This window comes from Leucoraja erinacea, chromosome 4 (assembly GCF_028641065.1).
Source record: "Leucoraja erinacea ecotype New England chromosome 4, Leri_hhj_1, whole genome shotgun sequence".
Classification (NCBI taxonomy): Eukaryota; Metazoa; Chordata; class Chondrichthyes; order Rajiformes; family Rajidae; genus Leucoraja; species Leucoraja erinaceus.
Window position 1 is genome coordinate 35,994,330 of NC_073380.1, and position 288,358 is coordinate 36,282,687.

Consider the following 288,358-nt stretch of genomic DNA (forward strand, 5'->3'; position numbering starts at 1 on the left):
GAGTTTCTGCAATTCAACATTTCAGCCGATTTCTCTCTTGGTTCTCCTTCTCTCTCTCTCTCTTTGGATGCCATTGATTCCACTGGGACCATTTCAATCCAATTCCTGAACGTTTCATGAAATCATCTCAGTACATGTTATGGTCTGGGCTGTGTCTACCACTCTTTGCAGTCTCCTTCCTTCCTGGATGTTCGAGTTGCCGAACCAGACCACGGTGAAACCGGTCAGTATGCTCTTTACTGTACACTTGTAAAAATGTGAAAGATATTCGTCAACATACCGAATCTCCTCAATCTTCTAAGGAATAGATGCATTGATGAGCTTGTCTCAAGACAGATATACAGAGATACCCAGGAACTTAACACTGTTCACTCTCTCCGCCACCACCCAGTTGATGAAAACAGATTAGTGGTTCCAGCTTTAAGCATCTGAAGTCAACAATCAGCTCCTTGGTCTTGCTCACTTTGTGAACAAAATTGTTGTTCTGGCACCATTCAATTAGATTCTATCTCTCTGTCGCAAACTGCCCACTCATTACCCCGTACCCCATCTGTGGAGTGTTTGTGCATGTCACATGGACCTCATTTGCCACCTCAGAACCTACAAAACTGGTGTAGAAGCAAGTTATCCTCCATCCTTAAGGACTGCTTAGGAAGAGATAGCTCTGACAGTGGCAATGGAGGTCTGCTTAATTATCTGTTGTGGTGCTGAAAGTAAGAACTTCATTTTCTAGTTTTGGGACATATGACAATAAAACACTGATGATTGACTCTGTTTGGGACTGTGTAAGTACCTGATTGCCCTGCAATGGCAGCTGGGAGGAGTGTTGAAACTACAGGCCTCCTTGTTGGCTGTGGATGGTACTATCCAAGCCTCTGCTGGTGAATGAGGCTGGTGATGGCCATTCTCTGCTGGTCATTGTAGGTGCTGGTGGGTTCTTTGTTGCTGGCTCTGCATGGTACTGGAATCAACCCTGCTACTGGCTGGGGTTTGGTGTTGCTGCTCCCTCCAATGGCCCCCTGTCAGTGCCAGAGCTGATCCCTATGGGTGGTGGTGGATGGTGCAGTGCCACTGCCTGCTGGTAGTTGTGAGGATATTGCAACCGCACCCTCCACACACCTTAACCAGGGGCTGTGGGCTGTGCTGGAGCCACAGCCACTCCCTACTGCTGGCAATGGGCAGCACTGGTGTTGCTCTCTGCTGGTTGGAGGTGGGACCCACCACTGCTGATGTTGCCAATGCCAAAACCACCAAATGCCAGTCCTGCCACATCGGTGGCAACGGGTGATGCCAGAGCCGGCCCCGTCAGAGACGATGGGTGATGATTAAATGCTGTCCCATCGGAGGCGACGGACAGGGCTGCGGCTGCTTCCTGCAGATAGTACTGGGCCATGCAGCACGTTAGGAGCAGTGCCCCAGGTCAGGGAGGTAGGTAATGCCAATGGTGCTGATGGTGAATGGGTGAGGCTGTAGCTACCTCCTGACAGTAGAAGTGGGCAGCATTGATGCAGCTGGCAGTGGAAGGGTCGACATCTCTGCGGAGATGGGTAATACCAATGGCGGTGGGCAGAGGTGGCGCTGGTGCCACCCCCTGCCCGTGGGCGGGGTTAAGGCAGGTGTGTAGGCCAGCACTCGTCCTGCCGGTGGGCAGCGGTGATCGCGGTGGCGGTGGGCTTGTTGGCGTTACCCCTGCCGGTGACGGTGGGTACCAGTGGCGGTGGGTGCCAGTGGCGGTGGGCGCCGGTGGCGGTGGGCGCCGGTGGCGGTGGGCGCCGGTGGCGGTGGGCTCCGGTGGCGGGGGGCGCCGGTGGCGGTGGGCGCCGGTGGCGGTGGGCTCCGGTGGCGGTGGGCTCCGGTGGCGGTGGGCTCCGGTGGCGGTGGGATCCGGTGGCGGTGGGATCCGGTGGCGGTGGGATCCAGTGGCGGTGGGGGGGGTGTAGCGGTGGGATCCAGTGGCGGTGGGGGGGATGTAGCGGTGGGCGGGCTCGCGTGCGGCCCCCTGCCGGTGGGCGGGCTCGTGTACTCCCCCTGCCGGTGGGCGGGCTCGCGGTCGCCGCTTCCTGTTGTGTACCGGCCGGCTGCCTGTCTGTCTGTCTGTCTGTCTGCGCTGCGTCGGTGCCGATCGCTCCTCATGTCCGAATGGCGTTCGTGAAGAAGCAGCTGCGCTGCAAGGAGAGGTGTGTGTCGGTGGGCTTGGCCGCTCAGGGTGATGTCGGGGTGGAGAGAGCGGGTTGGCCGGTGAGCAGGCCCGAGGGAGGCGGGCGGGGGCAGAGCTGACAGCTGCCGGGGCCCGGCACACGGCACACGGCACCGGGCACGGGCCCGCCTTCCCCACGCCGCTGAGCCGCTGAGCGGTGCCCGGAGCAGGGCCGCGCAGGAGCCTGACGTCGGCTTTCTGCCGCTTATCCAAGCCAGATTTCGCCTTAACTTTTAATCTCAAAGTTTTAACTTTGAATCATTATTAAAGAACCCTCTGGTTCTCGTGGTTCGGCATTCAGGCTGCGGTCGAGTCAGTTTGTTCTTGTTGGGAGTTTCCTGCAGATTTGGTCCAGAGTTGATATGATTGCCGCATGGCTGCAACTATTAATGATTTCACAAAACTTATTCTATGACTGCTAATATGATGTCGTTTGCAACTTTAAATTTGTTGTTGTTACCTATTTTTCGAATAGACATGCACAAATTATTTTATAACTCCTCGTATCTTGTGGACAAGGCAGGAACACCATGCCCAACTGTTTTTGCTGCCTGTTCAGTACTTCCCCGTATATTGATTTCAACCAAGAACCAAGAAAACACTGGTGGTGTTGGTCCATGGTGTCTAACCAGTTGTGATGCAGTGGGTGGAACAGTTCCAAACACTTCTTTATTGCACGTGATTACGCAGGGCTACTAGTAAAATGTAAAGCACATTTGTAAATGCCATTCAGAAGATAATGTTGAATTAGTCAGTTGGTGTTCCTGTAGTGTTGTTGGGAAGGGAGCAATAGGATTTTGATCCAGTTATTTAAGTGGTGAGTTATAGGTCCAAACCAGGCTGTTGTGTGATCTGATAGTAGATTCCATTACGTCCATGAGGTTCCTTGAGGTAGTGGAAGTTGTGTTTAGGATGTGATGATGTTGAAGCCACGAGAAGTTATTGCCTTTCATTTGTAACAATGGGGTGTCAATGACAAAGATTAATTGGCAACCACCTCTAAAAAAATCAAGTGGGCTCCTTCATCCTGTCAAGCTTCTTGAGTGTTTTTGGAGATGCTCTCATCCAAACAGTGGCTTATATTTCATAATTCTCCTTACTTGGCATTCTGCCACATGTGAAATAATCAAGGATGTACTGAGTAACCAGCTTTTGACCTGTTCTTATAGCAATGACATTGTCATTGTGTTTTTCAATGTAAGTGACATCAGGATGTTGGCAGTGGAACAGGTCAGTATTGGTGATGTTATTAAAGCTCACTGAAAGCTGATTGGATTCTCTCATTGGAGATGCTCATTTCCAAGAACTTGTTTAGAGCAGCTGTTTTAGCCCAACCCTGAATTTGATATACAACTTGCTGGATAAGAGCCAGACTGTGAGTGTAAGTGAACAAGAGAATAAATAAGAGCAATCACCAATGAGCACCCCATCTTATTGGAGGAAAATACATTGATGAAACAGCTAAAGATAGTTGGATCTGTGGCACATGCTAGTCAAAGTAGAAAGAAAGTATGAAAGGAAGGAGTGACACATGGAACTGCAGATGCTAGTTTACAAATAAATATACAAATTGCAGGCCTGCTGGATCGCCTGGTTGTTAACTGTTTTAACTCCACTTCCCATTCCAACCCTTCTGGTTGGGTTTTCTCCATTGCTGGAATTAGGGCACACACAAACTAGAGGAGTATCACCTTATATTCTGCTTCAGTAATGGTATGAATACTGAATTGTACAAATTTAGGTAACTAAATTGAACACAGAATTAAATTCAAGGTCAGATCATTAAGTATATGCAAGGAGTAATAATATTTATATAGCCAAATGGATCAAGGGTTAAAAGACAAAAAGCAGGAACAGCGTAGGAAATTTAAATGGCTAGCCACAATCCTATTGAATGGCAGAGCAGACTTAATCCTATTACTATTTTCCATGTTTTTTTCTGCTTCTGTGACCTCTCTGAAGAACTCTTCCAGCAATGCCTTAGCTGAAATTGACCTACATCTTCCATTGTACGAGGCTGTTTTCCTTCGGATTCCCATTGACTTTTATGTTACAATGCCAAATGCAGGTGTGGCTTTTGTATTATAGAAAATAGGTGCAGGAGGCCATTCGGTCCTTCGAGCCAGCACCGCTATTCATTGTTATCATGGTTGATCGTCCCCAATCAATAACCCGTGCCTGCCTTCTCCCCATATCCCTTGATTACACTAGCCCCTAGAGCTCTATCAAACTCTCTCTTAAATCCATCCAGTGATTTGTCCTCTGTGGCAGGGAATTCCACAAATTCACAACTCTCTGGGTAAAAAAGTTTTTTCTCACCTCAGTCTTAAATGGCCTCCCCTTTATTCTAACACTGTGGCCCCTGGTTCTGGACTCGCCCAACATTGGGAATCTTTTTCCTGCATCTAGCTTGTCCAGTCCTTTTATAATTTTATATGTTTCTATAAGATATTGTCGTGCTAACTTTCATATTGGTTCTTTTGTTCATATTTGGATCAGAGCTGTTTTGTTCTGGACCTGAGCGTTCCTAACAAAATCCAACTGACCATCACGTTGATGAACAATTAGTGCATGATACCATCAAATATTTCTAACTGTTCTTTGATGTTGAAAGTAGACTGATGGGGCAGAAAGTGGTTGAATCGGTGTTATCCTGCTTTTTGTGGACAGAACGTACTGCGCAATCTTTCACTTAGGTTGGATAAATGTCAGAGTTGATGGTGCAGTGAACAGCGTGATGTGGCTGGTTATGAAGTAAAAGTCTGAAATATTTAGTCAGGCCATTAATAGTCCCTAGACTTTGCAATATCCAATGTTATGACCTCCCAATTAAATATTATATTGACGATTCTTTTTGAGACTGCACTCTGAACATGGCTTGTTCCTTTCAATGGTTGGCATGCATGTAATCCTGTGTTAAGGTGCACAGGATTGCACCCAAGTGTTGGCTGAATTACGTGTGAGCATTAAAACCCATGGGACATAACCAGATCTTCAGTTGTCTTACATTTCCCCTTCCTCTGCCATTGGATCACGACCTTGCTTTGTGAAATCTATACAGCAGCTGGTGTGCAATACAAAGTTTGGGATCTGAAAGGGTCAGGACCTCTGTGGACAATTCCAACATTGACTGATTGAACCCCATCTGCCATCATAGAAACATAGAAATTAGGTGCAGGATTAGGCCATTCGGCCCTTCGAGCCTGCACCGCCATTCAATATGATCATGGCTGATCATCCAACTCAGTATCATGGTTTGGGAACTGATCTTTGACATCAATGTTGATGCACTTAGTGAGAAGCGATGGCTAGGAAATGGCCAGATTAATTGTTCGAAAAACCCTTCCACTCAACAAGTCCACGCTGACCTACGATCACTGGTTCACACTAGTTCTATGTTATCCCACTTTCTCATCCACTCCTTGCATACTAGGGGCAATTTACAGAGGCCAATTAACCTACAAACCTGCACGTCTTTGGGATGTGCAAAGAAACTGGAGCACTTGGCGGAAACCTACATAGTCACAGGAAGAAATTGCAAACTTCACAAACACACAGCATCCAAAGCCAGATCAAACCCAGTTATCTGGGGCTGTTAGGCAGCAGTTCTTCCAATGTGCCACCCCTAGTTTAAGATATTGTCTATGACTATACTCCTTGGAGGGGCAAACTGGAAATTTAGTGTCAGCATCAGCCCCACCCACACTCCAGTGTGCACCCATTTCTCCCTCTCTCCACCCCCGCTTTCCCTCCCCTCTGTCCCCTTCCACCTTTATCTCTTCCACTGACTTTACATTTCACTCTCCTCTCCTTATTAACACCATTTGTCTTCTTTTTGTCTCTAGATTTTGTCCACCCAACTGTCAATTATACTCTCCCAATCTGTATCCACCCATAACCTGCCATGCTCTGTCCCACCCCTGCCTCTTCTCCAGCTATCCCCACACCCCTCCCCAATTAATTGTCCTGAAGAAGGGTCTTTACCTGAAACGCCACCTATCTATTCCCTCCACAGATGCTGTCTAACCTGAATTGTGTTTTATGCAAGATTCCAGCATCTGCACTTCTTAGTTTAGAGATACAGCATTAAAAATAGGTCCTTCCATCATCCATTCACAATAGTTCCATGTTATCCCACTTTCTCATCCACTCCCAATACATTAGAGGCAATTTTAGATGCCTGCAAACGTGTTCATCTTTGGGATATGGGAGGAAACCCACATGATTATCGAGAATACATGCAAACTCTGAACGCACAGCAGTCGAGGTCAGGATCGAACCAGAATCTCTGATGCTGTGAGTCAGCGGCTCTACCAGTTGTGCCACCATGCTGGTGTCTCCACCCTGCACCTGAACCATTTTGATCTTGGTTTCACTGTTTCTTTCACTTACCATAACATCTTTTTCTCAGGTTTGATTAATTGTGGACCTGAGATGCATTATTTCAATGTTAATTATTGTGGAATAAAAGTGTTTAATTGGGGTAAGCATTGATGGAAATGCCTATAATCCAAGTCATTCGTGGAAAAAGACCTTGTTAGAAGTTATCTTTCTCTTCTCCTTCAGTTTTTTGACACACTTGGAGTTCTAGCCAGAGAATTGCCTCCAATGGATCTCTTTGGCCAGAGCCACAGCATTGATTCACACTTGCTCCCTGATTTTACATTTCCCGTCATTGATGTCAAATTCCAAGATACACTCCATCTGCCCCTCATTCCTCATCTGTCAACTATTCCATCACTATAACCCTCCAAGGTATGTGTGGACCTATATTTCTAGCCTGTAACTCATTCCTCACTGCCAATTCAGATTCTGCCAAAACTCTCTACTTCTTCCTTCCTTAAAGCATGTCTTTATTTCCCACATTTTTACTGTATGGTGTCAAGATTGTTGGCGAAAATGTGGAATACACCTTCGTACATTATTGGGATGCTAGAGGTATTAAATATTTGAAAGTTCTGTTGGTCTAAAAGTCTTTAAAACATGTTTTGTTTTAACTATACGTCGACTTCCCTCGGCAAAACCGGTTTATGTAGGTGCATAGAAAATGATTCTTGCAGAAGGTTCTGAATCTCTGGAATTCTCTAACCCAGAGAGTTGTGGAGGCAGGATCATTAGAAATGTTTAAAGTGGAGGTAGATCTATATTTTTTAATTGGGAGATTGAGGATTAAGGGGATCTGGCATAGAGGAGGAATTGAGGCCTGGAGTAAACCTGGAGTGTGCAAGCTTGAGGGGGTAGGTGACCTCCTCCCATTGCTATTTTCTTGTGTTCTTGTGCAATCAACAGCTGCAGGTGAGTATGGCATAGGAGATCTCACATCAAATAAATTTAATGGCTGTTCCTTCCATTATATTTTAAACTGATCTGGATATGCAGCTTTCTATGGCAATAGATCATTTCTTTATCGTGTTCTGTTTTTCTTCATTTCTTTTATACCAAATAGGTTTACTCTGTTGCTGCTCGACCTTGAAGAGTATTACTTTGACCATCACACATTTTATCATGTATTTACCAACAACAAAGGAGAGAAAAGGTACTGTACATATGAACTCTAGTTTTATGCGGTGTTATTGGTACCCATTTCTTATTATTGATACAATAATCTGCTGGAGGAATTTAGCAGGTGGAGCGACATCTATGGTGTTGGATGTGGTGAGTGGGGCTGGGGGGGTAAGGATGGTTGATGTTTTGGGTTAAATCCTTGCAACCAGACTTTTTATTGGTATATTCAAACAGAGCTGTTCCAATCTCAAGTTGTCCATTGCTTGACAAATACCAGGCTCTGTACTGAAGAACTTTTATATAGAAAATAAACTTATAAAGAAGAAGCAGGACTAATTTGGGGAAAATGTTCCCAAAAGTTATTTGCAAGTTGGAAAATTAGTCTAAGCTTGTTGTACGTTTGAAACCATGGTGTATTTCGTGCTTGCACCGTGAAATAGATGTTTTGTGATATTTTTGCCCATTTTCCTTGGAACATTATTGAAAGTATATATATTTTTTTTTAACTCATCCTCGAATAGGGCAGAATTGACGGTAAAGATCTGCACATAATTGCCATCTGATTTGGCAAATTTTCAAATATTAGTTTAGGTTCATAGTGAAGTAATCATCTGCCGTCGTCCACAATCACATGATAAATGGTCATTCCAGTAAGTTACTGTTGCATGCAGAGCAAAGCATTGCTATCCTTGCCTTAATGATATTTTAATGATTTCGTGAAAATGTCAGTAGTGAGATTCATAAGTTTGCAGATGACACCACAATTGAGAGTGCAGTGGACTAAAGGTTAGGGATGTAGATGTACTGAGAAAGTGAGCAAGCAAATGGCAGATGCATTTTAACATGGACAAGTGCAAAGCGATGCTTTGTAGGAAGGTAACCCAGGGCAGGACATAGACAGTGAATGGCAGTGCCCTGGGGAATGTTGCTGAACAGAAACATGATGCATGTGTATGGTTCACTAAAAACAGGAAACCATGTGAACAGAGTAGAATGGAAGCTGAGGCATTGAGTATAAGTGTTGGGAGACTATGATCAAAGATCATAGAGCTGAGCAAGATACTGCACTTGGCGAAAAAGCCGTAGTACGTCATGGGTAATTTTTCACGCCATCCTGAAATGCCCGTGATTACGTCATGGCGTCCACATTACATCTACAGCTCACTGACTGAATAATATAGATGTCCTGACTGAAAATCATACCCTTCCGATCAATTATTTTAGGATAAGCCTTTCTAGAGAACATGCTACTTTTTGCTTTGCCATTTTCAAAATATAGAATTTTGAATTTGGCATTTGATTGGTACAAGGAGAATACAAAGCTTGTAATATCTATTTTGTTTACACACTAACTTTCTACATTTCTACTTTTGGGTATGTATGTGACAACTATGGCTCATGGAATTTTTTTTCTCCCACACTACTAGTTATATTCGTAACAACATATTTAAATACGTGACATTTTCGACCTTTCCCAACCCCTTAAAAAATGTCTGAAGAAGGGACCCGACCCTAAACGTCTCCTAGCCATTCCCTCCATAGACACAAAATGCTGGAGTAACTCAGTGGGTCAGGTAGCATCTCTGGAGAGAAGGAATAGGTGATGTTTTGGGTCGAGACCCTTCTTCGGACCCCCCATAGATCCAGCCTGAACTGCTGAGTTCTCCAGCACTTTATATTCTGCTCTTAAAATAAATTTGTGGTCCGCTGAAGAAACTACTCTCTGGAAGTGCAATTTATGCTATACACTTCATACCGTAGAGCAGATCATGATACACCCTGAGTGAATCAGTGTGGTTAGATTTTTTTTTTTTTAATCTGTTGTCTATAATTAATCGATACCCACCCTAAGTACCTTATATCAGCTTTATTGTATGAAATGTTTGTAAATGCTGCACAGTCCTATTTATTTTTAATCCAACCTAAGAACAAATAAAGGTGGAAAAACAACTATCATGTTGTTCTTGTAAGATATATCTCAAAATAATCAATAATTATATTTTTACTCACCTAGTCACATTAGGTTATTGGATTTCACAGTTTACAGCTGAATCGGTTTAGGCATTTTTAGTTATTGTATGGGTAGGTTTGTTATTTCTGATTTGGTAATAAGGGGGAGGGGGACTTTTTGCTGTCTCTTCAGATGCTTTTTCTAATCTCCTGGTGACTAATTTCATGCTTCATTGCAAGTTTGCATGACCATTTCAAATTCTACATGGTTATTAAGTTATATATAGTTTTATTTAGAGTGGACAAATTAAGGGACCAAATCTGCGCACAATACTCCAGGTATGGTCTCACTAGGGCCCTATACAACTGTAGAAGGACCTCTTTGCTCTTATACTCCTCTTGTTATGAAGGCCATTCGCTTTGTTCACTGCCTGCTGTACCTGCATGCTTACTTTCATTGACTGATGAATAAGGACCCCCCCGGATCCCATTGTACTTCCTCTTTTCCTAACTTGGACCCGTTAATCTCTACTCTTTGTTTCCTGTCTGCCAACCAATTTTCTATCCATGTCTGCACTCTACCCCCATGTGCCCTAATTTTGCCCACTAATCTCCTATGTGGGACCTTATCAAATGCTTTCTGAAAGTCCAGGTACACTACATTCACTGGCTCCCCCTTGTCCATTTTCCTAGTTACATCTTCAAAAAATTCCAGAAAATTAGTCAAGCATGATTTCCCCTTCGTAAATCCATGCTGACTTGGACCGATCCTGATACTGATATCCAAATGTGTTGCTATTTCATCTTTTATGATTGACTCCAGCATCTTCCCCACCACCGATATCAGGCTAACTGGTCTATAATTCGCTGTTTTCTCTCTCCCGCCTTTCTTAAAGAGTGGGATAACATTAGCTACACTCCAATCCACAGGAACGGATCCTGAATCTATAGAACATTGGAAAATGAACACCAATGCATCCACAATTGCTAGAACTACTTTCTTAAGTATCCTGGGATGCAGAAATCAGACCCTGGGGATTTATCAGCCTTCAGTCCCATCAGTCTACCCAACACCATTTCCTGCCTAATGTGTATTTCCTTCAGTTCCTCCGCCACCCCAGATCCTCTGGCCACTAATACATCAGGGAGATAGTTTGTGTCTTCCTTAGTGAAGACGGATCCAAAGTACCTGTTCAACTCATCTGCCATTTCCTTGTTCCCCATAAATAAATTCGCTTTTTCAGTCTTCAAGGGTCCAACTTTGGTCTTAACTAATCTTTTCCTCTTCACATACCTAAAGAAGCTTTTACTATCCTCCTTTAAATTCTTGGCTAGCTTGCCTTCGTACCTCATCTTTTCTCCCCCTATTGCCTTTTTAGTTATCTTCTGTTGCTCTTTGAACATCACCCAATCCTCTTACTTCCTGCTATTCTTTGCTATGTTGTACTTCTCTTTTATTTTTATACTGTCCCTGATTTCTCTTGTCAGCCACGGTCGACCCTTAATCCCCATGGAAACTTTCTTCCTCTTTGGAATGAACTGATCCTGCACCTTCTGTATTATTCCCAGAAATGCCTGCCATTGTCATTCCACTATCATCCCTGCTAGGGTATCTTTCCAGTCAACTTTGGCCAGCCCCTCCCTCATGGCTCCATAGTCCCTTTTGTTCAACTGTAACACAGACACCTCCAGTTTACCCTTCTCCCTCTCAAATTGTAGATTAAAACTACCTCCTAATTGGTCCTTTACCTCGAGTTCCCTAATTAAATCCAGTTCTTTACACAACACTAAATTGCCTTCTCCCTGGTAGGCTCCTGTACAATTCTTTATTATAGGGAGAATTTGACTGTTATATGGTTATATATATATATGGTTACCAACTGTGGAGATCTTCCTTGGCCTGCCAGTCCGTTTGCAATTAGTAAGCTCACCAGTGCTCTCTTTCTTGTTAATGATGTTCCACACAGTTGATTTTGGTAAGCCTAAGGTTTGGCTGATGTCTCTAGCAGTTTTATTCTTGTTTCTCAGTCTCATAATGGCTTTTTTGACTTTCATTGGCACAACATTGGTCCTCAATTTGATAAACATCAATAAAAGTGTCCAAAGGTGATGGAAGGACTGGAGGAAAGACTAGGCGCTGAGAGCTCTCCTATACCTGCATTAAGGAGGCAATTAAACACACCTGAACAATTACAAATCCTGGGAATCCATGTGTCCCAAACATTATATTTGGGACACATGAAATGGGGGGACTATGTATAAGCCCAGCTGTAACCCAAAATGTATGAGAATGCCCTTTAATAAAATCTGACATTGTGCACTTTAACCACATGTGATTTTTTTAATATTACAAATCTTAAATTGTGGAGTACAGAGGCAAATAAATAAATGATGGGTCTTTAGACAGTGGGCACTGTAGACAGAGCTTGTTTCCTATGGTAGGAGTGTCTAAAACCAGAGGGAATAGATTTAAGGAGACATTTTTCACACAAAGATCAGTTGGTGTTTGGAATGAGCTGTTGGAGGATGTTGCAGAGGAATGGTAGCAACATTTAAAAGGGATCTGGACAAATACTTAATGAGCGGGTCATAGAGGGGTATGGTATTAATGCAGGTAAAAGTGATTAGTTTAAAGATAGATATGATGGTTGGCATAAATGTGGTTGGACAAAGGACCTGTTCTATGCTGTACAACTTTGTGACCTTATTTATATTTCCGTTCATCTGATTCAGCCTTTAAGTCCCTCCATTGGTTTCATCTGTTTTTACCCATATTTTAGTGGCAATTCAGCTAAAGAACATTTATTCAGCACTTTCTACTTTTTTCAACCATATATTCAATGTGGGGCAGAGAAAGAGATCGTACTGTTTGTGCTCATTGTAATAATTAGCATCATAACACATCTGACATCAGCATTGTGTCTTTATTGCAGAACAATCAAAGGCTCCCTGAAGATTTGTTCCAAATCATTGATCTTTGAACCAGATCAAATATCAGAACCAATTTTAAAGGTGCTGTTTTTATGATGTATTTTTACATTCTTAATCCATTATGTACCCTAATCAATATTTGCATATCTGCACATTACTTGGGGAAAAAAATGACGGGTTGCATAATACTTATTTTTTAAAAGTGAGTGTTGAGTGTAAATGACGTGATTTAAATTCGCTGTTAATTTATTCCCCTTTTAGTTCTTCAGCTAATTATTTCTATTTCCAACATAGTTGGTGCTATTTTCATTGGTACACTTGCCTCTATATTACATTTACTCTCTGCATATATCATCTTCTGCCCCTTGCCTTGGTCAGATTTTTGTAATGATGCAATCAATAACTATCCTCAGTAGATACACCTAATGAGCCAAATCCTGCAGATAGCCTATCCTATTGCTCTAATGGTACCCTTCCTTCTCTCACAATGCCAGGACATCCACACCACCCAATATCTTTTCAAAAGGGAAGAGGAGAGGATGTGCAAAAATACATAAATGCAAAATGTTCAAAGATGGTGGACAATAGAGAGTGAAAGAAGGATTGATTCAGAAAATAATAAAAAGTTGCCAAAATTGCCATCAGACAGCTGATGCAAAAGCATTCATGCTAACCATTTCACCAAAATTTAAGTATGAAATCTTTCGAGTTGGCATGTTGGAATGCTTTTGCTGTACATGTTGTACAACTTTGTGCATGTCAACACCTTTTAGGTGATGGTTTGCAATTTGCATTCATTAAGAATAAAAGAGGAAGAAAATTTATCACAGTTGTTCAAACAGAAATACTGATTAGACTGACAAAGTATATGATGTTAAAAAAAGTCATCCTATGCTGTAAATTGGGGTTGTTCATTTAAAAATAAAAGGCTGCAGGGTGGTGGCATGATGTGTGAACAAACAAGAATAAGATTGCACATAACAGAAAGCGTAGATTAAGTAGGAAAAACACATCGGCCAGTATATGGAAGACGTTAGAAGCAATGTAAAATCTTTAGCTCAGTTTAATTTCGTAATGAATTGGTGTAATGGAAATAAAGTTATAGGCAAATGAATGGAAGATGTACTGAAAACTTCCTTAATAAACAACATGCATATTTTTTTAGAAGTTAGTACAGAACTTTATTATGATCAGAAATATCAATCTAACTATATATTTTTAATTGTATTTCAAAATATATTTTAAACAAGACAGAAAAGTCAGACCTGACTGGAAATTCCTCATGTTCTCTTTGGTTAAATTTTTCAATAGCCTACAATCAGTTAACAGTAAATAGTGGTTGTAGAGCTGTTTGCAAAATACTGCACACTTATCCCTTCAAAACATTTTCATTCTTATTTTGAAAGCTCCTTGTTGTTTTATCCCTCTAAACCTCTGCAGCCTGCTCTGGCCTGGTATCACCTGACATATTTACATTCTTCTGTTTTTGGCTAACTGAGTAGTTATGCCACTGATGGGTATGCCACAATTAGTAAGCCCCTGAAGTCTAGAATTCCTCCAGAATTAGTCTACACATGCATGCAAATGTAAACAAAACGTTTAAGTTACAAAGGCCAATTATATAGCTATTAAGTTACTTTTATATTGGAAGTTTATTGAAATGAAATGGAAAAAATGGGAGGGAAACAAGGTGCTAGAGTGTGATAAAGTTGATGAATGTAGGGCAAAGTCCTTATGGTAACAGGTTCCATTTAACAGATAGGGAATTGGAGTATTCGTCAGTGAAGATATTTCTGTGGGATTGTAGTTCTTGGTGGTATGTAGATTGTGTAGCAAGACAGGAACAGACAATAGTTGAAGATTTCCATGACCCAAACCAATAAAGAAATATATTGCTGCCTATGTGTGTCATTTTAGACAGGAACCAGTTGTGGCTTAAACTGAAAAAAACTATCAAACCAGCCTGTTGAGATGGGCTGTAAGCTGATGAAATTCTTAGGGTTTAAGTAACTAAATAGCAGAATGGACACACAGCTGAGTCTTGGGACGCAGTGTACCATAGAGGGGAGTTTTAACGTCCATGAAAAGTCCAGGAACAGACTCAAATTTCGTTCAGACTTCGGTCTGAATGACAAATAAAAGGCTATTCTATTCTATTCTAAAGTTTGAGAGATATTAAAACATCATCTTCATTCAGTTTGAAAACATTTTTTTGAAATTGATTCTCATTAGTAGGTTACAAGTCTTGGACTAGGAATACCCAATTTATAAAATAACGTCATATTTGTGCAATTTTAAAGTAGGATTGGAATATTTCCACTTTTACTGTGAAGAATTATATTTAGAATCCATCGTCGATTTTTGGTCTAATGCCCATCTTCTACTAAGTAATTTGTTTTAATTCTCATCCATGCCTATAATGTTAGAGATTAGTATCGTTGATATACACTGACCTTGGAAAATTTATAGTTCCCATTCAGAGACTGCAGCAGAATTGAAGAGATAGAAGATAAGAACTCTGGATATCTTTATGAAGAGTAAGTTCAGTTTTATTCACATTTAGGTTAACGTTCAATTTGAAGTGTAATAGTTGGTTCTAAACTTATATTTATTTGTAATAAATCCTGCTTTTCCAGAAATCGAATTAGTGGATTCTGCATTACATGCCAGCAGGTAAGAAGCTCTGGTAACTTCTGCTCTTTTTTTTTTCTGTGTGCACATTATTGTTGTGGAGTCCTTCATGGAAAACCTGTTTCCACTTCAGTTCATTTGGCCCTGATAAGCAGATTGGCAAAGATAGGAATGGAGGTAGACTCAAGAAAGTATAGATACTGGTTTACAAAATAAGACACAAAGTACTGGAGTAGCCTAGTGGGTCAGGCTGCATCTCCAGAAGACATGGATCGATGATGTTTTGGGTCAGTATCCTTCTTCCGACTGATTGTAGTAGGTGGCAGGGAGAAAGTTATAAGAAAGGTCAGGAAAAAGCCAGGCAAGTTGTAGGTAGTTACAGGTAAGGAGGGTTTGATTGGTGGATGGGTGTACAGAGATGCTTAAAGGCCAGTGAAAAGAAAACAAAAGGTTGCGAGATAAGGAGGGAAGCATAACATGTGAAGGCGGAGGAAGAGATACAGGTGGAAGGGAACTAGGTAAAGGGGGAATGGGATATTGGGAGAGATGGAGCACAGGAACAGAGGGGGGGGGGGAGAGATGGAGGGGGCATATGTTGTTGGTTAATTACCTAAAATTGAAGAAATACCATTGAGATAGCAGCTACCAAAGCGGAATATGAGGTGCTATTCCTCCAGCTTGTGTATGGCATCACTCTGGCAATGGGGGAGGCCCGGGCCAGTAAGGTCAGTATGGGAGTGGGGAGGGGAGTTAAATGGTTAGCAACCTGGAGGTCCAGCAGGCCTTGATGGACTAAGCACAAGTGTTCGGCGAAATGGTGACCTAGTCTATGCTTGTTCTGGCTGATGTAAAATAAGCCACATCGGGAGCACTGAATACAGCAAATGAGGTTAGAGAGAGTACACGTGAAATTCTGTCCCACCGGAAAGGGGTGGGGAATGGAAGATGTGATTGGTGGTGGGATCAAGTTGAACATGGCGAAAATGTTGAAGAATCATGTGTTGGATGCAAAGGCCCGTGGGGTGAAAGGTATGGACCAGGGGAACTTTATGTTTGTTCCCTCTTTGAGGAGGGGGAGTAAGAGCAAAACTACAGGATGCAGATGCAGCGGAAATGGAGAAATTGAGAGTAGGGATGACGTCTGTGCAAAAGGCAGGGTGGGAGGATGTGTGGTCCAGAGAACTGGGAATCAGGGGGCTTAGCTTAGATTCCAGTCAATAGTCTGTCCCCTATTATGAAGACAAAGAGCAAAGAGATTGAGAAAGGGGAGAGGTGTCTAAGATAGTCAAAGTGAATTTCACGGCAGGGTGGAAGTTAGTGGTAAAGTTCATGAAACCTCGATGCAGACATTGATGTAGCAGAGAAATAGTTGGGGATGGTGCCACTGTACGTTTGGAACAAGACCAGTTTGACGTAATGTACGACAACGCAGGTCTAGCTGGGCCCCATGTAAGTTCCCATGGCTAAACCTTTAACTTGAAGAAAGTTAGGGGAGTGAAAAGTTTAGTCAATAGGACTGGAAGTACTTGATGGGGAAGCAACAGGCATTTTCCACTTTTGTAGTGGGCAACAAACAAATTCAGGGTTCTCAATAACGCTCTAAATGCTCCATCTCAACATTGAGCACACATAGGCCAGGGATTCTCAAAAGTATCTGAGAATGTCACCTTTATAAGGAGATTTTGAGAATATCCTGCATCAATTTCTCTGCCAATCAGTAGCAGAACTCAGAATAGAGAGTCTGTCTTGAGAATCTTTTGTCAAGCATGTGAGCAATATAGTCCTACCCATGGGAGTTGACAAAGTGTAATTAATCCTTCAACTCTGGGGAAGCCGGCCGGGGAGCAGACAATAATGGTGGCTCACTTAACCTGGCAGTATATTGGAAGGTTTTTCAAGTATTTTTTCACAGATGGCACTGAAAGTGAAAGTTTCATTGTCAATGTCTGCCTTTATTAGCAGATGGTTCTTGAGATGTGCGAAGTGATCGATTTTTTTCTAGTGTCTCTTTGTGGCTCTTGATTGTTTCACAGAAAATTTATATTGTCATATTACTCAAAAGACCTTTTTTGCAGGTGTTTTATGTAAAGGCCCTGTCCCACTTGAACGACCTAAGCTGCGAGTTTAGACGAGTTTGCCCTGAACTCAAACTCGCACCATGGTCGACACGCGGTCCTAGGAGGTCGTATGAGGTGGCTTGAACTCTCTTTCATGCTCGAGGGAGACTCCCGCCAACTCGCGGCCTCAGCTAGGATATTGAAAAATTTTCTGCGAGTAAAATTGGGTCGGCATGGGTCTTTTTAACTCGTAGTGCAGTGGAGTGGGGTTGCTATTTACTTACAGGCAGTTGAGGACAGCCGTGGGCCATCTCCTTCGCTTACCTGCCATTTCCCCTTCTCAACCCCCCCCCCTTCTCAGCCCCCCCCCTTCTCAACCCCCCCTTCTCAACCCCCCCTTCTCAACCCCCCCCCTTCTCAACCCCCCTTCTCAGCCCCCCCCCCCCCTTCTCAGCCCCCCCCTTCTCAGCCCCCCCTTCTCAGCCCCCCCCCTTCTCAGCCCCCCCCTTCTCAACCCCCCCCTTCTCAACCCCCCCCTTCTCAGCCCCCCCCCTTCTCAACCCCCCCCTTCTCAACCCCCCCCCTTCTCAGCCCCCCCTTCTCAACCCCCCCCTTCTCACCCCCCCCCTTCTCAACCCCCCCCCTTCTCAAACCCCCCCCTTCTCACCCCCCCCTTCTCAACCCCCCCCCCTTCTCAGCCCCCCCCCTTCTCAGCCCCCCCTTCTCAGCCCCCTCAACCCCCCTCAGCCCCCCCCTTCTCAACCCCCCCCTTCAACCCCCCCCCCCCTCTCAGCCCCCCCCCTTCTCAGCCCCCCCCTTCTCAGCTCCCCCCCCCCCTTCTCAACCCCCCCAACCCCCCCCTCTCAACCCCCCCCCTTCTCAGCCCCCCCTTCTCTCAACCCCCCTTCTCAGCCCCCCCCCCCTTCTCAACCCCCCCCCTTCTCAACAACCCCCTTCTCAGCCCCCCCCCTTCTCAAACCCCCCCTTCTCAACCCCCCCTCTCAACCCCCCCCTTCTCAGCCCCCCCCCCTTCTCAACCCCCCCCCCCCTCAACCCCCCCTTCTCAACCCCCCCCCTTCTCAACCCCCCCCTTCTCAGCCCCCCCTTCTCAACCCCCCCCCTTCTCAGCCCCCCCCCTTCTCAGCCCCCCCCCCCCCCCCCACCTCAACCCCCCCTTCTCAGCCCCCCCCCCTTCTCACCCCCCCCCTTCTCAACCCCCCCTTCTCAACCCCCCCCTTCTCAACCCCCCCCCCTTCTCAACCCCCCCCTTCTCAACCCCCCTTCTCAACCCCCCCCCTTCTCTCAGCCCCCCCCTTCTCAGCCCCCCCCCCTTCTCAACCCCCCCCCCCCCCTCTCACCCCCCCCTTCTCAACCCCCCCCCCCCCCTTCTCAACCCCCCCCTCAACCCCCCCTTCTCAACCCCCCCCTTCTCAACCCCCCCCTTCTCAACCCCCCCTTCTCAACCCCCCCTTCTCAACCCCCCCTTCTCACCCCCCCTTCTCAACCCCCCCTTCTCAACCCCCCCTTCTCAACCCCCCCTTCTCAACCCCCCCTTCTCAACCCCCCCTTCTCAACCCCCCCTTCTCCACCCCCCCTTCTCAACCCCCCCTTCTCAACCCCCCCTTCTCAACCCCCCCTTCTCAACCCCCCCTTCTCAACCCCCCCTTCTCAACCCCCCCCCTTCTCACCCCCCCTTCTCAACCCCCCCTTCTCAACCCCCCCTTCTCAACCCCCCCCCCTTCTCAACCCCCCCTTCTCAACCCCCCCCCCCCCCCTTCTCAACCCCCCCCCCCCCTTCTCAACCCCCCCCCCTTCTCAACCCCCCCTTCTCAACCCCCCCCCTTCTCAACCCCCCCTTCTCAACCCCCCCTTCTCAACCCCCCCCCCCCCCTCTCAACCCCCCCCCCCTTCTCAACCCCCCCCTTCTCAACCCCCCCCTTCTCAACCCCCCCTTCTCAACCCCCCCCTTCTCAACCCCCCCTTTCTCAACCCCCCCCCCCTTCTCAACCCCCCCCTTCTCAACCCCCCCCTTCTCAACCCCCCCTTCTCAACCCCCCCCTTCTCAAACCCCCCCCTTCTCAACCCCCCCCCTTCTCACCCCCCCCCCCCCCCCTTCTCAACCCCCCCCCTCTCACCCCCCCCCTTCTCAACCCCCCCCTTCTCAACCCCCCCCCCCCCCCCCTCAACCCCCCCCTTCTCAACCCCCCCCTTCTCAACCCCCCCCCTTCTCACCCCCCCCTTCTCAACCCCCCCCTTCTCAACCCCCCCCCCCCTTCTCAACCCCCCCTTCTCAACCCCCCCCCCCTTTCTCAACCCCCCCCCTTTTCTCAACCCCCCCCCCCTTTCTCAACCCCCCCCCCTTCTCACCCCCCCTTCTCAACCCCCCCCTTCTCAACCCCCCCCTTCTCAACCCCCCCCTTCTCAACCCCCCCCTTCTCAACCCCCCCCCCTTTTTACGCAGAAGCATTTTCCTTAAAAGATGCCGTAAACATTGTTGCAATTAAAGGTATTTTGCTGACATAGAGAGGGAATCCAAAGCTCATGTTCTTCCAGCTGAAAGCATGGCCGGCAATTAGAGGAGCGCAAATATCTTAAATAATTTGCAGAGTGGGCGAGGTAAGAGAAAAACTTGGGGCAAACCATAAAGGCTGCAAAGAAAATGTTGTAATTGTGGTACTTGATTACACTCATTAGAATCTACATGCCTATTGCATTTCACTTGACTGATCAGTAATCCGCAGATCTGCGAGCAACCAGCTAAAATCTTGGTCACTTGAAGACCTCAAGTTTGAAATGTAAACTTCAGTATGTTACAACAGCATTCATTTGTTTCATTCTCTTCTTTAGATCTGTTTAATCAAAGAACAAAGTGTGGTGGCTCCATATAAAATGGAAAGAGTAGGTTGATAATTATTTTTATTTTTATTACTTATAAACTTGTTATTGAACCATTGAATTATATGTATGTATGTACCATATTTAATCTTGCGAAAGAGCAAAACATTTCTAACAAGAAATAAAAACAAAGGCACTAAAGCGACTGAAAAATAATTAATGTGCATAAATTACATATTTCATTGCATTGTTAAACAATAGAAATACAATGTTTTCAACTGTTTAATACATTGATTTTCTATTGCTTTTTGGGAAAAAGCAAAAAGGAAGGACTAATGGAAAGGTAGAAGTTATGACCATCAGTTCAAAAGAAATGTCAGGCAGGATGAGGTTAATAAACATGGTAAAATTGATGGGAGTTGAACTGTGTTTATTTCATTGCAAAAAGTATTATTGGTAAAGCAGATTAGCTTGGAGCCTGGATCAATGCATGGAACTATGAAGTAGTGGCCATTCAACATTCCAGGGTTTCGATGTTTCCAATATGATAGAGAGGGAGGTAAAATAAGTGGAGCAGTTGCATTACAAACCAGGGAGAATGTAACAGGCACTCAAGAGAGGATATGCTAAAGGGTTCATTCACTGAGGCAATCTGGGAAGATCTCAAAAATAAAAAGGTATAATCACTCTGATGGGATTATACTAGAGACCTCCCAAAAGATAATATGCGTTATTAGCTCTTTGCAGAATTCAAATTGGCTAAACGTGATCTCCCCCCAAGAAAGCCATAAAGGGATCGCATTTGTTCTACATTTATCTGGCACCTCATCTGTGCCTAGCAAAGATTTAAAACTCATGTCAGGACGTCAACAATCTCTTTCCTTCCCTCCCATAACAGCCTTGGCTTCCTGGACCATCCTTATCCCTTGACATAACTATATTGAAACTTATAATTATGATCATTATTTCCAATATACTGTCCCACTGATACTCCAACCGCTAGACTAACTTATTCCCTAAGAGTAAATCAAGTCTGGTCCTTTTCTAGTAAACTGACTCAAAAACACAGCTGGCTCCAGGGCGCACTTTAAAAATTCCACCTCATTTTAACCTTTCACACTAAAGAGATCACAGTTAACATTGGGGAAATTAAAATTGCCAACTACTATAACTCTTTTATTCTTAGGTTTGTACAATACCCTTGGCAAAGTGATCACCCCCTTTTTGTTTCGAAGCTCAAACCATATAGCTTCAACTGATGATCCTTTTGGGATATATTTTTCTTGGGGCAGGGGACATTAAGATTGGGGCAAAGGTGGGGGTGGTGGGTAATGTGGAATTTATAAGCGATTTCAGAGTATGTTTTTCATACTGAGGGTGGTGAATATCTGGAACAAGATGACAGAGGAGGTGGTGTAGGCAGATACATTTAAAACATTTACAAACATTTTGACAGGTACTTTGATAAGATGTAAAAGGATATGAGCTTACTGTAAATAAGGGATTATTCTAAATAGACATTATCGTTGTCATGGATGAGGTGGGTAGTAACGATTCTATGATATCCATTGTTATTACTAGTAATAGGCTCCTTAAGTAATACTACACTTCCTCTTCTTTTGCACTTCACCACCCACAATCATGTCCAAAGATTCTGTACCCTGAAAGGTTGCGTTATACATCGCGAAAACAGGCCCTTCTGCCCAACCAATCCATGCCAACCAAGATGCCCCATCTAAGCAAGTTCCATTTACCTATATTTTATCCAAGTCCCTCAAACCTTTCCTATTGATGTACCTGTCCATGTTTTGTGATAGCAACAGCATCATATTCCCATGTGCTAATCAACAGTCCCTGTTCAACTGCTTACTAGTAAGGATTCTTGCATTATAATACACACAAGATAAACACAAAATGCTGGTAACTCAGCAGGACAGGCAGCATCTCAAGAGAAGGAATGGGTGATGTTTCGGGTCAAGACGCACAGTTTAGCTTTGCATTCCTCACATTTGCCTTATCATGCTCTTCCTACTAGACTTAATTTTCACTTTAGATTTGTGTACACTTCACCCTTTCACACCCGTGCTCTGGTTCACTGGGTGCTTTGCTGAGGAAACTTAAGAAGATATTTTAAAGTCGACATGAATTGAAACACTGCAGTCTTAGCCTTTGCTGACACGTAGGGTCATAGAGTCATACTGTGTGGAAACAGTTTGTGTATGCCCAATGGTCCATGTTGATGAAGATACCCCATCTACATCAGTCCTGCCTTTGGCCAATATCCCTCTAAAACGTTCCTATCCATGTACTTGTCCAAGTGTATTTTAAATGCTGATATTGTACCTGCCTCTGCTACCTTCTCTGACAGCTTGTTTCATATCACACCTACCTCTGAGTGTAAAATGTTGCCCCTCGGGTTCCTATCAAATCTTTCCCCTCTCACCTTAAATCTCTGTTCTTGATTCTCCTACTCTGGATAAAATACTCTGTGATAAAAACCCCTCCTGATTTTGTATACCTCTAAGATCACCTCTCAACCTTCTGTGCTAGTGCAAGGAATAAACTCATCATGTAACAAATCTCTCCCCACAGTTCAGGTCTTTGAGACCTGGCAACATCGCTGAGATCTTCATCGCTGAACAGAGTTGCTTCCCATAATGAATTCTTGTGAAGACCCAATATTTTTAAATGCCGATATGCTTTGTAAGAAAAAGAAAATCCTTTTTAAGGGAGTTATTGCTCATTGAGTCCAAACTTATTGAAAAATAGCAGAAATTTGAGATTTAATAACCAATGTGTATTCAGTAAAATATAGAGGAGAAATTGGAAAATGAACTGTTTCAAAGTAATTTATTAATTGATGTGATTTTATCAACATCTTCTCTAGGGCTCAAAGGATTACATTTTCAGAATAGAAGACACTTCAAAAGCAGAAGATGTTGTGCAAAGTTTACTTCAGGTGAAATATCAATAAAGAAAGTAATTTTGAGCCAATCCATGATTCATAATGAAAACATATGTTTGTTCACTGATCGTACACTGATGTTGTGGATGTGAGACCAGCTTTTGCAATAACTATTACGTTGTCAATCCAGTTATTTTCATAATAAAAGATCCAAATACAGCAGTGCAACAAATGGTACAATTCATTCAGTTGGATTTCTTCTCACTTTATACTGGATATCTTGCCTCCACACTCTCAGTCCGATGCAGGATCTTAATCCGAAATGTCTACTATCCCTTTGCCTTCACGGGTGCTGCTTGGACCATTGAGTTTTTCAGGCAGTTTTTTTTTTCTGTTAATAATGTTAATAGCACTGCTCAGAAATTAGTTGTGCACCTCAATAATGAACAAGTGATTTATTGGATATCATTATAAATCCTTGGAATTTTGTTAAAAGTTAAGGTTTTAGACAAATCCCAAATGAAATACCCAATCTGATTAACCACCGAATCAATCATTACGTCTATATAACTAAAAGTAGGTATGTTGCAAAACTTACCTTCAGCGGTGCTGCAGTTCTGCCGCTGCCCGTGTGCGCGACTTTGGCGCCTTTGAGAGGGGGGCGGGTTTAAAACGCGATTTTCTCTAGACTGTTGAAATCGATGTTGTTCAGCCTACTTAGTTGCTGACGAAAAAACGCTGCGAAATTTGTTCGCTGCAGGTATTTTTAAACTAAATTGAGTTATTTATTTGTTAGAGTAGATTAAAAATCATCCTCTAAAGCCGCGAACCCCGACAACGGGACTCATCTCATGTAGGGGACAAGGCAAGGTAGGTTGTTTATTTTTACATTAAAAAGGGCTTCTTAAGATCCCTTTATACAAAATTATGTTGAGAGTAGCTGACTTGGGGGACCATTCAATCCCGCACTGTTTTTCATGCCATATGGACTTCTAATTCACCGCAATGGCAGCGTTCCAAACCAGCGCGTTCCACAGAATCCAACTTGCAAGCTGATTTAAATGGCCATTTATTTACAGCAATTGAACACTAAATCCCTTCCATTTGGCCTATAAATTAATGTCAATGAGATTTAAAAGTCATGTTATATTGTGTTCTTGTGTGAATCTTCTTTGGACACTTAGGCTATTTAAAAATGTTAGGCTTTCCTTAAGAAATGGATAGATGTTTAGATCTAGTAATTGAATTTTGGAATTAGCTACAATTGGGTAACTAACTAATTATATGCTTTAATTTCATGTCACCCAAGTAAGATTGTTTAATATTTGTTTCAGAATGCTTCAATCTATAATAACTGAAAATTTCTTTCAGTACTCTTAATTTTTAATAATGTTATGGCCATTTCACTGTCCTTGATCACAGCTTTTGTGTTGTCAATGGAAAATCAATAGGGTGGGGCGTCAGCCTAAACACGGGCCACTCATGCTCGAACCCTCGTCAGGAGATACGAGGGCGGGCACGTGACGTCATGGGCTAGAGGGAGTGTCCTGGTACTAAAGGTCTCTCACCGCGAGACCTTGAGAAGTCAACAGGTAGCTGAGCCCGAGATAACAACCTCGCTCAGCTACAGCAACATTGTATTATAGTTAGTGCACCACCTAACGTGTCACCACTGAATAAATTACTCTTAGTAATAGCATAGCAGCGGCCTGACGTCTCACCTTTATTCACCACGTATGGTGCCGCTACACTGGTGACCCCCGACTGTCTGAATTGAAATTTGGACTCTACTGAAGTACGCAGCCTCGGGAGACCTGATGTCTGCAGCCGGCTGCCCAGCCTTGCAGAACGACGCTGCAGCCAACCCGGCCCTACAGTGAGGTATGCCGGCGCTTCCCCACAGCTGCTGCTCACCGGAGCTGAGAAGCCGCCGCTGCTTCCGCTCTCCCGCTCCCGCTCCCGGCAACGGGGCAGGCGGCCTTGTGTGACGGCCGCCGAGCTCCCCCGCATGACCTGCCCAGAGCCGACCACCAGAGCGGAGAGGTATTACCAGCCGTCGCTGCTCCACCAGCTGCTGCAGGAGCTGTAAGCTTAGCAGCCTCCTGCCCACACACAGAGCAACGCCGAAGCAAGCCCGACGGCCCTGGGAGCAGAGAGAGAGTACCTGCCGTTCTCCCGCTCCCGACAACGGGTTAGGCCCATACCCTGCACCGCACCAGGCCTCCCCGCAGACACGGCTCCAGGCCCTGCCCCGGCCTCACCTCACCTGCACCGCACCGGGCCTCATCGTGGACACGGCTGCAGACCCGGCACTGCAACAGGCCTCGCCGCGGCCACGGCTCCACACCCTGCACCTCACCGGCAGACCCGGCACCGCAACAGGCTGGCCGCTGCCCACGGCCTAGCCACCGAATAGCTCGGGCTTACCTGGGGCGCCTGCTGAAGATGCCCTTCTTCACCTCACCGGCATGGACTCTGAAGGTCCCTGGGTGCTGGCTGCCTGTCCGGCCCAGGGATTCAACCGCTGGCGAAGTCAGCTTCAACTGGCCGGCAAAATGGCCACCGCGGCTGCCTGAAACAAGCGGCTGCGCGACTACGAACATGGCCGCCGCGGCCGGCCAGAAGAGAAACTTGAACTCACAAACTTACCGTCCACAGCGCCACCTTCCGGCCGGATGGCGTCACTGCAGCCTGAGTACCGGTTGCAGCGCCACATTCAGGCCAGAGGCTGTTACTGCAACACTATACTGCACTATGGACAATTTGAACTTTGGACACGGATTGCACTGTAATTTGTCTTGTCACTGTTCATTTTGTGTTCACTGCTTTTCCACGCCCGGTTTAGGAATTGTTTTGTTTATTTTATCTTTTTTTTTTCCCCTCATCGTAGCTGGGGGCCGTTTTCACAGGACCATATAACAATTACAGCACGGAAACAGGCCATCTCGACCCTTCTAGTCCGTGCCGAACACGTATTCTCCCCTAGTCCCATATACCTGCGCGCAGACCATAACCCTCCATTCCTTTCCCGTCCATGTAACTATCCAATTTATTTTTAAATGATAAAAACGAACCTGACTCCACCACCTTCACTGGAAGCTCATTCCACACAGCCACCACTCTCTGAGTAAAGAAGTTCCCCTTCATGTTACCCCTAAACTTCTGTCCCTTAATTCTCATGTCCCCTTGTTTGAATCTTCCCTACTCTCAGTAGGAAAAGCTTATCCACGTCAACTCTGTCTATCCCTCTCATCATTTTAAAGACCTCTATCAAGTCCCCCCCCTTAACCTTCTGTGTTCCAAAGAATAAAGCCCTAACTTGTTCAACCTTTCTCTGTAACTTAGTTGCTGAAACCCAAGCAACATTCTAGTACATCTCCTCTGTACTCTCTCTATTTTGTTGACATCCTTCCTATAATTAGGCGACCAAAATTGTACACCATACTCCAGAATTGACCTCACCAATGCCTTGTACAATTTTAACATTACATCCCAACGTCTATACTCAATGCTCTGATTTATAAAGGCCAGCACACCAAAATCTTTCTTTACCACCCTATCTACATGAGATTCCACTTTCAGGGAATTGTGCACAGTTATTCCCAGATCCATCTGTTCACCTGCATTCTTCAATTCCCTACCATTTACCATGTACGTCCTATTTTGATTTGTCCTGCCAATATGTAGCACCTCACACTTATCAGCATTAAACTCCATCTGCCATTTGTCAGCCCACTCTTCCAACTAGCATAAATCTCTCTGTAGACTTTGAAAATCTATTTCATTATCCACAACCCCACCTATCTTAGTATCATCTACATACTTACTAATCCAATTTACCACACCATCATCCAATCATTGATGTACATGACAAACAACAGTGGACCCAACACAGATCCCTGTGGCACCCCACTAGTCACTGGCCTCCAACCTGACAAACAACCATCCACCATTACTCTCTGGCATCTCCCATTCAGCCACTGTTGAATCCATCTTGCTACTCCACCATTAATACCCAACAATTGAACCTTCTTAACCAACCTTCCGTGACGAACCTTGTCAAAGGCCTTACTGAAGTCTATATATACAACATCCACTGCTTTACCCTCATCAATTTCCCGAGTAACCTCTTCAAAAAATTCAAGAAGATTAGTCAAACATGACCTTCCAGGCACAAATCCATGTTGACTGTTCCTAATCAGACCCTGTTTATCCAGATGCTTATATATATTATCTCTTAAGTATCCTTTCCATTAACTAACTGAAGGACACTCTCCCTTCGTTGGTCGAGGAGATGCGACTGTGTCTCTTCTGTCCGGCGGCTTCTGCATCGGTCCTCTCGCACCCCTCGGTACTTCAGGATCGCCCATGCAGAGCGTCACTGCGCCCGTGGAGCCCCCGTCCCGACTCTCGCTCGGGGCGTCCCCAACCCACATGCAGGAGCCGCCCTCGGCCATTCTATTCCTTCCTCCGGTTCTGGGGGGTCCTGTGGCGTGAGCCTAAACACGGGCCACTCATGCTCAAAACCTCGTCAGGAGATATGAGGGTGGGCACGTGACGTCATGGGCTAGAGGGAGTGCCCTGGTACTAAAGGTCTCTCACCGCGAGACCTTGAGAAGTCAACAGGTAGCTGAGCCCGAGATAACAACCTCGCTCAGCTACAGCAACATTGTATTATAGTTAGCGCACCACCTAACGTGTCACCACTGAATAAATGACTCTTTGAACCGGCCTGACGTCTCGCCTTTATTCACCACGTATGGTGCCGCTACAAGGGAACAAGATGCTAATTTCCGAATATGAAAGGGGCCATAACGTTTTTAATACTGAAGATATGAAAGTGAATTAGATGTCAAATTAAACTTCTTTTTATGCTTTATCTGATGGGATAAATTGCAGACTTTGATTTTTTAAATCTCAAAATTTTGTAACATTGCTATTAAATGTCTCATCTTGACCACTTCCTGTCTGTGCTGTATATTGATTTTAGAATAAACACTACCATATATGGCTATGATTTCTGGCCATGTTGCTCACAGTCCTCCTCCGCTAAGACAGCCTCGAGGATTTTTCCAATCGATGAAAAATAAAAAGGTTTTGAGTGTTAAAAAAAATCTAGAGATCAGCTGATTGGTCTTCTCAACTGTCAATCACCACAATGAAGGTAACGCCCCTTTCCGGGGGGGGGGGGGGGGGGGCAGGACTATAAAACCCCAGATGCCTAGACGTGAGTCAGTCACTCTGGAAGATCGTGAGGGAGAGTTCACAACTGTGATTCTAAGCTGTGAATCATCTGAACTGCGAGTCTGCAATGTGCTTGCAATAAATGATTTGTTAGCCCTTAATGAAAATGTAATGAGTTGTTTGACAATTTGCTGGCCTGCACTCTGCTTGAAATGTTATGAAATTGAATTTGGTGGCCTGCACTCTGCCTGAAATGAAATTTCAAGGAATAGCCGTGAGTGAACTGTCAGCCAACCAGCCAAGAGTGACTGATCTACCAGCCCCGAGTAACTGAGCTGCCAGCCCACTAGGCCCGAGTGACTGAGCTGCCAGCCCACCAGGCCCGAGTGACTGAGCTGCCAGCCCAAGAATCCAATCGGCCCACAATGTTCATACTAGCCCTCTAGACACCAGTACCTTCGGCCCGCAACACTCATACTAGCGCTCCAGAAAGCCCCCCCCCTCACTGGTCACCAATATTGGAAATGGTGGAGAGGTGGAATATTGCGTTGGGGGACCATCCCTCCCATGTGAATATGGGACCCAACGGGTCCCACTATGTCTAGTACTCTTTATGTGGAGGCTTCAAGCACCTCTCCAACTTTGGCTTTAGTAGACCATTGACCTCCAGATTATGATCAACATTAGTCGGACCCAGAAATAAATGCGTAGACAATCAAAAAGTTCCCTTCAGAACCTTGCTCTTAATGAGACACATGAAAGCACCAAAGCATAATGATTGAAAGAATCTGGCAAAAGCAAAATCCTCTTACGGATAAGCTCCAAGTGATGACGATTAGCAAGTGTTGCTAAATCTTTGAAACAATTTTCTTATTCTTAACAATTTTTTTTTTTTTAAAGTTTACATTGTGATTTCTTGTAAAATGAATCTTCTAAAATTGATAATTGTCTTTTCATAGCTTCACAGAGCTTCTCAGTTGGATAAACTGGCAGACCAAATTGCAATGGTAAGGGATTTGTGCATTTAAAAAAAATGTTTAACCTTATTTTTAGCTCTGTTCAGGTGAACTTAACATGCAAGATGTGGATAGCAAGCTGTTGGGAATCTCAACAGCAAACCAATTCAAATGAACATGAATTCTTAAATTGATCATTACATTTGTGTTCAGTTGGAAATATAATAAATGTATGTGTGATTGTAAATTTTAGTAAAGTGTGTGGGAGGAAAAAAAAACTTCCTTTTCACAGTGACTTGGAATTTGCAGTGTAAAACAACAGAGCCTGTAATTTAAAATAGAAGAAATAACGAAGGCTCTTATTTAAACTGAGTTCATTATGGAAAGAGATACCCAGAATGAGGTAAAGCTTAAAATGTCCATGTAAAATACACCAGCCCACTGACTCTTGAGAAACCCCAGCCTATGACTGCTCAAAGTGTAAGAGTACTTGAGACAGTAATGTGAACCTTGGATTTATACATTGGGAGCACATAACCACCCAGTCAGGCATCTCCAACCTCATTGGTAAAAATAAACAAAGCTTTGCAATTCCCACATTGACATCATCGGTCACCTAGGAATTCTCAAAACTGGAGTAAAAGCAAAGCAAGTCATCCTCAATCCCAAAGGACTGTTTTCAAAAAATAATGTCAAAGGCTCATCGAAATCCAGAAGCCCCTGTCAGTAATTTCATGCTTCTATGAACAGTTTGCTCTTTTGTAACCACCTTTAGCATGACCTACAGAAATCAGTGATCTGGACAAAACTTTAAAGGATTTATGAGCTGTTAGACCTCTACAAAAGTGTTGTTTTACTTGAGGTTGGTTTTAATATAGTTTTTAGGCTGTATCTAGTATTTGACAAACCTGTTTAGCTCTGAATGAGTATGTAAATCATAATTTCCTTTCCTGGTTTGTAATTAAACCTGTTTAAAATGTTTTTTTCACTTGTTTTGCTTGTGGAAAATTCTTCAATGAGGTTGCTGTTCAATCTCAATGATGATTCCTGAAGAAGGGTCTCGACCCGAAACGTCACATACGGGTGCACAACCTTTTATCCGAAAGCCTTGGGACCAGACACTTTTCGTAATTCAGAATTTTTCGGCTTTCGGAATGGAAGATTTTTAGCGTAGATTTTAACGGCTGGCTCAGTGGTAGAGTGCTCGGCTCATATCCGCAAGATCGCGAGTTTGCGCCTAGATCCCGGCAGTTACTCGATCGCGAGTTTGAGTCTTCAATGTAGTTTTTTCTTGCAGAATAGGAGAGAATAGGGAGGGTTAGGCTGGGATCATTCTCTGCGAGATGATCTTAGTGCGGGAGACAAGTGTAGGAGAGGTGTACTGACTGTGTGGGCAGAACTTTGGAAGTGATTGCCCACCATTCTCAAAAGCCGCTGTGTCTCCCTGTCCCTCCAACTCCAGAGGAATCCGCTCCCCGATGGGCCGCTACGGCGACAAGTGGCAGTTCGCCCACAGCCTGAGCTGTGCCCCCCCAAGAACAAGACGTACCTTGCACACCATCAGCTTCTGCCCCTACGGGGAGCGTGTTCCTCTGGAGTTGGAGCGGGGCTGGGCTGGAGTTGCTGATCTGGGATCTCCGTGCTTGCAGTGGGCCTGGAGGTCGGTGTCCCGATGAGGGGGCGCAGCTCGGGCTGTGGGCAAACTGCCACTTGTCGCTGTAGCGGCCCATCGGGGAGCGGCTTCTGGTGGTCCTGAAGTCTCTCAGCTCCGGTCCAGGGGGGTGGCCGGAGACGTCAGGACCAACAGGAACCCGCACCCCGAAGGGCCGCTACAGCAACAAGTGGCAGTTCGCCCACAGCCCGAGCTGCGCCCCCTCATCCGCAACCCGGGTTCCTCTGGAGTTGGAGCGATGCTGGGCTAGAGTTGCTGCTGGCTGTGAGTCTCTGGGATCTCCGTGCTTGCAGTCGGTGCCCCGTTGGTCCTGACGTCTCCGGCCACTCCCCTGGAATGGAGCTGAGACTGGGAACTATACCGCCCTTGCCCCCTCCCTCTGCAACTGCAAACAACCCCACAGTTCCCAGTCTCAGCTCCTGTACAGGGGGGTGGCCGGAGACGTCACAGCCCGAGCTGCGCCCCCTCATCCGCAACCCCAAGACCAAGACGTACATTGCACACCATCAGCTTCTGTCCCTACGGGGAGCGTGTTCCTCTGGAGTTGGAACAGGGCTGGGCTGCTGCTGGCTGTGGGTCTCTGGGATCTCCGTGCTTGCAGTGGGCCTGGGGGTCGGTGTCCCGTTGGTCCTGACGTCTCCGGTGACTGGCACTGACCTGCTGGCATCGCCGACGCGAAGACAGTGCAAAGCCCCCGCGCCGGTGCAATGGGCGGGGAGCTGGAGAGGGGAGGGAAGGGGTCACACACATGGCCGGGAAGCAGAGGGGTGTAGGTGGGGTGTAGGTGGGGTGAAACTGAAGGGAGCGACAATCTGCTGCTGCCTTCCCGCTGAGTTAAAAAGTTCCCACGCAAGACTCACGATACACTGTGTATCGTGAGTCTACCGTGGGAACATTTTAACTCAGCGGGAAGGCAGCAGCAGATTGTCAATTATTAACTCTCCCGCGCAATATACCCTCACTTTCTCTTTTATGAATGGGGATTTAGTTCCCCTTTCTTCGAGGACCGACCGGGGGTTCCGCTATCACCTCTGCGGGCCGCCCTCGGTGAACGTCTTCAAGGACCTTTCTTCAAGGACCGAAAAAATGTCCGCTATTTGGAGCTTTTCATTATTTGGAACTTCGGATAAAAGGTTGTGCACCTGTATTCCTTCTCTCCGGAGATGCTGCCTGTCCCGCTGTTATTCCAGCAATTTGTGTCTACCTTCCACGATGATTCTGTTGTAGTTAAAAGCTAAAGATCTTGAACTAACACCTGATGGAAAAGGTGAAATGGTCAGAGATCACATTAAGATTTAACTGCATGTGCTTTTGTTTTACTAAAACTGTAAAATTAGACCATTCCTTATTGTTTCATTTAATTAAAATTAAAATATTTAGCGATATTTTCAATATGTATGAAGTTTTCCTTATTTTCTTTCTCTGTCCCCCATCTTCCCATAGGTCACAGCCATTTTGCAGTCTCGATTGGCTCGAACTTCATTTGATAAAAACAGGTATTATATGTTAAGTACACGAGATGTGTAATGTTCTTTCTTATTATATCTACTGAATGTAGTTTTGTACTGAAAAATGCAGGATTGGAATGAGATTTTTCAGTTTTTTAGTGAAGTAACTCTTGAACAGTATGTTCTAACATTGTTTCATATTTTTATCTTTAGTTATTACTTTATTGCAGGAGGCTTTTTTGGCCAATTCAGAACGGTCTCAGAACAATCCCATCAATCCCATCTTCTACTTCCCTGCAATCTATTCTCCCTCTCATTCCCATTCATGCTTACCCAATCTTCACATTGGCCTCCTATACTAGGAGTTTGTTACAGTAGCCAATTAACTCCGTTTCAGGATTTGGAAGGAAACTGGAGCACCCAGGAGACTTATCTAGTCAAAGGACGAATGTGCAAACTCCACACAGCAGTGTTATTGGTGCTGGGGCAGCTACATTGTAGCAGTACTGTGCCTATTTGCTGAGTGTATTAGACTCGCCATAGTTATTGGGCAGTTATTTTATTACAAATGCTTTACTAGCGGAAGTGCAATTAAATAATAGAAATTGAAATTGTCTACTAAAGCATAGTTACTGATTCTAATGGAGCTTTTTTCAAGCAGGAAATACTTGATCATAGCATTTTATGAAACGTTTGAAGATGATAGGAATTTGAAAGCATTAAAGAATTAATTATCCAGTCTGAAGAAGGGTTTCGGCCCGAAACGTCGCCCATTTCCTTCGCTCCATAGATGCTGCTGCACCCGCTGAGTTTCTCCAGCATTTTTGTGTACCTTCGATCTTCCAGCATCTGCAGTTCCTTCTTGAACAGAATAAAACTTCCTCCTTTTTCCTTATCTGTTTGGAGAACTGATGTTGATGGGTTTGGTCGCACGTACTCCAATCTCTTGCCTTAATTAAACCCTGAGCTATAACCCTCAATCAAGTTTGGTGTTTGACCTTGAACAAAACTGTGAATGTCATGTTACAATTTCCATCTAGATCATTAACTTCCATCTACCTCACTTTGGCTCTTCTGTTGATGAAACAGTTATCCCTTTTGTTCACTTTAAACTCGATTACTTTGGTGATCCCTTGACTGTGCTCCAATTTTGTATCCTCCATAAACTTTAGCCAAATCAATTTTAGAATACATTCTCCCAAAACATCTGGAAAATGTAAAGAGGACAAAAGTTCAAAGATCGCGATAACAGTTTTATGATTCGTATATATATATGCCATTTATTGTCACTATACATGTACAGTGAAACTGAAAGCTGCTCGTACTCAGTGCATACATACAATTTAGCACAAAAAAACAAGAAACAGAAAAAAAACAAAAAACAGAAGGGAGATGGGGGGGGGGACATATATACATATATCATATATACATATATACAGATGGAAGTCCGTGTTGGGCGGTGTAGTCAGTGCATGTGTGAATTTGAATTTATGGTAGATATAATTCTCGGAAAGCAACTATTCCTGAGTCTGTTTGTCCTGGATTTGATGCACCTATAGCGACTTCCAGAGGGCAGCAGGTCGAACAGTCCAAACGCAGGATGGGAGCTGTCTATTGTATAACTTATGTTTTATTTTGTTATTAAACATTACTTTTTCGGCTTGTATTGTTCCCTTTCCTCTTTTTGACCAATCAGTCTGTTATAGATTCCAAAGTGTTACTGAAAGGCCACACATGGAATGTGAGGCTGAAATGGTCACCCCTTTGGTATCTAACCCAGGGCATGTCTGCATCACAGATCAAAACTTGTATTTCCAGCCTCTGAATAGCTATCCAGTAAGTTGCATACTTTTTGCATTTAATACTTTGTTTATAATCTGATTGATTCCTCAATTCTTGATGTCATGCATATAATCTTTTAACCCTTTTTTTTGCTGTCTTAGAAAAATTGTAACATGTTTATTTCTGTCTGGTAGAGCAATTCTTATGTCATGCAGACCAAAAACGCCAGATTTAATCAGTAGCAGCTGATGCAGCATTTGAAGTACCTGGCACACATTATCCAAACCAAACGGAGCCAATTTATTACCATGGCAATGGCCTTGTCCAGTTAACTATTGCTTTGCAGTATATTGTTTTAAATCTGTCGTAAATGTACCCATTGGAATTATAATTTGGATTTATTGTAATTATTTGTCCTTTTTATAAAATTCACTTGTACTGATTCGCTTGTAACAATTTCAGAATTACATTTTCCAATAACCAATTAATTTTGTAATAATTGAAAAATGGGTCAGGGATATTTAGCTGTGTTTATGAGAGTGACATTTTCATAAGGTCCTGAAATGGTGCTGAATAAGGAGTAACTACAATAGTACTTATTCACAGTATTATGTTTCAGGTTATGCAGTTTACTCTGCAAGGAATTCACGTCGTTACATTTAATGAACACGGCCATCTGTTTCATTTCACGTGTTTAAAGAAATTCATTTTCTACTAAAGTTCCAGAATTATATGTGTGGTGTAATTTTTTTTAAAATATTTGACAAACTGAGTAGAATCCTATCATGCATAATTGAGAATGATTGCAATATGTTATTTTAAATTTGTTTGAAAGCCTGGGGATTACTGGCAAGGCCAGCATTTATTGTTCATTCTTTACTGGTCTTAAATGTAGTGTTGAGCTGTTTCCTTGAGCAGCTGTGGTTTTTCACAGGAAGGCACTATCATAGCAGTGAATAGTATATTTCCCTCTCAGATAATGTGTAACTTAGGGGGAAACGTGTGCCTGTTGCATTGTCCTTAGTAGTAGAGGCCATGGATTTGGAAGATGCTGCAGGCATGGCCTGTACATTTTATGGGTGGTACTTGTGCTCACAGCAGGTTTGCACCATCTCACATACTTCACACCACAAAGTATGTGTGATGTGCATTTGTCAATAATGTTGGGACGATTAAACTTTTATTGTGGTAAGGTATCAAAGAAATAAGTCTTTCGAGCAAAGATCTTCCAGGTACAAGAGACCCGTATTTTTTTCCCCTGATACAATTACCCAATTCTAAATGCCCAACAAACTTTGTATTATTACTCCATTATGTATTTTAGGAGACAGTGGTACGAATAATGTTGCACGACGTGAGGCGCATTTACAAACGACGTCATGGATTAAAACCTTTGGTGAGTAATTGAATGTTAATTGAATTTATTTGATTGATTTTGGCTCATTTTGGAACGTTACACTTGGTGTGCATCAAAATATATTTAAAGATTGGAAAACATGGAGTGGTCACTCAATGTAATATATTTCTTATATCATTGATAGTAGAGTGAGATGGACATCTTATAGGAGGCCAATACTCTGACTTCACCAGGTCGGTGGAAGTTATAGAATATTGAGTCAACATTGCAACATAGTTGGTCGTTCTGTGCCTCAAAAGGCCAGAGACCCAGGTTCAATCCTGACCTTGGGTGCTGTCTGTGTGGAGTTTGCATGTTCTCCTTATGATCGTCTGGGTTTCCTCCAGGTGTTCCAGTCTCCTTCCACAATCCCAAGTCATAGGGGTTTGGAGTAAATTGTCCCTTATGTGTATGGAGTGGATGAGGAAGGTGGACAACATGGAACTAGTGTGAGTGGCAGATCAATGGCTGGCATGGGTTTGGTGTGCCTGTTTCCCCCTCTGTACCACTAAATTTGGTGCATATGGGTAGATTGAGAGTTTTAATATAATGAAAGTTAACTAATTTTTTTCCCCCACTTCAATCTGTTTTTCCTTTAGGGTCTTGAGATATTTTGCACAGAAAATGATCTTTGTTCTGATATCTACTTGAAATTTTACAACTCCAAAGACCGTGATGAACTCTATTACTATATTGCAACATTTTTAGGTCAGTTGATTCCAAATTTGCTATGCATTTTTCCACTTAATTGTTGAATATAGATATCAATGCAGAAGGAAGAAATTCTGACCAGTTTTCTTCCAAATCTACGAGAAAACTGGGCACAATTTTCAAATTAAAAATCATAATTCAAGTGATAGTCATCCTTAGACTGTGCTATAGTCTTTTTGCATATGAATGCTATTTTAAATAAATAAGTATAATAAGTTATTATAGCATAGCAAATGAATTTGGTACATTGAATTTGTACTTTAGTATGATTTGTCAAATGTGACATCTTGTTACAAAAATAATCATGGAAACCTAACTCTTTGTATAAACACTGTTGAGGGCAGCACAGTGGCATAGCGTTAGAACGCCATATACCCTGGTTGGATCCTGATTACGGGTGCTGCCTGTACGGAGTTTGTACATTCTCCCCATGACCTGCGTGGATTTTCTCCGGGTGCTCTGGTTTTCACACCAAAGACGTACAGGTTTGTAGGTTAATAGGCTTGGTAAAATTATTAGTTGTCCCTAGTGTGTGCAGGATAGTGTTGATGTGCAGGGATCACTGGACGCCGTGGTCTTGCTGGGCCGAAGGGCCTGTTTTTGTGCTGTATCTAAAAACTAAACTAAACTGTTCATGGTCATTTAGGGCAGCTGGTATAAAGAAATTGTTAAATGTTGCACTGCACAGTATTGTAGCTGAATTGATGCTCAGTATTGATTGCTGAAAGTTAATGAATAGCTCCACTGTATGCAGACTTGCTGTAATTACTCTAACCCAGATAGTCATGTCTATGCTCATTGCTGGCAGCTGATGGGAAGGACCTAACATATTAATTTTGTTTCTCCCTCTATATTTATTGCCTGATCTGCTAAGCATTTTCAACATTTGGAATTTTTATTGCAGATTTACAACACTTTGTTATTTGTACTTTGGAGTACTTAACCTCGTGACAGAAATAAAGAGTAGAATAGATAATAGCTAAAGTCAAATTACTAAAAATGTACCAGAAGCAAACTGAGATTAAGTGTAAATATGTTCAAATTTAAAACAAATAATGGTTTTCATTCATTTTTGTCTCCAAATTGCATATAATTTAAAATAATTAGTTGAGTCGGGTAGATAAAAGGCTGGTCAAAAAGGCTTTTGGCACATTGGCCTTCGTCAGTCAGAGTATTGGGTATAGAAGTTGGGTGGTCATGTTGCAATTGTATAAGACGTTGGTGAAACCGCATTAGACTATTGTGTTCAGTTCTGGGCACCATGTTATAGGAACCATGTTATTAACATGGGCACCATGTTATTGTCAAGCTTGAAAGGGTTCAGAAAAGATTTACAAGGATGTTGCCAGGACTAGAAGGTGTGAGCTATAGGGAGAGGTTGAGTAGGCTGGGTCTCTATTCCTTGGAGCGCAGGAGGATGAGGGGCGATCTTATTGAGGTGTACAAAATCATGAGAGGAATAGATCGGGTAAATGCACAGAGTCTCTTGCCCAAAGTAGGGGAATCGAGGACCAGAGAACATAGGTTCAAGGTGAAGGGGAAAAGATTTAATAGGAATTAGAGGGGGGGCTTTTTCACACAAAGGGTGGTGGGTGTATGGAACAAGCTGCAGAGGAGGTAGTTGAGGCTGGGACTATCTCATCGTTTAAGAAGCAGTTAGACAGGTTAATGGATAGGACAGGTTTGGAGGGATATGGACCAAATGCAGGCAAGTGGGAATAGTGTAGCTGAGACGTTGTTGGCCGGTGTGGTCAAGTTGGGCTGAAGGGCCTGTTTCCACACTGTATCACTCCAATACAGAAATAATTCCCTTAAAGGAACTGGTTTTTAATTATATTTTGGAAGTATCTAACTTGTTTTCCATTAACATTTTGTTCTACAGAAAATCACATTACTGAACAGACAGCTGAAAGCTATATGCTACAGTGGCAAAGAGGACATCTCTCAAATTATGAGTATCTGCTGCACCTCAATAATCTGGCTGACCGCAGCTGTAATGATTTATCTCAGTATCCTGTCTTTCCTTGGATCATAGCTGATTACACTTCTTCAGAATTAGGTAATTGTAACTGTACTGTGTTTGTAAAATTTGTAAATTAAACAAACTTAGCACTTCCTTCTGTCACCATTCACAGCAGAAGACATACCATTCCATTTGCTTCATTTTTACCTGATAGCATGGACAATTTTTCTTTCATAAATGTTCTATGAGCAATAGGTCCAGGAACGTTTACACAGGTCCAGTCCCTCAGTATGCAATGGGAGGCCCTTTGTTGTGATCTTCCCCATAGCTTTGTAGCAATGCATCAGGCGTCTGTTTATCCCACCACACATACTCTTGCGTATTCAATGCAGCAATACTGCCGTTGATGATTGTGCAAGAAAACAAACAATTTTGGGTAGACCAAGGCACATCCTTTACAAATTTGATATTTGTCTCACTCTATGTCTATGGGAACAGCCTGCAGAACATAGGTCTGTGTTACACAGCTGAAGAGGACGAACATTGAAACTGCTGCAATCCTGTTTAGAAAGCTTACACCAGGAGAAGATGGATGACGGTCTCAAATGCAACACAGTGCCGTGTAAATACCTGATGGCATTGAGATTCCAGTTATGCAAAAAGGATCAGACGGAAGTCATCACCAACCAGGCAACCTACGGGTGTTTGCCTGAAAGTTCTGGTGATGAGACATTCAGTCAAATGACTCGGAAAACTTTCCTCAATGGAATTCACGTGCTCCTTTTCAGCCTCAAAGGCACTCACTCCCTGCAGGTTGACTTGTGAAACATTTCTGCTCTACAAATTCTTCTCCAAGAGACAGGTCCATAAATTCTTCAGTAACATAACCAAATCCAACCTTTGCAACACTGAACATGAATATAACCTCTTAAAACCTTTTGGTGTTCATTATTTAATGTGGCCGTCAGGATGAGGGCTGCATTGAATACTCTTTCTCTTTTTTCCAGAGCAGATATAATAGCATAACTCTATAACTTCTGTTTTAAAACAGATCTTTCAAATTCTGAAACATTTCGTGACCTCGGGAAACCAGTGGGTGCCTTAAATAAAGAACGACTTGATCGATTGTTGGTAAGGGTCGCCTTCCTCCAGAAAATCATATTTGTTCTATAAATCCATCTTTTGAGATTTTTTGGGTTGATGAAACTCTTCGTAATTGGATAATCATTGACAATTCCAGTTTTTATTTTGCTTTTATGGCATGCAGTATCGTGTTTGGGTTTCCAGCTGTTAATTGCTTTAAATTCTGTAGGGTGCACACCATAACCCTCAAGGCATTTAGCAACTCTTACAGATTACTTAAATTGGTTGTAATTAAACTAGTCTGTCACTGTGCTGTCAGCATGTGGCTTACATGCTGTGAGCCCAAGAAAAACATCAAATTTCTCATGCACAGCTAATGTGCTCATTCCATTACTAGTTTCTAGTCATCAGAGGCCCCATTTAACCTTCCCTTGTCGAATTTAAATTAACTTTTTTTAAATTTATATATAATAATGGGACATGATGCATGGCCCAAGACTATTACTGGAGCTAATGTCCATCCCTTTGTTCTCTCTCACCTATGATTGGCAATACAGTATTTTGCTGTTTTAATGTTCCTGACTTCAAAGCAGGAACGTTAGATGAGCGTAAACATTTGTCGCTTTAGTAATTTAATTTGCATTCTATCTTTAGTTAACAGTTTGTTTAGAAAATATTAAAACTAACATGAAGTACAACACATCTTGCTGTCTATGATGAGACAGATTGAATCCCATAAGCCAGGTTCAGCATTTATATTAGGCACTTTATTTTAATGTGCACTTGATTTATGTCGCCTGAAGCACTGAATAAACTATTTTTATTCAGTGAGTAAATAAACTATTTACTGACAAAATTGCCATGGTTTCCATGGAACACAGGTTTTTCTTTGTATAATGAGTGCTAAAGAAAGTTAAGCAATGCCTCGCTAAATATAGAGAATAATCAGAGCCACAACAACATATTGTGAATGGCAAAGTCCCAAATAGAAGAAATGACTTCAAGCTGATTGCATTCAAAATTTACACATCCTGATTGAAAATTATGAAATATCTGTCACCTCAATAGCTAGCTGTAAAATTATACTCTGGGCAGATTTCCCTTTGTCTTCCGGTCCCTTTTGCTCATCCAAAATTCTGTTATTGAAATCCTATTCCTTTGCCAACTCCTGCTCACCTGGATCCTTTTTGTTGATTTATCTATAATCTACATGTCCGAATACCTTGTGTACAATTTTTATACTCTTGTATAAATCGTATTTGGGCCTTATTTCCTCACTCCCTTGCTCTAAAACCTTCTCCAGCCTTGCACCCATTGAGAACTTTGCATTTCTCCATCTCTTGCCTTTTATGAATTTCCAACCTATTTCACACCACAATTTATAGCTTTAATCTGCAATTGTTATGTCCCATACTTTTGGATCCCATTGTTAGACCATTCTTTAAATCCCTCTACTTGTTCCAGGACCCTTCTTAAAACTTCCATCTTTTAGAACAATCCCAACCTTTCTTTACTTCATCTCTAGTTTCATAAACTAATGCAGGGGTCAGCAACCTTGTTCTGTATAGGAGGATGCATGTCTGTGAACGGATAGCAGGCCACACCTATCACGTGTACACATGGATCCCGCCCCAGATGTCAGGAAATCACATGTTCACAGAAGGTAGACAAAAATGCTGGAGAAAGTCAGTAGGTGAGACAGCCTCATGCAATCCTTCCATGTCTCCCCCACTGAGCTTATCCAGCATTTTTGTCTACCTTTGATTTTTCCAGCATCTGCAGTTCTGTCTTAAACGTGTTCACAGAAGATGCGCGACCGTGCCGATGGCTTTGTGCAGGATGTGGTACAGCCAGAGCACAGGGCGCCCGGGGCTGTTGGGGATGCTCGGCGGGCCGGATGATTACGGGGGAAAAAATCCGCCTGTGGTCCGGATGATTTCGTGTTACTGTAGGGCCATAGGTTGCTGACCCCTGAACGAATGCCTCAAAAGCACATGACACGTTTTCCAACTGTAAAAGTGTTTTATAAGTGGAAGTTGTATAGTGAGACATGTGTTAGATTGGATTATAAACTGAAACTAGCTATAATGAGTTGTGTTCTGAAATTGTCATACAGCGTGGAAATAGGCCCTTCAGCACCACTTGCCCTCACCGACCAACTTGTCCCATCTACACTAGTCCCACCTGCCTGCATTTGGCTCATACCCCTCTAAACCTATCCTATCCATGTACCAGACATGTGCTGTGATTAATTACTCGGGGTAGGCAGTCAGTCGGCCGGCTTAAAAAAAAAACTTAAACCGCGCATGCGCAGATTGTTCTCTCCGTAAAAATAAAAAAAATAAAAATAAAGACAGTAGCATCTCAATTTGCCAAAGGCTTCCAAGTCTCCTTTATTCTAAATTACTGAATGGGTGGGGTGGGGGTGAAGGGTGATGGCTGGTGGATAGATGGTGGGAAAAACAGGAGCCCAGGGAAAAGTTGAATCAGTTGCCATCTTATTGATTCAGATTCAGATTCAGATTCAGATTCAATTTTAATTGTCATTGTCAGTGTACAGTACAGAGACAACGAAATGCATTTAGCATCTCCCTTGAAGAGCGACATAGCAAACGATTTGAATAAAAAATAAATAATAAGTGTCCGGGGGGGGGGTGATTGGCAGTCACCGAGATACGTTGTTTAGTAGAGTGACAGCCGCCGGAAAGAAGCTGTTCCTCGACCTGCTGGTTCGGCAACGGAGAGACCTGTAGCGCCTCCCGGATGGTAGGAGGGTAAACAGTCCATGGTTGGGGTGAGAGCAGTCCTTGGCGATGCTGAGCGCCCTCCGCAGACAGCGCTTGCTTTGGACAGACTCAATGGAGGGGAGCGTGGAACCGGTGATGCGTTGGGCAATTTTCACCACCCTCTGCAGTGCCTTCCGGTCGGAGACAGAGCAGTTGCCATACCATACTGTGATGCAGTTGGTAAGGATGCTCTCGATGGTGCAGCGGTAGAAGTTCACCAGGATCTGAGGAGACAGATGGACCTTCTTCAGTCTCCTCAGGAAGAAGAGACGCTGATGAGCCTTCTTGATCAGAGTAGAGGTATTGTGGGTCCAAGAGAGGTCATCGGAGATGTTGACTCCCAGGAACCTGAAGCTAGAAACACGTTCCACCTCCGTCCCGTTAATGTGGATGGGGGTGTGCGTGCCGCCTCTGGACTTCCTGAAGTCTACAATGAGCTCCTTGGTCTTCTTGGAGTTAAGGGCCAGGTTGTTGTCAGCGCACCATGCTGCTAAGTGCCGGACCTCCTCCCTGTAGGCCAGCTCATCGTTGTTGCTGATGAGGCCAATCACCGTTGTATCGTCTGCATACTTGATGATGGTGTTAGTACCATGTACAGGTGTGCAGTCATAGGTGAAGAGGGAGTAGAGGAGGGGGCTCAGCACACAGCCCTGAGGAACGCCGGTGTTCAGGGTGAGGGTTGAAGAGGTGTGCTTGTCTAACCTCACAGACTGGGGTCTGTTGGTTAGAAAGTCCAGTATCCAGTTGCAGAGGGAGGGGTCGATGCCCAGGTTACCGAGTTTGGTGATCAGTTTTGATGGAATAATGGTGTTGAATGCTGAGCTGTAATCGATGAACAGCATTCTTACATAAGTGTCTCTGTTGTCAAGGTGGGAGAGGGCGGAGTGAAGTGCCGTTGAGATGGCATCCTCCGTACTCCTGTTCTTGCAGTAGGCAAACTGATAGGGATCCAGTGTGGGGGGTAGGCAGCTTTTGAGGTGTGCCAGGACCAGCCTCTCGAAGCACTTGGTGATGATAGGGGTAAGTGCAACTGGGCGGAAGTCGTTGAGGCTTGCCGCAGTGGAGTGTTTTGGCACTGGCACGATGGAGGTGGCTTTAAGGCAAGTGGGGACAACTGCTTGGGCAAGTGACAGGTTGAAGATGTCAGTCCAGACGTCTGTCAGCTGCGCAGCACAGGCACTGAGCACGCGCCCGGGGATGCCGTCAGGGCCAGCAGCCTTACGTGCATTAGTCCTACTCAGTGCCACGTACACGTCGTAGGGGGTGAGTGTGAGGGGTTGTTGATCGGCAGGTAGCACAGCCTTGATGGCTGTCTCTAGATTGTCCCTGTCGAAGCGGCCATAGAAGTGATTAAGCTCCTCAAGGAAGGAGGCGTCGCTGGATGTGGGGGTGATGTTGGAGGGTCTGTAGTCCGTGATGGCCTGGATGCCTTGCCACATGCGTCGGGGGTCGGAGTTGTTGTTGAAGTGCTCCTCAATCCTGAGCTTATGGCAGTGCTTGGCCTTCCTGATGCCCCTCTTCAGGTTAGCCCTGGATGAACTGTAGGCTCGAGCATCGCCTGACCTGAAAGCGGTGTCCCGTGCTTTCAGCAGTAGCCTGACCTCGCTGTTCATCCATGGCTTCTGATTCGGGTATATGGTCACCTGTTTGAGGGAGGTGACACTATTGATGGTGGAGTTTATAAAGTCCAGAACAGAGGATGTATAGGAATCAATGTCCGTGTGAGAGTCAAGGGTGGCCTGGGCTGCAAACGCCTTCCAGTCAGTGTTTCCAAAACACTGCTGAAGTGTGAAGTCCGCTTCCTCTGACCAGACTTTAACTGTCCTTACAGTTGGTTTAACCCGTCTGATGAGTGGGGAGTACTTAGGGAGCAGGAACAATGAGACGTGATCAGACTGACCAAGGTGGGGGAGGGGGATGGCTTTGTAAGCTTCAGCCATGTTGGTGTAGACTTTGTCCGGTGTCTTGTCTACTCTAGTGGGGAAGGATACATGTTGGTGGAATTTGGGGAGTACAGTCTTCAGGTTGGAGTGATTGAAGTCACCCGCAACAATGAAGGCTGCCTCGGGGTTGTGAGTCTGTTGTTTGCTAATGGCTAATGGTATTGAATGACAACACTTGTTCAAGGGACCAATTGGGGGGAGAGTTCCTTTCACAGCGTGTGGAGAGTCTGTGCCAGGGGTAAAGTTGCAGGGAGGGCAGGAGTGTTGAGAAGGAGGGGGTCAGGGATAATGCCAGTAACTCACTCACCGCTGCTGCGGCGCTCAAGGCGCGGATCCACCGCATTGTAGCCAGGGATAGAAGCAGCTCGCGTGGCTGCGAGCAGCCGCCGGGACCCGACAGCAGAACTGGTCACCACTTCAGCGCCTTCTGCCGGCCCGCTCAACTTTGGCAGTGCTCTCCATTTGAACACCTCTCACCTGCTCATGTCAGCCGCTTCCTGCAAATCCTTAAATTCCCACAGCCGAGTAACCTCAATCGCGCTGTCGGAATTGAAGGATTTGCGGGAAGCGGCTGACATGAGTGTGGCAAGTGAGCAGGAGCGAGGTTTTTAGACGGAGATCTGCCAGAGGTGAGCGGGGGCCGGCAGAAGGCGCTGAGGTGGCAGGCGATTCCGCTGTCCGGCCCGGCCCGGCGGCCGCTCAAAGTCACCCGAGCTACTTCTCCCCCCCCTCAATGCGATGGCTCCGTGAAAGGAGCTTCGCAAGTGGGTTACTGGCATGATCCAGATCCCCTCCTTCACAATGCTCCTGCCCTCCCCGCAACTTTACCCCAGGCCAGACTCCCCAAACGCTGTGAACGGAACTCTCCCCCACCCCGGGAAATACGGTATTTAATAACATATAGCACCAAGAAATGTACTTACCACATTATTGTGGTAAGTGGCCGATTAGGAAAACGGGAGATGCAATGAGACCTGGGTGTCATGGTACACCAGTCATTGAAAGTAGGCATGCAGGTGCAGCAGGCAGTGAAGAAAGCAAATGGTATATTCATAGCAAAAGGATTTGAGTATAGGAGCAGGGAGGTTCAACTGCTGTTGTACAGGGTCTTGGTGAGACCACACCTGGAGTATTACGTACAGTTTTGATCTCCTAATCTGAGGAAAGGCATTCTTGCCATAGAGGGAGTGCAGAGAAGGTTCACCAGACTGATTCCTGGGATGTCAGGACTTTCATATGAAGAAAGACTGGATGGACTCGGCTTGTACTCGCTAGAATTTAGAAGATTGAGGGGGGATCTTACAAAACTTACAAAATTCTTAAGGGGTGGGACAGGCTAGATGCAGGAAGATTCTTCCTGATGTTGGGGAAGTCCAGAACAAGGGCTCAAGGATAAGGGAGAAATCTTTTTGGACCGAGATGAGAAAAAACATTTTTCACACAGAGAGTGGTGAATCTCAGGAATTCTTTGCCACAGAAGGTAGTTGATGTCAGTTCATAGGCTATATTTAAGAGGGAGTTAGATATGGCCCTTGTGGCTAAAGGTATCAGGGGTTATGGAGAGAAGGCAGGTACAGGATACTGAGTTGGATGATCAGCCATGATCATATTGAATGACGGTGCCGGCTCGAAGGGCCGAATGGCCTACTCCTGCTCCTATTTTCTATGTTTCTATTATTGGTACACGAACTCCATTCTTCTCTCTTTGTTTTCTAAGATACTCTTCAGATAATGGCATCCATATTTGAAAAACCCGACAAGAAACTAGTGTTGCGCCTGTGCAGTACAGCAAAGGCAGACGGCTTGAGGCAGCGCTGACGGCACATGGGCTGCACAGACCTTCGCGCGTTGCAACTGCTGCGGAGGAAAGGCACTGAGAATTATGCTTACCTAAGAGGTCGATCTCTTAGATAGGCATAATTCCCCCATGCCTTTACTATTTATATTTAGTAATTACCATTTTATAATTTTAGTCAGGGTAGGCAGTGCCTACCCTGACGGCACGTGCCTGCCATGTACCTGTCTAAATTTTTCTGAGTTGTTGCAATTGTACCTGCCTCATCTTTATTCACTGCAGTTCTAAAGTAGCATTTGTGGGAGGTTAAATCCATCCCCATTTTGGGTCGGAACCCCACATCAGAGTTCCTCCAGTAGATTGGTTGATCTCAGAAATTATTGTGAACAGTCACTGTCTAATTCCTAGAAAGTGAATTCATGGTACAAAATTATCCCTGGGATGGTACAACTTATTAAAAAGTCTTAAATTTCATATTGTGAGGCATTATGCATAGTTTTCAGATAAAGGTGTATTGTTTGTGTATATAAAGTTTGTCTAATTTCTGTTCCTGATCATGTCTTGGAGTATCCCTACTGTGTTGATTGACTATTAAATTTGAAGATGTCAGAATGAAGAGTTGAAGTTAAACGTTGCACAATACGAGTGTGTGAAAGAGTTTAAGGTGGAGAAGCTGCAGCACGGGTGCAACCCCACCCCCTCAGGTGCAGAGGTCCAAGTCCAGTGGCATGATGAGGTGTTATGACTGGTCATTTCTTTGACTGCAGTGAATGTCCAAGTCTAATGTGCTCAGATGTGCCTATTCATTCTGTAGCACACTGCTGGACAGCTGCCTTGGTCACTGAATCACCCTGTTTTTCCTCCCCGAGAACACTCTTTACACACTAGGATGAGCAAGTCCTTATTTCACTGAGGGTACCCACACCTGGTTGAAAGACATTTCAAAGCCGTTGCCCAGGGTGTGGGTGCTGTCAGGTGTAACAACTTCTTGGCCTGGGACTGGGCAGTGTCTACCACTCTTCGTAGTCTCCATAGCGTACGAGTTGCCAAACTAGGCTGGCGCAAATAGTCAGTATTGTCTCTACCATACACCTGTAGAAGTTCAAGAGAGAATTCATCGACATACCGAATCTTCTCAACCATCTAAGGAAGTAGTGTTGATGAGCTTTCTTTGTGATTACATCAATGTGTTGTCCCAGAACAGATATCCAGAAATATGCATACCCAGGAACTTGGATGTGTTCACTCTCTCCACTCAGGTATACCCATGATACACTCTCATAGTCAGTTTCCAAAAAGCAAAGCATTCCATTTCTGTGTGTTAACATTTTTGATTAGTAGAGAAATTGAAGTGGCCTGATTGTAAGGAATAATAATTTTACAAAACATCAATGTGATGTCATCCAATGAATGGTGATTGACTAGAAGCAATACATTGGTTTATCTCTAGAAATATTGCTTAATCTCACAAGCAATTTTCTGATTTATTTTAGATTTCCAGTATCTATTATTTTGTTTTAGTGTTCCTGTTCCAGAGCACGTACACAAAAATAGATTCACAATTGCTTTTGTTTTGTTATAGAGTCGCTATCGAGAAATGCCTGAACCAAAGTTCATGTATGGAAGTCACTATTCTTCCCCAGGTTATGTTCTCTTCTACCTTGTGAGAGTTGGTAAGGTTACCTAATTTTCCCCTTGTTAATAAATTCTCAGTGATTTTTAGCATAAAGAGTTAAATCCACATATTGTAAAATCTGGTGATGATGTTATCACACCATCTGTGTGATTCTAGAAAAAAATCAAACCGTGTATCAAATTTCCAGGTCTTTGGAAAGGGCTGCTCTAGTGGGGTTTTTTTTTAATGATATTTATTTTCTTATTAGTTTAGCAGTTTGTAAACATATAATTTATTTTCTGGTCTATTTAAAATCTAAATTTGTGGATGTGAAGAGGATGTTTCCACCAGTGGGAGAGTCTAGGACTAGAGGTCAAAGCCTCAGAATTAAAGGACGTTCTTTTTTTTGTCAGAGGGTGGTGATTCTGTGGAATTGTGCCACAGAAGGCTGTGGAGGCCAAGTCATTGGATATATTTAAGGCAGAGATAAATAGATTGTTGATTAATACAGGCATCAGAGGTTATGAGGAGAAGGCAGGAGAATGGGGTTAGGAGGGAGAGAGCGATCAGCCATGATTGAATGGCGGATTAGACTTGATCGGCCCGTCAAGTCTATCACATGATCTCTCTCTCCCTTCTAATCCCATTCTCCTGCCTCTCCCCATTACTTCTGAAATCTGTACTAATCAAGAATGTTACTCCTATCACATGATCTTATGAATATTCTGAAACAGGAGAGACATCTTACCTCCTCACATTATTTTATGATCATCTTATCATGTTTGCTAAAATCTGTGAAAATGGCATGACTGATTGATCAAGTACTGAAATGGCAACTGTTTGATAACTGAATTCTTGACGACAGAAATGCTACTATGAGCTACATTTCAATCCTTAAAGGCATACAATTCAGAAAATGAAACCAAAAGGTAAATATTAAAATTGTTTTAATGTTTATATTGCCATTTCCATTCATTTCGACATACAGCACAGAAACAGACCCTTTAACCCCATGTCCCATTTCCCTGTGTTTAGTCCATATCCCTTTAAATCTTTCCTATCCATGTGCCTGTTCAAGTGCATTTTAAATACTGTTATGGTAACTGCCAACTCTGTTAGCTCATTCCACATATCCACCACCCTCTGAGTGAAAACATTGCCCCACTGAATATTGTTAAATCTTTCACCTCAACTTAAATTTTATGTCCTCTGTTTCGTGATCTCCATACGCTGGGTAAAAGACTGAATTCACCTCATCAATTCCCCTCATTATTTTATACACCTCTACAAACTCAGCCTTTAGCCTCCGGAGCTTCAAGGAATAAAGTCCAGGCTTGCCCAACTACTCCCTACAGCTTAGGCCTTCTAGTCGTGGCAACATCTTCATAAACCAGAATTTTACATATGATTCTTCATTAGTAATGATTTATTATCTAAAAGGTTGAGGGCAACATACATGGGAGAATGCCACCAGCTGCAAATTCCCATTGAAGCCACACACAAGATATTGCTATTCTTTCAATGTAACTGAGCCAAATGCTGGAACCCTCTTCCCAATTTCATTATGGAAGTGTAATCATGGCGGTGACTGCCACTATACACTGCGTGAAATAGCACATTATTGCCACAGTGCGCTGTCTCACTGGCCAAAGCCAACTGAGAATGGATATTAAAGGCTGATCTTTTCAATTACGAGTACATCCAGTGCCTACATCCAGTGAATTGTTGTCATGAATTTTGTTCTGCATATGCTTCTACCACTGCACTATTTTTCACGCAATATAATCAGTAGATAAAACATAATTTGGTGTGCACAGCGTCACTATATATTTGTCCAGTGCGTTTGGCTCTTCTTATGTCTTTTTTACTTGGATGTTGCAAATTAGCTGTGCACTGTAAAACATTATCTCTGTAATTTTTCTGAAAGTTTCCAGTGTACTTCAATGATTAAACTAAATTAATTTACAATTTAAATATTCAAAAGGCTGTAGATTCTGAAAGCTTGAAATCGAAACTGAGAAGGTTGAACAGCACAGCCAGCAGAAAATATTATCTGGCATACACTCTTTATAGATGCAATCAGATCTGTGGAAAGTGTCAGCATTTTACATTACTAAATATGGTTTACAAAGATTTTTTAAGAGGTAACTTATTGTATCTTTTTCAGCGCCCGAGTACATGTTGTGTTTGCAAAATGGGAAGTTTGACAATGCTGATAGAATGTTCAACAGGTTTGTTTTAATACTTCAGGCAATTTGTCATTTATGAGTTAACCAACATATTTATGTTTTTCAATAAATACTTGGTCTAAATTCAGTTTTGCAGAGACATGGAAAAATTGTTTAGAAGGAGCCACAGACTTCAAAGAGGTAAGAGGTAATTCTGGTATATTACTGGTGTCAACATAGAGAATAAACTATTTTAATTAGCATCTAGTTTACCAATCATCATTTCCCTTTTCATTTCTCAGTTGATACCAGAGTTTTATGGCACAAATTCCAGCTTCATTGTAAACAATTTGAAGTTGGATCTTGGAAAAAGGCAAGGGGGGAAAACGGTGGACTCTGTGGAACTTCCACCATGGGCAACAGGTAATTATACCTTTAGTAATGTTCAACCTTCGGTTATTCTTTCTGCCATTCCAGACATATATAAATATATATTACATTGAAATTCTAATTCATACTTACAAAATTGGAAAGTGTATTTATTTAACACTTTAATTAAGTAAAATGTTCCCACATGCTAAACAGAAGGGGCAACAAACTAAATTTGACATTGGGTTATTCAGAAAGTGAGACCAAAGAGTGGTTTTAAGAAGCATCTGAAGAAAGGGCGGAGAGGTTTAGGAAGGGGATTGTGTTCAGGGAAGGAATTCTAGAGTTTTGAGCTTGGGCAGATAAAAGTACAGGTGCACAACCTTTTATCCGAAGATCCAAATAACGAAAACCTCCGAATAGCAGACATTTTTTCAGTCCTTGAAGAAAGGTCCTTGAAAACGTTCACCGAGGGTGGCCCGCAGAGGTGACAGCGGAACCTCCGGTCAGTCCTCGAAGAAAGGGGAACTAAATCCCCATTCATAAAGGAGAAGGTGAGGGTATATTGCGCGGGAGGATTAATAATTGACAAAATGCTGCTGTCTGCCCACTGAGTTAAAAAGTTCCCACGGTAGACTCACGATACACAGTGTATCGTGAGTCTTGCGTGGGAACTTTTTAACTCAGCGGGCAGGGAGCAGCAGATTGTCGCTCCCTTCAGTTTCACCCCACCTACACCCCTCTGCTTCCCGGCTATGTGTGTGACCCCCTCCCTCCCCTCTCCAGCTCCCCGCCCATTGCACCGGCGTGGGGGCTTTGCACTGTCACATACAATGCCAGTCACCGGAGACGTCAGGACCAACGGGACACCGACCCCCAGGCCCACTGCAAGCACGGAGATCCCAGAGACCCACAGCCAGCAGCAGCCCAGCCCCGTTCCAACTCCAGAGGAAAACTGCAAACTAGCGGGAGACATCAGGACCACCAGAAGCTGCTCCCCGATGGGCCGCTACGGCGACAAGTGGCAGTTCGCCCACAGCCCGAGCTGTGCCTCCTCATCGGGACACCGACCCCCAGGCCCACTGAAAGCACGGAGATCCCAGATCAGCAACTCCAGCCCAGCCCCGCTCCAATTCCAGAGGAACACGCTCCCCGTAGGGGCAGAAGCTGATGGTGTGCAAGGTACGTCTTGTTCTTGGGGTCGCGCAGCTCGGGCTGTGGGCGAACTGCCACTTGTCGCCGTAGCGGCCCATCGGGGAGCGGATTCCTCTGGAGTTGGAGGGGGAGGGGGGTATTGTGCTGTTTGATCGCCCCCTGCTATCCCAGGGACAGGGAGACAGGACGTTCACCGAGGGCGGCCCGCAGAGGTGACAGCGGAACCTCCGGTCGGTCCTCGACGAAAGGGGAACTAAATCCCCATTCATAAAAGAGAAGGTGAGGGTACATTGCGCGGGAGAGTAGGAATCCCAAGACAAAGTTGAGTGAGCGTTCACTGAGGGTGGCCCGCAGAGGTGACAGTGGAACCTCCGGTCGGTCCTGGAAGAAAGGGGAACTAAATCCCCTTCATAAAAGAGAAGTGGAGGGTATATTGCCCGGGAGGGTATATCGCCTACCTGGAAGAAACCGGACATTTTTTCCAGGATGTCGTCTGCACACCAAAGCTCACGTTTGGCGCCAAACGCACGTCGCCTCTGCTGCACACGGATATAAGAGTGTGAAAATGTCGCCTTAGGCCGCCTAAGGGCATGTAGCCCCGCTAGGGTGACATGAGTGCGAGAGGTGATTCAATGCTGCGGTCACATTTACAAATTCAGGAATTCATTCAACACACTGCATTTCATACAGACATTTATTCTGCAAGAATAAACTACATTGAAGACTCAAACTCGCGACCGAGGAACTGCCGGGATCAAGGCGCAAACTCGCGACCTTGTGGATATGAGCCGAGCACTCTACCACTGAGCCAGCCATTAAAATCTACGCTAAAAAATTTCCATTCCGAAGGCCGACAAATTCCGAATTACGAAAAGTGTCTGGTCCCAAGGCTGTCGGATAAAAGGTTGTGCACCTGTACCAGCAAAGGGTGTGCTTATAATGTAAGCGAGGTTCAGGATTCTAGATTGGAGGACCATTAAAATCGTGGTAAATTACAGAACTAAAGGATCCATCACTTACAGAGAAATGGATAATGATCTTAATGGAATGAATGTAAGTTTTTCAGGATTGAGGATTACTTGCTCACACTCTATTATAGTGGGTGGGGGGGGAGGTTTTGGTGGCCTGAAATAGAGTGTCAGTTTCAGGAACTTGGTGTCGAGCATGTGAATAAGGTTTCAAGGTCTTAAGGGGAGTTTATTGTCACATGTACCAATTAAGGTACAGTGAGATTTGAGTTACCATACAGCCATACTAAGTGAAAAGCAACAAGACACACAATCACATAAAATAAAAGTTAACATAAGCATCCGCCACAGCGGCTCCCCCACATTCCTCGCTGTGATGGAAGGTAATAAAGTTCAATCTTCTTCCTCTTTGTTCTCCCGCGGTCGGAGCTGTTAAACCATCCGCAGTCGGGGCAATTAAAGCCCCCGCAGCCGACGATCGAAGTTGGGGTGATCAAAGTTGGGGTGATCGAAACTCCCACAACGGAGCGGTTGAAACTCTTTCCGCGGCATGGAGCTCCCTAGTTGGCGTCTTCTTACCAGAGACCGCGCACACGCCCCGCGGTTGGAGCTTCGATCTCCGGCAAAGGGACCCGCGATGTCAAAGTCCGGCTTAGAGCTCCCGTCGGTCTCCAGGAAAGGCCGCACCACTCCATGATGTTAGGCTGCAGTGGGGACGGAGATATGATACGGGATAAAAATCACATCTCCGTCGAGGTAAGACATTTTTTTAAAGTTTCCCCCAGCCCCCCCAACCCCCACATAAAACAAACCAAGGAACACTAAAACATACTTTTTAACATGTACTAAAAATAACAAAAAAGAAAGGACAGGCAGACTGTTGGCAAGGCAGCCACTGCTGGTGGTGCCACCCGATGCCCAAAGTATTGCTGGCAATGCTGGTCTAGGCGAGGATGCTAACATTGCATTGATTATCCTTCAATGAATTTGGAGGATTTTGTAAGGACAGTTGTGGTGGTATTTTTCCAGTGCTTTGAGCATCTTTTTATAGGTGCTCCAGGTCTCAAAATAATATGAGAGCTCTGATTACTGCCATAGGTTTTGTGCCAAGTCTAAGGTCTTGAACTTCAAGTACCCTTTTTCTCAATCAATCAAAGGATGTGGTTGAATAATGAAGATAGTGATGAATTTATCATTGATGTCTGTCTTTGCCAAGAAATTCTCCTGGGATATGGTGGTGACGGAGGCAGATACAATAGTCTTGTTTAAGAGGATTTTAGATCGACACATGGATATGCAGGGATTGGAGGGATCATATGCAGGCAGATGAGGTTAGTTTATCTTGGCATCATGCTGAGCACAGACACTGTAGGCCAAAAGCCTTGTTCCTGTGCCATACTTTTCTACATCAAAAGTGGTTCACATTTTTCTGGCTCTCACGGTGAACTTTTATTGTCAGTGAGCAGTGTTGTGTAACAGGTGTGTAGAGGTGTTTGGCCTTGCAGATATTGAATGTAAGCCCCATCTTATTTGCTTTGGTAAATAAGTTGACAGTGTCTTGAAGGTCAGCCTTCAGATGTGAACCAATTTAAGCATTGTTTGTAAACTGCAACTCAACTAACTAATGAGATTCAGATGACCATGACAGGATTCAATGATTCCATGGTACTTTATTTAATGCTTTAATGATAGTGCATTCAACAATGATTGTACAGTTTCCCAGCTGTTCTGAAGATTGGCTCCACTCGCTAGAGAAGATGGTTGGGGCTGAGGTATAACTATAACATAAAACAAATAGCCATCAAATAGAGCCTGCGTTAATAAAGTGCTTTTTTTAACCTATCAGTAATTATTTACTCGAGTGGCTCTTTCAGTATCTTCTATAACCAGTATTCTCATAGCAATAATTTGCTGTTTCATGCATATGTTCTCTTATTTCCTGCCCCTTGGGGGTTAATCGGCCTATGCACTGCCAGCTGTACCATTGTGCTACCTATTTAGGGTGTATTTATAATAAAGTTTCGATTTGAGACTAGTAACTGATAATCCTTCTCCAGCCAAGCTGAACATGGTTAATAAATTATTGGTTCTTGCTTGTACTAAATTGAAACCATGCACCAGCAACATTAATTATTGGAATCACATATGCATTGAATTTGAACATAACAGAACATTAAATGTAATAAGTGAATAGGGAGACGGCATATTCTCAGTATTGAAATTGAGCTAACATAAGATGAGTATGTACTCAAAGATGCATGAAAATACTCTTTATCATTTTGTAAACATGTCATACAATGTGCATGATGTTGAACTTATTCTTTCATCAGATCTTTCTTTATTTAATCTTAAATCTATATTTGTTCTTGATTCCTAACTTTATTGCAAACAAAAAATCACTTTGATTATAAATATGGCTTGGAATAAACCTGGTCTGGTTCCAAAGGTTTTGGACATCATAATCTCATTAAAGTAGCATTTGTAATTTCATAACTTTTACATATAATCCCAGCTAATATTTGTCCCCAATTCTTCAATAAAAATTGTGGATTACCTGAAATTAATTTAACACAATTACTCTTCAACCTCCTTAGTGCAAAACTACAATTATGTGTCAAAATATAATAGTACTGATTTCTGTGATGTAACTATTTGTTACCACATTAAGCATTGCTAACATTGAATAAGATTGCATCTGTGAAATACAAAAGTCAAGGAAATTATGGGCATGAAGGGTGAATAATACAACGCAATTACAAAATCAAAAATAATTTTAATTTTCCAACCAATTCGAAAAATAAACTAGATTATGCTGGAATGTTTTAAATCTTTTATTTTGGTGCTCTATTTAAAAATTACGATTTATATTATTGAATTTATGTGGTTAAAATGAATGAGTTAAAACTAATTGTGTTCTGTAGGTCCTGATGATTTTCTAAAGAAGAACAGAAATGCTTTAGAAAGTCAGTATGTTTCTGAACATCTACACGAGTGGATTGATCTGATATTTGGCTATAAGCAAAGGGGAAGTGAAGCCATTGCAGTCTACAATGGTATGTTTTTCTAATATTGTAAAAACTGCTTGTTTTTAAAATTATAATGTTCAAAAGTAGAAATATATAAATTTGATTGTAAGAATTTGTATTCCTTACAAGTTATTAATTTCAGTAATTGGAATGTCAAGCTGGATTTGAAGGCATTAGTTATATCAGCAACTTGTAGCAATGTTCATTCGCAGTTTTTTTTAAATTATAAGTTGAAACTGTTCAGCAGGTTTGCAATTTACAGAGATTGCATAATGAGGAACAATTGTTTCACCGCATGCATAGGTACAGAGATCAGAGATAGTTTGATATCAATTCCTTTGTACTGAAATGAACAATCTGACTGGGCCATTTTCTGCACAAACGGCAGGATATTCAGTACAAGCATTAGAACTGATTAACTAGGGAATAGAATGGGCAGGATGTTTCAGAAGTTTGGTTGGAGAGTGCGCAGCCCAAGTGAAAAGGAAACATTGATGTATGAGAGTTCTACAGAATGACCACATGATTTGCAGCACTGTTATTGACTTTTTTGTTATAAAAGCATGTGATGAATTTGGGCCTTTTATATTTTTATTTCCTTTGGTCTTACTGGATGTTTTGGGACATCAGCATTGCTGTCTTGTGTTGCTATTGGATGTTTGTATTTTATTTTAAATGACATACAGAAAGCCGTATAAATGAATTAATTAATTCTGTCATAAATATCTTTAATTTTGAGGATTCTGGGCATGATTAATTGTTTGATTTTGTGGGATATTTTAATTAATGACTACCTCACCTCAATGGTCATGAAATGCTTCGAAAGGCTGATCAACGACTACATCTGCGCCTTCCACCGTCGCACCATGGATCCGCTGCAGTTTGCATACCGTCCAAACAGATCCATGGATGATGCGGTCTCCCAGGTTTTGCACACCACATTCTCTCACCTGGACAGGCAGAAGGAGGGCTATGTGAGGATGCTGTTCATTGATTTCAGTTCAGCTTTCAAGAGTCAAGAGTGTTTTATTGTCAAATGTCCCGGATGAGACAATGAAATTCTTACTTGCTGCAGCACAACAGAATATGTGAATATGTTAACATAGTACATAACGAGGGAGAGAAAAAAAGAAAAAGTTCAATAAATAACAAATATAGTACAATAATAATAGTCTTTTGCAGAGTCAATATAGTGCAACAATAATATAGTATTTCAACACCATAGTCCCCACCAGACTTGCCGATAAGCTGCTGGAACTAGGACTGAACACTCCTCTGTGTGCCTGGGTCCTGGATTTTCTGACTGTCAGGCCCCAGGTGGTCTAGATGGGGAGACATCTAGATGGGGAGACACCCTGAACACAGGATCCCCCCAGAGTTGCGTCCTCAGCCCCCTACTGTACTCCCTGTACACACATGAATGTGTGGCCAGGTTCAGCTCTAACTCCATCATTAAGTTTGCTGATGACACAGTGGTGGTAGGCCTGATCTCCGATAACGATGAGAAGGCCTACCTGTAGGAGGTGGCTGACCTGGCATTTTGGTGTCGCAATAAGAGCCTCCTCTTGAATGTCACAAAAACTAAGGAGCTGATTGTAGACTTTAGAAGGGCACAATAACCAAGGACGTACACGACACTGGGGATAAATGGTACAACTGTGGATAGGGTGAACATCATTAAATACCTGGAAGTGCACATCACAGAGGATCTGACATGGACAACACACATTTCCGCACTGGTGAGAAAGGCAAGGCAGCGCCTTTACCACCTCAGGCAGCTGAGGAAATTCAGAGTCTCTCTGAGGATCCTACAATCCTTCTACTCTGGCGATGAAGAAAGCATTCTGACCGGAAACATTGCTATTGGTTTGGCAACAGCTCTACCCAGGACAGGAAGGCTCTGCAGAGAGTAATGCGTTCGGCCGAACGCACCAAGGGAACTACACTCCCCTCCCCCTGCAGGACCACCAGGAGGTGCAGATCCAGAGCCAGCAAGATCATGAAGGACCCCTACTACGCCAGCAATGGACTGTTCCACAGTCACAGCCACAGACCGGTCAGGAAAGTGCCTCCGCTGTCACACAGCAAAAACTGAGAAGATGAGACGGAGTTTCTTCCCACAGACCATCAGGACTGTAAACTCTGATCTCACCAGGGCGTAAATACTATTGTGTCTTTTTTAAATGTAAATACTGGTTCTGTTCTGTTGTTTTGCACAATCCTGCAAACATTGCCACTTTCATTTCACTGTATATCGTGTATGTGACAAATAACGTTGCTTTGGCCTGACTTTGTTCTGAATTCTAAAAAATAGTATCCAATCTGGCTTGTGTGCAAGTTTAAAATAAGTAAATTTTATTTAATTGGCAAAAAAGCCCAATTCTTTTTGAATAGATTTAATTTGTCTTCAGTACTGTAACAGAATTTATACAAAGCTGAAAACAGAATTTATGTTCGAGTACCTTATTTATGGATCTTTTCCCCTATCAGTTTCCTTTATTAGTGCTCTACTTATATTGAATTGTTCATTTGTTAACTGTTATTCAAAAAAAATAATTAATTGAAACTCTTCAGATGCTGTGATTTATGACCAATATCAAGAAAGCATAATCCTAATCCTGTGTGAAAACACTTTGAATTGCCATGTTAACCGATAAAATGTCTTAACATTTGAAAGGTAACTAGTAGAAAAGAAGTACTCAGAACTTTTTGAGGCCTTGAAAAATATGTTGGCGATGTAATGCAAAAGGATTTTATGGCGATTTCTAGTTGGCAGAGATCATTGAAATACGATGCCAAGTACAAGACGACAATGAAAATAAACTAGTCATTCTTTATCAATGATTTATTGCAGCAAACAAGACCTGGACCGGGACATTAATTCTCATGTTAATTCTGTGCGTAAAAGGGAAACTTGGTGTTTAATTGATTTAAGTTTTTAAGTTCATTACCATCAAATATAGAAAGAACTGGAAGGTTGAATGCCCCCAAAAAAATGACTATAATTTCACTTTGTTACAGTGTTTCATCCTTTGACTTACGAAGGAGGAGTTGATTGGGACAGGTAATGAATATACAGCCTGCTTTACATCACTTTTATAACATCATCATGAAGGATATAATTTAAAATGCAATTCAAACAAGCTGTTTTTGAGCACATCTAACTTACAATCTCTTGTCTTCAGCATTGAGGACCCAAATCAGAAGATAGCAATGCTAACCCAGATACTAGAGTTTGGACAGACTCCAAAACAGCTGTTTACCAGTCCACATCCTCAAAGAATAATGCCAAAGTTTCAGAACCTTTCCCGAGGATTCAGCCGTGGTTCTTCCATGACAGATTTATCTCCAGGTACAAATGAACTGCATATATTACATATCGCTTAGAATGCGGTGTTCCAGACACCTTTGTTGTTAACAGATATAATTTCCTTTTACGTAAAATATTTGCTTCAAGCTGAAGGTGATGTAAATCAGTTTGTAAGGTTATCGCAAACAAGATGGCATGGGATGTTGTGCACCACCAGTAAGATGCATGAGGCCCTGGCTACCACCAATATATAACACAGAAGCAAACCGTTTGGCTCCCCAGTTCATTTCATATTTATGCACCACATGAACCTTTATAATCTACTTTATTTAACCCTGTAAGCAAAATCCTTCATTCCTTTCTCCATCAAACTTTTTCCTTAATATAACTATAATGACCACTTCAACTATTTCTGGTGAAAGAGGAAAAAATATCTGTCATTACAATCAGCTTATATGTAAAGTATTTTTTTGTTTATTGGATTAATTGCTTATTCTATTTATGACTCTGATTTTTATGTTTTCTTTAATTTGATTAATTGCTTATTCTTTTTATGACTCCAATTTTTATTCTTTTTGCTTTACTACATTTACAAGTGAAAATGTCTTCTGGTGACCTATCCTATCAAACACTCTCAAAATCATAAAGGTTGCACCTTATTTTTTCTTTCCTGGAGAAAATAAACAACTGAGTCATACAGTGAGGAATCGGGCTCTTCAGCCCAACACAACCATGCCGACCAAGACGCCCCATCGAAACTAATCCCATTTGTTTGCATTTTGCCCATATTCCTCTAAACCTTTCCTATCCATGTACCTATCCAAGTGTCTTTTAAATGTAGTTATTGAACCTGCCTCAACTAGATTGTTCAATCTTTCCTATTAGATTCTAATTTAAGAATTGTACCTTTTTATTTTGTTTACACCTTCTGTGTCTTAAACCTTTCTTATAATATGGAGGCAAGAGCCTTCAATAATTTTGTATAAGTTTGTCTAAATTTGATTCCTTAAAAGTTTAACTTCTGTTTCATCATTATTTCTTTTGAGATGAGGCCCTGTACGTGGTTTGATACTTCCATTAACTTTATTAACCTGCAGGAACATCTGTTGTTACTCCACTTCCGGCACAATCATTTGAAGAACCTTTTATCACCACTCAAGTGCTATCATTCTTAATTCGCTGTCCTGCAATCTATCTTCCTCAGCATTGGCATGGCTTTTACTGAAGTACCAATTTGATATTGTAGATTGCATTAAGTACAGTGAGTTTTTAAAGTACAAGGAACTATAATCTGATACTAGGAAACATTTCTGAATCATTCTGAAACGTATTGTTATAAAAAGTTATTAAGTTCGTCAGGCTCTTAAGAATTGTATCTTTTAAACTGCTGCATTGATATACAAGTTGTGGAGAAGGAAAAGGGAAGCTGAATTAAATTTGGATTTCTGCAATAGCAGAAATGGTAGCAAAAAATGGTTTGCAGCCTCCTTTGCTGCGAAATTTGTATGGTAATGCAGGTTTCCTTTTTAACGTGATTATACTGTGCCAAGTTATAACTGAATATAGTTACACCATGTGACTTCTCTATTCATTTTAGTAATAGTTATTACATTTAATAACTGAATCTAGCAGTTTCAGTCCAAACTAGAATAGGCATTCAAAAATGCTTGACCAAAGGACTTTAAAAATTGGATATATTCAAATATGGGTGTTTCCGTAAGGGTACCAATGTATGACATGGGTGGCCAAATTGGAAGTTATTAAATCATAATGAAGTACCACAGCACTAAAATGGGTCTGCCTATGATCCGTTGGAGCTAATTTGTGATCAAAATTGACCAAAATTGTACTAAAATTTAATACTTTCAAAATTTGAAGGAAAAAAACTGATTTTTTTTTTTTTATAGACAATAGGTGCAGGAGTAGACCATTCGGCCCCTCAAGCCAGCACTGCCATTCACTGTGATGGCTGATCATCCACAATCAGTACCACGTTCCTGCCTTCTCCTCATATCCCCTGAGTCCGATATCTTTAAGAGCTTTATCTAACTCTCTCTTGAAAGCATCCAGAGAATAGGCCTCCATTGCCTTCTGTGGAGGAAAATTCCACAGATTCACAACCCTCTGTGTGAAAAAGTTTTTCCTCATCTCTGTTCTAATTGGCTTACTCCTTATTCTTAAATGTGGCCCCTTGTTCTGGACACCCCCAACACCAGGAACATGTTTCCAGCCTCTAGCATGTCCAAATCCTTAATAATCTTATATGTTTCAATAAGATAACCTCTCATCCTTCAAAATTCGAGAGTATACAATGGACAATAGACAAAGGATGCAGGAGTAGGCCAATCTGCCTTTCGAGCCAGCACCGCCATTCAATATGATCATGGTTGATCATCCCCAATCAGTACCCCGTTCCTGCCTTCTTCCCATATCCCCTGACTCCGCTATTTTTAAGCCCCCTATCTAGCTCTCTCTTGAAAGTATCCAGAGAACCTGCCTCCACCGCCCTCTGAGGCAGAGAATTCCACAGACTCAGCACTCTCTGTGAGAAATAGTGTTTTCTCGTCTCCGTTCTAAATGGCTTACTCCTTATTCTTAAACTGTCCCATCCTAGCCGTTCCATTTTATCAACATATGACAGTCCCGCCGTCCTGGGAATTAACCTCGTGAACCTACGCTGCACTCCCTCAATAGCAAGAATATCCTTCCTCAAATTTGCAGACCAAAATTGCACACAATACTCCAGCTGTGGCCTCACTAGGGGCCTGTACATCTGCAGATGGACCTCTTTGCTCCTATACTCAACTCCTCTTGTTTTGAGGGCCACCATGACATTTCCTTTCTTCACTGCCTGCTGTACCTGCACGCTTACTTCCAGTGACTGATGAACAAGGACCCCCAGATCTCGTTGTACCTCCCCTTTTTGAAACTTGACACCATTCAGATAATAATCTGCCTTCCTGTTTTTGCCACCAAAGTCGATAACCTCACATTTATACACATTAAACTGCATCTGCCATGCATCTGCCCACTCACCCAACCTGCCCAAGTCACCCTGCATCCTCCTCACAGTTCACACTGCCACCCAGCTTTGTGTCATCTGCAAATTTGCTAATGTTACTTTTAATCCCTTCATCTAACTCATTAATGTTTCAGAACCTTTCCCGAGGACAAGAAAACACAGGGACACATCTGATATTTTTCTTTGTGAAAACACTTTTATATTATTTTGGCTATACATCATGATCTATACTACTTAAAATACAGGATATGAAACAATGGGAATTTACGGGAACACCATATCGTAGTCAAGAGTCGAGAGTTTTATTGTCATGTGTCCCAGATAGGTCAATGAAATTTGTACTTGCTGCAGCACCTCAGAATATGTAAACGTAATACAGAACGGGAGATAAAAGTTCAGTGTGTCTATAGACCATTGACCATATATACACAATAAATGCACAGATATAGTGCAATAGTAATAATAGACTGTTATTGTTCAGAGCTTATTTGATGTCGTGTTTCATAGCCTGATGGTTGTGGGGAAGAAGCTGTTCCTGAACCTGGATGGTACAGCTTTCAGGCTCCTGTACCTTCTTCCCGATGGCAACGGAGAGATGAGTGTGCGACCAGGATGGTGTGGGTCTTTGATGATGTTGGCTGCCTTTTTGAGGCAGCAACTGCGATAGATCCCTTCGATGGTGGGGAGGTCGGAGCCGATGATGAACTGGGCAGTGGTCACAACTTTTTGCAGTCTTTTCCGCTCCTGGATGTTCGCAAGTTGCCGAACCAAGCCACGATGCAGCCAGTCAGTATGCTCTCTACTGTGCACATGTACACAGTTCTCCTTGACATACCGACTCTCCGTAATCTTCTCAGCAAGTAGAGGCACTGATGTGCCTTCTTTATAATTTGTCATTGTGTGCTGGGACCAGGAAAGTTGTTCGGAAATATGCCCGCCCAGGAATTAGAAGTTTTTGACTCTTTCCACCTTGATATAAACGGGATTGTGGGTCCCTATCCTACCCCTTCCAAAGTCCACAATCAGTTCCTTGGTTTTGCTGGTGTTGAGAGCCAGGTTGTTGTGCTGGCACCATTTGGTCAATTTAGGGTGGGATCAAAAATAGTTTTTTAAGTTCTATTCCTCGAGCTTTTAAAGAACAGATTATACAATATTTTAATGTAAATATTAAGAACAAAAAAAAGTTATCTTTGGATACTGTAGTACAATAATGAATCTTTTATATTCAGTATCTCCCTGTGAAGATTCATTTGAAGACCTGACAGAGGAAAGCCGAAAACTAGCATGGAGTAACATCAGTAAACTATATATAGTGTACCAGCAAAAGATTCACAAGGAGTAAGTTGCATGAATTCATTCCTCCTTATGGTAATTATCAGTGTAAAGTTTGTTGATGCAAATAATGTTATAAATATATTTATTATTGCTGGATTGCACTGCTGTTCTTTATGTATGCAGAGAAAGGTCTGTGCAACCATTTGATGCATGTCAATTTACTAAGAATATTTCTTAGCCCAGCAAAATTGATATGCCTCCACTAGCCTTCACTGCTCCCTTTGGATCATCATCTATTATTGTTGAGTCTTCTGATCGTGTTCGGACTTTATCTTTTGTCTGTTTATATTAATAGAGCAGTAACTGGAATCACTGTTGCTAGTAATGGAACTACAGTCTTCACGACTTCACAAGGTAATTAACTTAACTTGTGATCATTTGCGCCCGGCTGTTCTCTTGTCAGCTTGGTGCTGGGGACTAAATTAGATTTGAAATAAATGCATTATTTTTGGCTGGAATGAAGAGGTCAGATGATCTGGGCATTCAGATGCATTGAGCCCAGAGACAAAACAGTCGGTTTCTCAGTTTTAGGCCAGTCGCAACTGACATAAAAGTAGCTAACTTGAGTTTCAAATAGTTGAATAATTTGTTTTTGTGTATACTATCTTTTTTGTTTTAATCTAATCATCATAAAAATAGATTGTACATGCCTTAGACAACAGCAAATGCTCAGAAGGCTTTGAAAAGTTCCAATAAAATGTACAACAAATTGCCCAATAAATTGTAATTATATTACAATTGATAACTACACCTGAGGAACTGCCAGAAGCATCGTGACCAATTATGCTCTTTAGTAAATAACAGTCAGACTGATCGAAAGTAAAATTGGCCATGTGGTAATCACAGGTTGGAGATAGTGTCAATACTGGCAGAGTGCTTAAGCATGACCCTGCCCAATGTATATTTTTTGCAAAGTTATATTTAATAACCTTTGATAAAGTGGTACATGTGATGCTGCTAAGGAGGATGAGAGCCCATGGTAGATATTAGCATGGATATCAATTTGACTGGATGGCAGAAGGCAAAGAGTGGCAATAATAGGGTTTTTTTCCCTGTCTAGCTGTCAGTGACTAGCGGAGTTCCGCAGGGCTCGGTGCTGGGGCCGCTGCTCTTCACGTTGTATATTCATGATTTGGATGAGGGAATTGAAGGCTTTGATTTTGTGGAGGCTCAAGTTTGCGGATGATACGAAATTAGGTGGAGAGACAGGTAGTGTAGAGAAAGCAGGGACTCCTCGGAAAGATTTGGATTGGTTGGGAGACTGAGCAGAGAAGAGGCAGATAGAATATGGTGTAGCAAAGTGTGGAGTCATGCATTTTGGTGGTAGGAATATAGACGTAGACTATTTTCTAAATGGGGAGAGAATCCAGAAATCGGAGGTGCAAAGATTGGATTGGATTGGATTCCTTTATTGTCATTCAGACCTTTCGGCCTGAACAAAATTTCGCTGCCTGCAGTCATACATATAATAATAAATAACAAAACATACAATAAACACCAATTAACATCCACCACAGTGAGTTCACCAGGCACCTCCTCACTGTGATGGTGGCAAAAGTCTTAAAGTATCTGTCTCTTCCCTCCTTGTTCTCCCTCGGCGCTGAGGCGATCCAGGCTTCTGTTGTTGTGACCCCGCCGGATGATGGTGAGTAAGACCTGCGGCTCAACCGAGCTCCGCGAACGGGCCGGTTCAAGCTCCGTGGCCCGGGGTGGTCAAAGCTGCCGCCCTCCAGTCCAGCGGACGCAGCTGTAGTTGTGGGAGCTCCGCAAAAACAGGTCACCAACCTGTGACCTGCGAGCTCCCGACCATGTCGTCCACTGGCCCGCGGCTGAGCCCCGAATTCAGGTCGCCGCCGCCTCAGCCCCGAAGCCGGGCCACCGCCACTGGAACGCCGCCTCAGCTCTGAATTCGGCCAACCTCGCATTGGTCCTGGCTGGCTCTGCCTCCGGAGTCTCGAGGTCGGTCGCAGTTGGAGGCCGCCAGCTCTGCCATTAGGCCTCAGCGCAGACGGAGGCAAAGAAGGGGGATATGACAAGAAGAGTCGCATTCCCCCGAAGGAAGAGACAAAAAAAACACGTTTCACCCCCCACACATATACACAACCTAATAAACTAAAATTTAACTAAAACAAGACAAAAGAAAACAACACAAAAATGAAAACAGACGGACTGCAGGCGAGCCGCAGCTGTCAACTGCGCCGCCACTTCCGGATCCGGAAAAGGGATTAGTAAGTGCTGGTGCAGGATTCCGAAAAAGTTAATCTGCAAGTTGAATCATAGTAAAGAAAGCAAACACAATGCTAGCATTTATTTTGAGAGGGCTTGTACACAAAAACAGGGATGTAATGCTGAAGCTCGATAAAACGCATTTGGTCAGGCCGCATTTGGAATATTGTGAGTAATTTTGGACACTATATCTGAGGAAGGAAGTGAGGTTTACAAGAATGATCCCAGGGAATGAGTAGGTTAACATATGATGAGCGTTTGAAAATGTGTACTTGCAGGAGTTTAGAAGAATGAGGGAGGACCTCATTGACATGTACTGAATAGTGAAAGGCTTGGATAGAGTTGATGTGGGGTGGATATTTCCACCAGTGGGAGAGTCTAAGTCTGAGGTTAAAGCCTCAGAATTAAAGGATGTTCTTTTAGGAAGAAGATGAGGAGGAATTTCTTTAGACAGACGGTGGTGAATCTGTGGAATTCTTTGCCACAGAAGGCTGTGGAGGCCTAGTCACTGGATATTTTTAAGGCAGAGATAGATCGATTCTTCATTAGTACAGGTGTCAACTTATGGGGAGATAACAGGAGAATGGGGTGAGGAGGGAGAGATAGATCAGTCATGATTGAATTGCGGAGTAGATTCGATGATCCAAATGGCCTAATTCTGCAGCTAATAGGAATCGGAGCATTTTTTTTCACACAGAGAATGGTGGATACATGAAACAAGCTGCTAGAGAAAATAGTTGAGGTAGGTATGATAACAACTTTTAAAAGATAATTGGACAGGACCCTGGATAGGAAATGTTCAGAGAGATCTGGGCCAAACGCTTGTGAATGAGATCTTGGTCGGTATGGACAGGTTGGGCCAAAGTATCTGATTCCGTGTAGCATGACTCTAAGGGTTTTGAGCTGAAGCATAATCCACCTACAATGCATGTGCATTTTACTATAAAGAGTTTCTGATGCCATTAAATTAATATTGTATTTTGCATTTACAATACAGACTCAACACTAAAGATGTTTTCCAAAGAAACCAGATTGTTACAACGGAGTATGTCCTTTTCACATATGGTGAGACTACTTCTGTGAAAAGATATCTATTAACAATCAATTAATTTTTTGTGCTTCTGAGATCAAAATAACAAATATTTATAAAGTAAAGAATGTCTGTTCTAAGTTAGTTATAGATAATAGGTGCAGGAGTAGGCCATTCGGTCCTTCGAGCCACCACCGCCATTCACTGTGATCATGGCTGATCATCCACAATCAGCACCCTGTTCTTGCCTTCTCCCCATATCCCTTGACGCCGCTATCTTTAAGAGCTCGGTCTAACTCTCTCTTGAAAGCATCCAGAGAATTGGCCTCCACTGCCTTCTGAGGCAGAGAATTCCACGGATTCACAACTCTCTGGGTGAAAAGGTTTTCCTCATCTCTATTCTAAATGGCCTGCCCCTTATTAAACTGTGGCCCCTGGTTCTGGACTACCCCCAACAGTGGGGACATGTTTCCTGTCTCTGATGTGTCCAATCTCTTAATCTTATATGTTTCAATAAGGTCCCCTCTCATCTGTATAAATTCTAGTGGGAAGCTAGAGAAGAAATTGCAGGAGCCCTGGCTGAGAAATATGAATGATTAGTAAATTAGAAAAAGTAGCTATGAAGGCCTATGAAGGTAAATTAGTAAAAGTAGCTATGAATGGCTACTTTTCATAAATTCATTAAATACATGTGAAACATTTCCAACAATTCCCTTGAGACTTCCATTGTTCTCTCTTGCTGACCAGCAGGAGATATTGGAAACTCTCGGGCACAGCAGAAATCTTTGTCCAGAGTTTCCACGTCATAATTACAGCTATTACTGTCCATTAGTCTCAACAGTCTAGTAAATTGACCCCTCAATCTTTTCTTAGGCTCTGTCGAGTTGTTTGTTACTGGACGATACAACTGTTGTATGTTCGTCTTGGGACAACAATGTGTAAGTATTGCTATTGTTCTATTGCAGAAAAAGATATACAGTTTATTCAGAATTTGTAAAGGATGAAGAGGTGGGTAGGACAGGGATTGGTAATGTTTATCAACGATAATGTTATAGTTCTGAAGAGGGGTATGCTTAGGTTCATTATTTTCACACGTGCCGAGATATAGTGAAAAGCTTTGTTTTTCTTGCTATCCAAATAGATCAGATATACCATGCATAAGTACAATCGTCAAATCCAAGTTCAATGGATAGAATAAAGGGGAAGATACAGAGTGTGGCATATAGTTCTCAGCATTCTAACACATTTTGGCCATGAGTTCCATAGACAGTCCAATGCCCACAATGGAAAAGAGGTGAATAGGACTGTACCCTAGCTCATGGAAGGACCTTTCAGAAGCTCTATAACAGAGGTGAAGTAGCTGTTTCTGAGTCTGCTGGTGCATGCTTAAGGGCCTGTCCCACTTTCACGACCTAATTCACGACCTCTGCCGAGTTTGCCCTTGACTCATACTCTCAGCATGGTCGTCACAAGGTCATAGGAGGTCGTAGGTAAGTCGTAGCAGGCCGTGATGCTAGTTGTAGGTACTCGTGGCATCAAGTAGGTTGGGGTGTTTTTTCTAGCATGATGAAAAATGTCCACGAGTAAAAAGGGTCGTGAATTAGGTCGTGAAAGTGGGACAGGCCCTTTACAAAATGTAGATGGAGCCAATGGTTTGGTATACTTATCAATTTACCTCGAGGAATAGCGTATGAGGTGCCAAATTGGCTTGTATTTAGTATAGATTACCATATACAATGCCCTCCATGATGTTTGGGACAAAGACCCAGCATTTATTTATTTGCCTCTGTACTACACAATTTGAGATTTGTAATAGAAAAAAGCACATGTGGTTAAAGTACACATTGTCAGATTTCATTAAATGTAATTTTTATACATTTTGGTTTCACCATGTAGAAATTACAGCTGTGTTTATACATAGGCCCCCCATTTCAGGGCACCATAATGTTTGGGTCACATGGCTTCATAGGTGTTTGTAATTGCTCAGGTGTGTTTAAATGCCTCCTTAATGCAGGTAAAGAGAGCTCTCAGCACCTAGTCTTTCCTCCAGTCTGTGATTCACGGACATCACCCTTGGAAACTTTTATTGCTGTTTATCAATGTGAGGACCAAAGTTGTGCCAATGAAAGTCAAAGAAGCCATTATGAGACTGAGAAACAAGAATAAAAGTGTTAGAGACATCAGCCAAAACTTATGCTTACCAATATCAGCTGTTTGGAACATCATTAAGACAAAAAGAGAGCACTGGTGAGCTTACTAATCGCAAAGGGACCGGCAGGCCAAGGAAGACCTCCACAACTGATGACAGAAGAATTCTCTCTATAATAAAGAATACCCCCAAACACCTATCCGACAGATCAGAAACACTCTTCGGGAGTCAGGTGTGGATTTGTCAATGACCACTGTCCGCAGAAGACTTCCTGAACAGAAATACAGAGGCTACACTGCAAGATGCAAACCACTGGTTAGCCGCAAACCACAGTTCTGGAAAAAGGTCTTGTGGACAGATGAGATGAAGATTAACATAGCCAGTGAGTTTTGAGGCATTTGTTTGAACTTGAGCAGATAGGATGCGTCTATACACTTCAGATTTCAAGATTAGCATATCAGAGTGATGGCAAGAGCAAAGTATGGATGAGAGAAGGAACTGCCTAAGATCCAAAGTATAACACCTGTGAAACACGGTGGTGGGGCTGTTATGGCCTGGGCATGTATGGCTGCTAAAGGTATTGGCTCACTTATCTGCATTGATGATACAACTGCTGATGGTAGTAGTATAATGAATTCTGAAGTGTATAGGCACATCCTATCTGCTCAAGTTCAAACAAATGCCTCAAAACTCACTGGCTGGCAGTTCATTCTACAGCAAGACAATGATCCCAAACATACTGCTAAAGCAACAAAGGAGTTTTTCAAAGCTAAAAAATTGTCAATTCTTGAGTGGCCAAGTCAATCACCTGATCTGAACCCAATTGAGCATGCCTTTTATATGCTGGAGAGAAGACTGAAGGGTACTAGCCCCCAAAACGAACATAAGCTAAAGATGGCTGCAATACAGGCCTGGCAGAGCATCACCAGAGAAGACACCCAGCAACTGTTGATGTCCATGAATCGCAGACTTCAAGCAGTCATTGCACGCAAAGGATATGACACACATACTAAACATGACTACTTTCATTTACATGACATTGCTGTGTCCCAAACATTATAGTGTCCTGAAATGGGGGAACCATGTAAAAATGGCATTTATTAAAATCTGACATTATGAACTTTAACCACATGTGATTTTTTGTCTATTACAAATCTCAAATTGTGGAATACAGAGGTAAACAGATGATGGGTCTTTGTCCCAAACATTATGGAGGGCACTGTAAGTGAACATCTCACTGTTTGAAGTAGAAGCAATAGGCCATTTGATTCCTTGCACTTTGCTCCAGCATTCCAACAAGATCATCACTAATCCTACGATTCAGTAGAACTTTACTAACCCCTTCATTCTTTGATTTCCTTAATGCTTAAACAAAAAGGATGGAAGAGCAAATTACAACAAGAAAAATATGATTGGGAACTTCAACCATATGAATGACATTGAGGAAGAAACAATATATCAGGCATTGAGTGTGCAGATTAACTTAAATATGTGTAAAATATATTTTGTATTTCTAGATTACTGCGAGGCTGGGGTCTATTCCCAGAAAATTTAAAACAAGTGTTTCAATTCAAGAACACAATAGTGATCTTAATATTAGATTTAAAGTGGATATGGGAAAAAAACAGAAAAATTGAAAATATACAATTCGAAACAAAACATATTCAGTGATCTGAGAAGAAATTTATCATGAATGAACTGGAGGCAGTTTGCTTAAAACAAAACAGAAAATAATGTCGGGCATTAAAGCAGATATAGTTCAGATACATGTTTAAGTACAATTATGTGCCTTAGTGAGAACACATCGTGAATAATGTGTACTGTTTTGGTCTCCTTGCCTTTAAAGGGTTATACGGTGCTCCAGAGGCAGTGCAGCAAGGATTCACGAGATTGATTCTGGAATGGTATATGAGAATAAATTGAGTCGGCAAGAACATTATTCTCCAGAGTACAGAAGGATGGGATAACCACTTTGAAATGTACAAAAACTCCATTGGAGTGCTTGATAGAGTAGAAATTGAATAGATGTTTACCCTGGTTGAAGCGAGAGGTAGTATGGGGTCACTACTTCAATAATCGTGTAGGCCATTTAGGACTGAAGTTAGCAATTTTTTCATTCAGGCATTGATGAATCATTGGAATATCTCAATCCCAGGAAGCTGTGGGGGCTCTTTGTTTGCCAGCAAAACCGAGGTGGATAGATTCTGGATGTTATTGAAAAAAATGATGTTGAAATAGAAGATGAGTCATGACCTTACTGAAATAGAGTGGTTATTTCAAGAGGCCAAGCTATGTTGTTTGAAAGCACAGTATATCTGGGGTAATACACTGGGGTGGATTGAGGTTTGGGAACACCGAAAACCAAGAGAAATAAATGGGTGATTTTAGGGTTGAAGACTGGCTGGTGAGGTGCTGCAGGTGCTGGAGTATCTGTCCACACTTTCCATTAATGACTTGGATGAGGTAGGTATTCAGCATTATTTATCCAAGCTCCCTGGTTGTACAAAACTGAGTCAAGGTTTGCTTAATCAGGAGGATGCAGAAAGACTTCAGGGTGAACTAGATGGATTGAGTGAATAGGAAAGAAAGTGGTAATTGGAATATAATGTTGGAAGATAAGAGATTCTTAATTAAGAAAAATATAAAGATATTGCATTTCTAAATGTGAGATATTAAAAGACTTTGATATCAAATGGGTTTGGATGACCTTGCACACAAATCATTGACAGTTAATGTACTGGCATGTCAAGGAATTAGGAAGGCGTGTGGTGTTTTGGCCTTTATTTTGAGAGGATTTGAGTGCAACATTGGAGAAGTCGTGCCCTAATCATTTAGAGCTATGGATCTGGATTATTACATACAAGTCTAGTCTGCCAATCTAAAAAAGGATATACGGGGCAGAGAAAGTGCAGCAAATGTTCGCCACATTGTCTCCTGGGGTCTTGGATTTCCATCGTTGGTTTAGAACCAATTGAGTTAAAAAGAAAGAGGAAATCTCATTGAAATGTGAAGAACAATCTTGAGGTTTGACAGGGTTGAGAAGAAATGTCTTCACTAATTTCTTAGGAATTCTCAAGCCATGAGGGCTTTAAGAGTTCGGACAGTGGGCATATTCTTGACAGAGATCAATAGATTGTTAAATATGTAGGAATCAAGAGATATGGGGTTGGCTGTTTGGATAAAAGATCAGCCATGATTTTATTGAAAAGCAGAGCAGGTATAAAAGATAGACTAAACAGACTTGCTCATGCCATTTTCAAATCTTTCAGAGGAAGGAGGGTCTTGACTGAGGTACTGAATGAGTACAAAACAATAGCTTGAAGTTTGTGTCACTAGAGCAGGAGAAGGAGTGGAAATGTTGGATACAATACAAATAACTGTTTAGACGTCACTCACTGGTTATGTCAGGTCTGGAGGGAATGCATCTGCTGGAAGAAGTATGAGGTGTTGTAGTCTTAGCAAATAATTGTAGTGCATTTAATATTCGATATGCATGCATAACAGCCACAGCACGTGTCGAAGAGTAATGGGTGTGTACATATCTAGTGATGTGTTTTGTCCTGGATGGTATTCAGTTTCCTGAACATTGTTGAAGCTGCACTCGTCTATCACAATCCCAACCTCTGTTTTGTGGATTTTGGAAAATACCTGGGAAGTTGGGTTGTGAATCATTGCTACCGCATATCAACTTTTGACCTCCTTTCATAACTGCAGTATTCATTGGCCTGCGCATTTTACATTTTTGCTCAATATACACAGTGTTGGCATAAAGTTATGAAACAGAATGGCGGTAAAAGATGAGATATTATTTTGACAGGAGAGATGGATGCAGTCAATACTATTTTTGGCAGGGTTTTGGGTTAGAACCATAGCTGTTCCTCGTAATGGTTGAATGATGCTTTTGTGAATGAAATACAGCACTAAAATCTAGAATTAGTAGGATTCCAAATTTTGTTTTTGATAAAGTAAGGCGTTTCAGTAATCAGGCTAACTGCTAAGACAATTTTATTGATTTAGAAACAATTCAGTGTTTTAGAAACTGAGGAGGTGGTTTGCAATTAAATTGACCCTTCTATACTATAAAATTCTGAAATTTACTTGTATTTAGTCGGCCCATCAAAAATTGATTTTTAGTCTGATTTTTCCTGTTAGGTATTTTTACTCAGTAGCCTATGGGCGACGACAGGATACTTTGATGGGTCATGATGATGCTGTTAGCAAGGTCTGCTGGTTCAACGATCATTTATACACTTCTTCTTGGGATTCTACTGTCAAGGTTAGTATTCTTGTTAATAACTGCAACTGATTTTGTACCATATTACATTTGGATTGGATTACCCTTTTGCAATCTTTAGATTAGGAAGGAAGCAGACAATTAAATTGATACATAAATGCAATTGAGCAAGTATAATCACAGTTCTATTTTTTGCCTGCAGCTTTGCTTCAGTAATAGAACTAATTTCTGCCTTAAAATCAAATGGTTATGAGTTTGGTAATGACCTAGTTCTGCTCCCATGTCTTATGGACTTGTAATCTTTGTTAACACGGTAGTGTATCACTGTCGGTGTTGCATTCTGATGTATGGTTTTTCAGATAAAACATGGCTTTCAGATGTAATGTGGTAATAGAAAAGTATTGAATTTCTCACAATGTCCTGCCTGTTGTTCTTCCCTGATCCATCAAAACCTAAAATATGTTTCATATCGTCACTAGTTGCTTTAATCTAGAGATAGAAGTTGGCGTATATTACTATTATGACAGTGATTTTATTTCAAAGATACTTAATTATTTGTGAAATATATTAGGATGTCTTCACTTTCTGGGAATTATTATATAAAAATATATTTTCTTTGTTTCTGTCAAATTCCTTTGAATACATTTACAGTGGAAGCAGCTGGTAGCAAGTTTTAGGTCAACTTGTTGACTATGTGATTACAGCACAACAGGAAGCCACATCTCTAATTATGAAAATAGAAAATGTGCTTATAACCAACTGACTTCAAAATATGAGAACATTTTTGAAAACAGTTAGATGCTATATATACCCTTTGGTAAAAAGAAGTCTGACTGTTTCAGAGGTTAAAATAACTCATCTTGAGAACAGAAAATGCTAATTGACTTCCTAATGACTAATGTCTGCTCGAGTTTTAAAACCAATTTTATAACCACATTAGCTGACTCGGGAACCAAATATGTCTGAAAAAGTTAAATATTACATTTCTATTCAGTGGTCTTAGTCTAATCTTGAAGTTTCTCAATTTCCTTTCCCAAACCGACAAGACTCTGTGTATACTGAAAATATTCGCATTTTTCAGATCTAATCTGCACTTCTGATTAGTTTTACTCCATTTCATTAGGAGGTTTTGTGCTCCTTCGAAATTGTATATTTAAGGGAGGCCGAAGCTAAAAATCTCCTTTAAGCACCAAGCAAATTTAGCAAAATGTAGTATCTGGAAGGTTGGGTTTAAATGCAAGCTATTTTTACTTCCAAAATTATCCTTGATGCTTAAGCTGTCCATTCTTCAGTTTTAACTCTTCATTAGGGGCATCACAGTGGCGCGCAGTGGTAGATCTGCCGCCTCACAACGCCACAAGTTCAATCCTGGCTTTGGATTCTTTCCTGACCACGTATTCTGTGTGTATGGAGTTTGTCTGTTCTCCCAGTGACTGTGCGGGTTTTCTCCAGATGCTCTTTTTTTTTTTTTCTCACATTGCAGGTTATTTGGCTTCTGTAAACTTTACTCAAGCCTTTTCTTTAGCATCTTATTCAACCAGAGATGAGTTTCAGTTTCATCCTCTTTATTTTACAGACTACAGAGCACAATCTCTAATATGTAGGAAGGAACTGCAGATGCTGATTTACCCGTTTACCCATTCCTTCTCTCCAGAGATGCTGCCAGTCCCGCTGAGTTACTCCAGCTTTTTGTGTCTACATTCTCGAATATCATCTGCTTTTGCCCCCTATTGCTGAAACAGTCAGCTGTGCACTTACCACCTTGATTTCCATTGCAATTAATTCCCTCCATGAACTCTAGTCGAGAAGTCCCTAACACCACCATCCCCAGCCTTCCACACCCACTGACTTGTACTTTTATTCAACATGCAGTCTCCTCTTTTTATATACAGCAGCTGTCTAGTCCTCTCACTCTGGAACTGATTAGAATCCCTGACCACCTCCTCCCCCTAATACTGTGGTCAGATATTTGACCATCCTTTTGTGTATGAAGTCTTTCGAGGTGAGGCAGAGGTTCATCTGCACCTCCTCCAACCTCATCTATTGCATCCGCTGCTCTAGGTGAGACCAAGCGCAGGCTTGGTGATCGCTTCGCCCAACACCTCCGCACAGTTCGTTTTTTTTTTACTTCCAAATAGACTTTATTCAGGTAATAAATATATACAATACATGAACCGTACAAAAAAAACTCATCCGACATTTTCGGAGGCTATACAATTTATCCAATAGTCTACATACATTGCTCAAATTTTACAAATTTATCCCGCACTCTTGCCACTCATGTGGCCCATTGGTGTGGGATCCCTTCCCTTAATTTGAAGGCATCTCCACCACACCCTGCCCCCCATGTCCAGCAGCGGAAGGACCTTAGACTGGTCCTCCCCCACCAAGCCTTGGCGTTGGCTGCACTGAGCTTCAGTGCGTTCCTCAGCACGTACTCCTGCAGTCTCCAGTCGGCAACATTCCCCAACGGACATCTCGCTCCGCTGGGTGGTGAACAACGCTCGGGCAGACCAAAGATCGTGTTTCACCGAGTTGATGACCTTCCAGCAGCACTCGGTGTCAGTCTCTGAATGCATCCCTGGGAACAGTCCGTAAATCACAGAGTCCTCTGTGACGGAGCTGTTTGGAATAAACCGTGACAGGGACCCTCGCAGACCTCTCCAGACTCTCTTTGCGAATCCGCACTCTGCAAAGAGGTGGGCAACCGTCTCCTCTCCATAGCAGCCGTCCCGAGGGCAGCGTGCGCTGGTAGTGAGGTTGCGACGGTGCAGGAAGGATCTGACTGGGAGGGCTCCCCTCACCGCCAGCCAAGCCAGGTCTTGGTGCTTGTTGGTGAGTTCTGCGATGAGGCATTTTGCCAGACAAGTGGGCAGTCTGCTATGGGAACCACACCACAGGATCCATGGAGTCTTTTCCCTGCAGTGCCTGCAGAACGTTCCGTGCTGACCACTGCCCGATGGATTTGGTCCGGTGTTGGTCCGGAAGAACCTTTCCACGAACGGCAATGGGGCGGCAATGTCCAGCTGACTGGCACATTTCATGGCATCTGTGCCAGGCCCATCCTTCGCAACACCGAGAACAGGTAGAACCTCAGCAGGTAGTGACACCTGGTGCCCACGTGCCTTGGCTCTACGCTCCGCTTGATGCAGCCACACACGGCGACGTTGGGCACGCTTTTACCCCCTTTGTCTGCCGACTTGTGCATTGTGGCCCGTTGCACCTGGTCCATCCTTGAACCCCAGATGAACTGGAAGATGGCCCGGGTGATCCCTGTGGCGTAGGAGGGAGGGACAGGCCACACTTGCGCCAAGTACAGCAGCCCCGAGAGCACCACACACCTGATGACCATATTTTTCCCCGTTATGGAGAGGGAGCATTGCTTCCACAGCTCCAGCTTCTTCCCCACCTTGGCTATCCACTCCAGCCAATTCTTGTCACATGCCTCAGCTCCCCCGAACCAGAACCCCAGCAGCTTCAAGAAGTCAGGCTTGATGGTGAAGGGGACGGAAGGGGACGGAAGATCGGTCGGGCCAGTTGCCAAAGAGCATGGCCTCGCTCTTCCTGCGGTTCACCCTGGCTCCCATAGTCGACTCAAACTGATCAATCTGCGGACCCTGGATCCGAGCAGAAGACGGCGACATCGTCCATGTACAGGGAGGTTTTGACCTGAGTGCCCCCACTGCCTGGCAATGTCACTCCTCTTATGCTCGCGTCCTTCCTGATGGACTCGGCAAAAGGTTCAATACAACAGACGAACAAGACGGGAGAGAGGGCAACCCTGCCTGACTCCAGACCTGACGGGGAAGCTGTCTGATTCCCACACATTGATTTGGACTGTACTACAGATATCGTTGTAGAGCAGTTGGATCCAATTTCTTTCCATTTCCCAACAAAAATGTGGTTGGATTATTCAGCGTATGATCAACCTGTGTCAATAAATCCTGGGTCATGGAAACATATATGCTTAACCATGCACACTACAGATTGATGCAAGCATGTTTTCTGTGAAAGGCCGAAAATTATCATGACATGGCCATAGCATGGGTCGTTATTGCTACATAATTTATGCACAACAAAATATACAGGTTGCAAGGACATTTTATGATAATAGTTGTTAAAATCGACTATACCCATCTGACAGGTTAAACATTACACTAACTGACAAGAGATGGCCAAAGGACATAACTGCAGCAAATGTTCTTTTGGTAATATGTTTAAAGGTGTCAAAACGCCACATTACCGGAAATTCAGATTAAATGTATGTGTTGTGAACAGCAATGAAAATACCCAGTTTGTATGCACCAGATTTAAAAAAAATTATTGATAAACGCTGTTTCCATCATTCCCACTACAGAGTTAACGTTAAAATTTCAGCTGAAATATCTCCTGGCCAAATTTGTGATGTATATGACCGACTGTAGAAGTAAAACCTGGACAAATCCAACGTATAGTTGTGAATGTTGCTCATTAAATAACTACAGTGCTGATACTCCATATTAAGAGCATTGATTTGTTGTTAAAATGAATTCTGTAATAACGTGTCAACGGTAGCAGTGACAATCGAACACTGCTGTTTTAATGTTTCACGTGTTCATAATTTAATTAATCCGTCTTTATGGACTAAAACAAATAATAACATTGGGATTTAAAACACATTTGATTGCATTCTGTCATCAAACAAAGTCAATTTTTGCTCTGGTCATTTCCAGCACAGTAGAGTCGGGGGGGGGTGCCTGTGAATCAGTGCGGTGTGGATATATCCCGGAGGGGGTGGGGGGGGGGGGGGGGGGGGAACGAGGTGAGAGGCAAGGTGCGGGGGATGGATGAGGGGATCAGTATGGGATGAATGAGGGGATCAGTACAGGATGAATGAGGGGATACAGTACAGGATGAATGGGGGAGGCAGTGCAGGTGGATGGGAAAGGGCGTGAGTACAGGATGTATTGGGGGACCAGTGTAGGATGGATGGGGGAAGGTGGGGTGGCAGGAGAATCAATGCGAGGTGGATAGGGAGATCAGTGCAAGATGAATAAATGGGGGGGTAGATTGGGAGGGGAGCACAGGGGTTATCAGCGAGGACTGAATATAGTCGGGAATTGGGATCAGTGGAGAGGAGGGTCCCAGGATAAGGGGGGGTACAAGAGAGAGAGGGGGGGGGGGGGGGGGGGGGGGGAGGTGGGAAGGAAGGTCAGCGCTCATCGGACACGGACGGCATCATCGCCCCGCTGCCTTGGCCATCCCTGTCCACCGCCAAGTGCTGCCGCCAAAGGGGGAGGCGGTTGGGATCTCCTTGCCACCGCCTCCCCTCCTCCGCCAGCCAACAGGAAGGTGCGGGACCGAGTGGTGCAGCTGCTTCAGACGGCAGAAGAGGCCCTCCCTCCTACCGGCCTCGGTGTGCGGGAGGGTTTGTTTTGAAAGCGGTATCGTCGTTAGCGGATTGGCAAGCAGCGGTCGCTATCAGGGCGGGCGGGCAGGGTGCTGGAGGAGGAGGAGGAGGAGCCACTATCGCTGCCACTGTCCCATAAAATCTTTGGCCACTGCTGTGTGGGGCCCGTCATTCGCTCCGACCCTCCGTCATCCCACACCCCATATCTTTGCTCCGCACCACGTCGTCGCCGCCGACATGAAACGTCGCGTTCCTTTTCTCCAGAGTTGCTGCCTAACCCACTGAGTTATTCCTGTTTTTCTGTTATCTTCGGTATAAACCAGTATCTGCAATGCCAAGCCGGGCAAAATGACTCGGCATTTAGGTTGCCCGGCAGCACCTTGGGTGGTCATTGGCACCCAGGCAACCGCTAATTTCAAGCCCTGACATTCAACAATGTGATGGGTCTCCAATTCCTCCTATCCTTCATCTCCCCCTTCTGCTTGTAGATTAGGGTGATGCTGCCCTTCCTCATGGAGTCTGACATGCTGCCGGCTAGAAGCGTGTCGTTGTACACTTCCAGCAAGTCCGGGCCCACCCAGTCCCACAGAACCAAATACTACTCGGCCGGTAAGCCATAGCTTCCGGGAGTTTTACTCGAGTCAAAGGAACGGATGGAGCCATGCAGCTCCTCTAGGGTCAGTGGTTGGTCTAGACTCTCCCGCTTGCTGTCCTCCAAGACCTCCGTGATAGAGGACAGGAAGTTCTGGGAGGCGGTGCTGTCCGTGGCCTTTCTGTCGTACAAATCCGTATAAAAGGATTTCACCATGTAGAAATTACAACAGTGTTTATACATAGTCCCCCGATTTCAGGGCACCATAATGTTTCGGACACAGCAATGTCATGTAAATGAAAGTAGTCATGTTTAGTATTTTGTTGCATATCCTTTGCATGCAATGACTGCTTGAAGTCTACAATTCATGGACATCACCAGTTGCTGGGTGTCTTCTCTGGTGATGCTCTGCCAGGCCTGTATTGCACCCATCTTTAGCTTATGTTTGTTTTGGGGGCTAGTCCACTTCAGTTTTCTCTTCTTCAGCATATAAAAGGCATGCTCAATTGGGTGCAGATCGGGTGAGTGACTTTGCCACTCAAGAATTTCCTTTTTTTTGCTTTGAAAACTCCTTTGTTGCTTTAGCAATATGTTAGGGATCATTGTCTTGCTGTATCATGCTGGCCAATGAGTTTTAGAAACATAGAAACATAGATAATAGGTGCAGGAGGAGGCCATTCGGCCAGCACCGCCATTCATTGTGATCATGGCTGATCGTCCCCAATCAATAACCCATGTCTGCCTTCTCCCCATATCCCTTGATTCCACTTGCCCCTAGAGCTCTATCTAACTCTCTCTTAAATCCATCCAGTGATTTGGCCTCCACTGCCCTCTGTGGCAGGGAATTTCACAAATTCACAACTCTCTGGGTGAAAATGTTTTTTCTTACCTCAGTCTTAAATGGCCTCTCCTTTATTCTAAGACTGGCCCCTGGTTCTGGACTCGCCCAACATTGGGAACATTTTTCTGGCATCTAGCTTATCCAGTCTATTTGTTTGAACTTGAGCAGATAGGATGTGTCTATACACTTCAGAATTTATTATGCTACTACCATCAGCAGTTGTATCATCAATGAAGATAAGTGAGCCAGTACCTTCAGCAGCCATACATGCCCAGGCCATAACGCCCCCACCACCATGTTTCACAGATGAGGTGGTATGCTTTGGATCTTGGGCAGTTCCTATTCTCCTCCATACTTTGCCATCACACTGATATGTTAATCTTCGTCTCATCTGTTTACGACCTTTTTCCAGAACTGTGATTGCTCTTTTAAGTACTTCTTGGCAAACTAACCCGGCCATCCTATTTTTGCGGCTAACCAGTGGTTTGCATTTGCTGTGTAGCCTCTGTATTTCTGTTCATGAAGTCTTCTGCAGGCAATGGTCATCGACAAATCCACACCTGAAGAGTGTTTCTGATCTGTTGCACAGGTCTTTGGGGGGTTTTCTTTATTATAGAGAGAATTCTTCTGTCATCAGCCGTGGAGGTCTTCCTGGCCTACCAGTACCTTTGCGATTAGTAAGCTCACCAGTGTTCTCTTTCTTAATGATGTTCCAAACAGTTCATTTTGGTAAGCCTAAGGTTTGGCTGTTTGGCAGTTTTATTCTTAAGGGCCTGTCCCACGGGCATGCGACCTGCAAGCGGCAAGCGCGACCTTGCTGCAGAATGCTGCTTCACTCTTAGTTTATTGTAACTAAGCAACAAATAAACCATTAATAGTTTTGTTGTGCGCTGTACTTTCAGCCCATTAAATGTTTAAAAAGTAATAGCTGAACAATATTTCTACATTTGGGTATGTTAAAAAAAAAATGCTTTTTCCATTATTGTACATTTTTGTCTCATAAAATACATTTAACAATTTATTAATTAGAGTCAAATGGAGAATAATTACGTTTTGGTATCTGAATATCATTAGCTATTACCTTTTGTTGCTCGTAGGTCTGGAGGTGCCCCTCAGCTGATCTCTCTACCTCTCGGAAGAATAACTGTGAACTAATGGCTGAGCTGGAACACGAGGCGGGTGTAAGTAGCCAGTTCGGAAGTATTTTGGTGTACAAACACAGACAGACCCCAGTCTGCAAAGAATGGACCCTTATGCACCACTCCTCCCCATTCACCACTTCACACCTACTTAAAACAAGGAGTAAGCCATTTAGAACGGAGACGAGGAAACACTTTTTCTCACAGAGTCGTGAGTGTGGAATGCTCTGCCTCAGAGGGCAGTGGAAGCGGGTTCTCTGGGTGCTTTCAAGAGAGAGCTAGATAGGGCTCTTAAAAATAGCGGAGTCAGGGGATATGGGGAGAAGGCAGGAACGGGGTACTGATTGGGGATGATCAGCCGTGATTACAATTGAATGGTGGTGCTGGCTCGAAGGGCCGAATGGCCTACTCCTGCACCTCCAGTCTGAAAAGACTGTGCCCTTTTCCAGCCAACGGTTTACTCCCACTCATAGCCTGACCTCAGTCTGTAAAGACTGGACCCTTCTACACCCACTCCTCCCTATTCACCACTTCACTCCTACTTAAAGCAAGACTCCAGTCTGAAAACACTGGACCCTTTCCCACCCACTCCTCTCCAATCACCACTTCACACCCTTTGTGCTGCACAACATAATTTCTCCATCATCAACATAAAAATTGAGGAGGTGGAGAGGATTTTCAGAAGACAGGAAAGTCAGAAATCTCCAGGACTGCACAATGTTACCCCATCTACTCTCGAGCTCTGTGCCGAACTACTGACAATTTCACAGGCATTTTCAACCAGTCACTGCTAACCTGTACTGTCCCTGCCTGTTTCAAAGTCTCCACTATTGTCCCTATACCCAAAAAGGAAAGGATTACTGGTCTTAATGACTACAGGCCTGTCGCACTGACCTCTGTAGTCATGAAGACACTTGAATGGCTTTTGCTGGTTAAGCTGAAAAATATCACGAACCCTCTGCAGTTTGCTTATCAGGCCAATAGATCTGTGGATGATGCAGTCAACCTGGGCCTGCACTTCATCCTCCAGAACCTAGACCACCAGGGGACCAATGCCAGGATTTTGTTTGTTGATTTTAGCATCCAACACCATTGTGTCATAGCTACTACACTCCAAATTTTCCGAGTTAACTATGTCTGAACCCCTCTGTCGGAAGATCACCAGCTTCCTAACAGACAGGAAGCAGCATGTGAGGCTGGGAAAGCACATCTCGGACCCGCAAACCCTTAGCATAGGAGCACCGCAAGGCTGCGTACTCTCCCCTCTCCTCTACTCTCTCTACACCAATGACTGCACCTCCACTGACTCCTCTGTCAAGCTGCTCAAGTTTGCGGATGACACAACCCTGATTGGACTGATCCAGGATGGGGAGGAATCTGCCTACAGACAGGAAGTAATACAGCTGGCATCCTGGTGCCATCGCAACAACCTGGAGCTCAATGCTTGTAAGACAGTGGAATTGATTGTAGACTTTAGGAGAGCTCCCCCTCCACTCACCATCAACAACACAACAGTCACATCTGTGGAGTCTTTTAAGTTCCTGGGAACCATCATCTCCAAGGACCTTTAGTGGGGGGTTACCATCAACTCCACAGTCAAAAAGGCACAACAGAGGATGTACATCCTGCGGCAGCTGAGTAAGCACAATCTGCCACAGGCAATGATGGTCCAATTCTATACGGCCATCGTAGAGTCTGTCCTCACCTTCTCCATCATGGTCTGGTTTGGCTCAGCCACCAAGCACGACACCCGGAGGCTGCAGCGAATCGTCCGAACAGCTGAGAAGGTTATTGGCTGCAACCTTCCCATCATTGACGAATTGTACACTGCAAGGGCCAGGAAGCGAGCGGGTAAGATCATCTCTGACCCCTCTCACCCTGGCCACAAACTCTTTGAATCACTTCCCTCTGACAGGCGACTCTGGACTGTCAAAGCTGCTACAGCCAGACATAAAAACAGCTTATTTCCACGAGTAGTAGCTCTACTCAATAACCAAAAATCTGTAGCATCCTTTTGCTCTGGTATTTTATTTAATTCACATGTTTAATCAATAATGTTTTATTATTAATGTTTAATGTTTTATGTATCATTCTTAACTGTCACTGTATGTCATGTTGTCACTTGCGGGTGGAGCACCAAGGCAAATTCCTTGTATGTGAATACTTGGCCAATAAACTTATTCATTCAACAGCTGGAAGCAAAGAGGAGTCTATATCACAGAAAACATTTATTCTGCATTTTACCACCTGAAGTACATAAGTACATGGAGATTAAAATTATTATTATCATTAAATTGTTGAAAACATTAGCGACATTAGCTGGCTTCCGACATGCACGGTGACGGACGCACCACACATCTTTGTCCTCCATGCAGCTGGCAAGCTCCTCTTTTGTCTCTAGACGTGCATCTTCCATCAACGTCTTCAGCATTGTCGTAAAATACTTAGCCAGTATACAGGCTAGATACAAGTTATAATAAGCATAACTTGATCAGAGTTAACAGAATTTTATGGTGATTTAAGAAAGAATATTGCTCAGGACAAAGGGGAGAATTATGCTTTACAAAGGGCCATGGAGCTTTTACGTCCACAGAACTGTTTTGAAACTGCTGAAAAGTCAAGCAAGAGATTTTCAGTGCCCTGCATAATGTTTGGGACAAAGACGCATCATTTATTTATTTGCCTCTGCATCCCACAATTTGAGATTTGTAATAGAAAAAATCACTTGTGGTTAAAGTGCACATTATCAGATTTTATTAAAGGGTAATTTTATACAGTTTGGTTTCACCATGTGGAAATTACAGCTGTGTTAATACATAGTCCGCCCGTCCCCCCATTTCAGGGCACTATAATGTCTGGGACACATGGCTTCACAGGCGTTTGTAATGGCTTAGGTGTGTTTAATTGCCTCCTTAATGAGAGCTCTGTCTTTCCTCCAGTCTTTCCATCACGTTTGGAAACTTTTATTGTTGTTTATCAAAATGAGGACCAAAGCTGTGCCAATGAAAGTCAAAGAAGTCATTATGAGACTGAGAAACAAGAATAAATCTGTTAGAGAGGAGGAGACATTTTCACACAACAGATACTTTTCCGCCATTTTTATACAACAGATAATCTTCCGACATTTTCACCACCTCCAACGGGATCCCACCACTGGCCACATCTTCCCATCTCCTCTCCTTTCGACTTTCTGCAGAGACCGTTCCCTCCGTAACTCCCTGGTCATGTCCCTCCCCTGGTACTTTCCCGTGCAACCGCTGGAAATGCTACACTTGTTGCTTTACCTCCCCCCTCCATTCCATCCAAGGACCCAAGCAGTTTTTCCAGGTGAGGCAAAGGTTCACCTGCACCTCCTCCAACCTCATCTATCGCATCTGTTGCTCTAGGTGTCAGCAGCTCTACATCAATGAGACCAAGCGTAGGCTTGGCGATCACTTCGCTCAACACCTCTGCTCGGTTTGCACTAACCAACCCGATCTCCCAGTGGCCCAGCACTTCAACTCCCCATTCCGAATCTGACCTTTCTGTCCTGGGCCTCCTCCATGGCCAGAGTGACTCTCACCGCAAATTGAAGGAGCAGCTCCTCATATTTCGCTTGTGCACCCCAGCCGTCTGAACAGTGACTTCTCCAATTTCAGGTAGTCCTTGCTTTCTCCCTCCTTCCCCTCCCCTTCCCAGCTCTCCCACAGCCTACTGTCTCAACCTCTTCCTTTCTTCTTCCTGCTCCCCACCCCCACCTCCACCTCCACATCAGTCTGAAGAAAGGTCACAACCCGAAATGTTATCTATTCCTTCGCTCCATAGATGCTGCGTCACCCGCTGAGTGTCTCCAGCATTTTTATCTACCATCCTTTTGTGTACACTACTCTTTTAATTTGTTATGTGTTTTTTTAATAAAGCCTCCTTGGTGTGCTGTGACATTTGTAACTACCTAAAAATGCAGATATGCATATCAGAGATATGGAAAAAGATCAAAACACAAACAACATGCCCAGCAGTGATTTGTCATGCCAGTGTGTTCAGCCAAACCTTAGGCTTACCAAAATCAACTGTTTGGAACATCATTAAGAAGAAAGAGAGCACTGATTAGCTTACTCAACATACACACCCTGGAAGACAAGCACCTCATATTCCATTTGGATAGCTTAAAACCATAGAACCATATAACAATTACAGCATGGAAACAGGCCAACTCGGCCCTACCAGTCCGTGCCGAACAACCTTTTTCCCTTAGTCCCACCTGCCTGCACTCATACCATAACCCTCATTCCCTTCTCATCCATATGCCTATCCAATTTATTTTTAAATGATACCAACGAACATGCCTCCACCACTTCCACTGGAAGCTCATTCCACACAGCCACCACTCTCTGAGTAAAGAAGTTCCCCCTAGTGTTACCCCTAAACTTCTGTCCCTTAATTCTGAAGTCATGTCCTCTTGTTTGAATCTTCCCTATTCTCAAAGGGAAAAGCCGATCCACATCAACTCTGTCTATCCATCTCATCATTTTAAAGACCTCTATCAAGTCCCCCCTTAACCTTCTGCGCTCCAGAGAATAAAGCCCTAACTTATTCAACCTTTCTCTGTAACTTAGTTGTTGAAACCCAGGCAACATTCTAGTAAATCTCCTTTGTACTCTCTCTATTTTGTTGACATCCTTCCTATAATTGGGCGACCAAAATTGTACACCATACTCCAGATTTGGTCTCACCAATGCCTTGTACAATTTTAACATTACACCCCAGCTTCTATACTCAATGCTCTGATTTATAAAGGCTAGCATACCAAAAGCTTTCTTTACCACCCTATCTATATGAGATTCCACCTTCAAGGAACTATGCACGGTTATTCCCAGATCCCTCTGTTCAACTGTATTCTTCAATTCCGTACCATTTACCATGTACGTACTATTTTGATTTGTCTTGCCAAGGTGTAGCACCTCACATTTATCAGCATTAAACTCCATCTGCCATCTTTCAGCCCATTCTTCCAAATGGCCTAAATCACTCTGTAGACTTTGGAAATCCTCTTCATTATCCACAACACCCCCCTATCTTGGTATCATCTGCATACATACTAATCCAATTTACCACACCTTCATCCAGATCATTGATGTACATGACAAACCCAACACTGATCCCTGAGGCACCCCACTAGTCACCTGCCTCCAACCCGACAAACAACCATCCACCATTACCCTCTGGCTTCTCCCATTCAGCCACTGTTGAATCCATCTTGCTACTCCTGCATTTATACCCAACAGTTGAACCTTCTTAACCAACCTTCCATGAGGAACCTTGTCAAAGGCCTTACTAAAGTCCATATAGACAACATCCACTGCTTTACCCTCGTCAATTTCCCTAGTAACCTCTTCAAAAAATTCAAGAAGATTAGTCAAACATGACCTTCCAGACATTGAATTCGCCATTTTCAAGTGATATTCCCCAATGAGCACACATTTTTCCATATGTTTCCTTTGTGTCCATATTTCCCTTTTATTACCCTTTCTCCCATATTCTTCCCTCTGGCTTTACATTCCACTTTTCTTTCTAGCCTTTGTCACTTAATCCTCAGCTGTTTCCACTTATCACCAAAGATCCTATAGCGGAGCTATAAGATCTTTGCTTATCACTTGCCAGGCTTTACCCTCCCCTTGCCTCTCCTTTCCAGCTTTCTCACACTCTTCCAATCACTGAAGAATGGTCCCACCCAAAACATCACATCATTCCATACACAGATGCTGCCTAACCTGCTGAGTTCTCCAGCATTTCTTTCCTCAAGATTACCACAATCGCTGTTTCTTGTCTCTCAAAATTTAAGTTTTGTTTCGTTTTGTGATAGTAAATTAGTTGTATTTTTCTTTACAGGTAAATACAATCTGCTTGAATCCTATAGGCACAATGCTTGTTTCAGGCAACAAAGAAGGGACCATTAGCATTTGGGATCTCACCAACTTCACAATTTTACATCAAATTCCTTGCCATTTAGGCACTGTCAATGATGTATCGTTCAGTCCTGGTATGTTTCGTTCCAAAATGTTTTTGTATCAAATATGTAGTTTTGCTGTGCTGAATGTTTTACAGGTACATAGATGTGATAGCCTGATTTATTTTTGACTGCTACATAAATAAATTCTTGTTCTGCTACTAAAGTAATAGGTTTAAGATAAATGTCTTCCAAATTATTGTAGTTTCCCTATAGTCTTTCTTTACTATCTGTATGTGATTACTAAATTTTAAACTATCTGATCATTACAAGTAGTTCTGATATAATGTGTGTTTCCATGATGTTAATTGGATATAACGCAATTAATTAATTGAATTATGAGTCAATATTTATATTATATGGGTGGAATTAGTTCTGATGTGATTTCAGTCAGAGAATAATCACTTAAAAGTTACTTTGAAAATTAACAAGCACATAAGAATGCTGTACTGGAAAAAATAAATCTGGCATAACGTGACCTCTTTACAGTACTCGGATACCATTGGCTCTTTAGAACACAGTTGCTAGTTTTGCTGTGGGAGGCCAAGCAATCACTTATAATTACATTTGTGCAACAATACTATTAAATAATAGTATTTTAGTTTAATTTAGTATTGTGAGTTTGCGGTAAATTTGTAGCTATTAAAAAAATAACTTAAGGTTTGAAAATCCTACAGGAAAATAACTTTGTTATTGCCCATGTGATATTCTCAAGCCCCTAACCCCCACCTTTTTATGGCACAATTTTCTATAATTTGAGTTTTCCTAAGAATGCAACTATTGTGTTACAGCAGAATTACCTGAACTTAAAAAAATAAAATTGCAGATTAAGCTTAGAATGTAGTGCTCGAGTAACTCAGCAGGTCAGGCAGCATCTCTGAAGGACCTGGATAGGTGATGTTTTGGGTGAGACCCATCTTCAGGTTGATTATAGTGGGAGGAGTTATTTTCCGACTTTCTCCCCCTAATACAATCAGCCTGAAGAAGGGCCTTCTTGAAAATCATCTATCCATGTCTTCCAAAGGTGCTGCCTGACCCACTGAGCTACTTCAATGCTTTGTGTTCTGCTCAAAATTCCAGCATCTGCAGTTCCTTGTGGCTCCAGATTAAGTTTATGATAGTTTGATGTAAAATTGTGTTATATTATTGAGTTGAGTAAATTCTGCTAACTTATTGAACATAACAATTGCAGATAGTCGACACGTTCTCAGTGCGGGAGAAGATTGTTGTCTTAAAGTAATTGACGTACAGACAGGGATGCTGATCTCCTCCTTGCCTACAGATCAGCAACAAAGGTAAAAGCTAGGAATATAACATTTTAATAAAATCAGAGATTGCCGTACTTGAAACAAATAGACGGCCTATGAAATGAAGTTGAATATTAATTCTGAGAATCAGAACAAAATAATCGGAATATTTTATTGAATGTACAGGTGTTTTTGCTGGGATGGAAACACTGTTCTATCAGGCAGTCAGTCTGGAGAACTTGTAGTGTGGGATCTGATGGCAGCAAAAATGACCAAAAAGATTATTGCACATTCAGGTATGACTTTTTTTTTCTATATTTGCCTATCACAGAAATCTTATTTTTCCTTGCATTTAATCTAGTGTGTTTTCTTTGAAATTACTGAACTATTCTAGGGTTAAAAATTGTAACTCCCTTGACCAATGCCTTTTTCCATAATGGACAGTAGCATCTTTATTGCAAATTGACTTGTGAAGGTTCATTGCTGAAGCATAATCCAGGTTCTTTCCACATTATATATTTTTGGTGTGATAGCATTGTTAGCGTGGTGGACTGCGATTAGCCCCAAAGAAATAAACAAATACACAATAAACAGAAAGAAGACAATTCTGAAAACTATCCCAGTCAATTTCAGATGGAGAAAAACAAATGTGTAAGGTGAAATTATCTCTCTATTGGCCAAAAATGTTGTACACATCTTCAATGGGCCATTACATGCTGCTGCACTTGCCACTGATTTATGGTGTAAATTCAGGCTTGGCCTTCCCAGATTCCTGGACGCCAACATGCTCCCTGCGCTCGTGCTGATCCATAATGATGAGGACCAGAGAGGCTGCAGGTAATGCTGAAATATGCATAACCCATCAATGAAGCAGCAGAAAAAGCTTTGAATGCTTCATGGGCCATGACCCAGGCTTTGCTCAATGTCAAAGGAAAAGGCCAATGAGTCCATCAAGTCTATACTAACACAGAACAACCCCATTCACTCAACTATTTCCCAGTAACCTGTTCTCTCTGCTATGTCCATCAACATATTTAATAGGAACCTGAGAGGCATCTTTTTTACACAGAGGCTGGTGGGTTCCCAGAGGAGGTATTTGAGGCAGGTACAATAGCAATATTCAAAAGACTCTTGGCCGGATATATGGATAGGAAAGGTTTAGAGGGATACTAGACCAACTGTTGGGTCTCTGTCACACGGGAGGCCTAGTCCCCCCCAACGCAATATTCCACCACTCACCCATAGCCCCCACGGGAGGCCTGGTCCCCCAACGCAACCCGTTCCCCAAGGCAATGCAATGCACATGGGTCTCTGGAACTATGTAGCAGCAGTGTCAACCACTGCACTACCCAACCGTCCTGATTTAGGAATTGCAATTATTTTTCAAAAATTAAAATGTGAGAAAAACCAAACCAGTTGAGAAAGTTTAATATATTTAAACATGCTCAAGTAAAAATACAAATTATGATGTCCTAAATTTAGTTGATCCTCTTAATGGAGATGAACAGGTTGCATTAAGTTTAAACTGTGTCAAAACAGATTAGATTGTCATATGCACCAGAGTGAGCAGAGGTTGGGAAGACCAAACTCGGGCTTGGCAATTGTCACTTGGCACTTAACACCTCCGCTCAGCCCGCCTAGGCCTATGCGATCTCCCGGTTGCCAAACAATTAACTCCCCCTCCCATTCCCATACTGACTTTTCTGTCCTGTGCCTCCTCCACTGTTAGAGTGGGGCCCAACGCAAATTGGAGGAACACCACCTTATATTTTGCTTGGGCAGCTTACAACCATTGATATATTGATTTCTCTGACTTCTAGTAACCCTTACTTTCCCTCTCTGTGTCGCTCCCCCACCCTAGTTCTGTGACTAGTTTCACTATCCTGATTAATTTTACTGATTGTATGCTTTGTTGTCACCTTCCCCCAGCTAACAATGAAACATTGTACATTTCCTTGATCATCGTCTGCTTTGATATGTTGTTCTTGCACCTTACCTTTCTATATCTTTAGTCTCCCTCTCCCTTCTGTCTGAAGAAGGGTCTTGCCCTGAAACATCACCCATTCCTTTTCTCCAGAGAAGCTGCCAGTCCCACTGAGTTACTCCAGTATTTTATGTCTCCCTTTAGTGTAAACCAGCATCTGCAGTTCCTTCCTACACATTGACTTCATCCTGAGCCAATTGCCATTTTTAAAATAATATTCATAGTTGAAAAGGTGTGGTTGGTGGAGCTATGCAATGAGTTGAAGTAGCTAATGGATCACCTTCTTGAATTATGGTGGCATCAGTGGTAGGCAAAATCATTTGATCAACTGTATGGCATGCTCAACCACTTTAAAATTGAATCTTGTGTCTTCCACTGAACAGCATAAGGATGTTTTTGATTTCAGTCCAGATCACAACCGTATATGTGTGTAATATCAATGCCTCATGTCATGTTCTTTTAAAAGCCCAATTCCTACTTTACCCCCCACAAGCAGGTGTAAGTTCCTGCAAGTAGCTCACAACTGCAGACTCCCATTGGTCGAGTCTTTTGACCTTTGTGCATATTTCCACTGCTGCTGTTGATTTATTTATTGCTACTTCTCACAACTGTTTGTGCTCTCTCTCCCTATTCATTCCACCAAAGGATGCAGAAGAGAACTGCCCTGGCCCTGACTTTCTTAGCCATTCCTCTTCAAATCGAGCATGGTACATGTTAATTTGAGTCTTGCTCAGTCTTGTCTTCCAAGAGTACTCATTACTGTGGAATTATTCTGAGAACCAAAGCTAACCATGACTTATTTTCTTAATGCCCTTTTCCCCATTAGTAACTTGAAACTGTTTAACTTTCCCACGTCATTTTCCCTCCTTTTCTTAGTCAAGAAAACTCTATACCAATCCTCTTACTAATCTAAAATTAAATTCCCATCTGCTCTTGGCCTCTCAAAGTCTATTTCATACATGGGAAGACCAAGAGCTCCCCAGTCCCACCTCACTTGTCATTATCCTGCATCTTAGTTACAATAAATTAAGATCTTCTGCAAATGGTTCTAGTCAAGAGGACAAGAGAAGATACTTGTTTGTTTTCCCCTCTTCATTTCTGAAGCTGCTGGTTTTCTGCAAGGCTGTGGTTCTGAAAACAATGAACACTCTTAGCCACCAAACACAGCATATTACTCAGTTTGTGCAATACAATTCCCACATCTAAATGGATTTAATGAACACCATTGAAATTTAAACCAACTAGATTCTGGACAAGATATGCTTAGAGTGTTCAACTAATGTACTTATCATTTGTGTGTGGAAGTTGGCCTATTTTGAAAATAGATTTAGTTTCAATGGCAATGGATAAAATCATAATTCCTCTTGATCCTTTGTGAATATTTTGCCATCTAATTTATATTAATGGAAGTAGTATGGGATTATTTCAATTCAGCTTTGTAAAACAAAAGTTGAAATTTTCAGAGTACAGGTGCACAACCTTTTATCCGAAGATCCAAATAACGAAAACCTCCGAATAGCGAAATTTTTTCGGTCCTTGAAGAAAGGTCCTTGAAAACGTTCACCGAGGGCGGCCCGCAGAGGTGACAGCGGAACCTCCGGTCGGTCCTCAAAGAAAGGGGAACTAAATCCCCATTCATAAAAGAGAAGGTGAGGGTATATTGCGCGGGAGGGTTAATAATTGACAATATGCTGCTACCTGCCAGCTGAGTTAAAAAGTTCCCACGGTAGACTCACGATACACAGTGTATCGTGAGTCTTGCGTGGGAACTTTTTAACTCAGCGTGCAGGCAGCAGTAGATTGTCGCTCCCTTCAGTTTCACCCCACCTACACCCCTCTGCTTCCCGGCCATGTGTGTGACCCCTTCCCTCCCCTCTCCAGCTCCCCGCTCATTGCACCGGCGCGGGGGCTTTGTACTGTCTTCACGTCGCGATGCTAGCAGCACAGTGCCAGTCACCGGAGACGTCAGGACCAACGGAACACCGACCCCCCAGGCCCAATGCAAGTACGGAGATCCCAGATCAGCAACTCCAGCCCAGCTTGTTTGATCGCCCCCTATTCCAGGGACAGGGAGACAGGACGTCAGGACCAATTGAACGTCGACCACCAGGCCCACCGCAAGCACGGAGAACCCAGAGACCCACAGCCAACAGCAGCCAATCCCAGCCCCGCTCCAACTACAGAGGAACCTGGGTTGCGGATGACGGGGCGCAGCTCGGGGCGTCGTAGGGGCCCATCGGGGAGCGGGTTCCTGTTGGTCCTGACGTCTCCGGCCACCTGCTATCCTCCGGGAACTGTACCGCCCTTGCAGGAGAGTGGGGTTGTTTGCAGTTGCAGAGGGAGGGGGCAAGGGCGGTACAGTTCCCAGTCTCAGCTCCAGTCCAGGGGGGTGGCCGGAGACGTCAGGACCAACGTGACAGCGACCCCCAGGCCCACTGCAAGCATGGAGATCCCAGAGACCCACAGCCAGCAGCAACTCCAGCCCAGCCCCGCTCCAACTCCAGAGGAACACGTAGGGGCAGAAGCTGATGGTGTGCAAGGTGTTCTTGGGGTGGCGCAGCTCGGGCTGTGGGCAAACTGCCACTTGTCGCGGTAGCGGCCCATCGGGGAGCGGATTCCTCTGGAGTTGGAGGGGGAGGGGGGTATTGTGCTGTTTGATCGCCCCCTGCTATTCCAGGGACAGGGAGACACAGCGGCTTTTTAGACTGGTGGGCAATCACTTCCAAAGTTCTGCCCACACAGTCAGTACACCTCTCCTACACTGCATTTCATACAAACATTTATTCTGCAAGAAAAAACGACATTGAAGACTCAAACTCGCGACCGAGTAACTGCCTGGATCAAGGCGCAACTTGCGGATATGAGCCGAACACTCTACCACTGAGCCAGCCATTAAAATCTACGCTAAAAAATTTCCATTCCGAAGACCGACAAATTCTGAATTACGAAAAGTGTCTGGTCCCAAGGCTTTCGGATAAAAGGTTGTGCACCTGTATCAGTGAAGGCCATACTGAATTGGGCTATCGACAATATTGTAACATTAGAAAATAATCATTGTTACATTGAACGGTGACTTCAGAACCATGTAAACTGCAATGAGTTTGAAAATACCTGATTTTTCTAAATAGCTTTGCTTTTGTATCCTATTTTAGTTAATTCCTGCTTAAAGCCTATTTTTGTGTATTGCAAATTGCCAAAGGAATTGATCTATACAAAACATCACCTGATATAATTGGTGTTTTTTTGTTTTTGTCAGGTGCTGTCACATGTATGTGGATGAATGAGCAATGCAGCAGTATCATAACAGGAGGAGAAGATAAACAAATTATTTTCTGGAAGCTGCAATATTAAGTGCCTTTTTTTCAAAATCTTTTATGACGTGTTTTTTGCACTTTTTTCTAAAATAACATGAGGCAAGAGCTGACTTATTGAAGCTTCGTAACCACAAATTTGAGTAGTCATTTAAGAAAATAAATCTATTCTGTGGAAATGCTCACTCAGATAACTTACCAAAGCAGAAAATTCAGGTGCATGGAAACATTAGATCTCTGGCGTGATTGCTTGCAAGATCCTCCATTAATTTTCCCAACATGCTGTAGCATTTTGCAATAGAAACTATATTTTGGAATGTTTCCAATTATGGAAACAATGGGAATATAAATAATTGTACTTGCATTTGTCCACATTTTGTACTTTTTAAAGCTATTTATTGGATGTTAGTTGCTATGTAGAGGTGTTTGGCATTAAGATATAGTAATATGCATTATTTTAACGTTGTGTATTTCCTTTAACGTTAATAATGTGCGTGAATCTAGTCAATTGTATTTGGTTAAGACTAGTCTTTAGTTGGTAGAAATATTTTTCATAGGATTTTTATCATGACCCAAGCTTTGTTTCATTGGTAGCTTATTTTATTATCATTTCAGTGCTCAAAATCCATTCATGTCATTGTAGATTGTCTGTGGAAACAGATGGATTTTAAAAATCTATTGTTGTTTTTAAAGTAGGATGAATTCTAGAGTTTAAAAGGTGTTCAGTTTACACAAATATGGTCAGGTGCCCGCAATGAAGATTATGCCTTGATTCCTTCGGAGGCTAAAAACAAGTTTTATAATTACTGACAAAAAATTAAATGCGATATGAAGTAACTTTCAGGTATCTTGGATGCGATTAAGCCCATTTGAGGGGCTTTTGTTGCAGATGTGCCATTCCCAGGAGTATATACATAATTACAAGAAAATTTGCTCAAAATGGCATTAAAATATTTGTCAACTGACATTATCTTAGTTAATTATATTCACATTATTGGAATTCTGTAAATAATTGAAATCTATATGTGCATGTGAATGTACTCTGGTTCATCTAATAGATTCAAGATGACGAATTTGAACTTTAGAGTCTGTTCTGCACAAGTGGCAAATTCATTAAAATTGGGTATCATCAAATTGCAAGCCTCAGAATATTCTCCTGATCCCTTCTGAAATTTCCTTTGCACTATATAAAAGAACCTCTAATTTATTGTTAGATTTGTATCCGAGTTATGGGCCTGTCCCACTTAGGCGACTGCAGGAGACTATGCAGTCACCACATGTTCACGGGTGGTTGCCGGGGAGTCGCCTTCATGGTCGTGAGGAGTTCTGGCATTCCGGGAACTGGTCGCCGCAAGTTTTTCAACATGTTGAAAAATTAACGATGACTAGAATGAAGCCGCCATGGAGAGTAGCGAGAATTCTCTTGCCGTAGGTGGTTTGCCAGGAAGTCGAATGTTCTCGTAGGTTGTAGCCGGTGCTGACCGATGAATCTCATTGGGGAAAAAAAAACATAAGCAGTAGTTTTCAGAACTAAGGATAACCGACCGGTAATATTAAATGCCCGCCGAGCTTCACAGCCGTGTGTCTCTGACTTCTTAAAAGTTGTCTTCACTCCTTCTCTCTCCCCCTCTTTTAAAGGACTTACCGTACACTGTGCTTTAGCCATTTTAATTACAGCGCCAACCTTCCTGTTCATCGCGGTATCACCTTAGCTTTGCACCGTGTGAATTTTTCTCAGACAGCGCTCCGCCTGCATAACGGGCTGGTGAAGGAGGCAATGTGTGTGTTCCACTGACAGTCTCCGTTCCAGTTGCTGGTTTTTCAGGTGACTGCCAGCAACTTGTCAGTTGCCTGAAAAATCGCCTAAGTGGGGCAGGCCCATTAGAGTTCCAAGTCTCCCACCTGTTGGTGGAGCACGCCTGACTTCCAATAGTAAAATGCCTCTTAAATTTCTGAACCATTCATTGCACATTTTAGAAACATTTTTTATATTTTTAAGCAGAAAGGGCACATAATTTAGGTGGTTTACAAATGGTAAATATTATACCCCATTAATTCTGTGTATATCTTGACCAAGTTGAGGTGTTTTTATTTAATTTTACCAGTGCATATAACTTGTTAGTACCAAATTATTTCTGCATCCTCTTCCAAGATTTAGTTAGAAAGATCAGGAGGATGTGGAATGCGAATGTACAACTAAGAATTGTTTAATTTGTTTAAGTGTTTGTCAGCAGAAAATGTGGAATTTCAGCTTAATTATTTCATCTTTGGGCTAGTGTTTTTATAGATGCATAACTTTGAAACCATTTATTTATTCTGTTTAAGGCTGTTGTGGACTTGCTTGAGCATTTCTTATATTGCATTGGAAAAAGGAAAGTATTCATAATGTAAAATATAGTAAACTTTTGATTACATTTAAATAATTGTAATTTGCACATATAGCAACAATGATTTTCCAGTCTTAAATTTAAAAAAAATTCAATTGGGATTGTGCACTAATTATATGATCTCCATGTAGATGTGTGCACAATAGGCAAGAGACCATCCATTTTACATTGGAGCATCTGACAGCAAATGTTTCCATTTACATTAATACACCAAACAGCTGTGTGGCAAAGAAGTTGATACTGTAGGAATTTGTGTGTAATGGGACTATACTGCATGATGTTTTCACAATTTAAGTTTAATCTTCATCTGTCAAGGCATTGAGAATAGTGATGCCTGGATTAGAGGCACAGTGGCGAAAAGGAAAGGTTGGAATGTTTTCGCTAGAGACTGAAGCTGAGGGAAGTCCTAATAGAAGTATAGAAAATGAAAGGCATAAATAGGATAGGCAGTTCCATCACAGGATGGAAATGTCAGACTAGGGGGCAAGTTTTAAAGAGTGGTGTGTCTGGATCATGCTACCAAGAGTGAAGATACAATAGTGGTGTTTAAGGGCCTTTTTTGATAGAGGACATGGATCCCAAGATGCAGGCAGAGATTAGCTTGGCTCAGCCATTGTGGGTCAAATAACTTGCTCCTGTGCTGCACTTGTCCATGTAATAGAGTGATAGTGTGGAAACAGGCCCATCGGCCAACAATGTCCCAGCTATCCTAGTCCCACTTGCCTGCACTTGGTCCATAACCCTCCAAACCTGTCCTGTCCAACTGTTTCTTAAACAATGTGATAGTCCCAGCCTCAACCACCTCTTCTGGTAGCTTGTTCCATACACCCAACTGTGTGAAAAAGTCACCCCTCGGATTCCTATTAAATCTTTTCCCCTTTACCTTGAACCCGTCCTCAATTCCCCTACTCTGGGTAAAAAAACTGTGCATCTACCCAATCTATTCCTCTCACGGTTTGGTAAACCTCTATAAGGATCTCCCCTCATCCTCCTTCACTCAATGGAATAGAGGCCCTGTCTACTTAACCTCACCTTATAGCTCACACCCTCTAGTCCTGGCAACATCCTCATAAATCTTTTTTGAACCCTTTAGAGCTTGACAATATCTTTCCTATAACATGGTGCCCAGAGCTGAACACAATATTCTAAATGCGGTTTCACCAAAGTCTTATACAACTGCAACATGACCTGCCAACTTCTATACTCAATACTGACTGATGAAGGCCAAAGTGCCTTTTTGACCACCTTATTTATCTACCTGCGACTTGACCTTCAAGGAACCATGCACTTGTACGGCTAGATCCCTCTGCTGTATAACACTACCCAGAGGCCTAACATTCACTGTGTAGGTCCTGCCCTTGTTCGACGTCCCAAAATGCAACACCTCACACTTCTCTGTATTAAATTGAATTAACCATTCCTCCGCCCACCTGGCCAATCGATCCAGATCCTGCAGCAATCGTTAGCTGTATAACATTGTTCCTTTAAAATATGCTGCAATAGTGGCACAATTCAGTATCAATTTACCTTCCAGTGTAAAATGAGTAAAATAGTTAACGAAATGTGTTCGATATTTTATTTATTCATCAAATTAACTGCATTTTTACAGTGAATAAAGGACAATGATAGTAATAGACTAACACATATACACTAATAATGCTACAAACATAACTCTTCATTTGAGGAATCACAATTTCTCTGGTCAAATACTGTCAAATTATAATTCCACACCATATATAAATCAAAAGGATATGGAACCATGAAGTGTATAAAAAGGTATGATCAGAGGCAGTCTGTCAATTCTTTGCAAACAGGTAGCAGAGTAAATAACAGCCCATAATTTGTATATTACTTTAACTATACAGTTAGGCAGCACAAGTTAAATCTTATTGTAAGCTGGGTTACTGTTTTAACTAGAGTTGGGTCACCTAGAAGCCGAAACATTAAGTCGTCATAAATCAACACGAAACCATCACTTCACACCTCAGGAATACCATGATCCATTAGGGACTTAACGATGCTTGAGGCCATCCTAGAAAACAAAGGACAAAAATTAAAGATCCCCATTGTTTTTACTATCAAAGTAGTTGTTTCTATATCCACAGGCTATCACTGTGCTACTGGCACACTGAATGTACTCAGTCACTTCCTGCAAATGCTAGGAACAGTATCAATGGCTAATAAATAGGGAGCCAGAATTGTGAAATGAAATCAAAATGCTGCACTACAAGGTCATTCAACAGATGTGGAGAAAAATGCAGCTACTACTTCAGGCCAACCTAAAATATCAACTCGCTTCTTTCTCCATTGATGCTGCTTGACCTTTTTAATAGAAAACATTGATTTATAAATAGTCTTTTCAAATAATTGAAGAGGCAAGAGTTTAATGATTATTGTCAAAAAAAAATTTATTTAGGATGTCGGTGTTAGTAGCAATGCTATTTGTAATGCTTATTTTTTTTTTTAGTGTCCATCAGTATTCATTTTCTATTTGAACCATGATGTGCTAAAAATGGTCTGAGATTACAATGTTTTGCTAAGTTAGAGTACATTACTGAAAGTTTCATCTGAACCTAGTTTTAATCAGCATTTACCTCTTCATCATATGTTCATGAATATATGACGGCATGATGGTAATGGTAATTACATTCCCTGCTGTTGCTAGAATATCAGCGATTTGCGGATCCTGTTCACACATGAAGAAAACAATTAAAACAGAATATACAGTTGCGTTTTTCATGGAGTTTAAATAAAAGCACAAATGATGACCAAAAAAAACATGACTTTGTTTTAACTTTCCCACCACAAACAGTTTTATACCCTTGTCAAGTATGATGAACAATAACTAATAGTAGGCAGTTGCTTTAAACATTTGCAAAAATGGTTGGACAGACTTGCACCTATAATTTAACAAAAGCATGTTTGATCCAGTGACTAAGGGTAGAAGAACCAAGACTACCTTGTGGCCTTGAGTAGCTGCATTTGACAAGAATGTCAGTTGTTTTCAGGTAGAATATGTACAAGAAAATATTTTGAAATTAACCTTTATATTTCTGAAAGCCCTTTGAAATTTAAAGAAAATTAAAAGCTTCAATAAACAAAACAATAGATTAAAGCAATTCAAGAAGTAAAGTGCTGGCTCGAAGGGCCAAATGGCCTACTCCTGCACCTATTTTTTATATTTAATAAGACATAAAATGCAAGACCCATTGAAATGGAACAAAGATTTTTATGTACAATTCTAAATAGATACCTTGAGATATTAAATAACAATAAAGGATGGAAATACTCGAAGCTCAGGCAGCAAGGGAAGATAAACAATTAACGTTCCAGGTTAAAGAACATCAGAAGTGGAACCATAACTGTCTTTCAACAGCTGCTGTGTTTTAATAACATCTTCAGTTTGTCGATTTTCAATTATCCTGCAATATTATTCAGAATGGTTGCCAAACCTCAGCAAGTGATATATTTCCCTCACCTTCAAGCCAATGATGTTCTGCCCATTAACCTCACAAATGTTATGGTCAGTTAGGAGTCCATTTCTGGCTGCTGAGCTGTCTTTTACAATTGAGGTAATTTTTCCATTCTTGAAAATGAAGCCAACATGTCCTGTGCTGTCTTTGTGCATAGTAATGGTCCGTTCGAAAGGCCTGTGAGAATATATTCCAAGATAATAACACACAGAAGCTAATCCACAAATTTTATTCTGAAGAGTCATTTCTAAGTATTAGTTCAAACATTTTTCTTAGTCCATTAACATGACATTTCTTTGCTCCAAACATTATATAAAACGTGTAAAACCAACAAATTATGTTGTATTCATACTAACTGCCACAGCAACATACTTAAATGTTGACAATTATAAAGTAATCTGTTTTGTAAAACAGTTCATATTACATTCTCTTGGAAAAGAATAATATTTATAATAGATAGCTTAGCATAAAGTTTTAGAAAGAGTTTCACCCCAATATTATTTGAACGTGAAGTTATTACCATTTTTAAGTTCCATGAGATAATACCATAGATACTGCCAGTATCTTGGTGTGGTAAAAAATGGGCAGAACAGAACTATGCTGTCAAATTCATGAAAATAAGGGCCAATGTAAACAGGTAGTATCCTGCAAGAATGTTTTTTTCCTAGTGGAAAAGTCTAGGGCTGGAAGTTAAACCCTTAAGACAGATGAGCAATTTCTTATCCAAGCTGTTAATCATTGAGAACAAATGTGGGGCCATTAAGTATATTTACGCCCACATAGACGAAGTTATGGGCAACGGAAATAAAAGGCTATGGAGATCAAGCAAGAGAGTGGAGTCGAGGCCAGAGATCCGATCAATTATCTTAATGGCCTATTCTCCCTTGCCACCTATTTTCTTCAAAGGATTAACAAATTACTCTCAAATTATGCTATTTCAACCATATCATTTTAGCAAGAAATGTATCAAATGCATTCTGGGGCTGGATTAACAACATCCATAATCATCCACCATTTTGGTCATCTTCAACCAGGTTTGTCAGACATAGCACATTCTTTACAATGTCAAGCTGATCCTCTCAAATCACTTGGATTATATTTGTTGTACAACTGGGAACCATGCTGGGTTTTACCATAACCAAACCAAATACACATGTGAAAGAAATGTCATGCAAAGTAATTGGATTAGAAACCTAAAAATAAGTGAAGAACTGTATTTACCTGTCACGGACAATGAGACTAATCTTTTGATCAGAAGCTTGTTTCAGCACTTTATGACTCTTGTCACTGCTCCAACCTGCACAATTATCACCATTTATCTGCAGAACCTGGTCACCAAACCGTAAGCCAGCCAAAGAAGCTGGAGAATTGGCCTGTACAAGTTGAACAAAGATACCCTGCGAAGGAGGGGGTTGAAAAAAAATCACTTTTGTAATTCCTCGTCCAAATGCATAAAAGTATGCAACAGGCTTGTATTAGCGCATAACTTTGATTAACATCTCCAAGAGGGTCGCAAAAATTACATTAATTCAACCAATATTTGTAGTTGTAGACTCCTTGAATGGAGTCGAGGGGGGATGTAAAGGGACAAGTGTTGCATCTCTTGCGGTTGCAATGGAAAGTGCCCGGGAAGGGAAGAAAAAGGCCGCTCCCTCCTTAACTCCCTTGTCAATTCTTCCCTTCCCTCCCGTACGACCCCCTCCCCAGGCACTTTCCATTGCAACCGCAAGAGATGCAACACTTGTCCTTTTACATCTCCCCTCGACTCCATTCAAGGACCCAAGCAGTCGTTCCAGGTGCGACAGAGGTTCACCTCCATCTCCTCCAACCTCATCTATTGCATCTGCTGCTCTAGATGTCAGCAGATCTACATCGGTGAGACCAAGCAGAGGCTGGGCGATCATTTCGCCGAACACCTCCGCTCGGTCCGCAATAACAAACCTGACCTCACGGTGGCTCAGCACTTCAACTCCCCCCTCCCATTCCGTATCTGACCTCTCTGTCCTGGGTCTCCTCCATGGCCAGAGCGAGCAACACCGGAAATTGGAGGAACAGCACCTCATATTCCACTTGGGGAGTCTGCATCCTGGGGGCATGAACATTGAATTCTCCCAATTTTGTTAGCCCTTGCTGTCTCTTCCTCTTCCTCAGCCATCGGGCTGTCTCCTCCCATCCCTCAGCCTTCGGGCTCCTCCTTTTTACTTTCTTCTCCCCGCCCCCACCCCCATCAGTCTGAAGAAGGGTTTTGGCCCAAAACGTTGCCTATTTCCTTTGCTCCATGGATGCTGCTGCACCCGCTGAGTTTCTCCAGCATTTATGTGTACCCATCACTTATTTATTTGCCTCTGGACTCCACAATTTGAGACGTAATAGAAAAAAAAAATCACATGTAGTTAAAGTGTATATTGTAAAATTTTAATAAAGGCCATTTTGGTTTCACCATGTAGAAATTACAGCTATGTTTATACATTGTCGTGTGTCTCAGCTCCCCCCCCCCCCCCATTTTATGGCACCATAATGTTTGGGACACTGCTTCACAGGTGTTTGAAATTGCCCAGGTATGTTTAATTTCCTCCTTAATGCAGGTATAAGAGAGCTCTCAGCATCTAGTCTTTCCGTCACCTTTGGAAACATTTATTGCTCTTTATCAACATGAGGACCACAAGTTGTGCCAATGAAAGTATGAGAAGCCATTATTAACAATAAAATAGTTAGAGACATCAGCCAAACCTTAGGATTACCAAGATCAACTGTTTGGAACATCATTAAGAAGAAAGAGTGCACCGGTGAGCTTACTAATCGCAAAGGGACTGGCAGGCCAAGGAAGACCTCCACAGCTGATGACAGAAGAATTTTCTCTATAATAAAGAAACCACCTGTCCGACAGATCAGAAATACTTTTCGGGAGTCGGGTGTCAATGACCACTGTCCGCAAAAGACTTCATGAACAGAAATGCAGAGGCTACACTGGAAGATGCAAACCACTGGTTAGCCGCAAAAATAGGATGGCCAGGGTACAGTTTACCAAGCAGTACTTAAAAGAGCAATCACAGTTCTGGAAAAAGGTCTTGTGACCAGATGAGACGAAGATTAACTTATATCAGAGAGTGATGGCAAAACCAAAGTATGGAGGGGAGAAGGAACTGCCCAAGATCCGAAGCATACCACCTCATCTGTGAAACAGTGGTGGGGGTATTATGGCCTGGGCATGTATGGCTGCTGAAGGTACTGGCTCACTTATCTTCATTGATGATACACTGCTGATGGAAGTAGAATAATGAATTCCGAAGTGTATCGACACATCCAATCTGCTCAAGTTCAAACAAATGCCTCAAAACCCATTGGCCTGCGGTACATTGTACACCAAGCCAATGATCCCAAACAAACTGCTAAAGCAACAAAGGAGTTTTTCAAAACTAAAAAATGGTCAATTCTTGAGTGGCCGTCAATCACCCGATCTGAACACAAATGAGCATGCCTTTTATATGCTGAAGAGACAACTGAAGGGGACTAGCCCCCAAAACAAGCATGCTAAAGATGGCTGCAATACAGACCTGGCAGAGCATCACCGGAGAAGACACCCAGCAACTGGTGATATCCATGAATCTCAGACTTCAAACAGTCATTGCAGGCAAAGGATATGTAACAAAATACTAAACATGACTACTTTCATTTACATGACATTGCTGTGTCCCAAACATTATGGAGCCCTGAAATTGGGGGTGGGGTGGGGGCGATGTATAAACACCTCTGTAATTACTACATGGTTATTAAAATCTGACAATGCACTTTAACCATATGTGATTTTTTTCTATTACAAATCTCAAATAACACAAGAGGCAAATAAACAAATGATGGGTCTTTGTCCCAAACATTAGGAGGGCACTGTACTTTCATCAAAAGGGATGGATTAAAGCAATATTCAGAATACCAAAGAATTGCTGAGTCACTCCAGCATTTTGTGTCTACCTTTGCATAATATACATCCTCAGTTGTGTCCAAAGTGGTTTCCAACCAATTTGGTTTTAATGCAAATGATTCTGTAGTGAAGCACAGCAGCCAATTTTTAAAGAGCTCCATAGAGAAATATTTTAGAAAAATCAATAAAATTTACCAGAGAGAAAATACTGGCCTAGACATCAAACTTCATCTTCAAAAGAAATGCAGATGACCTGGCTATGCAGGTATAGCTTTGTATGTAATCTATATTACTAAAAGTAAGATCTTGACCACTTCCTGTTTTTCTGTTTCATGATTTTAGAAAAAATGCTGTCACTTACGGCTATGTTTTTTGGCCATCTTACTCACAGTCCCCCTCCGCAGGACAAGAGGATTTTTCCCATTGATGAAAAAGAAAAGTGTTATTAATGTTTAAAAAATGTTGAAATTCTCTCTGCTGCCCCTGCTGGGGGGAGGGACTATAAAGCCCAAAGTGTTGTGCCTCAGTCAGTCTCTGCAAGATGGGGGAAGTGAGAGGGTCAGTCTCTCAGTCTGAGCTGTGAATAACACTGAACACATGTCTACTAAACTGTTGTGGTTTTACTGACCTTGAGTGCCCTTAATGTGGTTTGAAAATGAAAATGTGGTTGGGTTGAAGTAAAAGCACTGCAAATAGTTGGCGGGGGTTTAGGTTGAAGTAAAAGCACTGCAAATGATTGGTAGGGGTTTGGGTTGAAGTAAAAGCACTGCAAATGGTTGGTGGTCTAAACTTGACAACTTCCTGTTTGCACTGTATATTGATTTTAGATAAAACACTACCACTTTGATTTTTGGCCATCTTACTCAGTCCCCCTCCGCTCATCAGCTGCAGAGGATTCTTCCCATCAACGAAAAATAAAAGTGTTATTAGTGTTTAAAAAATGCTGAGAATCTCTCTCCTTTCAAACACGCCATGAAGGCCACACCTTTCCCGGTGGGAGGGGGAAGGGATTATAAAACCCAGAAGTGTGGGTGCGGCTCAGTCTCTGCATGATGGGGGAGGGAGAGGTCACGACTCTCTGAGTTGTGAATCAAATGAACACACTGAATGTCTACTGAACTGTGAGTGTGGTGTTTTGTGTGGTTTTATGGTGGTTTCACCCTGCTTGAAATGGTATGAAACTGTACTTGAATGTGGCGGCTTTGCACCCTGCATAAAACAATATGAAACTGCATTTGAATGTGGTGGCCTTGCACCCTGCTTGAAATGGTATGAAACTGCACTTGAATTTGGTGGCCTTGCACCCTGCTTGAAGTGGTATGAAACTGCACTTGAATTTGGTGGCCTTGCACCCTGCTTGAAGTGGTTGGAAACTGCACTTGAATTTGGTGGCCTTGCACCCTGCTTGAAGTGGTAGGAAACTGCACACGAATTCTGTGGCCTTGCACCCTGCTTGAAGTGGTATGAAACTACACTTGAATTTGGTGGCTTTGCACCCTGCTTGAAGTGGTTGGAAACTGCACTTGAATTCGGTGGCCTTGCACCCTGCTTGAAGTGGTAGGAAACTGCACTTGAATTTGGTGGCCTTGCACCCTGCTTGAAGTGGTATGAAACTACACTTGAATTTGGTGACCTTGCACCCTGCTTGAAATGGTAGGAAAATGGATTGAATTTGGTGGCCTTGCACCCCGCTTGAAATGGAATTTCAAGGAATAGCCGCGAGTCAACTTCCAGCCCATCAGCCGTGAGTGAGTTGCCAACACATCAGGCTTGAGGGACTGAGTTGCCACCCCAAGAATCCATTTGGCTCACAATGTCCATACTAGCTCTCTGGAGACCAGCCCACAACACCCATACCAGCACTCCCGGAAGCCCCCCCCCCCCCCCCCCCCCCCCCCCCCCCTACTGGCCACCAATATTGGAATTGGTGGAGAGGTGGAATATTGCGTTGGGGGACTAGCCATATCATGGGTCCAACTTAGTCTAGTTACAGATAAAAATACTTGTTTTCAGTATTCATCCTAGTAATATCCATAAATACAGAAGATATAAGTAAAGAATCTTTACCAAAACACAAATTTCTTAAAAAGTTCAAAGTTAGTTAAGTGGTACTTACATTGTCAATTGATTTAAGGCGAATGCCAATCTTGCCATCTTGATCTTTGCAGAGTATTATTTCCCGAATACCTTTCTTTACTTCTGCTCTCTGGAGGCCCACGTCATTTCCAGTCACTGGTGCCACCATGTTATTGAGACTGGATGGTCTGGCAACAGTTTGCTGTTTATATTGAATATAGATTTTTTTTTTAATTTACCTCTGCTCATCACCATGAATTTGCCCCCCAACCCGCACCCACTCAATGGCTATATTGTTTTATCCCAATACCAGCTGAAAACAAAAGCAAATGATGCAAGTAGCACTTATTTTTATGTCCTGATGTGGGGATTTCAACCTGGTCAAACATTCTAGCTAAGGTTTGACTGGCATAACGCTTGAGAAGATAAACATTGAGAAATACTTCTTAATCATGCTATATTGTATAGAGGCCATGAAATGAATTAATACTTACATCAGAAGCTACAACCAGGCTCATATTCTTTTGTATCTCTTCATTATTCAGATCAAGCCCCATATACTGCGACAATTCAGGATACAGACGGGGATAAAGCTCTGTAATATTATTTATAATTTAGTTTTAGAAAGACAATATAGTGTTACGAACAAAAGGTTAATTTGCAAGTACAGGTGCACAACCTTTTATCCGAAAGCCTTGGGACCAGACACTTGTCGGATTTCGGACATTTTCGGATTTCAGAATGGAAGATTTTTAGCGTAGATTAGGTAGGTAGCGCGGGCGGCTTGAAAAGTCTGGAGCTGCTGCCTCCTCCCGGGTGACCGGGAGACTCATTGCATAAATGTTAGTCAGTTAGTTTGGAGGGATTTTATGTGGTGGTGGTGGAGTCGGGGTGAAGGGGGAAACTTTAATTCTTAGTCCCCTACCTGGTCGGCGACTCCCAACCTCGCGGAGCTGGGGGCTCCGTCCGGCCGCGGGCGGCGCCGGTTGGAGCTCCAACCCCGGCAACTCTACCCCTGGCTGCGCGGCTCCAAATCCAGCGACGCTCCGCGATGTTGTGTGTCGGCGGCCACAGCGCTCCGGAGCTTGCCGCACGGCGACCCGGTAAGGCATTGCCCGCTCCCCGCTGGTTTCCCAGCGCTGCGACGCTGCCGACTCCCGACATTCGCGGAGCTGGGGCGTCAGGCCGCGGGCCGCGCTGGATTTGGAGCGCCTCGCAGCCAGGGGTAGAGTTGCCGGGGTCGGAGCTACAACTGGCGCCGCCCGCAGCCCCAACGGCCACAGCGCTGCGGAGCTTACTGCACGGCGACCCGGTAAGGCATTGACCGCTCCCCGCCTCTCCGACCAGGTAGGGGACTGAGAATTAAAGTTTACCCCTTCACCCCCCTTCACATAAAAGCCCTCCAAACTAACTGACTAACATTTAAGGAATGATTTACAGATGTTTAAGCGTCTCCCGGTCTCCAGGGAGGAGGCAGCCGCTACAGTAGTACAGACCTGGGTTGACCGTGGGTCGTTTTGGGTCAAGTTTGGCGCCAAACGCGAGCTTTGGTGCGCAGACGACATCTGGAAAAAATGGCCGGTTTTCGGAGCTTTTCGGTTTCTGGAACACCGGATAAAAGGTTGTGCACCTGTATAGCCAATACAGCAAACTATCACCAAAAGCCATGGAACAATAAGTAAGTAAATTTTATTTATATAGCACGTTTAAATCAACTCGCGTTGAAACCAAAGTGCTTTACATAAAAGAAATGATAAAGTTTCTGTACATCCATGGAAAAATTAAAAATAAGAAAAATGACATAATGCATTATAGAATTCAACATGAATGTCTCCCCACGACAGAATCAAAATTTTCCACTGTGGGGAAAGGCAGCAAAAAGTTAAGCCCTCTTCCTCTGTGAAACACCCGAGGTCTGGCCTATTTGTGGCCTCCACAGCCAATCCGATGGTTTCAGGCCCTCAATAGAGAGTAGATAATCTGTTTTCCAAATGTAGATTGACAATAGACAATAGGTACAGGAGTAGGCCCTTCGAGCCAGCACCGCCATTCAATGTGATCATGGCTGATCATCCTATTCAGTACCCCGTTCAGGCCTTCTCCCCATTATCTCTGACTCCGCTATCTGCAAGAGCCCTATCTAGCTCTCTCTTGAAAGTATCCAGAGAACCGGCCTCCACCACCCTCAGAGGCAGAGAATTCCACAGACTCACAACTCTGTGTGAAAAAGTATTTCCTCATCTCCGTTCTAAATGGCTTACCCCTTATTGTTAAACAATGGCCCCTGGTTCTGGACTCCCCCCCCCCCCAACATCGGGAATGCGTGTCCTGCCTCTAATGTATCCAAACCCTTAATAATCTTGTGTTTCAATAAGATCCCCTCTCATCCTTCTAAACTCCAGAGGATACAAGCCCAGCCGCTTCATTCTCTCAGCATATGACAGCCCCGCCATCCCGGGAATTAACCTTGTAAACCTTCGCTGCACTCCCTCATTAGCAATAATGTCCTTCCTCAAAATAGGGAACCAAAACTGCACACAATACTCCAGGTATGGACTCACTAGGGCCCTATACAACTGCAGAAGGACCTCTTTGCTAATATACTCAACTCCTCTTGTTATGAAGGCCAACATGCCATTCGCTTTCTTCACTGCCTGCTGTACCTACATGCTCACTTTCATTGACTGATGAACAAGGACCCCAGATCCCGTTGTACTTCCCCTTTTCCCCAACTTGACACCATTTAGACAATAATCTGCCTTCGTGTTTTTGCTACCAAAGTGGGCAACCTCATATTTATCCACATTAAACTGCACCTGCCCACTCACCCAACCTGTCCAAGTCACCCTGCATTCTCATAGCAGGATTGGAAGACAAATATTGAGCAGTGCACCAGTGATAACGACCGTGCTCTTCATCAAAAGTACTACCCAGTGATCTTTAATAACTGCTTGAGAAGGCAGAAGGGGTTTTAGTTTAACGTCTCATTCAAAAGATGGCCTGCTTGATAATGAAGCATTCCTTCAACTATTGCAGTTAATGAGATTTCTCTGGGGTACAACTATTAACGTGGGAAATATGCACAGAATTTCTTTATTTGGCCGAACCAATCCGTGATGCTACTTATTTTTAAATAGACAACCAAATATTCATACAGTACTCTAAATGTGGTTTGACACATTTATAATAATAATAATAATAAATTTTATTTGTGGGCGCCTTTCAAAAGTCTCAAGGACACCTTACAGAATTTAACAAGAGTAAAAAACATAATCGGAGTAAAATAAATAATAAAGACATCACCAATACACAAATTAAAGACAGAATTCGATCCAAAGACAAAAAAGTCAAAAACACAATAATGAAGAGAGAGCAGCGGCAGCTAAACCGCGCCAGCGTACACTCTCCCTTCCGACAGCCATCTTGGACACAAACTAAAATAATCACTTACACACAAAAATCATCCCCCCACAATGGTTACCACTGTGGGGGGAAGGCACAATGTCCAGTCCCCATCCCCAGTTCTCCCAAAGTCAGGCCTATTGAGGCCTCCGCTATTGCCTCTACGGAGGCCCAATGTTCCTGGCCGTTCTTGCCGGGTGCTGTTGCCCCGGCGGTGGGAGAGTCCTCTCAGCGGCTGGGCCACCTGGAAAGGCCGCTTCCTTACCGGAGACCGCGGCTTCCGAAGCCGACAAGGCCGCGCCGGTTTGGAGCTCCCAGGCTCCCGATGTTGAAGTCGGCGCCGCCCGCTCCGCAGACCCGCAGCCCGGAGATGTTGAACTCGGCGGTCACAGCTCACCGGAGCTCCAGCGCGTCGATCCAGCGCGACGACCCAGGCAAGGCATCGCCCGCTCTGCGATAGCGCTCCAGCGCTGTGCCACCACCGAAGCCGAGGTGCTGGGCGGTCCCCGCCAGGAAACGGCACTCCACGAGGTAGGAGTCGACGGGGCAGGCTGGAGAAAAAGCTGCCTCACCGACCAGGTAGGGACCTAGAAATATAGTTACCCCCTTCCCCCTTCCCCCCCACATTAAAAAGTCTATTTCTCCCACAAACAAAACACAGGACTCACTAGAACTACAAAAGAAAAGTGAATTAAACGGACGGCTGCTGGTTAGCAGCCGTTCCTCAAGATGGCTCCTCCTTCCACATTTGTAGCACAACACTTAATATTTATATTCTGCTAATCTAGAAATCATTCATTGTGCTTCATTTAAAGTCAGTCATAGAGCATGGAAACAGGCCCTTTGGCCCAACTCGTCCATGCCAATTAAGATGCCCCATCTAAGCTAGCTAGTTCAATTTGCCCATGTTTAGCCCACTTGTATTTACTTACAACTTAGTCAATTTCTCATCTACCCAATCCTTTTAATTAAATTCTTATTGCAAAGAATATCTGCCCCAGCACCTATCCTTGTGGAACCCTAATTTTCTGTAGTTTACTGACAAATTATTAGCCTGTCAAGAGTCAGAATTTGGATAATGGTAGGATGATCAAATTTGCAGAAAGTGTTTAGTGGGCTCTGGCAAAGTTTTTTTTTTAAATCAAAGTCATCAATATTTGATATCTAGATGTAGGGAATGTAAACCACATAACTGAATTTGTTAAAATACAAAAAATGTGCAGCAAAGGGCGAACTGAATGGGAGTATAAATAGCAACATTAAATTACTAAGAGTTAATAATAGATTGAGTGATGAGGTATTTGGGGCAATAAGTTTCAAAGTAAGCAAATACAGAGTAATTTGCATGACCTAAAACAAGATAGAAAACAGAAAGTGTATAGCTAGCAGTGTGGGTCTAAAGAGAATCAGAGGATAGAGGGGAGGGTTCATGTGTATAGATTCAAACAGTATCGGAGTTTGTTTTTTTTAATCAGACAAATGCTGTAGGACTGAAGCACACCAATTACAATCATGATGCAGTCCTAGTTACTCCATACCTTGAGCTCAGCATTAAAAGGACATAAAGAATAATACCTGGGCTCAGAGTTCAATTAAAAGAACAGATTTCAGAAATTGGGATCTTATTCCACAGAATTTAAGTTATTTACTGCTTTGATAAATTCAAAATATTAAGGGTGTCGAAAGGAAGAATGGAAACAATTTCAGCTGACTTGAGGAAACTACATACACTAGCCTATAGCCTCAAAAAGAAAAACGCGATGTTTCAGGAATGAAGTTAAAAAATATTTCTACCTTTAGAGAATCATTGAAATTTCATAAGCATTAAAAATAAAGGGAACTGTAGTTATTTGAAAAGCAAGTAGAATTTCTTAGTCTAAAGAAAATTAGAACTTCCACAGTTCCTGAGCTAACTTTATCCTTCATCATAAAACTATAGTTCAGACAAAGAGACAAGAGACATTTATTGTCACATGCACCAATTGGTACAGTAAAATTTGTGATCACCATATAGCCATACGAATAAAAAAAAACACAGAACACGATAGTCTTTAACACAAACATCCTCACACAGCGGAATCAAAGTTTCCCACCGTGAGGGAAGGCACCAAAGTTAAATCCACAACATAACCAGCAGTGCAATAAGGAAATACAATGATTGACACCATAGCATTACATGTTCTTAAAAACACCAATATATTATGAGCAATGCCACATTCCAAACTCTTTCTTCTCCACCATTTCGTCAACTTACCTCCATCTGACTGTTCAGAAGTTGCAGTTTCAGATAAGATTGCGAGATTTCCAGAATTCGCCACATAGGAAGATTGAGCCTGAAAAGTATGTTGAACATTTGATAATGGCATTTCAATAAACACTTTTTCACATTGTTAAATATCCCTATTAAGGTCTAAAGAAAAGGAAATACAAATACCTTTGAAGCCATTGTGCAACTAAATAGCTACCTGCAATGCTGCAGTTTGATGTTGGGTGTTGCAGAGATTCAGAATTAGACTCTGATGATTAAGGAGCAATATAGTTCTTACTCAGGAAGATGGGTGATTTAGATAGAACATAGAAAATAGATGCAGGGGTATACCATTCATCCCTTCAAGCCAGCAGCGCCATTCAATATGATCATGGCTGATCATCCAAAATCATTACGCCGTTCCTGCTTTCTCCCCATATCCCTTAATTCAGTTAGCCCTAAGAGCTATATCTAAACTCTCTCTTGAACATATCCAGTGAATTGGCCTCCACTGCCTCTGTAGCAGAGAATTCCACGGTGAAGTTACTCCAGCTTTTTTGTGTCTATCTTCAGTTTCAACCAGTTCCTTCTTACACACTCAACCACTGCTACACCACCATCACGAACACCTACTTTTCCATCTGCTGCCTGCATTTGGACATCTGACCACCTGGCTATGCTTCTTCCTGTGTACAGCAGAGATGAAAGAGGGTGGCACCAGCAATGGGGGGGGGGGGGGGGGGGGGCTACGAAGAGCTACCAAGAGACCAACATATTGCTAATGGCTCTCGAGTAGGAGAAACTAAATAGGAACGCAGACAATTCCATTAATATTAATGAACAATCCAGTTGTTTGAAGGAAATACCTACGGAGATTAGCAATGGGGAGGAACAGCAGAATTTTGATCCCACAGATGCTGCGGTGGGATCCTTGTAGATTCACCTTGTGGATTTTTAGTTCAGGTATCTGGACAACTTGTGAAATAACTTTACATCACCATTTCACTTTATTGGGTAGAGTGATAAATGGATGGGTACAAAACTACCTTAAATAAATTCAGGAAACATTAATTATGTGCCTGTCTGTCACTTTAACAGCTTATGCAAAAAGATATGTCGAGATATTGACACTGCAATTAAACTAGATTGTAGTTTATCAAAACCACAATCTCATTCTATCAAAGCAAACAATAAGTCTGCCAACCAAAAATAACTTATTTTTAGTTGTAGTGAAAATGAGTATGCATTCAGGCATTTGCAAGGATTTGAAATAATTGCAAAATCAGCTTCAACTAGGCATACAGGTTCAGAATTCAACCAGGTTTTCAATACCATGCTACTTAGCCAAATAATCCACAACATTACGGAAAACAGGATTCAGAGCAGGATTCAAAAAATGTTAAGCAAATGGAAGGGAACAGAACCATATGGTTTCTATTCACACCTCAAAAGCTGCCTACCCCCCACACTGGATCCCTATCAGTTTGCCTATCGCAAGAACAGGAGTACGGAGGATGCCATCTCAACGGCACTTCACTCCGCCCTCTCCCACCTTGACAACAGAGACACTTATGTAAGAATGCTGTTCATCGATTACAGCTCAGCATTCAACACCATTATTCCATCAAAACTGATGACCAAACTCGGTAACCTGGGCATCGACCCCTCCCTCGGCAACTGGATACTGGACTTTCTAACCAACAGACCCCAGTCTGTGAGGTTAGACAAGCACACCTCTTCAACCCTCACCCTGAACACCGGCGTCCCTCAGGGCTGTGTGCTGAGCCCCCTCCTCTACTCCCTCTTCACCTATGACTGCACACCTGTACATGGTACTAACACCATCATCAAGTATGCAGATGATACAACGGTGATTGGCCTCATCAGCAACAACGATGAGCTGGCCTACAGGGAGGAGGTCCAGCACTTAGCAGCATGGTGCGCTGACAACAACCTGGCCCTTAACTCCAAGAAGACCAAGGAGCTCATTGTAGACTTCAGGAAGTCCAGAGGCGGCACGCACACCCCCATCCACATTAACGGGACGGAGGTGGAACGTGTTTCTAGCTTCAGGTTCCTGGGAGTCAACATCTCCGATGACCTCTCTTGGACCCACAATACCTCTACTCTGATCAAGAAGGCTCATCAGCGTCTCTTCTTCCTGAGAAGACTGAAGAAGGTCCATCTGTCTCCTCAGATCCTGGTGAACTTCTACCGCTGTTCACCATCGAGAGCATCCTTACCAACTGCATCACAGTATGGTATGGCAACTGCTCTGTCTCCGACCGGAAGGCATTGCAGAGGGTGGTGAAAATTGCCCAACGCATCACCGGTTCCACGCTCCCCTCCATTGAGTCTGTCCAAAGCAAGCGCTGTCTGCGGAGGGCGCTCAGCATCGCCAAGGACTGCTCTCACCCCAACCATGGACTGTTTACCCTCCTACCATCCGGGAGGCGCTACAGGTCTCTCCGTTGCCGAACCAGCAGGTCGAGGAACAGCTTCTTTCCGGCCGCTGTCAATCTACTAAACAACGTACCTCGGTGACTGCCAATCACCCCCCCCCCCTTATTGTTAATAATTGTTACACTGTTAATAATCAACTTTTTATTTTTTTTTTAATTCAAAATCGTTTGCTATGTCGCTCTTCAAAGGAGATGCTAAATGCATTTCGTTGTCTCTGTACTGTACACTGACAATGACAATTAAAATTGAATCTGAATCTGAATCTGATCTCTCATACCTAGGGATAGCTATAAATAAGGGTTTCTAACTAAACATCATTAAGGTGCACCAGCATATTTCAATGAGTGTGGACAAGATCTTGATAATATTCTTGAAGTACTATATTTACAGTGCCCTCCACATGTTTTGTACATTTTGGTTTCACCATGTAGAAATTACATAGTCCCCCCATTTCAGGGCACCATTATGTTTGGGACACAGCAATGTCATGTAAATGAAAGTAATCATGTCTAGTATGTTGTTGCATGTCCTTTGCATGCAATGATTGCTTGAAGTCTGCGATTTATGGACATCATAGGTTGCTGGGCATCTTCTCTGGCGATGCTCTGCCAGGCCTGTATTGCACCCATCTTTAGCTTATGCGTGTTTTGGGGGCTAGTCCCCTTCAGCTTTCTCATCAGCATATAAAAGGCATGCTCAATTGGGTTCAGATCAGGCGATTGACTTGGCCACTCAGGAATTGACCATTTTTTTAGCTTTGAAATATTCCTTTGTTGCTTTAGCAGTATGTTTGAGATCATTGTCTTGCTGTAGAGTGAACTGCCGGCCAATGAGTTTTGAGGCATTAGTTTGAACTGATCGATCCATGATCGATCTGTATATATGTCTGTGTAAAACGGCCCTTGTGACAAGGCTTGCCCTCGATCACAGCTTTTGAGTTAAGTCAACACAAAACAATAAGATGCCAATTTCCTAGTATGAAAATGATCATAATTTTTTTAATATTCAAGATATGAAAGTGAATTAGGTAAATATTAAAGGTTTTTTTATGCAATATCTGATGGGATAAATTACAGGTTTGATTTTTTAAATCTCAAAAATTAGTAACATTCCTACATTATGCTACTACCATCAGCAGTTGTATCATCAATGAAGATAAGTGACCCAGTACCTACAGCAGCCATACATGCCCAGGCCATAACGCCCCCACCACCACGTTTCACAGATGAGGTGGTATGCTTTGGATCTTGGGCAGTTCCTTCTCTCCTTCATACTTTGCTCCTGCCATCACTCCGATACAAGTTAATCTTTGACTCATCTGTCCACAAGACCTTTTTCCAGAACTGTGGTTGATCTTGTACTTCTTGGCAAACTGTAACTTGGCCATCCTATTTTTGTCGTTTAACTGTGGTCTGCATCTTGCCGTATAGCCTCTGCATTTCTGTTTATGAAGTCTTCTGCGGAGAGTGATCATTGACAAATCCACACCTGACTCCAGAAGAGTGTTTCTGATATGTCGGACAGGTGTTTGGGATTTTTTCTTTATTATAGAGAGAATTCTTCTGTCATGTACTATGTTTAGTATACAATTTAGTATACAAACTTAAAGCACACGGCATTGGCAGTTCAGTATTGATGTGGATAGAGAACTGGCTAGCAAACAGGAAGCAAAGAGTAGGAGTAAACGGGTCCTTTTCACAATGGCAGGCAGTGACTAGTGGGGTACCGCAAGGCTCAGTGCTGGGACCCCAGCTATTTACAATATATATTAATGATCTGGATGAGGGAATTGAAGGCAATATCTCCATGTTTGCGGATGACACTAAGGTGGGGGGCAGTGTTAGCTGTGAGGAGGATGCTAGGAGACTGGATAGGCTGGGTGACTTGGATAGGCTGGGTGAGTGGGCAAATGTTTGGCAGATGCAGTATAATGTGGATAAATGTGAGGTTATCCATTTTGGTGGCAAAAATGGGAAAGCAGACTATTATCTAAATGGTGGCCGATTGGGAAAGGGGGAGATGCAGCGAGACCTGGGTGTCATGGTACACCAGTCATTGAAGGTAGGCATGCAGGTGCAGCAGGCAGTAAAGAAAGTGAATGGTATGTTGGCTTTCATAGCAAAAGGATTTGAGTATAGGAGCAGGGAGGTTCTACTGCAGTTGTACAGGGTCTTGGTGAGACCACACCTGGAGTATTGCGTACAGTTTTGGTCTCCAAATCTGACGAAGGACATTATTGCCATAGAGGGAGTGCAGAGAAGGTTCACCAGACCGATTCCTGCGAGGTCAGGACTGTCTTATGAAGAAAGACTGGATAGACTTGGTTTATGCTCTCTAGAATTTAGGAGATTGAGAGGGGATCTTATAGAAACTTACAAAATTCCTAAGGGGTTGGACAGGCTAGATGCAGGAAGATTATTCCCGATGTTAGGGAAGTCCAGAACTAGGGGTCGCAGTTTAAGGATAAGGGGGAAGTCTTTTAGGACCGAGATGAGAAAATCATTTTTTACACAGAGAGTGGTGAATCTGTGGAATTCTCTGCCACAGACGGTAGTTGAGGCCAGCTCATTGGCTATATTTAAGAGGGCGTTAGATGTGGCCCTTGTGGCTAAGGGGATCAGGGGGTATGGAGAGAAGGCAGGTACGGGATACGGAGTTGGATGATCAGCCATGATCATATTGAATGGCGGTGCAGGCTCGAAGGGCCGAATGGCCTACTCCTGCACCTAAAATCTATGTTTCTATGTTATGTTCTGTTATGTTCTAGCTAGAGGATCTGGGGTGATGGAGGAACTGAAGAAAATCCACATGGCAGGAAATGGTGTTGGGTAGACTGATGGGACTGAAGGCTGATAAATCCCCAGGGCCTGATGGTCTGCATCCCAGGTACTTAAGGAAGTGGCTCTAGAAATTGTGGACACATTGGTGATCATTTTCCAATGTTCTACAGATTCAGGTGGATTGGAGGGTAGCTCCTTTCAGAATGGCAGGCAGTGACTAGTGCGGTACCGCTAGGCTCGGTGCTGGGACCGCTCTATTTACAATATATATTAATGATTTAGATGAAGGGATTTCAAGTAACATTAGCAAATTTGCAGATGGCACAAAGCTGGGTGGCAGTGTGAACTGTGAGGAGGATGCTATGAGAATGCAGGGTGACTTTGACAGGTTGGGCGAGTGGGCAGATGCATGGCAGATGCAGTTTAATGTGGATAAATGTGAGGTAATCCACTTTGATAGCAAAAATAGGAAGTAAGATTATTATTTAAATGATGTCAAGTTGGGAAAAGGGGAAGTACAACGGGATCTGGTGATCCTTTTTCATCAGTCAATGAAAGTAAGCATGCAGGTACAGCAAGCAGTGAAGAGAGCGAATGACATGTTTGGCCTTCATAACAAGAGTTGAGTATAGGAGCAAAGAGGTCCTTCTGCAGTTGTACAGGGCCCTGTACAGGGTACAAAATGGTGCGGCTGGGCTTGTATACTCTGGAATTTAGAAGGAAGAGAGGGGATCTTATTGAAACATAAGATTATTAAGGGTTTGGACACGTTAGAGGTAGGAAATATGTTCCCGATGCTGGGGAGTACAGAACCAGGGACCACAGTTTAAGAATAAGGGGTAAGCCGTTTAGAACGGAGATGAGGAAACACTTTTTCACAGAGAGTTGTGAGACTGTGGAATTCTCTGCCTCAGAGGTCGGTTCTCTGGAAAGTTTCAAGAGAGAGCTAGATAGGGCTCTTGAAGATAGCAGAATCAGGCGATACGGGGAGAAGGCAGGAACGGGGTACTGATTGTGGATGATCAGCAATTATCACATTGAATGGCGGTGCTGGCTTGAAGGGCCGTATGGCCTACTCCTGCACCTATTATCTATCAGCTGTGGAGGTCTTCCTTGGCTTACCAGTCCCTTTGCGATTGGTAAGCTCACCAGTGCTCTCTTTTTTCTTCATGATGTTTCAAACAGTTGATTTTGGTAAGCCTAAGGTTTGGCTGATGTCTCTAACAGTTTTATTCTTGTTTCTCAGTCTCATAATGGCTTATTTGACTTTCATTGGCACAACTTTGGTCCTCATGTTGATAAACAGCAATAAAAGTTTCCAAAAGTGATGGAAAGACTGGAGGAAAGACTATGTGCTGTGAAGTTTCTTATACCTGCATTAAGGTGGCATTTAAACACATCTGGGCAATTACAAACACCTGTGAAGCCATGTGTCCCAAATATTATGGTGCCCTGAAATGGGGGGGGGGGGGGGGGGGGGGGGGGGGGGGGGGGGGGTATGTATAAATACAGCTGTAATTTCTACAGTGAAACCAAAATGTATAAAAACACCCTTTAATAAAATCTGACAATGTGCACTTTAACCACATGTGTTTTTTTTTTCTATTACAAAGCTCATATTGTGGAGTACAGAAGTAAATAAATAAATAAATAATAGGTCTTTGCCCCAAACATTATGGAGGGCACTGTATTTCTGACCACACTACTGCAAGCCTATCTAGGTATTGTGAAGAAAAGATAATCAAGTTAAGATCTAACAAAAAGCAACTGGGTTGCCCAGATTGTACAATGTGTCATTGATTACCAGCAACATAAAAATCCACAGACAATGTTATGTTTTCATGTGATCATTTAAACCTCAATAATTTGTAGATGTATTAAATATATTAAAATCCTTAGAAAAAAGACTTTCTGACAACCAATTAATGCAGCAGTAAGTACATTTCTAGATGACTTGAAAAAATTACAGAAACATTTGAAGCAAAAATAAATTAAAATGACTATTCACATTAGGCCAAAAGGAGAAACACTGAATGATACAACACAGAAAATTGTCATTTTGAGACCAGAGATCAAGTTTGGCAGAAGTCAAAAAGACTGAAGAATTGAATTATATATTAAGTTAAACTATATTGGTGTCACAGGAACCTATGCTTCTTAAAAAAAAATAAAAACAAGCACTTCCACAAACTCTCTATTTTGTCCACTACCTCTTTGCTTCATCATGGAGAACTATGCAGTCAATTGCATTGTTACCTCCTGACAGTGTTGTGCACAGCAATAGATTCATAACTCGCAAATACAGAGTACTACTTTCAGCATTTACCTGGATCACCTTGTCTACTTTAAGGTCTTCTAGGGATGGATACAAAGACATGTTTGGTCAAATGTAAAAGCCTGAAGGAGAAAGAAAAATCTATAGTCAGCATACAATTTTGTGATATAAAATATTTTACAATCTCTCCTTTACAAAGTAAATATACATACACAAATTCATCCTTTGAAATAATGCAAAAATGGCTTCCTGTCCTTTTCAATAAATAAACAATATTTTCTGATTCATAAGAATATTACAAAAAATATTGCTTAAGCTTTGTGCTCCTGTAAATTTAATGTGGAAATTAAAAAGGCCAGGGATTCAGACATTACATACTTTTGTAAAATAGAAAATATTAATTTAACCACATGGATGAAATACCATTTCAATAACCACCTTCTACCATTGTACAAATGCAAGGATTTACCATGACAACCACCATGCAGAGTACAGAAATTATTATACTGTAGAACTATGACACTGGAAGTAGAGTACACACAAATTACATCACAATACCTAAAGACAATTTGAAATGCACTAACATCAGTAATAGTCCTTGAAAGGCAATGATATAATAAACATATCAAGGAAGAATGCGGTCAAATGTATAATATAGGTTCTATGCTTCCAACAACACACACATATAGCCAGGAATAACACTGTGGCAAGAAATAGGCATGCAATTTGTACATGTAGCCAAAAACATGTAAAAAAAAGTCCAAATGCACATTATATTAATCGGTGCACAACCGAATCAGACATTTAGGGCACTAGATCTATCACTCGTAATTACACTAATTTGGAAATGTATGTTGGGTACTGGATGTGCAATGTAGTCCTATGAATAACATGTACTGAGACATATTAGGATTTCTTAAAAGTCAAAAAGATCTGCAATACAGAAAATTTTGAAATACAGACCAGAATTAATGGAACAAGTTGGAGGCCACAGAGAATAATAATGAGTAGGGCAAAGTGATGAATAGGTTCACTGCATTTCTGCTGCATAATGTTGGAGGTATAATAGCTTATGAACAACGCTGCCAAGGTAGCTGGCAACATTTGAGTCTTTGGACCAATGGCACTAATAGGGTTTCAAAGCAACAATGGCAATATTGTAGGGGTAGCTGAGTTCACCTTGGCGATGAATTGAAAATAGATTTTAAGCAGAGATGAAAGGAGTTTAACATGATGACTAGTTAGATTGATCAAACAGGATGTTTTTGGGCTCCAATGTTAAAAATGGGTAACATTTGACACATCCAATGTGTAATATTTCACAAGCCAATTTATTATACAAAGGCAATCATAGGTATCAAGTAACAATGGGAGAGAAACAATTATGATTAGAATCTATGGAAAAGATAACTTTGTAAATATAGATAATGCTACTGAGCAAACCTAAAGGGTTTGTTCAATGCCAAACAAAAGAAATACACAAGAAATGTTAGGACATAGGACTTAGATATTGAATAGAGGTAGCGGGCTACCAAATTTGAATCATAAAAACCAGAAGAAATGACAAATATGGGACAACCCTAGGACATGAAGGAATTTGAGTCTTTGGGTCAATGGAACTGATGCAGAATTTACAGTGACACCTCATTTAGCGTTCAGAATACAATCCCAAGAATTTGAGCACCACTGTGCAAGTAATGGAGTGCTAACCCCTGCCCTCTGCTGGCAGTCCTGCGATAATTAAATTGTAATCTCATCACTCCTTAGCTCAGAGTAGATTGAACATCAGACTGAATGCTGATGTTGGGCAGGCTGCGGCAGGTGATGTGGCTATTCAGCACTGAGATGCAGAGGGACAGAACTTCATCCAAGCCATCACAACAAGTATGGGGAAACAAGGAACTGCAGATGTTGTTTTTACAAAAAAGAGTGCTGAAGTAACTCAGTGGGTTAAGCAGCATCTCTGGAAGACATGGATGGGTGATGCTTCAGATTAGGACCCTTCTACTTCAAGTATGGGCACTGACAGGAACTGGCAATGGATGCTCCAGTGTGTTGAAAGAACAGCCACAATTCTACAATCCTGTTGCATGTGATGGAAACTGCTGTCGCTGCCACTATTTGGCTGCACAGCTCTCCGCCAGCCAAATATTTCTCCACGATATAAGCTCACGGACCAACAGTGCAAAGCATCTCAGCAGGCAGGGTTTGGCACCTAGTTTCCCAGCACAGCAGGGTGCAAGCAAGCAGATATCTTCAGCAGAGAAATGTCCAGATTCTAAGACTGAGAGCCAAAACTAATAGATCAGCATTGTTAGAGATTACCCTAAGTAAGGTGATAGTGTAAATGTAAGAATATGAATTTTAAATAAGAACAATTAATATTAATTGACTTTCAATAATTTCAAATTAATGAATGAGCGGAACATGGCAGGGAACAAATACAGACAGTGATCATTCTCGCAGCAGATGCACTAGGATATAATTCTGCTCCATATTTAAATAAAACTTCAAGACTTTACTCTTAATTGTCCATAAATATTGCCACAAGTATCCTAAGGAACACTGTATGTTAAGAACATTATATTCAAAGGTGACAGTCATTCCACATAGAACTCTGGCACTTTCTTAAGAATGTTCAGGACCCCCATAGAAATATACAAAGTCATACAAGCCCTGAACCTCCGACTGATCACGTTTGACAGGATCACCATGTTCCACAGAGGGCGAACTTGCAGTTGCCAGCAAGCTGCCAGCTAAACCCACAACACTCTGGTGCAGAAACAACAACCATATTTACATGAGGAGCAACAGCAGCAAGGAAAACAAGTACTAGGTAATTCATATTGCATTAATTTAATTCTAGCCAATATTGTAGTTTCTCTATTTAATTGCAAGCTCTTTTTAAAAATATTTCTCAATGTTTGGCATTCAATCTCTTTGATAATCCATTCAGACTAAGGCTTACTGATTGTCAAAATACTTCAGTGGGAATCAGAAAGCCCCTGCTCAGATCCCCATTGATCAACTTGGCTTTTCTTGGGGAGGATTACACCGGGTCAAATTTAAGATTAGAGCAGTTTAGGTGGACAAATAACAGATCAAAATGGGAAAGGTGCAAGCCATATTACTTCAGATCGAACGATACCCTTAGCCCATTAAGTGCATTACATACACACAACGCATTATCATTGCTTGTCAAATGCAAGGACTGCCAAGAAAAAAAAATGAAATTGGGAGCTTACCATTCAGCTGTGCAATCATAGAAACATAGAAAATAGGTGCATGAGTAGGCCATTCAATATGATCATCGCTGATCATCCAACTCAGTATCCTGTACCTGCTTCTCTCTCCATACCCCCAATCCCTTTAGCCACAAGGGCCACATCTAACTCCCTCTTAAATATAGACAATGAACTACAACTACATTCTGTGGCAGAGAATTCCAGAGATTCACCACTCTCTGTGAAAAAATGTTTTTCTCTGTAAAAAATCAAACTCAAGTAGATTTTTCTTTTGGGTGGTGGCAGAAGGCGGAATATAGATATTTATAGAAACATGTTTACAGGTGACATCACTTCTAGAAAAAAATTGCCAAGTCGGTCATACAGCACGAAAACAGGCCCTCCAACCTAACTTGCCCATGCCGACCAAAGTCATCACAAAGTCTGTTATTTACACTTAAGATTGAAAATTATCCAAAGATCACAAAGTGATTTGGCAAAAATGGAAAACGGTAACTCGAGACATTTGACATTAAATATCTTCATAATTCTTCCAATTTCCGGACAAACTACGATCATTATGGAGCAACTATTTTCAAAACTTCTCTTTCCCCCTCCGAGTTCAAACAATCTCAATGTTTTGAATAATATGCATTTAAATCTGTTTTAGCTTCAAGGCAACGCGACCCATCGATCAGATTAAAATAAGATGCGATGCTTTTTCCTGACTTGTAGTCTCATCAAATATTAAGGCAATTAAAAAACCAGCTACAACTCAGCGTACATGGAAACTCAAGCTAGTTGTCCATTACTATTCATCCCGTCGCCTCGAAACCTACAATACTTCAGTGAAAGGCAGTAAAATCTCACAAAATAGTACAACCACCTTACAGTTAGTCACGATCCGCTCCCGAAGTTATTTGCCTTTGTTTTAAGCAAACGCGACGGGCCCATATAACTAAACATAAACAAAGTAATGAAGTAATGAAGTGGATCAGACAATATTTGTGGAAGGAAATGGACATGACTTTCGGAACGTGACCCATCTTCAGACTGATGAGGAAGGAACTGCAGCGAAGATTGACACAAAATGTTGGAGTAACTCAACGGGTCAGGCAGCAGCTCTGGATAGAAGGAATGGGTGACGTTTCGGGTCGAGACCCCTTTTCAGCTTGTCAGTCTTCCCCCACGAATGCCGCCTGACCCGCTGATTACCTCAAGCAAGTTTGTTTTCTGCCCGAGATTCCAGCAACTGCAGTCTCGTGTGCTGCTCGACTCTTTAACTCGTTCAGAGATGCTCTAATCGTTTCCCCTCGTTCTCCAACCTCCTTCCGTGACCTTTCTGAAGAGATGTAGCAACCCCGGCGTGGTCTTCCCCTATGCCCAGATGCCGTCTGACCGGCTTGCAGAGATATTTGCTGTCCCGCTGAGTTACGCCAGCATTTTTGTGTCCATCTGCAGATTGTGTGTTTTTTTTTTTTTCCGGGACCTTTAGCTTTCGTTTCAGGTTTGCAGCAGCTACTGCAGCAGCGGCGGCCGCCCCTTCGCCGGGTGACGTCGGCGCCGCAGCTCGAGGGGGGTCCGGGCCCCCGTCACGAGCCCGGCGCGCGCCCCCCGATAACGCCGCCGGGGGGGGGGGGGGGGGGGGGGGGCTCGGGGTCGGGCCCAGTCAACAACCCCTCAACCCCCCCCCCCCCCCCCCCCCCCCCCGTTCGCACAACCCCGCCCCAGTCTCGTCTCGTCCCGTCCGTCTGCCACGACCACCCGCGATTTCTTTCACCCCACTACGCAACAAAAGAACGAATAAACGGGGCTGATGATAAAACTAACATGAGGATAAAAGCGGGGTAGACGGCCGATTCACCTGAGTTGGAATACGGGAACCAGACGACGCCGAGACACAGCCTTCCCTCTCCTCGGTGGGTCTGGCTGTTGCACCGTGACGTGATGCGGCTCGAGACGCCGGAAGGAAGCGCGTCACGGAAACAGGCGGCAGCCCCGGCAACGCCCGGTGGGGAGGCCGGTTGCCAGGGGCAACCGCTGGAGGACAGACACTCAAGGCCGGAGATGTCGAGCAAAAGGTACTGCAGATGCTGGTTTAAACCGAAGACCAATGTATCTCCTGGGATAAATAAAGTTCTATCGTATCGTAAACAAACAGCATCTCTGGAGACAAGGAATGGGGGACGATTCAGTTCGAGACCCTTCTGCACCAGTCTGAAGTTTTTTTCTCTCATTTTTAATATTCTTTAGAGTGTAGTATGTTTACATATTCTGTTGTGTTGCTGCAACTAAGAATGTTATTGTTCTATCTGGGACAAGTGACAATAAAACACTATTGACTCTCTCTGGACCCGAAACGTTACCTATTCCTTTTTCTCCAGAAATTGAGAAAAGTCCCGCTGAGTTACTCCAGCATCTTCGGTGTAAACCAGCATCTGCAGTTCCTGTGTAGGATGGAACTGCGGATGCTGTTATAAACCAAAGATAGACACTGCCTGGCCCGCTGCATTTTGTGTCTATTTGCAGCTCCTCCCTACATAAGGCGGCACATTGCAACGCTTGGGCTGTTGAACAAGGGGAGTGAGGGTGAGTGAATCCTCGAATGGGCGCTCTGTCAATGAATGAGCTCAACCATTGAACAGGGCAACTGTTCAATCAATCCAGCAACCGCGCCAGCAATCTTAATAATCCCCTGATAGACATAAAATGTAAAATGTAACTCAGCGGGTCAGACAGCATCTCTGAAAAAGGGTCTCGATCCGAAACGTCATCCATTCCTTCTCTCCAGAGATGCTGCCTGTCCCGCTGAGTTACTCCAGTTTTTGTGTCTATCTCTGGAGAACATGATGGATTGGTGACATTTCGGGTCGATACATCCTTTTCTCCAGAGATGCTGTCTGCCCCGCTGAGTTACTCCAGCATTTTGATTCTATTTTACGATACGATAGAACTTTATTTATCCCATGAGAGAAATTGGTCTTCGGTTTAAACCAGCATCTGCAGTACCTTGCTCAACATTCTCCCGTTCTGCCTTTGCCTTGTGCAAATATTTGTGCAATCAAGGTCCGAGTATCGGTTTTAGTTAGTGTCAGGCGCTTATGAGTAATACGCCCAGCTCTCGTCCACGTAAAAAATGATCATCTGATCGTGGCCACATTGTGGTAGTTGCTGTGTGTACAGACAGTCACTTGTCTTCAAAAGTGCTTGATGATCCTAAAGTTGGGCATTTGCTCCGCTTTATGAATTACAACATGTGATCATCTGCTCTCACGTCACTATACAAGTATTTCAGTTTCAGAAATGATCGGCCTGTGTGAAAGTAAACAGGCAGGACAGAGTATACCTTCTTTCTCTGTGTAAGATATTTTACCCAAGCGTACACGAGGAGATTCAAGGGTAGACAAAAATGATGGATAAACGATGGAGCGAAGGAAATAGGCAGTTTCGGTCGAGATCCTTCTTCAGACTGATGTGAGGGTGGGGGGGCGGGAAGAAGATAGGAAGGGGCGGAGACTGGGCTGAGGGAGAGCTGGGAAGGGGTGGAGAAAGCAGGGGCTACCTGAAATTGGAGAAGTCAATGTTCATATCGCTGGGGTGTAAACTGCCCAAGCAAAATATGAGGTGCTGCTCCTCCAATTTACTCTGTCTACGCCGCATCTGCACCCAGGATGAGGTGTTCCAAACCAGGGCATCGGAGATGTCCTCATTCTTCAGGGAACGGGGGTTCCCCTCTTCTACTATAGATGAGGCTCTCACCAGGGTCCCTTCTATACCCCGTAACTCTGCTCTCACTCCCCATCCCCCCACTCGTAACAAGGGCAGAGTCCCCCTTGTCCTCATCTTCCACCCTACCAGCTGTCACATAAAACAAATAATCCTCTGACATTTTCGCCACCTCCAATGGGATCCCATTACTGGCCACATCTTCCCATCTCCTCCCCTGTCTGCTCCCTCCGTAACTCTCTGGTCAATTTGTCCCTTCCCGCCCAAACCACCCCCTCCCCTGGCACTTTCCCTTGCAACCGCAGGAAATACTACACTTGTCGTTTTTCCTCCCCCTTGATTCCGTTCAAGGACCCAAGCAATCTTTCCAGGTGCAGCAGAGGTTCACCTGCACCTCCTCCAACCTCATCTATTGCATTCTCTACTCTAGGTGTCAGCTGCTCTACATCGGTGAGACCAAGCGTAGGCTTGGCGATCGCTTTGCCCAACACCTCCGCTCAGTTCACAATAACCAACCTGATCGCCTGGTGGCTCAGCACTTCAAGTCCCCCTCCCATTCCAAATCCGACCTTTCTGTCCTGGGCTTCCTCCATGGCCAGAGTGAGGCCCACCGTAAATTGGAGGAGCAGCACCTCATATTTCGCTTGGGCAGTTTACACCCCAGCAATATGAACATTAACCTCCAATTTCAGGTAGTCCCTGCTTTCTCCTCCCCTTCCCAGCTCTCCCTCAGCCCACTGTCTCTGCCCTTTCCTTTCTTCTTCCCGCGCCCCCCACTCTCACGTCAGTCTGAAGAAGGGTCTCGACCTGAAACGTTGCCTATTTCCTTCACTCCATAGATGATGCCTCTCCGGCTTAGTTTCTCCAGCATATTTGTCTACCTTCAATTTTCCAGCATCTGCAGTTCCTTCTTAAAGAGATTCAAGGGTGTGCTCAAAGTCTCGAGGAAGCTCCGGGCAGTATCCCAGGAGCACATAGAGACCCTGTATTAGTGGAAAAGAGAGTACTACACCTCATCCACCCGTCCACTACATTAACCAGCCACCTGCGCTGTCTGTAGGCTGTGGGCCGAGGAGCTTTTTCGTTCAAGTTCGTGACCCAACTCACGGAACTACCTGAATTTTTAACATATTGTGTAAAAACATTAAAAAATCATACCTGAAACTCGTCAAGACCAAAACCTGCAAATGTTTTTAAAAATATGAGAAAAGGCTAGAATTTTTCAAGTAGTAATTGTGGTTGGACGCAAATTGACCAGTCCCGCACTTTGTTTTATGGTCGCTAGGCAGCGAGGACCCTGGGATCATGGCTGCCTCCTCATTACATCAAAACAATAACAAGGTTTCCAAAGAATGAAGGTAATGCTAACCTTGCTGATAATTTTGTTTTTCAATTGATTTATCTTTATGAAGTTATGATGTGAACTGTTGAATAAAAATGATAAATAACAAATGTAGAGCTAGGGTTAGGGTCAGTCAGTCAGTCAGTCAGCTATTCAGTCAATCAGTTGGTCAGTCGGTCAGTCAGTTGGGCTTGTTGGTAGGACGATGGATGCTGTGGAGGATTGGTCGGGCTGTCGGGCCGCCGGTGGTTGGTGAGTGTGGTCGGTCGGGCCCAGGCCGCCGGTGGGCGGTGAGAGTGGTCGGACAGCCAGTGGGTGCTGCGAGTGGTCGGACGGACGGTGGGTGCTGCGAGGGCTCCCCATGGTGTAATATGGGCAATGGACACTAGATGGCGCTAACTTTTTCGATCTCATTTTCTAATTAGTTTAATTAATTAATGTGCAACTTTTGACACTGACGAGTTACGACTTCCTTCTCAATTATATTTTATCTAAATCTGTGTAAACTTTCATGTAGTTGCAAGACATGGGTCACGAAAGTTAAATTCTGGACACATATTTTATGCCCGCAGCCTCCTGTGAAAAAGTGCAATGTTTCCACATTTGTCACCCAATGCCGTCGTCTTCGTAATACATACCAACACAGGTGTTCTGCGAGGACAAAAGATGATGGTAATAAGTACGGAATTTTTAAAATTGTTATCCGTGTGAATCTGTACGTGTAATTAAAAAGTAGATTTCATTTGATCGGAATTTTAACCTGGTTCAACAGCAGTAACTGCTGGAAAGTTCAGTTTTTACTACAGAATCTAAGATGAATCCTATTGTAAATACTAAATTGTATTTGATCGTCTGGAATAGTTACACGTAAGATCATCGGGTCAAAGGGCGCGATGCATGGAGCAGTTCAATCCATGTGGAGGACATGGCAGCCTCTGGCATGCACTGTTAACACACAAAACGCGTACTTTCTTACCTGTTAAAAACCGCCAAAATTGTCAATTTTTGCTGTGTAAATTGGAGGGTGACTGAGCGCTCTGAACCAAATGCTCTGGTCAGGGACAGATTTAGATGAAGAGAGGCCCTAGGCTATTCCACTTGTGAGGCCCCTCCCAATCCCCCATCTACACGACGAGAGGAGGTTGGAAGAGTCCACCAAATTGACACCAACGTGCAGCCGAGCGTGGCCAGCGAGATAAGGGCTGGAAAGCTGTGCTTTTTATTTATTGCCAGTGCTCGTGTCGAGTTGTCGGCTTAAAACACTATTATTCTGAAATGGAGGGCAAGGAAAATTACTGAAGTGTTGTTCAGAGACTACAGTGCGTTGTGACAGCAAATGTAAGAAAGGCCTATGACAGTGTCAAAAATATTATACACCAGGCCCGTTCGAAGCTTTTCAAAAAGGGGGGTGGCATGGCAGGACTACAAAAATTTTATGTGAAATACGTGCACGCAGTGCATATCACAAGCACAAAGCTCAAAGACCCTTGCGGCCGGGGTCGGGCCCTGGAAGCTCTGGGGTTTTAGATGCTCTCTGGTGCATTCTGAGCCTTATTTGGGAGCATTTCTGCATCAAATTTATGACCAATATTCCAGAAATAATTTTGGTTGAGTCAAGAGCAATGAGTGGTTGGAATGTGATGATTGGGCTCATTGGTGTATACATTTTTTAAAATCAAGAATTGAAGCTGTCCTTGTTTTAATAATCAAGTTGTACTGTAAAATGTTATGTAAAATGTTATAAAGGAGCATGCAAACACTGCCAATAAAATACTGTAAGTTTTTGAAGTAACAAAACCTTTTTTTAGAAAATGTTTTGTGTGTTGATTTGATTGCCTGTTACTGTTCGACTGTGTTAGTGTGTGCACATTAAATATATGATGCAAAATTAAAGTCGCAAACTATGGAATACATATTTTTCAGTGTTATCAAGGAAAAGAAAGCAGTTCCAATTGTTATATTATTCATATGGAGGAGAACATATAATTGCTCTAAAACCTACCTTACCTTTGCAATCTCACTAAAGATAATCCCCCTTTCCCCCTCCCTCCACCTCTCTCTCCCTCCCCATCTCTCTCTCCCCTCCCCCTCTCTCTCTCTCCCTCTCCCCCCCTCTGCCTCAACCCCCCCCTTTCCCCCTCTCATATCCCCCCCCTGTCCCTCCCTCCCCCCTCTCTCCCTCCCACGCAGAGAGGCTCCGACTCCGCGCCGCACCGCACCGCAGTCCCCCCCCCCCCCCCTGGCCTGGAGAAACGGGGCACTACCGCAACGCAATATTCCACTACTTACCTGAAGTAGACACGAGGCATCGAGGTGATTGTGTGGAGGGACAAATGCAGAGCTGAACCCGCCTGGGCCCCCTGCGCACGCGCGGAGAGACAGCGTCATTTTGCATCGCTACTGCGTCACTGGCTTCCCTCAACTACGCAGGCGCGGATGGTCATAATTTTTTCCCCCAAAACTTCCAGCGGGCCAGAACCAGAATTTGGGATAATTTCCGTCAAAGTGGAAACACTGATAGCGCTCCAATTTTTTTCTCTCTGGATTTTTTTTACTCTGGGAAAAAGCACCTTGGCCGGAGACCCCCTAGATTTTGAGGCCCTAGGCTTCAGCCTATGAAGCCTATTGGTAAATCCGGCCCTGCCAAGGCCCCCCTAGATCTCGAGGCCTTAAGTTTCAGCTTGTGAAGCTTAAACGTAAATCCGGCCCTGGCTCTGGTATCTTTGCTCTGAACCCCAGCACCAAGGAGTAAGTGGACGAAGGAGTGCATCCCTTGGGACAGCCCCCACTCTCTCCCGGGGTCAGCGCTGTCCGGCCACGGCCGCCCTCTGTCCCGTCTCCCCCTGTGCGGTCGCACTGTCACGGGCTGTGGGTCGGCAGTGCCCACAGACGGGGCTGGGTGGAGCGGGGCAGTGGCTCCGGGCAGGGGACACACTGGGACGAAAACCCGGCAACGTCAGCTGCAGCAGAGTTGGGGACAGTTTCGTCCCTCCGGCCACCCAGAGTCACTGACCGCGCTGTACCGGCATCCCCCCCCCCCCCCCGGCACCCTCACCCCGACCTCGACTCCCCCCCCCCCCCCCCCCCCCCCACCGGCACCCTCACCCTGACTCCCCCCCCCCCCACCAACCGGCACCCTCACCCCGACCCCCCCCCCCCCCCGACCATTTACTGCAGGCTTTTGCTGCTGTTCATCATGATCTTCCTCCCGGCTGCAGAGTGATGCAGCATGGCAATATGCTTGTGTAGAAATGCAATTTACACTTGGACAATTTATATATGTAAATTCCAATAGAATCTCCTCAAATTTGCTACATAATCTCCCAAGACATCACACTTTAAAAAATGCTTCAGTCCCATACAGAATCGAGCCATGAAGCTACTATATTTACTGAAAGATTTATTTGCCAACTCTACTGACCCCATTCAGTGTTGCTGTGCTTGTGTTTTTATTTCGCTGGAAAATTCCAGAGGCACTTATTTAAAGTCCTACTCTCCATTAATATCTTCCTTAATGGTTGTTTAAATTATTAACACACCTTTCTAAAGGAGCCTGACATATTTGGATAAACTGCTGAATCTAGCAGGCTAGTAGTAACTGCACTTCTCATTCACCCTGCCACATCAATCCCAACCTCCCCACAACCCCCAACTCACCAAGATAATATGTCTCAGAGTATTTTTTCAGGGTTGTCACAGGGGAGGGCTTGTTCCCGAACACAATACTCCATTGCTCCAGGCTCCAGGGACAGGGAGAGGGCAGAGACAGTAAGAGGGGAGCTTGCTGCCTTTTGGAGCTGGGGTTTCTGGGGGGGAACGTCAGCTCGCAGCGCAGACGCAGCATGCAGAGCCATTGTGACGTCATCAGCCACAGTCGCTTGGTTTTTACCTTCAAAGACATTTCAGATTCTTGAACATTTTTATTAATAACTGAAGAAATAATGCACAAATTTTTCAGGTATGCCGATTTTTGACTCTGGGGGTAAATCTCTACTGGATTATGCAAATATTTTCCCGTTAGCGCGTTGTTTCTTTGAGTAGATGTGATCACACACAAACAAATAAATACACACACACACATCCACATCCAAGATCAGAGTTTTATAGTTATAATAAGGATAAGATAAGATTATGGTAAAGTTGAAGCAATGAAATTCTTAGGAAATTTGTAGGAAGGAACTGCAGATGCAGGTTTAAACCGAAGCCAGACACAAATTGCTGGAGTAACTCATCGGGCAAGGCAGCATCTCTTGAGAGAAGGAATGGGTGACGTTTTGGGTCAAGACCCTTCTTCAGACTAGTCATGGGAAAGTGAAAGGAGAGACATAGAAATGTGAATGTGGAGCTGGTTTGTCATGACCCTCGTGTGACCTGTTAAAATGTAGAGTGTATTTATACCTCTATGGCTATCCATTCAATTCTTGTTATCCTAGTGTGAATAATTATCGTATATTCATTGTTATTTATGTCTTCAGTTTCTATTTAATTGAAGATAAACTGATTTTGATTATCAAGATTGTTTTGATTATAAAGTCCTTTCTATCTGCTTTTGTAGGTTGTGCTGCAGATTCGTGGATACGGGGTACATCAGAAGAACAACAATGGGAATTGGATCCTTTTTTTCCTTTGTTCAATGGTAGTGTTTGAACAAGGGCAGATCTATTTGCTTTTATTGTCACTCCCTGCACGAGCCTGTTGACCAGTCTCCTTCCACACCAACACTAAGAGTTGTACAGAAAATGTAAAGTATATGTTATTGGGGTATTCTTGCAAAATGCTTGGCTGGGAGATTGATAGTTAAAGTTGCAAAAATGTAATGTGAATCACAGACTGGAACAAATAATTCCTTGGAAATATGGCATTTCATTTGATGATCACATTGCAGCTGTATGTAAGTGAAAGGTTTTGTAATCCAGGTTAGAATTCTGGGTTCACACAGGGAACCTGGAGTGTTGCTCAAGTGCAGCCCATCAGCCCACTTGGGAAACCAAAAATGCTGTCTGATCTCTGTCCCTGCCAGTATCTGCTTCAGGAAATGAAATTCCTCCTCTCTGAGTAGAGAGCATCTGTGACCCATAAAATGAAAAATGGCACAGCTTCTCCCATCTCGAATGATCTGGAGGCTAAGTAGTTCAGAGTGGCTTTTATCTCTATACTAGGTTGCTCACAAAAGGTGAGAGTTTCCCGATACGTTGCGCTTTGAAGAGTTGGAGATATGACAGGGCACTTTTATCCTTATGGTGGACAAGATTCACAGGAATTAGCAGTATGTTCATTCTTTCTACAGTGTTCTCTGAAGACCCACTCCTTCAGTATTGATCCCACTGGGCATGCAGTCATACAGCATGTCGAGTGGAACCAGCACTGAGGCCTCTATGGAAATATATATGTAGAAAAAACATTGTGCACTCACACAAGTCAATTTGAAGTTAACTGAATAAAGGCAAAATTGATTGTTCTCACTTTAAAATGCACAGAGGCAGCTGAGCTTTGTCATGTTCACAATTTGTGGATCACTGAAATAGAAAAAAATAGCACCCAGCAGAAGTCAACGAAAGGAGATTGTGCAAATTCCGTACAGATCTAACGGGAGGTTAGAGACGAAGCTGTGAGACAGCTATTCTATCTATAGCACCGCCGTGTTGCATGACCCATCATGGCGTTCTGGAGATAGTGGAAAAGTAATCACAAAAAAATGAATTAAAGCTGGAAAATATGCAGATCACAGTAAAAATGTAAAATTTTTACCATAATTTATTGTTGAAGTAGAATCCCTTTTCAAAGTGAGTATGTTCCAGACAGATTACCATAAAGAAGAAAGTGAGCTTCCCCAGGTGAAACATGTCATGGAAAATCAAATGAGTAAAACTTGATGGGCTAGAAAATCCACTGCCTTGCAACATTCTCATTTTTATGTTCCTAACAAAATGACCATTCAGACTAATCTGATTTGTACCTTTAAAGCCCTTGCACATCTACGTCCCAATTATAAATTCCCTTATTTAATTTTTCAGGAAATATATATATTTTTCATTTAACTGTTCAAAAAGTGCAAGTTTTTTTAAAGGAAAAGCAAGAGCAATTTTTGCTTAATGTATCATATGTATTGAAAAATAGCGTGCTAAATACCCAAAAGAAGACATCTCCACACAGAGAATAGATACCTGTAGATGCTTTCAAAAAGAAATTGGATAACTATATTAATAAAGAAAAATAGAAAAATATACTAAAGGGCTGAAATAATATCGTTTGAAGAGAAAAAGGCTTTGGTACACATTGTGAACACTGGCATAAGCTATTCAGGCAGAATTAATATGTTCTATGTTGACAGTTGATATTATTCCACAAAATGTTTCTACAACTATGAAACAATGTCACTGATAGATACCAACAGCCTTAAATAGGGTTACCTTTTAGGTAACAATACTGATTGAGGGCAGCGCAGAATAGCAAATTGTTAAATCACAAATTGAGTCCTGTATTGTAAGAATTGCACAACAATTGTCAGTAGAAAAATTAAGAAACAATAGGATAAACTTAACACTGTTTTAAACTTCAATGATAAAACTGTTAGAACAGTCATTAGCTTGTACATTAATAAAGAGTATTCGTTTTTGTGTAGACTAAATAAAGAAAAATCATTCTAAACTAGGCAATGGGCCAAATTCTATTGCTCTATGATAACAGTATGCTATTGTTATTTCAGACGATAGCGGAACTGAACATCATAAACTGCCGGAAGAATTCCAAACCCAGCTCTTGAATTATCCAGAGGTGGGGTGGGTGCTGAAGGATCAAGTAGTTCCATGTCAAAATAACATAATAGTAAAGACAAAAACTGTTTGATCTCATTGATAGCAAAAAAGCGACCAGGGCATATACTGACACCAGAACCAAATGGCAACAGATGGGTCTTGAGCTTTCTACCGTATTTGTAGAATGTGGTCTTCTCTTTTCCATTTTCATCCAAAAATCTGTCACACTTAAATTCCTGAGAGAACAGAAATTACATTTCATTTTAGTATGTTTAAAAATTATCAAATAGAAAATCACAGAATTTTAATAATATTTTACCTACCAATGGGTTGTCATAAATGTCTGGATCCAAATGTAATAATTGAGGATATAAACCAATTTGGTCTCCTTTTCGCACAGCCACCTTCATACCCGAATCCAAAGTCAGCACAATGTTCTCAGTGGCAACACGCAACATCATTGACGCACTGGATAAGCGGAGAGCTTCACTTATTAAACTTCCTGTTCAAAATATTTTCAAAGAGTTCTTTAGCAGTGACTCACAAAGCATTGCATAAAACAAAGCCAGATGTCAATTCTGTAAAGAAATATGAAGTAGTTACACATGACTGAATGGTACTGGTTTATTTTTTGAATTACCTGAGGTAACAATGATGGCAGTAAGATAAAAAATAATATTTCAACTAAATTACTGTAATGTGTAAAACATAACAAAACAAGCAAATTATGGATGTCACTGTAATATCAATTCATTGCTGCTTAAACATCTATTTGTAATAATTCACATCAAAGGATAAGTGTCGTGTAATGCTTCTGGAGCCACAAGGTTAATTTGTTCATAGCATCTTACAAACCTTTTTGCACAGAGGGAGACAACATATTCATACTTGTCAAGAACATACTATCCATCCTAATCCTAGCTTCTAACAGACTGTCGGTAGCCTTGCAGGTTACAGCTCTTCAAATACACATTTGAATATTTGGTGATCTTATTCCAAAATCATGTGAATTCCAAAATGTTTACATGATTGAATGAAATGACAGTTTATTGACCATTAACTGAAATACAAAAAATGAACTGGTGTGATGTTTATTTAATGCAGAGGTCAATTGCCAGACATGAATATATCACCAAGCTGCCTTATGATTGAAGTTTAAATGTGTTAGTGAAATTCGGCATCCTTGGCAGAATAAAGAAAAGCCAGTAATTTGGGGTCCTCTAGGTCATGTGGTGAACCCTAAAAGCACACCTGGAGCTTCCCTTCATCATGGCCTGTTCCCAATCTCCTCTTCCTTCTTACACAGTCAGAAGGCAAGAACCAAGCCCTCAGATGTCAGATTGTAAAACAACTGACTGATGACAAAGATGAGAGAGACCCTTTCTGTTGAGTATTTGAAGACATCCTAGATCTATCAAAGCACAGGAAATTCAACCAAATACGATCTCCACATCTTGAACTGGTCCCAGGAACACCGACATGTGTAAAATGAAAAAAGGATCAGACATCCCCCAAAGCCACTGTGACTGGAATTTGGTGGCCATTGTTGACTGCAAGAGTGTAAAGAAGTTATTTGAGTTCTCCAGATATATGGCAATGATCACACAGATTTTCAATGTGTTGCTGAGAAGCTGCACACTCAGAGATTGATAGCCCTTGCGATTAAATTTAAGCTCCGGGGCTATTGTGCAGCTGGGGTGCTGGTGCAGGGAGCAAGGATTTAGCTTTTTTTAGACCATTGGGATCTCTTCTGGGGTAGGGGTGACCTGTAAAAAAGGGACAGGTTTCACCTTAACTGGAGGGGGACCAACGTTCTGGCAGGCAGGTTTGCTAGAGCTACACGTGTGGGTTTAAACTAAATAGTTGGGGGGAGGGGTTGACAAATTGAGAGTATAAAGATGGAGTTAAAGGGGAAGTGAGTGCAGGGAAAGTTACAAAAGACTCCCGAATTAATGGGAAGTAAAGTTCGAGAAGGGATAAGAGAGTAAGGTCAGGGCTAATAGTGACCGGAGTTAGAGGGGAGGCGAATACCGAAGTCAAGGTGTTGTATATGAATGCACAAAGTATAAGAAATAAAGTGCATGATCTTGAGGCTCAGTTAGAAATTGGCAAGTATGATGTTGTGGGAATTACAGAGACATGGCTGCGAGAGGACCAGGGCTGGGAACTGAATATTCAAGGGTGCACGTCCTATCAAAAAAAACAGACAGGTGGGCAGAGGGGGTGGGGTAGCTCTGTTGGTGAGGAATAAAATTCAGTCCCTTGCACGGGGTGACATAGAATCAGGAGATGTAGAGGCAGTATGGATAGAACTGAGAAATTGTAATGGTAAAAAGACCCGAACGGAAGTTATCTACAGGCCCCCAAACAGTAGCCTGTAGCCTGGAAATAGGGTGCAAGTTGAATCAAGAGTTAAAATTGGCATGTCGTAAAGGTAATGCTATGGTTGTCATGGGAGATTTCAACATGTAGGTGGACTGGCAAAATCAGGTTGGTACTGGACCCCAAAACAGGGAGTTTGTGGAGTGCCTCCGTGATGGATTCTTAGAACATCTTGCGCTGGAGTCTACCAGAGAGAAGGCAATTTTGGATTTAGTGTTGTGTAATGAACCTGATTTGATAAGGGAATTTGAGGTAAAGGAGCCATTGGGAGGTAGAGACCATAATATGATGTTTTAATCTACAATTGGAGAGGGAGAAGGTTAAATCGGAGGTGTCAGTATTACAGGACAAAGGGGACTATGGAGCCATGAAAGAGGAGCTGGCGAAAGTTGACTGGAAAGATACCCAAGCAGGGATGACAGTGGAAAAACAATGGCAGGTATTTCTTGGTGGATGTTTGTGTTAAATTTTTATTGTATATTGTGTGTTCTTTTTTATTGTACCACTGCTGGCAAGTTCATTTCACTGCACTTTATTGTGCATGTGACGAATAAATCTGACTATTGACTATTCTGGGAATAATGCAGGTGCAGGGTCAGTTCATTCTGAAGAGGAAGAAAGATTCCAAAGATTCCAAAGGGAGTAAGGGGCAACCGTGGGCTGAGAAGGGATGTCAGGGACAGTATAAAAATGAAAGAGAACAAAGCAAAGATGAGCAGTAAGCCAGAGGATTGGGTAACTTTTAAAGAGCAACAGAAGATAACTAAAAAGGCAATACAGGGAGAAAAGATGAGATACAAAGGTAAGCTCGCCAAGAATATAAAGGAGGATAGTAAAAGCTTATTTAGGTATGTGAAGAGGAAAAAATTAGTTGACCAAAATTGGACCCTTGAAGACTGAATAGGGTGAATTTATTATGGGGAAAAAGGAAATGGCAGACGAGTTGACCAGGTACCAGGTACTTTGGATCTGTCTTCACTAAGGAGGACACAAACAATCTCCCTGATGTACTAGTGGCTAGATGATCTAGGGTGACAGAGGAATTGAAAGAAATTCACATTAGGCAGGAAATGGTGTAGGATAGACTGATGGGACTGAAGGCTGATAAATTCCCAGGGCCTGATGGTCTGTATCCCAGGGTACTTAAGGAACTGGCTCTAGAAATCGTGGATGCATTGGTGATCATTTTCCAATGTTCTTTAGATTCAGGATCAGTTCCTGTGGGTTGGAAGGTGGCTAATGTTATCCCACTTTTTAAGAAAAGCGGGAGAAAGAAAACAGGGAATTATAGACTAGTTAGCTTGATATCGGTGGTGGGGAAGATGCTGGAGTCAATTATAAAAGAGAGAAATAGCGGCACATTTGGATAGCAGCAGTGGGATCGGTCTGGGTCAGCATGGATTTAAAGCATGACTTGGGCAGGTTGGGTGAGTGGGCAGATGCATGGCAGATGCAATTTAATGTGGATAAATATGAGGTTATCCACTTTGGTGATAAAAACAGGAAGGCAGATTATTATCTAAATGGGAAAAGGGGAAGTGCAATGGGATCTGGGGGGTCCTTGTTCATCAGTCACTGAAAGTAAGCATGCAGGTACAGCAGGCAGTGAAGAAAATGAATGGCATGTTGGCCTTCATAACAAGAGTTGAGTATAGGAGCAAAGAGATCCTTCTTCAGTTGTATAGGGCCCTACTGAGACCACACCTGGAGTATTGTTTGCAGTTTTGGTCTCCAATTTTGAGGAAGGGCATTCTAGCTATTGAGGGAATGCAGCGTAGGTTCACAAGGTTAATTCCCAGGATGGCGAGACTGTCATATGTTGATAGAATGGAGCGCATCGGCTTGTATACTCTGGAATTTAGAAGGATGAGAGGATATCTTATTGAAACATACAAGATTATTAAGGGTTTGTACACGCTAGAGGCAGGAAACGTTCCCAATGTTGGGGAGTCCAGAACCAGAACCAGAAGCCACGGATTAAGAATAAAGGATAAGCCATTTCAAACAGAGAGTTGTGAGTCTGGGGAATTCTCTGCCTCATACTTTTTCAAGACAGTGGAGTCAAGAGATATATATGGGGAGAAAGCAGGAACGGGGTACGGATTGTGGATGATCAGACATGATCACATTAAATGGTAGTGCTGGCTCGAAGGGCCAAATGGCCTACTCCTGCACCTGTTGTCTATTGTCTAATGTAATGACGCCCGTCACGGCACAGCGCCTTCGCAGTAGAGTTGCTGCCTTTCAGTGCCAGAGATCCAGGTTCGCTCCTGACTACGGAGTTTATATGTTCTCCCTGCTTTCACCACCGGGTGGCACCTGTAATGGCCACCTCGCCAGTAGTCTGTCTTGTCTCTTCTCTGTTTTTATTATTTTAAGTATGTCTTGAATGTTTGTTTTAATGTCTCTTGGTATGTTTTATATGGTGGGTGCGGGGGGGATCGGGGGAAGAATTTATCAATCACTTACCTCGACAGAGATGCAATTTATCTCCGTGTCGCATCTCCGCCCCCACTTTGCGGCCTACACTGTGGAATAGTGCGGCCTTTCCTGGAGACTGGCCCGGAGCTTCAAACCGCGGGTGGGGTGCGGACTTACCATTGTGGATCCTGGGATCTTTTGCCGAGGATCGCGAGTGTTGCAGCTCCGACCGCGGGGCCTGTGGACTTGAAAACTGTGGTAAGAAGCGGCTGAATCAGGAGCTCCATGCCGCAGAGTGTTCCCGTCCGTCCCGACACCAGAGCTTCGATCATCCTGACGAGAGTGGACCGTGGGCAACAGCCTCGTTCAAAGGCCCCGACCACGGTCTCTCTGTGTGACCACGGGTTAACAAAGGAGGAAGATGACTGAACTTTATTGCCTTCTATCACAGTGAGGAATGTTGATTCCACTGTGGTGGATGTTTGTATTAAACTTTATTTTGTGTGCTGTGTGTATTTTTACTTTTTACTTAGTATAGCTCTATGGTAACTCAAATTTCACTGTACCTTAATTGGTCCATGTGACAATTAAATTGAATTTTGAATCTTGACTGCATGGGTTTTCCCCAGGTGCTCCGGTTTCCTCCCACACTCCAAAGATGTACTGTTTTGGAGATTAATTGGCTTTCATAAAATTGTCGGTAATGTGCAGGATAGTGTTAGTGTATGGAGTGATCATTGGTCTGCGTAGATTCAATGGGCCAACGGCCTGTTTCTACATTGTATCTCCAAAGTCTAAAGTATCATCTGGGTGCAAACAATGACTCAGTGAACCTTAGGGAAAATGGCAATACTGCCAAATGTGTATGCCTGTGTCATCAGATATTCCCTACTTAAACTAAAGGTGATGAGGATTTTACCCTTTCTGCAAAGAGCATTCCTAATGCAATAATATACTGTAAACTGCAAAATATGTCACAGATCAGTCAACTCCATCTCAAATGATTCAAAGGCAAATTGTTGAATATATCAGGCACCTTTATCTTTTTAGGCAGTACATTCCAAGCATTGTTGGCAGCTCTGCCTGCAGGATCTCTGTCTCCACTATATTCAATTACCATGCTCTACAGAGAACTGGAGATAGGACCAGGAGCATGGTTCCCTGTATGTTCTTGCAGAAAAGAATTAACTGGCAACAATTTATCATGCCGCCTCTTTCAGAGTCTGTTGTATTTACAGTCTAGTTTATTTTATTTTTAGTTTAGCGTGGAAACAGGCCTTTTAGCCCACCGTGTCCGCACTGACCAGCGATCCCCGCACATCACCATTAACCTACACACACTTGGAACAATTTACACTTATACCAAGCCAATTTACCTACAAACCTACACGTCCTGAGTGTGGGAGGAAACCGAAGATCTCGGGGAAAACCCACACGGTCACGAGGAGAACGTACAAACTCCGTACAGACAGCACCCATAATCAGGATCGAATGCAGCGTTGTAAGTGCTGTGAGGCAGCAGCTCTACCGCCTTTGTCTTGCTTTGTGTGAGTGGCACAATCCGTGAGACTGAAGTACCCATGTTAAAGAAGTATTAAATGCAAGGTCTTACTTTGTACTCAGCAAGACACTTCACCCCATTTTTTGCAACATTTATATGGCCCTTATGAAAATCTCTGTTGATCTCCACTTGTCTCCGACAAAGCTATATAAGACTGATTACCCCTGTAAATAATGCAAATGCTGGGCATGGTGGGACTATTTAAATCGTGCATCCTATGGGTAGCTCCTAATCAGAAACAATTGGTAGAATTTTAACCGGGAGGCCCCACATGAACTGTTGTACTATGTGTATTCCACCTCCTGCATCCATTAGAGCATCGCACTCACCGAGACAGTAGGAATTTTCATAAAGTACAACATGTATTGTTTAGAAACAAAATACTGGAGTAACTCAGCGGGTCAGGCAGCATGTCTGGAGAGAAGGAATGGGTGATGTTTCGGGTCGAGACCCTTCTTCAAACTGATGTTGGGGTGGGTGGGCGGGACAAAGATAGAATGTGGTCGGAGACAGTAAGACTAGTGGGAGGGGATGGAGAGAGAAAGCAAGGGCTATCTGAAGTTAGAGAAGTCAAAGTTCATACCGCTGAGGTGTAAATTACCCAAGCGAAATATGAGGTGCTGTTCTGCCAATTTGCACTGGACCTCACTCTGACAATGGAGGAGGCCCAGGACAGAAAGGTCAGATTGGGAATGGGAGGGGGAGATGAAGTGCTGAGCCATCAGGAGATCGGGAGATTAAGACGAACTGAATGGAGATGTTCAGCGAAACGATCACCGAGTCTGCACTTGGTCTCGCCGATGTAGAGAAGTTGACAACTGGAACAGCGGATACAGTAGATGAGGTTGGAGAAGGTGCAAGTGAACCTCTGCCTCACCTGGAAAGGCTGTTTGTGTCCTTGGATGGAGTCGAGGGTGTGGGCTTAAAGGGACAGGTGTTGCATTTCCTGCGGTTGCAGGGGAAAGTACCTGGGGAGGGGGTGGTTTGGGTGGGAAGGGACGAATTGACCAGGGAGTTTCAGAGGGAACGGTCTCTGGAACGTAGAAAGGGTTGGAGATGGGAAGATGTGGCCAGTAGGGGGATCCCGTTGGAGGTGGCGAAAATGTTGGAGGATTATATGCTGTATGCGTCGGCTGATGGGGTGGAAGGTGAGGACAAGGGGTTTCTGTCCTTGTAACAAATGGGGGGCGGGGGAGCAAGAACGGAGCTGCGGGATATCGAGGAGACCCTATTGAGAGCCTCATCTATAATGGAAGAGGGGAACCCCCTTTTCCTAACGAATGAGGACATCTCCGATGCCCTGGTATGGAACACTTCATCCTGGGCGCAGATTCGGCACAGACGGAGGAATTGAGTGATGGGGATAGAGTCTTTACAGGAAGCAGGGTGGGAAGATGTGTAGTCAAGATAGCTATGGGAGTCAGTAGATTTGTAGTAGATGTCGATCAATAGTCTTGTTTCCTGTGATGGAGACGGTAAAATCTAGAAACGGTAGGGAGATGTCGGAGATGGTCGAAGTGAATTTGAGTGATAATTAGTGGTGAAGTTGATGAAGTCAGTGAGTTCTGCAAGGGTGCAGGATGTAGCACCAATGCAGTCGTCAATGTAGGGGAGGTAGAGTTCGGGGATAGGGCCAGTGTACGTAGGCTACAAAGAAGCAGGCATAGCTAATGCCTGTACGAGTACCCATAGCTACACCTTAGATTTGGAGGAAGTGGGAGGATTCAGAAGAGAAGTTGTTGAGGGTAACGACCAGCTCTGCTAGGCAGAGGAGAGTATTGGTAGACGGAAATTGGCTGGTTCTGTGGTCGAGGAAGAAGTGGGGGGCTTTAAGACCCTCCTGGTGGGGGATGGAGGTGGAGTGACTGGACAGCCATAGTAAAGATGAGGGAATGGTGCCTTGGATTTGGAAGAAGTGGGAGGAGCTCCTTGGATTTGGAGGAAGTGGTAAAGGGGCCTTGTATTTGGAGGAAGTGGGAGGAGCTCCACGTATTGTTTAATTCTGTTGAACTCAAATTTACACTCACATAACAGTTAAATACCAAGTACGCCATTTCTAGGCTGAACTTCTAGCCCCTTGACTAGTTTAGTCGTGAGTCTCACTTTAAATGTGCATAATCGTTGCAAAATATACACATATGAACATGTTCTTACCCATCACCGTCATGCTATCGAGTTGTTCTTTGGTGAATATGATAGGATTAGTAATGTCTCCAAAGTTTTGATTTGTTATGCGGAGTAGGTTTTGAATTTCATTTTTCACTGCTTTCAATGCTTCGGGGGACCTGCAAAGTATGGAAAACAAGATAATATGAATAACGTGCCACTGGCAGCAATGTGTCAGTTAACCAACCTTACACTCTTGGCCTAAGTAGGAAAGCCATAATTTGTAAAAAAAGTAGGAGGGGCAAAATACATCCAGCTCCTCACCTCAGCACATCTGACCTCTGCACTTAGACTCTCTGCAGAGTTCAGTGATGGATTAAGAGGTCAGAGGCTCCTGTCTCTAGTTTGTCTCTAAATGATGTGCTGCATTGCCCTGAGGTCTGGGACAAGCTGACCTATGCAATGTGGCTGGCCAATGTTTCTCCGTACAAACACAGGCTAGTGAACAGCACACTTCTGCCCAAGCCCAATTCCAACTCTTTCAAGAAAGATGATCAAATACTGTACATGAAGGCCAAGTGCAATCTCTTCAATCAGGGTTCCAAGAGAAAATTCCAGAACAAGCTAGTGGTTTAACTCAGTCACGCACATGCCAGTTTACTTCAACGGTTTACTGTCCCCCCATGTGCTTCAAAGAAACCTCCATCGTTCCAGTCCCCATGAACAGTAAAGTGACCTATCTCAATGACTACCGCCGAGTAGTCCTAACATCGACCTTAATTAAATGCGTTGAAAGATTGTAATGGCCCACATCTGTGCCAGACTTTCAGAAAATCTAGACCCCTTGTAATTTGCGTACAGGAAAAATACGCCTACAGGACTACATTCAGCTCCAGAACACGTTAACAACAGGACACCTATATCATGATGCTATTCATTGACTACAGCTCCGCCTTCAACAACATGATACCACCTTATTTTTTCTATAAACCCCTGGACCGTGGCCTTCGTGCCACCACCTACATCTGGCTTCCAGATTTGCTGACCAGCAGTGCCATCTGTTAGAATTGGTCATAATATTTCCTCCACCCTGACTCTCTACACTTGCCCTTCAGGCTTATGCACTCACACCCTTGCTCTACTCCCAGTGCATCCAATGACTGTGTGGCCAAGTACAGTGCCAAATCAGTTTTTATTTTCACCAATATTAACTCCAAACTAAGGATGCCATGCCTGATACTGACTGATGTGCTCGCCACAAATATTTGAGTTTTTCAGCTGCTGCTGTGATTTTCTTAATTGTACTTAATTTTCTTAATGGTACTCCACGTTAGGGATAGAATAAAACTAAAAGAAAAGCTATATCACACAGCAGAGAGTAGCCGGAAGCCAGAGGAATGGGAAACATTCATTGGACAACAGAAGGAAACAAAACGGGCAATACGGGCTGAAAAGATGAAGTACGAGGGGAAGCTGGCCAGGAATGTAAAGAAGGACAGTAAAAGCTTTAGATATGTTAAGGGAAAAAGAATAGCAAAGTCAAATGTGGGTCCCTTGAAGGCAGACATGGGTGAAATTATTATGGGGAACAAGGAAATGGCAGAAGAGTTGAACAGGTACTTCGGATCTGTCTTCACAAAGGAAGACACAAACAATGTCCCAGAAGTACTGGAGGACAGAGAATCGAAGGGGGTAGAGGAACTGAAAGAAATTTTCATTTGGTGAGAAATAGTATTGGGTAGGCTAATGGGACTGAAGGATGATAAATCCCCTGGGCCTGATGGTCTGCATCCCAGGGTCCTCAGGGAGGTGGATATAGAAATAGTGGACGCATTGGTGATAATTTTCCAATGTTCAATAGATTCAGGATCATTTCCTGTGGATTGGAGGATTCAAGAAAGGAGCGAGAGAGAAAACAGGGAATTACAAACCAGTTAGCCTGACTTCGGTGGTGGGAAAGATGCTGGAGTCAATTATTAAAGAGGTATTAATGGGGCATTTGGATAGCAGTAAAAGGATTAGTCCAAGTCAGCATGGATTTATGAAAGGAAAATCATGCTTGACTAATCTTCTGGAATTTTTTGAGGATGTGACAAGTAAAATGGATGAAGGGAAGTGGATGTAGTGTGTCTAGACTTTCAGAAAGCCTTTGATAAGGTCCCGCACGGGAGACTGGTGACTAAAATTAGAGCACATGGTATTAGAGGTAGGGTGTTGACATAGATAGAAAATTGGTTGGCAGACAGGAAGCAAAGAGTAGGAGTGAACGGGTCCTTTTCAAAATGGCAGGCAGTGGCGAGTGGAGTGCCACAAGGCTCAGTGTTGGGGCCGCAACTGTTTACCATATATATTAATGATTTCCAAGAGGGAATTGGGAGCAACACTAGCAAGTTTGCGGATGACACAAAGCTGGGTGGCAATGTGAACTGTGAAGAGGATGTTAGGAGGTTGCAGGGTGACCTGGACAGATTGAGTGAGTGGGCAGATGTGTGGCAGATGCAGTATAATATAGATAAATGTGAGGTTATCCACTTTGGTGGCAAAAACAAGGGGGCAGATTATTAGGTTAGGTAAGGCAGAGGTACAGCGAGACCTGGGCGTCCTTGTACACTGGTCACTTGGCGTGCAGGTACAGCAGGCAGTGAAGAAAGCTAATGGAATGTTGGCCTTCATTACAAGAGGATGTCAGTATAGGAGTAGAGAGGTTCTTCTGCAGTTGTATAGGGCTCTGGTAAGACCACATCTGGAGTATTGTGTACAGTTTTGGTCTCCTAATTTGAGGAAGGACATCCTTGTGATTGAGGTAGTGCAGCGTAGGTTCACGAGATTGATCCCTGGGTTCGCGGGACTGTCATATGAGAAAAGATTAGACTAGGCTTGTATTCACTGGAGTTTAGTAGGTTGAGGGGGTATCTTATAGAAACATATAAAATTATAATAGGACTGGACAGGCTAGATGCAGGAAACATGTTCCCAATGTTGGGCGAGTCCAAAACCAGGGGCCACAGTCTTAGAATAAAGGGGAGGTCATTTAGGACTGAGGTGAGAAAAAACGTTTTCACCCAGAGAGTTGTGAATTTGTGGAACTCCCTGCCACAGAGGGCAATGGAGGCAAATCACTGGATGGATTTAAGAGAGAGTTAGATAGAGATCTAGGGGCTGGTGGAATCAAGGGATATGGGGAGAAGGCAGGCACGGGTTATTGATTGGGGACGATCAGCCATGATCACAATGAATGGCGGTGCTGGCTCGAAGGGCCAAATGGCCTTCTCCTGCACCTATTTTCTATTTTTACATGATTATGCAAATACTTTAAATGCTTCATCCAGTCCAAATACTTTGCCAAACTGTTGGGATTTCACCCTGAAATGTAGGTAGAATAGTTTGGTTATTTAGAGAGTCATTAGCTGGATAAATAAAATCGATAAGCAGAGTACAAATAATAGATTGGGATTGTGGTGTCTTAACAACAACCTCACCCGCTCATGAATGTCTTAACACAGTCCAGTTCAATGCAGGCTTATCACTTCCTTCCATCCAGCCCATCTTCACAGAGCTTTGCATCAGGAAGGCTGGAAGTATCTTCAAGGATTCCTGGTCATCCCTTTTCTCCTTTCCTCTCACCTTAAGGGAGAAGATGCAGGAGTCCTAAAAGCTCCGACATCTTCTCAACTGCTATCAGACTCCTGAACCAAACACTTCTTTCATACCTCTTTCCTTGAGTTGTTGCCATGTCCTTTCACTCTCAACTCTACCTCATTTAGTTATTCTGTTATTATACTTCAGTTTCTTTTCACACTACTTCAGATTGCACTTACATTTTGCACCAGTCTGATGTTTGCATTTGTTGTCCTACTTATTATTATATCAATATTTATTTTGTAAAATGTATATTTTGTGAACTTCATACAAGCAGGGAATAAACAAATCTGAATCAGAACCTATGTATGACTTAGCTGCGATCAAAATAGGAACTGGCTAACCACATTATCCCAAAGATGTACAGGTTTGTAGGTTAATTGGCTTTGGTAAAAATTGTACAATTGTCCCTAGTGTGTAGGATAGTGCTGATGTACAGTGTGATCGCTGGTTGGCGCGGACTCAGTGGGTCAAAGTGCCTGTTTCCATGCTTTATCTCTAAGGTCTGGAGTAAAGTCTAAGTCTTAAGATAAGGGTGTATATGTTTCGAAGAAGTCTGAGAAAGAAGCTATCTCACCAAGAGGATGGTCTGAATGTGTCTGAAGGGTGGTGCAAGCAGGTACCCTCACTACATTTCCGAAGTATATGGATGACCACTTGAACTGCCCAGGACTTAAAGCTAGTATGTAGGGTTAATATTAATGGCTTGTTGATGGCCAGCATGGACGTGGTGGGCCAAAGGGCCTGTTTCCATGCTATATAGTATCACCGAATAGTGAAATGCATGGATTGAGTGGATATGAAGAGGATGTTTCCACTAGTGGGCAAGTCTAGGACTAGAGGCCATAGCCTTAGAATAAAAGGAGGTACCTTTAGAAAGGAGATGAGGAGGAATTTCTTTAAATGTACAAAATCATGAGAGGAATAGATCGGGCAGATGCACAGAGTCTCTTGCCCAGAGTGGGGGAATTGAAGACCAGAGGACATAGGTTCAAGGTGAAGGGGAAAAGATTTAATAGGAATCCAAGTGGGAACTTTTCCACAGTTAGTGGGTGTATGGAACACGCTGTCAGATTAGGTAGTTGAGGCTGGGAATATCCCAACGTTTAAGAAACAGTTAGACAGGTACATGGATAGGGCAGGTTTGGAGGGATATGGACCAAGCGCAGGCAGGTGGGTCTAGTGTAAATGCTGTTGGCTAGTATGGGGAAGTTGGGCCAAAGGGCCTGTTTCCACTCTGTTTCACTCTATGTCTCAATGAAATGCAAATTGCAGGAAGATTTATTGGGGTCCATTGATAACTTTGTGAAACTTTATTTGCCCATTATTCACTTTGTGACAGTTGACCTGTCAATTGGTAATTAATTACATAAATACCCATTCCCAGAATCACGGTAATTTAATCAAGGTTATGGTTCTTTTCAAGAGCTTTCTTCAAAAATGCTAATGGTTTCTGTCTTCACCATCCTTTTTGTGAAGTGAATTTTAGACTACCCATCTCAGGATGTATGGGGGAAATGGCTCTATTTTCCTAGTTCTTTCATTTTTTTACATCTTTTTACATCTTTGTCCAACAATTATTTACTTCTCTGTTGAGACGATTGTTATCTGAGCCTCTCATAATTATATGGACCTGAATGCAATCTTCCTCAGTTATCCTTATTCCAAAGAAATTGCTCGGGCCTAGTAATGCTCTTGTAAATATCCTCTACCCTCTACGTGAACATTAGAATTGAGCTCTAAACAAGGAGTTTGCATTCTATCCCTCCATAATCTACTTATCCTTATGGATGCTTATGCATTATGTTAACCTGGGCTGCTCTCTTCAATGGTCCATGAAAAAGAACTCCAAGATCCTTGAGTCCTCCAACAGTTTGTATCCTGACATTTTCTGTTAGTCTTATGTCCTTACCTTTCCCAAATACATTATCTAACATGTCAACAGATTACATTTGTTCTTTTCGTACCTACCCAACAGGTCCATTGATATCTTCCTAATAATTTTGTTCTTTCCTGCAAACTTCATAAAAATGGTCCCTCTATTTCAGTCCGAACTACTGGTATATGTCCCTGTAGGAACCCGTGCTTAGCCTTCCAGTCATTGAGCCCACTTTAATATTTACCCTTCGCTATCTCCCACTGAGGTAATATTTAATCCAAATAATCTATTCCCGTCAGACCTAGTGGGCTTTTAGTTTCTTTTGTCGGTCTTCTTGCTTAAATCCACACAGATAAAATTAAAAGTCCTTCATTCATCGACCCTCCTTGATCAGGCATGAATTTTCCTGAAAAAAAAGTCTAAAAGAAAATAATGGAATAACAGATTTTATGCCAATAAATAATATAGCATAATATTGAAAATGTGATGACAAATCTAGACGAAACAGATAGAAGAAAATTGTTTACAAATTTTGGCTCCACCTGATGGGAAAGATCAAATAAATTGACAAACTACAGGGCAGATTCACTAGTATTGATACATGAAACAATATAAAGTGAGACTTTAAATATTAGTTATATTAGAATACAATATATCACTGCAAGATTTTAGAAGTGTGGAGGGATGGGGCAAAGTTTATAGGAAGAGATTACAACAATGTGAGAGAATGTGAAATTAAAGTGAAAAGGACCAGAGGCAACCTTTTCATCAAAATTGTTGTGAAACTGGAAAACTATGTAATTTTTTTAATGCAGGAGAGATATTGGGAAAAAAAATTATCTTCCTAATTTGAATGGTATTCTAATAGAATAGATTTTCCATTAATAACCTAAATTATTTTCAACCCTTTTACGATTGCAGAGTGTCCACCACAATAGATTTTCACCCAAGGTGAATTTTTCGAAGTGTATAAAAGAAGAAAATACATAGGGTGAATGCATGGACTCTTTTAACCAGGGTAAGAGAATCAAAAACAAGAGGGCGAATGTTTAAGGTGAGAGGTACAAGATTTAATAGGAACCTGAGGTGCAACTTTTTCACTAAGCGGGTTGGTGGGCATATGAACGAGCAGCCAAGGGAGATAGTTGAGGCAAATATTATAACAGCATTTAAAAGATACTTTTACATGGAAGGTACATGGATAGGAAAGGTTTAGGGAGATATGGGCCAAACTCGGGCAAATGGGACTAGCTTAGATGTGGCAGCATGAATGAAATGGGCCAAAGGGCCTGTTTCCGTGTTGTATGATAGATATCAGAAAAGTTGCCTGCAGGAAATTTATTTAAAAGTATATGGAACCAATGTGCTGAGTTTTAGTGTATGCAGATCTTCAATCACTACAAATTAATTAATTCAGCACAATGAAGTTTGTAAATAACAGTACCTTAGTAGATAATAAATGGTCCAGAAGCAGGCAGGAAGAGTATTAGCCTGTGAGGCCCACAGCATTATGACATGAGTCTTTGCCTTGTCAAGATCATCAAGTGCAGGGGAACGATCTAAAAGATTCATTCTTTCCTCGATGAGGAAAGATTTATTATTATTTTGTCTTAATATTTTATGTAAAAATCCTTGTGCCAGAGCCATTCTTGATTCCTTGGCTGCTTTGAAAAATGATAATGGAATACCGCCAACTAAAGCAGGAAATACACTGTCAAACACTTTAAAATTTGTCATGGCCGTTTGAATGGCAACGTGCTGCGCATTCACCTTTTCAATATCCTTTTCTTTCATTGCTTGTTCATTTTTCCCAAAGAGTGTTAAATATCCAGCTTCAAACATTATCCTATATGAAAAAGCATTAAGGCTTTCAGTGATCCAGCCATCAGAGTCTGAGGGTGACTTAACCTGTGCCATCACAAAGTGGAGATTCTCCATCATACTTGAGGCCAAAGGACTCAAGGAGTTTCCTTGAAGGGTCTTGTTGAAGATTTGATGAATTTCTTCATACTCTATCTCATATTTGGCATCGTTAAAATCCACATGACCAAATACCTATAACAGATCAGATGCAATATAATTGTGTTTAATATGAAAATTAAGTGAAATCGGTATTTAATATGTAGCCTTGATTATGATAAATTATAGACAGTACCATTATTCCTATTTTAAACAGCAATAAATCAAATTGTGGGTCATAAATGCACACTGGTTGCATTCTACTGCTAGCAGATTAACACACACATAGTTATTGTTTGGTGCTGCATAGTTCACAATGTTAGCTTGTGTCACAAATTTTAAACTACTTTTGTTCCATTTCCAATTAAAAGTTTGTCAGAAAGTAACCTTATACAGAGAGAACAGAGATCAAAAGACAGCTTGAACTTGAACTCAGTTCATTAGTTTAAAGCTTAAATTGCTGCATTGATGAAAATTCCAAGGGTTTCTTGTAAATTGAACAAAGCTAACGGTACATTCAGAAACAAGCAGCATTAATGTGAAAAGCACATCTGAAAGCAGTTTTACAAGGCAATGAGATGAAGGCAGGAAAATGGAAGGATTTATGTTGAGACAAATAATGAACAAAAAAAGATGGATTTCTATAAGGATTCTTTCTCAAAGTCTATAAACCATAATATTTCTTGAAGCAAATTTCAAAGCCATAAGGACTACAATGTCAAAGAAATGTCTGAAGAGGGTTCTTGACCTGAAACGTCACCCATTCCTTCTCTCCAGAGATGCTGCCTGTCCCACTGAGTTACTCCAGCATTTTGTGATCAACCTTCGATTTAAACCAGAATCTGCAGTTCTTTCCTACACACAATGTCAAAGAAACAGGAATGGGCAATAATCTTGGGGCAAAATAGTAGAGAAGCAGAATAGGATCCAACAAAGGATTTCAATCACTTCGGAACCTTCAGAACTGATATGGTAGCAAATCATGCAAATCATTCAGCACACTTTGGATTATAAAATGCCCCCCAAAATTATAATAGATGCACCATGGGCCTGGATTTTATCTTCCTCCTCTCCTTTACACGAATGCAGCAAAGTGCAGGTGAAGTAAAAAAAAAGTCCTGAAAATTAAAATCCCAGCAGCTATGCTTGGAGTCACAATATTGACTGAGGTGGTAACTCAAACTTTGGTGAGCACCTACTACAAGGTATGAAAACGAAGGCAAAGTCACATTAAGAAATCTATGACATATCATTAAAAATAAGTCATATTTAAGAAAGAAGCAGTTGCTTCTTTGAAAGAACTGCAGTTGCTTGAAAAATCGACGGTAGACAAAAATGCTGGAGAAACTCAGCGAGTGAGGCAGCATCTATGGAGCGAAGGAATAGGCGACGTTTCCGGTCGAGACCCTTCTTCAGACTGATGTGGGGGGAGGGGGGTGCGGGAAAAGGAAAGGAAGAGGCGGAAACAGTAGGCTGTGGGCGAGCTGGGAAGGGGAGGGGAAGGAGGGGTCAATTGGTGGAGTCAGAGGAAACTCCTCCCATTTTCTCCAAATCCAAGGCTATGGGCACGCTCATGGGCCCCAGATGTGCCTGCCTCTTTGTAGGGTACGGCGAACAATCCATGTTCAAGGCATACCATGGCCCTATCCCTGAGCTCTACCTTTGCTACATTAACGACTGCTTTGGTGCTACCTCCTGCACCCATGCAGAACTCACTGACTTCATCCATTTCACCACGAACTTCCAACCAGCACCCAAATACACCTGGACCATTTCTGAAATCTCCCTTCTGTTTCTAGACCTCACCATCTCCATCACAGGTAACAGACTACTGACCGACATCTACTACAAACCCACTGACTCCCATGGCTATTTGGACTACACTTATTCCCACCCTGCTTCCTGTAAGGACTCTATCCCCTACTCCCAATTCCTCCGTCTACGCCGCATCTGCACCCAAGATGAGGTGTTCCAAACCAGGGAATCGGAGATGTCCTCATTCTTTAGGGAACGGGGGTTCCCCTCTTCGACTATAGATGAGGCTCTCACCAGGATCTCTTCTATATCCCATAACTCTGCTCTCACTCCCCATCCCCCCACTCGTAACAAGGACAGAGTCCCCCTTGTCCTCACCTTCCACCCCACCAGTCGTCACATACAACATATAATCTTCCGACATTGTCGCCACCTCCAACGGGATCTCACCACTGGCCACATCTTCCCACCTCCTCCCCTTTCGGCTTTCCGCAGAGACCGTTCCCTCCATAACTCCCTGGTCAATTCGTCCCTTCCCACCCAAACCACCCCCTAGCCTGGTACTTTCCCTTACAACCACAGGAAATGCTACACTTGTTACTTGACCTCCCCCCTCAACCCCATCCACGGACCCATGCAGTCTTTCCAGGTGTGGCAGAGGTTCACCTGCACCTCCTCCAACCTCATCTATTGTATCCACTATTCCAGGTGTCAACTGCTCTCCATCAGTGAGACCAAGTGTAGGCTTGGCGATCGCTTCGCCCAACACCTCTGCTCAGTTCGCAATAACCAACCTGATCTCCTGGTGGCTCAGCTCTTCAACTCCCCCTCCCATTCCGAATACGACCTTTCTGTCCTGGGCCTCCTCCACGGCCAGAGTGAGTCCCACCGCAAACTGCAGGAGCAGCACCTCATATTTCGGGATATACACCCCAGTTTACATGCCAGCCGTGTGAACATTGACCTCCAATTTCAGTAGTCCTTGCTTTCTCCCTCCTTCCCCTCCCCTTCCCAGCTCTCCCACAGCCAACTGTTTCCGCCTCTTCCTTCCTTTTCCTGGCCTGCCCCCACCCGCCCCCCCCACCCGCCCCCCCCCCCACATCAGTCTGAAGAAGGGTCTCGACCAGAAACGTCGCCTATTTCCTTCGCTCCATAGATGCTGCCTCACCCGCTGAGTTTCTCCAACATTGTTGTCTTCCCTACTTACTGGCTGCTTCTTGATAACATTAAGGAACTTGTAATTAAAAATAGTGTTTCTATCATGACCAGCAGTGCCCTCATGTCCCCAAAATCTTTGAGAACAGTGGCAATGGAAATGAATCAGCAAAAGTAGTGTGCCTATTTTTAATTCTATTTGTTCCAACATTAAAACAATACGTAATCTTGGCAGTAAAATCAATAAGCGGTTAGCAGTTCAGTTTGATGAAGTAAGATGAGTGTTTTAAACAACCTTGGTTCAGATTCCAACAGTTGCCAAGGTTGGGAAAGTTGCTGATGGATAGAGTAATAATCCAATATTTGTTTTTCTTGCCAAGACTGTATACTATCCTTGTACGTAAGCAAGTAGATGTACTTACAATTAATTACCCTACTCCCAGCAAGCATTCCTGCACTCAAATGAAATTGTTTATCCTAGTTTCCAAGTATTATGTACATGTGAAAGAATACCTTATGATACTTGCCTTACAGAGTGCCACACAAGTTATGATCTTGATACAATATTGCACCAGATGCAGCTTCTTAAATAGGCGTTATTCCTTTTAATAAAGGATGTTCTATTTATAGCCTTATCTTTGTTTAATTGTTTTTGCAGGCAACAGAGAGATGCACAGATGCGTCAATACCATTGATTCTGGGAGGCAGCTGCTTGAGCGAATGGTAAAATAATGATTTAGCGTGGAAAAAAAAGAGAACAATTCTCCAAATAGAGAAGTAAAGAGAACAGGAAGTTGAAATGTCAGGGAGTTTGAGCACTACGAGTGGAGCTTGCCGATGCCCAGTATATAAAAATGTTGGAAGCGTGCAGTGCAACAGAATGGAGGTAGGTGAGAACAAGGAGGTGGCATCTCTGCTGGTGGTAAGCCTAGAGATGTTGGAGACCCCGGTGAGTTTTTTAACACGCACCATGGATAAGGTCTCAAAAAGAAAATTGAAAACCATGATGGGACATTTTAATCTGGAGTCAATGGATAGTATTGTGAGCTACAAATGTCACACATGCAATGGAGGACAGTGGAAATAATAGGCCAGGCTACAGATATTGGTAGACCAGTTATGTATATATTTTTTTTTTCTAGAGCAGGTATTGTGAGATCGAGTTTGCATAATATGCAAACTGGCTGATGCAAAATATTTAATAAAATGAACTAAATTTTCAAAGGTAGACACAAAATGCTGGAGTAACAACAGAACAGGCAGAATCTCTGGAGAGAAGGAGTGGGTGACGTTTCGGGTTGTGACCCTTCTTCAGAATATGCCTAAGGATAGCGCAAGATGGGGGTGTGTTTGGAAGTAATGCAGAGACGATTTTGCAGAGGGTGCAATTCCAGAGTGTAGGCATCGGACAAGCGGAAAACAAAGCTGTTTCTCTGTCAACAGAATTGGATAATGTGATTTCTAAAAATGACTTTGGTAGGGAATCTTGTTTCACAAAGGCTTGAAAGCTCGAAAAGACTGGGTACTGCGAGATTGAAAGGCAAGAGGTTGAATGATCACCACGGAAAACATCCCACAGAGTGAGGTGCTGCATTCACACTGGGCATCTCCACGCATTTACATTAAAGGTTGCCACCATAGGTAAGCCTCTGAGGTTTTGCTAATTCCAAGCTCACAGATACAATAGTCAGCAAAGCTGGTGATTGACAGAGTTGTGAATTGTTCATAATAATGTGAGCGGTTGTTTAGTGTATCACCATTGACAAGCTGCAGTATCTTTCCATGGTCATGCCATATTGATGGGGGAGGACTGATCTCAGGCACTTCAACCGAATGATCCACTGCAGAGGCTTTTGCAACATTGCAAGCATCTCTTCACTAACTCAGAGTAACATTATTGACACATTGCTCACATTTGCATTTGTCGACGAATCAATCTCAATTATTACCAGCTGAGACTTATCCATAATCCGTAGGTAAAATAGAAGCTGCATATGTTAAAACAGAGTGGTTGTGCTGGAATGGATCCAAGAGACTGGCAAATTAGATTGTTTTCTCTGGAGTGCCAGAGGCTGAGGGGAGTCCTGATAGAAGTATATAAAATTGAGAGGTATAGATAGGATAAAAATTCAGAATCCTATTTCCGGGGTGGAAATGTTAAAGATCAGAGGATGTAGCTTAAAGGTCAATGGGGAAGTTTTTAAAGGAGATGTGCAGTAGTGCCTTCAATACATTGCCAAGGGTATTGGGTGTTGGTGCAAACAGATGCAAACACTTTTTCACACAGATAGTTGTGAGTCTGCAGAATTCTCTGCCTCACAGAGCGGTGGAGGCTGGTTCTCTGGATACTTTCAAGAGAGCTAGATAGAGCTCTTAAAGATAGCGGAGTCAGGGGATAAGGGGAGAAGGCAGGAATGGGGTACTGATAGGGGATGATCAGCCATGATCACATTGAATGGCTCGAAGGGCCGAATGGCCTACTCCTGCACCCATTGTCTATTGTCTAATAGTAGCGTTTCAGAAGCTTTTAGATAGGCAAACGATATGCAGCAAATATCGATCACAAAAGGACACAACGTGCTGGAATAATGGGCCTGTCTCACTTAGGCGATTTTTCAGGCGACTGCCAGTGACTGTCAAGTTGCCGGCAGTCGCCTGAAAAACTGGCGACTGGAACGGCGACTGTCAGAGTGGAGCGCACACACACACACACACACACACACACACACACACACACACACACACACACACACACACACACACACACACACACACACACACACACACACACACACACACACACACACACACACACACACACACACACACACACACACACACACACACACACACACACACACACACACACACCGCTTCCTTCACCAGCCTGGGGGGGGGGACAGGGCAAGCAAGGGGAGCGCTGTCTGAGTGAAATTCACATGGTGCAAAGCCAAGGTGATACCGTGATGAACGGGAAGGTTGCGGCTGTAATTAAGACGGCTAAAGTACAGTGTACGGTAAGTCCTTTAAAAGAGGGTGGAGAGGAGGGAGATGGGGGGGAGAAGGGAGGGAAGAAGGAATGGAGACAACATTTAAGAAGCCAGAGATACATGCTGAGAAGCTCGGCGGACATTTACCACTACCGGGTGGTTATCTTTGGTTCTGAAAACTCCTGCTTACGTTTTTTTTCCCGAATGAGCCAAAGAAATTCACAGGTCAGCACCGGCTACAACCTACAAGAACCTTCGACCACTGGCAACCCACGAGGACCCCCTGGCAACCCACCTACGGCACGAGAATTCTCGCTACTCTCCATGGCGGCTTCATTCTAGCCGCCGCTAATTTTTGAAAAATTCGTGTCGACCATAATGAGGCTGTGACTAGTTCCCAGAATGCGGGAACTCCTCGCGACCATGAAGGCGACTCCCCGGCAACCATCTGTGAACATGTGGCGACCATGTAACAACCATGGCTCCTGCAGTCGTCTAAAAAGTCGCCTAAGTGGGACAGGCCCATAACTCAGTAGGTCAGGCAGCATCTCTTAAGAATATGGATAGGTGATGTTTCGGGTCGAGATCCTTCTTCAGAATATGGATCACAAGCAAACAGAGGAGATTAATTTAATCCGGCATCATGTTTGGCAGGATTTTGTTTTGCATTTCATATTGTTGTAACGTAAGAATATATCGTGATATTCAACCAAAGCTATATCTTGTGTCTTATGCAAGAGCATTTCAGACCAAGTTAAAAGGGTAGACAGTTATATATATATAGTCAGTAATTGATTTCCAAAGCCCAAAGTCATTATTTCATCCCTTTTCCACTCTAATAATTGTATGCTGCCCGGTCATTCCTCCATAGAGCTAATGCTATTTCTGATATAAATTTACAGGCAAAACTGGTATTTAAAATTCTAATGCTAAATATATTGAAACAAAAACAGGAAATGCTGAGTTTTTATTATTTTGCATACAGTATTAACTGTTTCTCTTGTTAAGACCTGTCATAAGTTCATGTCATGGAAGCAGAATTAGGCCATTCGGCTTATCGTGCCTACTCTGCCATTCAATCACGGCTAATCTACCCTTTCCAGCCGACCCCATTCTCCTGTCTTCTCCCCATAACCTTTGACACCCTTACTAATCAAGAATCTGTCAATCTCCACTTTAAAAATACCCAATGACCACCTCCACAGCCATCTGTGGAAATTAATTCCACAGATTCACCACCCTCTGACAAAAAAAATCCTCCTCATCTCCTTTCTAAAGGTACGTCCTTGTATTCTGAGGCTGTGCCCTCTGGTCCTTGACTCTCCCACTAGTGAAAATATCCTCTCCATATATACTCAATCCAGGTGTTTCACTATTCGGTAAGTTTCAATGAGGTCCCCTCTCTTCCTTCTAAACTACAGCAAGTACAGGCCCAGTGCTATCAAACGCTTATCATATGTTAACCCAATCATTTCCGGGAGCATTCTTGTAAATGCCAGCACATCGTTCCTCAGGTGTGGGGCCCAAAATTTGAAAAATTCTAGCATTTTATGTTTTTCTTTCAGACTTCTGGCACCTGCCGTTTATTGATTTTATGAAATATTTTGGTGGAGATGCTTATCACTGTTGTTTCCGTGCTATCTCGGGAACAGTCAATAGTCACTGCTTTCGACTTGTTGTATTCATGACAAACTTTTCATGAAATAACAAGAAAATAGTTCTATAAATTATTTCAAAACTCCATCAAAAAATGTATTGTAATATTAATATAAATATTAATTTCCTAAAGTTAGTTACAGTTATAAATATTTGAAATCAGTCATCAATGATAACCAACTTAGACACATGGAGCATGGAATCAGGCACTTTGGCCCAACGTATCCATGCTGACCAACATGTCCAATCCAAGCTAGTCCCATTTGCCCATACCTGGCCCATGTCCCTCTTAATCTTTTCTACATATTTATCCACCCAAATATATTTTAAATATTGTTATTGTACCTGCCTTAATGACTTCCTCTGCCACCTCATCCCATATGCCCACAACCCTCCATGTGAAAGGTTTGCCCCATAGATTCCTATTGTAAACCTTTCCCATCTCAATTTAAGCCCATGTCCCAAAAAAAACGCAAAGTGCTGGAGTAACGGATCAGGTCATGCAGCATCCGTCGGAAGAAGAGTCTCAATCCGAAACATCATCTATCCATGTTCTCCAAAGACACTGCCTGACTCACTGAGTTACTCCAACACTTTATGTCTTTTTTTTGTAAACTGGCATCTGCATTAAACTGGCATTAAAAAAATACTACTATTACTATGTGCTATTTCAAGCATTCTTATAAATATTTCAAGAATTTTACAAATCTATTAAAAAAAACATTTAAGTCTGTCGTTTAAAGATTTGTGTACCTGGCACACTAACAAATTAATTAATATTTACACAAATTAATAAGTTAGACATTTCTATAAACATTTGAATAATCACATTTACACATATCATTACAACTGTTTTAACTATTATAATTGCCAATTCCTTTTTCATGAATGTTGTACCACAGGTGAAATATATTTTAAAAAATGTTGATAAATTATTTATTTAACCCTGCATTACTTAGAAATTATTCATCAGGAAACATATGTAAAACTCTTACCCTTTTTGAAATTGTTAACGCAATATTCTGAAAGTTAAGAAATTTTCCATGCCGAATTACAGAGCTGTATGAAAAGGGATCAGTGACGAAAGTAATGAAGTTTCCAGCTATCTTACATGTAAAAACATCTCCATATTTCTTCTGGTGATTTTGCAGGAATTTGAGAGGATTTGCACCAAACTCAAATGCACAGCCAAAGTATGGAATCCAACCATTTTCAACTGGAGGCTCACCCTCTTTTCTGTGAAAAGTTAAACAGTAAAATAAACCAAATGAGTAATCTCTGCACATCCTCGAGCTGCAATACACAAGGAGAACCTCTGAGGAACTCACCCATATAATGATTAATTTGGGAAGGCTGCTATATATAATTCCATCTGAAAAGATTACCAGTTTAATCTTATCATCAACTAAAATAAGGAAATATAAAGAGATTAAAAGTGATGGTTGTATGGATTCAGAATTGGCTCACTGGTAGAAGTCAGAGAGGTGTGGTGAACGGACAATATTCTGGTTGGAGGTCTGTTGATGGCCAGTGGAGTTCCACAGGGATCTGTGCAGGGACAGACAGACAGACAGACAGACAGACAGACAGACAGACAGACAGACAGACAGACAGACAGACAGACAGACAGACAGACAGACAGACAGACAGACAAAAAATATATAAATAAATAAGCGGATTAAAAATAGATGAATAAAGGCGACTTGGATGTAAACATAGATGGGTCGTTTAGAATGTTTGGAGATGACACCAAGATTGCTAGGTCGGCTGAGAAAGGCTGTCAAAGTATACGGCAGATAAAGTTCGGCTGCTGAAATGGGCAGAGAAATTGAGTTAATCCGTGCAAGAGTGAGATGGTGAATTTTAGGAAGTCAAATGTAAGAGGAAAATGTACGATTAATGGCAAGGCTCTGAACAGCAGATGTACAGAGGGGTCTTGGGGTTCCTACAGCATAACTCCCTGACAGTGGCAACATAAGTAGACACAATGGTAAAGTGGTATGCTTGCCTTCATTGGCCAGGGCATTGAGTATAAGAATCAGAAAGTTATGATGCAGCTTTATAGGACATCGATCAGGCTGAATTTTGAGTTTGGTTGCAGTTCTGGTTGTCCCCATTACAGAAAGGAGGTAGAGGCTTTGGAAAGGGTGCAGAGGACATCTTTACCATAATTATGCCTAATAGGAAGGTGGTTAATTCCAATTGGGGCACAGCAATGGGTTGTATGGGTCAATTTACAGTGCAGTGATTTTAATTAAAGATTAAAAAAATTGCACAATCTCAATTTGTGTTGCATGTAATTTGTACTCAAAACTATTTAGTGATCAATGATCTTCCTTCCATCGTAAGGTCAAAAGTAGGGGCCCTCGCAGATGATTCCATTTACACCTACATTATCAAGCTACTGCAGTCCTGTCATATCTTGGTGAGGAAGGCAGTGGAGAGTTAAACAGCAAATGGGAATGACAGTCTCCAAGAACAACTTCATTCACAATGACAGTGTAGTGTCAGATTTTTATATCGTTTCGAGGATTCCTCCTTTAGTCACTATGATTGAAGACAGGGGTTCAGGAGATTAATCGAAACACACTCACGAGCTTTCCACGAGACATTCAATGCCGTCCAAAGATAAATCTTCCAAACACAGTCTCCTAATTAATAGTTTCTTTATTAACCATATAACCATGTAACAATTACAGCACGGAAACAGGCCATCTCGGCCCTACAAGTCCGTGCCAAACAACTTTTTTCCCTTAGTCCCCCCTGCCTGCACTCATACCATAACCCTCCATTCCCTTCTCATCCATATGCCTATCCAATTTATTTTTAAATTATACCAATGAACCTGCCGACACCACTTCCACTGGAAGCTCATTCCACACCGCTACCACTCTCTGAGTAAAGATGTTCCCCCTCATGTTACCCCTAAACTTCTGTCCCTTAATTCTGAAGTTATGTCCTCTTGTTTGAATCTTCCCTATTCTCAAAGGGAAAAGCTTGTCCACATCAACTGACTATCCCTCTCATAATTTTAAAGACCTCCATCAAGTCCCCCCTTAACCTTCTGCGCTCCAAAGAATAAAGACCAATCTTGTTCAACCTTTCTCAGTAACTGAGTTGCTGAAACCCAGGCAACATTCTAGTGAATCTCCTCTGTATTCTCTATATTTTGTTGACATCCTTCCTATAATTGGGCGACCAAAATTGTACACCATACTCCAGATTTGGTCTCACCAATGCCATTGTTTGTATCTTCCTTAGTGAAGACAGATCCGAAGTAGCTGTTCAACTCTTCTGCCATTTCCTTGTTCCCCATAATAATTTCACCCGTGTCTGCCTTCAAGGGACCCATATTTGACTTTGTTATTCTTTTTCCTTAACATATCGAAAGAAGCTTTTACTGTCCTTCTTTACATTCCTGGCCAGCTTCCCCTCGTACTTCATATTTTCAGCCCGTATTGCCCGTTTTGTTTCCTTCTGTTGTCCTCTGAAAGTTTCCCAATCCTCTGTCTTCCGGCTACTCTTTCAGATTCAGATTTTGCTGTGTGTACAGTACAGAGGCAACGAAATGCTCTTTGCTGTGTTATACATTTTTCTTTTAGTTTTATTCTATCCCTAACTTCTCTTGTCAGCCACAGTTGCCTCCTACTCCCCTTACAATCTTTCTTCCATTTTGGAATGAAATTATCCTGCGTCTTCCGGATTATGCCCAGAAATTCCTGCCATTGCTGTTCCACCATCATTCCTGCTAGGATCCCTTTCCAATCTACCTTGGCCAGCTCCTCCCTCATGCTTTCATAGTCCCCTTTGTTCAACTGCATCACTGACACTTCCAATTTAACCTTCTCCTTCTCAAATTGCAGATTAAAACGAATCATATTATGATCACTACCTCCAAGCGATTCCTTTACCTCTAGTTCTCTTATAAAATCTGGTTCATTGGACAACACTAAATCCAGAATTGCCTTTTCTCTAAGGTAGACAAAATTGCTGGAGAAACTCAGCGGAAGCGGGAAAATCCTTCGCTCCATAGATGCTGCCACACACGCTGAGTTTCTCCAACAATTTTGTCTACCTTCGATTCTCCAGCATCTGCAGTTCCTTCTTGAACATTGCCTTTTCTCTAGTCGGCTCCATTACAAGCTGCTCTCAGAATCCATCTCAGAGACAATCTACAAACTCTCTTTCTTGGGGTCCTGAACCAACCTGATTTTCCCAGTCTACCTGCATATTGAAATCCCCCATCACCACAGTGTTATTACCTTTGTTACATGCCAGTTTTAACTCCTGCTGCAACTTACACCCTACATCCGGGCTACTATTTGGGGGTCTGTAGATAACACCAATTAGTGTCTTCTTGCCTTTGCAATTCCTCAACTAAATCCACAGTGACTCTACCTCGTCAGTCCCTATGTTTTCCCTCACTAGGGTCTGAATTTCATCCCTCACCAGCAGATCTACCTCCTCTGCCCACCTGCCTGTCCTTTCTATAGGATGTATAACCCTGAATATTAAGTTCCCAGGCCCAATCCTCCTGCAGTCACATCTCAGTAATCCCCACAATGTCATATCTACCAACTTCTAGCAGAGCCTCAAGCTCATCTACTTTACTTCTTATACTTCCGGCATTCATATACAATATTTTTAATTTCTTCCGCATCTCACCTTTCACATCGATCCCTATTTACACTTGGCCGTACTCTCCTATCCCTTTGTGATTTTTCTTTCCCGTTAATTCTGGTGTCATTAACTATCCCTTTACTCCCTTTCCCATTAACTCCGTCCTTGACTATCCCATTTGACACCTCCTCCCCACCCCCCTTATGTCAGCAGGTCTAATGTTATCCCACTTTTAGGGGTGCAAGAGGAGGGTAGCTAATGTTATCCCACTTTTTAAGAAAGGTGGGAGAGAGAAAACAGGGAATTATAGACCAGTTAGCCTGACATCGGTGGTGGGGAAGATGCTGGAGTCAATCATAAAAGATGAAATAGCGGCACATTTGGATAGTAGCAACAGGATCGGTCCGAGTCAGCATGGACTTACGAAGGGGAAATCATGCTTGACTAATCTTCTCGAACGTTTTGAGGATGTAACTAGGAAAATGAATAAGGGAGAGCCAGTGGATGTAGTGTACCTGGACTTTCAGAAAGCATTTGATAAGGACCCACATAGGAGATTAGTGGGCAAAATTAGGGCACATGGTATTGGGGATAGAGTGCTGACATGGATAGAAAATTAGTTGGCAGACATGAAACAAAGAGTAGGGATTAACGGGTCCCTTTCTGAATGGCAGGCAGTGACTAGTGGAGTAGCGCAAGGCTCGGTGCTAGGACCGCAGCTATTTACAATATACATTAATGATTTAGATGAAGGGATTCAAAGTAACATTAACAAACTTGCACATGACACAAAGCTGGGTGGCAGTGTGAACTGTGAGGAGGATGCTATGAGAATGCAGGATGACTTGGACAGGTTGGGTGAATAAGCTTATGCATGGCAGATGCAGTTTAATGTGGATAAATGTGAGGTTATCCACTTTGGTAGCAAAAACAGGAAGGCAGTTTATTATCTAAATAGTGTCAAATTTGGAAAAGGGAAAGTACAACCAGATCTGGGGGGTCCTTGCTCATCAGGCAATAGAAGTAAGCATGCGGGTACAGCAGGCAGCGAAGAAAGTGAATGGCACGTTGGCCTTCATAACAAGAGGAGTTGAGTTCGGAGCAAAGAGGTTCTTCTGCAGATGTACAGGGCCCTAGTGAGACCACACCTGGAGTATTGTGTGCAGTTTTGGTCCCCTAATTTGAGGAAGGACATTATTGCTATTGAGGGAGTGCAGCGTAGGTTCACAAGGTTAATTCCCGGGATGGTGGGACTGTCATAAGCTGAGAGAATCGAGCGGCTGGGTTGTATACACTGGAGCATAGAAGGATGAGAGGATATCTTATTGAAACATATAAGATTATTAAGGGTTTGGACACGCTAGAGGCAGGAAACATGTTCCCGATGTTGGGGCACTCCAGAACCAGGGGCCACTGTTTAAGAATAAGGGGTAAGCCCTTTAGAACGGAGATGAGGAAACACTTTTTCACACAGAAAGTTTTGAGTCTGTGCAGGGCCGGCCTTAAGCCAATTGGACCAATTGTTCCCAATTAGGCCCCGCGCCTACGGTGACCCCTCACCAGGCTGGTGGGCAACAGACTCTATCCCCTCAGCAGCGACCCCTGTAGATGAAATTCCTCACCAACAACAACTCTCAATACTGTCACAGGCACCAGTGATGGAAATCCCGGGGGGGGGGGGGGGGGGGGGGGGGGGGGGGGGGGGGGGGCAGCGCTTGTTCCCCTGCTTTTCAGTTTCCAGTAGGTTAACATGTAGTTATACAATGTGTCGATCTGCATTCCTCAGTTGATATAATTGTGTTTTGACCAAGTATTAATGACGCCGCGTTCCTCTGAATAAAATTTACGGCAGAATTTCTTAAAACTTACTGTCATTAAGAGCTCCGGACCGTAAGCATGGGTTTCTTCTGTGCAGGTACAGTCATTCAACCACGTTATTAAAAGAAGGAACTGCAAATGCTGGAACAATCGAAGGTAGACGAAAATGCTGGAGAAACTCAGCGTGTGAGGCAGCATCTCACCCGCTGAGTTTCTCCAGCATTTTTGTCCACCCACGTTATTTAGTAATTTGTACCCGTCATTTAGGGATGTTATACGAATTTATTTTAAAAGTTTATGCATGATGTTTTCTCGCTCTCTAGGTTAGTTCTTCTGTTTGCCTTTATTTCCTTCAGTTTTATTTAGTGTTATTTATCACGTTGTGGTTGTAGCCTTTGAATGATTTAAACGTTTCAGATTTTTAAAATTCATATAAATTCATAGCGTTGCCCGAGTGCCAAATCCCTTCAACTGTACCTGCAACTGAAGCTACGGGTAGATTAGTAGACCTTGAAGAGGCATTGGCACTCTTATTGGTTTTTATGTAGAGGGGTAATAGAGAAGGGTTCCGGACCGCAAGCTCACTGATTGAATGATACAGACATCCTGACTGAAAATCACACCCTTCCGATCAATTATTGTAGGATAAGCCTTTCTAGAGAACATGCTACTTTTTGCTTTGCCCATTTTCAAAATATACAATTTTGAAAAACGTCACCTAGCCATTCCCTCCATAGATAGACACAAAATGCTGGAGTAACTCAGTGGGCCAGGCAGCATCTCTGGAGAGAAGAAATAGGTAACGTTTTGGGCAGAGACCCTTCTTCAGACCCTCCATAGATCCGGCCTGACCTGCTGAGTTCTCCAGCGCTTTATATTTTGCTTTTAAAATAAATCTGTGGTCCGTTGAATAAACAACACTATAGACTAGGTATGTTACAAAACTTACCTTCAGCGGCGCTGCAGTTATGTCACTGCCCGTGTGAGCGACTTTGGCACCTTTGAGAGGGGGGCGGGTTTAAAATGCGTTTTGTTCCTAGCCTGTTGAAGTATTTTTGTCAGGCTGTTTAGCTGCTGAAGAATAATCGCTCCGACATCGGTTTTATTTTTATTTTTTTTTAACTGCACTGGATATTTTAAGAGCAGTGGTAATTTAAAAATCAACTTCTAAAGCCGTCAACACCGACAACGGGGACGGATTTCACGTACGGGACAGGTAAAGGAAAGCCGTTTATTTTACATATAAACGTGCTTCTTAGGATGCCTTTAATCAAAATTTTATGTTGCAAAAAGGTGACTTAGGACCGGCATTTTTTTCCTGCCTACATGGGGTTTAAATATCACCGCAAACGCAACGTTCCAAACGATCGCGTTCCACAAAATCCCACTCGCAAGATGATTAAAATGGCCATTAATTTACGGGAATTAAACACTAAATTCCTTCCATTTGGCCTAAAAATTCATGACAATGAGATTTAAAAATCATGTTATATTGTGAATTCTTGTGTGAATGTTATTTGGACACTTAGGCTATTTAAAAATGTTAACCTTTTCTTAAGAAATTGATAGATGTTTAGATCTAGTAATTGAATTTTGTAATTAGCTACAATTAGATAACTAACTAATTATATGCTTTAATTTCAGGTCATCCAAGTAAGATTGTTTCATATTTGTTTCAGAATGCTTCAATCTATAATAACTGACAATTTCATTCAGTTCTCTTAATTTTTAAGAAAGTTATGGGCTTTTGACTGTCTTTGATCACAGCTTTTGAGTTAAGTCAATGGAAAAGCAACAGGGAACAAGATGCTAATTTCCGAGTATGAAAATTGCCATAACGTTTTTAATACTGAAGATATGAAAGTGAATTAGGTGTCAAATTAAACTTCTTTTTATGCTTTATCTGATGGGATAAATTGGCAGACTTGATTTTTTAAATCTCAAAATGCTGTAACATTGCTAGATAGACCACTCTGGAAGTGCAAGTTTTGCTGTACATTTCATATTGTAGAACACATCATAATACACCTTGAGTGAATTAATGGGGTTAGATTATTTTTTAAATCTGCTGTCTAGAATTAATCGATACCCACCCTATGTACCTTATATCAGATTTAAATCGGAATTCCGATTTTTTTGGTTTTCCTGTTTGTACATTTTTTGTGCCCCATTATATGGCGGCCAATCAAACGCTGTCTCTAAGGGGGTTGCGTCCAATCACCGACCAGCTTCCCTTTGGCAGCCAGCGGAGGTACTGAGTCAGACGAGAGCAGGAGAGATGAAGGCAGTGTAGAATCCATAGCACCTTTCTTAATATATACTAAATAACAGGCCTGGGAACCTGGGCTCACTAAAATTGTTCCCAATTGGACCCCGCATCTCCTAAAACCGGCCCTGAGTGTGGAATTATCTGCAGTGGAGGCCAGTTCTCTGGAGACTTTCAAGAGAGAGCTAGATAGATACGGCTCTTAAAAATAGCGGAGTCAGGGAATATGGGGAGGAGGCAGGAACTGGGTACTGATTGGGGATGATCAGCCACGATCACATTGAATGGCGGTGCTGGCTCGAAGGGCCGAATGGCCTACTCCTGCACCTTTTGTCTATTGTTTATCTGAATGCATGGATGTTGAATCTGTGACTAAAATTCTGTGATTTACAAATCCATTTCAATGTAATGCAACGTAGGCAGTTTGACTGGTATAAAGAGCGCTTTAAGGCTCCAGTAACAAACATTTCCACTTGCCTTCTCCTTAACAGCAGGAACCATGCGAGTGACAGCGCGGCCAAGACGCTGGCAACCAGGACACTGAGATCTGCCATGTTCGAATAATTTGTCAGAAACGGCGGGTGGTGACAGCTGTGGAGATTGTTGCTCTTCCCTCGGGATTTTTCTGGTCCGTCGGACTACGTTACCTCACTGCATTCAATTTGCAAATCAAACAAAGTAACTCTGGCGATCGAACAGGGGTAAAGTCCTCTCAGGGGTAGAAAACAAATTACAAGCCACGCCGAAGCTCAAACTTTGCACAGTAAGATACGGAGAAAGGGAAACATTCACCTCCGCAGCGTTTTTGCAGCTGAAAGATAAAAAAAGGAATTGGGCGGGAAAGGAGGAGGGTACATTCAGTAACTATGTAATCACTTTTATGGGCGAATTTTCCATCATTCAGACTTTAAATACAAATAACTTCTGCACTGATCTGAAGCCTTCTATATTAAAATAGTCCTCGATATTTGCTACTTCCTGGATAGATACTCTATTTCAACATGGAATTAAAATAATCTGGCTTTATGAAGCTCAATTATATATTGAATCAACCATGACGACATAATTTAAGTAATATATGCATCTAATTCTATTATTTTCAGTTGTCTCCATTCCTCTACCTATGTGTTATTGCAAGTTTTAGCTTAGACAACAAAGAACCTCCTTAAATTAAGTCTAATATACCCTTTACTAGCGTGAACAGTTTGTTCCCTTGTCGCACTTTTGCTATTCAACGTAAAAGTAATTACATTCCATACTTTGACAGGCTTTCCTTACAGTCACGCTACATAAGGTCGTTTTACGGTGACAGCTCATCGGTTTTTACTGTTTGGGTTTACAGTTTCTTCAGTGTGAGCATAATAGGGCAAGCAGTTTCACCAATTGATCTTGTGGTCATCCACTGGGATGACAGCAATAGAAAATGGAACTCGTCATTACTTGAACATTTTTGAATTCAATCAGATTTTAATTAAATCCCCATCTCTTCCAGAACTGCTGCCAATTAACATGCAGCGCCATTTCCTTCATCGTGACAAATTCCATGGCCCTGATCTCCGTGTGTAGGGTTTATATCAGAGAGTGTATAAACCTCAAAGAGATTTCACGATGTAGTATTTCTCCTCTAAAATCTCCATTTAAAGATTTACACGTGGCTTCAGTGGAACAGCACGACATTAACACTATTTACCCAATTCTACCAGAGAAAAGATCAGTCAGATCAGCCACCAGAGGTCTAAAACAGGTTGCACAAACAATTCTTGTGCAGAGAAGCGTTTTTAGCGAACAATGTTGGATATACGTGGGGGAGGTTTCTTTAAAGTCTTGGGGAATACTAATGTTCATGCAAATAATTTGGCTTGCCCCGGAGCCTGTTGCTGTTAGGCATCGGTCTAAGGGAATCCTTCGAGTGTCCGAAGAATGTTATCAGTTCTAAAGGACACACTACCATACAGTAATTAGAGCAATTTCAAATACATCGAGCACAGAGTAAAGATTTTAATGACACAGAACTAAAATGTAAAAAGCTTTCACATAATTAATAACCATTAATATATTAAAATATATATATTAAAACGAAAGACAATAGACTTTAATAAAATCAGTTCTTTTTAGATAACGTGTTTGGCCATTTGCAATTATGGCTGAGAACCTAATTAAAAAAATGATGCTACCCCATCTTACATTTTCGGGATAATTTATAACAGAGCTTGTGAAAAAGCAACCACAATTTATAAGGCAGGGTTACATTAACTGGTAGAAACATTGAAAAACCTGCATTAAATATAATTTTGTGAAAAAGCCAAATTTACTGTCCGTTTCAATATTTTTATTATCGTTGTTTCCACAATATCCAGCTTCTTCAGAATTTCAGATACTTAAATCTGCAAATTAGAATTTAAAACCTGGAATAATTTTTGAATACTCTGGTGTCAAATAGAAGAAGTTATTATATAAGTTCTCTTGCATGTTACACAAGGCAGGGGCATTTTATAGATAGAACTAAATCATCCCACAACAGATAGATTTGATGAAAACTCATTATTCTGCTACACTGGGTCATGAATGTTGGTGAATGATGAAAGAACTGATGGAAGAGGCTTCTTAAACATTTCTAATCTTAATAAGATCTACTCTGCCATGCAATCATGGCTGATCGATCTCTCCCTCCTAATCCCATTCTTCTGCCTTCTCCCCATAACCTTCGACACCTGTACTAATCAACATCATCAAATCAATCTAGCTATCTCCGCTTTAAAAATATCCACTGACTTGGCCTCCACAGCCTTGGCCAAGAATTCCACAGATTCACCACCCTCTGACATTGACATCTTGTCAATGTAGTATTCCAGAATTGGCTGTGTTAAGAACCTATCGACAATTTTTCAATAGGTTCAGCTTGAATGAAAAGTATCAATGTATTATCCAAGCACAGATGGAGTTAAAAAAGAACCAATATGACTACTATAAAACCAAGGAAGTATTGCATCCTTTCCTACCATAAATATTATAGTCATGGCAAGTGGTCATGGACAACCATCAACATTTGATCTTAGATGAGTGGTGATGTCTACAGTACATTTGTGGGTTAGATGGTGGTATTGGTAAAAAACACACAAAGTGATTAACATACAGACCAACGTAGCACAAGGACATATTTTTTAGTTGAAACCCTATTCCACTTTTATCTTTGAGTTTGAAGGCTGCAATTTCCAAATATTTTTTATATTCAGGTCAACCCCAGATTACAGCAGGGTTTTGTTCCTGTGAACTGCTCATAACCCAAACAGTTTGTAAATCAGAAATGCAGCCATGAAGCAAACCCACACAATACAGAAGATCCATATCATTGGTCTCCCATACACTCGTTTATATGTACGGGCTAGAAGTCTGGTATTAGTAAAATGGTAATGGCCTGTACTGTCTGTACTATGCACCAACATAATACCGAGAAGAATATCTATCAAGGGTAAAAAAAAGCAGCAGAGTAACTCAGCGGGTCAGGCAGCATCTCCAGAGACCATGGATAGATGACGTTTTGGGTCAGGACCCTTCTTCAGACTGATTGTGATAGGGAGGGAGAAGAAATCTGGAAGAGAGGAGGGGTAGGATAAAGCCTGGCAAGTAATTGGTGGACACAGCTTGGGAGTTGACAGGCAGATGGTTGGACAAAGGCAAGGAATGAAAAGACAAAAGGTGTGACACAAAAGGATTGAAGGGTTGCGAATTGTGAAGCTAGAGGAAGAAATGTAGGTGGAACAGGAGGGGGAGAATTAGGAGCCAGTCCACATGAGGCACAGGTTAGAGAGGGTGGGAAAGGAGTAATGGTGGGATGGGGTTGTAGTTACCTAATGTTGGAGAATTCAATGTTCACATTATTGGGTTGTAAGCTTCCCAAGTGGAATATAAGGTGCTGCTCCTCCAACTTGCACTCACTCTGTAGCTTCACTCTGGCAATAGAGGGGGCCCAGGACAGAAATGTCAGTATGGGAATGGGAAGAGGAGTTAAAATGGTTAGCAACTGGGAGATCCAATAGGCCTTGGTGAATGGACCAAGTGCAAGTGTTTGCCAAAAGCCCCCTCCTTCCCCTCAGTTGTATCCACCTATTACTTGCCAGGGTTGCTCTTACCCCTCTCTTCCAGCTTTCTTCCCCCTCCCCACCACAATCAGCGTGAAGAAGGGTACAAATCTGAAACATCACCTAACCATGTTCTGCAGAGATGTTGCCTGACCCGCTGAGTTACTGCAGTACTTTGTGTCTTTTTTTGTAAACCAGCATCTGAAGTTACTTGTTTCTTTGTCTACCTAGGGTAATCAGACATAGTGGGAGATTGCTTGATTAGGGGGTGCATGATGTACATGTACTATGAGAGATATAATGTTTCATTTACTGTACATGGATGTACATGTACTGTTTTCTGCACAGAAAATGGAACTAGTCCGTTTCAAATAAAAGCTTTTTTCTTTTTTTTGCCTTTTTCCATCGTTTCCTCTCTCAATATTTGCTGTGTTACACTTACCCATTTGATACCTGCAAGACAAATATATGTTTAACCTTGCAGCTTTTCAATAAAATCAAGACAAAATATCTAATGCACAGGATAAAGTGCAAAAACATTGTTAACTAGCTTGTGAACGCAAGCTTCTGCCTAGCTGAAGGTAATATAGAAACATAGAAAATAGGTGCAGGAGTAGGCCATTCGACCCTTCGAGCCTGCACCGCCCTTCAATATGATCATGGCTGATCATCCAATAATATACCTTAATCAAATCTGACGGGTGTTTTGCAGAAAACTGAAATGGAAAATGGATGCCAAAAATTATATACTTGTTGAGAATAAAGCAGACTGTTGAAAACAAGTAACTATTTGATGACTTCAATCTGTTTAATGATCAAATGATCTTTCTGGGCTAGTCTTTATTGAAACGACCTTTATTGAATTTTGGATATATTACATAAATATTACAATTTCACTAATACTTTTTTTTTAAACAAAACTTTTACCCCTTTAAACATTCGAACAATTATTAACCCAACTGAGAAATTAAGCAATAAAAGATGTGAAGAATATCATATGCTGGACTGTCATAGGCTGAGAGAATGGAGCGGCTGGGCTTGTATACTCTGGAGCTTAGAAGGATGAGAGGGAATCTTATTGAAACATCTAAGAACATTAAGTATTATAAGTGTTTGAAAACGCTAGAGGAAGGAAATATGTTCCCGCTGTTGGGGGAGTCTAGAACCAGGGGCCACTGTTTAAGAATAAGGGGTCATCCATCAGAATAAGAGTCACCACCATGAAACCTACTACCTGCCCCCTCAACATTGTCCCTTCTGAAGGATGTCATTACAATAGCTGGTACCAGCATCCTCACCATCTTCAACCATTCTCTGGCCACTGGCACTGTTCCTAATTGCTTCAAACATGCAGTGGTCCAGCCCCTCCTGAAAAAACCTAACCTCGACCCCACCTTGCCAAGCAACTACAGACCTATTTCAAAACTGCCTTTCCTTTCAAAAGCCCTTGAAAAGGTAATTTTAAGTCAACTTATGCCTTACCTTCACCAAAATGCTATCTTGGAAATTTTCCAATTAGGTTTTCGGGCCCACCACAGCACAGAGTCTGTCTTGTTGAAAGTAAATAAAGACCTACTGCTCACCGTTGACCCTGGCGACTGTGCAATCCTGCTCCTTCTCGACCTCAGCGCAGCATTTGATACTGTCGACCACACCATCCTAATTGACCGTCTCCGGTACGGGGTTGGTATTGATGGCACTGCCCTGAGCTGGTTCATCTCCTACCTCAAAGGTAGGAGTTTCTCTACAAACATAGGCAATTCTTTCTCCTCCCCAGCTAGCTTTTGCTGTGGGGTTCCACAAGGTGCCATACTTGGCCCCATTCTCTTCTCCCTGTATATGCTCCCCTTAGGCCAAGTCATTCAAAGGCACGGCATTTCCTTCCATTGCTATGCAGACGATACACAACTCTATCTCCCCCTGAAGCCCAAAAACTGATCAAATCTACTTAACCTTATCCACTGCCTCAAGGATATAAAGTGTTGGATGGCCCAGAACTTCCTCCAACTAAACAAGAGTAAGTCTGAGGTCATCCTTCTCGGCCCCTCGGACTCAATCAAAATGATAGCAGGCAGCCTTGGAAGCCTTACCCCATTACTCAAACCTCACGTCAAAAACCTTGGCGTGATATTTGACTCAGCATTGAAATTTGACAAACAAGTCAATGCCGTGGTAAAAGCTAGCTTCTTCCAGCTTCGGACGATAGCTAAAATAAAAACAATTCCTCCAGTTCGAAAAGATCATCCACACATTAATCTCCTCCTGCCACGATTACTGCAACTCCCTCTACACTGGCATCAGCCAATCTTCCCTCTCCCGCCTGCAACTGGTCCAAAACGCTGCAGCGAGACTCCCGACGGGCACCCGAATAAAGGAACCACATCCCGCCGATTCTGGCCACTCTCTCTCCACTGGCTCCCTGTGCGGTTCCAAATAAATTTCAAGATCCTTCTTTATGTCTACAAAGCCCTTAACGGGCTTGCCCCCACCTACATCAAAAGTCTGCTTACCCACCACACCACCTCCAGGTCCCTCAGATCGGCCGACTTGGGGTTACTGAACATCCCGCGGTCTAGGCATAAGCTCAGGTGCGACTGCACCTTTGCAGTTGCAGCTCCTAGACTGTGGAACAGCATCCCTCTTCCCATCAGAACCGCCCCCTCCATCGACTCTTTTGAGTTGAGACTTAAAACTCATCTTTACTCTCAAGCCTTTCTTGACGTCCTCTGAGGGAGGGCTATATGTATGTATTTATGTACTTAATCCCAACCCACACAATAGTCCTCATGCCCCCCCCCCCCCATCTCTGAACACCCACCATTCCCCCACCAGACATCGCCTCGGCCTCCTTCCTCTCACCTGCCTTCCTCCGACCCCAACCCTCATCCTTGCCATATGTTAAGGGAAAAAGAATTAGATATGTTAAGGGGAAAAGAATAGCAAAGTCAAATGCGGGTCCCTTGAAGGCAGATACGGGTGAAATTATTATGGGGAACTAGAAAATGGCAGAAGAGTTGAACAAGTACTTCGGATCTGTCTTCAGTAAGGAAGACACAAGCAATCTCCCAGAAGTACTGGTGGACAGAGGATCGAAGGGTAGGTATATATTAATGATTTGGAAGAGGGAATTAGGAGCAACACTAGCAAGTTTGAGGATGACACAAAGCTGGGTGGCAGTGTGAGCTGTGAAGAGGATGTTAGGAGGTTGCAGGGTGACCTGGGCAGGTTGAGTGAGTGGGCAGATGCGTGGCAGATGCAGTATAATATAGATAAATGTGAGGTTATCCACTTTGGTGGCAAAAACAAGGGGGCAGATTATTATCTCAATGGGGCTAGGTTAGGTAAGGGGGGGGGGGGGGGGGTACAGTGAGACCTGGGTGTCCTTGTACACCGGTCACTGAAAGTTGGCTTACAGGTACTGCAGGCAGTGAAGAAAGCTAATGGAATGTTGGCCTTCATAACAAGAGGATTTCAGTATAGAAGTAGAGAGTTTCTTCTGCAGTTGTATAGGGCTCTGGTGAGACCACATCTGGAGTATTGTGTTCAGTTTTGGTCTCCTAATTTGAGGAAGGACATCCTTGTGATTGAGGCAGTGCAGCGTAGGTTCACGAGATTGATCCCTGGGATGGTAGGACTGTCATATGAGGAAAGATTGAAAAGACTAGGCTTGTATTCACTGGAGTTTAGAAGGATGAGGGGGCATCTTTTAGAAACATATAAAATTATAAAAGGACTGGACAGGCTAGATGCAGGAAAAATGTTCCCAATGTTGGGTGAGTCCAGAACCAGGGGCCAAAGCCTTAGAATAAAGGGGAGGCCATTTAGGACTGAGGTGAGAAAAAACTTTTTCACGCAGAGAAATGTGAATTTGTGGAATTTCCTGTCACAGAGGGCAGTGGAGGCCAAATCACTGGGTGGATTTAAGATAGAGTTAGATAGAGCTCTAAGGGCTGGTGGAATCAAGGGATATGGGGAGAAAGCAGGCACGAGTTATTGATTGGGGATGATCGGCCATGATCACAATGAATGGCGGTGCTGGCTCGAAGGGCCGAATGGCCTCCTCCTGCACCTGTTTTCTATGTTTCTATGTTCACCATCCCCCCCTGACCTCCCCCTTTCTGATACGGAACAGTCAGTGCTGCCTTTGTTCCCCTCTGCCCTCCCACCCACCCCAACGAGTTACGGGTACGCAACGATGTAGAGCCCTTCCTCCGCCGCCTCAGTCTCCGTGCCTTTTTCTATGGGAAGGAGTCCTCAACACCCAGTGATGACCCCTTCTCCAACGTACCCCTTCCGCTTGGACTCCCCCGGATGGTCCTCTACCCCCTTTAGATCTTTTCATTCCCAGCTGCCGGCGGGACATCAGCCATGACTCCCCTTACCTACTCTTAACCTCTTCAAAGAGGTGAAAAATTTCTACAGTCAACTCAAGACATTTACCCAACAAGAAACTTGTGAGCAAGAAAACTGGAATAGCAAGGCACATACTGGACCAATCAACATTGCCGTACTCCCTCAGCAATACAAGACACGTGGATTAACCAGTATCGGCATCAGTATTTTATTCACTTCGTCCAAAGCACGTATGCACAAGACAGCAGGCTAAGTACCAAGGATGTTTGTATGAATATTGTGAGAACTTGCAGCTTAAGCTGAACATGCTTGGAACACGAACTTCCAACATTAGCATTTTCCAAAGTCTGTACGCATTCACAAACTCTAAGCCAGAAGGCTCCAAATTCACCACCAAAGATGCATCAATAGGAAATGCAGCAAATGTGGCATCAATAAATTGGATGACTTGATGAGAAGAGAGAACAAAGATGAACAAGTGCAGTTGAAGCGCTGGGAATTTGTTGAATCGATTGTCCACACCAAGTCAAAATCAAGAAAAGATCAATCATAACAAAACAAGGAACAATGAAATAATTCATTTCTGACCTGAAAACGGAAGCTGTCCACGTGCCCTTCATCAGATTGGCAAGAGTTATTGGTAAGTTATTGGGGCAAATCCTCCAAATCTGTGGGCCTGGGCATTACATTACTATGCGAATGGTGTGAACAGGAAAGGCCGAGACGGAGATAACAAGATTATCTTGGAGAGACAAAGGAAGAAACCGAGCCTCAGCAGACGAGGGTAAACAGCCCAGCAGCAAGACAATCACCATCGTGAATGGCGCATCCATCGGGAAAATGGGAGCCCATCCAGGTGATGGGATAACGATCATGCTGAGGCATCATGACATCAGCAAACCCCTTATCATCGGAAGCCTATTGTTCATGCCAGATCGAAACTGGGAATCATCGAAAGACCCTTTGGTCCAGAGGACCACCTGGGTGGTTTCAAGGGAGAAACTCGGGTATAAAAGGGACAGGCAAGCCAGAATTTGCTCTCTTATCTGCTCTGTTGGACGTCTCCTGACGATCTAGCTGTAAGTATCCCCAGACGACCCGGTGAAGTTCCCGAAATAGGATAGAGGTTGAGAGAAGAAGGGGAAAGGGGGTGTTTCTGTAATTAAAATTGTGTAAAGTAAGTTTTACGACGTGCCCGATAATTTTCTTTCCATAGTCTTAGTTTAAGGCATAAGTTTAGTCACATATTATGTAGTGTTGGTGAGATTCGATTTCTCATTGTTTAATAAAGCCTGTAAATGTTAGACTTGCTTTGAGTCCGTCTTGGTTTCTGTTTTCTCTCATCAGCACGCTCTGGTCAAGTCAACCTTTTATCATATCCCACCATAATTCCGAGGTCTAGAACCCAGGGGAAACCTTTTTTTTGTATTCTCTCTTGGGAACCGCTCGAGTGGAGTGGTGGCCGTTTGACCCACCGACAAAGGAGAGAATCATTCGGGCAGTTGGGCCCGAAGTGGAGTAAAGGGAAACAAACCCCTACAGCACAGTTCAAAGAACTACAAAACGAACTGCAGCCTGGTGAAGTCATAAGCATTCTGGACTTCTCTAAAAACTACAAGTGCTCTTTCCAGCAGGAGGTCCAAAGTACTAACTACTCATAGGACTCTTGCACAGTTCATCCGGTAGTGAACTATACAGATGCACCTCCTGTAACAATCTGTAACTACACTATACAATAACAACACAACAATATAACTACACTATACAGATTTTCAGATGGCTGCAGCAGCCAATATAAGTCCAAAGGACCTTTTTCACATGTCAGCTATGCTACTCAAGATCTGGGATATCTGATGCAACACAACTTCTTTGGGATGAGGCATGGAAAGAGTTCAAGTGACGGTGAGGGGGCGGTAGTCAAGTCCCAGGCTTTGTGGCACAGCTGTGATTAGAACCCCCAAAGCATTGTACGACTTCACCTTACGAGAGATATGAAATCAAGATACTGCTGTGAATCTTTCCTCAGAACCGTATTCTATGTGCCATTTGGACCGAGAGAGGATGAACAGGTATCGAAGAAACATGACAGCTTCACGCTGTTAGAACTGTGACAGGAGGCACGATAAAAACAAGAAATCTCACCTGTGTGTGTGACCCTTGTCTTCTGGGAAATGGACAACCATGCAACAACTCCCTGTATGTGGATGGTTGGAAAGAGGTCAACCTCAGAGACACTGCAACTGATAAATTGGACAACCATGACGACAACGAGGAGAGCCACAATGAAAAATGCCAGGATGAAGGAGGCAACAACCATGAAGAAGCCAACCACAATTAGGGCGACAACCACCATGAAGCACTCCAGCAGGAAGGCTTGGACTCTCCTTTGTCATCTTGGTTCAGCTGCTCCTGCCCGGTACAATCCCCCCAAGGTGTCAGCAAATGCTGTAGCCTCTCGCCTGCTGGCAAACTCGAAGGTCGCCACTTCCAAAGTAGCCCGACAAGAAGTGAGATGGAGCCTGACAAAGTTCATCTCTTCGTCACCATTCAGCCCCCTTTCTAATCCATACACTTCAGTTGATGTAGACAGAGGCCTGTCCTCTACTAAAGGGCCTGTCCCACTTTCCCGAGTCCTCTGCGGAGTTGAAAGGACCTTAAAAAAAAATCTACAAACTCCTACGACCTTCCATGAATATGATCATGAACTCCTACAAACGCCGACGAACTCCTCGAGGCCCTCTGTACGAATATTTCTACGGTCTCCTACGTTCCTCCCCAGACCTTAGTCTTCCTCACCTATGACCAACTACGACCAGCCACTAGTGGAAAATGATCACATGATATGATGTCATGTTCACTATAAAAGAATCCCCGTTTTTTTTTTTAAACATTCTGAACCATGCATCCAAGCAGGCAAGTGGTGAGGAGGAAAGCATGGAAATTAGTACTAGTGCTGTATGCAGCAGCCCTTTTGCGTCTGCAGCATAAAGGCAGAAGAGAAAGAACAAGGGTGAAGAGGAAGCACAGGAAGAGGTCTCAGTGGGTGAAGCTCCTCTTTCAAAGGAGATTCAAGCTTGGACAATATGACAACCTGTTTAATGTGCTGCATGAGGAGGATTTCTCTGCATTGAGAAACTTCACAAGGACCACCTGAGCTGTTTAATGAGCTGAAGACAAACGTGGGACCACTGTTGAAAAAAAAGGACACGTCCATGAGAGAGGCACTGGAACCAGGCCTGCACCTAGCCATCACCCTCCGCTACTTGGCATCAGGGGATTTGTATAAGAGTCTCTCCTACAACTTTCTGGTTGCCCACATCACCATGAGCAAGATTGTCCGAGAGAGACCTGTGAGGCCATTATCAAGGTATATGGAGATAATGTGATGGAGTATCCCAGTACACCAGGTGAGTGGAAGAGAGTGGCGCTGGGCTTTGACAAAAGATGGAACTTTAAACACACATGTGGGGCAGTGGATGGCAAGCATGTGGGCATCCGGTGTCCACCCAAAGGAGCATCAAAATACTTTAATTACAAGAAATTTAATTTGATTGTACTGTTAGCTGTGGTGGATTCAGACTACAACTTCCTGTATGTGGATGTGGGCACACCTGGAAGTGTCACTGATGGCAGGATCTGGAGAGAGACCTGGCTTGGGCAGGCACTGGGAGATGGAACGGCAGGCATGCCTGCTCCCGAACCTCTACTAGAAGAAGACAACCCGGGTATTTTTTACACAATGGTTGGTGATGATGCCTTTGCACTAAGGCCCTGGATGATGAAGCCATACCACATAGGAATTTGACAAAGGTCCAGAGGATCTTTAATTACAGGATGTCCAGGGCTAGGAGGGTTGTTAAAAACGCATTTGGCATCCTCTCAAGCAGATTTCGATGCCTGGGACTTCAGGTGGCGCTATGCTGGACTAAAGACATGCGCCAGCTAGCTCTGTGAAAATCCGACTGGAAGGGGAGCAATGATTTCTGTTTCTTCTCGAGCCACAGACGAGGTCCGAAAGGTCTGGAGAGTGATCAGTGTTATTCCTTTGTTTAAGGGAAGTCGAGATTTCAGGGAATTATAGATGGCGAGCCTTGCGTCAGTGATAGGGAAACTATTGGAGAGAATATCTTAAGGTAGGATTTACTCCCATTTGGAAGAGAATGGGCTCATGTGGGGATGGCCAGCACAGCTTTGTACGCAACAGGTTGTGTCTTATTAACGATTGTGCTTTTTGAGGAGGTGACAAAGGAGATTGATGAAGACGATGTTACATACATGGATTTTAGTAAGACTATTGACAAGGTCTCTCATGGTAAACTGATCCAGAAGATTAAAATGTATGGGATTCTGGTGACCTGCTGGTACAGTTTATTCATAAAGACAGAGGGTTGTGATGGAAGGAAGATATTCCGGCTGGATGTCTGTGACTAGTGGAATTCTGCAGGGATCTCTGCTGGGACTTCTGCTGTTTGTGACATATATATATAAATGGCCTCCAGGCAAAAGTAGATGAGTCGAAAAGTTTACTGTTTACATCAAAATTGGAGGAATTGCAGACAGTGAGAAGTCCTGACAGATATACAGCAGAATTTAGATTAGCTGCAGAAAAAAGGGTGGGGGGGGGGGGGGGGGGGGGGGGGGGGGGGTGTCAAAAGGGGGGGGGGGGGGGGGGGGGGGCTGCGAAATGGCAGATGGAATTTAACGTGAGCAACTTTGAGGTGCACTTTGGGAAGTTGAATCTAGGTACATATTTAATAGCACGACCCTTAACAGCATTGACCCCGCAGCCGACTTTGATGCCTGGGATCTGGTCCTCAGAAGAATGTGGATTTCCTGGTTCATCCAAGGCTTCCAGTTGGGAAATATTTTCCTATGAACAACTGTGGCATACTCATTTAGGCCTGTTGCCGACTCCATCAACATCACCCAGTCTACAGACTCCAAACAGTCTTCTAGTCGTTCCACAGCCTCCTCTGACCAGCTCTGCGCAGTCCTCACTATTGGGGGTGCGCTCTTCACTTGCTACTAGCAGAGCTGCCAAGTAGCATGGAGTTTCCGTATTTTGTACGGCAATACGATAAGAATACGGATGTATGGATTTGCTTTGTAAAATACAGATTTTTAAAAAAAATCAGCCCGACTTCCTGTTTCATCTTGCTTAAAAATGCATGGTGAGAAATGAAGCAGGTATATCAACACGTAAGGGTCCCTTTTTTATTTTTCTTTATTATTTTTGGTTTTTGCCTTCTTATTAATATTTAGGCTTTTACTCACTCACTCCTGGACTGCACTATCTGGTAGTCTAGGGGTTTACACATTCACTCTCTCTCTTTCTCTCTTGTTCTACTTCTTTCTTGTTAAATTTATAATGGAAGATGTACATTAAATGTATTTTGTCATATGCCATGGTTTATACTACTGTACATTGCTTCTAATAAAAATATTAAAAAAAAATAAAAAAATGCATGGATATAAAAAGTCATATTGTAACTCTTAAAAACTATAGCAGATACATTTCAAAATCTGGATGATTATTTTTGTAAGCTCTGATCTGCCTTCCTGCTACAGGTTTAAACAGCGCTGTCAGTTTAGCGCATGGAAATTTAAACAAACAGCGCTATGGGTTCTAATTATAGCGCTACCAGCTGGAGCGCTATTGCCTTTACACATAGCGCTATGGGCTTTACACATAGTCCAGATATGACCTTGATAAAAGACTATAAGGGACTTTTGCTCTTAGCTCAGGGGTGGCAAACTTATTTTAGGTCACAGGCCAGATTGAGCAAAATGCGACTTCATGCGGGCCGGATCAGTTGTGCATGCAACAAGCTACCGGCACAGCAGGTGACACAGACAACGGCGGGAGCGAGAGCAGCGAGAGAGAACAGCGAAAGAGAGTGGCTGCCGTACAGATACATAATAAATGGCTGTGACTATACTTTTTTTTTCCCTCCAAATCATCCCGCGAGCCGGATTGGACCTCTTCATGGGCCGGATGCGGCCCGCGGGCCAGTAGTTTGACATCCCTGTCTTAGCTGGAGGATGAGGCGGATGTTCGGCAACTGTGGCAGGGCTTGAATGCCATCACTTCCTACGAGATGAAATCAGGGGGCAGCTCATGTGACAACAACGCATCACTCCCAGGCGAGCTCAGTGCGTTCTGTGCCCCATTGTAGAATGTATATGTGCCTTCCTGGGTCCCAATGGCCCCCTGATGGTATTACCATCACAGTCAGAGGCTGACGTTAGAAGATCCTTCAGGGCGTGAACCCTCAAAGCATCTGGACCTAATGGTATACCTGGTTGTTTTCTTAAAACCTGTGAAGAACAACTGATCGGAGTTTTTGCGGACATCTTAAACCTCTCATTACTGAGGTCGGAGATTCCCATAAGAGGGTACCAAGAAGAGTAAGGTGACATACCTGAATGACTATTGACCAGTGGCACTAACGTCCACTGTGATGAAATGCATTGAGGTTGCTTATGATGCACATCAACTCCTACTTCTACAAAAACCTCGACCCATTACAAATTTACATTACATGTAAATAGAGGGTGTAATCTCATTGGTACTCCACTCTGCACGACCATTTGGACAATAACAACACATATTTCTATGTTATTTATAGACTACAGTTCAGCATTCAATACTATCATTCCCTCCCAGCTGGTTACCAAACACAAGGAACTGGGTCTCTGTGCATTCCTCTGCAACTGGATACTTCCTCATCAACAGTCTGCACGAATTGGTGGCAACATTACTTCGTCGATAACCATCAGTATGGAAGCACGTATTCAGCCCCCTGCTCTATACTAACAACAATGTGTAGCCAGACACAGTGCAAACTACAACTTTAATTTTTCCGACGTCACCACCATTGTTAGGACGAATTACATATGATGATGAGTCAGTATAGAAGGGAGATCGATCGATTGACCAAAAGTCAAAAGCTTAATTCCTGGCCATGCACATCACTGATCTTTCCTGGACCAAACACAGTGATTTATAAAGAAAGGTCATCAACGTCTCTACTTTATGAGAATATTGCAGAGATTCAGTATGTCGGAATGCTCTCCTAAATAATGAAATGTTTACTTGCAGCAGAACAAATATGTAAACGTTTAGAGAACTTTTTGTCTATTATATTGTTTACGGAGTACTACATTTACATATTCTGCTGCAAGTAAACACTTCATTGTTCAGTTTGAACATAAAGCACTCTTGACTCTTGAGATGCGCAAGAAGCGCAAGACGCAATTATATGCAAATGCCGAGAAGTGTGTTCAGCTCTGGCTGAATAATTTCTAATCTTGTGATGTGGGCCCCGATAAGAAGACTCTTGAGATATGTCAAACCGGGGCAGAACTATCACAGTGAATGGCAGGATTCTGGGTCGTGTTGTAGAGCAGAGGGATCTAGGAGTGCGGGTACATAGTTCCTTGAAAGTGGGGTCAGAGGTAGGGGTGGTAAAGAAGGTCGGGACATTAAGTAGCAAGGAAGTCATGATGCAGCTTTATAGAACGTTAGTCAGGCTGCATTTGGAATATTGCAGACTATTCTGGTTGGCCCATTACTGGAAGGATGTGGAGGCTTTGGAAAGGGTGCAGAGGAAATTTAGCAGAACGATCCCTGGATTAGGGGGCATTGGCTACAGGGCGAGGTCGGTCAACTTGGATTGTTTTCTCTGGAATGCCAGAGGTTGCTGGAGTTTTGAGGCAGAGACAGGGTAGACAGTCAGAACCTTTTTTCCACGATGGAAATATCAAATATTAGAATATTTATTAGCTTTAAAATGAGAGGGGCAAATCTTCAGAGGTCTGCAGGGCAAGTTTTGTTTACACTGACGGTGGCAAGTGCCTCGAATGTGCTACCGGAGGTGGTGTTTGAGGGAGATACGTTTGTGGCATCTAAGAGACGTTTGGACAGCCATATGGATAAATGCAGTAAATGGAAGGAAACGGGGGCAATGGAGCCGACATTGTGAGCCAATAGGCCTGTTTTTGTGCTGAACTGTTCTATATTCTTTGTTCTTTGTATTTTGATATGTCATTTCCCTCTTGCGGTTGTGGATGGATGCCTAACCCCGTCTCCTTAATGACCCGAGGTTCTGCTCTCGCTCCCCCTCCTCCCAGCCAGAACAAGTTTAGATTTCCCTGATCCTTATCCTTCACCCCAACAGCCTTTGCATCCAACACATCACTCTCTGACATTTCCGCCACCTGTAACATAATCCAACCATCATTCACATGTTTCCTTCGCACCCATCTTCCTCCCTTGCAACCGCACAATGCAACATCTGAGTGCGCACCTCTCACCTTGTCTCTATGCAGGGATTCCAGCAGCCATTCCAGGTGAGACAGAGGTTCACATGCACCTGCACTAATCTCATCCACAGCATTTGGTGCTACCATCATGGCCTCCTTTACATCTGGGGGATAAGCGTGGAATAGGTGACTGTTTTAAAAAACATTTGCAGGTCTGCCAAGGCCTGATCGATCTCCTGGTTGCTAACCATTTTAAATTGCCTTCAAATTCCCAAACCGACCTTTCTAATTGGGCCTCCTTCATTGCTAGTATGAAGCCATATGCAAAAAGACAGAACAGCACTTCACATTCCACTTGGGTTGCTTCCTCCCCAACTGTATGAACATTGAATTCTCCAATGTTAGGTAACTCTCCCCCTTCCCCCACCCTTATTCCTCTGCCTCCCACCCCAGTGCCCCTTACCTTTTCTGACTCGCCACTGTAGACACATGCGTCCTCAGCGATCACCTACATCTGTGACATCATGTGCACCTTGGTTTCCAGCTCCATTTCCAGGTCTCTGGAATTCACTCACCCAGACCTGCCATGCACCTCAACTCCACTTCATCCTCCACAAGATTCACTTCTTCAATCAATGCCCCTTCACCTACCTGACCTCCACGAAGGACTGCAAGCTGGCCTGCCTCCAGACCAAGCCCCACACCAACTCTACACGATCCAACCACGCTCCCGGTCGCATGAAGGCCCCATAGCCCGATCGTGCCTCGCAGCCAACTGCCAGCAGGATGAAACTTGTGATACAATTGCCGCTGGAGGACACAGGGCCACTGGCACCAAAGCTCACCGCCTGCATGTGGTCGGTGCCATGGATCTGACCCTCACCAGTTCCTTGGCCCTGCTACCAGGCCAGAGCCAGTGATGCTATTGGGTTCCCCAGCTACTCGTGGGCTGGGGTTGTGAATAGTTTACTGAACCAGACTAGGGGTGTAAGAACCGGAATCAATATTTGGGGGTTCGTCCACGATTTCAACAGATTTCCAACACGGAAGGAGGAATTGGGCCTCCGATGCAAGTAGTTTTACTACATTGGTTTTCCCCAGTCCAATGGTCTGGTGACGAATTGGTCATTCACTGACTTGTGAGTGGAATTCCCGACAAAATTAAGGTTAGTCTGGCGAGTACTAGTAGTAGGGTATTGGGTCAGTAGCACTGGGTTGCTGGGGATTGGCATTAGGTCAGTAGGACAGGGTTACTGAAGACCGGTAAAATTACTTACTGAGGATTGGTATTTGGTCAGCAGCTGTCTGATGGTCAGGACCATTGAGTTGGTTACTGATAAAGGTCGGGACCACTTCCGGTGGCACCATGCAGCTGTGAGAGGCGCAGCATTCAGCTCCGCACCCGACTAATGCGTTAAATCGCTAAAAAAGACGATTAGGAAGACGGGACCGATCTAAAAATACTTACCGGAGATGCCTGACCTCGCGTAAGTGACGTCATCAGAAATCACCGCTAAATAACGGGGAATAACGGTACTTTTAAATGTGAAAGAGGAATCTTCACCAAATACCTACTACAAGACCTCTTACAAGACTCCGTGTTAAAGAGCTGGGTAAAACTCTGCAAACAACATCAGAAAGCTCTGAAGAAGAAACTGAAGCTCAAAGATTAGCTACTAAAATGCCTACAAAGGAAAAACAAATGGAACAATCTATAAGAACTTCGGTAACGAAAGACTTTGCTGAGATGCTACACGAGGAAATTTCTGCACTGGATAAAAGTCTGACTTAAAATATGAAGCTCAGGAATCGTGAAGTTATTGAGACGATCGGTACTCTAAGGAAACATATTGATGAAGATGAGACCAACTTAAGTGCAGAAATCGGACGGGTTGAAAAGGAGTGCAATGAAAAGTTGGACTCTGTTCTTCATACCACTGAAGCATACAGCACTGCTGTTAGGTATGGGATATAATTAGCATATAATTAGTATATGTGATGTCTTGTGAAGCACGCATGTGCAGGAGGAGTCGGAAGGTGGCGTTCTGGAATAAAGACGTTTGTAAGAGTACTCCCGTGTCTGAGCCTTATTGATGTCTGTTCCAAGCATCCAAAATTGGGAGAATTCCCCCCCCCCCCCCCCCCCCCCCCCCCCCCCCCCCCCCCCCCCCCCCCCCCCCAGATCATATGAGGTTTTCATGACATTTCAGCTCTGGAAGACATTATGAAAAGAATTCCATTCGCAACAAATCTGATGTTCGATGATGAAATTGTTCGATTTTTTAGAGATTACCCAGTGGAAGTGGCTAAGAAACGGGACCTGTTTACAAAGACAAGACAGATCCTGAAAGGAATCCCAAACCTAAGATATGGGATAATTTACCCTGCAAAAATTAGGGTCACTTACAAGAATTTGGAATGTGTTTTTATTGATCCAGCAGAAGCATACAAATACGCACAAGAACTAACAAAGGGGATTAACGGATAAGTAAAACAGCACGGCTATCAGGAGGTTGCCAGAGAGACGCAGGTCTGAGAAGATAAAAAGACCACCCAACAGATTTGGAGATTGCGTTCTGTATAAATGATATCCCATAAAGTAAGGGGTAAGGTATTGGGTTTAAGGGAGAAGAGTGTTAGGTAAAGTTAAGTGTTAAGTTAGGTCGGACTATTACGGTTACTAGGATGTATTCTGAGATGATTTTAAACTCCAAACTGCTTTTAACACTGTGCAACGTAACCTGTGTGATTGAAAACTTGTTTTAAATGCTGACAAGACAAAGCTCATGCTGTTCACTAAAGCTAAATCAAAGCCCTCGGACCTCCCTCCTATCACCACTTTGCAGGGCTCTGTGATTGAATCTGTGTCTCAATATAAATATCTGGGAATTATAATTGACGATTCTCTCTCTTTTAAACCTCATATCCAGCAACTTGTGAAAAAACTAAAGATAAAATTAGGTTTTTACTTTAGAAACAAATCTTGTTTTTCTTTTGAAGCCAAAAAAAGACTTGTTGCTGCAACGTTTATGTCTGTGTTGGACTATGGTGATGTTTTATATATGAATGCATCTTCAAAATGCCTACAGTCTTTGGACACGGTCTACCACGGAGCACTGAGATTTGTTACTAATTTTAAAACCCTCACGCACCACTGCTCTTTGTATGCTCAAGTTGGATGGTTTGCCCTGTCCACCCGCAGACTCCATCATTGGCATATCCTTATTTATAAGACTATCCTCGGTGTTCTTCCTTCATACCTGCAGAAGTATGTAATTCGAAAAAGCACAGGAACTTATCAGCTCCGCTCTGAGGACTTGTTCTTACTAACTGTACCTAAAGTCCGTACTGAAGTCCGTTTCTTCAGAACTGCTGTAGATTTGGGAGCAACAGCAGCAGGAGATTAGCAAGAGATACGACTGATTGGATCTAGCCCAAGTGGGAGGAGAGAAGTGAGTCAGAGGGGTCAAAACAGTTGAAAAGTAGAGGCCAAGCACAGGCAGACTTTCTTCAGAACTGTTGTAGATTTGGAAGCAACAGCAGCAGGAGATTAGCAAGAGATACGACTGATTGGCTCTAGCCCAAGTGGGAGGAGAGAAGTGAGTCAGTGCCGGGAAAACAGTTGAAAACTGAGGAATTTGGTTTGTAAATTGGTAAATCAGGCAATTTATCAATCAATTTAAGCAAGATGGCTCTTAGCGAGCGGCAGTGAGTGAGCGAAGTGCCCTGTGAGTAAAGTGTGAGTCTTTGGCTCGAGAGTCTTTGGCGAGGAGGCTGAGGAGAGGAGACCACGCAATATGCTTGAGAGGTAGAGACGAAAGAAGGAGATGTCAGGCAAGCTGATTCAGTGCGATGCTTGCAGTATGTGGGAGGTCAAGGACACCGCTGGTGCCTTTGGCTGCTACAAATGCGAGAAGTGCATCCAGGTAGAGCTCCTGAAGGGCCGTGTTGGGGAACTGGAGAAGCAAGTGGATGACCTCCGGTTCGTCCGAGAAACGGAGTCGTTCCTCGACAAGTCCTACAGTACGATTGTTACACCTAAGGTACTGGAAGAGAGAAGGTGGGAGACAGTGAGAAAGGGAGGGAAGCATGGAATGCCAACGTCCCCGGGTGGTGTACCTCTTGTGAACAGGTTCACTCGCTTAGAGGCTGTTGGGACAGAAGACGTGTTTACACTGAGCGGCGGACTGGCTTGCGATGCGAATAGGGCTGTTGAGCCAAAACCAAAAAGGCCTAAGGCAGGCAACACCGTTGTAGTGGGAGACTCCATTGTGAGAGGTACGGACAGGAGTTTCTGTGGCAACAGACGGGATTCGAGGATGGTGTGCTGCCTTCCTGGTGCCAGGATCCAGGATGTCACGGACAGAGTGCAGAAAATCCTCAAGGGCGAAGGTGAACAGCCGGAAGTGGTAGTGCATGTCGGCACAAACGATGTCGGAAAGAAGGGGATGAATATTCTGCAGCGTGACTTTAGAGAGCTCGGAAAAATGCTGAAAAGCAGGACATCCAGGGTTGTTATCTCCGGTTTGCTTCTAGTTCCTCGTGCTGGCGAGAGCAGGAACAGGGAGATACGGGACCTGAATGTGTGGCTGAGGAACTGGTGCACGGGGCAGGGATTTAGATTCTGGTTCTGTTTCTTGGGATCTGTTTTGGAGTAAGGGGGAACTGTACAAAAAGGAACAGATTGCATCTTCACAGGTGGGGGACCAGCATTCTGGCAGGCAGGTTTGCCAGGTGGTTTTAAACTGAATAATGGGGGTGGGGTGTCAAATAGGATATTCGAGGATGGAGTTAAAGGGAAAAGGTTTCTTAAATGTGTGAGCGGAGAGACAGAGGGGTGTAAAATGAGGGTAGAAGCAATAGGTAGCAAGGTGAAAAGTAAAAGTGGCAGGCAAACAAATCCAGGGCACAAATCAAAAAGGGCCACTTTTCAACATAATTGTATAAGGGGTAAGAGTGTTGGAAAAACAAGCCTGAAGGCTTTGTGTCTCAATGCAAGTCTCAATGCAAGTCTCAATAGGCCATAGACTGGTAATAAGGTGGATGAGTTGAATGTGCAGATAGCTATTAATGACTATGATATAGTTGGGATCACGGAGACATGGCTCCAGGGTAACCAAGGCTGGGAGCTGAACATCCAGGGATATTCAATATTGAGGAGGGATAGACAGAAAGGAAAAGGAGGTGGGGTAGCATGTCTGGTTAGAGAAGAGATTAACACAATAGAAGGAAGGACATTAGCTTGGAGGATGTGGAATCGATATGGGTAGAGCTGTGAAACACTAAGGGGCAGAAAACGCAAGTGGGAGTTGTGTACAGGCCACCTAACAGTAGTAGTGGAGTTGGGGATGGCATCAAACAGGAAATTAGAACGTGCAACAAAGGTAAAACAGTTATAATGGGTGACTTCAATCTACATATAGATTGGGTGAATCAAATTGGCAAGGGTTCTGAGGAAGAGGATTTCTTGGAATGTATGCGGGATAGTTTTCTAAACCAACCTGTAGAGGAACCAACGAGAGAGCAGGCTATTCTAGGCTGGGTATTGAGTAATGAGGAAGGGTTAGTTACCAGGCTTCTTGTGCGTGGCCCCTTGGGCAATAGTGGTCATAATATGGTTGAGTTCTTCATTAGGATGGAGAGTGACATTGTTAATTCAGAAACAAGGGTCCTGAACTTAAAGAAAGGTAACTTTGAGGGTATGAGACGTGAATTGGCCAAGATAGACTGGCAATTGATTCTTAAAGGGTTGACGGTGGATATGCAATGGAAGGCATTTAAAAACTGCATGGATGATCTACAACAATTGTTCATCCCAGTTTGGCAAAATAATAAATCAGGGAAGGTAGTGCATCTGTGGATAAGGGAAATCAGGGATAGTATCAAAACAAAAGATGAAGCATACAAATTAGCCACAGTTACCTAGATTTACAGTTAAAAAAAAAGACAGAAACTAAGGTAAATTACAGAGGGAGCTGAAGGTGCCAATCCAGCGGAAGTGAACAGCGAACATTTGCCGTGGAGATTTAAAGGTAAAAAATATCGGGAATTATTGCGTTTGCTCGCTGAATTTCATCCACAGTAAGTCAATAATGCCTTACTTTTGATGAAATTCAGCGAGCAAACGTGATAATTCCAGATATTTTGGACCTTTAAATCTCCACGGCAAATGTCTGCTAAGCGCTGGATTGGCACCTTCAGCTCCCTCTTTAATTTACCTTAGTTTCCATCTTTTTTTTCGACTGTAAATCTAGGTAACTGTGCCTCACGGTCACCCCGACTGGCACAATAAATTGCAGATCAAAACCTGGACGTTTTGTTTTTAACGGGTGAGAAAGTGCGTGTTTTCCCATCCACTAACATGTACCGGATGTCTAGCATGTCCTCCACTTGAGATTTTCGGTCAGGTGGGTGTGAGGATCTACGCTCCAGTGACCTTTTCGTGAAATCACCCTATACCTCTTTTAAGCCCGCACTAATTTTTTTTTCCCTCGGCAGTGTCACACAACATACAGGCCGACCACCGTTACTGCTTAGCTGCGGACCGGGTTCGTGTGAAAGGACTTCAATTCGCACCAGATGCAACTCACAGAGTGTTACACAACATACAGGCTGACCATTGTTACTGCTTAGCTGCGGACCTGGTTCATGAGGAAGGGCTTCCATTCACACCAGATACAACTCACAGAGTGTCACACAACATACAGACCGACCATTCTTACTGCACAGCTACGGACCAGATTCGTGAGAATGTTATTCCATTCACATCAGTTGTAAATTACAGAAGAGCTCTGAAGAAGGAAAGACAGCGTACTTTACGCCTCAAGAAAAAGGTGCAACAGATGAAGAAATCTGCGAGAAGGAGAGCTACAGAAAGCTTGAACAGTTTAGATTTTTTAAAAGAGCCAACCAAGGCTTTTATCAAATCACAATTGCGGAATGCGCCAGGGCGTAGACGCGCAAGAGGAAGACGATGGGATTATGCAGACAAGATACTTGCCTTGTCTCTCTACCACAAGAGTCCCAGCACATATCAGTTGTACCAGAGCATATTCACACTTCCATCAATTTCATCGCTGCGTAGATGGTTGTGTAATGTCGAAGTAAGACCAGGATTTCCCACTAAGATCTTCGCGCTTTAGAAGGACAGGGTAGCAGGCATGTCAGAGAGTGATAGAGTCTGTATAGTCTCCTTTGATGAAATGAGTCTACGTACGTGCCTCTCGTACAATATCACAGAAGATTCCGTCGAAGGTTTAGAGGACTTTGGATCGCTAGGGAAGACGTCACGGCCTGCCAACCATGCTCTTGTTTTCATGGTTAGAGGCCTGTTTGGGAAATGGAAACAACCTGCGGGTTACTTTCTGTCGCGAGACTGCACAAGGGCGGACAAACTGCAAGCATTGCTCAATGAATGCTTGCATAAGGTTAAGGCAATTGGACTACAGCCTAAGGCCGTGGTTTGTGACCAAGGCCCAAGCAATGTCCGGTTGTACACCAACTTGGGTGTTACAGAAAAACATCCTTTCTTCTTCCACGGGGGAGCCAAGATCTTTTGCCTGCATGACCCGCCACACTTGCTAAAAAATACAAGAACAAATTTGGAAAAGTATGTTTTTGAGATAACAGGAGGGGATGGCATTAAGAGACATATAAAGTGGGCACATATTCGCGCATTTTTTGAAATGGATTCACAGTTTCCTCTTAGGGGAGGCCATAAATTGACCAGAGCCCACTTTGCTCTGAACAGCTTCTCCAAAATGAGAGTCAACAAAGCAGCGCAGGTGCTCAGTCATTCGGTGTCAGCAGGCATGTTAACCTATTCAACTATAGGACGGTTGCCTGGGGGTGCTGCTTATACTGCGGAATTCATTGAACTGATAGATGGACTGTTTGATGCATTTAACGGCAGGTGTCTCAAGACAATAAAAAAATTGAGGATACCCATGTCTGAAAAATCGGCGCATTGGTCATTCTTTGAATCATGCCTGCCTGTACTGCAAAGCTTAAAAGTGCTTGGAGCGAAAAATGTATTGTTTGTCAAAGGATGGCGGCTTGCAATTTCTTGCATTACACAGCTGTGGCAGCACATAAAGGAAAATACAGACGCTCGTTTCATGCTCACATCCAGGGTTAATCAGGATGTCGTTGGGAATTTATTCGCGACTATTCGGAGAAAGGGCGGATTCCGAGATAACCCATCAGCAAAGGAATTTCGCTGTGCTTTAAGAATGGTCATGGTAGCTGAACTGATAAAGCCATCTCTAAGTGCAAACTGTAAACCTGACGATGCTAAATTTCTCTTGCCACTGCAAACACTGATCAAAGACAGAGTCAAGAAACCATCTCCATCTATCTCCCATCACAATAGGGCACAACAGAACACTGTATTTTGCAGCACGTCACTTGATCTCCCGGAAGAGAACACACTTGCTTACATCGCAGGTCACATCTGCCGTAGATGCATCACCCCACATGAACTGATCTCAAAATGTCACATACGCAGAGAAGTTCTGCTACGACCTGATACAACCTTAGTTGATCCTGCCCTCATATTCATACACCATAAGGCATATGACACATCGACATCAGACTTCGGCTCCCTGATGGTGCCTTCAGAACAGTTTCTCGCATTCTGTCAGGTGTGCGAGAAAGTGTTCCGCACAGAATTCGACAATGCTAACATGACCAGGAACAACATCTCCAATCTAATAAATTCAGCGATACACAATACTAAGGAATACAAGGACATGAACTTATGCTGCCAGAGAGTCAAGGCGCGAATTGTAGCTATCTTTGTCAGTGTCCGCATACATTATGGACTCAAATTCAAGAATAGAGACCTGCAGGACCTGACCATTAAAAGGAAGTGTAAGAAAGTTCTAAAAGTGACGCATAAGTAAAGTACATGATGTCAAATTATGTATTGATAAAATGTCAGAAATGAAGTGTTGACCATTGATCAGTATTATGAATTATTTAAGTGGGTTGGTGCAATACACTGCTAATGTGCCGTTATGAGATATTCACATTAAAATCTCACCATGTAGGACAGAATTAAAGTTGTTATCCTTGCTTGTTTATGGATTTTGCCTTTGAATTATTAGATTGAGTGGGTTAGTGCAATGTTGGTTCCATGTGCTGCTAATTATTTAAAATTTAGTGGGTTGGTGCAATATACTGCTAATGTGTCGTTATGAGATATTCACATTAAAATCTCACCATGTAGGACAGAATTAAATCCTTGCTTGTTTATGGATCTTGCCTTTGAATTATTAAATTGAGTGGGTTAGTGCAATGTTGGCTCCATGTGCTGCTAATGTGTCGTTCGTTATCAGATATTCTGTGTTAAAAAGACAAATAATCACAATAAAAGCTAAAAGATGCCTATGTTCCTTCCACAGCGTGCGGGGGAGCCTGACCCGGATCAGCACGGCCAAAACACCAGAGTGAAGCTGTGGGGAGGTTTACAAATTTTTTTACAATGTTTATTATTTAATGTCCCTTGCTTGTCTGGTCTGAAATAAAGTTCAACATTGGATATAAAATCTGAATAAATATAATTTTGTGTGTTACATGATTATAAGCATCTATATCGCATTCATGTATGTGTGTTCCTTGCAGCACAATCTAGTCCGTTGTATGCTCGCTGAATAAAACCATCCTTAAGTTATGCATCATTTATAAATCTTGCTTAAACAAGTTTTATTTTGTGAAATTCTACAATTAGATAGCCCCACCATTACAGACCGATCTCATTCCACTCTCTGGTTATTGGGAAGACCAGACCCCGTTTATTGTGGAGAGACAACTCCATAGAAAAAAGAAAATAAGCACAAAAACTTTAGTAACGTTTCAGGGCTAGAGCAACTGTAATCTTCATATTGCTATTATTTCCCCAAATAGTGCAGATGTGAACAGTGTGATTACATTAATGTGATTAGTGAATGAATTACAGAGTGCAAGTGTAATACATAATCAACTCAAACACAGCATATGAGCCATTCAAAAGAACTGATTTTAAAAACATTAAAAAAGAAATTTACCTGAGGCAACATTTATAAACATTTATAAACTTTTTTCTTTAACAAGAATTAAGAGAATTATGAACTAACATAATTAAGAATCTAACCCTATGTCACACACAAAAACTTCCCCGCAACGTTGATTACCCTGCGAGTCTAGTCGGGCCGGCTAAGTTCCGGTTTGCACAAAATCTGCTCAAACACAGCCTATGAACCATTTAAAAAGAAAACATGTTAAAAACATTAAAAAGAACACTATTACCCGAGTCAAATTTTATTCGTGACAAGAATTAACAGAGGTGAGAACTAACAAAATTACACCTAAGATCCTATAACTCTGCTATAAGATTACATTGCGAGTCGGGTCGGGTCGGGAGGATCAGGTTGCTAAAATGGGCATGGAAAATGCCCATGATCCCCCTCCATAGCGTACTACACGTCAGTCCATTGCATTCAGCAGGAGTAGCCTATCTTGCTTCGCTATAAGATCTTTGGGCATGCAGGTGCAGCAGGCAGTAAAGAAAGCGAATGGTATGTTAGCTTTCATTGCAAAAGGATTTGAGCATAGGAGCAGGGAGGTTCTACTGCAGTTGTACAGGGTATTGGTGAGACCACACCTGGGAGTATTGCGTACAGTTTTGGTCTCCAAATCTGAGGAAGGACATTATTGCCATAGAGGGAGTGCAGAGACGGTTCACCAGACTGATTCCTGGGATGTCAGGACTGTCTTATGAAGAAAGACTGGATAGACTTGGTTTATACTCTCTAGAATTTAGAAGATTGAGAGGGGATCTTATAGAAACTTACAAAATTCTTAAGGGGTTGAACAGGCTAGATGCAGGAAGATTGTTCCCTGTTGGGGAAGTCCAGGACAAGGGGTCACAGCTTAAGGATAAGGGGGAAATCCTTTAAAACCGAGATGAGAAGAACTTTTTTCACACAGAGAGTGGTGAATCTCTGGAACTCTCTGCCACAGAGGGTAGTTGAGGCCAGTTCATTGGCTATATTTAAGAGGGAGTTGGATGTGGCCCTTGTGGCTAAGGGGATCAGGGGGTATGGAGAGAAGGCAGGTACGGGATACTGAGTTGGATGATCAGCCATGATCATATTGAATGGCGGTGCAGGCTCGAAGGGCCGAATGGCCTACTCCTGCACCTAATTTCTATGTTTCTATGGTTCTAATTTTTCAAAACTCTTTAGATTCTGGAGTAGTTCCTGAGGATTGGAGGGTAGCTAATGTAACCCCACTTTTTAAAAAGGGAAGAGAGAAAACGGGGAATTACTGACCAGTTTATTAGTATGCAAACTTAAAGCACACGGTATTGGGGGTTCAGTATTGATGTGGATAGATTGATGTGGCTGGCAGACAGGAAGCAAAGAGTAGGAGTAAATGGGTCCTTTTCAGAATGGCAGGCAGTGACTAGTGGGGTACTGCAAGGCTCAGTGCTGGGACCCCAGCTATTTACAATATACATTAATGAGACCACAAGTCCAGCATGCACTCGACCCACTACAGTTTGCATACCAGGAGAACATTGGGGTGGATGACGCAGTCCTCTACATGCTGCACCGGATCTACTCCTTTTTGGACAAACCAGGTGGCTATATGAGGATTATGTTCTTCGACTTCTCAAGTGCGTTCAACACCATCCAATCCCTGATTCTGAATGACAAGCTTAAGAAGATGGGGGTGGATTCCACATTTATCTCCTGGATATACGACTACCTGACGGGTCGACCACAGTTTGTCAAGCTGGGGTACAGTGTCTCTGGCACAGTGGTGTGCAATGTTGGAGCCCCACAGGTAACGGTTCTGGCCCCGTTCCTCTTCACCCTGTATACAGTAGACTTTAACTATAAGTATGACACATGCCACGTACAGAAATATTCAGATGACACAGCGGTTGTGGCATGTGTAAGGAACGGGCAGGAGGAGGAATACAGGGACTTGACCAGTTCCTTTTGTGCCTGGAGTGAAGAGAACTGTCTCGTCCTGAACACAACTAAGACTAAAGAGATGGTAATTAACTTTGGCAGGTCCAAGCTCCCCCTTCAGCCGGTCAATGCTGCTGGGGCTGACATTGAGGTGGTGCAGACATATAAATACCCTGTAGTGCACCTTGATAACAAACTGGACTGGTCTGTCAACTCTGACTCCCTCTACAAAAAAGGCCAGAGCAGACTCTTTTTCCTCAGAAGGCTCAAATCCTTCAATGTGCGTAGTGATATGCTGCATGTTTTACAACACCGTGGTTGCAAGTGTTATTTTCTACGCTGTTGTCTGCTGGGGCAACAGCATTAGTGCAAAAAACAACAAGAAGCTGGTCACACTGGTTAATCGAGCTAGCTCAGTGCTGGAGGGGAGAGTGGACTCTGGGATGGATGTGCTTGAGAGGCGTATGAGGCACAAGGTGCAGGTCATCCTGAAAAACCCCGGGCATCCCCTCCATGTAATTGTGGAGAGTCAAAAAAGCACTCGGAACAACAACTGGCTCCTCTCCCTGCCCTGTAGAACGGAGCGGTTCAGGAGATCCGTCACCCCTGCAGCCATTAGATTTTATAATTCGGACTGCTAGGCTGTAGGGGATGCATTTTTGCAATTTTTAATTGTTAATTATTGGTCTTTTTAAGTATTTATTGCTCTCATGTAGTGTCCACAGTGTATTCTATGTATTTTCTGTCTGCGTTCATTTTGAATCTGTGGGTTTGTTGGTTGGGGGCTTCTGGACATCTGAATTTCCCTGAGGGATCAATAAAGTATTTATTAAAAAATTATTATTATTATGATTTGGACGAGGGAACTGAATGCAACATCTCCAAATTTGCAGATAACACGAAGCTGGGGGGCAGTGTTAGCTGTGAGGAGGATGCTAGGAGGCTGCAAGGTGACTTGGATAGGCTGGGTGAGTGGGCAAATACATAGCAGATGCAGTATAATGTGGATAAATGTGAGGTTATCCACTGGTGGAAAAAACAGGAAAGTAGACTATTATCTGAATGGTTGCTGATTCGGAAAAGGGGAGATGCAACGAGACCTGGGCGTCATGGTACACCAGTCATTGAAGGTAGGCATGCAGGTGCAGCAGGCAGTGAAGAAAGCAAATGGTATGTTAGCATTCATAGCAAAAGGATTTGAGTATAGGAACAGGGAGGTTCTACTGCAGTTGTACAAGGTCTTGGTGAGACCACACATGGAGTATTGCGTACAGTTTTGGTCTCCTAATCTGAGGAAAGACATTCTTGCCATAGAGGGAGTACAGAGAAGGTTCACCAGACTGATTCCTGGGATGTCAGGACTTTCATATGAAGAAAGACTGGATAGACTCGGCTTGTACTCGCTAGAATTTAGAAGATTGAGGGGGGGGATCTTATAGCAACTTACAAAATTCTTAAGAGGTTGGACAGGCTAGATGCAGGAAGATTGTTCCCAATGTTGGAGAAGTCCAGAACAAGGGGTCACAGTTTAAGGATAAGGGGGAAATCTTTTAGAACCGAGATGAGGAAAACATTTTTCACACAGAGAGTGGTGAATCTCTGGAATTCTCTGCCACAGAAGGTAGTTGAGGCCAGTTCATTGGCTATATTTAAGAGGGCGTTAGATGTGGCCCTTTTGGCTAAAGGGATCAGGGGGTATGTTTAGTGGCGGCGCGACTCACCCGTTGCAGCGGCCCCTACAGCCTGTCTGTTTTTTTATTTTTTGTCTAGTTAAATGTAGTGTTTGGTGTTTTTTAATAGTGTTTTTAAATGTGTTTATGTGGGGGGCGGGAGGGGGCAGGGGGAAACTATTTAAAATAGCCCCAGAAATAGTGGATGCATTAGTGATAATTTTTCAAAACTCTTTAGATTCTGGAGTAGTTCCTGAGGATTGGAGGGTAGCTAATGTAACCCCACTTTTTAAAAAGGGAGGGAGAGAGAAAACAGGGAATTACAGACCAGTTAGTCTAATGTCGGTAGTGGAGAAACTGCTAGAATCAGTTATTAAACATGGGATAGCAGCACATTTGGAAAGTGGTGAAATCATTGGACAGTCAGCATGGATTTATGAAAGGTAAATCATGTCTGACGAATCTTATAGAATTTTTCGAGCATGTAACTAGTAGAGTGGATAAGGGAGAACCAGTGGATGTGTTATATCTGGACTTTCAGAAGGCATTCGACAAGGTCCCACATAAGAGATTAGTATACAAACTTAAAGCACACGGTATTGGGGGTTCAGTATTGATGTGGATAGAGAACTGGTTGGCAGACAGGAAGCAAAGAGTAGGAGTGAACGGGTCCTTTTCACAATGGCAGGCAGTGACTAGTGGGGTACCGCAAGGCTCAGTGCTGGCACCCCAGCTATTTACGATATATATTAATGATTTGGACGAGGGAATTGAATGCAACATCTCCAAGTTTGCGGATGGCATGAAGCTGGGGGGCAGTGTTAGCTGTGAGGAGGATGCTAGGAGGCTGCAAGGTGACTTGGATAGGCTGGGTGAGTGGGCAAATGCATGGCAGATGCAGTATAATGTGGATAAACGTGAGGTTATCCATTTTGGTGGCAAAAACAGGAAAGTAGATTATTATCTGAATGGTGGCCGATTAGGAAAGGGGGAGATGCAACGAGACCTGGGTGTCATGGTACACCAGTCATTAAAAGTAGGCATGCAGGTGCAGCAGGCAGTGAAGAAGGCGAATGGTATGTTAGCATTCATAGCAAAAGGATTTGAGTATAGGAGCAGGGAGGATCAAAGCATGATCAGGTTTAATCTACAATTGGAGAGGGAGAAGAGTAGATCGGAGGTGTCAGTGTTGCAGTTGAATAAAAGGGACTATGGGGCCATGAGGGGGGAGCTGGCCATAGTTGACTGGAAAGATACACTAGCAGGGATGACAGTGGAACAAAAATTGGGTGGGTGGCGTGACTCACGTCGCAGCGGCCTCTGCAGTCCGTCTGTCTTTTTAAAAAATTTTTGTCTCATTTAAATGTAGTTTAAAGTGCTTTTTTTAAAACTTGGTATGTGTGTGGGGGCGGGGGGCGGGAGGCGGGAAACTTTTAAAATCTTTTCCCTGCACGGAGAACCCGACCTTTTCTCTGTCGGGTCTCCATTGTCGTTGGGGCCTACCACCGTGATGCGGCCTCCAACCGGAACGACCTGAGACTCCAGTCGCGGAGCTGCGGACCTACTTACCATCGTGGAGCTGGCCGAGTTCGGAGCGGTGGTGGTGCGCTGCTGCGACCCAACCCCGGAGATTCGGAGGCTCCAACCGCAGGTCTGGTGAACAGTGACACCGGGAGCCCGCAGGTCCCTGCTGGGAGACCGCTTTTCGGGGCTTCCGCAACGGCGACTTCTCCCTCTCGAGTTGCGGGGTTGAAAATTACCTGGAGCGCGGCCTTGCATCACCCGGCGCGGCTTTAATGGCCGCGGGACACTTACCATCGCCCACCGGGGGCTTTGACTCTGACATCGGGAGGAGAATGAGGAGTGCAGGGGAGAGATAAGACTTTGCCTTCCATCACAGTGAGGAGGAGATTCACTGTGATGGATGTTTGTGTAAATTGTGTTGTGTCTTGGTTCTTTTTCTTGTGTGTATGACTGCAGAAACCAAATTTTGTTTGAAACTCAATGAGGTTCAAATGACAACAAATAAATTGTATCATATGGCAGGTATTTCTAGGAATAATACAGAAGGTGCAGGATCAGTGCATTCTAGGAGGAAGAACGATTCCAAGGGGAGAAAGGGGCGACCATGGCTGACAAGGGATGTCAGGGACAGTATAAAAATTAAAGCGAAGAAGTACAACATAGCAAAGATGAGCGGGAAGCAAGAGGATTGGGTAATGTTTAAAGAACAACAGAAGATAACCAAAAAGACAATACGGGGAGAAAAGATGAGAAACGAGGGTAAGCTAGCCAAGAATATAAAGCAGGTTTTGAAAAGCTTCTTTAGGTATGTGAAGAGGAAAACATTAGTTAAGACCAAAGTTGGATCCTTGAAGACCGAAAAAGGAGAATTTATTATGGGGAACAAGGAAATAGCAGATGAGTTGAACAGGTACTTTGGATCTGTCTTCACTAAGGAGGACACAAACAATCTTCCTGATATAGTAGTGGCCAGAGGATCTGGGGTGACGGAGGAACTGAAGGAAATCCACATTCGGCAGGAAATGGTGTTGGATAGATTGATGAAGGGACTGAAGGCTGATAAATTCCCAGAGCCTGATGGTCTGCATCCCAGGGTACTTAAGGAAGTGGCTCTAGAAATCGTGGATGCATTGGTGATAATTTTCCAGTTCTATAGACTCAAGATCGGTTCCTGTGGATTGGAGGGTAGCTAATGTTATCCCACTTTTTAAGAAAGGCGGGAGAGAGAAAAGGAGGTTCAGAATCTGCTAAGGGCACGCAACAATGCCTTTAAATCCAGGGACACTTCTGTCTACAGTGCTGCCAGGTCGAACCTGAACAAAGGTATAAAAAAGGCCAAAGACATCCGCAGGCAAAGGGTGGAATACCACTTAAATACCGCGGACACCAGAAGCATGTGGCAAGGTGTCAGGGATATCAGTGACTACAAGAGCAGGCCCGCCTGCCCCCATGGTGATATCACACTGGCCAACGAGCTTAACACCTTCTTTGCCTGCTTTGAAACTGGCAACACCACCAGGAGTGGAATAACCCCGGCCATGGCGGAGGGACAGGCCTTAACACTGAGCACTCAGGAGGTACAGTGCGTAGGATCAATCCACGCAAGGCTGCAGACCCGGATGGAGTCCAGGGAAGGGTACTAAAGGACTGTGCTGTAAAGCTGGCGGAGGTATTCACTAGAATCTTTAACCTGTCTCTATCTCTGACAACGGTCCCCAAGTGCCTGAAGACAGCCACCACAGTGCCAGTGCCGAAAAGTCTAAAGTCACCAACCTGAATGACTACCGCCCGGTTGCCCTAACTCCAATACCAATGAAGTGCTTGGAAAGGCTGGTCATCTCCCACATCAAATCCAGCATCCCTGCCTCACTGGACTCTCATCAATTTGCATACAGGGCAAATAGGTCCACAAAGGATGCCTCTGGAGTCAATTATAAAAGATGAGATAGCCGCACATTTGGATAGCAGTAACAGGATCGGTCCGAGTCAGCATGGATTTACGAAGGGGAAATCATGCTCGACTAATCTTCTGGAATTTTTTGAAGATGTAACTAGGAAAATTGACAAGGGAGAGCCAGTGGATGAAGTGTACCTGGACTTTCAGAAAAAACATTTGATAAGGTCCCACATAGGAGATTAGTGGTCAAAATTAGGGCACATGGTATTGGGGGTAGAGTGCTGACATGGATAGAGATGTGGTTGGCAGACAGGAAACAAAGAGTAGTGATTAACGGGTCCCTTTCAGAATGGCAGGCAGTGACTAGTGGAGTGCCGCAAGGCTCGGTGCTGGGACCGCAGCTATTTACAATATACATCAATGATTTGGATGAAGGGATCCAAAGTAACATTAGCAAATTTGCAGATGACACAAAGCTGGGTGGCAGTGTGAACTGTGAGGAGGATGCTATGAGAATGCAGGGTGACTTGGACAGGTTTGGGGAGTGGGCAGATGCATGGCAGATGAAGTTTAATACGATAAATGTGAGGTTATCCACTTTGGTAGCAAAAAGAGGAACGCAGATTACTATCTAAATGGCATCAAATTGGGAAAAGGGGAAGTACAACAGGATCTGGGGGTCCTTGTACATTAGTCTATGAAAGTAAGCATGCAGGTACAGCAGGCAGTGAAGAAAGCGAATTGCATTTTGGCCTTTATAACAAGAAAAATCGAATATAGGAGCAAAGAGGTCCTTCTGCAGTTATGGTCCCCTAATTTGAGGAAGGACATTCTTGCTATTGAGGGAGTGCAGCGTTACAAGAGTACAAGGTTAATTCCCGGGATGGTGGGACTGTCATATGCTGAGAGAATGGAGCAGCTGGGCTTGTACACTCTGGAGTTTAGAAGGATGAGAGGGTTTCTCATTGAAACAGATTGTTACGGGCTTGGACACGCTAGAGGCAGGAAACATGTTCCCGATGTTGGGGGAGTCCAGAACCAGGGGCCACAGTTTAAGAATAAGGAGCAAGCTATTTAGAACAGAGACGAGGAAACACCTTTCCTCACAGAGTTGTGAGTCTGTGGAATTCTCTGCCTCAGAGGGCGGTGGAGGCAGGTTCTCTGGATGCTTTCAAGAGAGCTAGATAGGGCTCTTAGGGCTCTTACCTGCTGGGGCCCAAAATAGCGGAGTCAGGGGATTGGGTAGAAGGCAGGATCGGGGTACTGATTGAGGATGATCAGCCATGATCACATTGAATGGCGGTGGTGGCTCGAAGGGCCAAATGGCCTACTCCTGCACCTATTGTCTATCGTCTATTGTCTATTGACCAGTGGCACTAAAACGTCCGTGCTTTGAAAGGTTAATTATGGTGTATATCAATTTCTACTTCAGCAAGAACCTGCACTCACTGCATTTTGCCTTCCTTCACAACAGATAAATGGGGGACACAACCTCGTCGTTCTTCACTCTGCACTGGACCACTTGGAGTGTTGTGCATTGACTACAGCTCGGCTTTCAACACCATCTCTTCCATACTTGTTACCAAGCTTGGAGAACTGGCACTCTGTACATCCCTTTGCAACTGGAACCTTTACTTCCTCATCAACAGAACACCCTTAGTATGAATTAGCAACAACACTTCCTCCTCCAACCATCAACACAGACGCTGCCCAGAGCTGTGTCCCTGTCTCAGTCTCCTGCTCTAAGCACTCCATACCCATGATAGCATAGCCAGACACCGCTCCAACTCCGTTGTTGCCCAAATTTTGAGTAACGATGTGTCAGAATATAGGAGGGAGATTGATTGTCTGACTGAATGGTGCCAGAACAATAACCTTGCTCTCAATGTCAGGAGTTAATTGTTGACTTTAGAAGCAGAAGATCAAGACCCCAAACCTATCTTTATCGGGTCGATAGTGGAGAGTCACCAACTTCAAGTTCCTGGGTGTACCCATCTCAGAAGATCTATCCTGGACCCAGCACATTGATATAATCATAAAGAAAACCCATCAACACCTCTACTTACTTAGAAGATTGACGAGATTCAGCATGTCAATGAATACCCTCTTGAACCTCCACAGGTAGAGAGCACTTTGACTGGTTGCATCATGGCCTGGTTTGGTAGCCTGAGCACCCAGGAACAAAGGAAATTATAAAAACAACTGGTGGACACTGCTAGGTGCCTGTAGATGACATGTGCATGTACCTTTAATATAGTGACCTCACCACTACTAACCACTCCCCATATCAGAAGTATAATTGCAACCTCCCCACCCATTGTTCCCTCTCTAGCTCCTGTGACAGACCATGTGCAGCTAGGGCAGCAACGGTTATGTGATATCAATAAAAGTATTAAAGACACAGTGTGTTCATGACTCCACTTTACAGTGCCAGTCTCCACCAACAAAGGAATCTGTAGGAGGCACTGCTGCAAAAAGGCAGCCAGCATCATTAAGGACCCACAGCACACCGGCCATGCTCTCATTTCAGTCTTACCATCAGGAAGAAGGTTTAGAGCCTACATACAGTGACCTCCGTATTAAGAAACTGCTTCTTCCCACAATTATCAGGCTATTGAAAGCTGCAAACAATGACTAAACAATGAACAGTCTTGGTTGCACTCAGGACTTCAACTTTTGTTTAGTTTTTGCACTATATTCTTTAAAAAATATATATAGACCTTTTTTGTTTATTATGACATCGAGTATTGTATTTCCAGATCTGCAAGTAAGAATTAGTTCCATTTTAGTACATACTAGACGACCCGTGGACGCGTTGGGTCCCCGTTGTGACGCCAGTCAAATACACACGGAAGTATTAGATCAAAATGGCGATCTGAAAATGGCGGCGAGCCCGGCAACCCTCCCCCAACTGCGCAGGCGCAGCTGACGGGCCCGGCAAGTGGGAGCGCACTGCGCAGGCGCGACTGCCGCATTGAAACTTGTCCCATTCATAGTATAAAGTTCATTAATGTTTATAAAGCGATATCACACGCTCTGCATACTTTCATCTCCGCAACATCTCCAGACTCCGCCCCTCCCTCTCCAAAGACAATACAAAAGTCCTCATCCACGCTCTGGTCACATCCCGCATCGATTACTGCAACGCCCTCCTCACTTGCACCTCCAATAAACTTCTTCATCGCCTCCAATGCATTCAGAACTCTGCAGCCCGGATCATCACCCGCACCAGATCATCGGACCACATCACACCCATCCTCACTCAGCTCCACTGGCTCCCTGTGCACCACCGGATTAACTACAAGATTTTACTGCTGACCTTTAAAGCCCTACACCACCTTGCTCCCCAATACCTCTCTGACCTGCTGCTACCATACAATCCTTCCCGGTCACTTCGTTCCTCCTCAGCTGCAATTTTAACTGTCCCCACATTTAGACTCAGCACCATGGGTGCCAGAGCCTTCAGCTGCTCTGCCCCACGTCTCTGGAACACTCTCCCACCTCCCATCCGTCACCTGGACACTATCGATCAATTCAAATCACAACTCAAAACACACCTGTTTAGATTAGCATACCCAACATAAGTTCCACCATGTTCACCCTGATTTTAATGACTTAAAATGTTTTGTGTATTTTTTTTTTGTTTTTTTGTTTTTAATCAACTTGATTTTAATATTGATAAATGCATTGTGATTTTATGTCCTGTAAGGTGTCCTTGGGTGTCCAGAAAGGCGCCAGCAAATAAAATGCATTATTATTATTATTATTATTATTAAAGTGAATTACTTTTAAAATATAATAAAACTTGATACGGCACACCACAGGCGAATCTAAAATTGCCGTCCCTAAAATTGTTGCGCTATCGTGTACCCTTTTGGCTGTATTTCGGGAACTAACGTACAAGATGAGACTTTTAGTTAGAAAAAAGATGCCAATTAAACACTTGAACAAAGGGACATATGAATGTGAGAGAAGCAAGTGAGAAGAACATTCTATGTGAACAAGTCAAACACCTTGGGCCAGCCGCCAAACAATGGCTTCTTGACCTATTCAACAGTTGTCTCAGAACCAACCAAACCAAGCTACCAAAGATGTGGAAATGAGCAAAGATAGATCCAGCCGACTTCCGACCCATCTCCCTGCTCTGTCACACATACAAAATATTTGAGAGGCTAATCTTAAATTGCCTGAGCCCCATCACGAACCAGCAGCTTATTTCTGAGCAAGAAGGCTTCAGACCTGGAAAATCCTGCACAAGCCAGCTCCCGAATATGAGAAAGGACTTATTACTGGTGCCGCTTTTGTAGACCTGTCAGCGGCTTATGATACAGTCAACCATCGAATACTTGTACAAAAGCTATCCAAGATCACAAAAGATGCAAATCTGACAGCTCTGATCCAAAACATGCTGGAGAATAGACGCTTCTTTGTAGACCTCAGGGTGGATCGCAGCAGATGGCGCAGCAAAAGAATGGGCTTCCTCAAGGCAGTGTTCTTGCCCCTCTGCTTTTCAACATTTACACCAACGACCAACCCATCCACCCAAACACCAGGAGCTTCCTGAATGCTGATGACCTCTGTATCGCATCTTAGTGTCAGTCCTTCGCAGAACTTGAGAAGTCCCTCACTGAAGCGTTAGACGGCCTTACCAACTACTATGCCCTAAATCATTTACAGGCAAACCCAGATAAAACACAAATTAGCACCTTTCACCTCAAGAACCATGATGCGAACTGTAAATTAACTGTTCACTGCTATGGGAAGAGTCTAGCCTACTCAGCCAAACCCATATATCTAGGAGTTACCCTTGACTGCAACCTAAGCTACAAAGACCATGTAATCAAGACAAAAACAAAGATAGGAGCCAGAAACAACATCCTGAGAAAGCTGGCCAGCTGTAAATGGGGACCAGGACCAGAAACCATCTGGAGTACAGCCCTTGCACTATGCTATTCAGCAGCCGAATATGCCTGCTCAGTCTGGGGACAATCTTCACACACCAAGAAGTTGGATCCGGTGCTAAACGCAGCATGCAGAACCATGTCTGGTTGCCCCAAACCCACACGAGTTGACGACCTGTACCTGCTGTGTGATATTGCACCGCCTCCAATCAGAAGAGCAGTATCCTCAAAAGTGGAATGCACCAAGCGGAAGGATGTCCCTCGTCCAGGCACCTAAGAGGTTAAAATCCAGAAATAGCTTCCTGCATGCAGTTCAACCCCTGAATGATAACCCCCGCACCTATAGGATAGATGCTTGGGTGACACATCTACACTCAAAACCCCACACACTGACATTATACCCTGAGGAGTCCCTTCCATTGGGAGCGAAAGAGACATGGCCAGTCTGGCTCTGCCTCAATCGTCTCAGAACATGGGTCGGACGGTGCAAAACTCTCATGCAGGAGTGGGGGTACAACAACAATGGACCAACCAAATGTGGCTGTGGGGAGGCAGCCCACTATGGATCACTTACCTGCCTCCTCCTCCCAGAGCCCTGCAAACCAGAAGATCTCAAGGTCTTCAATCCACGTGCCAGAGCCCGCGTTACACAGTGGCTTGGAAAAGTGTCACGAAAAAGATTGACTTGAAATACTTATTGCAGTTAAGTGATGAGTGCCTGGAATTCACTACCAAAAGTGATGGTTGTGGCAGCTGTGGTAGGGGCTTTTAGATAGGCATATGGATATGCAAGGAATAAAGAGAAATGGATCATGTCCAGGCAGACGAGATTAGTTTAACTTGGCATTATGTTCAGTGGTGACACTATGGTCTGAAGGGCCTGCTCCTATCCTGTACTATTCTATGTTCTATAATTTTATGGAATACATAAAGAACATTTTATTCTGCAATTATAATTACAAGCAGTATAAATTTTACTTTTATCTCTCTCGTCAGATGATAATCTAAACTTGTATACAGCCATTATGATGCATGCATATGTCTACCCTTAGTATCTAATAGATATCATCATGTCCATATGCGTGATTTAAGGTTTCTGAAAACAAAATCTAAATTCGTAGGCTGAAAACAGTAGCAGTTTTAAAGGTTCACGATTATAACAGTCCAAACATTCCCGTTACCGTTACACATTTCCAGTTAGTATTGAAGCAAATGATTTCCCATATTAGTAGATTTGCACATTAACAGTTCATTTCATGTATCGTCAATTGTTCTCATGTTCTCATGTTCTCAGACAATGAAGATTACTTTTTGCTGCAAACCATAGCAGTTTCATTCTCTCCAAACATGCTAAAGTGTTTTGGAATATAATGTCAGTTTTATGCGATTTTGCTATTCAGCTCAGATTCAGTGCACTTAAAAATTTGAAAGCTTACAAGGTGAAGTTACTTCAAACGTTGAACAATCACTGCATTTAACACCTTGGCATCTTGCAGAGTTTGCTCTTCATCGGTCAGTTCTTTATTTGGGAATGTGGTCATCAGTGTAAAGGAGGTAGTAGCAAACACCGGATGATGTTCAATAATAAACTGGCGAATATCACTAATTCTGAAATCAGAACAAAACAGTCTAATTAGTTGACATTCAAGTTATCTGACGAGATTCGGAAACTGTCAAAAATTATGGAAGGGAAACTATTTTTGTTAAATTTATCTGAAATATACCATATCAAATGTTTGATATTCTGGGAGAAAGCTATTTGATGAGAGATTGTGCGAGGAATAATATATTGGTTCTCTGTGTTTTCACCAGGCACGTGCCGTCAGGTAGGCACTGCTTACCCCGACTAAAATTATAAAATGGTAATTATTAAATATAAATAGTAAAAGTACAGGAGAATTATATCTACCTAAGAGATCGATCTCTTAGGTAGGCATAATTCTCCCGTGCCTTTCATCCGCAGTACATGTAACACGCAAAAGTATGTGCAGCTGACGTGCCGTCGACGCTGCTTCAAGCCTTCAATGACAACGATCTATAAAGGCAGCTGAAATTCTGCCTTTGCACCGTGGACTGCGTGCATGTGCTATGCAGCATAATGCGCATGCACAGCGCAAGTTTTTTGGCGGGTTTTTCAAACATGGATTGTCATTATCTTAAGAGTATCTTAAGAAACAAAGAGAGAAGAATGGAGTTCGTGTACAAATAATGTGGTAAGTAAATTTGTTTGAGCTATGTTTTTAAATACTTTATTAAGAGATAAGACTTCTGAAGACAAATTACTTTATAAAAGTCGACTGACTGCCTACCGTAGAGAACAATCTGCGCATGCGCTGTTTATAAGATTTTTTAAAAGCCAACTGGCAGCTTACGAAGAGGAGGACAATCTGCGCATGCGCGGTTTTAAAGATTTTTAAAAGCCGACTGACTGCTTACACCGAGTGCCTGGTTTTCACATAGTCCAAAATGAAATATGAAATGGTGATCTTAATCCACTTTTAATTGAACACGTCATTTTGACAGAATCGCCCATGCAAGTCATGGCTGACATCACATTATCAAAATATCTGCTCATTAATCTCATTAAGAGAGGTTGCAGAGATGGGGAAATCATTGAAGGCAGTCCCTCAATTTATACAGCAACACTGCACATCACCATACGAGCATGAATCCTACTCATAAATGCTATAATACAGATTGCAATGTTTACAAGTTGTCAATTGTGATCAAGAGACAAATGTGGCAGTCAAATTTCCAACATGAGATACCAAACAAAATAATTGACCTATTTGTCCAGGTGTCAATTTAAAAATAATCTCAGAAAGCTATATTCCAACTTTGGATAATAGCTTGAGATCTTTTACACTGTTTGGAAGATTTATCCAAATGAGGGCAGAATGCTGACTGATGCTGTCAGCACAGGTTATGTTCTCAGTCCTTTTGCTGCAATAAAGCCACATTTTCAATTGTGAACAGTGCTCCATTTATTTACCAGAAATTAGCTGACATAGCTTTGAATTAACCTTTTGATCAAATGAAAGCAACACCTTGATATTACAAAACGAGTCTTACCTATGAGTTTGATTGAATTTCTGCACTAAGCGACTCCCATCTGCAAGACGAATTTGAACATTGGTAGTTGGCTCAGATTCATTCACATTCTCGATATTAATAAAGTATTTGAATTCTTCTTCTGGAGAAGATGGTGTGCTAACTATAGTTGGAGTGAGGCTGTACAAAAGGAAATAAAAAGCACAAACATTTCTGGGATCAGCTACAATTTAATTTAAAAAAAACAACAAAATATTAATTTCCAGTAAACCACAGGATAAAGAATATCTTTAAAATCTATCAACGTACAATATTGGTCAATCTTTAATCAAATTCTCTTTTGAAAACAGATAATATTCTGTTCCCCCTTTCGCCAGATATTGGAAGAGTTGGGATATGAAACAAATACTTGAACTGATTTGTATAGGAATGGATTAAAGATTAAGGGAAGGAGAAAGAGCAGATTAAACACAGTAAAATTCTAATAATCCTTTATTTCAATGTTTAGAAATTCCAATAATTCAACATTTTGCTCATGAGTGCTATTTCACGGCTTCCATAAGAACACCAGAGTCCCCGCATCCATCAAGGCACCAGCGCTAGGGTTCCTGCACTCCCTTTAAACCCATTTGGGCCCCGTTTCCCACATTCCCTTTAAACACATGGGGTTTACCAGAAAAATTATTGTGCTAATGTACAACTTTTAAAATAATGGTCAATAAAAAGTGTGTTAATGTATTATTTGGAATAACATCCAATAGTTGTGAAAATCTGCCAGTCTGGTACCAAAGTACCTAGCGTTTTAGATTAATGGAGTTTTACTATCTAAATCACACAAAACATTGCCACAAAGTTATTAAAGCAAATACAACCAGTTATTTAAAGAAGAAAATCTTTAATGCAAAACTATTTACAGAAAGTTTTAGTTTTTAAAACACTAGTTAAGAAATGCTAAGAATACATCTGATTTTCAAGGACTAAGTTCATTGGCATTTTGATTTTTAACTTTGGGACAATCTACCAAAGCTCTGTAGAAAAGTTAAATCAACAAAATGGACCAAGAAACCACAAATACTTATGCCTGACCTTCCCAATTTATGTCCATCGCCAGAAAATGCCTTGAACTTCAATTTATGCTTTAAATAGTCTTCACTTCTGTGATCCTCCATATCCAAACTTACTTGATTTCCATGAACCAATTTTTGGAGCTCTGCAGGAATCTCTCTACATAGAACAATATACACAAGAAACAGAACATAAATGCCATATGAACAGCAAGCTTGAAATGATTACATACAAGCAAGCAGTGAGTAAAATTAGACTGAATAAGCCATTAGACGAGAAGGAAGTAATGAAAGGACAAGTAAATAATCAGCAAAACAAACATAGCACACGATAATAAAAGGTCAAATTGACAAAGTGCTGGAGTAACTTATCGTGTCAGGCAGCATCTCTGAAGAACATAAATATGTGACATTTCGGGTCAGGACTATGGGTTAATTTGATGCAACACAACATGTATGCACAGTAAACAAATAATGACAGGCAAATAATCCCTCCAGTTAGAAACTACGAGAAGTTCAAAAAATTCAATTAGCTTTAGACCCGTGTAATAGGTAACATAACTAAAAATAAATAACAATGATATTTGTATTAAATATTCACATTTTAGATAGTTTATATAAAGCATCAGAACCACAATACGAATCATCTTACCCCTTGGTAATGGATTCCAAAAACTGTGCATTTTTGGGGTCTGTGTAGGTTCTGAGTTCCCCATCATCCAAACTAAAGCCATTTTTCCAAAGCTTCAGCAAAATCTGAACCTGTCAAGATTCACACCAAGGTCATACAAATTTATGGGCAAAAGAAGTCCTGGTAAACAGAATAATTAATGAGCAAGAATTGCTATAAAGATCCCTTTAAAACACAGAAGACTTAACAGTTTAGCTTTAATATTTATTACAGAGCCTATACAGAATAAACAATTCACTCAGAGGATAGTAAATATCTGGAATGAGCTACCAGAGGTAGCTAGAGAAGCAGATACAACTTTTAAAAGACATTTGGACAAACATATGGCTAGGAAGTTAAGACCAGCCCAAAATGCCAAATTAGTTGACTATGATTGAGTAAGTGAGATAAGGCCTAGAGAAGGAAGCAGCTGCATGGTCAACTGAGCAGGAGATACAAAAAGAGAGGCAAGTAAAGTGGGAGTGGCCATCATGGCAGGAATTAGGGATAAAGGATATGGAAGCAGTGGTGTGTTCTTCCTGGATATTCTGGAAGATCAGGGGTATTTCCAATGTCTCCGGTGACTATACTGACTGTACTGTACAGAGCACTCAGAGCTTTGGTTGAACCCGTTACGGAGCATCTGGGATGCAGAAAACGGCATAGCGTAATTAATGAGTTGGTCATGCCACAGATATAGAAAGAAAGAATAGATAACCATCAGGAAGGGCAGACAGTGCAAAAAAAGTGTTGGAAGTCCCCCTGATCATTCCACTATTTAACAGCTATACAATTTTAGATAATATTGCTGAAGGATAGCCTCGCAAAGAAAAGCAGAAGCTACAGCCAATTTTGGTTCATTCAGATGCATAGCAGGCAAGGTCTGGTTTCAGGGCCAGGTACAGCACATCCTGAAGGGGGAGGAAGAAGAGCAAGAAGTAATTATAAATATAGGTACAACAGGCATGAGTAGAAAAAGGTGAAGTGCCACAGTACACTGAATTTAAGAAGTTAAGGGCCTGTCCCACTTAGGTGACTTTTTAGGCGAGTACAGGAAACTCTGCGCTCGCCTCATGATCGCCACATGGTTGGCACATGTTCGCTGGTGGTCTCTTGTGAGTCTCCTTCATGGTAGAGAGGAGTTCCTGCATTCTGGGAACTAGTCGCGGCCTCAGTACGGTCGCAGCAAATTTTTCAACATGCTGAAAATTTTTCTGCGACCAAAAATTGGTCACCATGGAGAAAATCAATACTTTTGTAGTCGTAGGTGCAGTGGTAGTGGGGTCACCATGTCGTTGTAAGTAATCGAGGTAGCCGTAGGTAGTTTTAGTGAATCTACTTTGCTGACTGGGCATTTTCATTGGCTCATTGGGGGGGAAAAAAATGTTTAGCATGAGTTTTCAGAACCAAGGAAAACCGACCGGTGATGTTAAATGCCCGCTAAACTTCACAGCTGTGTATCTCTGGCTTATTAAAAGTGGTCTGGTTTCTTAAAAGTGTCTCCGCTCCTCCTTCTTCCTCCTCCCCCCCCCTTATCTCACTCCCCCCCCCCCCTTTTAAAGGACTTACCGTACACTGTGCTAGCCGTCTTTAACCTTCCTGTTCTTCATGGTGTGTGTTTGTATCACCTTGGCTCAGCACTGTGTGAATTTCAGACAGCGCTCCCTCGCTTTCTCTGGCCCCCGCCTTTGCAGTGTGTGTGTGTGTGTGTGTGTGTGTGTGTGTGTGTGTGTGTGTGCGCGCGCGCACATGTTCTGTGTGTGTGCGCGTGCGTTTCTCTCTGACGATCGCCGTTCCAGTTCTCGGTTCGAGTGCCTTGAAGGTCACAGGCAGTCCACTGAAAAGTCGCCTACGTGGGACAGGCCCTTTAGTGGGTTAGAAAGTTGAAGAGCAAAAATAGGACAGATGAAACATAGCTAAAGAACTAGTGCTAGAGGGAGGCCATTAGGTACATGGATCATTAGGATTTCTTCTAAGGTAGATGGGACCTGAACAAGCGGCACCTAACCTGGAAAGACCAACATCCTCGGGAACTACTTTGGTGGGTTTAAACGAATTTGGCAGAGGCGTTGGAAGCATAGTAGCAGAACAACAAATGGGGAGAAAAACATAGTGGATAAATCAAGCAGGTCCAGTGGGACCATCAACTGCATTTACTTTAATGCAAGGACTCACAAAAGTCCGTCATATGAACTTAGAACATGCATCAGCACTTAGAATTCCAATGTCATTACATGCCCAAAATACGTGGTTGAGAAAAGGGCAGGATTGGCAACTTAATTTTTCAGGGTATTGAAGTTTCAGATATGACAGAGTGGAATGCTAATGAGGAGCTTGAGACATGCTATTGGTTAGGGAAAGTATCACAAAATATCTTGTGAAAGGATTGTCCAAAATAGGTAGAACCTAGGACTGTCAGAAATTCCAACATTCCTCAGCGGTTATAAGAATGGGAAAACTCATGTTTGCATTCAGGCTTGGGAAATAAACATACAAAATAGGTGCAGGAGGAGGCCATTCGGCCCTTCGAGCCAGCACCGCCATTCATTATGATCATGGCTGTTCGGCCCCAATAACCCGTGGCTGCCTTCTCCCCATATCCCTTGATTACACTAGCCCTTAGAGCTCGATCTAACTCTCTCTTAAATCCATCCAGTGATTTGGCCTCCACTGCCCTCTGTGGCAGGGAATTCCACAAATTCACAAGTCTCTGGGTGAAAACGTTTTTTCTCACCTCAGTCTTAAATGGCCTCCCCTTTATTCTAAGACTGTGGCCCTAAATAGGAGATAATTCCCACGACTCTGCTTCTGCCCAGCCTTCCGTTATCACAACTTACATCAAGACTACAATCTTGTTTATTATCTTGTGAAACATATTCAGATAATTCTTGTGACGACGCTCCCAATCGGTATCCACCACCCACAAATGGCTGTAAAATAAATCAAAAACCTTTTGTTAAATATGATCATGTACACCGTGATCTGTGATCATGTAAAATACTGGAACACTAAAAATCTTTACCCAAAAACAATATATTGCCTAAATAAAAATTATTTATATTAGCAAAGTTTGCATATTACTCCAAGCTAAAGCTTTCATGTGGAACATTTTTTAAATGTGAGGCACTAAACATGGTAGAAAATTACAGAAAATAATCCTTCTACGCTATTACCAGAATTTATTCACAAATGATAGCAGAATACTAACTATAATAATCTGCACATTTGAGACTTTGATGGTGCTGGAGTGACAAATTTTCTAGATTATTATTTGTTGTTTTTATTTACACACTTCAGCATAATTGAAGGGGGGGGGGTGATGGAAATCAACTAGCCAGCAGACGACAAATCATTGGGATTTCTGAATATATGGATAGCAGATTCTTGGAGTTTTCCAATCAAATTATTAAACCAACCACAGTTTAATCATGGAGGTTTCTCTTATAGTTACTCTGAGGAATAAATGTCCTTCCACTTCTAGGAAAGACTTGGCTGATGAACTGACTAACGCATTCAGCTTACTTTCTCGTGCTGAGACAATGCAAACATCAAGAAAGCCATTTATCCTGTAGCTTTATTAACTTTCAACAAGTCTATTCATCTTTCAAAATTTATACTACTGAACTTAATTTCTGATTTACCCCTCTATACTTCCTTCAATATCTTTTTCTGTTCTTACCATATTAGAATGTCTAACTATGTTTAATATCTGACATTAAAGTGGACTGTCTATTCTATCTAAACTTGGGATTTTTAATAAAATGAATCTAGGTGCAGAAGCAATTCCTGCAATGTACTCTAAATCAATTAAGACAATTGTTAACTTCTTCCACCAGTTCCGCATCCCAATAAGTCACTCCAAATATTCACTCTGAATTTCCTCAAAACCTTGCTTCAACAGATCTGCAGAGTATTCAACTATATAAACACAGTTTAGAATTCTCAAATTCTTCTAATTTGTTGAACATCTTTCAATTTCAAATGCCTTGTTGTTCACCTCTTATGTCGTCCAAACTCACTATAAAGTGCTCTGGTGGTTCAATGTATAAATCACAGCTTTTATTTGACAAACAAAATCAATTCATTTTGAAATTGGGAACCAATATGCAAGTTGGAAAAGCAATCAATTCAGAATTAAGTTTTCCAAAAAACTTTTCAGAATGGTGTCGTTATTTACCCTTGTCCATAAACTTATATCCCTTCCCCAACCATCATAAATTGAACAAAGCAAAAATAGCCTTCTTTGCATGATTTTAATTTTTGCAGGTTAAATGTTTGATCTAATTCTTGTTTTTTTTAAATATAGATATGAGTGTTTCGTAAATACAGCACTCAGTGGTGAAACTGAAGGTCTCCAAACCTCCAGGTTTTTTATGGAATATACCCATTGTTCCATATCCTGTATTTTAAGTAGTATACATCATGTTGTATAGCCAAAATAATGAGATGAAGCAAAACTAAATAACTGTTTTTAACGAAGAAAGATATCAGGAAAAAAAAAAGCCCTGTGTTATCTTGCCTTTTTTTTGCGACATTTTTCAAGCAGGATTTCATCAAATCCTTAGGCTAACTTATACCAGAAAGATTATATTAATTTTGCAATTAAATAACTCTATATAGGTCAAATTCTGATTGCTTAGGATTTTTATCATTTATCACCCGATTACATGGTTTTCTGATGCACTAGTTTTTGCAGCAGACGTGAGTTGCAGTGTCAATTTGGTCACGTGTTAAATGTGTGAATTAAAAGCAGAATAACCATTTTTATACGTGGTTTCTTTTTTAATTGTTTATATTTTGTGTTTAAGCTTTCCATTGAAATACTTATTAATGAATCTAGTTTGCTCACCTATTTTAGCGATGTCTCATTCTGCTATCCATCCCCCCCCCCCTCCGCACCCCGTTGAGAAACGTCATGAATGCTATTTATAACGAGGTTTTTTTTTGCAATTTTTAAATAATTCAATCAAGACGATTTTAATGACTAGTGTGAACTACAGGCCTCGTGCTGGGTTAAGTGTCGACATTTTGTAAGGGAGCTTCAAAATCAGTAAGTGTCCTGTATGTCTTATATCTTTTATAAATATTTTTTTTTCTCATTTTTTCCCCTCAAACTTTGAAAGTATTAAATTTGGATCATATTTCGGTCGATTTTGATCACAAATTATCATAGGTAGGCCCATTTTCTCTGGTATTTCATTATGATTTAATAACTTTCAAATTTAGCCACCCATGTCACAGGTTGGTACCCTTATTTACTGAAACACCCATATACTTTCTCATAATGGGCTTAAACAGGCAGAATTGTTTCAGAAGAAGTTGAACATGAATTTGATGATATAGATGTTTCACGTACTTGTAAGAAAACAACACTCATTGAATGGTCCACTGTCTCCCTAATTTTTGCTGAACTTTAATGGGATAAATCATCATAGAATACATTAGAATCCCAGAGGCCATTCGGACTGTAAACGCCTATCTCACCAAGGACTAACTTTACTGAACGTTTTTCCTTCCATTATTTATTATGTAAAGGTATATGTGTGTTATGATTGTGTTTATAGTTTGTTTGGTTGTTTGTCTTTTTGCACAAAAGTCCGCGAGCATTGCCACTTTCATTTCACTGCACATCTCGTATGTGTATGTGACAAATAAACTTGACTTGACTTGACTTTATTACTCGCTGTGCTGCATATTTATTCATTTTTATTTGTATTTCATTATGTTTACTTATTAAATAATATTGTAATTATTATACCATACAACATTATTCGCCAGCATACTTCTATACCATTCTAAGTCATTTTGGAGAAGTGGTTATAAAAACTGATAATGTGGAGTTATGATAAATGATGTTCCATCTCAAACACCAACTCTGTTTCTCTTTCCATATGTGGTGATTCATAAGTTTGTCATGGGAGCAGAATTAGGCCATTCGGCCCATCGAGTCGACTGAATATTTCAATCAGATTTCCAGCATTTGCAGTTTTGTTTTGGGTGAACTGAACACTTGTTTCCTTCATCCACAAAGATGGTTTCCATAATTATGCCACATAATGATTTTTCTCTTCCTTTATCATGCATTAAAAATTTCTTCTGCTTTTCAAAAATGGAGTATGACAATTTTTTAATATAATCAAAAAAAGAGCAAAAATACTTTTTGAGACCCATGAATTCACAATGCCTCGTAAGGTATACCAACATTCTCTTACCACAGCTCTGTTTGCCTCGCCTACACCTTCTGCCCAGTGATCCACTGGAACTGCCCCATGTTCCTTAGCTTCTTTAAAAAGGTCATCCACAATTTCATTTAGATTATTTTTCTTTGGCGGTTCAACTATTTGTTGGCCACTGTGTTCAGAACCACCTGCATAAAACCTTAAAAAAAAAATGTAATAATGAGTGAAATCCAGTGCTTTCACAAACTGACAAAAGTAGCACAAGGAAAATTAACAAATGACTATCTTTATCATTACATTGCTTGTTTCCTAAGCAGAGTATTATAAAGTGCTCCTTTCACAAAATAATGCCTCAAAGAAAAATAAAATGTTTTATCTCTTGGAAGTCTAGATTAATCACCTGTAAGATAGATAACTCAAATAATGAAATATATTTGAATAGCCGCAAATATGCTGCAGTAAGTTAATACTGCAATTCAAGTAAAAAGAGGTAGAAACAAAACTGAATTTAAATAATGCCTTGGATGTTGAAGATTTTACAATTAATCACTTCTGCAGCACAAACATCATTATATTTACTGTGAGTTTTTAAAGTGGAACTCCAAATTAAAATTACTGTCCAGCAAACGCCTTTAAAACATGAGCACTCTTTGATGTACAAAATACATCTTCTAACTGATGGCACCTCAGCAACTATGATGCATTATTTTTGCTTGATGCCAGGAATTATTTGAATCGACAATTGGCAGTTCCTAAAGAGCTGCATCATGACTTTGTGACTATTTTCTTCAATGCCCTTAGCAATGACCCATGTCTATATGGATAAGTACAGCTCCAATGCCATCTACAAACTTACCGATGACATCACAGTGGTTAGCCGAATCACCGGTGGTGATGAATCAACATACAAGAGCGATAGAACATCTGAGTGAATGCTGCTGCAACACCAGACTCTCTCAACATAACCAAGATCAAGGAAGTTATCCTTAATCTCACAAAGGGGATGTCAGGTGACCACACGCCAATTTTTAGTGGTGAGTCAATGGTGGAGAGTCAGCAGCTTCAAATCCCTAGGCATTAACACCTCAGATGACTGGTCCTGGGCCCAGAAAACAGATGCAATCACAATGAAGGCATACCATCAGCTCTGCTTTGTTAGAAGTTTGAAGCGATTCAGCACTTCAATAGCTACTTTAACAAACTTTTACAGATGTACTGTAAAAAGTATCCTGACTGGTTGCATCATTGCCTGGTATGGCAATTCTAGTGCAAGAGGCTGCAAAATGTGGTGTTCCAGTATGGCACAATTCTGCTCTCCATCAAAAGTATCTAAACAAGGTCATAGTTGTAGTGTATTTAGGTACTTGGAACTGACTTAAAAGAACTCTCAGATACAGGAGTAAACTAACAAGCTTCTTTATTGCAGGACGACACCTTGAGTCTCCCCTAGCGCATGCGTCCCCGCACACAAGACATAACATATGCTAATTATATTACATACATCACACTGCTCCCCCTTTAACTTGGAGGCAGGTAACACCATTTACATTATATACATTACACTGCTCCCCCTTTAGCTTGGAGGCGAATAACACCATTTCTAGTACATTAAATATAATTGATTAACACACAGTTGCAAAATTATATTATTTCAGTCATCTTACATTACATCCTCATAACTATAAACTGTATCTAAACAGCACTTATAATGGTTCATTCCACTCATCTTCCTTAAACGAAATACATTACCCCTTGGTTTATGTGTTATCCTTTTCCGTTCCCTTCTGTGTGAATTGCACACTCTTTCTAATCACTCTAGCTCTACCTGTATCTCTGCCTCTTCCCTTTTTAAATATCCTAATCTAATTTGCAGATTTCTTCCTGTTCTTGATATTCTGCTAAAGTTAACATTTCCTCTGTTTCTGTTCCTTATTTGTAGGTGGGATCTGACACATGACTGCAGGTTTTCATTTTTCACTCGCTCTCTGTCGCTCAATTTCCTGGCGCTACGTATTTATCTGCTCTTGTTGTATAATGACATTCTGCAATGCATAAACATTTGTCCATTGCTCAGTGAAGGAAGCTCCATGCTGGACTATACTGAAGTGTCCTAATCGCAATCGGTCCTGCATACTTTTGTCTTGACCGACAAGCCTCTCTTCTTTAGACTTTTCTATTAACAGCGTTTTGCTCATCGTCACACATTTATTTAACCGTTCTTTGCAACGTTTAAGCATTTTCTGTTGTTCGTCTATTTGTCTTCTTAAATCACCTTTCTGGTTATTCATCAAGAAGTAGGACCTATATTGTCTTTGCCATACAACAGTGGCTTTGATTTGCGCTCTGTATATTTCTCTTACTACATAAGCACAGTAGTGATACTGCACTACAACTGCTGTATAAATCGGTTTGAGGAAGTCTTTCCTATATCGTTTAAGCCTTTTGTATCGTTTCAACCTTTTCTGTTGTGTATCTATTTGTCTCCTTCGGTCTTTCCTATACCTTGCCCATCTTCTGTGGCTCCACACAAAGGTGACCACTTTGATTGCTGAGTGGTCCCACTCTCTAGTTACCCTTTTCTCCCTCATGTAGCTATAAAACCTTTTCAGATTGTCCTTAATGCTACCTGCCAGAGCTATCTCCTGGCCCCTTTTTGTCCTTCTGATTTCCTTTTTCAGTTTACGCCTTGGTTCCTGAAACTCCTCCAGGGATGCATTTGATCCCAGCTGCCTATACCCGTCCCAGACATCCTTCTTGTTTTTTTACCAATGCCCCAATTTCCCTCGTCAGCCAAGCTTCCTTACGTTTGCCTCCCTTACCCTTAATTCTAGCAGGGACGTACATATCCTGAGCTTTTGTCAGCCCACTTTTAAAAACATCCCATTTGGCTGATGTTCCTTTCCCCTCAAATAATCTGCTTCAGACCTTACCCCGTTGAACATTTTAACACGTGGGCCCTCTCTGTCCCTATCCATAAATATCTTAAGCCTAATTGAAATGTGGTCACTCGTCCCAAAAGGCTCCTCCACAAACACTTCATTAACTATTGGGAAAGTTAAAATACCCTACAACAACCTTTTTTGACCTGCAGCTGCCTGCAATCTCCTGGCATATTTGTTCTTCTAATTCCCATTGACTATTCCGGGATCTGTAGTCTGTTTATGGGGTGGTGCCTCGTAAAAGAGGCATCTATCATCAAGGATCTTCACCTTCCAGATCATGCCCTCTTCTCACCGCTACCAACATGCAGGTTGAAGCCTGAACTCCCACGCCATCTTCAGGAACAGCTACTTCCTTACAACTACCAGACTCTTGAACCAACCTATACAACCTCAATCCCATCCCAACAATGGAAGATTACAGCCAACATTTTGCATTACCATGGATTTGATTTTTTCTAATTAGGTTTTTATACCATTGCCCTGTTTAGTAGTTTTCTTTCTTTTACAATTTTGTGTGATTTATGTACAATTTATTTTTGTGTGTTTGTCAGAGTCCATGTGCCAGTGATACTGATGTAAGCACGATTTTTTCATTGTACCTGTAGCTCACCATGTTTGTGCAAATGACAATAAACTTGAACTTGAACAAGGCATTTATACAAGATCACTGTGGACAAAAGTAAATACATTTGCTTCACTGATAACCACAAAATCCATGTCATTGTTACCGTGGGTACAGGATTGATCATGAGCATGCTCTAAGGTTTCTCTACGAATAATGGCAAATTGGTTTCAGCCAAGTTCTCAAACCTTTCTTATCTTCATAGGAGGAGATGGCGAGGACCAGGAAACGAGCTCAAAAGTTACTTTGGTATTGATTTATAAAGTGATATTTTGATATGTTCCATTTATAGCCATCTGCTGGAAAATAATCATTGTATGAAATATATATTGATATTAACTCTGCCTCATCAAAGGAAGTTCACTGCAGGCAAAAATTATATTCTATTTAATTGAGCAATCAGCGATTAACCCCATAGATCATCTCGGCATGAAAACACCAACTTTATGGAAAATGTCATGTGATCTCTATTTCACATTGAGGCTAAATTACCCACAGGGATATTATTTTTTTGATATTCAAATAAAAAATTATTGGTGTTTCCAAGTGCTGTTGTAAATGTCAAAGAAGCTCTTACCGTTCACCTTCATCAGCCGAACTGTTACTCTCTTCATCCCTCAAGTCTTTCAAAGAAGCTATTCGGGAAGTACCACTGCTTGAAGTAGAAAATTCAAAGTATCTGTTATTCGATCATTGAAGTAAAAGATTTTAAATAATATACAGTTCCAACTGGTAGCCGATTACAACTAATGACGTTCACAGTACCTCAGTATACGTGACAATAAGCAAAACTAACTAACCAACTATTTTAGAGTCATAGAATCAGAGTGATACAGTGTGGAAACAGTTCCTTCGGCCCAACTTGCCCCCATTTGCCAACAATGTCCCAGCTACACTCGACCCACCTGTCTGCGCTTGGTCCACATCTCTCCAAACCTGTCTTATTCATGTACCTGTCTAACTGTTTCTTAAACGATGGGATGGTCCCAGGCTCAACTACCTCCTCTGGCAGCTTGTTCCATACACCCACCACTCTTTGTGTAAAAAAGTTACTCCCCAGATTCCTATTAAATCTTTCCCCTTCACCTTGAACCTATGTCCTCTGGTCCACGATTCCCCTACTTTGGGCATCTTCCCAATCTATTCCTCTCTTGATTTTGTAAACCTCTCCCTTTAGCTCACACCCTCTAGACCTGGCAAAATCCTCTTAAATCTTTTCTGAACCCTTTCATGCTTGACAATATCTTTCCTATAACATGGCATATATGTTATTACGTTGCTGAAAGTAATTTTTGAAAGAGTTCTGATCCTTCCTCACACCTCCCTCTGGAAAATGAACCAACACTGAATGTCAGGCCACTTTGTCCTTCTTGTCTGACTTTGTCTCTCATTTACATGGAAGATCATCCAGCTTCACAGTTCACTATTTACATACAGCCTTTTTCTTCCTCCTCCCCAAATACATTTCCAGAACTATCTGGGCATAAACCAATTTCTAACTCCTCTTATTCCTCAGAAGTTAATATTTCATACCCCTAAATCTGAACTACAAGCAAAATTGAAGTGCCTGGGACTGAAAAGAATTCTGAATCATAAATAGTAAATTTGAGAGTCAAGTTTTAATAATTATTGTTTATTAACATGCCTCATACATTTGCCTACTCTGTGACAATAACTTGCATACCAACTAAGGCAATTAGTAAAAAAAAGTGATAATGTGATTAATAGGCATAAGATGATATGAAGAAACTCCATTGTTTGGGTTTAACCCAAAAATACTTTTAACATTTTAAAATAACTTACTGTTTCATGTTTCAAGACATTGATTAATTCTTCCAAAAATAACAAAACTTTCTGCACTTTAACGTTGCATTGCCATTTACCCAATGTGTGCTAGAAATAGACTCTTTAAAATGGCATTTCTTCAGATATTTTATTAAAAATACACATTAACATAGTGAAAGGTCTGGATTGATTTAGATATAGCGAGCATGTTTCCACTAGAGGGAGGGTCCAGGACCTCGGAATAAAAGTACGCACCTTTATAAAGGAGATGAGGAGGAATTTATTTTGTGTATGGTTTATCTAGGAAATTCACTGTCATGAAAGGCTGTGGAAGCTAAGTCTTTGGGTATTTTGAGCAAGATTGACAAATTCTTGATTAGTTATAGCCCTGTCCCACGGTACGAGTTCATTCCAAGAGCTCTCCCGAGTTAAAAAAAATCAAACTCGTGGTAAGCATGGAGAATGAACGTAGCGGGTATGTCGGAGCTAACGGCAGGTACTCAGGAAAACTCGCTAACGGCAGGTAAGCACGGGAAGACTCATGAAGATTTTTCAACGTTGAAAAATGTCCACGAGAGCCCCGAGTACCGACAAGTGGTCATTACAATAAATCTCTGAGTTCGAATCAGGGCAAACTCGGGAGTGTTCTTGGAATTAACTCGTAATGTGGGATAAGGCTTTAAGGGTGTCAATGGTTATGGGGAGAAAGCAGGTGAATGACATTGAGAGGGAAAGTTAGAGCAGTATGAGGGCGATAGATCAAAAATTTGACAGATTTCTGGTAATATTAATGCATAGGAACATGAAGCTCTTAACCATTTCCACTTTGTCACCATTGATGCTGATTGGCATACTCTACCATGCTTCCTCAAGTCAATAACTAGCTCCTTTGTCTTGCTAATATTGAGGGAGAGGTTGTTGCCCTGACATTATGCTACCCCTGGGGACGCTGCACGATTGGCAGCCTGTGTATTTTTTTGTCTTTTTTCTATTTTAGTTAAAAGTTTGTGTAAATGTTGTCCGGTTTGTTTTATGTGGGGAAGGTGGGGGGGGGGGGGGGGGGGGGGGGGAGAGGGAAAACTTTTTTCCAGTTTCTTACCTTGCCAGAGATGCGATTGATTTTCGGGTCGCATCTCCGGTCGCTCTGCAGCCTACCATCGATGGAGCTGGAGGCATCCTCGGACTGACTTGAGCCCCACCGCAGTGCGTGGACTTAACATTGGAGCTAATCCCTTGCATGGGGCACCATCAAGAGCTCACAGTCTCGGGAGAGGCCAAGTCCAGAAGCTCCAACGACGCAGAGGCTCGACCAGCCCCGACCCGGGGTCCGATCGCTGGCGCGGGGGAGCTGACATCCATCGATGCAGGAGCTGATTGTCCCCTCAATGGAGGCCTCGAGGCCCCTGGCCACGGGAGAGCATTGAAGGGAAGATATACGAATGTTTTTTCTCATTCCATCATAGTGAGGAATGTGGGGGAATCACTATGGTGGATGTTTATGTTAATATGTATTTTGTGCATTGCTTTTAATTTGTATTGACTTGGCAAATTAAATTCCTCGTACGTTGCAAAACATATTTGGCTAATAAAGTATTATTGTGATTGTGATTGATGTTTTTTATTGTCTTCCTAGACAGTCCATTGGTCATCATCCGGACCACCTCAGCGTGTCATCTGCAAACTTTTCAATTAATTCAAAGACAAATTTGGCCGCAAGTCGAGAGTATAGTAGGGGAAAATAGCGGAGCATCTGTGTTGAGAATACTTTCTCCTACACAAATGCATATTTGAACTCGTGACTCTGATCCATCTGCCAGCCATGTAACTTAAATTTTACCATATCCAGTGATATAAAATCTAAAGCAACAGAATGGATAAAAAGAACAATTGGGTTAAAAAAGTAAATAAAAGCTGACTATACTAATTGTTACCTCTTACCTATGAACCACAGGTCTGAAATTAGTGGCACTTTTAAACGCTGGGACATCTTGAACTGTTTGATTGCCATCGCCATCCTCATAGAAACTAGCCAGAGCTAACTGCATAAGAAAACACAGTAAAAAATAAGCCAAAACATCACTTCAAATTTAAACCACCTTTTAAAATAGATAATACTATCAGATTTTATTGGAACATGATTACAACAGCAGCAGAGTGACGCAGCTGGTAGAGTTGCTGCTTCACAGCGCCAAAGTCCTGGATTTGATCCTGACCTCAGGTGCTGTCTGTGTGGAGTTTGCACATTCTCCATGTGACCGCATGAGTTTCATTTGGGTGCTTCAGGTTTCTCCCACATCCCAAAGACGTGCGGGCTTGTAGGTCAATTAGTCCCTTTAAATTACGCCGAGTGTGTCGGAAGTGGAAGCAAAAGAGGAATAACTTAGAACGAGTGACGGATGGTCGTCTCTCACTCGGTGGGATGAAGGGCCCGTTTCCATGCTGCATCTATAAATTACACTAAAATTATTCCATAAAAATATTTGGTGCATGAGAATTGGTGCAACAACGGGACAATCATAGACAATCATTGTTCCCCTGACCTCGAGTACATGTCTGTAAGATGCCGGCCTTTTTTTCTACCGAGAGAACTAACAGTCGTGATTGTCACGGCTGTGTATATTCCACCTGACGCCAATGTAAACAAGGCGCTCTCTCTCCTGCTGAGCACCATTAACGAACAGCAGCGGGACCACCCCGAAGGTGTTCACATAATCGCAGGGGACTTTAATAAGGCCAACTTGAAGACTGTACTGCCGAAATTCTACCAACATGTCAAGTGTTCTACTAGAGGGGTGAACATGCTGGATCATGTCTACACCAATATCAAGCACGCGTATAGAGCCATCCCCCTCCCCCAACTCGGCCAGTCAGATCATCTCTCCCTCCTGCTCTCTCCAGCCTACACCCCTCTCAGACGCAGTGCCAGGCCCACCATAAGATCTGTTACAACCTGGCCTGAAAATGCACTCTCCAATCTACAGGACTGCTTTACACAGACAAACTGGGACATATTCGAACACCAGGATCTGGAAACTCTCACAGAATCGGTGCTGGACTATATCAAGTTCTGCATCGGAAATGTGACTGTAGACAAAAACATACGGGTTTTCCCAAACCAGAAACCCTGGATGTCCAGCCAGGTCCGCACACTCCTCAGAGCCCGCGATGCTGCCTTCAGGTCAGGTGACAGAGCTCTGTACAGGGCTGCTCGAGCCGATCTGAAAAGTGGTATTAAAAAAGCCAAGGCGGACCATAAGAGGAGCATAGAGCCCCACTTGTCCAGCAATAATACACGGGAGGTATGGCGGGGCATACAAGACATTACCAACTACAGAGGCTGTGCCACAAAGTCAGAAGACCTGAGTGCGCCGCTGGCAGAAAAGCTAAATGGCTTCTTCTCCCGCTTTGAAACATCACAACAGCAGCACTCACCTGCTACAGCCCTGTTTCCACCCTCACCTGGCTCCTGTACTACTCCACTCACTGTCAGGGAACACGATGTCAGACGGGTGCTCCTGGCAGTGAACCCCAAGAAGGCTACCGGCCCAGATGGAGTCCCTGGTAAGGTGCTCAAAGCGTGCGCCCACCAGCTCACTGCCATCTTCACCAGAATTTTCAACCTCTCCCTGGACCAGGCAGTTATTCCGTCCTGCCTAAAATCAGCCACAATCGTCCCTGTGCCGAAGAAGTCTCCCATCACCAGCCTTAATGACTACCGTCCTGTGGCCCTCACTCCGGTAATCACGAAGTGCTTTGAGAGATTGGTCCTCCAGCACATCAAGGACTATCTACCACCAGACTTCGACCCCCACCAATTCGCCTATCGCCAAAACAGATCCACAGAAGACGCCATTACCGTAGCTCTCCACTCTGTGCTGAGCCATCTGGAGCAGGGGCAGAGCTACGTCCGGATGCTCTTTGTGGATTTTAGTTCAGCCTTTAATACAATCATTCCGGACATTCTCATTGGTAAACTGGTCACTCTCGGCCTCCCGACTCTCACATGTGCCTGGATAAAGGGTTTCCTCACCAACCGGCCCCAGACTGTGAGACTCGGCCCCCACCTCTCCTCCACTCGCAGGTTGAGTACCGGTTCCCCACAGGGCTGTGTGCTAAGCCCCCTCTTATACTGTCTCTACACCTACGACTGTAGTCCGGCCCACAACAACAACCGCATCGTCAAATTTGCTGACGACACTACTGTAGTCGGACTTATTTCAAAGGGAGACGAGGCAGCCTACAGAGAGGAAGTCCTGAAGTTGACAACCTGGTGCTCAGAAAACAATCTGGCTCTGAACACCAGGAAAACAAAAGAGCTCATTGTCGACTTCAGGAGGCACAGCACCGACTTAGCCCCCCTACACATCAACGGCGAGTGTGTGGAGAGGGTCAACACCTTCCGGTTTCTCGGCATCCATATCGTTGCTGATATCTCCTGGACGGACAACACGACAGCGGTCATCAAGAAGGCTCAGCAGCGGCTGCACTTCCTGAGGGTCCTCAGGAAGCACAACCTGGACTCTAACCTGCTGCTGACCTTCTACCGCTCGTCCATCGAGAGCCTGCTGACATACTGCATTACAGCATGGTATGGCAGCTGCACCATGGCAGACAGGGAGAGGCTTCAGAGGGTAACTAGGACAGCGCAGAGGATCATTGGCTGCCCTCTCCCCTACCTGATGGACATCTACACCTCCCGCTGCCTTAGCAGGGCAAAGAAGATCATCAAAGACAGCTCCCATCCTGCGTTTGGACTGTTCAACCTGCTGCCCTCTGGAAGGCGCTATAGGTGCATCAAATCCAGGACAAATAGACTCAGGAATAGTTGCTTTCCGAGAATTATAACTACTATTAATTCTAATTCACACATGCACTGACTTCACTGCCCAACATGGACTTCCATCTGTATATATGTATATATGTATGTAGCGCCGCAGAAATTGTGCACCTATTCCCGCCCCCATCCCCCCTCCCTTCTCCCTTCTGTTTCTTGTTTTTTGTGCTAAATTGTATGTATGCACGGAGTACGAGCAGCTTTCATTTTCACTGTACATGTATAGTGACAATAAATGGCATATCTATATCTAGCATATCTATTTCACTATTACAGTTAATCATAAACAGCAGATTCTAAACTCAGGTGCACATAGTTAAATTTTAATTTTGAATGCACCAGTAAAATCTAGATTGGTTAATCAAATAACTAATTTTCATTGCTGCTTCGATAGATGCAAATACAGTATATATTTTTTCAATCATGGAGGGCCATTCCAAATAACCAATTAATATACAGCAATTCCAGTGAAAACATTTAAAACCCTCAGCCAGCTAATTTTTATAGTTCCCTATTCAACGTTATTCCATATCTCAAATTTTTGGATAGTGATCTGTGAATTCTCCAAGGGCAAATTTCCATAACTTGAATAGCCTTAATGTGAAGGGTCGCCTATATTCAAATAGCTTGGAAAGGATCAATGGGAGACACATTTTATATAGACTAACCAATGAGCTTTATTAATGAAGGTGACAGCATTGATTGTCCAAAGCTGCAAAATGGTTAGGAAGAAATAAATCATAGGCACAAATTATATAATTTATGACGTTCTTAGCGGTAATTTTAGTACCATGACCAAACCACATAACCATATAACAATTACAGCACGGAAACAGGCCATCTCGGCCCTACAAGTCCGTGCCGAACCATAACCCTCCATTCCCTTCTCATCCATATGCCTATCCAATTTATTTTTAAATGATACCATCGAACCTGCCTCCACCACTTCCACTGGAAGCTCATTCCACACCGCTACCATTCTCTGAGTAAAGAAGTTCCCCCTCATGTTACCCCTAAATTTCTGTCCCATAATTCTGAAGTCATGTCCTCTTGTTTGAATCTTCCCTATTCTCAAAGGGAAAAGCTTGTCCACATCAACTCTGTCTATCCCTCTCATCATTTTAAAGACCTCTATCAAGTCCCCCCTTAACCTTCTGCGCTCCAGAGAATAAAGACCTAACTTATTCAACCTTTCTCTGTAACTTAGTTGTTGAAACCCAGGCAACATTCAAGTAAATCTCCTCTGTACTCTCTCTATTTTGTTGACATCCTTCCTATAATTGGGCGACCAAAATTGTACACCATACTCCAGATTTGGTCTCACCAATGCCTTGTACAATTGTAACATTACATCCCAGCTTCTATACTCAATGCTCTGATTTATAAAGGCTAGCATATCATAAGCTTTCTTTACCACCCTATCTATATGAGATTTCACCTTCAAGGAACTATGCACGGTTATTCCCAGATCCCTCTGTTCCACTGTATTCTTCAATTCCCTACCATTTACCATGTACGTCCTATTTTGATTTGTCCTGCCGAGGTGCAGCACCTCACATTTATCAGCATTAAACTCCATCTGCCATCTTTCAGCCCGTTCTTCCAAATGGCCTACATCACTCTGTAGACTTTGGAAATCCTCTTCATTATCCACAACACCCCCTATCTTGGCATTATCTGCATACTTACTAATCCAATTTACCACCCCTTCATCCAGATCATTGATGTACATGACAAACAACAAAGGACCCAACACAGATCCCTGAGGCACCCCACTAGTCACCTGCCTCCAACCCGACAAACAGCCATTCACCATTACCCTCTGGCGTCTCCCATTCAGCCACTGTTCAATTCATCTTGCTACTCCTGCATTTATACCCAACAGTTGAACGTTCTTAACCAACCTTCCATGAGGAACCTTGTCAAAGGCCTTACTAAAGTCCATATAGACAACATCCACTGCTTTACCCTCGTCAATTTCCCTAGTAACCTCTTCAAAAAATTTCAAGATTAGTCAAACATGACCTTCCAGGCACAAATCCATGTTGACTGTTCCTAATCAGACCCTGTTTATCCAGATGTTTATATATATTATCTCTAAGTATCTTTTCCATTAATTTGCCCACCACTGAAGTCAAACTAACAGGTCTATAATTGCTAGGTTTACTCTTAGAACCCTTTTTAAACAATGGAACAACATGCGCAGTCCGCCAATCCTCGGGGACTATTCCTGTTTCTAATGACATTTGAAATATTTCTGTCATAGCCCCGGCTATTTCTACACTAACTTCCCTCAATGTCCTAGGGAATATCCTGTCAGGACCTGGAGACTTATCCACTTTTATATTTTTCAAAAGTGTCAGTACTTCTTTTACTTTGAAACTCATAGTATCCATAGCTACTCTACTAGTTTCCCTTACCTCACATAATTCAATATCCTTCTCCTTGGTGAATACCGAAGAAAAGAAATTGTTCAATATCTCCCCCATCTCTTTTGGCTCTGCAGATAGCTGTCCACTCTGTCTCTCCAATGGACCAATTATATCCCTCGTTATCCTTTTGCTATTAATATAGCTGTAGAAACCCTTTGGATTTACTTTCACCTTACTTGCCAAAGCAACCTCATATCTTCTTTTAGCTTTTCTAATTTCTTTCTTAAGATTCTTTTTACATTCTTTATACTCCTCAAGCACCTCATTTACTTCATGCTGCCTATAATTATTGTAGATCTGCCTCTTTTTCCGGACAAGATGTCCAATTTCCCTTGAAAACCAGGGCTCTTTCCAATTTTTACTGTTTCCTTTCAACCGAACAGGAAAATAAAGATTCTGTACTCTTAAAATTTCCCCTTTAAATGTCCTCCATTTCTCTTCTACATCCTTCCCATAAAACAAAATGTCCCAGTTCACTCCTTTTAAATCATTTCGCATCTCATCAAAGTTAGCCTTTCTCCAATCAAAAATCTCAACCCTTGGTCCAGTTCTGACCCTCTCCATAATTATATTGAAACCAATGGTATTGTGATCACTGGACCCGAAGTGCTCCCCAATGCATACCTCCGCCACCTGTCCCATCTCATTTCCTAACAGGAGGTCCAGCACTGCCCCTCCTCTAGTAGGTACCTCTATGTATTGCTGCAAAAAACTATCCTGCACACATTTTACAAACTCCAAACCATCCAGCCCATTTACAGAATGTGTTTCCCAGTCTATGTGTGGAAAGTTGAAATCTCCCACAATCACTACCTTGTGCTTACTACTAATATCTGCTATCTCCTTACATATTTGCTCTTCCAATTCTCGATCCCCATTTGGCGGTCTATAATACACCCCTATAAGTGTTGCTACACCTTTCCCACTTCTCAGTTCCACCCAAATAGCCTCCCTAGATGAGCCATCCAATCTATCCTGCCAAAGCACTGCTGTAATATCTTCCCTGACAAGCAAGATAAATCAAAGCAGAGTTGAAAATATTTAAATAACAATCCATAGCTCCTAGCCAACACAACTGGAAATTGACAGCTTGCTTAAGAATATTGTGCAAGGGCGAACTAGAACTAAGATTGTTGTGAGAAGATAATGAGCTTTTGAGATAATGTCAGACCAAGTATACGTAGAACTTTTGGAAGTTGCTTCATCACTCTAGTAAAGCGATATCTGCACAAAAAGTCATAAATTCAGAAATCTGTGCAAGAGCTCTTATTGTTGATAACAGTTCAGTTCCTTTGTAAAAGTCTACTTAAATAGCATGTCAATTTGACATCATGAAACTTCTGTGAAAGCATACGTTGGTAGCCACTTCCTTAAACTTTGGCTTACTGAAGTAAAAAAGACATACAAAAGCATGCAAAAAAAATAATGTAGATAAAATGCAAAGTTTCTTTTGCCATCAGTCTAATTATAAATTCTGAATAGATCTGTTTCTACCTTTACATTCCTCTTCTCTACTATGTCCACTACATGTTCCACTTTCAGACATGTTAACATTTACTGTATAGCTTTAAAATTGATTACAAAATTATATGGTATCTGTCTAAATCTATTAAAAATATCTAAAATATTTACAAAGATATGCATATGGATGGAATTAGATTCAAGATTCAATTTAATTGTCACATGTACCAATTAAGCTACAGGGAAATTTGAGTTACCCTGCAGTCATACTAAGTAAAAAGCAAAAATACACACAGCACATAAAATGAAGTTTAACATAAACATCCAACATCTGAAGAAGGGTCTCAACCCGAATCGTCGCCCATCCCTTCTCTCCAGAGATGCTGCCTGTCCCATTGAGTTACTCTAGCATTTTGTGCCAATCTTCGATTTAAACCAGCATCTGCAGTTCTTTCCTACACATATGCAGTTATTTGCTTCTAAATAAAAGCTCAATGTGCAGGAGGTACAAAAATGTCAGTAACATGAACCGTAAAGAGGATAGGGATAATTGCAGCAGCATATGGACAGACATGTAGCAGATTAAATTTTATTCAGCAAAATTAGGCGATGCATTTTGGTAGAATAATCAGAGGTAATATTGGATAAAGGATACGGTTCTTAAAAGAGGTGCATGATCAGAGGGAACTGGAGGTGTGTGCGTGATAAATCATGGGAAATGACAGGGCAAGTTGAGAAAATGATAAATAAGGTATACTCAATTTTAGGTTTCATCAACAACAACATGCTGTTTTATTTTCTGAGATTGTGACTAACAGAATAGCTGAGGCTGGGGAAAGAGTAGATCACAGAAAAGTACAGCATAGGGACTGGTCCTTCAGCCCTTCCAGCAATCCCAATCAATAAACAGGCAGCTTAATAGAATATAAGGTTTTGCAGATTTGAATCATTAAATGGAGAAAGAATATTTCAGTTACAAACAACTATATTGTAACAAATTATAGGAAAAACATGAAGAAAGTAATAAAATCTCAAACCCCTCTGCTCGTTAAGTCTTCCGTGAAACGAGCAGTGGCCAGTTGCAATGAGTCTCTTGGCCTTCTGCCCATCAGAGAATCCTGTTTGCGACGGCTGGTCTAGAGAACTCAAGGGTCCTGGCATTGTTCCAATCCCAGTCCAAGGTGAAGTCTCCTCTCTCTTCAACCCGCCACCTCCCGAAGGTGAAGTCTTAAAACTAGTAACAAGTTTCACAGCCTTCTGCCCATCGGGGACTTCTGCTTGTGGTGGTTGGTCTGGAGAATGGGAATCCTGGCATCGTTCCGGTTCCAGTCTTAGGTGAAGTTCCAAGACTCATAATGAAACTCCCCCTTTATACACCAAGACTAACCTAAGATAAACAACTTCTCGTGACAATTGCTTAGTCTATATCAGCAATTTTGGAGAAAAAAAAGATAAAGAAAACAAAATTCACACAGCTGTGCATGCTAATCTGCACGTACCAATTTAACTCATTAGTTGCTGGATATCATGCCTTATGAAATGTTATGAAACGGTGCCTTATGAAATGTTATAGTATCCAGATGTGACTACACCTACAAGAATGCATGCAGGTTTGGTCTGTCTAAGGAAAAATATACCTGCAAAAGAGGGGAACACCAAGTTTAATCAAACTAATTCTTGAGATAGAAAAAGTTATATAGAAATATTAAGCATTCTGGGCTCCCGATCTATTAAGCAGTCTATGCTCTCGAGGGTTTTGAAGATTGAGAGCTTTTCTCATTGAAGCAGGATAATGATTTGCAACCAGAACCAAGGTGGGGTGGGAGTAGGGTTTATAGGTTAAATATGGTTATAGCCTAAGGGCTCGTCACATACCTGAATAGGAAGACATTGCTTCACCTAAAGGGAAGTGAATCATTTCCATGATTTAGTTTTGAATTAACAAATTTTCATATTCAGACTGTTCAACAAGAACATTAATGAGAGCAGGTTATGGAGTTTTAAGAATCGTCTTTCAGTCTTGACATGTTCACTGCCCTGGCTGTCAGCCTAAATGTTAAGGGCCCGTCCCTTTAGGCGATTTTTTCGGCGACTGCCAGCTACAGTCAGTCACAGCAGGATGCCGAAAAGTCGGCCTCTGGACCCACCCACGACAATGTCTACGACAACCTACCACCTAGTCGACATCAATCTAGGACTACCGGCGACCCAATTCTTCGCGACTTAGGACATCCACCTACGACCACACCTACAACAACTTACGACCACATAGGCGACAACCTACGACAACCGGTCAACCTATGTCCACCCGCGACAAGCTACGACATACTACAACCCTATCGGCCACAACTGAAGACAATTCAGTCCCCTCTACCTGTCGCCGGTTGACGTAGGTAGTTGCTAATGAAATTCATGGACGTCATCATCCAGCAACAACCTACGTCACCTGACGACAACCTAAGACAGCACCTACGACAGGAGAAGGCAAGCTACGTCAAACCCACAGTCGCCAAAAAGTTTTGAACATTTCAAAATTCAGCAGCGACAAGAAAAAAAGTTATGACTCTTTTGTCGACTTGAGGAGACGACTCAGGACCATACAGGTGTCACCTCGCGACCATGTGGCGACAGCCTAGTCACTGAAACATTCAGGACAGGCCCTTTAGGCTACGTAATGAGTTGAAGGGCACACACAAGGAAGACTGGAAACCAGTTAGGCATAAAGTCAGGCACAATAAGGATATACAAAGGTCAGGATTGGTCCCCAAGCCCCAATGTATCTGGATGACTTGCAGGGAAAATTGGGGGACCTGGGAGGGGAAGAAACCCTTTGCTCCTCCTAGCTATTCAATTCTCTGCTACTTTTATGATTCACTGTCTGACTCAACAATTGGCAGACAAACCAGTAGAACCGGTTAAATCAAAAGGTTAGCAACATAATTGTTTAAAATGTTAATTAACCTTGGGGTAGGCTGGGTGTCTATCCAACTCCACCTCTGCCAAACTCAGATGAGATCAGGTTGGGTTTGATATTTCTTAATTGTAACTTCTGATACAACCACCACCACAGCTCTTCTGGCGGGTTAAAATATCACCCATGTCAGTAATGGGTCTGTCCCACTTAGGCAACGTTTTAAGCAAAGATCCTAGAGGAGCAAGATAGACCACTCCTCCGAAATTCAATGGACTGGCGTGTAGTACGTGACGGAACGTCACGGCCGCCATTTTTTAATGCGACACGCGACTTCCGGTATGCCACCCGCTGTGATCCAAAGCAAAGATTATAGAGCTCCGCTATAATCTTTGATCCAAAGCAAAGATCCTCGAGTATCTTGTAGCGGGAACAGCCCCCTCCTTTGCGTAGTTTCCCTTGCATTGTATTGCTTTAACACACACTGCACAAAATTAAATTTAACGTATACATATTTTATATATTTATATGAATGTGTGTCTGTGTGTGAGAGGCAAGTTAGAGATAATTAAGTTTATTCTCATGGATCAGAAGCAACTTTGATTTAAATAATCACTATTAATTTATTTGTCTTGTAAGATGATATACATAAACCATAAAGGCAATTATATATATAATTATATAGTAATAATATATATATGCATATATATATATATATTTATACACACATATATATACACATACATATATACACACATACATATATACATACATACATACATACGTATACACATACATATGCACACATACAAATACACGCATACATATGGATACATTTATATGCATACATACACACATATAAACATATATATACATACATATATACACACATATACATATACATGCATATATACACATACATGCATATATACACATACATATATATTTATACATATGATTAACATGTAGAGGAACCAACGAGAGAGCAGGCTATTTTAGACTGGGTATTGAGTAATGAGGAAGGGTTAGTTAGCAATGTTGTACGTTGGGCAAGAGTGACCATAATATGGTTGAGTTCTTCATTAGGCAGGCAGTGACTAGTGGGGTACCGCAAGGCTCAGTGCTAAGTATTTTCTTTCGATCCTCTTTTGGACCCAAGGCATAGCAGAGCTGCCAACTCTCACGAAGAGGCAAGGGAGGGAGAGATGGAAGGGAGGGAGAGAGGGAAGGGAGGGAGATCGCGAAGAGAGGGGGAGAGAGAGAGAGAGAGAGAGAGATCGAGAGAAGAGAGGGGAGCGAGAGATCGAGAGGAGGGGAGAGAGAGATCGAGAGAAGAGAGGGAGAAGGGGGGAGAGGGAGAAGGGGAAGAGGGAGAAGGGGAAGAGGGAGAAGGGGGAGGGAGAAGGGGAAAGGGGGGGAAAGGGAGAAGGCGGGAGGGAGAAGGGGACAGGGAGAAGGGGGAGGGGGAGAGTGGAACGATAGCACATTATGACGCGCAGCCGTCCCATTCCGACCAAAGATTATGGAGCAGAGCTCCACTAGTACTTTGATTGCGGCCGCCGCCACCGAACCCCCCCGACCCACCATTGCACCCAAAGATGATAGAGCAGAGTTATATAATATTTGATTGCACCCTTCTTCACGGCGGGCTTGTGATCTTTGCTTGTGATGTCTTGTATGTATGTGAGTGTTGTTTGCTATGTCCCTATGTTCGAGGAATATAATGGGTAACAGCCGCCCATTCTCGAACTTGAATCTGAGCTCGAAAAATCTCCTGGTCACTGGACCCAATGTGTCCGCGGGCCATATTGTGGAGACCAATCCCTTACAAGAACAAAACCAAAACGTACAGAAGTGTTAAAATTGTCTTTATTATTCTGGTGAGTAAAGATCTATTAAAAATAAGTCTAATAACTTTCTAATGTACCGACAAACCCAGTTTCCCAATGGCCTTTGATGGGAGAACAGAAAATAACATTTTCACGACAGAATGTCGACTGAAAATAATAAAAATATTTTCTCACCTTTCTTTTTTATTGGGGAACCTAAAGAATGACAGGTCGGGTCGTTTAGATTTACGATTAGAATACTTGATAGCAGAGCAGTGAGATGAAATTTAGATAAGGACGCCATGACAGTGTGGGGGAAGCCCAATAAATGCCTCGAAAAATGGCGTCAACGATCACACACGTCATACTACGCGTTTTTCGAGGAGTGGTCTATCTTGCTCCTCTAGGATCTTTCGTTTTAAGGGCCTGTCCCACGAGCATGCCCTGAGTTGGATGATCAGCCATGATCATATTGAATGGCGGTGCAGGCTCGAAGGGCCGAATGGCCTACTCCTGCACCTATTTTCTATGTTTCTATGTGACTGCATCTATTTAATAAAGTGATTGTTGCATTTGTTTGTTTATAATGTAATCAAACATTATGGGCGAAAGTTCCTAAATTTCTAATATCTAGTCCGAGTCAAATACAGGTGCACAACCTTTTATCCGACGATCCAAATAACGAAAACCTCCGAATAGCGACATTTTTTCAGTCCTTGAAGAAAGGTCCTTGAAAACGTTCACCGAGGGCGGCCCGCAGAGGTGACAGCGGAACCTCCGGTCGGTCTTCGAAGAAAGGGGAACTAAATCCCCATTCATAAAAGAGAAGGTGAGGGTATATTGCGCGGGAGGGTTAATAATTGACAATCTGCTGCTGCCTGCCCGCTGAGTTACAAAGTTCCCACGGTAGACTCACAATACACAGTGTATCGTGAGTCTTGCGTGGGAACTTTTAAACTCAGCGGGCAGGCAGCAGCAAATTGTCGCTCCCTTCAGTTTCACCCCACCTACACCCCTCTGCTTCCCGGCCATGTGTGTGACCCCTTCCCTCCCCTCTCCAGCTCCCCGCGCATTGCACCGGCGCGGGGGCTTTGCACTGTCTTCACGTCGGAGCTAGTGCCAATCACCGGAGACGTCAGGACCAACTGGACACCGGCCCCCAGGCCCACTGCAAGCACAGAGATCCCAGAGACCCACAGCCAGCAGCAGCCCAGCCACGTTCTAATTCCAGAGGAACACGCTCCCCGTAGGGACCGAAGCTGATGGTGTGCAAGGTGCGTCTTGGTCTTGGGGTTGCGGATGAGCGGCGCAGCTCGGGCTGTGACGTCTCCGGCCACCCCCCTGTACAGGAGCTGAGGCTGGGAACTGTGGGGTTGTTTGCAGTTGCAGAGGGAGGGGGCAAGGGCGGTAAAGTTCCCAGTCTCAGCTCCAGTCCAGAGGGGTGATCGGAGACGTCAGGACCAACGGGACACCGACTGCAAGCACGGAGATCCCAGAGACTCACAGCCAGCAGCAACTCTAGCCCAGCCCTGCTCCAACTCCAGAGGAACCCAGGTTGCGGATGAGGGGGCGCAGCTCGGGCTGTGGGCGAACTGCCACTTGTCGCTGTAGCGGCGCATCGGGGAGCGGGTTCCTGTTGGTCCTGACGTCTCCGGCCATCCCCCTGGACAGGAGCTGAGAGACGTCAGGACCACCAGAAGCTGCTCCCCGATGGGCCGCTACAGCGACAAGTGGCAGTTCGCCCACAGCCCGAGCTGCGCCCCCTCATCAGGACACCGACCCCCAGGCCCACTGCAAGCACGGAGATCCTAGAGACTCACAGCCAGCAACAACTCTAGCCCAGCCCCGCTCCAACTCCAGAGGAACCCGGGTTGAGGATGAGGGGGCGCAGCTCGGGCTGTGGGCGAACTGCCACTTGTCGCCGTAGCGGCGCATCGGGGAGCGGATTCCTCTGGAGTTGGAGGGACAGGGAGACACAGCGGCTTTTGAGAATGGTGGGCAATCACTTCCAAAGTTCTGCCCACACAGTCAGTACACTTCTCCTACACTTGTCTCCTGCACTAAGATTATCTCGCAAAGAATGATCCCAGCCTAACCCTCCCTATTCTCTCCTATTCTGCAAGATAAAACTACATTGTAGACTCAAACTCGCGATCGAGTAACTGCCAGGATCGAGGCGCAAACTCGCGACCTTGCGGATATGAGCCGAGCACTCTACCACTGCGCCAGCCGTTAAAATCTACGCTAAAAATCTTCCATTCCGAAAGCCGAAAAATTCTGAATTACGAAAAGTGTCTGGTCCCAAGGCTTTCGGATAAAAGGTTGTGCACCTGTACAAGGTGCACAACCTTTCTCTCACTGTCACCATGGGCCAAAGGTTCCATACCAGCAAGTTCCCGAACAACTACTTTCCTGCAATCATCAGGTTAATGAACAAACCTGTTTAACCCTAATCCTACCTCAACAACGGAACACTACAGATCTCCTGTTTCTCTGTCATGGATCTCCTCCATGGCCAGAGTTAGCAACACCGGAAATTGGAGGAACAGCACCTCATATTTCGCTTGGGGAGTCTGCATCCTGCAGGCATGAACATTGAATTCTCCCAATTTTGTTAGCCCTTGCTATCTCCTCCCCTTCCTCAGCCCTCGGGCTGTCTCCTCACATCCCTCGGCCCTCGGGCTCCTCCTCCTCCTTTTTTCTTCCTTCTCCCTGCCACCCCCTATTAGTCTGAAGAAGGGTTTCGGCCCGAAACATTGCCTATTTCCTTCGCTCTATAGATGCTGCTGCACCCACTGAGTTCCTCCAGCATTTTTGTGTACCTTCGATTTTCCAGCATCTGCAGTTCCTTCTTGAACACTACAGATCTCCTGTTCTGCGATGGACTTGCTTTATAATTGTCGTTAACACTAATGTTTGCACTTGCTTTTTGCAGAGTATTTTTATTTTCATTTTATTGCATAATATATGTACAATTTAATGTTGTATGTATTGTCTGAGACTCTTTGCCTGTGATGTTGTTGCAAGCAAGAGTTTCTGTGTACCTGTACCTCACCATATTTGTGCATATTACAATAAACTCAACTTGAATATTAAATGTAAGAACAAGGATAATCAGAATGGATTATTCAGTGGTACACCTTTCTATTTCATATCAAGAAGGTCAAGGTCAACAGAATGGTATCCAATCAAATAAATAAATATATATATATATACGTAAAAGATCCAACCACATACAAACATGTTTGGTATACAAACAATGGCTTACAAGTTTTTCTTTCATTTTGCTAACCAAATGGAAACTCTCGATTAGAATCACAGAGTCATAGACATACAGCTTGGAAACAGGCCATTTGGCCCAACTAATGGGAAAGTCTAGGACCACAGGACACAGCTTCAGATTAAAAGGACGTACCTTTACAATGGAGATGAGGAGGAATTTCTTTAGCTGGAGGGTGGTGAAACTGGAAATCATTCTCACACAGTGGTAGAGGCCAAGTCAATGGGCATTTTAAAAGCGGACATTGATAGGCTTTTGATTAGTAAGGGTGTCAAAGGTTACAGGGAGAAGGCAGGAGAATGGAGTTGAATGGAGAAAAATAAATCAGCAATGAACAAATGGCAGAGCGGTCAAGTTGGGCCAAATGGCCTAATTCTGCTCCTTTGTCTTATGAACCTGCCCGTGCCAAGTAAGATGCCCCATCTAATCTAGTCATATTTGCCTGCATTTGGCCCATATACCTCTAAACATTTCCTATCCATATACTGTTATGGTTATGAAAATAATCTTAATCATATACAGTACAACAGTCCATGCTCATTATTAGAAATGTAGCCTCTCATTTTGTGGAAATACTAGCTACTATAATAAATAGAACACATTCGAAAGTAGGACTGCTCATTCGTTTTGAGGATTTATATCTGATCATTGAAGTTCAAGCTTTCATTAGTGTTTACTGAATTCATTAGCAGCATTAGTTCTGGCAAAACAAATATATCAGAAATAACTCCTCAAAAATAACATTCTGTAAATTGATTTTTTTTCTCATTCTTTTTTGGTGACAACATTACCAATATTTGAGTATATTTCTGATTGCAATGCAAGATTAAACTATACTGACAGTATAAACACTTAAAACCAACAGAATCAAATTCATGGAGCTCAGTAGCAGTAATTCACTGTACAATTAAAGTACAGTTATATGATTCACCCCTGCCACCAACCACCCATCATTCCACTAAACTAATGCACTAAACTAAACTGAAACATTTGAAAATGTTTGTGGTAATCTTAAAAGACTAGAAAATAATTTGTTTTCTTTGGTTATATAGTTAAACTGTATCCTAAACCACAGTTTCAATGCAAGGTTAAAAGCATGAAAATATTACATTGCAATAATTGGGAAATAATAAAGATCTGAGAATTAATACTTCTGAAAAGAATACCGATATGTTGGTGTGAACTAAATATCTAGGACTGCTTTGAATCAATTACAAATAGTCAGAGAATATTAATAATTATTTCCAACTATTGGCTGTAAATGACCCTGTGTCTAATCAAGGGTCCCACCTGCCTGCATTTGGTCTATATTGCTCTAAATCTATCCTATCCATGTACCCGTCTACATGTTTCTTAAACTTTGCTATAGTACCTGCCTCAACTACCTCCTCTTTGTTGACCATCCTATCTACCTGTGTTGCCACTTTCAAGGGAAGTAGATGGGTTAGAATGACTAAGTGGAGTTGAAAAACAGAACATTCAATATCATGCTAGCAGTGTACAAAGAATAAATCAAGATGTTATAAGGAGGGAAGTGTCCAGGTAAACTGGGATCTGTACCCTGGAAAAAAGTAACACGGGTGAAATCTCCTGACCAAAGAAATAGACATGATGGCAAAGTGGAGGAAGAGAGCTGGGGCATCATATTGGGCTCAAAAAGCACTGAAACACAGGGAATAAAACAGAGGTCTCTGCTGAAGAATTATTCTTCATTCATGTTCCGTCTAGTTTTATGCAAATTTCACGTTTTGCTTCTGCAATGTTTAGTTCCAATAGGGATTTGTTTTGCCCCTTTCATTTTGTTTACCTGTTTTCATTTGTTTCCTTCTATTTACATGTCCTCCAGGCAGATCATCTATCATTAATTAACATGTTTTACCACCACTGCTTGCCATTCAATTCCCACTTACCAAATATCCCTGCTGTTCTCACCAAATGTTCTTAGAGCAAGGTGGTCCATTCCTGCGAAATCCAATGGACTGACGTGTAGTACGCACCAGAGCGTAACTTCCACCATTTCAGTAAATACGACCAGACTTCAGTTATGCCTCTCGCAGTGTAATAAGCATTGCGGAGGACCAGTTTGTGTGTTTTAAAATGTTTTAAATGGTCTTTTACATTTTATTTTTAAATGCAGTAAACCCTCATCAATTTCCCCCATCACTGTCAGCAATTTGGTCGCCATTTGCTGAAGTAAGTGTGTGTGTGGAAACTTGCGTGATTGTTAATCTGACTGGAAGCCAAGTCTGACTGGACACACGCTAATATACACGAAAATGGCAAATACCTTGTACAGGGAGAAACTGTAGATGCTGATTTAAACCGAAGACAGACACAAAAGGCTGGATCAGGAGAAAAGGGGGATCTGGAGAAAAGGAATGGGTGATATTTTGGGTTGACTTTTTCGATAGCTGCCATGACCTGTTTGATGAGACCCTTCGCCCTGCTCCTGGTCTCGGCCCGCACCGATCTGCTGTGTATGTGTGCGTGTGTGGCGGAGTCCGAGGGGAGAAGCGCCGGCACCAAGGGCGAGCCAACACGCGGACAGACGGACGAAAGCAACGATCATAGAGCGGAATAGGTGAAATTTAAAAAAACACCCGAAAGGAAATATATGTTTAACAAAAAAAGGGGGGCCAGCAATTGCTCCGTGTCCGTGTCCGGGGTGGGAGATGGCTTGAGTTCCACATTCCCCTGACTCAGTCTGAAGACGGGTCTCGACCCAAAATGTCACCTATTCCTTTTGTCCAAAAATGCCGCCCGACCCCCTGCATTTTGTGTCTACCCTTTAACCTCTCAGCCTGATATAGCAGAATCTCCATGAATTAGCTTGACGTCTTGATGGAAGCCGGTTATGGAAATGGCGCTGAAGATTACCCATCACCTACTACGGATTTTTCGCGGAGTAAACCATCTTGCTCCGCTCTAAGATCTTTGGTTCTCATCATGTTCAATGTTCAGCTGGTGTGTACACTTTAACTTCACAATGCTGGCCATTTGAGAATGGAGAATCCGTCAGGGAAAACACACTGCAATGAAGCTAACAGAAGACCAGGCAAACTGGCGAATTCTAGACTTCATTTTACTGTGCAAAATCAGGCAGCAGAATACCACTTTATTTAATCCTTAGTAATAGTGACTACTGATAGTTATTTAATCCTTAGTAATAGTGAGTACTGGTGGTCTAATCTTTCATCTTTAAGCTTAATATAAAATCCTAGTCAAAATCAATCTTCTCAATGGCCAGAGTCAGTCAAGAAGAATGCATGTCAGTAATGTTCCTGTTACATTTGTTGATAAATACTGGACCACAGAACATAAAACACGAAAGAGCAGGAATACTCTAGCTCAACTGAATCAAGGCTGATCTACCTCAGCTGCATTCTGCTTTCTTGCAACTTCCCTATGTTCTTCGAATCGCTTAATATTCAAAAATTGGTCTCAGCGTTGAATAAAATTACTGATTCCCACAACTGTCCTTGATAGAGAATTCCAAAGATTCACCACCCTTCGACTGAAGAATTTTCCCTTGCTTTTTTTTTATCCTAGTGGCCTTGCCCTCATTAAACCCACTGACTCCCACAGCTATTTAGACTACACTTCTTCCCACCCTGCTTCCTGCAAAGACTCTATCCCCTACTCCCAATTCCCCCATCTACACCGCATCTGCACCCAAGATGGGGTGATCATGGCTGATCATCCACAATCAGTACCCCGTTCCTGCCTTATCCCCATATCCCCTGACTCCGCTATTTTTAAGAGCCCTATCTAGCTCTCTCTTGAAAGTATCCAGAGAACCGGCCTCCATCGCCCTCTGAGGCAGAGAATTCCACAGACTCACCACTCTGAGTGAAAATATGTTTTTTCGGAAATGTCAATTCCCTTTGCCGTTTTCACACCTTACATCACCTTATCTATGTATACATGTACCCCCTCTCCCCCTCCCTTTCCTGCTGCCTGTCCCTCTCAGTTACTCCAGCATATTTGTGTCTATCCTTGGTTACAGTTTGCGCAGTCAAGGGGGAATATTCTCCCCCCACCCGTGAGAAATGTTATATCAGTGTCAGAACCACAGCACTGCAGCCAGGCAAATGTTCACTCTTCTGCTGTGCTAACTGGAGTGGAGAGCTGACCAACGGTGGCGAATAGGGACATGTCTGCCACACTGGAGAGCTGCGGCAGAGGCTGATCCCTCCACACCCGGTCCCGGTCCCGGTCCCGGCACGCGCGCGGAGCAATGACTGACAGCCCGGGAGAGTGAGCCCCGTCACCTGCATGTCCCAGCTGGTCGCCTCCAGGCGGGCTCTCGCTCTGGCTCTGGCTCCTTCCTCCGCCGCCCCGGTTAACCGCACCAACCGCAGAGCTCGCTCCTCACCTTCCGCCATCTTCGCATTAATGTATCCGTGCCCGTGACCCGCCCCCCGTGCTAGCGAGAGAGAGAGCGAGCGAACCCCCGGGGCCGCCCTGCGCTCTCAGGAAACACTGGCTTTGCAACCTGCAGCCACCTGCAAGACTCTGCCCGACTCGCTCCTCTATAATCTTTGTCCACTAGCATTTATCTTTCCCGCAAGCTGCCCCCCGCGAGCTCAAGCTATCCATCGCTCTCCTCTCCAAAGTCATTGATCACTTCCAAAGAACCCGCTTACCATCTTCTACCTAATCAGCAACTCGACATTTCAACATCTTTAATGCACCCATCCTGCAGAACTGGCCAAACTTAAAACGACAGTTTGTTATATTATTTTTAATCCTGTGGCTTCTTTTTACTCCCTTCAGGATCACCTTTTCATATTCATTCCATATTCCCCCAACGCGTATTACTATATATCTCCTTGCCAATCCAATTCATTGGAAATATTGAATTTACCTAATACTGAGAAATGTATACTACTCTCCGAGGTCAACACACATTTCTCAAGATGCAACTCACAGTGAAGTTCTATTACACAGAGTTCTGGCGCATGTTTCCTAACTCTATTTCTACATGTTTCTAGCTTCAGGTTCCTGGGGGTCAACATCTCCGATGACCTCTCTTGGACCCACAATACCTCAACTCTGATCAAGAAGGCTCACCAGCGTCTCTTCTTCCCGAGGAGACTGAAGAAGGTCGATCTGTCTCCTCAGATCCTGGTGAACTTCTACCGCTGCACCATCGAGAGCATCCTTACCAACTGCATCACAGTATGGTATGGCAACTGCTCTGTCTCCGACCGGAAGGCATTGCAGAGGGTGGTGAAAATTGCCCAACGCATCACCGGTTCCTCGCTCCCCTCCATTGAGTCTGTCCAAAGCAAGCGTTGTCTGCGGAGGGCGCTCAGCATCGCCAAGGACTGCTCACACCCCAACCATGGACTGTTTACCCTCCTACCATCCGGGAGGCGCTACAGGTCTCTCCGTTGCCAAACCAGCAGGTCCAGGAACAGCTTCTTCCCGGCGGCTGTCACTCTACTCAACAACGTACCTCGGTGACTGCCAATCACCACCCCCCCCCCGGACACTTATTATTATTTATTCAAATCATTTGCTATGTCGCTCTTCCAGGGAGATGCTAAATGCATTTCGTTGTCTCTGTACTGTACACTGACAATGATAATTAAAATTGAATCTGAATCTGAATCTGAATCTATTTAGACCTTTTAATTGCAGTAGACAAAAGATGCTGGAGTAGGCCATTCGGTCCTTCGAGCCAGCACCGCCATTCAATATGATCATGGCTGATCATCCACAACCAGTACCATGTTTCTGCCTTCTTGCCATATCCCCTGACTCCGCTATCTTTAAGAGTTCTATCTAACAGTCTCTTGAAAGCATCCAGAGAATTGGCCTCCACTGCCTTCTGAGGCAGAGAATTCCACAGATTCACAACTCTCAGGCTGAAAAAGTTTTTCCTCATCTCTTCTAAATGGCCTAACCTAATTCTTAAACTTTGGCCCCTGGTTCTGGACTCCCCCAACATCGGGAGCATGTTTCCTGCCTCTAGCGTGTCCGATCCCTTAATAATCTTATATGTTTCAATAAGATACCCTCTCATCCTTCTAAATTCCAGAGTATACAAGCCCAGGCGCTCCATTCTATCAACATATGACAGTCTCGCCATCCCGGGAATTAACCTAGTGAACCTACGCTGCAAATGTCCTTCCTCAAATTTGAAGACCAAAACTGCACACAATACACCAGGTGTAGTCTCACTAGGGCCCTGTACAACTGCAAAAGGACCTTTTTGCTCCTATACTTAACTCATCTTGTTATGAAGGCCAACATGCCGCTTTCTTCACTGCCTGCTGTACCTGCATGCTTACTTTCAGTCACTGATGAACAAGGATCCCCAGATCTCATTGTACTTCCCCTTTTCGCAACTTAACACCATTCAGATAATAATCTGCCTTCCTGTTTTTGCCACCAAAGTGGATAACCTCACATTTATCCAAAATAAACTGCATCTGTCATGCATCTGTCCATTCACCCAACCTGTCCAAATCACCCTGCATCCTCATAGCATCCTCCTCACAGTTCACACCGCCACCAAGCTTTGTGTCTGCAAATTTGCTAATGTTACTTTTAATCCCTTCATCTAAATCATTAATGCATATTGTAAATAGCTGCGGTCTCAGCACCGAGCCTTGCGGTACCCCACTAGTCACTGTCTGCCATTCTGAAAGATCCCTGTTAATCCCTACTCTTTGTTTCCTGTCTGCCAACCAATTTTCTATCCATGTCAGTACCCTATCCCCAATACCATGTGTTCTAATTTTTCCCACAAATCTCCTATGTGGGGCCTTATCAAATGCTTTCTGAAAGTCCAGATACACTACACCCACTGGTTCTCCCTTGCCCATTTTCCTAGTTACATCCTCAAAAAATTCAAAAAAAGAGTAGTCAAGCATGATTTCCCCTTCGTAAATCCATGCTGCCTGGGACCGATCCTGTTACTGCTATCCCTATTTCATCTTTTATAATTGACTCCAGCATCTTACCCAACACCGATGTCAGGCCAACTGGTCTATAATTCGCTGTTTTCTCTCTCCCACCTTTCTCAAAAAGTGGGATAACATTAGCTACCCTCCAATTCACAGGAACTGATCCTGAATATATAGAACATTGGAAAATGATCTCCAATGCTTCCACGATTTCTAGAGCCACTTCCTTAAGTGCCCTGGGATGCAGACCAATTTACTAACGTATTTGCTTAATCTTCTTGCTAGAGTTTTCGCTACTATTTTCTGATCTGTATTTAACAGTGCAATAGCTCTGTATGAACCAGGATCTTCTATATCTTTATAGACATAGAAACATAGAAACATAGAAAATAGGTGCAGGAGTAGGCCATTCGGCCCTTCGAGCTTGCACCGCCATTCAATATGATCATGGCTGATCATCCAACTCAGTATCCCATCCCTGCCTTCCCTCCATGCCCCCTGATCCCTCCGTTTAGCCACAAGGGTCACATCTCCCTCTTAAATATAGCCAATGAACTGGCCTCAACTACCTTCTGTGGCAGAGAATTCCACAGATTCACCACTCTCTGTGTAAAAAATGATTTTCTCATCTCGGTCCTAAAAGACTTCCCCCTTATCCTTAAACTGTGACCCCTAGTTCTGGAATTCCCCAACATCGGGAATAATCTTCCTGCATCTAGCCTGTCCAACCCCTTAAGAATTTTGTAAGTTTCTATAAGATCGCCCCTCAATCTTCTAAATTCTAGCGTGTACAAGCCAAGTCTATCCAGTCTTTCTTCATATGAAAGTCCTGCCATCCCAGGAATCAGTCTGGTGAATCTTCTCTGTACTGACTCTATGGCAAGAATGTCTTTCCTCAGATTAGGAGACCAAAACTGTATGCAATACTCCAGGTGTGGTCTCACCAAGACCCTGTACAACTGCAGTAGAACCTCCCTGCTCTTATACTCAAATCCTTTTGCTATGAATGCTAACATTGTGTTGCGTAGGTCTCGAAACGAAAGAGAGGAGTCAGGTATTTCGAGAGACACCTTTATTTGTGTTCCTCCCGGTTGCAGGGAAGTCCACACGAGAGAAAGATGGCATCCAAACCCCTGCCTTTAAACCCTCTGGTTAAGGGCTGCCTCCGGACCGAACCACTCCCATGCTGAGGGGTTCGACAGTTAGGATGGCCCAACCCTTGGGAGCTGCCACAACATACCTTTTCCTTTCTTCACTGCCTGCTGCACCTGCATGCCTACTTTCAATGACTGGTGTACCATGACACCCAGGTCTTGTTGCATCTCCCCTTTTCCTTATCGGCGACCATTCAGATAATAGTCTACTTTCCTGTTTTTGCCACGAAAGTCGATAACCTCACATTCATCCACATTATACTGCATCTGCCATGCATTTGCCCACCTACCCAACCTATCAAAGTCACCTTGCAGCCTCCTAGCATCCTCCTCACAGCTAACACTGCCCCCCAGCTTCGTGTCATCCGCAAACTTGGAGATGTTGCATTCAATTCCCTCATCCAGATCATTAATATATATTGTAAATAGCTGGGTCCCAGCACTGAGCCTTGCGGTACCCCACTAGTCACTGCCTGCCATTCTGAAAAGGACCCATTCACTCCTACTCTTTGCTTCCTGTCTGTCAGCCAGTTCTCTATCCACATCTGAACCCCCAAGACCGTGTGCTTTAAGTTTGCATACTAATCTCTTATGTGGGTCCTTGTCGAAAGCCTTCTTAAACTCCAGATATAACACATCCACTGGTTCTCCCTTATCCACTCTACTAGTTACATCCTCGAAAAATTCTATAAGATTCGTCAGACATGATTTACCTTTCATAAATCCATGCTGACTTTGTCCACTTGAATTCACCACTTTCCAAATGTGCTGCTATCCCATCTTTAATAACTGACTCCTGAATTTTCCCCATCACCGATGTTAGAATAACTGGTCTGTAATTCCCCGTTTTCTCTCTCCCTCCCTTTTTAAACAGTGGGGTTACATTAGCTACCCTCCAGTCCTCAGGAACTACTCCAGAATCTAATGAGTTTTGAAAAATTATCACCAATGCATCCACTATTTCTGCGGCTACTTCCTTAAGTACTCTGGGATGCAACTTATCTGGCCCTGGGGATTTATTGGCCTTTAGTCCATTCAATTTACCGAACACCACTTCCCGGCTAACCTGGATTTCACTCAGTTCCTCCATCTCATTTAACTCCCGGTCCCTTGCTATTTCCGGCAGATTATTTATGTCTTCCTTAGTGAAGACAGAACCAAAGTAGTTATTAAATTGGTCTGCCATGTCCTTGTTCCCCATGATCAATTTGCCTGTTTCTGACCGCAAGGGACCTACATTTGTTTTAACTAATCTTTTCCTCTTCACATATCTATAAAAACGTTTGCAGTCAGTTTTTATGTTCACTGCCAGTTTTCTTTCATAATCTATTTTCCCTTTCCTAATTAAGCCTTTTGTCCTCCTCTGCTGGAGTCTGAATTTCTCCCAGTCCTCTGGTGGGCTGCTTTTTCTAGCTAATTTGTACGCTTCATCTTTTGTTTTTGATACTATCTCTGATTTCCCTTATTATCCACGGATGCACTACCTTCCCTGATTTATTTTTTTGCCAAACTGGGATGAACAATTGTTGTAGTTCATCCATGCAGTTTTTAAATGCCTTCCATTGCATATCCACCGTCAACCCTTCAGAATCAATTGCCAGTCTATCTTGGCCAATTACGTCTCATACCCTCAAAGTCACCTTTCTTTAAGTTCAGGACCCTTGTTTCTGAATTAACAATGTCACTCTCCATCCTAATGAAGAACTCAACCATATTATGGTCACTCTTGCCCAAGGGACCACGCACAACAAGACTGCTAACTAACCCTTCCTCATTACTCAATACCCAGTCTAGAATAGCCTGTTCTCTCGTTGGCTCATCTACATGTTGGTTTAGAAAATTATCCCGCATACATTCCAAGAAATCCTCTTCCTCAGCACCCCTGCCAATTTGATTCACCCAATCTATATGTAGATTGAAATCACCCATTATAACTGTTTTACCTTTGTTGCACACATTTCTAACTTCCTGTTTGATGCCATTCCCAACTCCACTACTACTGCCTGTACACAACTCCCACTAGCGTTTTCTGCCCCTAAGTGTTTCGCAGCTCTACCCATATCGATTCCACATCCTCCAAGCTAATGTCCTTCCTTTCTATTGCGTTAAACTCCTCTCTAGCCAGCAACACTACCCCGCCTCCTTTTCCTTTCTGTCTATCCCTCCTGAATATTGAATATCCCTGGATGTTCAGCTCCAAGCCTTGGTCACCCTGGAGCCATGTCTCCGTTTATCAACCTTCAGTCCCATCAGTCTAACTAACACCATTTTCTGCCTAATGTGAATTTCCCTCAGTAACTCCATCATCTTTGGTCCTCTGGCCACTAGTACATCTGGGAGATTGATTCATCATCCTTCTTAGTGAAGGCAGATCCAAAGTACCTGTTCAATTCGTCTGCCATTTCCTTCTTCCCCATAATAAATTCACTTATTTCTGTCTTCAAGGGACGCACATTTGTCAACCAATTTTGTCCTCTTCACATACCTAAAGAAGCTTTTACTATATTCCTTGATATTCTTGGCTAGCTTACCTTCGTACCTCATCTTTTCTTCGCGTATTGCCTTTTTAGTTATCATCTGTTGCTTACTTCGCAATCCTCTGGCTTCCCGCTCATCTTTGCTATGTTATATTTCTTCTCTTTTATTTTTACACTGACCTTGACTTCCCTTATCAGCCACGGTCCCTCTTACTCCCTTTAGAATCTTTCTTCCTCTTTGGAATGAACTGATCCTGCACCTTCTGTATTGTTCCCAGAAATACCTGCCGTTGTTGTTCCACTGTTATCCCTGCTTGGGTCTCTTTCCAGTCAAATTTGGCCAGCTCCTCACTCATGTTTCCATACTTTGCTCAACTGTAATGCTGACATTTCCGATTTTCCCTTCTCCCTCTCAAATTGTAGATTAAAACTTATCATATTATGGTCACTACCTCCTAAGTTGAGTTCCCTTATCAAATCATTACACAACACTAAATCCAGAATTGCCTTCTCCCTGGTAGGCTCCAGTACAAGCTGCTAACTTGAAGAAGTTCAACTTAACAAGACCATTATAACCATAAGTAAGAAGAAGGTTGCTTCAACCCAGTGCATGCGATGATCAAAAATGTACAGCAACATATTCAAACACATTTCAATCTTTTTTAACGATGCACAAACTGTTAGTATTTAAGCATTACAAAGGTTATGAAAAGAATAATCATTATTTTGACAGCACATATTACATTTAATTGGGCATTGTTTGAAATGTGCCCTGACTGATAAATTAACATTGTAACATCATGGTGTTCATTCTGCAGTTCCTGTGGCCTCAGCAACTTTCATATTCTTGAGGAAACATATGGAAATACCCTAGGCAGACACAAAAAGTTGGAGTAACTCAGCGGGTGAGGCAGCATCTCTGGGGAGAAGGAATGGGCGACGTTTCGGGTTGAGACCCTTCTTCAGATTGATGTCAGGGGAGGGGGCGGGTAAAAGATAGAATGTAGTTGGAGACAGTAAGAATAGTGGGAGAACTGGGAATGGGAAGAGGATGGAAAGAGAAAGCAAGGGCTATCTGAAGTTAGAGAAGTCAATGTTCATACCGCTGAGGTGTAAACTACCCAAGCGAAATATGGGGTGCCATTCCTCCAATTTGTGCTGAGCCTCACTCTGACAATGGAGGAGGCCCAGGACAGAAAGGTCACATTGGGAATGGGGGGAATTGAAGTGCTGAGCCACCGGGAGATCAGGTAGGTTAAGACAGACTAAGCGGAGGTATTCAGTGAAACATAGAAACATAAAAAATAGGCGCAGGAGTAGGCCATTCAGCCCTTCGAGCCTGCACCGCCGGCTCAATAAGATCATGGCTGATCATCCAACTCAGTTTCCTGTACCTGCCTTCTCTCCATACCCCCTGATCCCTTTATCCACAGGGGACACATTTAACTCCCTCTTAAATATAGCCAATGAGCTGGCCTCAACTACCTTCTGTAGCAGAGAATTCCACAGATTTACCACTCTCTGTGTGAAAAATGTTTTTCTCATCTCGGTCCTAAAAGACTTCCCCCTTATCCTTAAACTGTGGCGTCTTGTTCTGGACTTCCCCAACATCGGGAACAATCTTCCTGCATCTAGCCTGTCCAACCTCTTAGTAATTTTGTAAGTTACTATAAGATCCCCCCCTCAATCTTCTAATTTCTAGCGAGTACAAGCCGAGTCTATCCAGTCTTTCTTCATATAAAAGTCCTGCCATCCCAGGAATCAGTCTGGTGAACCGTCTCTGTACTCCCTCTATGGCAAGAATGTCTTTCCTCAGATTAGGAAACCAAAACTGTACACAATACTCCAGGTGTGGTCTCACCAAGGCCCTGTACAACTGCAGTAGAACCTCCCTGCTCCTGTACTCAGGATGGAAACAATCGCCGAGCCTGCGCTTGGTCTCGCCGATGTAGAAAAGTTGACACCTAGAACAGCGGATACAGTAGATGAAGTTGGAGGAAGTGCTGAGAGTGCTGATGGAGATGGGCAGGTGTGGCCATAGTGGGATCCCGTTGGAGGTGGTGAAAATGTTGGAGGATAATGTGCTGTATACGACAGCTGATGGGGTGGAATGTGAGGACAAGGGGGACTCTGTCCTTGTTATGAATGGGGGGAGGGGGGAGTAAGAGCGGAGCTGCGGGAAATTGAGGAGACCCTAGTGAGAACTATAATGGAAGAGGAGAAACCCCGTTTCATAAAGAATTAGGAGATCTCCGATGCCCTGGTATGGAACGCTTCATCCTGGGCGGAGGAATTGGGATTAGGGGATAGAGTCTTTACAGGAAGCAGGGTGGGAAAAAGTGCAGTCAAGATAGCTATGGGAGTCAGTAGGTTTGTAGTAGATATCGATCAATAGTCTGTTTCCTGTAATGGAGACGATGAGATCCAGAAATGGTAGGGAGATGTCGGAGATGGTCCAAGTGAATTTGAGTGCAGGATGGAAATTAGTGGTACATAGAAAAATAGAAAATCGGTGCAGGAGGAGGCCATTTGGCCCTTCGAGCTGGTGAAGTTGATGGTCAGTGAGTTCATCATCTGACGACTGCAGGAGGTATCACCAACGCAGTCGTCAATGTAGTGGAGATAGAGGTCGGAGATAGGGCCAGTGTACGCCTGGAACAAGGATTGTTCGACATACTCTACAAAGGGGCAGGCATAGCTAGGGCCCATGCGAGTGCCCATGGCTACGCCTTGGATTTGGAGGAAGTGGGAGGAATCGAAAGAGAAGTTGTTGAGGATAAGGACCAGTTCTGCTATGCGGAAGAGAGTATTGGTAGACGGAAATTGGCTGGTTCTGCGGTCGAGGAAGAAACAGAGGGCTTTAAGACTCTCCTAGTGAGGGATGGAGGTCTAGAGTGACATCCATAGTAAAGATGAGGGAATGGGGGCCTGGAAAACAGAAGTCATTGAGGAGACGAAGAGCATGTGAGGTACCTTGGAAATAGGTAGGGAGGGATTGGCAAGGATGGTCGAGGTATGTGGAAATTAATTTGGTGGGACATGAACAAGCAGAAACAATGGATCTGCCAGGACAGTTCTGTTTGTGGATTTTGGGGAGAAAATAAAATCAGGCCCTGCTGGGCTGGGCAACGATAAGGTTGGAGGTTCTAGAGGGCAGAGAGACAGGTAATGAAATCAGTAATGGTGCTTGAGATTAAGGCCTGGTGCTCGTCTGTGGGGTGATGGTCCAAGGATAAGCAAGTATTAAGTATTTTTGCCATTTCACTGAGTACTTGCATACACAGAAGAAACAAAAAAATCAGTTTTGTCATCAGTGCAATTAATAAAAACAGAAATAAATACTTATAAGTTAAAAATTATCATCTCTAAAATAGAACTAAAATAGAACTAAAACAGATCAATCGGTCATTAACGTAGGAACAATTTAAAGTGCTGTTCAGTGGCTTCGGCTTGACAGGTGACTAGCTGTCAAGGTGTTGGGGGGGTTAGATGTGGGGGTGTGTGTGTATGGGGAGGGGACACAGTCTGTTAACCATTTTTATTGCTTGTGGGAAGATGCTGTTTAGCATCCTGCTGGTTCTACAGCTGATGCTCCTGTACCTCTTCCCAGATGGCAGGAGGGAGAAGATGTAGTGGGAGGGGTGATAAGGGTCCTTAATGATGGAGATGGCTCTGCGGATGCAGCGCTTCTGGTAAATCTCCAACAGGAAAGGGAGGGGGGCACCAATGATCCTGCTGCCTGTCTTCACTATCCTGTTTAGCTGTCTTGGTTCATAGGCCTTGCAGCTCCCAAACCAGGAAGTGATGCCGTAGGTCATTATGCTTTCAATGGTGCCCCTGTAGAAGGTGGTAAGGTGAACAGTGGGGAGACCTGCTTTGCTGTGTCTCCGGAGGGGGTGGAGCCGCTGCTGTGCTCTATTGATGACTGCAGTGGTGTTGGTCGTTGAGGTCAGGTCATCCGCTAGGTGAACTCCCAGGAAGTTCACGCTGCTGACCCTCACCACAGCAGCACCGTCAATGTGTAGAGGTGTTTGATGGTGTTTGCCAGCCCTCCTGAAATCGATCACCATCTCCTTCGTCTTGTCCACCTTGAGGGTGAGGTTGTGAAATCTTCACCACTCTGTAAACAGCTCCACCTACAGCCTGTATGCTGACTCATTATTATCACTGATGAGACCCACCACTCTTGTGTCGTCAGCGAACTTGATGATGTAATTGTTGCTGAGTCTGGCAGTGCAGTCATGGGTAAGCAGACTGAACAGTGGGTAAGCTGACAGATGGTGGCCGATTGGGAAAGGGGGAGATGCAGCGAGACCTGGGTGTCATGGTACACCAGTCATTGAAGGTAGGCATGCAGGTGCAGCAGGCAGTAAAGAAAGCGAATGGTATGTTAGCTTTCATTGCAAAAGGATTTGAGTATAGGAGCAGGGAGGTTCTACTGCAGTTGTACAGCATCTTGGTGAGACCACACCTGGAGTATTGCGTACAGTTTTGGTCTCCAAATCTGAGGAAGGACATTATTGCCATAGAGGGAGTGCAGAGACGGTTCACCAGACTGATTCCTGGGATGTCAGGACTGTCTTATGAAGAAAGACTGGATAGACTTGGTTTCTACTCTCTAGAATTTAGAAGATTGAGAGGGGATCTTATAGAAACTTACAAAATTCTTAAGGGGTTGGACAGGCTAGATGCAGGAAGATTGTTCCCGATGTTAGGGAAGTCCAGGACAAGGGGGTCACAGCTTAAGGATAAGGGGGAAATCCTTTAAAACCGAGATGAGAAGAACTTTTTTCACACAGAGAGTGGTGAATCTCTGGAACTCTCTGCCATAGAGGGTAGTTGAGGCCAGTTCATTGGCTATATTTAAGAGGGAGTTAGATGTGGCCCTTGTGGCAAAGGGGATCAGAGGGTATGGAGAGAAGGCAGGTACGGGATACTGAGTTGGGATGATCAGCCATGATCATATTGAATGGCGGTGCAGGCTCGAAGGGCCGAATGGCCTACTCCTGCACCTAATTTCTAATTTCTATGAACACCAGGGGGCTCAGGACACAGCCTTGGGGTGAGCCAGTGCTCACTGCGATGGTTGTTGATATACGGCTGCCCACCCTGACTGTCTGCTGCCACTGTGTGAAAAAGTTAAGGACCCAATTGCAGGTGCCAGTGTCCACCTTCAACAGCTTCAGCTTTTCCACCAGCTGCTGTGGAATGATTGTGTTAAAAGCTGAGCTGAAATCTCAGGAGCAGGAGGTGCCTGTTTCCTGTGATGGAGACAGTCTTCTTCTTTTCGTGTCCATCTTGTTACAAATGTTGACCTTGCTGTCATCGTCCGTCGTGAAAAGGACGCTAGCTTCTGGCGACAATCCATCACCTGTCGCAGTAGATGATGGTGATAGCAGAATTGTCGATAATATAATATATAAGACATAGCATACTGAAAAAAGACCTAAAAAATAATTTCTGTTTCTCACTCCGCAGATGAAAGCAAACATGCTGATGAATATTAATAATGCTCCTCCTCCAAAAATAATCATGATTACTCAGTAGTTCAGTCATAATTTATCACTGTTAACCTACTGTTGTGCACTGTGTGATTTGTCATGCAAACTTTGAAATTGTTAAAGCACAAATTTTATTCAGTTTATTATTGTCATGTGTAAAGCTTTTGTTTGCGAGCTATCCAGTGAAAGAAAAGGCTGTACATGAATATTATCTAGCCGCCCACAGTGCACAGATAAAGAATAAAGGTACAACATTTAGTGCAAGATATAACACTGACGTTTGATAAAGTCTAATTAAAGATCGTTCGGAGGTCTCCAATGAGGTAGAGGGGAGGTCAGGATCGTATTCTAGCTGATGAGAGGGAGGTTCAGTTGCCTGAAAACAGCTGGGAAGGAACTGTTCCACAATCTGGAAGTATGTGTTTTCAAACTTCTGTGCCTCATGCCCGATAGGGGAAAGCAGAAGAGGGAGAGGCCGGGTTGAGACTGGCTTTTGATTATGCTGGCAACCTTGCCGAGGCAGCGTGAAGTGTAGATGGAGTCAGTGGAAGGGAGACTGGTTTGTGTAATGGTCTGTGTTGCATACACAACTCTGCAATTTCTTGCGGTCTTGGATGGAGTTGTTCCCAAACCAGGCTGTGATGCATCCAGATAAGAAGCTTTCTAAGGTGTATCTGCAGAAGTTGAAGATGGAATTTACAAGAAGAAACTGACCATCTGACCTGTGCACCCATTTCAATTGCTATCCCACCCGCCTTTCACTTCCTCCCCCTCACTCTGTCCCTTTCCACCTATATCCCTCCCTATGGCTTTCCTTTACTCTTCTCTCCTTACAGAATCTGACTCAATTTTGTCTCCTTTTCATCTCCAGACATTTCCATGTCTTCCAGAAACGCTGCCTGACCTGCCGGTATCTATGTGCTTATCTAAAAGCCTCTTGAATGCTACTTTCATATCAATTTTCCCCATACCCCTGGCAGTGCATTCCAGACAACTGTCTGAACTAAGTTCCCAAACATCTCCTTTAAACTTTCCCTCACTGACCTTCAAGTAACGCTCTCTTGTCTTTGTCAATTCTGCCTGGGAAAAATAATCTACCTGACCTATGCCACTCATTTTATACACTTCTATCAGATTCCCCCTCCAAAGAAAACAAACCAAGTTTATCCAACCTCCTTATAGCTAGTACTCTCTGATCCAGACATTTTGGCAAACCTCCGCTGCACCCTCTCCAAAGCCTCCATATCCTTCCTGTAATGAGATGACCAGAACTCTACACAATACTCAAAATGCAGTCAAACCAAAGTTTTATAAGGCTGCTACATGAATTCTTGACACTTAAACTCTACGCCCCAATCAATGAAAGCAAGTATACCATATTCCTCCTTTACCACTATCCATTTGTGTTGCAACCTTTAGGGAGCTATGGGCTAGGACACACAAGATATTCTGCACACCTAAGGGTCTTTTCGTAAAATTATATACCTTCCCTGTACATTTGACCTCCTAAAGTGCAACACTTGCTCAGATTAAACTCCATCTGCTCGCAAATCTGTAAATGATCTATACCCCATTGTATCCCTGACAGCCTTCCTCTGTCTGCAACTCCACCACTTTTGGTGTTGTCTATGAATTTACTAACCAACCCAACAGTATTTCCACCCAAGCAATTTCAATATATCACAAACAACAGTGGTCCCAGTGTAGATCCTGTGGAACACCACTCGTCACGGACCTCTAGCTAGAATAACACTCTTCCACCACAACCTTCTGCCTTCTATGGGTAAACCAGTTCTGAATCCAAATAACCAAATCGCCATGGATCACCATGCATTTTAATCTTCTGGAATCAGCGTGGCCGGAGGGACTTTATTAAATGCCTTACTAAAATCCATGGAGACAATACCCTGTCCTCTTCCCTCATCAATCTGCTTCATCATCTCCTCAAAAATCAAAACTTTTCTTGTTTCGAGTTTTACCCATATTACCTCAGTGGATGAATCATCCAGTATGCCCTCTGTGAGTGCTGTTGTGATATTCTTCCTGATTAGTAGCGCAACTCCTCCATCTCTTTTACCTCCCTCCCTATCCCATATGAAACATCAAAACCCTGGAATTTTGAGGTACCAGTTCTGTCCCTTGCGCAACAAAGTCTACGTAATGGCCACAACATGTTCTGATCTAGACTCTAAGGTTAATTTGCTTTATCCAAAATACACCTTGCATTGAAATATACACACTTCCACCCATCAGCCCCCCCATATTAATTTACCTCTCAATGCCTATACCTCCTTTGAGACTAACTGGTCATTACCTATACCTTTCCATTAGTCCTTCCATTTGCTGACCTGCAGTTCTGGTTCCCGCCCCTGCCACTCTGGTAACTTTCCTGAGGAGCACAAGCAGACATGCCTACAAGGTTGGACACAGAGTGCTGGAGTAACTCAAAGGGTCAGGCAGCACCTCTGGAGAACGGGTGACGATGATTATAGTTTCGGGTCTGAAGAGGGACTCAACCCAAAATGTCACCTATCCTTTTTCTCTAAAGATGTTGCCTGGCCCGCTGAGTTACTCCAGCACTTTGTGTCTATCTTTGGTATAAACTAATATCTGCAGTTCCTTTTTTCTACCCCTGCCTACAAGGAAACTGATTCCCCTCCACTTCAGGTACAACCCGCCCTCGTGAACAAATCCCACCTGTCCTGAAAGAATACTCCAATGAAGCCCTCCCACTTGCACCAGCTGCTTAGCCAGATATTTAAATGCGCTATCTTTTTACCCCTTGCCTCACTAGGTCATGGTCCAGGTAGCTAACGTGATATCAAAACGGAGTCCTGTTTTTTAACTTATTATCTAACTCACTAAATTCTCTGTGCTGGACCTCATTTCCCTTCCTACCTATGTCATTGGTACCAATATGGCCCACAACTTCTTGCTGTTCACCCTCCCTTCTCAAAATGTCTTATGTTCGCTCCAAGAAATCCTTGACCCTGAAACGACACTGCACAATCGTGAATATTAGACTTCATTCTTATTATTTTGAAACTTTGTTTTGTATCACATCTTATTCATTACATTCCAATGAATTAAAACTAAATTATAACTTTCAGATGCATTTAATTAAATAAACCCCAGTTAGACTGTTTATTTAATTAACTTGATTTATTTAACTAAACTTTAAGATCTTAGTGCAACTTAGATCTGTCTGCATTCTAAAGTTATAATGTCTTTAAAACTGTCAGCATTCACTATTTCTGTGCTGTGGAACAGTAATTTGGGGATCTATAGTTTGTGTACTTTAACATATAAATGTTGATGTTACCATCTATGATTCTGTGCTGCTCTGTATTTAAGGCAGGATATTAATGAATTGACAAAAAACGATAAATGTGCATGGAGTGTCACTTTGCTCAGTTGCTATAAATATGAAGATATCTTAATAAAAATATTTTGGTGATATCATCCTCCAATAACATGGATAACTGCTTTACTGTCTTAATGTAATGAACATAAATGATTGCTTCATTGCCCTTTTTATCTGTGTCTTTTGCTTGGTAAATCCTGTTCCTTTGCTTGATAATGCTTCTCTTCTTTGTATCATTAATTTAAGCACAATGCCACCACAAACTGGATGCATCTCTACTGAAACCCTAAGTTTGGTGGGTCCAAAATGCTTGTACATAAGTTATACTGAACCATGCAATAAAGAGAACAGATATTACTTATGCCTTATCTAAAGATTATTTTAACAGTGATTTTCTTGTTTTTTTCTCAGTAATAAAATTATGAAAATCAACCCAGCTTCCTGGATTTTGTTGCATGACATAGAAACATAGAAAAATAGGTGTAGGAGTAGGCCATTTGGCCCTTCGAGTCAGCACCACCATTCAATATGATCATGGCTGATCATCTAAAATCAGTACCCCGTTCCTGCTTGTTCCCCATATCCCTTGATTCCTTTAGCCCTAAGAACTAAATCTAACTGTCTTGAAAACATCCAGTGAATTGGCCTCCAATGCTTTCTGTGGCAGAGAATTCCACAGATTGACAACTCTCTGGGAGAAAATATTTTTCCTCATCTCAGTCTTAAATGGTCTACCCGTCATTCTTAAAATGTGACCCCTGGTTCTGGGCTCTCCCAACATGGGAACATTTTTCTTACGTCTAGCCTGTCTAATCCTTTACGGACGTTATATGTTTCTATAAGATCCCCTCTCATCCTTCTAAATTCTAGTGAATACAAGTCCAGCTGCCCCATTCTTTCATCATATGTCAGTCCAGCCATCCCGGGAATTAACCTCGTGAACCTACGCTGCACTCCCTCAATAGCAAGAATGTTCTTCCTCAAATTAGGAGACCAAAATTGCACACAATACTCCAGGTGCAGTCTCACCAGGGCCATGTACAAATGCAGTCGGACGTCCTTGCCCTTAAACTCAAATCCTCTTGCAATGAAGGCCAACATGCCATTAGCTTTCTTCACTGCATGCTTACTTTCAGTGACTGGTGTACGACATCTAAGTCTCGTTACACCTCCCCTTTTCCTAATCTGACATAATTCATATAATAATCTGCCCTCCTGTTCTTGCCAGTGGATAACCACACATTTATCCACATTATATTGCATCTACCCACTCACCCAACCTATCCAAGTCACCCTGCAGCCTCAGAGCATCCTCATCGCAACTCATGCTGTCACCCTGCTTTGTGTCATCCGCAAACTTGGAGATGTCACATTTAATTCCCTCATCTAAGTCTGACAGGTTAATGAAAATACAATTGTCTAGCACATGCAGTTCTCTGCCATGTCAATAGGTGCCAGTCAATATACTTTACACTCAGTAATAATTCATGTTGGGGTGGCAGCAGAAGGCCAATGCTCTTTCTTTATGTTGTAATGTTATTCAAAAACAAAAAAAGTGGAGAATTTCATATTTAGAAATAATTTGATTACAGTAATAGACCCTTTCAGTCGTACAGCTTTTAATATTCAAATGGATGTGTACCATTTGACATATTTGAGGATAATCGGCATAAACTAAGCTTTTATTTAAAATAACTGCACTTACCAGACATCAGACATTCAATAAATGAGTTTGGTATTATAACTGCGCATGCCCAGGTCATGGGTCATTCGGGATAAATATCCTCGCCAGCTGAGCTACTGTATGTGTACAGACCCGCATTTCATATGTATTTTCCAGTTTTGCTTCTTTGAGGTAAGAAAATACTCCTTTCAAAACTATTAACTAGGTGTATTTATGGTTCTTTTGTACAAAACTACGATGATTTTGGTGGTTTTAATAATAATAATAATAAATTTTATTTATGGGCGCCTTTCAAGACTCTCAAGGCCACCTTACAAAATTTAGTAAACAGAATACAAAACATGTAAGCAGAATGAAACAAAACAAAAAATAACTACAAAAAAAAATTAAATAAATAGTAAAGACATCAACAATACACAATTCAAAGACACAATTCAAAGACACAATTCAAAGAGAGAGCAGCGGCGGCTAACCACACCAGCGTTCACTCTCCCTTCCGGCAGCCATCTTGGAAACGGAACAATAAGGATCTTTAACATAGAAACATCCCCCCACAATGGTTACCATTATGGGGGAAGGCACAATGTCCAGTCCCCAACCCCAGTTCACCCATAGTCGGGCCAATTGAGGCCTCCACAGTTGCCTCTACAGAGGCTCGATGTTCCAGGCCGTTCTCGCCGGGAGATGGTGCTCCGGCGTCGGGAGAGTCCTCTCAGCGACTAGGGACACCTGGAACGGCCGCTTCCTTACCGGAGACCGCGGCTTCCGAAGCCGACAAGGCCGCGACGGTTGGAGCTCCACCACTGGCGATCTCATCGAGAGATCCCAGGCTCCAGATGTTGAAGTCAGCGCCGCCGCCCGCAGCTGCCCGCTCCGCAGACCTGCTCCGCAGACCCGCTCCGCAGACCCGCAGCTCCACGATGTTTTTATCGGTGGTCTTCAGCTCACCGGAGCTCCAGCGCGGCGACCCAGGCAAGGCATCGCCCGCTCCGCTCCGTGATAGCACTCCAGCGCTGTGCCGCCGCCGAAGCCGAGGTGCTGGGCGGTCCCCTCGGGAAAACGCCGCTCCAGGCCCGCTGGTAGGCCGCGAGGACGGGTCGCGAGGACGGGTCGCGAGGATGGGTCGACGGTGCAGCCCGGAGAAAAGCTGCCTCTCCGACCAGGTAGGGACCTAGAAGGTAGTTTCCCCCTTCCCCCCCCCCCCAACATAAAAAAGTCTAGACCTCCTAAAAACAAACACTGAAACTCACTTAAAATTAAAGAATAGAGTGAAAAAGACAGACAGCTGCTAGCTAACAGCCGTGCCCCAAGTTCGCGTCCCCTTCCTTTATTACTTTATGCTTCAGTGAGTGAGCGAGCGTGACAATGAATAAAGTATAATTGACAGTTATTTGGTGCAGTTTTTTAACTTGTTTCTCCCCAGTGGGTAAGAAAGCAGCCAGTAAAGACTTCAAAAGTAATCCCAAAAGTAGTGGCATTTAAGATAAGAGTATGTTGGCAATCCCATTCAGTGCTGTTGCCATTTCCCCATGTAATCTAGCCTGACCAGGTTTATGCTTTTGCAGAATACCATAATAGTCTCTTTGTCAGTGTTTTTTTTCTGTTCAGTAGCAGCCTTTAGATTAGTGGTATTGTATTAGGTGTAGTGGATTGCTTTGAGGGAAATTGCCCATGGTGTCGAACCTGCATTTTTGGTAGATGCCTGAGAAATTGGGAAAACAAATGGTAAGCTGATATCACAATTAGCCCAAAGGTAAGTGCAGTTGTTTTAAAGAACAGCTTAGTTTATGCCTATCATCCTCAAACATGTCATTATCGTGGAAAAGTTATTGTCACCTTTCCTTCGAGAGGTGAGATTCGGCATACTGCATTACCCCTTTCTAAACTGGCCCTTATCCAAGTCAAATATTTATCTTCTCAGCGGAGATCACTGCAGACATTGGCTAGGAACAATTAAATGAAACTGATGGACTGTTAGGAGGATATTCCACCGTTCACTTTCTTTCTTGCTTTTGTTTTTCCCAAAGTTAAAACTATTGCTTTCAGCTGCTGTGGATTGCTGCCTTAGATTAAATATATTTTTACACATAAATTATGAATAAAGATAAGAAAAATTTCAAACACAAGTAATACTTTCTCATTCCAGTAGCAAACACATTAAGGATTGTAAGTTATTGGGGCAAATCCTCCAAAATTATGGAAGAACTCGGATAAGGACATGGATTTTTAAAAGGACAGATTTGCTGGCTGCAATGGAAAAAAAACAACCCAATCCACAGAAAGAAGCAGTTTCAAGTTTCAAACCTGTCTGGCCTGTGGACTTGGGCATCACACTACCAGGCAAATGGTATGGACAGGAAAGGCTGAGACGGAGATAACAAGATTATCTTGGATACACAAAGGAAGGAACCAAGCCTCAGCAGACGGTGGTAAACAGGCCAGCACAAGCACAATCACCATCTTGGATGACCCATCCATCGAGACAATAGGAGCCCATCCAGGCGAAGGGATAACGATCAGGCTGAGGGATCATGACATCAGCAAACCCCTTATCATCGGAAGCCTATTGTTCATCCCAGATCGAAACTGGGAATCATCAAAATAACCCTTTTATCCAGAGGACCACCTGGGGGTTTCAAAGGAAACTCAGGTATAAAAACAGGAGTCAAGCCAGAACTCTTTCTCTTTCTGCTCTGCTGGACAGCTCGTGGGCCTGAATCAACCTAGCTGTGAGTATCCCGGTGACCTGGTGAAGTTCCCGAAATAGGATAGAGGTTGAGAAGATAAAGGGAAAGGGGGGTAAAATAGTGTAAAGTAAGTTTTACGACGTGCCCGATAGTTTTCCGTCCATAATCTTAGTTTAAAGCATAAGTTTAGCCACGTATTATGTAGTGTTGGTGAGATTCGATTTCTCATTGTTTAATAAAGCCTGTAAATTTTAGACTTGCTTTGAGTCCATCTTGGTTTCTGTTTTCTCTCATTAGCCCACTGGTCAATTCAACCTTTTTATCATATCCCACCATAATTCCGAGGTCTAGAACCTAGGGGAATCCCTTTTGTTGTATTCTCTCTCTTGGAAACCGCTCGAGTGGAGTGGTGGCCGTTTGACCCTCCGACAAGGGAGAGAATAACTCGGACAGTTGGGCCCGAAGTGGAGTAAAGGGAAACGCAAAACCCCTACAGGATTAAATGAAAATAATAAATTCTTTAACTTTTTGAATATCTCATAATTGCAGATTAATGAACTGAACTCGAACTGGGACTGTGTAAGTTGAGTGTGAACAGCAGAAGAAGTAAGGAAGCTATTGAGTTGACAGAATTCTAGATTAAATCCTTGGTAGAATAGTTAACCATTTATACACAGTTTATACAGCCCTGCATTCGCATTTGTTTAATCCCAAATGACCTTTGACAAATTCCATGATTCGTTCCGTTTAATGAGATAATGAACTTCCTTATTACAATAACACTGAAATGAAAAAGAAAATCTGAGAAATAAACCAATTATATAATCAGCTGAAGCTGAAGTATGTACAGGTCGTCCTGAAGTTGCAGCAGTATTCTGATCCTATGTACTGTTGTAAGCTAACACTTCACAAATTGGAAATGCAGGCACAAACTAAATTCCCACATGGCAAAAAATGCCTGGAGAAGCCAGCAAACCTCAACTGCCCATCTCGCAAACGCTCGTTGATATGTGCGGGCGATACACGTCAGGTGTTCATAAACTGGGGAGGGCTTTAAGATTAAATCTGTTTTCATAATGTCCAAAAAAGAAAAACAGTTGACTTTAATCATATCTTCAATAATCATATGTCAATGATATTTTTAAGATTTGAAAATTGTGAGCGATGTTCATAAAAAAGTGTTAGGTTTTGGTTGATCAAATTTCGAGGACTGTAAGAAATTAATGCAAATAATGAACATATTATGAATATATATTTTATTGAGAAAGTTCTATAAAAATCATTACTGTAGACTTAAGGATATGATATAGAATGGGAGAGCAAAGTTAATTTTTTGGTCAGATATAAAGTTATTGAATGGTGGGGAATGGTGAGCTGAATGGCAATACTCTTTCTTTATAGTCTGAAGAAGGGTTGTGATGTTACTCAAATGGAAAGAACAGTAAAGGAAAGAATTTCATTTAAAATGTTTTTAAATTATACTAACAATCCCATTCTATTAGTGTTTCTATTCATATTCAAGTGGATGTGTATCTATCTAAATAAGTGGGAATTTGAAATAAAATCAGAAAATGCTGGAATTTATTATAGGTCAGGCAGCATCTGTGGGAAGAGTAGGAAATTAACATTTCAGGTTAATGCTTCTTCATCAAAATTGGGAAGGCAACAGTAGTGGCTTGTTAAACTTCCGGGTGGGTGGGAGAGGGGGTTAGTGACTGAATAAAACCAGAGTAACCACGAGGATAAGAGCAAAACAAGGTTATCTGGTCAATGAGTGAATGGGAGCAGTGAGAGAGTCAAAACACAGACACAAGAACGTTGACAAAATAATATGTGAATTGCAAAATGCAGTGCAGGAAGACATACTCAGCAGGTTGGCCTCTACTACCAGAGATGGGGAAAAAACAAGCTTCCCAGAAAGTAGTGCCAGGGTTGGGAGGGGTGTGTAAGTGGAAGCAGATGTGATATTGATGTTAAAGATCACTTATGCAGGCACATGAATATGCAGTTAATGGAGGAATATGATCCATATCCTTCGAAGGGCCTGTTCCAGTCCTATGATCTCTGTTCTAAACTGAGTCAACATCATGGATAGACTGTTGATACAGACAAAAATAAAATTACCTTGAGTTGTAGAATTCAACATTAAGTCCAGAAGTCGGCAACATGTCGCAACAAAGACCATTTCAGACCCTAGATGTTAAAAATTGTCCAGTAATGCCCTGGTCGCACAAGCTGGACAAAAACAATCTGGCGAATTACCACCCAGTCAGTTTACTCTTTATCATCAGCAATGTGATAGAAAATGTTGTCAGTCAATCACGTTCAATCAATTAAAAAAAATGAAATCAGTCGACATTTTGGGCCCCATATTTGAGGAAGGATGTGCTGGCGCTGGAGAGTATCCAGAGGAGGTTGACGAGAATGATCCCAGGAGTGGGTTAACGTATGATGAGCATTCCACAAGTAGGAGAGTCCAGGACCCGAGTTCATAGCCTCAGAATAAAAGGGCATTCGTTTAGGAAGGAAATTAGGAAATCCTTTAGATGAATCTGTGAAATTCATTGCCACAGAAGGTTGTGGAGGCCACGTCAATGGGTATTTTTAAGGTAGAGGTAGATAGATTCTTGATTAGTATGGGTGTTAAGGGTTATGGGGAGAAGGCATGAGAATGGGGTTGAGGGGGAGAATTAGATCAGACATGATTGAATGGCGGAGTAGACCTGATGGGTCGAATGGTCTAATACTGCTCCATTCACAGATGCACATGAACTTATTTTCTTGCCAATAACTGGATGCGTAGTTTGAAATTCACCAGCCTCCCTTGGCTCCATACCTCATCACAGTCCTGGACCAAACATGGATAAAAGAGCTGAATTGTAGAGGTGAGCTGACAAAACTGCCACTGACATCAAGGCAGCATTTGACTATGTGCGGCATCAATTATTACTGGTAAACCTGAAAACAAAGGGAATCAAGGGGAAAACATTCCATTGGTTGAATGCATATATTGCACAAAGGAAGATATTTGGAGATCAATCATCCCAGTCCCATGGAATCATTGTAGGAGTTCCTCAGGGCAATGTTATAGGCCCAACTATTCTCAGCTACTTCTCCAAAGGCTGTCCTTCCATGATAAGGTCAGAAGAGGGGATATTTGCTTATGATTGCATAACAGATAATTGCATTGGCAATGGATATTCATTATTGATTGCATAATTTTCAATTTAATTTGTGATTTGCACAGTATTTAATTTAATTAGCAATTCCTCTGCAAATTAAGCAGCCCTTTTTTTATACAGCAAGGTCTAAGCAACGTTCAGCCATGAGTTGATAAATGGCATGAATATTCGTGCCATGAAAGTGCCAGGCAATGACCATGTCCAATGTGGAAGAATCCAATCTTTTCAAATATGTAATAAAAAAAAAAATATATATATACATTTAAAAAACTTTAAACATTTTATTGCCTTCCATCACAGTGAGGAATGTGGAATCCACCGTGGTGGATGTTTATGTTAACTTTTATGTGGTTGTGTGTCGTGTTGCTTTCTCACTTAGTATGGCTGTATGGTAACTCAAATTTCACTGTACCTTAATTAGTACATGTGGCAATCAACTGACCTTGAAACCAGTTCATTGGCTATATTTAAGAGGGAGTTAGATGTGGCCCTTGTGGCTAAAGGGATCAGGGGGTATGGAGAGAAGGCAGGTACAGGATACTGAGTTGGATGATCAGCCATGATCATATTGAATGGTGGTGCAGGCTCGAAGGGCCGAAGGGCCTACTCCTGCACCTAATTTCTATGTTTCTATGTTTCTAAACCTTATCAATGTCAAGCATTTAATTATCAAAATCTTGGAGTTAACATTGACTACAAACTAAGCTACACATGCCACATAAATACAGTGGGTACAAGAACAGGTAGAGGCTAGATATCCTACCTGTCAGTAATCTCTTGACATCCCATAGACTTTGCATCTTAGGACACCATCAACCAGCATAAACATGTGTTTCTTGCACCACTGTCATACAATGGCTGCAATGCATACAAACAACATAGCAGATGATCACCCCAGCATCTCAAACACCTGACCTTATCATCAAGGCAAACAAAGGCATCGGGGTTGTAAGAACACCATTACAGGTTGTCCTTTAAGTTGCGCACCATCTTAGAATCATAGAAATTAAGACATACAGCATAGAAACGGGGCCCTAGGTCCAACATGCACATGCCGATCAAGATGGCCCATCTATGCCAGTTCCACCTGCCCATGTTTGGCCCATAATCCTCTAAACCTTTCTTATCCATGTACCTGTCCAACTGTTTTAAATGTTATTTTAAATGTGATTTCCAAGTCTAGATATGGAAATATATCACCAGTCTTCTTCACTGCCAAGTCCAGATCCTTTCCATCGGTTCATCTAACAGCTCTGTTGGAGTACTGTCAGCTGAAGGACCGCAGCAGTTCAGGAAGGCAACTCATCACCACCTTTACAAGAGCAGTTAGGAAGGACAATAAATGCTGGACTTGGCATCAATGCCCAAGTTCTGATAAATGAATTAAGAAAAAGTTACACATTGTCCATCTCAAGAAAAAAAAACATAATCCAGAACAATGACCTTTCCCTGGTGAGTCTCCTATAGTGGCTTCTAACATCCCCATTTCTATATTTGCAGTTTGGTCGTTGGAACATTTCTTGTGAAAGATTTCATTTCAACAGCTAATAAGTTTAATAGAGGTGATTTTAAAATATATTGTAGCAGGTCTTTAACAACATTTCTGATACTTATACTTGATGATGAGGGATTCCTGCAGCAGCATGGACTAAGCCACAAGTGTAGTATTGATATGAAGGTCTGTGCATTGAATGTCCATGCAAAGCACCTGGTTTAAACTAGTAACGCTAATTTCTGTTGTCTCTTTCCATTATTGGGTGCTGGTTGTCAGAAAACGACGAGGTTGAAAATCCTTCCTCCTGCACAGTCAGGTAGTGCCCGCTCAAGAAAAGCGGGGTGGCACAATGACACAGTACATAAAGCTGTTGCGTCACAATTCCAAGGACCATGTTTGATTTGGTTCTGTGTGTAGTGTTTGCATGTTCTCCCTATGATATTGTGAATTTCTGTTTGGTGCTCCCTTTTCCTCCCTCATCACAAAGTGCTGTTAGGATAGTTGGTGACAGTAAATGAACCTTAAAGTAGGTAAATGGCAAAATAATCAGAAATGAAGTTGGTGGGTTAGAGAGGGGGAGACCACAAGAGTGAGAGGCAGAGAGAAAGAAAATAAGTTGTACATCTGCATGGGGGGGATGCAAAGTGGTTATTTGGACTGATGGAACTCTGGGAACTGGCATTGAACTGAATGTTCTCCTTAAGAAGAAACAAGGAACTGCTGATGCTCGTTTACAAATAAAACACAAAGTATTGGAATAACTCAAGGGGTTAGGCAGCATCACTGATTAAAATGGATAGGTGAAAGGTCCCAATCCAAAACGTCAGAGTCTTCTTCAGTGTCTGAAGAGCGATCCTGACCCAAAACGTCACCTATCCATGTTCTCCAGTGTTGCCGCCTCACCCGCTGAGTTACTCCAGCATGTTATGTCTATTTTTGGTTTCCTTAAGTGTGACATTGAGTACAAATTTAAGGTTTTGTATCCAAATCTTACCACTCAACAAAAAGAAATCCACAGCTTTGAAAAGTCAACAAATGCTTAATTAATTGCTGTTCTTGTATGAATATCAAGGAAAAATAGAATTCTGTTGAATTTCTCCAGTTGTTTAAACACTAGGTGGCAGATAACAACCATCAGACACTTTTCCGTTGAGCTGTATTTAGTGACAACACAGCCTGCGACAGTGGAGCCGATTTGATGTTTTGTTCAGTCAAGCAAACTCAATAACTATGCAACACATGCATTCTTGTGCATTCCTTAATAACTAATGAAGTCCATTTGCAGACTGTGCCAGTTGATTCATGAGGCACACACAAGTCAGAACAAGGTGGGTCATCTTTATACATAAGCTCCTCGAAGACTGTCTGTCAGCAACTTTCTACACGATTGCCGCATCAAGCATAATCCATAAAGCACACAACATAATCCATAAAGAAATAAATGCATTAGTGCAATTATTGTTCACAACCAATAAGATATACTACAGTCTTTTCCTTTTGACTTCAAAGAAACAGTAAAACTGAATTAACATATTTGCAGACATGACTAATTTTAGAAGTTTAACTGATTCATTGTCTGGCATTCTTTCTGTGATCTCAATATTGCTTGTGTCACGTGTATTGATTGTTGATTCATCAGACTATTGACTCATCATGACTCCCATCAGCAATATCACAGTCTTCCATCTCACTCGAGACAGTTTCTTCCATACTGCATTTGTTGAATGTGAACTGTAGCTGAATTTCTTGTTAGATTTTATGCATTCTGCACTAATGTATGCTTAAATAAAATATAACCACAATTCAGGACTAAGTGGTTGATCAATGATTCTTTATAGCGCTATTAATCTAACATGGGAAATAACACATTTTGGTCACAGATATTTCTAATGCAAAAAAAAGAAAACTGTTTATAATGCTGATATTGATCCTTGTAGGTCTGAGTCAAAATAAAAATTAGAAACATAGAAACATAGAAAATAGGTGCAGGAGTAGGCCATTCGGCCCTTCGAGCCTGCACCGCCATTCAATATGATCATGGCTGATCATCCACCTCAGTATCCTGTACCTGCCTTCTCTCCATACCCCCTGATCCCTTTAGCCACAAGGGTCACATCTAACTCCCTATTAAATATAGCCAATGAACTGGCCTCAACTACCTTCTGCGGCAGAGAATTCCAGAAATTCACCACTCTCTGTGTGAAAAAAGTTTTCCTCATCTCGGTCTTAAAAGATTTCCCCCTTATCCATAAACTGTGACCCCTTGTTCTGGACTTCCCCAACATCGGGAACAATCTTCCTGCATCTAGCCTGTCCAACCCCTTAAGAATTTTGTAAGTTTCGATAAGATCTTCTAAATTCAATCTTCTAAATTCTAGCGAGTACAAACCGAGTCTATCCAGTCTTTCTTCATATGAAAGTCCTGACATCCCAGGAATCAGTCTGATGAACCTTCTCTGTACTCCCTCTATGGCAAGAATGTCTTTCCTCAGATTAGGAGGCCAAAACTGTACGCAATACTCCCGGTGTGGTCTCACCAAGACCCTGTACAACTGCAGTAGAACCTCCCTGCTCTTATACTCAAATCCTTTTGCTATGAATGCTAACATACCATTCGCCTTCTTCACTGCCTGCTGCACCTGCATGCCTACTTTTAATGACTGGTGTACCATGACACCCAGGTCTCGTTGCATCTCCCCCTTTCCTATTCGGCCACCTTTCAGATAATAGCTTGGTTGATATGCTGCTGAATTCTTAGCTTGAGGAACTAATGTTAACTATTTTGTGAAAATGGAAAGGTCACGATTGCCTTATTAAAAACTGATTGTGATATTAGTCTTCAGCTTTTTCAGGCTCATTTTCAAAATTCAGAACAGATGCTCATGGTATGTTAGCCTTTATCCCAAGACATCTGGAACACATATTTAAGGAAGTAACATTTTGATTGTACTGAGTAATGTAGTCATGCATCACCAAACAGGCCCTTTGGCCCATTGAATCAATGGCAGCCATCAAGTAGCTACTTACATTAATCTCATTTTATTGTCCCCACATTCCCATCATCTCCCCTCATACACATATTTTGCAATGGTCAGTTAACCTAAATGTCTTTGAGTTGTGGGACACTGGAGCACCTGAGTGACACCCAGTCACAGGATGCAAACTCCACACATTTCTCTGAAGTTCAGATCCGAACTGAGTGTGTTAGAGCTGTGAGAAAGTAGCTCTGCTAGCTTTGCACAGATCTCATCTGGACAACACTGCTCATTTTCAAGCTGCAGGGAATATATGTTAGAGCAGTTGAGTCTGAAGCTAAAGAGGTGCAGGATTTGTTGATACAGTCCATACTTATTTAATGAAGAAAATATCACACAAAGTTAACTGCACATGTAATTTACAAAAAAATACACACAAAAATGTTGCATTGAACATTTTATTGAGCATCTAAAGTCAGATAACTCACAACCCATCCACCTAGTTTTCTTCTCCCTTTGTTCACCTCTCCCATCCCCCCTTTCACCTCCTGGTTCCATCTGCCACTCATCATCTCCCCAACTTGTTCCACGTGTCATCTACCAGCCCCTGTGTCACCCCCATATCCCACCAGGTTCTATCTACACATTATTATTAACCCATTGTCACATTGATCTATCAGTTCCCATCCTCGTCCTACTAATAATCCCTTGTACTTCTATATACTGGCAAGCTTTCCTCTTTTCTCACTGTCCTCAGGCAGTGTTTTTGACCTGAAACGGTGACTTACCAGATTTCTCTTTTTTTTAAATTTCAGATCCCAGAATCTGCAATCTGTTTTGCCTTCATTAAACAAAGTTTGAATAGCCAGAATTGTGGATCAATATACTGACCTGGAATTAGGATTTGATTACAGACAGAAAACAAAAGTGGGAATAAATGCTTTGGAAGGCCCTGGCAAATAGGGTGCTGCAAGAATTGGTGCAGGGGTCCCCACTGTTCCCAATCTATTTTTATGATTTGGATCAGGGGATAAAGTGCAAAATATCCAAAATTACAAATGATATAAAGCAAGTTGGCAATGTAGGTTGGCAAGAGTATACAAAGACTTCAGGGTGATATAGACAAATGAAGTGAATGGGCCAGGGTGTGGCAGATGGACTATGAGCATTCATTGTCCATCCTTAAATGCTGCTGAGAAGATGATGGTGAGCTGTTTGCTTGTAGTCCTTCATGTGTGCTCCTTAAATAGAATGTTTCTAATTACAAAATTATACACCTTGCCTTGAAGTCTCAAGGCATTAGTTTATATTTGATTTGTCATTTCTCTTATTTTATTTGCACCTTGATTGGATGACCTTTCCAGTTTCTGTACTTAAGGAAATACATGTTTTGACATATGTGAGTAAATTTTGATTAATTGAAAACATGGACAAGATATAGATTAAAGGGGCAGCATGGTGGCGCAGCGGTAGAGTTGCTGCTTTACAGCGCCAGAGACTGGGGTTCTATCTTGACTGGGTGCTGTCTGTCTGGAGTTTGTACCTTCTCCCTGTCATCGCGTGGGTTTTCTCTAGGTGTTCCGGTTTCCTCCCATATTCCAAAGATGCGCAGGCTTGTAGATTTATTAGCTTCTATAAGTTGTCCCTAGGGTGTAGGATAGAACTAGTGCATGGGTGAACATTGGTCAGCGTGGGCTTCATAAGCTGAAGGGCCTTTTTCCATGTTGTATCTCTAAACTAAACTAGAGAAATGGAGGTGAGGAATAGCTCAACAGCATTGCAACTGAATGATAGAACAGATTCGAGGTGCTGAATGGCATACTCTTGTTCTCATATACTTAAGTTGCAAAGCTCTGACACAATTCATGTGAAAACTCCTTTGAAGGCAAAGGGAAAATGTTATGGTTTGAATTTTCTTTGGCATTTTCTTCAAAAAGGCTATGTGTTACTTCAATGAAAAGGGCTGACCTTGCATGATGCAAGCACTTTATTGATGTTGCAATGTCAGTGTGTTGCTAAATGGGTTATCTGCTGAAATGGTAATGTAGGTGCCCTGTATATTGAAGTGCAGCCTCAACGTAACACTTTCATACTCAGAGTTAAATGTTCTCCCTGAGCCATCCTAACAACTAGACAGGAATGTTTTCTTTCTAAAAGCAGCAGACATTGGAAGTCAGAAAGCGCTGTAAATACGCAACAAATCAGGCAGGTGTGTGGAGAAAGAAACAGAGTAACACTTTATGTCCGAAACGTCGTTTATGCGCTCCATAGATTGCTGCTGCACCCGCTGAGTTTTGGTTTTGTTGTGTACCTTCGATTCCAGCATCTGCAGTCTTCTTGCCACAACCCAGAGTTAACACTTAATGTGGATGTGACGTTTATGTTGTTTTATTGACTTGTTTTTTGGTTTTGTTTCTTTGCCTCCAAATATTCAGTCAAAGTGAGCACTGGCATACATTTTTAATCTCAGTTTGAGTCCAGTTGGTTAAGCATTGGGTTAAACAACATTGAAATATAACTGAAAAGAGAACTAATCAAGTAAAAATGTCAATGCTTGGGTTGGTTATCTCTTCCACATTTCATAGAAAACAGAAGCGGAAAGACACAAAATATAGAATCATTGATTACTTCTAAAAAATAATATCTTTCTGCTTCCTCCTTCATTAGATAGGATCACAGACCCAACTGGGGTCATTGGTGAAGTAATCATCCTCTCACAATGTAGTTTTCTTAATTGAGTACAGCTGTATTCTCTCTTTATTGCCAAAATCTGCAGTCGTCGTGTTCACTTGTGACTAACTTGCTGAATAACTAGCCAGCCTTCTCCTGGATCCATTGTAAAATACAGTTCAAGGAGATCAACTGGAACACAGTAATTAATATTCCCTCTCAGTTGAAGTCAAAAATATTAGTGTAGTGGATTCAATCCACAAAAACTAAAATCAAACAATGTGGCATGCATATTCTTACAAGCCAACAGATTTGAGAAGTACGCTTGGACTAATTGGTGGCATTATCAAATTAAGTAACCTGCAATTCAAAAGAAAGTTATAATTTTTGATTTGCATCTAATCCAAAAAATGATGCAGTAAATAAAATGTGTTTGGGTAGGTTTAGTGTCGTGGAGTATCTATCTATCTATCTATCTATCTATCTATCTATCTATCTATCTATCTATCTATCTATCTATCTATCTATCTATCTATCTATCTATCTATCTATCTATCTATCTATCCCCGTTGGGTCCCAGCATCACACAGGAGGGCTGGTCATCCAACGCAATATTCCACTTCTCCACCAATTCTAATATTGGTGGCCAGTTTTGTGTGTGGGGGGGGGCTTTCTGGAGCGCTAGTATGGGTGTTGTGGGCTGAAGGGACCGGTTTCCAGAGGGCTAGTATGCAAATTGTGCGCCAAATGGATTCTTGGGCTGGCGTCTCAGTCAATCAAGCCTGTTGTGCTGGCAACTCACTCACTCACGGCTGGTGGGCTGGTAGTTGACTCACGGCTAATCCTTGAAATTCTATTACAAGCAGGGTATAAGGCCACCAAATTCAAGTGCAGTTTCTTACCACTTCTAGCAGGGTGCAAAGCCACTAAAGACAGCGAGTCGTGACCTCTCCCTCCTCCATCTTGCAGAGACTGAGCCACACACACATTTCCGGGTTTTATAACCCCTCCCCCCCCCCCCCCCCCCCCCCCACCACCCCCCCCCCCCCCCCCCCCCCCCCCCCCCGGAAAAGGTGTGGCTTTCATGGAGTGATTGACAGGAGAGAGATTCTCAACATTTTATTTTAAACAAATAACACTTTTATTTTTCATTGATGGGAAGAATTCTCTGCATCTGCTCAGCGGAGGGGGACTGAGTAAGATGGCCAAAAATCACAGCCGTAAGTGGTAGCGTTTTATCTAAAATCAATATACAGTGCAAACAGGAAGTAAGTGCATTTACAGTAGTGCCTTTTAACTTCAAGCCAAAGCACCCAAGCCACCATTTGCAGTAAGTAGTCCCTTTCAAGTTAATGCCACCATTTGCAGTAAGTGGTGCCTTTCAACTTCAAGCCAATGCACCCACGCCACCATTTGCAGTAAGTAGCGTCTTTCAACTTCAAGCCACACCCAAGCCACCATTAGCAGTAAGAGGTGCCTTTCAACTTCAAGTCAAAGAAACCAAGCCACCATTTGCACTAAGTAGTGCCTTTCAACTTCAAGCCACACCCAAGCCACCATTTGCAGTAAGTATTGCCTTTCACCTTCAAGCCAAAGCACCCAAGCCATCATTTGCAGTGCCTTTCAACTTCAAGCCACACCCAAGCCACACCCAAGCCACCATTTGCAGTAAGTAGTGCCTTTCAACTTCAAGCCACACCCAAGCCATCATTTGCAGTAAGTAGTGCCTTTCAACTTCAAGCAAAGCACACAATCCACTATATGCAGTAAGTAGTGCCTTTCAACCTCCAGCCAAAGCACCCAAGCCACCATTTGCAGTAAGTAGTGTCTTTCAACTTCAAGCCAAAGCTCCCAAGCCTCCATTTGCAGTAAGTAGTGCCTTTCAACTTCAAGTCAAAGCTCCCAAGCCACCATTTGCAGTAAGTAGTGTCTTTCAACTTCATGCCACCATTTGCAGTAAGTGGTGTCTTTCAACTTCAAGCCACACCCAAGCCACCATTTGCAGTAAGTAGTGCCTTTCAACTTCAAGCCAAAGCAACCAAGCCACCATTTGCAGTAAGTAGTGCCTTTCAACTTCAAGCCAAAGCAACCAAGCCACCATTTGCAGTAATAGTGCCTTTCAACTTCGAGCCAATGCTCCCAAGCCACCATTTGCAGTAAGTAGTGCCTTTCAGCTTCATGCCACCATTTGCAGTAAGTAGTACCTTTCAATTTCAAGACACACCCAAACCAAGCCAAGCCAAACCGGGGGGGGGGGGGGGGGGGGGGGGGGGCTTTCTGGAGCGCTAGTATGAACCATTTTAGAACCAATAGACTTTTTTTTGCAAGCTTTAGAACCAATAGACACTTTTTTGCAAGCTTTAGAACCAATAGACATGTTTTTGCAAGCTTTAGAACCAATAGACATTTTTTTTTGCAAGCTTTAGAACCAATAGACATTTTTTTTTGCAAGATTTAGAACCAATAGACATTTTTTTGCAAGCTTTAGAACCAATAGACATTTTTTTGCAAGCTTTAGAACCAATAGACCTTTTTTTGCAAGCTTTAGAACCAATAGACATTTTTTTGCAAGCCTTTGAAACCAATAGACATTTTTTTTTAGCAAGCTTTAGAACCAATAGACATTTTTTGCAAGCTTTAGAACAAATAGACACATTCTGCAAGCATTTTAGAACCACTAAGGGCACTTACATTTGAGTAGACATGTGTTCAGTGTTATTCACAGCTCAGAGAAACGTGACCCTCTGTCTTCCTCCATCTTGAAGAGACTGTGTGGCACACCACTTCCTGGTTTTATAGTCCCTCCCGCCAGCGGGGGCAGCAGAGAGAATGGGGAATTTTGTAAAAACATTAATATCCCTGTCATTTTTAATCGACGGGAAAAATCCTCAGCACACATGCGGCGGAAGGGGGCTCTGAGCAAGGTGGCCAAAAATGGCGTCCGTAGGTGGCGGCGTTCTCTCAGAAATCGCAGCACAGATGGCCAAAACCGGTCAAGAACAGACTTTTAGTAATACAGATATATTACAAACTGTGTGCCTGCTGCCGTCCGCGTCCATCCGTTCGGCTGCCGGCGGCCTTTCTTCCTTTGATTCCTTGCAACTCCGAAACCAGACGTAGAATCGCCGAGATCTTTTCAAATTCGGTAGAGATTTCACTTTTCTTTCAAAGTATCCGCTCCTGATTACATTTCGTCGTGTTTATGTACACATTTTTAATCAAATCCTTCCCCCCAATATTTAAAAAATAAACTGGCTTCTCACCCATAGAAGCAGCTCCAGCCCCAGCCCCAGCCCCTGGTGAACGTTCCATCGTGTGATGTCACAATGCCCGATGCTCACAGATGTCCAATCGGAATGGATCCATTTACATATGCCTTTGCAGGAGCACCAGCACCTGGTGAACGTTCCATCGTGTGATGTCACAATGCCCAATGCTCAAAGACATTCTTGGTGGTGCAGGCTCGAAGGGCCAAATGGCCTAGTCCTGCACTTAATTTCTATCTTTCCCTCTCCTCCCCCTCTCCCCTCCCACCCATCCCTCTCACTCACACCCCCTTCCTAACCCTCTCTGTCCCTCCCTCATCACTCCCCCTAACCCTCTCCCCCCCTTCCCCACTTCCACTCTCTCCCCCCCACCCCCTCCCCTCTCTCTCCCCCCTCTTTCCCCCTCTCTCCCCCCCCCACCCCTCCCCCCCCTCCCTCCCTCCCCCCTCTCCCCCCTCCCCATCCCCCTCCCCCACACCTCTCTCCCCATCCCCACCCACATCTCTCACCCCCTACCCCGCTCCCCTTTCCCTTTCCCTCCCAAATCTGTCCTGTTTCCTCCTCCTCCTCCTCTCTCTCTCCTCCCTCCTCTCTCTCACCCCCCCCCCCCCCACCTGTGTGTTTTGGGGGTGGTTAATGTGAGTGTGATGCTGCAGCCCCCCCTTCCCCACACAAACGCGGGTTGGGGAAACAGAACCAATGGGTCTGCACTTGGTCTAGTTATATATTAAAACTGTGTGCCTGGCGGCGTCCGTCCGTCCGGCTACCGGCCGCCTTTCTTCTTTTATTCCTTGCTACTCCAAAACCAGACGCAGAATCACCGAGATCTTTTCCATTTCGGTAGAGATTTCACTTTTCTTTCAAAGTATCCGCTCCTGATTTTGTCGCGTTTATGTACACATTTTTAATCAAATCCTTCTCCCCCCCCCCCCCCCCCCCCCCCCCAATATTTCAAAAATAAACTGGCTTCTCAACCATAGATGCTCACAGATGTCCAATCGGAATGGATCTATTTACATATGCCTTTGCAGGAGTCCCAGCCCCTGGTGAACGTTCCATTGTGTGATGTCACAATGCACAATGCTCAAAGACATTGTTGCCATAGAGGGAGTACAGAGAAGGTTCACCAGACTGATTCCTGGGATGTCAGGACTTTCATATGAAGAAAGACAAGGATAGACTCGGCTTGTACTCGCTAGAATTTAGAAGATTGAGGGCAGTTCTTATAGAAACGTACAAAATTCTTAAAGGGTTGGACAGGCTAGATGCAGGAAGATTGTTCCAGATGTTGGGGAAGTCCAGAACAAGGGGTCACAGTTTAAAGATAAGGAGGAAATCCTTTAGGACAGAGATGAGAAAAACATTTTTCACACAGAGAGTGGTGAATCCCTGGAATTCTCTGCCACAGAAGGTAGTTGAGGCCAGTTCATGGGCTATATTTAAGAGGGAGTTAGATGTGGCCCTTGTGGCTAAAGGGATCAGGGGGTATGGAGAGAAGGCAGGTATAGGATACTGAGTTGGATGATCAGCCATGATCATATTGAATGGCGGTGCAGGCTCGAAGGGCCGAATGGCCTACTCCTGCACTTAATTTCTATGTTTCTATGTTTCCCTCTCCTCACCCCTCTCCCTCTTCCACCCATCCCTCTCTCCCCACCCCCCTTCCCTCTCAACCCCACCCCCTTCCCTCTCTCCCCCGTCCCCTTCCCTCTACCCCTATGTCCCTCTTCCACCACTCCCCCTACCCCTCCCTCCCCACTCTTCCACTTCTCTCCACTTACCCCACCCCTCTCCCTCCCCCACCCCTCTCTCTTCCCCTCCCTTCCCCTCTCTCCCCCCCACCCTTCCCCTACCCCTCTGTCCCTCTTCCACCACTCCCCCGTCCCTCTTCCACCACTCCCGCTACCACTCTATCCCTCTCTCCCTCCCTCCCCACTCTTCCACTTCTCTCCCCCTTCTCTCCCCCCCCCTCTCCCTCTCTTCATCCCTCTCCCTCTCCCATCCCTCTCTCCCCCACCCCCATCTGTCCCGTTCCCTCCCCACTCTTCCTCTCCCCTCTCCTCCCCTCCCTCCCCCCCCCCCACATGTGTGTTTGGGGGTGGTTTAATGTGAGTATTATGCCGTAGCCCCCCCCCCCCCGCACAAACGCCGTTGGGGAAACAGACCCAACGGGTCTGCACTTGGTCTAGTTCAATTATAAAAGTGTGCACATGGGCAATATTTTCAAACAAATTATTCTGCTGCTCAGTGTCCAAGGCACAATTGTTGTATTCCCAATATGTGTTCCTGGTTGCTGAGGCTTCAGAACAAAAAAAAATCTATCTCTTACTAAGAATGTTAATTGCAATCAAGGAAAGGACAAACCTATTGGAATGTTTTGTGCCTTGAGTTGCATGGACAATAACAACTGGAAAATAATGCTGGAGAATTTGAGCCATTTTCACTATTGACATCAAAATGATGTTCCATTGTCCCAATTTCACCCCGTGGCAGTGAATGTTCTATTTCTCTAGGGGTTTCTTCTGGATTGAGATGGTAGTTTCTATAAATAAAATCAAACCAAGACCTAGAGGCATAAACACTGCAATCATTTCCTTCCTTGTGTCAGACTCCAAAGAAATTGGCCTGAGAAATGATTTAAACAAATGATTTAAACAAATCAAAGAGGCATCCCACTGGGTTCCTTTTTCATGACAGGCAACCCTCAATTATACCTGAATATTCTTCATTCAGGCCTGGAAGGCATTGAGTCCCTACTGGAGTTGCTCTGTGGTTTTCTTTCCCATTTGGATTTTGCTGGCACTACATTAATGAGAGCGTCCTCTAAACCTACAAGGCTTCTTGCTGTAAGTTCGCTGACAACTACTGCATTGGATGAATTGGTGTTGGCCACAGTCAATGCCTCACAGTCACCTCCACACCTCAGGCTAGCTCACAGCTATACCACCCATTGTGTGTGGTTGCCAATAAAGTAAAGGTCATACCACCACTAATGCCCAGTGAATCGGAACAGTCGACAGGTATTAGCTGCTTAACCTAGAAGGGTTAACTGACGTAAGTGTGTTAACACAGTGACATCAAATAAAAGAAAGCAAAAGAAAAGCATATCATTTATCTTTGCTGACCTTTTTAATGGACAGAGTTAGATATACCAGCTGAGGGAACAAATCTGGACGTTATGGAACCTTCCAGGATTCAATGGTGGGTCAGATGTACTTGCATTGACTCTTGCATGTTTCATAGTTCTGCGCTGCAGTGCACAGATGCAGTCAGGAATGCAATATTACACTCACTGCAGCTAGCCAATGATATCTATAGACTACCGGCTACCCACCCGCGTGATCAAGCTTAATGTTTTGGCAACCATCAAATAAGGTACTAAAAATTGTGTCCAAAATGATCTGCTACAAATGCCCACTGCAGTCATAGATAACACAAAGGCCAAGTGCAGGATAATGTAGTATTCAATATTCTAGCCTGTGGAAGTGCAAATATTAGATTTTTTTAAAATCTCAGAAAGATATATGAATCTACGGTGCACTGTCTCACAAAACACAGTTTTGTGGAGCACAATGCTACACAGAACTCAAACTTCATTAAAATTTCATACCGGGTCATCATTACCATTTGACTTTGATTTAATCGAGCCCTTATGATGTGCTTTTCAATTTTGTAAACTGGGTTTCATAATCTCAAGGACCAGGGGCAAAATATGTATTTTTGAAAGCTGTTGATGAAATAAAAGAGCAAATTAAGCAAATAATTTCAAAGGAAATTATTCACTGCACATCACGTAAAATCATAATGTTGATCATTAAGAATGAAGAAACAGATAGAATCATCAAAGGCATTTTAAACAAAATGACCTTAAGTGTTTTGAATAAGATCATTGGAAATAAAATATCAAGCAAAATCACATCAATAAATTTCACAGAGAAAATGTGAAAGTGAGAGATGTACTGAGGTGAAAATAAAAATAATCATAAATCTGTTAAAGATTTAGTGGGATGTACAAAACACAGAATAAATCGTAATGGCAAAAGCAAAACATTGGAGATATTGGAAATAGACACAAAAAGCTGGAGTAACTCAGCGGGACAGGCAGTATCTCTGGACAGAAGGAATGGGTGATGTTTCGCGGCGAGACCCTTATTCAAACTGGTTAGGGATAAGGGAAATGAGAGATGTAGATGATGTAGTGGAGAGTTAAAGAACAATGAATGAAACATATGCAAAAAAGTAACGATGATAAAGGAAACATTGTAAGCTGTTTGTAGGGTGAAAATGAGAAGCTAGTGCGACGTGAGTGGGGGAGGGATAGAGAGAGAGGGAATGCCGGGCCTACCTGAAGAGAAATCAAAATTCATACCACGGGGCTGTAAGCTGCCCAAGCGAAATATGAGATGCTGTTCCTCCAATTTGCTTTGAGCCTCACTCTGACAATGTAGGAGACCGAGGACAGAAAGGTCTGTGTAGGAATGGGAAGGAGAATGAAAGTATTTAGCAACCAGGAGATCAGGTTGCTTCACACGGGCTGAGCGAAGGTGTTCCATGAAACAATTGCCCAGTCTGCGTTTGGTCTTGCCGGTGTATAAGATTGAGGTTGTTTGAAAATGTAGGTTGCACCCAAGCTTATAGGAGGACCGTTCAGTGGTCCGATAACAGAGGTGAAGAAACTGTTCCTGAATCTCTACGTACGTGCTATTAATCTTCTGTATTTTCAGCTGAGGGGAAAGGGGTGTAGAGGGAATTAATGACTGGGGTTAATGAGGTCCTTGATTATATACGCTGCATTCCTCATGTGTTGCACCAGAGTCCCGGGTTTGATCCTGACCTCAGGTGCTGTCTTTGTGGAGTTTGCACATTCCCCCTGTGGGTTCCCTCCAGGTGCTCCTGTTTCCTCCCACGTCCCAAAGATGGGTGGGTTTATAGGTTAATTGGCCTCTGTAAAATTATCCCGAGTGTGTAAGGAGTGTATAAGAAAGTAGGATAATAGACAATAGATGATAGGTGCAGGAGTAGGCTATTCGGCCCTTCGAGCCAGCACCGCCATTCACTGTGATCATGGCTGATCATCCACATTCAGTGCCCCGTTCCTGCCTTCTCACCATATCCCCTGACTCCGCTATCTTTAAGTAGTAAAAACATAAAAGTAGTGTGAACGGATAATTAATGGTCATTGTGGACTCGGAAGGCAAATGGGCCCATTTCCATGCATTTGTGAAGATATTATACACTCAGATTCTAACTCTTCACTTGGAGTAATTCATTGCAGGCTCCATTCATCAGCTTTGAGCACTAGTTTATCCCATTGTTTTTTCCAGAAGGTTATTCTGCCTGCCTCTGTTGGCGATGAATAGTATAATCAAGGACAAAAAGAGATGTGCATAGAGATGCCATTCATTTGCTTCTGAGAAATGCTGGACAATGTCATCTGCTACCTTCTTCCTGTTGTCAGATAATGCATCTCTGGGAACAAGGGTGGGTTTTAATCAGCTAGGTACAATTCTGCACAAGACACCTCAACCATACATATTTATTATGTGTTTACTGTGACCGGAGTGTGATCGAGCAGTCATATTTAGCTATAGTGAGTCAAAATGCAACAACAGTAATGCATTGGATGGATGGATTTTCAGAATGTTATTCTGTACGATTATCTTGAAATTTGGTAAGTAATATCTTGTGGTTAATTGCAAGATCCAGTCTGTGTTGCCACTAAATACACTCGACGTTTCTGAGTGTGACACTCTAGTTTGCTCGAAGGAGATTCAGGTGTTGGCCCAGATCCTAGTTTCTTAGATTGAAGACTCCAACTGGGGTTTTACTGCAATTGGGTTTAGATGATTGGGTGGGTGGAGATCTGATATTTCTTTCAGAATCTATTTTCTGTCGTGGGGTGATGCAGAGATAATTTCCATGATGTATCATGGAAAACTCCTAGAAGGGTATTTCTATCAATAAACTGTTAATGCCAAGGAAGCATTGGATAAAATATTTATAATCATCAAGTCAGAAAGAAAACAAACTCACTTTAAAAATATTGTACTTTATTCTTTAGACGAATCGATGTGAATAGATTTCATTTCCAAATGCATATTTAACAATGCCTGCTGGGCTTCATTCTGTGGGTAGTTAATGGATTCCATAACTTATGCTTCCAAATTTACATTCAGATATTAGGTACACAATGACAACTTGATTCCTGATATGATACTTTCAGTAAATGTGCTTCTGTCTTTTTACAAGGAATGCATAATTTAAGGGAAAGATTTATCAAACAAGGTAAACTTCAGCTATTAGTCACACAAAATAGTGTTAAAAAGAAACTACTTAAAGGAATGAACTTGTTAGGAAACAAATGTGAGGAAAAAGATTCAATCATCTAAAACCTTTCAGTCATTTATCCACCTTCTTCTTCTTGCTGATAAAAATTCTGCTAGGGTCCAGTGCTTTCACTTAAAGCGGTACACTCAGATTCTTTAGATTTAGTATTGAAATCAAATACTTTTATTAGAGTTTGTATGATTTTGTTCTAGCATTGTTAACTTTTGTTATTCTAAAAAACTCTGAGTTTTGTGGGGGGGCATTGTGGAATGTATTTTGTGTGTGAAAATCTTGCATTGTGGAATCTAATTGTTGTGTGGGAATCTTTGGCCGAAATGGGAAATTGTGTTGATGCTACGACCGATCCCAGGAACCCATTCATAACTTTATGTGATAAATATCCTGATAAATCAAAACAATTTTGAGGATTATCCGGTGAAGACATTAGGGAGTGAATTGTGGCCATTGGGAGGAGCTAGAACCCTGGAAGGGGTAAAAGAAGCTCGGAGCATAATTTGGAAACATAATGGAAATGCTGTTACAAAGGGGCTGATTGATCTTTGCAGATAGCACAATCAAAATAAGAAGCTACCATGTTAGCCAGCTGGCAGGATAATGCTTTAAAACTAGTAGAACTCACGGAGGGGTGAGTGGCCAAATCTGTGGATGTACTTAAGAAGGAATGTGCTCATACGAAACGTGTAAAACAGAAGGGGTTTTGTAATTCCACGGTTGGCTTTAGTCTCACAGAGAGAGACGATGAGGATTTGAGTGAATGGGAAAGTAGAATCCATACTGATGGTCAAGTGCAGAAGAGAACTTGGGGTTCCGAACCCAAGACGCGCTGGTTAATCAACGCTCAAAATGAAGCAAGAGAGGAAGCAATCCTTACCGCCCTCACTACCACTCTGCAAAAACCTATTGATATCTCCAAGATTCTGGATACTAAACCCAGGAAAGGAGAGGGGGCAGAAGAATTTTTGGAGAGATTTTCAAGATATATGGCAGTCATTCAGGGGGATGCTAGGTGTCGAGACGGTCAGAATTCACCCCAGTACTGTGCTATCCTAGTACGTTGTCTCCCAGCTACTGTCGCAGAGGCAATACAACTAACAATATGGACTGGAATGACAATTCTCAGATCCAAATGGCCTGTGCAATTAAATGCTACTTTAATTGTATCCAGCGGGAGGGGGTTATCAGCAAGAACAAAGGGAGGTTGGCAAGGAGATTGAGGACAAGGGAGGTACACAGACTTCTCCCAGGCTAATCCATTTCCTCAATGCTGACTAGCCAACTTAGTGGTGAACGGGTGTTACACTGACAAGGAACCTATTCTGGCATTACAAGTTGCGGGAAAACAGTGTACATTCATGGTGGATACAGGGGCATCCATGTCATCCATTCAGTCCACTCACAACCTCCCCAAATCCGACAAGAGTCAGAGATTATACGGATTTCAAGGACAGATATGCCAGTCAAAGTAACATACTGGAACAAGGCAGTACAGCATCAGTGTGTAATCACCACAGGGAACAGCAGAGTATGCTGAGGTGCCTTCAGAATTGTGGAAGCTGGACTGTGAGGTTGCCCCACATATAACAAAGAAAGTGAACTTCCCATCTCATGCAAAGGATTTAGGGGCTATGGTTTTTTCAAGCAGTCAGCCCGGTGGATCCAAACACGAGCCATGAACAAGAATTGCATAATAATTCTACTGTTCAATTTTATTAGTCACCAAGGACAGTTACTACGCAGCTACACCCCATCTGGGGAGTGAGGCAACAGAGTATGTGGACCCACAGGAGTGGGCAGAAGACTCTACTCAGGTAGGATGCGTCCAGATTAACCCAAGTAGCTCCCCAGAAAATGTAACACTGCCCTCTATATGACAGTGCCCGCTGAAGCAGCAGGCAAGTTTGCAATTTAAGTATTGTACCACCATCAATCCGGCATCCTTTCTTGCCGAGCCACCGGAGAAACAAGCTGTCAGGACACGACTGCCTATTTGTGATTAAAGAAGATAGCTTTGTTCGGGAAGATTTGACAGATATTCCCATGATAAACCCTGACTTACTCTGTATGTAACATAGAAACATAGAAACATAGAAATTAGGTGCAGGAGTAGGCCATTCGGCCCTTCGAGCCTGCACCGCCATTTAATATGATCATGGCTGATCATCCACTCAGTATCAATACCCTCTGATCCCCTTGATCCACATCTAACTAGATGAAAGATTAAAAAAGTTCTCCTCATCTCGCTTTTTATCCTTAAGCTGTGAGTGGTCCATGACTGGTCAGTTGTGGAAGTTCTTGACTTCAGCAGGAACACAGACATCCCACCAGAAATTGATATCAGACCTGTTACAAGCCCTTTTGTTGCCAAAACATATTTCCATTATAAACTGTACGGCCCATACTACGGGCCAAAAGACCCTATACAACTGCAGTAGATACTCAAATCGGCCAACATGCCATCGACTGTGCTGCACCTGCATGCCTACCTAACTGGCTAAGGAACCCAGTGTGCTCCAAAGTGGTACCTAAAATGATAACCTCAGGCCAAACATTTGACTAAAGTCACTTTGCAGTAGACAAAGACAGCTTAGTGTCATCCGCAAACTTGGAAAGCCTTCAATTCCCTCACCAATGCCAACCTTGCCCCCATGATGTTATACATATCTTTAGGTTACAGGAGGGTCCATGACTGGTCAGGTATGTTGCAAAACACCTACCTTATAGCGACCTCACTGCAGATCTGTCCCCAAGCCCATGACGTGTGCAATTTTGGCGCCGTTACCTAAAGAGGGGGACAAAGACAAGTTTAAAGAAACAACGATTTTCCCTAGGCTGTTCAAATCGAGGTTGTTCAGCCTACTTAGTTGCTGACGAAAAATTGCTTGGAGGTTGTTGTTCGCTGGAGCTATTTTTACATTTAACGGGTTTATTTAATTATTATAGTAAGTTAAAAATGATCCTCCAAACATGCGACCACCGACCATGGGCCGGATCTCATACAGGGGACAACGGAAGGTAGGTTGTTTATTTTTACATTAAAAAGGGCTTCTTAAGATCCCTTTATACAAAGTTTTATGTTGCGAGTAGCTAATTTGGGGTCCCATTAAATCCCGCAGAATTTTTCTGGGCATTTGAGGTACAAATCTACCGCAATGGGAACATTCTAAACCAGCGCGTTCCACAGGATCCCACTCGAAAGCTGATTTAAATGGCCATTCATTTACAGCAATTGAACACTAAATTCCTTCCATTGGCCTATAAATTAATGTAAATGAGATTTTAAAATCATGTTTTATTGTGAATTCTTTGTGAATGTTATTTGGCTTTTTAAAAATATTAATCTTTCTTAAGAAATGGATAGATGTTTAGATCTAGTAATTGAAGTTTGGAATTAGCTGCAATTGGGTAACTAACTAATTATATGCTTTAATTTCAGGTCATCCAAGTAAGATTGTTTTATATTTGTTTCAGAATGCTTCAATCTATGATAACTGAAAATTTCATTCAGTTCTCTTAATTTTTCAGAAAGTTACGGGCTTTTGACTGTCCACGATCACAGCTTTTTTGTTATGTCCATAGTAAATCAATAGGGAACAAGATGCTAATTTCCGAGTATGAAAATGGCCATAACGTTTTTAATACTTGAGATATGAAAGTGAATTAGGTGTCAAATTAAACTTCTTTATATGCTTTATCTGATGGGATAAATTGCAGACTTGATTTTTAAAATCTCAAAATATTGTAACATTGCTAGAGGATGGTCCTGGCCAAGATATAGAAATGTGGAAATAGCTCGGTTGTAAAGTTGATTGCATGTCAGGATTATGAGTTATCCCGGCAGGGCAAACATGTATGTTAGATGAACTCGCAATGTGGGTTATTGAATATATTGTAGCGGGTGCGTGGAAAGCCCGAGACGATGAATTCTGTAAAGGCTTTAATTAGTACAGCACACAACTCTCTGCTTCAGTGGGAGACTGAAGACCAATTGCCACACCAACTGCCACTCCTATTATACTCGTAGCTGGGCCCCGCCCCCGGACCAGTCCATTAAGTGCTGAGGGGGGTGAACCAGAGAGTAGCCTACTTCGCAGGAACCGCCACAATATATACTTTGCAACTCACTGTGGTGCCCGAGCAACTGGTGATACGCTTTTAGATACATGGTGGCATCCAAAGTTGCAGACTCTGGCTCAGGGGATTAGTAGTCGTTGTCTGACCTGTCAGCAATATAACCCCGGGAAAGGTATAGCCTGCTGAAACGAGAGAACCTTCTTACCCATGGGTCCCTTTGAGACCCTCCAGATAGACTACGTAGATTGGAAAGATGTAGTGATGTTACAAAACCTACCTTCAGCAGCGCTGCAGTTCTGCCACTGGCCGTGTGCGCGACTCTGGATTAAAATCCTATATACTGTGACTTCCATAATGTTTGGTTCAAAGACCCATCATTTATTTATTTGTCTCTGTACTCCACAATTTGAGATTTGTAATAGAAAAAATCACATGTGGCAGTTATCGATGTAGCAGAGGTAAAGGTCGGGGATGGGTCTCGAACAAGGATTGTTCAATGTACCCTACAAAGAGACAGGCATAGCTAAGGTCCATGCGCGTGCCCAAAGCTATGCCTTGTATTTGGAGGAAATGGGAGGAGTCAAATGAAAAGTTATTAAGGGTAAGGACCAGCTCCGCTAGGCGGAGGAGCATATCTGTAGACAGAGATTGGTTGGGTCTCTGGCCGAGGAAGAAACAGAGGGCTTTGAGACCCTCCTGGTGGGGGATGGAGGTGTATTGTGAGGGGATGGGGGCCTAGAGAACGGAATTCCCGGTGACGACGGAGAGTGTCTGAGGTGTCTTGAACATAGGTAGGCAGGGATTTAACCAGGGGGGATAGGATGGAGTCGAGGTATGTGGAAATAAGTTTGGTAGGTCATGAACAGGTATAGACAATAGGTCTACCAGGACAGTCAGGTTTGTGGATTTTTGGGGAGAAGGTAAAATTGGGCCGTGCTGGGCTGGGGAACGATGAGGTTGGAGGCTTGGGGGGGGGGGCAGGGAACCGGAGTTGATGAAGTCAGTGATGGTGCTCGAGATAGTGGCCTGGTGCTCGTCTGTGGGGTCATGGTCCAGGGATAAGTAGGAGGAGGTGTCTGATAGTTGGTGCGTGGCCTCAGCCTTGTAGAGATTAACGTGCCAAACTACCACGGCACCCCCCCCTTGATGGCGAGTTTGATAACCCAATCTAGGTTGTTGCGGAGTGAGTGGATGGCTGTACGTTCAGGGGGGGAGAGGTTAGAGTGAGACAGGGGAGTGGAAAAGTTGAGGCAGTTGATGTCCCGCCGGCAGTTTAAAATAAAAAGGTCTAAAGCCGGAAGGCCATGAGGGGCGTACAAGAGGAGGGGGTCCGTTGGAGACAGGAAAAGGGATCATCAATAGGGGGAAAGGACTCCTTCCCATGGAAGAACGCTGTGAGGCAGAGGCGACGGTAGAAGAGCTCCAAATCGTGGTGGGCATGGAACTAATTGAGGTGGGGATGAAGGGGGACAAAGGTGAAGCCTTTGCTGAGAACAGACCGTTCGGTATCAGAGAGGAGGAGGTCAGGGGGATGGTGAACACACGGCAGGGATGGGGGTTGGGGCCAGAGGAAGGCAGGTGAGTAGACTGAGGCTGAGGCGATGTGTGGTGGGGGGGGGGGGGGGGGGGGGGTGGTGAGGGTGTGGTCAGGGAGGATGGGGGTATGAGGACTGTAGTGTGGGTGGGGAAGAGCTGGGGTCACATGGTTTGAGGGGATGGGGAAGACCCAGTGGAACAACCACTGAGGTTACCAGGCTTGACTGGCACTAGGACCCAGCGCAGTCAAACCCAGGGGAGTGGGAGTTTGCAGTGTGGAAGCTTTAGGCCCGGTGCTGAGTCCAGGCTGCAGGTAAGGCGATGGCTGCGGGCTGCTGGAGGGCGGTGGAGTGACGAGGGTCTGGATAGTCTGGATAGACTCAGCGGGATGAAGGCCCTATTTCCGTGCTTATCTTTCAAGCAATCAAAACAATGGAGATCAGACTATAACAAATTCAGATAATTTTCTAGGTAATTCATGGTCCATTCATGGTCATCATCAGCATCATGGTGAAAGGAATTTTGCCTGAATGCATTAACTAGTTAAATACTGTAAATTTCACTTGCAAATTTCACTCTATGGCTTCAGTGAACTAACGCTGAAGTTAGAATGGACAGAGGTGGCAAGTGGATCCTACATTAATTTGCTGGCTGGATAGGCATGTTTATTTTGTGATTAAATGAGCTATATAAATAAAAACATTTTGGATACAATCGTTGATCTGCACTGTATAAATTGAGCTCACCCCGGGGCAATTATAGGAATAAAATTTATGTTAGACCATGCAAGGAGCAGGAGAATTGGCTTGCTTTACTGCATATAAATGCTATCAGTGACATTCAATAGAAGTTCATGCAAATTGGCAGACTGCCATTTTAATGGTAAACACCTATAAATTATCATACTCAAAGATTAATGGATTTTTTCCCCCATTAGTAGCAGAAAATCATTAATAAATGGACTACCAGCCAACCCTTTAAAATAGACCAGATATCTCAAAGATGTCATATTTGTACTCATTATTTTTTTCTTTCTGCATACAATGAAAATTAACAAATGATTTCACACCAAATGAACACAATGATTTAAAAGAGATAAGATTTATATTATTGATTTATACATACTTTCATTTTATATTTTGACAGGTGTTTACATAAAGCTTTTGGATTGGAAACTGTCATTAATAAATTGTGTGCCCCATGCCCCTAACTTTCTGTAGTCCTTGAAATTTTAATCCAATAACATTTATTAAAAAATTAAAATGACGTTGTGCTAAACCCTTGGCAGTAAGATTTCAATCAGTTGTGATTACTCAAAACAGTATGAGGATATTGGTCAGCAGATATTTGATTGAGGTAATGGAAACTGACTGGAATTGAACAGCAGTCCTAGAAACACTAGAAAAACTAGAACATTTCAATTTTACTTCGGAGTCACGTGAGTGACTACGTGAAGAACCCGTCCAGCACGCATGTGCGACATGAGCGTTCACGCAGTGCAACAGCGACAAACAGGAGTACAGAGCGCTCCCGCTACAAGCTTAAAAAAGACGGACCGTCAGGTAAGTTTATTCTGAGGTCGTATTCAAAAACGTTGCTTTGCTTTGTCTACACCAGGTCGAGACAACTGGGAAAAATGAGCAAAGCAAGGCAAGCAAAAAAGACCGCCCCCCCGTTCGACTCCAACAGAGGAGCGTTCCATCAGTGGGGGGGCGAGAGGCGGCAGGACCGCACACGCTGCGGTCCGCTATTTCTGACACTGAGCCGTGCCCAGTACCGCTAGCGCAGCCTGAGCAGCGGGCTGGAAGTAAATCAACACGGAAGACAAACCAGCCGGTAACGTCTGACATCTCCGACGAGGACGTCTCGCCGCCCGAGAGCGGCAGACACAGCCGCCTGAGCCGCATGGAATGGCTCATGGAGCAAATGCTCCAGCGAGACTTGCTTCGGGAGCTGGAGCAGCCTCGCCAAGGGAGTTCAGGCACTCCTGCCACAGTGCCTTACAAAGCACTGGCCATCGCTTCTCCCTCAGCGAAGGCAGCGTTGGCGACCAGGGCTGGGCTGGTCAAGAAGAGGGGTCACTGGCCGAAGATGTCGGGAGTACGCTTGGGGTACAGGACCAGGAAGAGGTGCTGGGTGTGGTCAACCGCTACGTGGCTGCACCACGAGCAGGACGGCCATTAGAGCCAAAACTGGCGGCCAGCATAGACTACCTGTCC

The 288,358-nt window shown here is 43.0% G+C and overlaps 4 protein-coding genes across 6 annotated transcripts; 1 reads left to right on the top strand and 3 right to left on the bottom strand.

Annotated features, from left to right (window-relative positions):
* Positions 1-2,027: 2,027 nt before the first annotated feature.
* Positions 2,028-97,991, top strand: nsmaf (neutral sphingomyelinase (N-SMase) activation associated factor). Its single transcript, XM_055634019.1, has 31 exons — positions 2,028-2,177; positions 7,644-7,733; positions 12,586-12,664; positions 15,053-15,120; positions 15,220-15,256; positions 20,119-20,169; positions 22,994-23,065; positions 29,155-29,202; positions 32,267-32,319; positions 33,978-34,107; positions 35,378-35,449; positions 36,049-36,157; positions 38,043-38,219; positions 39,175-39,254; positions 47,313-47,403; positions 49,513-49,576; positions 49,663-49,714; positions 49,816-49,936; positions 54,927-55,058; positions 58,053-58,095; positions 58,217-58,383; positions 62,593-62,701; positions 62,994-63,052; positions 65,922-65,989; positions 66,828-66,892; positions 72,256-72,379; positions 80,257-80,340; positions 86,167-86,317; positions 87,477-87,579; positions 87,718-87,827; positions 92,772-97,991. The coding sequence occupies exons 1-31, from the start codon at positions 2,140-2,142 to the stop codon at positions 92,864-92,866; spliced, it is 2,742 nt and encodes a 913-aa protein (XP_055489994.1). The 5' UTR covers positions 2,028-2,139; the 3' UTR covers positions 92,867-97,991.
* sdcbp (syndecan binding protein (syntenin)) lies at positions 96,776-123,055 on the bottom strand. Its single transcript, XM_055634023.1, has 9 exons — positions 122,938-123,055; positions 117,901-117,971; positions 110,338-110,416; positions 105,176-105,276; positions 104,722-104,883; positions 99,908-100,083; positions 98,692-98,863; positions 97,808-97,899; positions 96,776-97,245 (listed from the first exon to the last, which is right to left on the bottom strand). The coding sequence occupies exons 2-9, from the start codon at positions 117,949-117,951 to the stop codon at positions 97,191-97,193; spliced, it is 888 nt and encodes a 295-aa protein (XP_055489998.1). The 5' UTR covers positions 117,952-117,971; positions 122,938-123,055; the 3' UTR covers positions 96,776-97,190.
* Positions 123,056-132,595: 9,540 nt separating this feature from the next.
* Positions 132,596-166,018, bottom strand: LOC129696273 (cytochrome P450 7A1-like). The gene is made up of 6 exons (XM_055634022.1): positions 165,581-166,018; positions 157,395-157,635; positions 148,329-148,939; positions 141,415-141,545; positions 133,220-133,398; positions 132,596-133,132 (listed from the first exon to the last, which is right to left on the bottom strand). The coding sequence occupies exons 1-6, from the start codon at positions 165,655-165,657 to the stop codon at positions 132,839-132,841; spliced, it is 1,533 nt and encodes a 510-aa protein (XP_055489997.1). The 5' UTR covers positions 165,658-166,018; the 3' UTR covers positions 132,596-132,838.
* A 38,869-nt stretch (positions 166,019-204,887) lies between these two features.
* LOC129696275 (NSFL1 cofactor p47-like) lies at positions 204,888-241,262 on the bottom strand. 3 transcript variants are annotated; one of them, XM_055634026.1, is made up of 9 exons: positions 241,084-241,262; positions 222,004-222,104; positions 218,858-218,932; positions 214,750-214,915; positions 211,375-211,467; positions 208,520-208,629; positions 207,890-208,027; positions 206,825-206,983; positions 204,888-205,360 (listed from the first exon to the last, which is right to left on the bottom strand). In XM_055634026.1, exons 1-9 carry the CDS (start codon positions 241,195-241,197, stop codon positions 205,198-205,200), a joined length of 1,119 nt encoding a protein of 372 aa, XP_055490001.1. In that variant the 5' UTR covers positions 241,198-241,262; the 3' UTR covers positions 204,888-205,197. The 3 variants fall into 3 exon arrangements, with proteins under 3 accessions (XP_055490001.1, XP_055490000.1, XP_055490002.1); XM_055634025.1 differs by having other exon boundaries at positions 218,858-218,935; positions 241,084-241,261; XM_055634027.1 differs by lacking the exon at positions 241,084-241,262 and adding an exon at positions 229,830-230,102 and having other exon boundaries at positions 218,858-218,935.
* Between the last annotated feature and the right edge of the window lie 47,096 nt (positions 241,263-288,358).

Bases quoted from the DNA above. Each gene is read 5' to 3' on its own strand.
- nsmaf (XM_055634019.1), top strand. From the start codon at position 2,140: ATGGCGTTCGTGAAGAAGCAGCTGCGCTGCAAGGAGAG. The intron at 47,404-49,512 runs GTAAGGTTACCT...TATCTTTTTCAG, and splicing joins CTTCTACCTTGTGAGAGTTG to CGCCCGAGTACATGTTGTGT. The intron at 58,384-62,592 runs GTACAAATGAAC...TTTTATATTCAG, and splicing joins CATGACAGATTTATCTCCAG to TATCTCCCTGTGAAGATTCA.
- sdcbp (XM_055634023.1), bottom strand. From the start codon at position 117,951: ATGTCTTTGTATCCATCCCTAGAAGACCTTAAAGTAGACAAGGTGATC. The intron at 110,417-117,900 runs GTAAATGCTGAA...CATACTTTTCAG, and splicing joins AAGTAGACAAGGTGATCCAG to GCTCAATCTTCCTATGTGGC. The intron at 97,900-98,691 runs GTGAGGGAAATA...ATGTGTGAACAG, and splicing joins AGAACATCATTGGCTTGAAG to GATCCGCAAATCGCTGATAT.
- LOC129696273 (XM_055634022.1), bottom strand. From the start codon at position 165,657: ATGGCAGATCTCAGTGTCCTGGTTGCCAGCGTCTTGGCCGCGCTGTCA. The intron at 157,636-165,580 runs GCAAGTGGAAAT...AACTTTTCACAG, and splicing joins TTCCTGCTGTTAAGGAGAAG to AAAAGAGGGTGAGCCTCCAG. The intron at 133,399-141,414 runs GTAAGAACATGT...TATTTTGAACAG, and splicing joins CGATAGCATGACGGTGATGG to GAAGTTTAATAAGTGAAGCT.
- LOC129696275 (XM_055634025.1), bottom strand. From the start codon at position 241,197: ATGGCGGAAGGTGAGGAGCGAGCTCTGCGGTTGGTGCGGTTAACCGGG. The intron at 211,468-214,749 runs GTAAGAGAATGT...TTTATTTTACAG, and splicing joins GCGAGGCAAACAGAGCTGTG to CCATTTGTGGGTGGTGGATA. The intron at 206,984-207,889 runs GTCAGGCATAAG...CCTTTTGTACAG, and splicing joins GATGGACATAAATTGGGAAG to CCTCACTCCAACTATAGTTA.